Source organism: Anolis sagrei, chromosome 4, assembly GCF_037176765.1.
Source record: "Anolis sagrei isolate rAnoSag1 chromosome 4, rAnoSag1.mat, whole genome shotgun sequence".
NCBI classification, from domain to species: Eukaryota; Metazoa; Chordata; class Lepidosauria; order Squamata; family Dactyloidae; genus Anolis; species Anolis sagrei.
The window spans coordinates 167,541,869-167,785,661 of NC_090024.1; the positions used below are offsets into that span (position 1 = coordinate 167,541,869).

Sequence of the window (243,793 nt, forward strand, 5' to 3'; positions counted from 1 at the left end):
TCTATCTCTGCCAATCTCACTTGTTAGTGTACCTGGAAGCACCAGAGAGCCTTTCTCAAAAACAGACGAGATGGTTGGGAGACTGAAATGGAAGAGCTCTCCTCCAGAAAGCTGTCATGATATCAGCTCAAAGATATGCGAAGAATGCAAACGTCCAATCCTTGGCTTACTGTGCGGTCTCCCTGAGTCAAGGGAAAGGCAAGGATGGTGAGGCCTCTGGCTTAAAAATAAACAACAGGAATGAGTCCTACTCTTCACAGTATATTTTAAGGTATAAAACAACATTCTTTTCTCTCAGGAAAGGACAGCAAGTTGACAGGGGAAGAGAAACAGCTTTCTAACTGTGCATATGCAACAGCAAAGCTGTTCAGGCTGCAAGAACTCCTGCGTCTCATAGGAATTAATGTGGTAACATTCATAATTTATTTGATAGGATTGTGTTTTGTAAATGAGAGCACAGAGTTTGATGACAGAACGGTATCAGCAATAAGTTAATAAAATGATTAACTTATCTATCTGTCTATCTAGCACCTCAATGTTTGTTCAGATTTAGCAGGACAGACACTCCTTGAGAAATTCAATCTTCTCTGTCTAAGAAAGTTAGCCTTCTACAGGGCAGAGATAGCTAGATCTTGTGAAATTACTTTTTTCTTGCTTATGGCGTAGAAATTTTATTACCACCCTTTGTCCCCAGTCCTTATATGATCAAGAAGAGAAGTGTCCTTCAACTTCTTTGAGATCTCTCTAGACTGGTAATTTCCAAACTCTAGTTCAGCAGGTGTTTTGGACTTCAACTTCCAGGCACCTTAGCTGCCTTGGCCAATGATTAGGGATTTTGGAAGTTGAAATCCAAGACACCTGGAAGACCATATAAAATTCTACATTGCCATATAAAATCCAGATGATCTCCTTTGAACTGGATTATAAGGCAGTGTGGACTCATATAATCCTGTTCAAAGCAGATAATGTGGATTATCTGCTTTGATAATCTAGATTACATGACAGTATAGAAAGGGCCTTAGACTGCTTTAAGGAGTTTTGAAAGAGAAATTTAATATGCTGAGAGATTTTTTTATATTTGGTTTTTCTTAATTGGTTTTTATATGTTACCACCATGAGAAAGAAAGGGGAAGAAAGAATAGTCTTATATCATATTGAACCAGAGCAGTGCTCCTTCCAGCACAGAATAGCTTATATCTGTTTGCGGCAGTTCTCAATGGTCTGTAATATTTCTTATTCTTGCTACTTGACTTCTAATTTGATGCCAGGGAGTGAACCTGAGTGATATTTAGCATATATACTTTGCTCTGACCTGTGGCCTCAGTTACACACCAAATAAATTATGTGCATCAAATACATGTTCAAATCATCTCCACCCTTGAAAAAACAAGAAGAGTTTTAGAGGTTATCAGCATTTGAATGTATAACTTATATCACTTTGTCAGACCATCATTCATGGTAACTTTGTAAAACGGGCAGTGATGTTTTTCAGGCCCTTGAAGAGGTCAGCAAAAATGACATTCAGATATCTCGGCATGGTGAATACTGCCTGGCAACAGCACACAGCACTGCAGTCTTAAATAAGATAAAGGCACAGTGAGATGGAGAGGTAATTATTATAAATCTCTCCAGGGCCTATAGCAGAACCATGAACAAAATGTGATCAGTTAATTTCTCTTGGCTTCCCCCATCTGCAGAAATCAATGCTTATTGGCTTATAGGGCCAAAATACATTAAGTCAGCAGGATATTTTTTCAAAAAAGTCTCTCCCACTCTGTAGCTGACAACATCATCTAAATTGATAAAAGAAGGAATTAACGGTCTAGTGTGAAGGAGAAAATTGGAAGCCTGAAAAGTGGAGTCTGAGCTTGCACATTGATAGCTGCTCAGCTAAACCACATCCCAGAAGGTTGCCTGTTTGATTTGAAAATCTGATTCAGAGCATAAAAATAGCTATTAGAGAGGTTGCTGGATCATATAGTGGGGAGTTTTTTTATTGCCTGCCAGAAATACATATCCGCCTACATTTCACAGATAAAACCTGGCCAAGCAACATCAGAGTGTGGACAAAATAGCAAAAGTTATTAATAAAAACATACAAACTTGGAGAAACTTGGAACAGTTTGGCTTTGCCAGAACCTACAGGGAAAACATGAATACCTCCACCTTTGCTCTCTCCTACCCACTGAGTTAAATACAGTAGAGTCTCGCTTATCCAACTTTGCTCACCCAGTGTTCTGTATTATTCAACGTAGTCTGCCTCCCATCCAGTTTTACAGCTGTTTCAATACATTGCAAAGTTTTGCTGGACTCAGCTTTGCAACTAGATACTTGGGTGGGGAGTGCATTTAGTGTGTCTTTGTCCTGCTTCTGCCAGTGCACCAGCTAAGGGCATTCCTGGTAAACTTAGTCATGTCTTAGTCACATCTAGATTGAATTACAGTAGACTCTTGCTTATCCAACCTTAGCTCATCCAGTGTTCTGTATTATCCAATGCAGTTTGCCTCTTGCCCGGGTCCACAGCTGTTTCAATACATTGCGATGTTTTGATGTTAAATTTGTAAATACAGTAATTACTACATAACATTACTGTATATTGAACTGCTTTTTCTGTCAATTTGTTGTAAAACATCATGTTTTGGTGCTTAATTTGTAAAATCTTAGCGAAATTTGATGTCTAATAGACTTTTCCTAATCCCTCCTTATTATCCAGTATCTTCACTTATTCAACTTTCTGCTGACCCGTTTATGTTGGATAAGCGAGACTCTACTTTAAGTACAAACCGTTTTAGTATTTTGAACTCAGTTTGTAGAAACTGAAGTAAGGAGAGGGAGGAAAGTGAGAGGAGATGTTGAGAAACTGAAACCTTTTCAAAGTAGCTAAAAAAAACAAAAACAAAGGATGGCACAGAATTAATTGGCAAATTAATTTCCAAATCTAGACAGCTAAAGTATATTGGACCAAGTCTAGAGTAGACCTCCACTTTCACAGGGGTTAAGGGTACGGGATCCTTGTGAAACTGGAAAAAAGATCAATTTTTTTAAAAATGCATTATTTTAACCTGAGAACGTATATCAAGGAACATCTATGTCCTCTGAAGTGGCGCTATGACCACTAGCCAAGCGGGAGGACCCAGAGATGCCGAGAGAGGTCTTATTCATAAGGTCCTTGAATATCCACAGAAATTAAGCCTGCAAAAGTAAAATGCCAACTGTGTATACCAGGCATGGGCAAACTTGGGCTCTCCAGGTGTTTTGGACTTTAACTCCCAAAATTTCTAACAGTCTCAGGTCCTTTCCTTTCCCCCCTCAGATGCTTAAGCTTAAGTGGCTGAGGGGAAAAAGGAAGGGATGTGAGGCTGTTAGGAATTATGGAAGTCCAAAACACCTGGAGGGCCCAAGTTTGCCCATGCTTGGTATATATGGTATGTATCAGAGAATATATATCACCACATGTGCCTGGTGTGCTCTAAAGTACTGCTTCTGAAACTGTGGGTCCTGAACCCAGATGAAATCCTCTTAGCTCAATGATGCGATCCTGAAAAATTTGACAGGAACCATTAGCCCAGAGAAACATCTGTCTCCTCAGTTGTTCTAATTGTTCCAATGTTCTGAGCAGGCACTTTTAAAAATATAAAATGTATTGCCTCTTCTAAATCATGATTGCAGTTGTAAAATGTTGTCAACTGCTCCACCTACTGAAAAATTGTTAGAACTAATTCGAGGATGAAAAAAAATATTTAAAGAAAACATACACCATAAGTTATTGTTCTATTCAGTGCTTTACACAGAGGCAAAATTGTTTTTGATTTGATCACATATTTCCTATGTGGAAAATCCAATGAAGAAGTAAGAGAGCACAAAAGAGCAACCAACCTTTGACAAAAGAGTGTTCTGATGGATCATCTTTTTCTAATGGCTGCTTTCATATAAAAGGGCATTCACATTGAATTTTGTTAATTTCCACACATTTGAAAAAATGCTATTGAGGAACTTTTTTTTTTACTTTCCAAAGGCTGAGAAACCCACCTTCTTTTCCAGTTATTGTGAAGTTATACAGGAAATCTACATATCCTAAAACACATTTTCATTTTTCCCAGACATTAGCCATTTTAACTGAATTGCTTATAACTTCATCTGCAGGTCTCAACCCAGCTAGTTTAATCTTTTTTATTTCTCAGTTTTAAAACATTAATTAAAATGTAATTTTAAAAAGGGTTTTAAAAGTTTGAATAGTGTATTTGTATAGTACAAAGAAAACATCAAAAACTTCAACATAAATGATAAAAAAACACCTTTCCACTGAAATGAATTTAGATTCTACCAATCCATCTGATTCACAAGCAATCTATTCTAAAAATTGAGACTTGTTTTCTTAAATACAGAAAATAATTGTCAGGGAGATTTTTTGCTGATAAATTTCAGAAAATGTCCAACAAAGTCCTCACAACTTGAGACTTAATTTCTTTGCAGGGCATCCTTGGCAGCTTAGATGAAGTCCGGTTGCTGGCATATGTAGGTGTAATATAGCAGTATGTGAACTGTTTTTTTCAACTCAGCAGAAATAACTCTTGTGTACCTCCTCTTGTAAGGTCCCCACTTTGGTGTATTTGCTTGCTCACGAACATCCTGAGACAAAGAATGCATATAAATTGAGGAATATTAATGCTGCAACTGCTCAATGTTATGGAATTATGTAGTTTGATGAGGCACCAGCACTGTTTGGACAAGAAGGCTAAATGTCTCATAAAAGTAAAACTGGCATGATACCATAGTATTGATTAATGATATAAACTGTATAATTTCTATAGTGCAGACATCATGCCTATTGTCCCTAGCCATCACGTGGCCAGTATACAGAAGTGGTTGTTGCCTTCATCGGCATCCCTCTTAGACCAGGGATTTGAAAATGTTAGTCCTCCAAGTCTAAACCTGATTCCACAGCACAGAATCATGCCAGTCAATGTGGTGTCAAGTTATATTAATTCTATAGAACTGTGTGTGTGTTTGTATGTGGAATGGAGGCTCCCTTTTCTTCCCAGGGTGCTAAAGAGCTACTGGAATAGATTGGACACTTTCTTGCCCCAATGAACCATCAGAAAGAGAGAGCTGCTAGGATCCTCTTTTAACTGCCATGGACAGAGTTTGCAGGCAGTCTACAGACACTCGAGAAAAGTGCCCTGTTCACTTTTACACTCACCCTCTTCTCTCATATTTCATTATTTATTTATTCATTTATTTACATTATTTATATATTGCTTTCCTCACCCCTTTTCTCGATATTCTCAAAGCGGATTACAAAAAATAATGACAAAATTCAATGCCTAACATATGTCAAATCATAAATCAAACAGCATATGACTAAGCATAAAATACAATAGGACAAATTCACCATAAGATAATAGGACATTTAAACATGAAGTATATATAAAAAAACTAATAAAAACAAAGTCACAGATTTGCACCCAACTTTTTTTTTCCTGCATGGAGGTGAGTTCATCAAAACTGGTGAATTCATCAAAACTGCTCCCTTGCATCCTACATGGAGACAACCTACGAAAACTGGAGGCTCAGACTAAAGTTCTGAGATCTAATGAGCCTAGTTTTTCAATTGCGCTCCCAGAAAGTAGATGCCTCAAATTTGCCCATCAAAATGGAAAGCTTATTGAGGAGGTCAGAATCTTTGCTACGGAGGGAAGGTGCATTTCAGTTTAAGCTTTAGCAATTCTTTCCCCTTTATACATCCTTCTGCTACACTCTGCATTGGGACAGAGAGGAAATTCAGGTTGAGAGCGCTGCTTTGAAAAATGTGTGTGGGTGTGTATTTCTATATATTCCCCTTGTCCTAAGACAAGGGGAATATATAGACTTGTCTATCTGTTATGAAAATCACATTATGGAATTTTCTAGCTCAGAAAATTAGACTTGTCCTAAGAAATATTGTGTCAGGAGAAACTTGATAAACTGCAAGTTGCTTCTGGTGTGAAAGAAATTGGCCATCTGCAAGGATATTGTCCGGGGGACGCCCAGATGTTTTTTACCATCCTGTGGGAGGCTTCCCTCATGTCTCTACGCGAGAAGCTGGAGCTGACAGATGGGAGCTCAGCTCGCTCCCTGGATTTTAACCACTGACCTTTTGGTCAGCATTCCTGCTGGCACAAAGGTTTAATCCATTGCTCCACTGGGGGCTCCTGTTTCTAAATAATATGGACAGAATTCTCTGTGCAACTGTTGTTGATGCTGACTGTTATTGTGTTTAATTATATAACCTTATCCCCCAGCTATTTTGATAGTTCCTATTAATCTTCTATCACTTCACTTTTCCAGCTGCTTTTAAAATGTTTCAGCCTCTCCTCCCCCCAACACACATTTTCTCCCCTTGTCCTCAGTCTGGTTGCTGAAAACTGAGTTCAAAGCATAAAAAAGAGAAAGAGTTGGTATTCAATTAATGAGATGGCAAGAAACTAACTTGCCAACCATGTTATTATGTTAAAATGGAAAATGGCTCAGTCATCTTGCTTCTTATCTATTATTTGAAGATTAGCATGATAGAAATTTTCTTGTAACATTACAGAAAGTGAAAGTTCTGAGCTAGAAAATTCCATAATGTGATTTTCATAACAGATATCTGACACTAGAGGGCACTAAGCAAACAAGTCCCCTATTAATTCAATGAACATGGCTTGGAAAAAAAAAGTTCCACCTTCCTTTTCTTCTTCTACCTTGTGGGGCATTCTTTCAGTACAGAAAGGAAGCCCAAAGTCACTCCAGGCAAGGCATACTGCTCTTTTATGCGTAAGGTCACATTATCTAACAGCTTGTCTACTCATACAGAATCGGAAAACTTCGCAGAGTTTAATTGCAACATGGGGGGCATTACTGGCAGGATCCTGGCAGCAAGAGATTTTTTTTTCATTTTCCAATTAAGGAATTTAGCTTCTGGATTCTGTTTTGTACTGCAAAAATAATGTATTCAATTTTTACCAATTTCTCAAAAAAACCCAAAAAAACAAACAAAAAACAAAAACAAAAACAAAATAAAGATGACAGACCCTAGGGAACATTTATGCCTCATAGTAGGAGAGTTATGGATGGATTTTCCTGCTCCTCTGGCAGAAGTGCCAAAGCGCAGAACTGTAAAGACAATAAAATTGTCTCAGTTGAGGGTGATCGTGCAATTCGATTTCAGGGAATAAAATTGCTTTACAGTAGAAGGCTAGAGATAATAGAGAAGAAGCTCAACTGTGCAATTTCAGGGTGAGGGAGGTCAGTGTGGAAAATATCTTTAAGAGCATATTTTTAAAACATGAGCACAGTCTGGAGAGTTGAAATGCCCATCAAGGTGAAAGATGAGAGCCTATCTTTCCATGCGTCTGTGTCTGACACTACATGCTGGAAATTGCTTTCTAAAGCACTTGCCTTTCTTCTAATTTCTTCTTTAAATCTGGCAGTTCCTTTTCTGTATCAGATTGTCCACACACATTGGGTCAGTAAAGTCCATTCATTGGGAATAAAAAAACCCCTGCTATGATTGTTTTTAACAGAAGAGAACAACCCTATAGGAATGTCTAGATCTTCCAGCCTGACTCTATGATCAACTACTGTTGGAATCTAAACATACTCACTTTGGAGGATCTAAAGCTTCCTAGAGAGCTATTTTTTCTAGACATTTCTAAATTCCCCAGCATGACTGAGGGATGTTGACCATAGAGTCATAGAATCATAGAGCTGGAAGAGACCTCATGGGTCATCCATCCAAACCCCTGCCAAGAAGCAGGAAAAGTCACATTGAAGGACCTAAAGATTCCTAAAGATTCCTAAGCATAATATTTTTAGTCAAATCTTGCCAAGTCAATATCATAAATGTAGAGGAATGACTGTAGAACAGTGGTTCTCAATCTCTGGGTCCCCAGGTGTTTTGGCCTACAACTCCCAGAAATCCCAGTTTACTAGCTGTTAGGATTTCTGGGAGTTGAAGGCCAAAACATCTGGGGACCCACAGGTTGAGAACCACTGCTGTAGGAGTATGCTCTGAACACAACAGCCATCAGCAGTCCTGAAGGACCTTAGTTCTATCCAGCTCCCCCCCCCCCCCCCCGGCCTCCACTATTTAGAAAGGACACACCTGTAGCTGTAAATAAAAGTTACTGTTACACTGCAAAACAATGATGGTATTTCCTTCTGATGTTACAAGCATAGTCTGAGTTTATTTTCTTATAGACCAAGTAATGGCGCTTGATATAAAATGATCCATTGATATAAAATGATCCATCCAAACTGCTGTTGTGCTATGTGTCTTCAAGACATTTCAGACTTATGGCAACCCTAAGGCAACCCCCCATTGTGTTTTCTGGGGCTGAGAGTTCTAGGTTGTCCAAAGTCACCCAGTGGGTTTCCATCGATGAGTAGGAAATCGAACCCTGTAGTCCAATGCTAAACTACTAAATCACATAGCAGTATACAGTCAATGAGTTGAAAGAAATACAATGGGTCTGCAGGTAAGAATATCATGGAGTGGAAGAAATACCCAGTGGAAAGTGGAAGAGATTAGCAGTTAATTCTAAGTCAAGCAGGGGATCACTGGAGAAATGTCGAAGTTCCTTCAGAGACATACAGATGCCAATGATGTTCACAATACCAAGGACACACCACTTCCCTGCTTAAATAGCACAGCTTTAGCAAGGTTTACTGGCTGTTGTGGTTGTTTAACGTTAAAATGCCATGGACACTGATGAATACTGATAGTGTTAGACTTATATAGTGATGCTAGTGCTTCATTTTTTGTACCACCTCCAAACTATCATGACTGGTGATCATGTTGACTCAGAATGATAAGGGTTGAAGTACATATTTTATGGAGGGCACCACCACACTGAAAATCAATATACCCTACCATAATTCCTTCCTACTGAATCCTGATGTTCCCAATTTAGGAATACCAGATGCTGTAGGTTGTATGTCAAAGGAATGAACTGGCAAAACCACCTCTGTATTCCTTGCCTAAGAAAACCTTGTGGAATTAGGGGGTCATTCATAAGTGAAATTGTGATTTGAAGGCTCTCACACACACATTTAGAAGTCTCAGCAAAGGTGCCTCTCCAAACTAGAAAGCCCAGGAATTGATGGAAGGTAGCCATGACAATATAATCATAGTGGTACAACTGTATAGAATGGAAGTGGCCTTGGTCTTCATTAAGCTTCTACTACTTCATCCACTAGTTAAGATGGCTTTTAAAAAATACCTCAGCAGGGGCTTATCCAGAAAGGAATGTACTCTTGAAAGTACAATTGGTTCTCCATTTCCATGGATTCACCAACTATAACTTGAACATATCCCCCCCCCCCCAAAAAAATCCCTTGAGTTTGCTGTTTTATATATTTTACTACAGTACTGTATATCATGTGACCTACACATTCATGGGGTCCTGGAACCAAACCCCAGTGAATATCAAGGCCTCACTATATTAAAATCATGAAACATCAACACCATCATCACTTTGCAAAAACATGACTGAACTTGTAACCACTTCTTGAGGTTTTCTTGTTTGGCATTTTTGGCAATCCAGTTGGCCCCAGTGAATCTTGAAGTCCAAACTTGGTTCCTAGACTTGCCACAATTGCTCATTTCTGCTTGAGAGAGACAGGCTTCTTCATAATCAGATTCATGCTGCACATTTCTCAAATCCTTTGTCTCTCCCATGCTTCCTTCTGGTAGCAGACAGCTTTGAAGATTTATATGATAATTTCTCTTTATGGTGAAACTATATGTGAATCTTATGTGAATCTTGTGCATTACATAAGATTTAATGTTATTAGATGCATCAACTGCTATAAAGTATAACCAAGTAAGTATCTCTAACATCAGACCTTGAGCATTTCCTACTATCTTTATGTCTAATAATTTCATTGCTAAGCAAAGTATACTTGAATTTTCATTATAAAACTATTCAAATATCACAGAACTGGCCAGGGGTATGAGCAAATCACATATTCCCAATAAGTAAGAAGGGAAACCATGATTTTTTGAAGTGAATGCTGGCTAGAAAATGTAACAGCTGGAGAGGAATAAGTGTATTAGTTATGAATGAACAGTGCCACTGTTAAAAAAAGTATTTGCACATGTATAATGGAAGAAAAAACCTGATTCAGTTTTCCCTCAAGAAGATAAGAAAACTGCATGGTCATACTGCTTCTAGAAGATTGCATTGCAGTGATTATGTGAATATATTTTAAATAATGTGCATAGTAGGAAAAGTGCAATGTAAAAATACTGTATAACCCCTGTATCTGCAGGGAATGCATTTCAAGACATCTCCCTGCACTGGATATATGCAACTGTGAATAATAGCAAACCTTATATTTTTGCTTTGACTGGGCCAAAAGCGTACCATGGAATTACACTGGTGGAGCAACAAACCTTCACATTTGTTGTGTCCCCACACATTTCATTATTACAATTTAATTATGTGTCTATATCTCTTGTAAGGGGTTGGTTGAACTTCCAGTTTGTTAATAAGACTGCATTACTGTGTTGCAAAATGATGCATGTCAAAAAAGTGTGTCATTAACATAAAATGCCTGAAAAGCTCTGCTCTAATTCTAGTTTCATTGCTATTTTTTCCCATATAAAAAAGCACGTGTTTCATAGTAATTAGAACAATATCCAGTGTGTCCAGGTTCCCAAATGGTTCATTTGGGAACCTTTTTTAGTAGTGTATTATGGCCTTTAAGGGCAAATATACACACCTGTTGCCTTAGAGTGACTCCCATGAATTTTTCATACTGTTTTCTTAAGCAAGGAATACTCAGAGGTGCTTTTGCCCAAGATGTATATGACCCTTTATAAAATAAAAGCATTGTGTCAATACTGTTATATGAACTTCAGTCACTAGATAGTTCTGGGCTTGTGGAGTCAGGAGCTTCTTTTGCTTAAGAAAAGTAACACAGTTGTTGCCTAGTTTTGTGTCCTAAGACAAGAATAGGCAGCTTGTAGTCCTGAACTCATGCAATCTTCCACCTGATTTGAAGAGCTCTGTGCATATGATCAATTCAGGTCTATATAAGAGCAATGTGTCACTTACCCAGTGGCCTGGTAAGAGGTAAAAGAGGAGAGACTGAAACAGATAGAGAAATGCAACAGAATGAGTGATAAGGATGGCACAGACAGTAGCAAGGGGCATACACAGTGTCTGTGCTATCACCTTATCACCCTTTTTGTTGCCATCCCTGTTTGTTGGACAGAGTATTTTTGGCTGTGGCTTGCCCACCAAGGTTTCATCCTTACTTCCAGCTTCAAGCTTGCAACCAGATCACTCCATAATATTTTCAACAGAAAAAAGGTGTCCATTCACATTCTAAACTTTCTGTGACTGGTAGATTTCAATGCACAGTGTAATGTTACCTCTTTTGTAGTATGCCACCATACTTATGCAAGGAAATTTTATTTAGAATCTTCGGAAGTCATAAAACATTTTAATTTACCAATATACATGAACATACAGTTTACTGTGCTACTTCCCTCTCTCTTCACAAAGATCAGCAGCATTATTAAAACAAGCCAAAAGCTCATAACCCCCCCCCCCTCCCCCAAAAGCATAATGCAGACTTAAAGAACCAGGGCACAATCTACTGAGCTTTTTGTGGTGGATAGCCAGAAATACTTTTACACAGCTCTTATTTATTTCAGTGAGATTCCCCTTGGGATAACATCTCATCAGCTTGTGCCCATGGTCTGTTACATACAGCATTCATTCCCAACATGCCCATATAGTCACCAATCTATCTGAAGGTTGCAATGCAGTTTTTGGCAATACTACATGTGACACAAGAGTGCAAATTGCAAGCAGCAATCATGTGATCTCCCTGTTTGAGCTTCATGAAGTGTGAATTACCTCACCACTTAAGCTCTACATTCATTGTATCAGAAAAATGTGCGTAGAAAAACTGCTTGCATCCTATTTGGAAGCATGGTATACAGAAAATCAAATGGTGCATTTTTGGCCAAGACAATACAAAATACTTGTGATATTTTGGCCACAATCAAACTTAAAAATAAGCTGTTTCTTCAAGCATAATATGGAAGTAAATATGGAACGTCACCTTATTTTGGGAAACATTATCTTCATTCTTAAACAGGGAAGCGTAAAAAAGTTCTTCAGTTTTCTCAATCAGAAATTTTCTTAACTTCCTACATAGCTATCACTAATATTAATATGCACATTAAAATCTGGGGAGAATTCAATTTCAAAAATCTTCTAAATCTGCTTTCAGGCACTATTTATGGACTACCCACAAGGCATTCCGATAACTTAATGCACTTTGTGATTAGCTAGATCCAAACACAGCACATAAAACAAAAGACAATATTCTTAACAAGACAATTACCCTTTCTTTGACAGTTCATCCTTTCTTTGACTACTTTGTCAGCTTTGATCAATTTAGCACATATGCTTTATTCTACACAATCAAGACAAATGTTATTGCATTCTAATTGTATTGCAGTAAAAGTACATTATATAGAAGTTGCAGGGTTTTGGACAGAAAGATATCACTTTCTTTATGGATGAGACATTGTACCACAGAATTGACCAAGAGATATTCGAGCCACCAGGTTTCCTTTACTCTTCATCACAATATTATCATTATAAATAACAATAGCCCTATTACAAATTAAGGTGCTTTCTTCTGCTTCCACTGAGTTAAGCTTTACATTGTACAAACCATTCCTATAGCTTAGCCTTCAGACAGACCTTCGATAAGATTCTGGTCAGTCCAACAGAAGACAAGTTCAGGAACTAGACAAGTTCAAACAGTAGCAATGTACAAATTGAGGAGAGGAAGAAAATTGACTCATCATAATTACAACTAACTTACATATATCTACCCAGAGAGATTAGACAGAGATGCTGTCGTTTCATGATTAGAACTTCATATACGATTAATTTCCCATAGGAGGTTTTGCTATTTCATCATTTGGAACAGAGGTAATTGAATTAAGCTTTAATGTATTCTGGCACAGATAAAAAGAGAATTAACATAAGCAAACCATGAATGAGATGAAACGTAACCCAGCACTTTTTTTTTGTTCTTTAGATGGGATTCAGCAGCAAGCTACCTTTTTTCTGCATGAATGCTAATTTTAGTTTTAGTGATTATACTTCTACTAACAGACAATAATAACGATGGGTAAAAGCAGGAAAAAGGAAGCACAGGAAAGGAAAGATGGAGGAAAGGGTGGAGTTAATGGTTTCACAATGGATTTCAATTACAATAACTCAAACAAATCTTTTCGTTGGCTATGATTGCGCATAATTAATGTATGCTATTTTTAGCTGGAGTTGGGTTTTCATCTCACACAGAGTTGAATGCTCAACACTGATTTACAGCAGCTCTAGCAAGGCTTAGGAATAATTGCACCCAGCCCAGTTTACAGTTGCAAAAGCTCATGACAACACTGTTAGCGTTACAGTCCCTCTTTGGCGCTTCAGAATAGCCACAGCTTGTTCATGGGTTACGCCTTCCAGAGTCTCTCCATTAACAGCTAAGATCTGGTCACCACGCTTCAATCGCCCATCGTCTGCTGCTGCTCCCTGGTAAAGAAACAATGAAAATAAGAGTGCATTATAGATCCTCAGAAAGGATGAATAGGCAGTGGGATAGACACACACAAGGTAGTCTAGTCTTACTTCTTGGAGGAGTCGTAGCAGTTAAATTTTCAAAAGGTCTTCATTGAAGAAGAGGCTAAAAGTTTTACACTACTTACCTGCTGGAGGGCTGGCAAAATAAGCCTTTCCCTAGGAGTGCTTCTGGCATTTCAACCATTTCTTTAACATTTCAGTGCATTTAAAAATGGCTTGCATTCTATTTAGTCACTAACAATGAGTTGGTGTTATACAACATGATGTATTTGCACACATGGGTCTGATAATGATGCACAGTTACAGAAAACAGGGATATTATTCTTCACTAATTTTTTCTCCGAGGAAGCAACAAGTAATTTTAGCAATTTTCTCCCTGCTGTGAGAAATTGGAATTAATTCTGCACAAAATTTGCATATGCTTGTTACAAAATTCTCTGTGCTGAAAATAATAATATGGTTTTATGCAGAGAGGACTGTTTTCTGGAATGTGTATTGATACACAAAACTGTGGATAGCAAACTCTATTGAAATGAGTGGCTTCTGGCACACAGAGTTGCATTAGAGGACCTAGAGAGTACAGTGTTCTATCGCTACTTTGCGGTTCGCTTTTAGTGGACTTGCTGTTTCGCGGGTTTTTGAAAATATTAACTAAATATTAAATATTAAATATTTACATCCAGTGGAGGCCAGGGACCCCAGAAGTGCAGTGGCCTGGGGCACGGCGGGGAAGGCCTGCCTCCCTGGCCTGCTGCTGCCTGTGGGGAAGCTCTGTGGGGGCCAGGGAGGCAAGCAAGTGCCTTTGGGATGGGCTGGGAGGTGGGTAAGGAAGTGTGGGTAAGAAAATAATATATAAAATAATGTATGAATATTAAAATTAATATGACGTCCCGACTTCGTGGATTTTCACTTATCACGGGTGGCCCTGGAACAGAACCCCCACAATAAGTGAGGGAATACTATACATATTTTGTTGGTCCTGCAGGTATGGAGGGATCACACTGTATAATGTTTCCTAGCCTTCTTCCACTGAGCATTATTAAAGTCCCCAGTCAATGCACTACTCCCATTCCACTAAATATGTTGAACTAAACATGAGAAAAACTATTCAGAGCTCCATGTTCGGCAAAATGATGCTTGGATGGGTCAGCCAGATATGATGATCTTGGCATAACAGAGCTGTATTACACTCCTCAAGCGTTCTCCAGAGTGTGTGCATAAATCTTCAGGCACACATTCTTTCTCATTTTCACATTTAATTGAGTGGGCTTGATCAAATGCGGGTGAATTTGGTCACTGAAAATGTATTTTGGAGCAATTATACAATACATGCTTAAACTCTTTTAATTTGTCAATTACCTTTGCAAAAATGGTCTTGACATATATGGGGAGGTCTCCGTGAGGACTGCCATAGCCTCCTACAATACTAAATCCCAATCCATCTGAGCCTTTCTCCAGCACAATAACCTTTGGCAGAGGTGCCCTGAAAAACAGTGAATGTCACTTAGAACAGTGTTCATTTTATAACTGGGAAAGTAAACTGTCTTTCTCTCCCATTTCTGACTAACATGAATGGCAGCCTCTCTCTAGTGTCTAATTCCAATATCTAGTCCCTGCAAAAGTAAGTCCATTGAATAAATAAATACATGGTAAAACAACCTTGTATAAATCTCATTGACTTAACAGTCTGCTTTAGTTGGAGCTTGTGCACAGAATAAAAATACATTTTGTAATTTCCCAGTATGAACAAATGGCACCCTTTTAAATTGACCTACCAAGTTATGAAATGCAAAGCATATATTTTACCATTGAGCTGCTGGGCCTGTCTATGGAATAGCTCCATGAGTTTGCAACTCAGCTGCCATTTTTATTTTTCTAGTATGATTCCTGTGCTTTTGTGAGCTGAAGAAATCACCATGTGGAACTTTCCCCATCAATTTCTTTTTTGAAATTAGAAGTAAATACAAAGTACTGAAATTGTTGTTATTACAACTATTAATAGACTGATAAAAGCTCACAAAAAGCTTGGCAACACTATATAGCAGAAACACATCCATCCATTTATTTTGTTGGATCATTCATTTTTAGGAACAATCATTTCCAATCAGACCCTCAAGTATGATGTCTCTTCCTTACTTATGCTCAGCGTGGAACAGACAGGAACAAGTATATAGGTGGTTGAGTTGTGACAAGCTAAGCAATGATTTAAGACAGAGGAATATGATCCATGGCCCTACAGATATTGGTTGATTCCCAGTCTGTAGGCAATATGGCCAAAAGTGAGTGATTGTCAAAGTGGAGGATAAATTATATCTGCAGAACTGACTAGGTAAAAAAATAATCAGATTTTCATGGCTTTTGGACAAAGCAAATGTAAAATTCAGATAGATTATTGTTTAAAAAAACAACAACAATAATACTATGTTCAACAGACAGGACCGTATATTCATTGATAGGTTGTCTTCAGGTCAGATGTGGAGAAAACATCTCTGTGATCATTTCACCAGGATGACTGAGCCCAACAGAAGTCTAGATAGAAAGCTGCAGATTTCAAAGTTTTGATCACATTTAACCTCCAGGAAACCAATAGCTGCAGTGCTTTTTTCCTTGTGGAAATTTAACATATAAACACAATACTTCTGAACAAAAATTCTCAGTATAATAGGAGAGCATTAAGTAATAACTCAGCATCATAAAGAAAGGCAAGATGCAGGGAATAATCTAAATTTAATTTTAGGCAACCAGTTCTATTAACATCACGTGTTTGATTCATGAATTAAAAAAAATGCAAAGTTCAAATATATATATTTAAAAATGAAAACTAACTTCATTTTTTTTCATGTCAGGAGCAACTTGAGAAACTGCAAGTTGCTTCTGGTGTGAAAGAATTGGTTGTCTGCAAGGACGTTGCCCAGGGGATGCCCAGATGTTTTGATGTTTTAACATCCTTGTGGGAGGCTGGAACTGGTAGAGGGAGCTCATCCATGCTCCCCTCGGATTCGAATCTGCGACCTGTCGGTCTTCAGTCCTGCCGGTGCAAGAGTTCAGGACTGGTGCTTCCCGAAACCTCCTGCTAAAAGCCAGGGTCATCATAACTTGGGAATTTCTTGAGGGCACACACGAACTAAGTCTTAAAGTCCCGTTTCTTTTTATCTTTGACTTCCTTCTTCCTTTTCAACTCAAAAGCAGAAATGTTTATATAATCCCTTGGGGAAAGGGCACTAAAGCTTTTCAGAAGGTGTCATAAAACTAGGCAGGCGACAAAGAAATAGAAATGGGATTAACAAGAATATGTCTGACCTCTGTTACTGAAAACGGAGGGCTGATCATTCATGTGACAAAATAACACCAATGGTATTCCCCTTGTAGATCAAACTAGATCCAACTCATAATAGATAGGGAAGGGAGGGAGGGAGGAAGGGAGGAAGGAGGGGAAACTGCTCTGATACTGAATTAAAGAGCTAGTTTTGGGATAACAGTTTATGCTGAGCAGGTGGATCACACCAAGAAAGAAAATACAGGCTAGCCTGCTCATGATCAGCCTTGAACAGCAGGTTGCTTTGATTCCTGTTTGACTGACTGTGTCATTTCTAAGGGCTTGAGAAAATGCAAAGGTTGCTGGAAAGATGCCACCATGCAGCAGTATTACAGATCCCTGCCACTCTAACCAGGCTAGCTGTTAAGATGCAAATAGAAACCCCAGGTAAGTTTAGGTACCTGAAATTATCAATATGCATCTGGATTTCTATTTTTGGCATTTAGGCTTTAGACAGTGTACTAATGACTGGAATAAAGTTTAAGAACCAATTGAATTCTCAACTGCTTTTCAGCTCTTTTAAAATAAAGTAAAAAAAGAGAAAAGGCATACTTACTCAGGATCTTCAGAATGGTGCTCAGCTGGTGGGGTAAAATTAGTACCTGCAGTCATGCTCTCTAGCTGGCTGGCAATGGCACTGATATTGGTATCAGCTACAACCTAAAAGTCAGGCAACAAAGGTCAGGCAACATATTATCTAGATAATAGAAAAGAATACATAAATTTTTATTGGTAATACATTTGAGTCTTCAGTGTCAGTAACACTGATTCTGTTTTATTAGCAAAGCATTTTTTTCTAATTATAATGGGAACTTTAAGGGAGAAAAAGATAGATCAAATAATTTTAAGGTAGAGATGTGTACTCTCATTTACAGTAAGTAATTTTAAATTCCTGGTCAGAAAATTACCAGAAGTCCTATATATTAGCTCAGCTTTTCAAAGGAGGGTACTTATGAATGCTCAAGAGCCGCCATATATATGCAGAAGTAAATCTCCAGGTTTACTCCAAGAAGTAAATCTTAGGACTGAACCCTAAAAAAATGCATGCATGAACAATGGCCTAGACTCCTGTATTATTCACTTTACACATCTCTTGGGAAATTACTGCAAGAAAGTTTTGAGCTTTTGTGCATGCTATTGTTAGTCATAAAGATAAGCAAATCCAAAAAGTTTCCACTTGTAAATCTTACCATCAAGCAGAAAATGTGGTAACTTCTGATAATACATAAACTCCACTTTCTAAAAATGTGCAAATTTGTTTTTCATACTCTATATTTACATTAATTAGTTTAATATTACAGTGAAGCAATCCACCCTACTTCTTTTTAACCTTCATCAGTCAGTTCCTAAGCCAAATTTGGTTAGTGCTAGAAGACAGTAAGCTCAACAGTAGGGGCTGGAGTTGGTCATATGTAATTATTATATAGTATCTAATAATATAATTTAATTTTAAAACTATATTGGTGTACAGTTTTCTTTGGTCCAACACTTCCCAAAATTATGTCAGTAACTTCGTCTTTACACATAGCTTTCCGATGCTAAATCTTTCTTTTCTGACATGTCATCTCATCATTTTTGATGTGAAATGTAATGATCTTTGGTGCTACGTAGTTTTTCTCTGATGAAACTATTCACTAGAATTACAAACCATCCCATTAGAAGTCTACATTTTTGTTCTAAAATAATTTAGGACCTATACTCAGAAGTCTTTGTATTTCCCACCTGAAAATTTATAGAGAAAAGAACAAGGAGAAATCTTAACAAGTTATGAGACAGTTGGGAGAAAAAATAATATAGGAAATTTAGTCAATCAAAGCAAAAAAATATTTCTTTGAAAATGCATTTATTTTAGTTGGCTTTGGTTTTAGTATGGATTTTCCCAATCTTTTGACATCTATGTAAACTATTGCATCATTGGAATATAAAACAACAACAAAAAAAACCCCATAGCCATTAGGGTTGTGCATGGATAAATTTTTCAAAATGGGCTCTGGCTGTTTTGGCCAGCCATAACAGCACAGGCTCCACCACCATTTTTTTCCAGCCACAACAGACCACATGGCTGCCGAAAACTACTGCTTTTGGTTTCTTTTGGCTACCCATGAAGCGCAGAGGCAGTTACATGCACAATGGGTTCCCCTGTGAGCCCTGCCCATTGAGCCAATCAGGACAGAGGAAAGCCATGATGTGTCTTTTAGCCAAGCTGAGCTTCCATTTTTCTGTTGCAAGCAGGCTTCTCAGAGAGACAGATCAGAGATCTAAATTAATTCTCAGTGCCTCTCGCCGCTCTGCATGGCTTGGCTTGCTTTTTGACTCAAATAGCAATAAATAAGCACTTTACTTTCTACACACTTAAGAAACTGCCACTGATGGTGCCCTTCACACGAAGCAAGCTTCAAATGTGGGGTAGAAGATGTATCTTACCATTTCTAAAGTTGCCATAAGGAGGTAATTTATATCTTTTTAAAATAATGGCCAATGCTTCTTCATGTGGTGTGGCTCCCATTGAAATAAGTGTTTAAAAAAGGGTGCCTTAACTCAGCTTCATTGAAAGGGTGTTGAGGGCAAACACTTCCAGAAAGGGTGATTTCTTAAGCCTATTGCCTTTAACCCAGGTCTTATTGAAGGATATAAGGAGAACGGCACCACTGCCGCTGAGGGGCCAAGTGTGAGCAGCTCTTTCTGAGGTAAAAAGAGGAGCCTCAACCACTTGGAGCACAAGGGGAGCCAGAGGAGTCATGGGAAGGGATGCCACACCTACTTACAGAGCTACAGCTGACCGGCTGGCTGTGAGAAGGAGGTGCCAATGAGAAGCAGGGAGCTATGACTTAAGGAGTTAATACTTGGGTGATTGGTCTTTACAGTGATTGGTCTCAAGCTGTGTGATACTCTAGTCAAGAAACTTTACAGAAGCTCTCCTGAAAAATGGATCTATGGGTCCACTGAAATGCCGATACTGAAAATGGAATTGGGTTTAACTGAATTACACACCGCTAATAGCCATCTTTCAGGGGTGTTTTGATTATTCTTTTTTTGCATGGCAGAGGGTTGAACAAGATGACTCATGATTAATAGAGTTGCTAGCAAATTTCACTTCCAAAGCCTAGAAATAAACTAGAGATTCTATCCCTCTATGCAGAGAAGTTAGTGATTAGTCAGAGAAAAAAGGGAGGAGACTTTTATCTCTGAGTCTAAATTCTTCAAAGCAATGTATTAATTTCTCTTCTGGAAAACTGTTCTCAGAAAATGATTACAGATTTTTCAGTTATCTAGGTTACTAAGCTGCCTCATCTTTTAGCTTATCCGACATGAAGCTTCGCCCTTTTGAATGAAAGCAATAGGCCTTCATACTCAATGAACACATGTCATTTTTGTTATCTCATGAATCTCAATGTGACCATTAACAAAATCATAAGACATTGTGTGATCTAGATGGTAGTATCACCAAGCTTCCACTAAACACTATATATAATGTTCTATGCTTGCTCCAACACTAATTTTAGACATTATTATTCATAAAAAGAATGCAAAGAGTAATGTGATTGTCCAGTAGGATGGAAGCACTACAAATCTACTCATGAATTCTTCACCCCAACCTGAAAGTAACAAGCTATGCACACCTACATTTGGGAATCTGCAGTGGGCAGTAAGGGCACATCAAAGTTCAACAACTTGCAAAAGGCTTCTCCTTATCTCATTACTACACCTGCAGACAGCAGATTAAATTAAACAGCAACATCCAAACAGCCAGGAGGGATAAAATGTTCTCCTGGGATCCTAATCTCCCATTTGCAAGCAGCATTAACAAACTCCTTTGCCATCCTGCCCAGGACATATCGACAATAAGCGTTTCCACACCAGTAGATACAATTATCTGACCTTTCATAGCCAGTTACTATGAGGTGGTTTAACTGATAATAGGATTACTTAATGATGTGTCACTCATGATTATCAGATGGACAGAACAAGTTCACTTCTATTGTGTGAATTCATCACTGAGTTGATGAAAAGAACAGTGGTTTGAAATAAGTTATAATTATTTCCTTTCCATTGCTTCTACATTTCTACTGATATATTTGGATACTGATAAAAGGGTGAAAGTAGAACATGCTGTAAAAGAACCCTTACACTATATTTTTTAGGCAGCTGACTACATATAAAATACAATATTTAAATTTGGGTAAGGAACATTCTGATGAGAAATTAAAATGTATTGTCGAAGGCTTTCATGGCCAGAATCACTGGGTTGTTGTAGGTTTTTCGGGTTCTCCTCTCACCTCTGCAGGAACACCTAGTCACCTCTCAACAAGGACATTTCACCTAAAAACTGTTAGGCTATCAAATGCTAATCAAGGTGGCCAAATGAAACATTCACACCTGGCTCCAACAGACAAGAGTTCTTGCTCCCACCCTAGACCTTCCACAGATATATAAACCCAATTTTCCAGTTTCCAACACACCTCACAACCTCTGAGGATGCTTGCCACAGATGCAGGTGAAACGTTAGGAGAGAATGCTTCTAGAACATGACCATACAGCCCAAAAAAACCAACAACAACCCAGGAATTAAAATGTGTGAGCACATTTTATTCTTTGCTAGCCATTTGGGGGTGGAGGGAGATAATGTGGTATAGTGGTTTGAGAGGAAGGTGATGGCAAATTTTCTCTGAAGAAAACTCTATGATAGAGACTTCATAAGAAATCAATAGGGGATATATATATATCACACACTTTGTTAAATAAGAACCATATTATATGGGGACAGGCTTTTGAAATATGAAGGAATGAACCATTTTTATTGATCAGCTAATTGACCTTCTCAAAACAGACAATATAAACACAACATACAGTATACATTGAGTCTGAGTAAAAATATAAATATACAAGTACAGATATAAAAATTGGGGGTGACCAACCTGTAACCAAATTTAATTTAATCTTAGGTATATACATCAGATGTCCTCTTCCCCTTACACTTTCTAAAATATGAAAAATGAGCAATCTTCTTCTCTAGAAGTGTTTATGCAGCAAAGTATTTTATTTTGCTTATTTAGTTACTATATTTATGTCCCACCCTCCTCACCCTGAAGGGCAATAATTCAATGCCATATAAAAACATGTAAAAACAAAAATCATACATTAAATCATAAAAGTTTTTTTTAAATGCATTCAGAACCAATTATTTAAGCCACACAAATCCAAAGTCACAGTCCAGGAACCATCCCAACCATGATTGCACTTATTCCATATCTATTTATTGCACTGAATTACTCTGCAAAGGCCTGGTCCCACGGCCAAGCTTTTGATTTCTTTCTAAAGATCAGAAGGGAGGGAGCTGATCTGATTTCACGGGGAGGGAGTTCCACAGCCAAGGGGCCACCGAGAAGGCCCTGTCTCTCATCCCCACCAGCCATGCCTTCATGGTGGGACAGAGAGTAGGTCCTCCCCAGATCTTAACCTCTGAAGTGGTTCATAGAACCCCTTCATACATATTAAAGGCTTGCTTAAATAAAAATGTCTGTCTGCTGGTGAAATGAATGCAGGGAGAGGACAGTCTAGGTTTCCAAACTCTCTTTGATTATGAATCAACTAACTGGATCCTCATTTTAACATTAAATACAGAGGTGTATGTTAAGTACTTTTAAAGACCAATGAATCTGAATGGAGGAGAGTAAGCTTTTCATCTAAACCTCTTCTACTGAAATAGTAATGAAATTAATGGGACACAGAAAGGCTGCATTTTGTCTTATTCATTTTATTTTTGAACTGCCTTTTCTCCCAAAGGTATAGGGTAGTTTACAGAATCATTACAACTTTGTGATGAAAGATGCCCTGTGATGCAAATTATGTTTTTATGTTGATCATTCAAGCAGAAAAGTAGCCCATCTTACCCTGGAACATACCACTCTTTGCATCCTACAAAATTAAGGGGACAGATCAAGTGTGTAATCCAAGTCCTGCAACTTTGTTGATAAAACATCATCTATAACTCTAGAGGAATGCTATGATCTCTCTCTCTCTTTCTCTTTAAAGTATAAGAAGGTTAATATGACGGACAGCTAAATCAAAGCTATGTAGCAGAAGAAAGACAATAGTTTTTGTTTCCAGAGTGACAGAAATTAAAAGCATTGATGATATTTCATGTGTAAGAAGGTCATTTCTCCTTTTTGTTATGATTTTATACAATCAGGCTCATAGGCTGTATGAGCAAGAATAAAGCACCTTGAATGAAATAATTTCTTGCTTTCATCTTGCATAATTCACATCCAGAAGCACCCTGCTGCTCTGTGAAGTCTTGTGCCAGTGATGCTCAATCTTCTCTTTAAAAACACCATTTATCTATCCTTGTGCAGCCGCATGTTTGATTTATCATCCTACCTGCAGGATAATGCTCCCAAAAGCATTCTTCAGTAGATTAACTGCATCGGCGTGAGATAGCCCATCCAATGGATGTCCATTAATACTGACAATCCGATCACCGACCTAAGAGAGGGGGTGAGGGAAGCAGAATTGTAACAGAAAAATTACTAGCTTTAAGGAAAATAGGAAGAATGCTTAACATTTCTTGCAATTCTAGTGCTGCTAGACACTTTGCTCAGTGACAGAAAGACAATTTTTATCTTCACTGTTCACTGAGTGTTCTTCATACTCAGAACAAAACCCTTTCTCTAGAAGTAGCAGCCTACCTACCACAAAATTCTAAGAGTGTTTTTGTCTGGGTTCAGCTAGTGTGCCAACGGAGCCTTCATGATAAGGTAATATTGGGCCTTGAGTCCACATGCATTTGTTTCATAGTTCAGATATGTGATTTCTGTTGAAAGCTATTCAGAAACATCAATTGTTGGAAAATGCTTGGGGCAAAGTGATATATTTATCATATCACTTGCAATGGCTGCAACAGACACATAAAACGTTGGTTATAGCTAGCAGCAAGTTGTAAACCTTTAATGATCTAAAGACTTTGGAAGTAAGCAATCCAAAAATCTATCCCCATGTTCATGTCAATCTATCAACTATTTAATGCCAGATGGAATGATCTTCTACTCTACAGTTGGCTACAAGGGTGTAGCTGATATGGCTTTTCTCTGTAGCAATGACTCATATATGGAAATTCTTGATGTACTAATTACTTAGAGGAACATAGGAAACTGCCTTACAATGACTTGGACCATTGGTTTGGTTTTGTCGACACTGAGTAACAGTAACTCTCCTGGGTTTTAGGTAGGATACTGTTCTAGGCCTACTTGGCAATCCCGGGTATTCTCCCTCTCTACTTTGTAGAATTAATGCTGTTTGACATCACTTTAACTACCATGGCTCAATGCTGTGGTATTATGCCAGTTGTCCTTCTACAATACCTTGAGTTTTCTTTTCCAAAGATAGTGTTTCATCAAACTACAACTCCCAAGATTCCGTAGCATTGAGCCATGGTAGTTAAAGTGCATTAATTCTAAAAGATATATGTTCCTCGTGTCAAACTGCTTAGTTTTAATTACTGTTACTATTTTTTAACTATGAGTATTTTCTTGATGTTTTTGTTTTATGATGCCAATCAGATGGGTATCCTGAGCTCGTTTGGAGGAGGAAAACAGGAGGCATATTTCTGTGTATTTTTTAAAAACTGAAACAAACAGAAAAGGGGTCCTACATTCTTTAAAAATTTTGGAAACAAGGAATATTAGATTAGAGGGCATCTTAAGAGGAGAAGTCTACAAAATTCCAGTTTCATGCTAATGGATGATGAAAGGACATTCATTAATGTATGGCTTTGATTTCAGACATAATAGGACACAAATAAACACTTTCCCTTTACTGCCATTAAGACAATTAATCACAACATTAACTAATATATTTAATTATCTTTTATTATCTTTTATCATTATTTAATTATATTTTATTAGATATTATCTAAATATCTTTAATTAATTATAAATGGAAAAAATGGAAATGGATACAGGGGCATCTATCAAAACATCTAGAACACAATACAATTCTTCAAACAACAATAGTCTCTTGAGGTGAGAAGAAACACTAGGCGGAAAAAGAAACTTTCTATGAGGGCAAGCGTGCAGCATTTCTGCAAAAGTCGAAAAATGCAATAAATAAATAAATAAAAATTTCTGAAAGAAACTTCTCTAGCAATCTGTAGGTCTTCCAGAATCACACAAGAATTGTGCTGGAAGCTCTACAAATTCCTAGATAAGTGAACTCTCTACAAATCTCTAGGTTCTCTAGAAATACTCAGTAATAAAAACCAAAATCCACAAAAGTTAAACTTTTAATGTGGAGTGCTGACTGTATATATGAAGAAACCATTCCCTCTTTCCCCTTTCACTTACTTTGAGCTTGTGCGTACGTGCTGCTACTCCACTGGCTTGAATCATGGCAATGAAGATTGGAATGTCTCCCAAAGGGCTTCCCTTGCCACCAGCTATGCTGATACCAAGAGCATCATTTGGACCCTTAATAGAGAGATCATTGTTAAAACCACTTGTTTTGCCACTGTTCAAAACATATAGTATGAAAGGTAAACTTTATAATAAGTCAGGGTTGTGGTATATGTCGTCTACTGCAACTTCCATTGAAATGTGGCAACAGAGGTGGAGGGCCACATGTTTCCTATCCCTGAGTAAGTCATTTGTGAATGATTAAAAAGAAGTATTTTAGAGGTAAAGATTATGCCGCCTCTGAGACATTTTTGCAGTCTTTGGACCCAATAAAGAAAAGTTTGCAGGCATTCATTAAGTGTTCACATACTTTTACACCTTGAAATAAATGCAACACCTTTTCCTTGTAATAAGAGATCAATCGTTTGATAACATGAGAAGAAGTCACTGACCCTTGTTATCACCACCGTCCTTGGGTTCATGTCTACTCCAACTAAAAAACAAACAAACAATTAATTGATGTAATTAATCTATAACAACATGAAGAAACGATGGTTCCTACTAGCCCATAAAGTCATATGAAATCTTAGCAATCTATCCTATGAAATCGATATTCTTTTGTTGGCTTTTTTATTATCTTTTCTAGCAGGCATGGATAAAGTTGTTAGATTACATCTACCATCAGCCCCAGTCAGGATAGGCAGTCCCTTAACTATAAGGAATGCTGATAATTATAATCTGTCAAAATCTGCACTTTGCTGTTTTAGGCCTTGGGTCTCAATATAGCAATTGCTTTACTGAGACCATACTTTACTCCTTGAGCTATGAATTGTTGAAGTGGAAAGCAATACTCAGATTAGTTTGTTATTGTTGTGTGCCTTCAAATCATTTCTGAATTATGATGATCCTAAGGGATATTTATCATGAGCTTTTCTTGACAATACAGTATGTTTCAAACAGATGGACCCAATTTGAAATGGCTATATCTCTGCAACCATGAGCCTCCCATGAATGAGTCTTATCACTTGAAAGGGCAAGGCATAGAGTTTCTAATGATTGCTGCTAGATGCCTTTTTCAGAGCATAAATAGTGTCCAGCCTCAGTCATTTCTCAGATGGCAACATGGCCTAATGGGATATTCTCCATGTGTGAGGGGTTATTTTTTAGATTTGCTTCTAGCTCAAAAAATAAAACTTAATAACTTTATAATTCATTAAACTGTTTTATAACTTTTTATGGAATGATAATATGTTTCTATCTTGAAATATACTGCTTTAAAAACAGATTCATCATTTTGAAACACCCTATATTTTTTCAGGGGGGTGGGTTGATTTGCCTTTCTCCAAGAGAATGTGATTTGCCAAGTAGGTTTCCATGATTGAGCAAGGATTTGAATCCTGGTATTGAGAGTCCTAGTCCAGTGCTCAAATCCCTCCAACAGCCAGTTCTTTAAGTCTAATTTACTAAATTTATAAAACACACAGAATTATTATGGTACATCTTGGTCCAGGAGTGTGGATATAATTTCATTTGAAAAAGATTGTTTCATCAGATTAATCACAGCATAAATACCATGATACTTCACTACTTTCAACAGTGAAATAAATTATTTATTACAATCAACTGCTAATACATGGGGGAAAACTATATTAGTTGAACATTTAATGTTTTGTACTATTTTTTTAGTAGAAGAAAAGGAACAGACCAACACACTAATACATAATTTGCATCTTGAAGATTAGTAGGCTATAAGCAACTTTGGCAAGTGGATTTGAAATGGATATGAACCATTCCAAATAGAATACAACTATTACTTAGGCAATACTAATTGCAATACTATTAATACCATTACTACTACTATTACTACTACTGCTAATAATAATAATAATAATAATAATAATAATAATAATAATTTGCTTTGAAAGCTAATAGATTGAATATGAAAATTTGTTAATAACCCACTCTATATTTCATTACCAGCTAAGAAGCATCCTTAACTGAGGCTATAAATTACTGGTGCCATCAAAGCTCATAATCCCAAACTATAGAATCATAGAATCAAAGAGTTGGAAGAGACCTCGTGGGCCATCCAGTCCAACCCCCTGCCAAGAAGCAGGAATATTGCATTCAAATCACCCCTGACAGATGGCCATCCAGCCCCTGTTTAAAAGCTTCCAAAGAAGGAGCCTCCACCACACTCTGGGGCAGAGAGTTCCACTGCTGAACGGCTCTCACAGTCAGGAAGTTCTTCCTCATGTTCAGATGGAATCTCCTCTCTTGTAGTTTGAAGCCATTGTTCTGCGTCCTAGTCTCCAAGGAAGCAGAAAACAAGCTTGCTCCCTCCTCCCTGTGGCTTCCTCTCACATATTTATACATGGCTATCATATCTCCTCTCAGCCTTCTCTTCTTCAGGCTAAACATGCCCAGTTCCTTAAGCTGCTCCTCATAGGGCTTGTTCTCCAGACCCTTGATCATTTTAGTCGCCCTCCTCTGGACACATTCCAGCTTGTCAATATCTCTCTTGAATTGTGGTGCCCAGAATTGGACACAATATTCCAGGTGTGATCTAACCAGAGCAAAATAGAGGGGTAGCATTACTTCCCTGGACCTAGACACTATACTCCTATTGATGCAGGCCAAAATCCCATTGGCTTTTTTTGCCGCCACATCACATTGTTGGCACATGTTTAACTTGTTGTCCATGAGGACTCCAAGATCTTTTCACACGTACTAGTCAATATATGTTTTGGGATCATATGCTCTTTTGGGCCTCCAGACATTCCTTCCTTGCTACAGGTTGAACTTAAGAAAAACACACAGAAACAGATCTCAAATGTTAACCATGACAAGAACAGACCGATTAAATCAGTGGAAGTTATAGAAGTGTTGGCTTACCAAATTCCCACTGATTCTGCAGGTTTTCCCCACCCTTCCAACTACCAGGTATTATCACCTTTTGTCAATTGCGAGATCTAAGTGCCAATACATTTTGAAATTTATTTATTTTTTGTCGTGTCAGGAGCAACCGCTCCTGTTGTGAGAGAATTGGCCGTCTGCAAGGACGTTGCCCAGGGGACGCCTGGATGATTTTTGATGTTTTATCATCCTTGTGGGAGGCTTCTCTCATGTCCCCGCATGAGGAGCTGGAGCTAATAGAGGGAGCTCATCCACCTCTCCCTGGATTCGAACCTGCGTCCTGTTGATCTTCAGTCCTGCCGGCACAGTGCTTTAACCCACTGCGCCACCAGGGGCTCATTTCATTTTGAAATGAAACTTGTATGATAATTCTCAGTTACTGGCTGCACATTCTGCCCCACACCTGAACTTTTGTGAAAACCATCAGTGGATGATCTCTTAGTGCTGACAAAATTCTGTAGAGTGGAGATCACTGGAGCAAGTGTAGGGTGAAAGTGACTGTGAACATTGTGTTGGTTTATCTGAAAAACAAAAGTAGTTTCAGTAAGGGTCCAGGAAAAAAAAAGCAACAACCTGTGTTTTGTACCAAAGTTTTTGAAAGCAAGCACATATACAATACATTACAGTATCACAAAGCGAATGCTCTGGAAATTTCTTATACATCTATGGTATCTATTAATCAAAATCAAGACATGCAAGACTTCCTTGTTATATCACTGGATATACTTCTAGACTGTGTGGCAAAATTATACTATTACTCACTCTATAATATCTATAAACATTTAAACAGAAAAAAATAATTACATGGAACCATCTGTCTCTCTTTCTCAATATCTGCATTTAAAACAGCTTCAAAACAGGCATGGACACAAAGTACAATTCTGTTTTGTCTAAATAAGTGAGAATTAATTTAACCTAATTCCTCTTCCCTCTTCTAAACTTCAGTTAAATCTTTGACAGACTAGACATTTTGTGTATGACAGACAATGCCTGTATTCCCTTTAAAAATGTTCTAACATATCTTGATCCTAGCTATCACGCCTTGGTTGACAAAAGACCATGTCTAGCAATTTGCTAGTAGCAAATAAAACCTGCTTGAAGTAAAACTGATTTTTCAGACCACAGAGTGCCAATGAAATGCCTCTAGAATGTGGATTAGTGTGTCATAGGGTGTATGGAGAATTCATTAACAATAGCTCTGAACTTGCCGGAACTCAAGGGACCAGCGGAGGAAAGGCAAAGAAATAATATTACACATGTTCACCAAGCAACTGAGCAGTGCAATAGTTCAGGGAAATCAAGATATCGCACATACTTGGAAATTGGAGGCCTACAATAAAAGAGCATGAAGATGACAATGGCACAAGAAGGAAGCAAGAACAATCGAGAATTCAATTTCTGATTTTATCATTCTTTATTTTGTTCACCAACTTTTATGGAAACATCAAAGGACAACTTCCTATGTTTGGGAGCATAGCTTGGAAAAGTCCCCAGCCCACTACTATTACTACTACTGCTTCCATAATCTCCTAATCAGGTAGGGCAATTCTAGAGGAATAGTCCCCACAAAACAAAATTAGTAAAACTAACAAGAAATGCTTTTAACCTTTGATTGTTGTTTTACTGTTATTTTCATTTTTACAGTGGAAAATCCATTAAGGAGAGAAAGATAGAATAAATGTGCCTTCTGTTACCATGATAGACTGTTTTATATGTCAACATACTAAATCCCCTGTGAAATTCTAGCTCAGACTATATTAATCCTTTTCCTTATTGTTGCTGAATGTGAAACATAATATTGATACACAGTGACTTGTTTCAGTTATTTCTCCTGTACATTAGTAGCAATGCTTTCAAAGTTAAAAGGCAAAATAAACACATTATGGACCTTATCACAACACTTATACCCATTTCTTATGCTCTTTGCCTAATGGTTCCAATGGGTTTAATTACGTGATGAAAGGCTCATTTTGTTGGTAACTTGTAGGCACTCGTAAGCAAGGAGTCCGCTGCAAGCATTTTATGAAAAAAGGAAACAATTGACTTCAATTGTTTTGAATTTCATTGTGCAAGTCAGAAGCACAGACTTTTTGTCTGTGATAGGCAGACCTGTCTGCCAATCACTGTCTGTCCCAGTGACATATCTTCTGAAGTGTGTTTTGGAATTGTCTTTTTATCCCGCTTTTCCAAAACGACTAGCAGTATAATACCAGTGGCAGTCAGAAAAAGACCATGAGTAAAGCCATAAACGTTTTCCTCTTTGTCTTGTTTCCTTTTAAAATATATTTTTTAAAAATTGAAATTGCTCTGCTTCTTAAAAATAAAAAGTTTGTTGAGACAAAAGAACGGCACTATCATGAGGCCCCATAGTTGTGTGCTTTTGCAAGCTCCAGGGAGAAAACAAGGAAGACAGTGACATAGTGGAACATTCCTGGATTGGAAAGAGTCATTTTTCAACAGTATGAGATGGGGTGAACATATCCAGCACTTGTCCAGCATTCTTAATTGATGGGTTGCCTATCTTAAAATGTGTTTCATAGCCGTACATTATTAGGTCCTATTGTTTATTTTGTTCACCAACTTTTATGGAAACATCAAAGGACAACTTCCTATGTTTGGGAGCATAGCTTGGAAAAGTCCCCAGCCCACTACTATTACTACTACTGCTTCCATAATCTCCTAATCAGGTAGGGCAATTCTAGAGGAATAGTCCCCACAAAACAAAATTAGTAAAACTAACAAGAAATGCTTTTAACCTTTGATTGTTGTTTTACTGTTATTTTCATTTTTACAGTGGAAAATCCATTAAGGAGAGAAAGATAGAATAAATGTGCCTTCTGTTACCATGATAGACTGTTTTATATGTCAACATACTAAATCCCCTGTGAAATTCTAGCTCAGACTATATTAATCCTTTTCCTTATTGTTGCTGAATGTGAAACATAATATTGATACACAGTGACTTGTTTCAGTTATTTCTCCTGTACATTAGTAGCAATGCTTTCAAAGTTAAAAGGCAAAATAAACACATTATGGACCTTATCACAACACTTATACCCATTTCTTATGCTCTTTGCCTAATGGTTCCAATGGGTTTAATTACGTGATGAAAGGCTCATTTTGTTGGTAACTTGTAGGCACTCGTAAGCAAGGAGTCCGCTGCAAGCATTTTATGAAAAAAGGAAACAATTGACTTCAATTGTTTTGAATTTCATTGTGCAAGTCAGAAGCACAGACTTTTTGTCTGTGATAGGCAGACCTGTCTGCCAATCACTGTCTGTCCCAGTGACATATCTTCTGAAGTGTGTTTTGGAATTGTCTTTTTATCCCGCTTTTCCAAAACGACTAGCAGTATAATACCAGTGGCAGTCAGAAAAAGACCATGAGTAAAGCCATAAACGTTTTCCTCTTTGTCTTGTTTCCTTTTAAAATATATTTTTTAAAAATTGAAATTGCTCTGCTTCTTAAAAATAAAAAGTTTGTTGAGACAAAAGAACGGCACTATCATGAGGCCCCATAGTTGTGTGCTTTTGCAAGCTCCAGGGAGAAAACAAGGAAGACAGTGACATAGTGGAACATTCCTGGATTGGAAAGAGTCATTTTTCAACAGTATGAGATGGGGTGAACATATCCAGCACTTGTCCAGCATTCTTAATTGATGGGTTGCCTATCTTAAAATGTGTTTCATAGCCGTACATTATTAGGTCCTATTGTTTCATGCTGTGGATGGAAATAAGATACATTTTTGTTGATGTCTACTGCACAATTTAATTTATATGACACCACTCCTAGAGTAGCTCACACATATGACCAAAGGAGATCCATATTTGGGGATATTCCAGGGCCTCTGCCACATTAATCTGGATTTGTCAACAACAGCAACTGTCTGAATCATGGCTACAGAATCATAGAGTTGGAAGAGACCTCATGGGCCATCCAGTCCAACCCCCTGCCAAGACGCAGGGATATTGCATTCAAAGCACCCCTGACAGATGGTCATCCAGCCCCTGTTTAAAAGCTTCCAAAGAAGGAGCCTCCACCACACTCCAGGGCAGAGAATTCCACTGCTGAACTGCTCTCACAGTCAGGAAGTTCTTCCTCATGTTCAGATGAAATTTCCTTTCTTGTAGTTTGAAGCCATTGTTCCGCACCCTAGTCTCCAGGGAAGCAGAAAACAAACTTGCTCCCTCCTCCCTGTGACTTCTCTTCTTCAGGCCAAACGTGCCCCGCTCTTTAAGCCACTCCTCATAGGGCTTGTTCTCCAGACCCTTGATCATTTTAGTTGCCCTCCTCTGGACACTTTTCAGCTTGTCAATATTTCTCTTCAATTGGGTGTCCAGAATAGGACACAATATTCCAGGTATGGTTTAACCAAAGCGGAATAGAGGGGTAGTATTACTTCTCTAGATCTACATCTAGATCTGTTTATGCAGGCCAAAATCACATTGTTCTTTTTTGCCATCACATGACATTGTTGGCTCATGTTTAACTTGTTGTCCACGAGGACTCCAAGATCTTTTTAACATGTACTGCTCTCAAGCCAGGCGTCCCCCATTCTGTATCATTGCATTTCGTTTTTTCTGCCAAAGTGGAGTATCTTGCATTTGTCCCTGCTGAACTTCATTTTGTTAGTTTTGGCTCATCTCTCTAATCTGCTCCTGTCCTCTGGAGTATTGGCTATCCCTCCCAATTTGGTGTCATCTGCAAACTTGATGATCATGCCTTCTAACCCTTCTAAGTCATTAATAAAGATGTTGAACAGGACCGGGCCCAAGACGGAACCCTGCGGCACTCCGCTCGTCACTTCTTTCCAGGATGAAGAGGAAGCATTGGTGAGCACTCTCTGGGTTCGTTCATTTAACCAGTTACAGATCCACCTAACCGTAGTTTTGCCTTGCCCACATTGGACTACTTTGCTTGCCAGAAGGTCATGGGGGACCTTGTCGAAGGCCTTACTGAAATCCAGGTACGCCACATCCACGGCATTCCCTGCATCTACCCAGCTTGTAACTATCGAAAAAAGAGATCAGATTAGTCTGGCATGACTTGTTTTTGATAAATCCATGTTGACTATTAGTGATGACCGCATTTGTTTCTAGGTGTTTGCAGACCACCTCCTTAACAATCTTTTTCAGACTCTTGCCTGGTATCTATAACTGGATTCTAAACCCCAGTGCTCACAATCACACACCAAAGTCACCACAAATACTTTTTTACGATTCAAGTGCCACTGACCTGGCTGTTTTGAGATGTTTTTCGTGATGATGGCCAAGATCCCGCTCTCAGCCGTCCAATTTCCAGCTGCACAAGCCCTTGAGCACACTTCACATGTGAAAAAAACACACAGCATGTTGTATAGAAAAGCTTTCTTTTTCCCAGGCACACTTTGGATATTAAAACCCCTCAGTTACATCCCTGAATAGAGCACAACCATTTTATAGTGCATTCATTATTTAAAAATAGATCTATTGGGCAAGATTAAGTTAACACTTATTCCATGTTTTCTTCCCCAAGCAATCATTGGCAATGCTGCAATTAACCTGACACACAGAATTTAAAGCAGGAAAATTGAACTCTTTCGCAGAAGAACAACAGGGCACTTTCAGGAAAAGCAACTGGTAGAGTCATCAATGGATTGTACCATTCCAAAATTTGGTGGGAGAAGTGCATGATAGAATTTTCCTTTATGTCAAACAGTCCCTGCCTGTACAAGAACTAGACCACCATGCTGTTTTAGTGCTTCAGAAAGAATCCTAGGTTAGAGCACAATTTATATTATGCCACTAAAAAACATAAATGATACATGTACAATATAGCATTTAATACTATTGATTCATCAAATCTTTTTGCCTCCAACATTAATGAACATATTATAAATCAACCAGATTAAAAAAACCTGCACCATACATGGATGCTTAGACAGCTCTCAGGGCAGAAATCTGATTATGTCAGATGTATAAATAACCATACACTTGTGACTCTGCTACATCTTTTATGGTTTTATCAAATATTTCAAGATGGATATACATTGGCCCTCCATGTTTTCAGATTTAATTTTACATTTTTAGTCTGCGTATTTGATTAATATGATCTCTTCATGAATCTCTCGGTTCTCCAGTCACCTGGCAGAAGTTGATTGGAGTGCCTAGATATTCCTAGAGAAAACACCATAAAGTTGTCCCGTGTAAATTGATCATAGAATCTCACTGGAGGACTTAGCAATTCCTAGAAAGTGTTCTCTTGGGTAATATAAGGGAGTATTTTTATTCATGTTTTTCCACTTTTGTAGTGCTTCTGTGTCCTAACAACAGCAAACATATATCAAAAATAAATGCCTAAATTTTATGTTTCCTGATGCAATTATCTTGAAAATAGTCTACTTAATAATTCATACACATTTCTATCTTCTGTTTCTTTCAGAGTATACATCAATTCATTTTCAATACTGCAAAAAATCACTACCAGAAAGTATCTGTTTCTCATGTGCAGAAACCTTTTTGATCTTGTATGTGGACACCACAGTTAGACCTCTGAAAAAAATTCATGGAATTATAGACTTGGAAGTGAACCATCAAGCCCAACCCCCTTCTTAGTGCATGATCCTGGCATTCAGGAAATCCAAATGCGACAATGCTTTTTTAAAAAGAGTAGTACAGTATAATTAGACTTCATTATGCTTACAAGCATTTAGTATCCACAAATGTAAAATGCACTCACCTTAAGAATGGTGGCAACCATCTCTTGGGAAGCATGCCTTACATTCTCTCCATTAACAGATAAGATCTGGTCCCCCTGAATTAGTCTCCCATCTAGGTCAGCAGCTCCTCCTTTGACAATGTCAGAGATAAATACTCCATTTCCATTTCTAAAAAAGAAAAATGCACATGTATTATTGCACAAACATGGCTACACTCTGGTCTTAAAGTGACTGTGCTGATTTATTTCTATATGGCCATATTATTCACTATCACCACAACCACAATGTTGCCAACACTGCCATCTTTCCAGCACCAACCGGCTGTTCCCTTAAGTCTTTGGGTCTAACTGGTTTTTCACAAAACTTCACTGGTACATGGTTTTTTGTTTTTGTGCTTTTAGCTAGGCAATTTCTTAGACAGCTGGCCCCAGTTAGGACCCCCCCCCCCAACAAAAAATCTTGTCCTCAGGCACTTTATGATTGCTATATCCAAATCCTTAATGGTAAATCGTTTTATCTTCATCACTGCTATATGATATTTGCACTTTACACATTAGTTCTATCCTCTAATGTTGTGGCACCAGTCTGCCCACCCACAATGAGACACTGAACTTTGCTATTGGTTGTTGGTTTTGATGTATTTCTGTGTGTGTGTGTGTATGTGTATATATATATATATAATTTCTTTGTATTGTTTTTGTAGTTCACATGAATTTTAATGTGTTGTTTTAACTGCTCTGTTGGGCCTGGCCCCATGTAAGTTGCCCTGAGTCCCTTGGGGGAGATGGAGGTGGGGGTATAAAAATAAAGTTATTATCATTATGGTTTTAAGTAATATTCAACTATTTTACCAGTTTTAATTTTTTATTTCAATTTTAATAAGTTTTAAACTTTTGAAATTGTTTAATCAACTTTTAAATGTTTAGCATTCCTTTTAACCTGTTCAAATTAGTCAGGTTGCTATCATTATGTTCAACCCTGAAATTGTGAAAGGCAGGAAATAAATATTAGAATAAATAAATATCAGTACAGGGGATACATTCCTGGCTGGATTTACTTGAAAGAGCAAATATGATAGAACACCATTAAATTATCTGGTTAAATTAATTAAATTAAATTCATTAAATTGTCTGGTTCTAATATAGGATCATGCTGGAGGACCTAGAGAGAAATAACCTCTCTAGGAATATGCTAGGTCCTCCAGGGTGACTATGGTAACATCTGAGAAGAATCATATAGAATCATTTCAAGAACCAAATAGGCCATTTCCCCTGCCAGATAACTAGTAAGTGCAGACAAAGGATCTTACTGCACACAAAATATATTCAGAACACTGCACTACAGCACTTATTGACTGCTTGGTTTGTTCCTTTAAAAGTGAAATAGAAAATAAATTTGTGAGTATGGTATCTTCTACTCTTTCTATCTGGAAATAAGCATCTCCTTTATTGTCCTTTCTGCCTCTCTAAATTTTATTTCCATTACACTGAATATTTTCACTACACTGAATAGGTATGTGTTATGTGGTTTTATTAAAAACCAGAGGGAAGGGTAAGAAGATTTTAAGTAATCAAAAGAGCCTTCACTGTCAAGAGAGAGTCTTCTCTTCTGATTTATGCAAAGGCAATGAAATCGGTAATACAAGAGAGAGAGGCTAGCACGCTCCTTCTCTGTGCATTCCTTAAACAACTCAATAAAGCTAATAAAGGTTAAGTGTGCCTTATCCAAAATGCTTGTGATCAAACTGGGAAAATATTTTCCCCAAATTTTCCCCATTTGGTGAATATTTTGTCTTTAAACACTATGGCTCAATCTGTAGTGCTTTCTTTTTATTTTAAAAATGATCTCAGCAGAGCAATGGCTAGCTGCAATCCTTACCTTTTCCCAACAATGCTGAGTCCCAAGCCTCTGCCCATTTTCCTTTGCAGCTCGACAAAGAAAATCTCCAAATTTTCTTCATCTTTATAATGAGCTTCATCTCTATAGACAATCAGTTGAACTTTTTGAGGAGTCTGTCTCAAGGCTGTGATCGCTTCTTCATGACTAGCATTCCTCAAGTCTATACCATTAACCTAGAATAAAACAGCATAATATAACTGCAATTCTGCTTGCTTACTGATTGGTAGTACTAGTTAGGCCCATCAAATAACATCTCAAAATAAATCAACATGCTTATTCTTAAGAAATGAGAGAAATAAGAGAACTTTCAGCTAAATAAAATAATTACATAACATTTTCGTAGAGAGTCCGAGTGCAGAAGCTCAGAACTTTCAATGCATAAGCATTGAAATTAAAGATTAAAGCATTTTTAATGAGTGGGTATAACTATTCATAGTATCTATTGATAGTTTCTGATGATTATCATGAAATTGTACTGTAGGTTTCCCAGCATTAAGCGACGTATTAGTGTGAATTCACAATGTATTAACAGTTTGAATAAGACTGTAATCCTACTCAAACATAAGTATCACTTGACATCATAAAAGTTCACTGCACAGAAGATATATATAACAAAGATAGGAATCAAGCAGTCCTTCAGATGTAGTTGAACTGCTAGTCTCAGTTGCTATAGCAAAACAGCCAATGGCAAACAATGCTAGGAATTACAGTACAATAATATCTAACAAGCTGCATTATTCCCACATCTACTAAAACAAACCCATAAGATAGTAAACATTTCTGATTCCTTTCACCTTTCACCTTGCATTTATGCAATTCTGTACTTTGAATAGCAAAATAATATATTTCCAGATTCCAATAGATGGCACACAAGCTTTAATTTTTTGTCAAAACTCAGGTTATATTTAAAATAATTCAGAGTTTCAGAGGGAGAAACAAGGCATTCATTGTATAATGCCCATGGCCAAATGCAAAACCTGTTTGGTTGAAATGACAAAACTTGAAGCATATGGTTAACTTCAATTCCTGATAGACGCAGACCTGAAATTCATGGTAACCTCCCAATTCAAATGCAAGATAGCACATTTTAGTTAGAAGTGGGTGATATCCATCTAGATTTTTAAATTTTCAATTTTATAATCTAATTTAGCCATCTGGAGAACTTTGTCCCAGAGATAGATAATGTTAATACTTTGGTAAATAATTACAGAACCAGGTAAAAACAGCAGGCATAGTTCACTTGCTGTTCAGGTGGTGAACAGCAAGTGAACTATGATTGCATAGATCCAAAGATCTTATAAAATGTGAAACTGCCTGAATGTTTCTGTACTTGAGGGTAATTGCTATATGCCTACGGATTTTAAAATGATGGTTTTTTTTTTTTTTGCAGCTTTCTGGTCCTTCACTCTCACTCCAAGTCTTTTATAGCCTTAATTCCAGTACCTCCTTTTGGAAACAGTGAAGAACCTTTTGCTGTTTAATTTTGTACTGTGACTTTTGTTGTGTCTAGTAGTTTGTCAGCAGCAGCCATGGTTCTAATATGTTTCTTTTGATTACTGAGAGGAGGTAGAAGGTGCTATTTGTTGGTATGGTTGATCTCTGTGGGATATCCCTCCTTGTTGTTTGTTTTGAGGTTGTCATCAGTGCTGATTCCAGACTCTGAAATATACTATCTTAGTGGCTGTGGAAGCTTGGTTACTCTCATATCCATTGCCCTCACAAAATTCACTTAAAGAATTCACATAAAGGGCAATGAAGCCTAATTTGCTATGTCCATCATGTTTTTATTGCATTCTGGTAAGAAATACACTTGTTGTTTTAAGGCACAGTGAAAATAAAAAACATTATGTGAAAGAGCTGTTAAGAACAATTCCCAATCGGTCCTCTATGTTTTCTTAACTTCCTTTCATGGAAGTCATAATAGGTGTGCTGGGAATTTTTTGTTGACGTGATAGTGAGCTGGTTCCAGACGCTCAGCAACCACAGTGATTTCTACTCCTTTTTCTAAGTTTTAATCAAGCACAAACTTTTTTCTTACTTATTTCTTATCTAATATCCCAAAATACAGGATAATGAAAAATAGCAAGCTTCACTAAGTGGCTTATGCAAACATGGTACCAATTTATAGGTTAAGATAAAGAAGATAACAGACTCCATGTTTAGGTGAACATGCAATTAATTTAATCATGTGTGTATCTTAACTTCAAATACACCAGTTCTATATTGAAGATAGAAAAATTCCAAGTTTGAAAAACTTGCAATTTACCTCAAGAATTTGATCACCAGCCCAAAGTCGACCATCTCGAGCAGCTGCACCTTCCTCATAAACTTCATGAATTACAATAGCATCCTAATGGGAACATATCAGTAAGGAATTAATTAATTTTATAACTTAAAAACACTTCTAGTCCTGTAGTCCACTAAAACTTCTAAATTCTTTTATTGATATTAACAATATTTTAATCATTATCTGAAAAAAAAATGTAAGGAGATTTAAGGAGCACTAAGTCCAGTGTCACTACTTAGAACCAAACCTGATTTTAACCAGGGTAAGACCAGCATCAAACCAACATTAACTGTGATTAAATACAATTATTGTTACTATCAGCCTGGATATCATAGGGCTTGTCTACACTGGTCAAAAAAGTACATCCATTGCAAAACTTAGATGTTGGAAGCAAATATTTTGCCACCATATGAGAGTAGAAATTCCTGCAGCAGATGGGAAATGGATACACCTGAAGTTAACCTGCATCTTAATCCTGGTAACCTCAAGATTGGACTTCTGCAATATGCTTTACATTGGTCTACCTCTGTACCATGTTCGGAAACTCCAGTTGGTTCAAAAAACGACAAATCAAATTGGTTACAGGAACATCCAGGAATGAACATATCACACCTATCCTAAAGACACTCCACTGGCTGCCAATTACTTTCCTGGCAAAGTACAAAGTGTTGGTTTTGACCTTTAAAGCCTTATATGGTTTGGGTCCAGGTAACCTAAAGGATCACCTTCTTCCTTATAATCCGCCCCGGACACTGAGGTCCTCTGGGGGGCATCTGTTCCAGATTGCCACAACTAGACTGGCAACCATCACTTAGATAATCTTTTCATCAGCTGCCCTAAGGCTATGGAACAACTTGGCAGAAGAACCCCAACAGCGAAATGAGCTGTTGGAATTTAAAACACATTTGAAGACCTATCTCTTCTGGCAGGCCTACCCAGACAGTTTTAATGATGAATTTTAAACTTGCACCTCATGTTTAATCTCTGTTTTGTGTATTTTAATATGTATCTTGTGGAAATATGTTTAAATATGTTTATTTTAAAGAATAGTTTTAGGTGAATGTGTGATTTACACTATTGTAGCCCACCTCGAGCTATGAGGAGAGGCAGGTAAGAAATAATAATAATAATAATAATTATTATTATTAGAAAGAAATACATTCTTAAAACAATACATAAGTGGGAAAAGATACAATAAATTATTATTATTATTATTATTATTAGTAGTAGTAGTAGTATTATATAATGCAAATTTTAGCTGCATACAGCAATAATATTGGAACTTCTATTACCTTTTTCAAGCTACTAAACGTGATTAATATTTTTAACATATTGTCTATTGTTTAAGGGGCCCCACTTGCCATAGGGCAAGCTGAAACCCTGGTCAATCCACCACTATGTGTAACATTAATTAGAAAACCAGTGCTTTGTGTTGATTAGCCAAATTTTAATCCACCAGAAGAAATTACATCCAAAAGCTCATTTTATTATTTATTTATCTGATTTATATCTTGCTTTTCTGCCAAAAAATTCAACTTGGGGCTTATTGGCCTTATTATTCAGGTTTGAAAATAGAGGTTATTGCTCTAGGGAGAATTTCCTTACTTATTTTGAGGGTAGACATCCTTGCCAGCAACAATACATCAAGTGACATATCTTTTTGTTCTTTTTACAGAACAGCTACTGGTTTTGAAAGAAAACGACAAATGCCTTCCTGGAATGCTAACCTGGTAAAACTCTTGAGATTTTTAAAATTATGTTTTTAATGTTTGGAGCTGGTAAAATCTATTGTGTTTTTATCTTAGTGTTTTTATTCCCTTTTATTATGTGAACAGATGCAATAATGTTTTCTCATAAGGTGGCACATAAAAACCCTAAATTCCTTTATTAAACTTTTTTATTATTTTTTCATTTATTTTTCAGTTTGAGCACACAAAACCCTTAAATTGATTTATTAACCATTTAAATTATTTTTTCATTTATTTCTCAGTTACAGCTTTTCAAACTGTGTGTCATGTAGAGATGTGTCACTTCTGCCTCTTGTCTCCTTTATGCTGCCTTCATGCTGGATCCCTAGTAGAGGCAGCTTGTTTTCTTGCTCTTCTCTTATCCCCCTCAGTCAGGTTCTCAATCTTTTCTTTTATTAATATAGCTATTTTCTTATCTATATTTGTATAGATGCAGGCATTTTAAGGTCACCAAAGCAATTTACACTGCTCTTAAATTATAACCCTTCAAATAAACAGTTCCTCTCCTTCTCTTTTGCTTTTCTCATTCACTCCCTCCATGCATTTTTTAAAAGTGAGGAAAAATTGTTGTAACATGTACCTAAGTCCTCTCAATCTTCCAAAGCAAAATCCACAATTGCTGGCCTCAAACCTGCCCTTGAACTATCCAAAATATTGATTTATAGTTGTGTATATAAGGTACAGAGTTATAATCTGGAGAATTATTCAGGGACCAGAATGAATAAGTGATGAAAAATCAGTGGCATGCTGCTATGGGCACAGTCAGGTCAACAACATTTTAGTTTTCGTCAACAGCAGCACTTCTTCCAAGACTGAGCACTAATGGGACTCAAGTGAATTTAAGATCACAGTTGAGATATTATGTCTTGTCCCCAGCAGTGACAGTACTGAAGGGATCAGGAGGAAGAGAACCTTGACAGGTTGGAAGGCTTTGATGAAATCCAGGAAAAAGGAGTGAAATATAAAGATGCACAGCTGGATGTCAGAAATCCACACTGTAGGTATTTTTACACTTTTTGACTGTGACAGAAATTTCTCACCACAGAAAGGGGCTACTCTGGAAAACATGACACAGTATGATTGTGATCCATTGCTAGTAATACTATTTAGTATTTTATATTATTCTTTCATTCATTAATAAGCCCACAAAGTAGACTAATATTTTTACAGATGGAGGCTGAGAAACCATGGCAGGCTTAAGACCAAATAATGAGGTCAAGAAAGAGACAGGAGACTTAGCTGGATCTCAGCTCATGCTTTTAATTATCACCCCTTTCCCCAACATGTGGAAGATGAAAGAGGGAGATAAAGCAGAATACATTCCAAAGTTCATAAACTATGAACACTATGAAACAACCTGCACAGAGGAAAGCTGGAATCTCTTGCTATAGGTTACTGGTTGGCAAAACATGGCTTATTTGGTGTAGCTTATTTCATGTAACTTCCACTAGACCTAACCAGCATAGTTTCTAGTTATGTTGAGAACTGCAGTCCAATATTTAGAGGGCTGTGGGTTGTCTATTCCATACCCTCCAGCATTTTACAAATGAAAACTGGAACAAACATTAGAGTGTTGTCAATATGATAAAAGCTATTAATGAGGAAGGAAGCAAAAGCTAGGTTAAGGCTGCAGCATTGTGTTTTGGCTGTGCCTTCTCAAGAGTGCATTTCTAGTCTCTCCACTCCTCTCTCTACTGCTGACTCAATTGAGTGCAAGTGACGTTTGCAAACTCTCAACTCAGTTTGCAGCAATTAGTAATCTGAGAGCAAAGGACAAAAGTGGAGAAGACAGGGAGAAACTGTCACACTTTAAAAGCAGCCAAAAAGCAGGACAATAGAAGAACAATGGGGACTGTCCCAGCTAAACTGTGACATGTAGTAACTATGCTATCCCTGCTTTCAATGTCAACCAGGGGTGGTCCAGATGTCAGCTGAGAAGGATATTTTCTATATAAATGTACGTAATGGGTTTAATGACCAATTATTAGAATTTATTTATCACATCCCTACTCCAAGGAGAACATATTATTGCCACAAAGCACTTGCTTGCATCCAATAGATTTCCCAGTCCATCACCCCAAAAGTCTCTTATTTTGTCCAACAAAATATCTCTGCAAATGATGGGTTGCTTCAAAGCATAGGGTTTTTTAGATTGCCAAATTTGGGCTATAGTAATCTAGATGGTTAAATTTTGCTTTGAATAAACTATAACTGAGCAACTATGTTTTAGAACTTACCAACTTGAATGCAACAAGACATCACCGATTCTACTAAATAATGGAACCATACTATAAAAACCATTTCCTCACATGTGAATAAACATAGACATGCAAGAAATACTAGCATCATAGTTGGTTGTTAGGTCTGATCTTAATCCACAATTGTTCAGTGGACTGTCTGTATCTATTGAGGTTGACCTTCCAGGTCCCCCTTCCCCCAATACTAGAATCTATTGAAGATCAAGTCTCATTATTGTTGTAGTAAAATGATGTCCATTATATAAAATGAGAAAATCAATATTTGCTTTTCAGAATATTCTGAATTGCTATATATTTTCCATATCACTGTCAAGCTACGAATGGTGAAATCTGTGGATGCAGTCAATAGATACGGAGGTCTGACTCTATACCATGGAGAGAGAGAAACACATACATCTTGTTGCACTGCCAAATTTAATATATATTCTCTCTGAAACAGGGAATGCATTAAAATTAAACACTAATTTTTTAGCACAGATAGAAAACTTTGCACAGATTTGACTAACAGCCAATGCATTATGTGGTCAAATCTAATGTAAATAAATAAGTTTTGGTTATTCAGTCTTAGTAGTAACATTTCAAACACTGAATAAAATAATTCATAATAAAAAAGAGTGGTAAGTGGGAAGCTACAGAACTTCATTCAGGTTTTAAAAAAATATTTTAATGAAGCAGCATTGCATCACCCAGAGCAAGGTGACATGTGATAAGAAAGCTATGAAGAAGAGGCAAATTAAAAATACCTTTTTTTCCTAAAGCAAGTTGAGTGATTAAAAGATCAAGTTAAAAACCAGCTTTTGTTCTGAGGGTTTGAACATTTAGAAAAAGTCAGGCTTCCATGCTACATCTCTAATTTATCTATGTGTGGAGGGTATGTATGAGTATCTGGTGTTGGTAATAGAAACCTATTAATTTACAGAAAGCTGGAGTGGTTAATATCACTAAATGCTATAGATTTAAATTAAAGATGCATTTTATTCTGTTTTAGGCATCTGTGTTGCCAACTTTTTGACACAATTAGTGGAACAGAAAGACAGATTAAATAATGTTCCTGCAATGATTGATTGCTTCCAGTCAGTTTATTGAGCAAAAGATCTTACAAGAATAGCCAATTTTCTTGAATACTATCAAAATATGTCAGGGTCAAAAGATCAAGTCCCATAGCCTAATGGTAGATATGTAGGCTTTCTGCTGTAGTAATCATACCATTATAACATAGCAATGAGCAGGCACTGGTACCTGAGGGAATGTGCAGATGACCTAAGATTTCCAGCCTTCTGAGTTTATGCCAGTTGATAATGCCTTTTAAAAAACCCTGATAACCAATCGTCCTGAGATTTCATTACAAAGTCTCTCCTCCAAATGACTATGCCAAAGTAAATTTAATTTCTCTATTTTTTGTAATGGTTTCTCACTTGTAATTCAGAGTACTGTGCGCTCAAAGGAGCATTCTGCTGCTTGAGTACTGAGACTTCAGACAAGGCAAAGTGTTACTTTTGTATTTATGGGTTTGCAATCTGCCCAAACATAATAACCAAGCATAGAGCTTTGGGGTATTCACAATTTTCCACATGTGCTGTCCCATTCACTTCAGTTTTAGATGGGTAAATATACACACATTCATGCATACACATACACTCACAGGTTTATGTGTACAGATCAGTCCCTTGCTTGAGAAAATTCCCTGACAGAGCTGGAAGACTCAATTTCTGCACTTGAAAGCATTCATGGGTCTAATTCAGATGCTAAGGACATAATATTCTGGATGGGCCAAGTGCCTTGTGGTTATTAACATGGAACCAGTTTCATCAACTACCTCAAAAAGTAGCCAAGTGCTGATACAATAAACAGGCAATGTAATATTAAAACCACAAAGAGAGGAAACCACGAGTGTTGCCTCAGGAGGCAGTCGCCCTTGACCACCATCACCAGTTTTCCACCCAGGGACTCAGAAAGGCCAATGCAGCCACAACAGGGAGAGCAGAGAGGGTTAGTGGTTCCTTTAGGTCAGAAATCCACAAAGCATTTAAGCTGAGGGCTAGTTCACAGTCCCCCAGACTCTTGGGAGGTTGGACTATAGTTTGGAAAATAAAAACATGAACCAATTCCTATGCAGTATGTACATATCTTATTTGTTGTGCAAAAAACATGAAAGAAAAACACAACATTTAAAATGAAAAACAATTTTAACCAACATAACCTTACTAATATTTCAGCGGGAAGTGTGGGCCTGTTTTTGGCTGATGTCAAGGTAATTAGGATTGTTCTTGTTGTGTGTCTTCAAGTAGTGGTGGCCCCCCCGGCTGTGGAACACCCTCCCTGTAGACATCAGACAGGCGCCCTCCCTTATAACATTCCGCAAGAGACTAAAGACGTGGTTGTTTGAGAAGGCGTTTGACTAAGTGCTACAACAATTGGCAATGATGACTGGAACGGAATATGGATAACGAGATTGGATTGTGATTCTATGATGAGACGTCGTGAATGATTTAGTGTAATTGTATTATTAATAGGGATGTTGTTATTGTTGTTTGTGATATTGCCTTTATTGTAAATTGTTTTTATATGTTGTACACCGCCGTGAGTCGCCCTAGGGCTGAGAATGGCGGTCTACAAGTGCAGTAATAAATAAATAAATAAATAGTTTCAGACTTAGGGTGACCCTAAGTCTAAAGTTTAGGTTGGGGGCTGGGCAAATGACCTCGAAGGACCACATCTGGCCTGTGGGTCTTAGTTTGGGGACCCCTGTTTTAGGTTCTCCTGAGACAGACTAAGCTTTTGCCTTTCACTACTCTACTCAGAGAAGGAGATGGCCCCTTTCCTAAGTGTTAAGGTACAGTTACTTACATTGACCTGTGAATAACTCAACCCAGGTTTGCTGGGTTGATTTTTTGACTAATTTTTCTCAACTTATACATGAGTATCTTGAGTAGCTAATAAGAACTATGGGATTGCATGTCTTCTATAAGCCTGTGACTGCCCCAGTTTTTTTTTCAAATATCAACTCCTTTGTGATCACGAACAATACAAAATACGGAACTGAAAACTAGAGTTCAAAAACACCTGGAGCCTAAAGCTCAGACACCTCTATTCTCAGATGACTGGATTAAGGAACCAAGTCCCTAAATTCCTCTTTTGGAGAACAGTGATAGAATATTGTGTTTAGGTGATAAATGCACTTCTCAAAGAATGGCTTCGATGAACAAAAATATTTGATGATGTGAGCTTAAAAACCCAGAAGGATAGAGGAAAGAAAGTTAATGGAAATTCAAAGAGACAAAGAAAATTATTTTTTTATATAAAGACAGTAACAGTGAATAAGATAGAAAAAAGGATCTGCTGACTTAAAGATCAAACAATTGCAATATGCTGCTGTAGCTGTAGTAAACAAAGAAATTGAGGGAAAGGGCAGGAGCTCTCCATGATACACGTTGGGCAGGGTGGAAGCAGCGCCCATTAAAAATGTGGAGTTCAGACTTTATCCTTTATTATTTATCCTGCCAGAACACCAGAAGAAGTATAAGATCTTCTGAATGCCACAGAACTCTTCCAGTGTATTATTTACAAATCATGGGGAAAGATCATGCAGGATCCACAGCTGAGCATTGCAGATGAAATTCATTACTGGAATTTGACAGCAAAAAAGGTGTTACAGATAGACGAGTCAGAGTTGGAACACTTGCTATGCAGGTTAGGAATTAACAGTACTGCAGTAAGAACTGCCTCTACAGAAGTAGATTTTGACAGATGCTCTTTGTTTTCATTAGCACTGGTTATCTGTCCAATTACTAACTTCACAAAGTAGGCTACACCTCTTTGCAGCCCTGTATGCAGTGAAAATACTAGGTCTGCTTCTTTTTGGAGACATTTCTGTATTGTTCTTCTGGAATAATAAGCATTCCCAAGTGGTTTTTCCAGAAAACCAAAAATACTGGAATTTCAGTCCAGGGGAAAGACGCTGAATAAATATAATCAACAAATGAATAATAAATAAGAAAATAACTACATAATAAATAAGAGCATTAAATTTAACACTGAAACCTACATTCTCAGATTAAAAACCATTAACAAATAACTGGAATGAAAGTAGAGTTGTCATATTGCATGGATAACCTGGTTTTAGGATTCATGAGAGTTTCCACAGTATCAGAAATAACAACAGAATAACTTACAAGTGGGGTATCTTTCCCTCCTACAATACTGAGACCAAGCCCTGATCGCTCTTTGGATATTTCTATAACCATTTCTTGCCCAGGAATAATTGAGCATGTTGCAGGATCTGCCAAGGGAGGCGGAAGGCTACCTGTAAACCAAGATTCAAAGTGATTAGGCAATGAAGTCCCAAATCCTGTAGAGAGAAGCAACACAGAAATAAACTTTCTGAACAGATTCTTAACAAGTAAAACTAACATGAGCAATAAGACAACAGAAAGGGCATATTCCATGGTTTATCCACTGTTATTAACAGATTAACTGACTCTAATGCCATTTGTGACATCACATGTTTCTTCATTTGATTGAGTCCACACTATTTAAATACAATGATGGAGTCTGGCAATGCAGCAGAGAAAAAAGTGCTGGTTTTTGAGGCTTCAAGAACTCAACAAACTTTCCCCAAATCTCCACAAATTTCTCCCCACTTTGCCTCCAATCTTTTCCAGGGCCCTTTCACACAACAAAGTTAAAGGAATATGATTTCAATTTCATGGATATGGTTAAATCCTATGCAATCTTGAATTTTCTGTTTTGTCTTGTCTTTAGCTTGGGGAAATACTAGAATTCTCTGGCCAGGAATTCGAAAGGCTCTTTCTCAAAACTGCAGATCCCAAGATGCCACATGATGGAACCATGACATTTCAAATGAAACCATGGTGTTATAATCATGGAGCGTGAATAAACTCCAGGTCTCTTCCTGTTTCAAAAAGGTATTTTCTTGCTCTAAAAGAAACCTCACAAACAATATTTTGGTCTTCATTTCTTATATTGCAACGTAATTAATGAACTTTATGAACATTTGATGCTGTTAACTCTACTGAGGCATATTATTCCAACAGTACTTTTTATACCAATAATATCCTTGGATTCAAATCAAGAAACAAATTAATCAAAGAAGATTAATAGAAGTAACATCCTGTTCCTCTGTAAGCAGCTCTAACTCATGAAATGAAAGTATCTTCTTGAACAATGATGGAAGACAGTATTGCAGAAACCTTCCCTCCATGAATAATGCAAAATATAATATGGATATATATTCTAAGGTAAAGGCAAAGGTTGCCCCTGATATTATGTCTAGTCGTGTCCAACTCTGGGGAGTGGTGCTCATCTCCATTTCTAAGCCAAAGAGCCGGTGTTGTCCATAGATGCTTCCAAGGTCATGTGGCCAGCATGACCTTGACTGCATGGAGCACTGTTACCTTTCCACCAGAATGGTACTTATTGATCAACTCACATTTGCATGTTTTCAAACTAGGATGGCAGAAGCTGGGCCTAACAGCAGGAGCTCACCCCGCTCCCAGTATTTGAACCACCAACCTTTCGGTCAGCAAGTTCAGCAACTCAGTGGTTTAATGCTGCGCCACCAGGGGGGCTGCATATATATTATAGATTATGATAATTTATGTTATATATTTTATGTGTTTACATGTGTATCATATACATAGATTTTAAACACACATATAAACCTTTTCCCTGTCATTCTAACCATTTTTGTAACAAATACAAGATATTGTGGGATGAAAATAGTAAGTTCATACTTCTGTTGATGAATTCTGTCTCTGGAGACAATGATGCAGGTGCCAAAGATATATCGTGTAAACTGATGGGGATTACTGTTGAAGGCTTTGATTGCTTTAATTGGTTACAAAACTGGAAGGGAAGAAAAAAAGGAGAAATGAAAGCAGATCAACTGTTAAAGCTTCCTTCAAAAACCAAAAAGAAGCAGATTAAGCCAAAGCAGAGAAATTTTCACATGGATCAGAAGAGGGGTGTATATTAAAACATTTAACAGTTTCAAAAGTACTGATTTTCCCACTTTTTGGTGCTGAGGTTTTAGAAATTTTGTTCAGAACAACATATCATAATTGGAAAGAATAAGACCGCTACCTGAGACAGAGCAACCAACTGAGCACATAAACAGACATGTCCCATTGGACACCCTCAAGTTAGGACACTTGATTATTTTAGCACCTGAGGCAAAAAATAGCACAAGTGCCTATTCTGCTTCCTAGCAGGAAACAAAATACAACATTGATATACTAAATAAATGTCAGTTTGACACTTTTTCCAGATGCCTGAGGCAGCTGCCTCACTCTGTTGGTCTAGATCTAGACCTGAGCATAAAATGCAAGACCCATAGAAAAATCCTTATAAAGTTATTACTTAAAAATTCCACATTCAATTGTTTGACTACTATTATTTATGCTTGTTTTTATAGTATTATAATATGTTGCAATTCAAATTAAATGAAACATTGTAATGGTTTAAAATAGGGTCATTCATCTCCTTTTGTTTGTTTGAGACTGAATAATCAATACATACATTTTCTGATGGCTTCTCTGTCAAAATTTGCTGGTTCTCAGTCACTGGTTTTTCAACCTTGTTACTGACATCCTAAAAAAAGAAATAGAAAATATTATGGTAGAAATATTTAAGAAACAATATTTTCAACTTATTTTATTGGACCCTTCTCTATTAAAAACTTGCCCAAAATCAAATACATAACTTAGCCTACACAATTCCTATGCATTTCACTACTGTATTTTGCTAAAGCTGTTTAACTACTTCTTTACACTAGAGCAGTCATCCTCAGACTGCAGCCCTCCAGCTGTTTTGGCCTCCAACTCCTATAAGCCCTTGCCAGCTTGTTCACTGGCCAGGAATTCTGTGAGTTGGAGGCCCAAACAGCTGGAAGGCCGCAGTTTGAGGATGACTGCACTAGAGAATGAATCCATTTTAAATCCGGTTCCTCCCTCCTGCAGAATTCTGGGGTCTGTAGTTTAGTGAGGTTGTTAAGGGCTCCTCCCTAAACTACAAACCCCAGAATTCTGCAGGAGGCAGCAACTGGATTTAAAGTGGATTCATTCTTTAGTGCAGTGGTTCTCAACAGGTGGGTCCCCAGATGTTTTGGCCTTCAACTCCCAGAAATTCTAACAGCTGGTAAACTGGTTGGGATTTCTGGGAATTGTAGGCTAAAACACCTGGGGACCCACAGGTTGAGAACAACCGATCTAGTGTGATGAGGTATATAAAGTATCAAGCAGAGTTTGAAAATGTAAAGCTTAGGGTTGAAACCAGGTTGTACGCCTTAATGTTATTGAAATCAATGAGGCAAATTAGTCATAGTCTGCTTAAATTCTGTTGCTGTCACAGGGATCAAAGCATGAGTAAAGCATAGCAGAAGGCATTAGGTCTTTTATTTAACTTAGTGGCTCTTAGTGGCTCTTAGAACCAAAAAATCTAACAAAGAGCAAAGTAGAGAGTAATTTCTTAGCTCTGGACTGCGGCATGGAGGGGGGGAGGTGTTCCACTAGCCGAGGGGCCCCCATAGAGGTCGTGGTGGGAAGGAGGAGATGCGGCAAAAGGAGACCCCGAATTCGGCCTAATTCGGACCACCTATCCATATTAATAACCCCCAACCGGTCTCCAAAGGTAAATTGGTGTAACCAGGTGAGCGGACCCTCCGGTTTGAAGGTGGTGTTGTTGAACGCCAGATCTGTCAACGGAAAAACATCCTGGATCCAGGATTTAATTCTGGAGGAGCGGGCAGATCTGGCGTGCATCACGGAGACCTGGTTGGACGAAGCTGGGGGCGTAAACCTCTCCCAGCTTTGCCCTCCAGGTTTCTCCGTGCAACACCAACCAAGAGCCGGAGGACGGGGAGGCGGGGTCGCAGTGGTCTATAGAGATTCCATCCATCTGACCAGGAGCCCCATCCCGCAGACCACAAATTTTGAATGCGTCCACCTGAGGATGGGTGACCGGGACAGAATAGGGATTCTGTTAGTGTACCGTCCACCTCGCTGCACTACAGTCTCCCTACCTGAGCTAGCGGGGGTGGTCTCGAGCCTGGCGGTGGAGTCCCAACGGCTTCTTGTGCTGGGGGACTTCAACATCCATGCCGAGGCAACCCTCACAGGAGCGGCTCAGGACTTCATGTCCGCCATGGCAACCATGGGGCTGTCCCAACGAATAACTGGCCCCACCCACTGTGCTGGACACACATTGGACTTGGTCTTCTGTCAGGGATGGGAGCAGGGTGGCGGTGTGGAGGAGCTATCTACCGCTCCGTTGCCATGGACCGACCACTTCCTGATCAGGTTTAGGCTCACTGCGCCCCCTAACCTCCGCAAGGGTGGCCTCACAACTCCAGGTATTCTTGAGAGACACGGATTATCTGGATCCGGCACAGTCTGGTTTCAGACCGGGACATGGTACCGAGACGGTCTTGGTCGCCTTAGTGGATGATCTGCGCCGGGAGCTAGACAGGGGGAGTGTGTCCCTGTTGGTGCTCCTGGACCTCTCAGCGGCCTTCGATACCGTCGACCACGGTATTCTTCTGGGGCGCCTTGCAGAGATGGGTCTTGGGGGCACTGCTTTGCAGTGGCTCCGGTCATTTCTGGAGGGTCGTACCCAGAAGGTGTTATTGGGGGACTCCTGTTCAACACCACAGCCGTTGACCTGTGGGGTTCCTCAGGGCTCCATCCTGTCCCCCATGCTGTTTAACATCTACATGAAGCCGCTGGGTGAGATCATCCGGAGTTTCGGGGTGCGGTGTCACCTGTACGCAGATGACGTCCAACTCTGTCACTCCTTCCCACCTGCTACTAAGGAGGCCGTCGAAGTCCTGAACCGGTGCCTGGCCGCTGTAATGGTCTGGATGAGGGCGAACAAACTGAAACTAAATCCAGACAAGACAGAGGTACTCCTGATCAGTCGCAAGGCCGAACAGGGTATAGGGTTACAGCCTGTGCTGGACGGGGTCGCACTCCCCTTGAAGGCGCAGGTTCGCAGCTTGGGTGTGACCCTGGATTCGTCGCTGAGCCTGGACCCCCAGGTTTCAGCGGTGACCAGGGGAGCATTTGCACAGCTTAGGCTCGTGCGCCAGCTGCGCCCGTATCTTGGGAAGTCTGACTTGGCCACGGTGGTACACGCTTTGGTCACATCCCGCCTCGACTACTGCAACGCTCTCTACGTGGGGCTGCCCCTGAAGACGGCCCGGAAGCTCCAGCTAGTCCAGCGCGCGGCAGCCATGTTGTTAACAGGAGCAGGGCGCAGGGAGCATACAACGCCCCTGCTGTCCCAGCTCCACTGGCTGCCGATTTGCTACCGGGCCCAATTCAAGGTGCTGGTGTTATCCTACAAAGCCCTAAACGGTTCCGGCCCAAAATACCTTGCAAACCGCATCTCGGCCTACGAGCCCACGAGGACCTTGAGATCATCCGGGGAGGCCCTTCTCTCAGTCCCGCCCGCCTCACAGGCACGCCTGGCGGGGACGAGAGAGCGGGCCTTCTCGGTGGTGGCCCCCCGGCTGTGGAACACCCTCCCTGCTGAAATTAGGCAGGCGCCCTCCCTTATGGCCTTTCGTAGGAGCCTGAAAACATGGCTCTTCGAGATGGCCTTCAATTGAGTGCTATATCATTGGAATGACTATGAATGGATTATGACCCAGGATTTGAGGAAGCGGATTTTTAGCATAAGTAAGTGTTATGTAGTAGTAGATTGTCATGTATTGTCTTGACTCACTGTAAGCTGTCTTTTCTGTGTTGTTGTTCACCGCCACGAGTCGCCCTAGGGCTGAGAGTGGCGGTCAATAAGTGCAAGAAATAAATAAATAAATAAATAAATAATAATATCTTAATTTATAATTCTATAAATGTCAAGTTTTTTGAAGCAAACTAAGAAATTTCATAATTAGGTCATTTGGACTTTTTGTTATTTAAATATATAGCTGCAGATACTTCAAAAATGTATTTATAATGATAAGCATTTACAAAGGTGGGACAGAATTTAAAAGCTTTGTGGTTTTTATGAGGAGTTGTTGAATTAAATTTTTATGTGGATTTTTCATTTTCAAAATATTTTATTATTATTATTACTTTTTTTTCTCTTCTCTCTTTTTTTCTCCTTCTCTCTTCTCTATGTCTTTTCAACTCTTTTTTAATCAACATGTAAAACTTTGCTATATGGCATTCATAAAAATTATTTTTTAATTTTTTTTGCAGAAATTCAATGAGAAAAATACCCTTCAAACATTAGTTCCTCATATGAGGCTGACAATGTCCTCCGATACTATGCTGCATGTTTTTATATTAAGAGACAGATTGCGTTGATTAAAATTTAAAAACCCCTGGACATTGTATCCTCAGTAGTATTCTATTTGTCCCAGAAATATTGAGAGGTATGACTTTGAATTCCTGCTTTGAAGTTAGGAAACCAACAAATTCAACTGAGGCTTGAAGGTAAAACTGAATCAAGGACATATGCCTTACAGCTATAATAATGTTCAGGCTGAAGAAGCCTCCTGCTGAACACAAAATTTGATTATCCTTTATGTATGATGAAGCAAAGCATACACTCACATCTAAAAAGTACACTGAACCGCCACTTAAGTCATTTCGCCACTAAGTCATTTCGCCACTAAGTCAACAGGCAAAGATTTTAAAATAGTTGCTTTTTGAGAAAGCAGGAAATGTCTACCTGCATTTAGTTGAGTGCATCAAAAGCCTTATCCTTCAAAAAACAATAACACACTTTAAAGGTCACCATTAATACACAGGCGGCATATTTCTGAATACCACATTCACTGTGAAGAAAAGCAAGTTCACTCATACAAAAGGTACAAAACCTTTTGAAGGGGATTGGATGAAGTGCAAAACATTCAAAAAGAAATAGAGGACAGAAATTACAGATCTATCACAAAGATAGCCACATGACTAGTCATCAACTCCTGATAGAGAAAGGGAGAACAAAGCACAGGAAAGAAGATGGAAGGTGCGCAAGTATATGGGATGCCTGGTCATCCTTGAAAAATGGGAAAAGACAGGAGGGAATGGTTTAAGACAGTTCCCTGTGCTTTCCTTCCACTCCCCCGCCTCACCCCACCCCACCCATCTGATGAGGTCCTAGGCCAGTAACTGGGGACGGCGAAAGGGGTGGGGATCCAACTTTGCATATATCTTTGTTGTCTAAAGCTGTGGTCATTGCCCACCCATGCACCCCTATTTTGTTACAATTCTTTGCGTTTATAACGTCTTAAATTTTTACAGCCATGTCCTTATAGTGACATCTACACAATTTACTCCAATTAAATGTTCATCTCCCCCCCTTTCTTTTTTTGCTAAATTACCTCTCCAAAAGTAAGGTGCACGTTAGATTTGTGTAGTACGTGCTGAGTCAAAGCAAAGGGAGCTGTACCTTGAGCTTCTATTTGAGGGGCATTGTTTCTAATTTAGTGGCCAGGGCTTACTACTATGGAATCCTGGGATTTGTAGTTTGGTGAGGCATCGGCATTCTTTGGCAGAGAAGGCTCAAGGCCTTGTAAAACTACAGCCCCCAGGATTCCACAGCGTTGAACCAAGGCAATTAAAGTGCATTCATTCTACAGCATAGATGCATCCCAAGGTTTTTATTTTCAATTGCAGGAAGCTTTGGTGTCCTAACACTTTTGTTTTTAAAGAAGGAACTCTAAGCAGGCAGCAACTATAATGGTCAGCTTACAAAGAATGTACTTTACATTTGGTAACAAATTTGGTAACATTTGGTAACGCTGCACATTACATTTGGTAACAAATACTTTTTGGAGTTTCCAGGTTGTGAAATTTGAGGTGCACACTAGATTTGATGGCATATTAGACTCAAGTAAATATGGGGTACTTTATGTGAGATAGCTTTGGAATCTTTATGGATGCTGGCAGTGTTTCTATTGTAGCAACCAACCCACATTCAACCTTCATTGGAATTCAGATAGGTATCAAGCGACAGTGGAAGGTTTGGATCTCCAGATCTCTTACTCTGACTCTCATCCACCTCTGTACAGGAATTAGAATTGGACTATAGTGCAAAACATCGGGATTACAAAGGCTCTATGTTCTGGCCTTACCCAGAAAACCCAATGTACTGGCCTATAAGAAGTTTCTGGTGCAGTCAAGGCCTTTGCGCCACATCATCCAATCAGTTTGAATACAGACATTTATAGTTCATGTGATACATTAAAATGAGGAACATGAATTAAGGCTTGATAATGAAAAAGCTTAGGAAAACAAATAAATTCACTACCATATTAAGACACCAATACTTTTAAACAATATAAACTCATTAAATAGTACAACAATAAAAGTGAGGCACACACTGAACCCTTTGAAGATTCAATTTCATTATATTTGCCAGCACATGCTCTTTAAAAACACAAACTAGAAAAACACCACAGCTGCCCCTGTAATAAGCAGAGTGCTACCCTCCTGTTTTTGGGAAGGAAACAGATCTCCAGAAGCCAGAGGGTTCTTTTCTCATATGTTTTAACAGTTCTAATGTATATTGTGGAGATGTTTGTTAAATAGCTGTATCGTTGAGGATGACCTATTTAGAAATAATCTCTCCTGGAGCAGAGTGGAATGCAAACTTGAACCATGCCAGCTATTTTGTGATCAGAGAAAATTTAAATGCAGCTGATTTTCTTATTTGTGTTTTAGGATTCAGGCTTTAATCAGATGAATGCTTGGATTGATATTAATTTGCTAATTATGATTAATTGCTTTCATTTAAGGAACACTGAAAAGCATCTTACCTCAATGGAAGACTGGGAGCTGGAGGGTAATGGGAAAGGAGCCACAGCCATCTGGTTAAATGCATCATCATTGCTGGAAACAACAGGGAGGGGTGAGAGAAAAAACTGGTATGTTAAACAAGCTGCAAATATCTCCTGAATTTCTAAATTGGAATCTAATCACTTTTGTTATTCATTACTCCAGACTGAGTCTCTCTTATCTGAAATTATTGGAACCAGATTTTCTTTTTGATTTTGGATTGTTTTGGATTTTATATACATAGTGAATAAGGGATTGGGGAAAAGGAGGCTAGTCATAGGTCCAGCACCCGCTGAGTTTTCCTCAGAGGAGGGAAACAAAATGGAGGAGGAAGTAGGACTCCACTTGCACGAGGCTCTTGTAAAAAGTAGATATTTCAGACACTTCCCTAGGCTGTCAGCATATTTTCTATTTTTTTAGCACAGTAGCTGGGAAATAGGAGAAAGCCTCCTTTGCATCCATTCCCATGAGCCTTTTTCATTCTTTCTGGGCCAGATAAAGATGGTAGCCAATAAGGCTCATCCTCAGGGCTGTTTGGAGGGTATCTGCCCCATTGTGTGCTGCCACTAGCCAGGCTGAAGATGAGAGCAGAAGCACCTGCATGTCTGTTTTTTTTTACAGAAACTTGTGTAAGTGGTGTCTTCCCACCTGTTGGATGTGCGACTAGCCCACTTTCCCCAAAAAGTGGATTTGCAAAAAAGAGAGAAGTTTTTGAAGTATTTTGAATTTCTGGATTAGGATGACTCAACCTGTACAACACCCATTCCTCAAACTCTGCTCCTCCAGATGTTTTGGACTTTAACTCCCACAAATACCAAAGGCTGGTAAACTGGCTGGGATTTCTGTGAGCTGAAGTCCAAAATACCTGGAGGAGCAGAGTTTGAGAAACACTGCTATATAGAATGTTTGATTGCACACAAGATTCCAAGAAGCTTACACATCCACTGTAATAACCACATACAGATCTGCTTCATTTCAGCAAAGCTGCAGCAGCATGTGTTTCAGTACAATGAAAGACATTGTTGAAATGCTGCTAATACAGTTCATAGCAGTAGTGTCTGGTTATAACCTTCATTATAAAGGAGGGTTTTCAAATGCTGCTATTGCTGCTGCTGTGGCATTTGAAGATCTGTAGAAATCTGATTAGAATGTTCACATTATGCTTTCAGCCACTTCTTTTCAAAGCTTTATGGACCAGCATAGAGAAATTGCAGTTTTTGAACTGCAGTGACCACAATTATCAAGCCAAATAGACAGAAGTGTACAACAAATACCTCAAAGGGTGTGCAGTACTCATTTGTGCTTGATTTTCTAAGCATCTTCCTCTCAAACACTACAGCATGTTAAACAGTAATTTTCTAGCTTCTTTTGTTTTCCTAAGCATACAAACCAATTAGGAGATAGCTCTTGCTGATGAGAATTACTCAGCATATCTAAGCTCCATAACTGCTAGTAATTTTTTTGTCTGGTGCCAATTTAGGTTCTGCCGGCTGTTGGTTGCTGCTTTAAAAAAATTAATAAAACATCTAATCAGCACAAGCACTAAGGAAATCAACATAAAATATTCCCAGCTCTTGATGCAGCCTCTAATGAGAAGATCTGATAGCAATAGAATACCTTCAGACAGCCTACAATTTAAACAAGTAATTATCTGACTATTTGGGCAATGAAGGGCCTTTGTAGTGAAAACTATGGCTATATGCCAGATATTCTCCTTGAAATACAATTACTTCCTCTCCGAATCATCAGATGTCATTCAGCAGGAGTCTTCTCTCGACACAATATGGGAAGCTATAGAGGGCCGTGAGGAAGGAATGTGCAGACAATTCTACATGTGTCTGAGGGAGGAGGAAAACAGAAAGAAGGGCAACACTTTCTCAAGAAGGCATAGGAATGTGCAGAGTACTGTTTTTGGCTCCTCCTGACAAATGTTGTTACAAACATTTTTGAAGCCATAACCTCCAGAGATTTTTTTTTGGAGGATTTCCTGTTGTTTTGGATAGAACCTCCCAAGCAGTGCTAGAATGAAACATGCGCCCTCAATGTTTTTTTTCCAGTTGGACTTCTAAACTAATTTAAATTTGGACATTTGGGTTCAGAGAAACCGGAGGGCCACACAGGAAAGCTCCCATGGTTTGCATGCAAACCACGAACAAAACAATTCTGATCCTTGTCTAGAAGGCAGCAGCCAACCCCCTGAAGTCAATGATATGAAGGAAGATTGGTCAATGATTTAGTGCAAGAGGAGAAAATTGCAATATGAAGTTATAGCATGAACAACTTGATACTGTGGTGCCATTTTTAACAGCTGTCCTGTGCCAAGTATGATGACTAATTCTGCCCTAAAGTGTTGTTTTGATGCCTGTCATTATTTTGAGCAATGTTAAGTGCACTAGTGCCATCTGCCTTTTCCCATACCTTTTAAATTTGCACTGTGCATCATTTGAGAGATGGTGATTTTTAAAGACATACAGATAACAACAAGAAAGGAAGTCTAGGTAGGAAGAGCTTGACGCACATGGCCCCCTCCTGCTGTGACTGTATATATTCAAATGACTTCTGCTTTGCTTCAAAAGAAGTTGTTTCAAAGAGAAAACACGACCAACAAGAAATGTCTTTTTGCATTACCCACTTGGCAACTATAACACAGTCTATTTTTAACCAGAGTAATGACAACCATCCTTTGATGATAACACAAGCAAATGAGGGCATCTTAGCAGAAAAGTTGCCATTTTAATGGGTTACATGGAAAACATAACACCCATGTAACCAGTTGCCATTATATTTTCATTCTCAGAGTACTAGTGTGTTTTTTTTTGTCGTGTCAGGAGCGACCTGAGAAACTGCAAGTTGCTCCTGTTGTGAGAGAATTGGCTGTCTGCAAGGACGTTGCCCAGGGGACGCCCGGATGATTTGATGTTTTTATCATCCTTGTGGGAGGCTTCTCTCATGTCCCCGCATGAGGAGCTGGAGAAGATAGAGGGAGCTCATCCGCCTCTCCCCGGATTCGAACCTATGACCTGTCGGTCTTCAGTCCTGCTGGCACAGAGCTTTAACCCACTGCGCCACCGGGGGCTCCTCAGAGTACTGTATCAAAAAAAAATGGATCCACACATACAAGATCTCCCAAACTGTACCATATTTGTGTCTACTGGCTTCAAGTTTTCTTCCTTTCATGGAAACTCACCAGAGACTGGATGCCATAGCTTAGGAATTGGTACAATCCACGAATTGCCTTTTTTTTTTTAGTATCATTGCTTTAGGAGATTCTTAAATATACCTTCAGTCTCTCCCTCTGAATGCTGCTTAAATTTAGCAGAAGCCAAGGAATTTCCCACTGGCTGCAGTCTGATAGCTTTCTATTGTTTAGAAAAGTGACAGACAGTCTTCCTAGGGTACACAGAGAGTATCTTTGATTGCTTCTATCACTAAAATAAGAGAAAAACCATCTCTTTTCATCCTTGGCAGACCGTGCAAAAAGAATCTGCGAACCCCACCTCCTCCAAGATGAACTGAACCACCTCAACTGGGCTCTACAGGCCAATGGATACTCCACCTCAGACATCAGAAGAACTGCAAGACCAAGAACAAGCCACGAGAGTAAAGATGATGATCCACCCAGAGGAAAAGTGTTCTTGCCATACATCAAGGGAACCAGTGACTTGCCATACATCAAGGGAACCACCTACAGACCCACCAAGAAAATCCAACAAATGCTATATCCAGCAAAGGACAAGAGGGATCCTCTCACCTCTGCAGGAGTCTACCGTATTCCATGCAGCTGTGGACAAGTCTACATAGGGACCACCAAACGCAGTGCCCAAACACGGATCAAGGAACATGAAAGGCACTGCAGACTACTTCAACCAGAGAAGTCAGCCATAGCAGAGCACCTGATGAACCAACCTGGACACAGCATATTATTTGAGAACACAGAAATGCTGGACCACTCTCACAACCACCATGTCAGACTACACAGAGAAGCCACTGAAATCCACAAGCATGTGGACAATTTCAACAGAAAGGAAGAAACCATGAAAATGAACAAAATCTGGCAACCAGTTTTAAAAAACTCAAAAATTACAACAGCAAAATAACAGAGAGTAAACAATCAGGCACATCAAATCACCTCTCAAAGAAGGATTCCCCCAGGCACTTCCAAGCCATTAAATGCTAATCAAGGTGGTCAGTTGAAATATTCACACCTAGCTCCAGCAGACAAAAGTCCTTTGTCCCACCCTGGTCTTTCCACAGATATATAAACCCATTTTCCTACTTCCAACAGACCTCACTACCTCTGAGGACGCTTGCCATAGATGCAGGCGAAACGTCAGGAGAAAATGCCTCTAGAACATGGCCATATAGCCCGGAAAACTACAACAACCCAGTGATTCCGGCCGTGAAAGCCTTCGACAATACAAAAGCCATCTCTATTTTGGTGATACTGATGATATGAAGAGGTCAATTGTATGGCATGTTGGGGGACTTCAAAAAGAGGTGCAAGGGCAGCTATATATCTCTACTGGGTGTTGTTAATTTCCATATCCACAGCATACTGTCCTGTCTGGGACAAATATCAGATTGCTTCCATCGTCAGTCCCAAAATTACCTTTAGACATGGTGCAAGAGTTCTATAATCTCCATGGTAAAAGTCCTAACTTTAACCCTATGATCAAGGGACAAACTGCTTGAAATAAGAGATAGAGCTCAGTATACTTCGTGAATTGATTATACCTCAGATCAAATCTCCAGGTGATGGCCCCTAGTGATTGTATATTGAAATTCAAAAAGCACACAGGACAGCACAGAACCTTGTCGTATTTATTTATTTATTTGTCGTGTCAGGGCAACCAGTCAATTATATTACATTTCTAACAGAACAAAGCAAACAAGCAGACAACATACAAAATTTGTGAGTTTGGTAGTTGATTAAATGTCCTTTGACTAGTATCTGGCCACTTGGAGTGCTTCTGGTGTTGCTGCAAGAAGGTCTTCCATTGTGCATGTGGCAGGGCTCAGGTTGCATTGCAGCAGGTAGTCAGTGGTTTGCTCTTCTCCACACTTGCATGTCGAGGATTCCACTTTGTAGCCCATTTCTGAAGGTTGGCTCTGCATCTTGTGGTGCCAGAGAGCAGTCTGTTCAGCGCCTTCCAAGTCGCCCAGTCCTCTGTGTGCCCAGGGGGGAGCCTCTCATTTGGTATCAGCCATTGGTTGAGGTTCTGGGTTTGAGCCTGCCACTTTTGGACTCTCGCTTGCTGAGGTGTTCCAGCGAGTGTCTCTATAGATCTTAGAAAACTTTTTCTAGATTTAAGTCATTGATGTGCTGGCTGATACCTAAACAGGCGATGAGCTGGAGATGGCTCTGCCTTGGTCCTTTCACTATTGGCGGCTACTTCCCAGCAGATGTCAGGTGGTGCAATACCGGCTAAGCAGTGTAATTTCTCCAGTGGTGTAGGGTGCAGATACCCCGTGATAATGCGGCATGTCTCATTAAGAGCCACATCCACTGTTTTAGTGTGGTGAGATGTGTTCCACACTGGGCATGCATACTCAGCAGCAGAGTAGCACAGCGCAAGGGCAGATGTCTTCACTGTATCTGGTTGTGATCCCCAGGTTGTGCCAGTCAGCTTTCGTATGATATTGTTTCTAGCACCAACTTTTTGCTTGATGTTCAGGCAGTGCTTCTTGTAAGAGCATGGTCCAGAGTGACTCCCAGGTATTTGGGTGCGCTGCAATGCTCCAGTGGGATTCCTTCCCAGGTGATCTTCAGAACTCGGGATGCTTCTCTGTTCTTGAGATGAAAGGCACATGTCTGTGTTTTAGATGGCTTGGGGATCAGCTGGTTTTCCCTGTAATAGGCAATAAGAGCACCTAGAGCTTCGGAAAGCTTCTGTTCTACCATCTCACAGCTCCCTGCTTGAGCAGTAATGGCATGATCATCAGCATAGATGAAACTCTCTGTCCCTTCTGGCAGTGGCTGGTCATTTGTGTAGATGTTGAACATGGATGGAGCAAGCACGCTCCCCTGAGGCAGGCTGTTCTTCTGTTTCCACCATCTGCTTCTCTTTGTTGTATACCTTGTCGTATACTGTTAGGCAAATGACTACACAGTGCAAAAGAAATCTCCAAATACCATTCTCCTCCATGCCAAGGATTCACTGCCCAATGGCACTGAAAGCTATAGAGAGCCCTGGGAGAAACAAAAGATCGTTACGTGTCCACATTTATTCCTTGGTGTAAGTCATCCACCAGGACAACTCAAGCTGTTTGCCATCCTATAATCAAGAACCCAAGTCAGAGTAATTAACACCATCCAACTGTGGTAGAGATTCCTTCTTTGGAGGCTTTTAAACAGAGGTTGGATGGCCATCTGTCATGGGTGCTTTGAGTACAATTTTCCTGCTTCTTGGCAGGGGGCTAGACTGGTTGGCCCATGGGGTCTCTTCCAACTCAATGAATCAGTGATTCTATGAGAAGAAAAAATGAGAACCACTGAGAGACCCACAGACTAACAGCAATGGGATCCCACAGCAACACTTTCTGAGTTCACTGCCCCGGGAAGGACTAGTTGTAAAATAATACTTCCAAGTCTTCCCCTTGCCATATGTCTCAGAAGGATGTAATGTTTGATTTCATAAAATACTTCTGAGGAGGTACAACTAGGACACAGCCTTCTGTCTAGTGCCTGCTGCTAATGGGCAAGATGTCTAAAGCCATCTCCATGCCACAATCAGACCTGAAGATAGACTGAAATGTTTCTTAATTATTCATATCATAGCCTTGCAGAAAAATAATTTCTTTTGAACTTGTTGGGAGAGGGATAACTATTATTTACCTAAACAAGTTTCATGGATACAATCTGATATAGCCCATGAGGAGTGCAACTTTGTGCAGCACACTATCACAACAAATCCCTCTTGCATCCAGTTTCATATATTTCTTGCTTTCCACAAACATATTTTCCAATGCAATTAAGTAATGGAGAATGAGTTGTTGTACATGACATTTAATTTTCAGTGGATAGGAAAAATAAGGGGAGACTGGAATCAAGATCATTAATCTCTTCTAGATGCATTGCATTGCCAACGTTAACAACTAATTCTTCATTTTACTAGCTCTGCTCCCCTTAGACATATGGGATTTAGTCAGATGAAATTCAGCATTCTTTTTCTTGTTGTTGTTAATTGGTTTCAAGTAGATTTCAACTTATGGCAACCTCATGAATAAAAGACTCCAGGTCATCCTATCCTCAAAAGCCCTGCTCAGATCTTGCAGACTCAGATCTGTTTCTTCCTTGATTGAGTCTATGTATGTGGAATGCAGTCCTCCTTTTTTTCCTACTGCCCTCCAGCTTACCAAATATTATTGTCCTTTCTAGTGAGTCCATCTAATTATATGACCAAAATACAATAGCCTCGGTTTAGTTATCTTGGATTCTAGGCAAAGTTTGGGCTGGACTTATTCCAGGATGCATTTTTTGTCTATTATCATTCCATGATATCTGCAGATTTCTTCTCCAGGACCACATCTCAAATTTAGTTGATTTTCAGGCTTACACTCTGAGAATATTTTCACTTACAAATATAAGTATTTTTGTCATTTGACTTGCTGCCTGTTTTCTTTGGAAGCCAAATCACAAGTACCAAAATGAAGTTTTTGTTGTTTTCCTCCTGAAATACTCCAGAAAAAAACCTCAAAATTAAAGTTTCAGAATATTTACAGATACAACTCAATTTATGAAGTGTCTATCAGAGAAGCATTAAACTACTACTTGACAGATACAGAGAAGGTTTCTTAGAGTATAGTTTTTTGAAGCTTAACACCCATCCATACGAGCTAGCATGGCCTGTTTTGAGCCTTCTACAACACACAGCAGAATCCCGTAAGAGAGTTACAGTTTTACAAGGTCCTTAGCCTTTTCTGTCAAAAAGTACTAAACTGGGATTCCATAGCATTTATGCATGACAGTTAAAGCCATGTCAAATTGCATTACTTCTCCAGTATAGATGCACCCCGTATTGCTTCACCATCCTCCTAATAATAATGTTAGACAGAAGACAAAGGAAAAAAAGGGGGATGGGTACAGGTAAAAGCAGATTCTTTCCTTTCCTGCCTTCCTCTAGTGGCAGTTAGCCTATTGGTATTCCACAGATATGATACTCCATCTGTGATGTGAGCTATTTTGCTACCAGCAAAATAAGGCTTTAAAGCAGATAAATTCCCTCTTGTCATTGACACAAGTTACAGATCAACTAATAATACTTTATTAACCTCTTGGCAAGGTCTTAGTAGCAATGACTCAGATACTGAGAACCTCAGGTGGAGTTCTGATCATGCAGCAGAACTTTCCTGTCTATTTCTCCTGTTTCACTACTTTGTTTTCATGAAAAGATTATTTTGAGCTTCAGGGGTCACTCCAAAATACAATATGATATATCACTGAGGGTTGAAGTTATGGCAGAAGAACACAAGAAACAGCAAAACCCATGTTCATATCTAGGCAAGTTCATAAGGCAGAGACTCCTCTTGCTCAAGCTAGGGTACTACTAAATCTGAGCCAATAAATAGAGTAATATTTATTTAACAGAAAAAAAGCTGATAAGCAATGTAGACTCTAAAAAACACCAGTAAAATAGAAGGCACTTCTTAAGGAATTAAGTTGCCAAAGATTAATGTAGGTCAGCAACGATGAAACCTGACTTTCTCCTCCTATAATGGTGGTGGGGGAAAATCATAATATTACTATGGCGTTATGTCCCATAGTGTTATAAAGGACATCTTTCTGCTTCTCAATCCTCTTTACATGTTGTCTTTTCTTGGCAGTTTTACCCAAAATTATCAGTTTTCAGAATTATTCCATGAGCTAGTGTAGTCTCTACTCACTCAATTTTTAAAAAAGGAAAATCCTTGGGGGAAAAGCTTATTGGATACTTGACTTTCTCCTCTGATCCTGCTATGCTAGATTAGACCCAAGCAGTTGATCTTACATCAGATCCCACTTGAGGGGAAACATGACTTTCCTCTTCATCCTGCTGCTCTACATAGACCTAAGCAGCTGATCTTCCACCAGACCCCACTTGGAGGGAAACCTGACTTTCTCCTCCTACCCGTAAGTTCTACATGAGACCCGAGCAGCTGATCTTACACCAGAACCTTACTTGGAGGAAAACCTGACTTTCCCCTCTGATCCTACTACTCTAGAGTAGTCCCAAGTAGCTGATCTTATACCAGACACCACTTGAGGAGAAACCTGACTTTAAAAATTATCATGCCAGGTTCATTAAGCACGATTTTGAGAGAGAAATGTCAATGCTTGGTAGCAGACTGTCCATAGAAATGCTCCCTACTTAACATCACAGAAGCCATTCAACCCGGGCAAATTTGATAGCTCCTATCCCACAAGATTTTGGGTGTTTTTTTCCAGTTATACCCCAGTTCTGGAGTCCAGCAAATGATCTCTGACCATCTTCTCTCCCCTCCCTTTACTGGGGACTGTTTGAGATGTTTCCCTGATGAAGCAGGATGGAAGCTGACATAAATCGTAACCTCAATGGATTTTATGTGTTTAGAAATATGGGGGAGTGGTGGCAGTGTGAGATAAAGGCTATAGGTTAGGAAAATGATTGTGGCCCTACAAACAAAATCCTATCTATTATGTGCTGGTAACTGATCCAAATTCAGTCCCCAAAGAAAAACTGCCAGAATTATTTATTGCTAGTTCAAGTTGCTTTCCCTCCTTTTACAAAGATAAAGTACAAAAACAAAACAAAACAACCCGAAGAGCTGAAAACCACACATACTTTAGACCAGCAAGGAGAACAAGAGAAGAGATCCTGCCCTCCCCCCTTCCTCTGGTCTTCTTGCTTTCTGTTTGCAATGCTATCTTTCCTACCTCCCATGGCCTATAATAAATATAATGGAGCCCCGGGTGGCACAGTCGATTAAACCCTTGTGCCAGTAGGACTGCTGACTGACATGTCAGTGGTTTGAATCTGGGGAGAGCAGGTTGAACTTCCTTTGTCAGCTTCAGCCCCCCATATGGGAACATGAGAGAAGCCTTGCCCAAGGATGGTAAAACATCAAACATCCAGGCATCCCCTGGGCAACGTCCTTGCAAATGGCAAATTCTCTCACACCAGAAGCAACTTGCGGTTTCTCAAGTCACTCCTGACATGAAAATAAATAAATAAATAAATAAATAATATGTAGAAACTACACTTATGCTACCTCTTTTTGGTAAGACCTTCAATGTGCTCTTTTACAACTTGAATGCTATTGTATCCTATCCTATCTGATTTGTCATCAATCCACTCCTTTTGGCTTCACACAAATCTACCATTTTCCAAAATATACGATCCTGTGCTTTTCTTTTCCATTACTGGTCAAACAGCTTAACAATTGGTTCATCTCATCAAATACGAGGTCTGCCCAAGGGCCGTTTGTGGTCTCTTGGTATCCAGCTGCAAATATTACTGGATACTGGATTTATTAGTGTTAGCATCAGCTATGTTAAATGTACTTACTAACTACCAATCTGCATATTTTCAGAAATCATGTTTCTTTGCTTTTTAATATACATTCTCTCCCTGCATTGGTCTAACCTGAGGCCATTTTTTCTTCTCCTTCTGTCTCTTCCATTGGACTACGACTCTGACAAATATTTAAAGCTCACTTAATATATTTTTTTTTACAAAAAAAGAGACTAAACTAGCTTGTTTTTGTTACACTCAGTGAGTCGATGAGCAGGTATGGATCTGGTTGCTGTTCAGCTTCTGCCTCGCCAAGCTGATTACTTTGCTTGAGATACCCAGCACTATCAGATTTTCCCAAAAGGTAGTAGATGAGGATAGTAGAGAAACACTAGGTAAGAGTTGTTCCTCTTCCAAAACAGTTGATTTGTGACACACCTTTAGCTATTCAAATGTGAAAGGGCAAACACAAGCAGATGGCTTATCTGTAAAGATATAGATATTTTCTACCTGAGAATCTGAGAGTGAAAGGAAGCCTTTCTCTCCATAAGTAACATATCTGGCTGGAACAAGATGAACCCTTTATTGGTTAACAAATTATGTATAAGCCAACAGATACTATAAATATAAAATATCTCAACTCTATCCAAATATATTTTAAGGATAACCCAATGTAGATGCATTGTAGGTTTAGATTACAATATTCCATTTCTCACTGGAGTTAGAATATTCATATATATTTTTCAAGAGTTCTCATCCTTAACATATTAAAACAGACTTATACTGGAGTTTTGGATTTACTAGTGACCATTATGAAAAACAAGACCATTTTAAAATAAGGAATATGTATTGCTGTTACAGTCATTAAGAACATTAAAAGGAAATTAGGTTTATTTATATTGCTGTCCCATTCCACCCAAAGAACTCAAGAAATGTTATAATTAATCCAATTTGTCTAATACAATTCCATTTTGTCTTAGGATAAAGTGGAGTGTCCTTCTCATATTTAGTTTGGTTTAAGATCCTAAATCAGGTTATGCTCTAAATGGTCTGCTAAAACTTCAAAGTGAGCTATAACTCCAAAGCAGTTTACAAGGACATACTAGTTGTTGGTTGAATCAAATGGCCACAGTATCAGAAAGAGAGACTATATCATAGAAAGAATTTGAACTGTGAAATTTAAATAGTTTGCTCTCAGATTTTACTATGAAACCAGATTTCCCTTATTTTTGCACTTTCCATTTTAGGCCAGTAATAGAGGGACCAGCGCTAATGATGATGCCATGCTTACCGTATAAATACCAGTTTGACCTTTGATGGTGCAGTCTTAATTATTGCAGAAGCATTCTGATGACTTCTTCCATATAAAATCTGGTTATTTATCTGTTTTAACAAAGAACATTTAACACAATTACAAAGAGTTAAGCATTGCTTTGTATTTTCATTATGTCACTACTAACCATAGAATTCCTCCCCAACATAACACACACTTGTTACTTTAATCTTACCTTCAGTCATAAGCAAGAATAAAATAAAATAAATGAGGATTGCTATTTATTCCTTGAATGGCAAGACTTTAGTATTGGAACAACTATGGCATGATGATAACCTTGGGACTAAGATAAATGGCACAAACATAGTTCTACTACTTCAAATCAAACTACAAAATGAATGAGAAATATAGAAGCTGCAAACACTGTAGCATGGAATAGATATAAATCTCATTTCCTGTGAACCTATTACACTGTCATATCATATCAGCTTTCCTCCCATTACTCTTTTTCTTTCAGAAGAAGAGATCAGTATTCTGCAGGGCTCTTTTTTCAAGGCATAACTACAATTTTTTAGTATGACAGTGTGCAGAAATGCATGAAGAGCACATATACTCAATCTTAACATTTTTGAGTGCATGTTCCTAGTAATCTACCAATCTAGCAGTGCTCCATGTGAAGCCAAGTTGAACACTGATGTTAACAAAACTTGTGCTGGCATGCAAATCAAACCCTAATTTTCTATAATTATTTTAAGAAAGTCTAGAAAAGGAGCTCTACAATACAGCTCTATACATATTGTCTTTGAGGTAAGTCACCTTTTGTTCAGCAAAAGGTGACTTAGGTTTATGGAAGAGGAATCAGATTATAGCCTTAGTTGTTATGATGTCACAAAATGTATTGCATTTGCTGCAACAGACTTGAATATTCATTGTAACATGAACTTACATGGGACACTTTATCAAACGCATAGGAAATGATAAATCTAAAAAAAATTAATGCTATTTCCCAGTGGTAACAGAGACATGAAATTACAGTAAGGGCTTGAATTTTGGTAGTTCTAATGAGAATAGACCCACTGAATAAATGTGTTTTATGTTGACCAAACATTTGAGATCTGATTCAGTGAGTGTACTTTAGTTAGGACACATTATAAGTAATGCAGAGACAAATGAGAGGGATGAACAGCAAAGCTCAAGGGAGAAGGTAAATAAAAGGAACTACCAGCTAGGGGACATAACAGGTGAATTATGAACAAAGATTAAAACAAGATTTAACACAAGGGCAGCCTTAGGAAGCAAACTCTCAAAATGGGAAGGCAGACATGGTATATAAGGTAATGAACGCTGAATTGTAGCTACATATCATGATGTGGAGGATCATTATCCCAGGGAATTATCTCAAGAGGAACATGATTTTCACTTCCTTTTGTGAAAACATTTCATTTAGGTCAGGCACTCTGGTTTAACTACTGTCTGTATTATTCAAGAATAAACATTACAACTATGTTTTAAGTTGTTTACATTGCATTAATGCTACCATTTCCCTATAACTATCTCTTATCCAAAATGCTTGAGACCAGAAGTCTTTAAGATTTTAGATTTTTTTTTAAATCTGTAATGTCTGAGTTTACATGTAAGTACATAGTGAGATAGCTTGGAGATGGGGCACAAGTCAAAACATGAAATTAATTTTATTTTCATATATGCATATACACACAGTCTGAAGGTAATTTTAAATAATGTATGAAATACTTTTGTGCACGAAATTTATTTGTGGATACTGAGCCATCAATAGACAAAGGTGTCACTATCCAAGCCACTCATATAAACAATTTTGGAGTATTTCAAATTTCACAACTCCAAAGAAGAACGCCCAACCTGCAACAGAGATAGTATTTCCAGCAGTTAAAATGAAGCCTATACAAACTTGACAAATAAGTTTGTATCTGTTTAAAGCAGTGCAAAGTGGCCAAGACAATTTACTTCTAGTTTTTGACCATCTGTTGTAGACCACCTTCTATAAAAAATATAGTTCTTCTAGTCTCAAAATCTAAGCAGCCATGTCCCAAATGGTTTAGGTTAAGTCAGTGTTTTCAGATAATACTGTGAGTGCAACAGCACAGATACTAAAATCTGATTAACATAAGTTTCAGTGACAACATCTGGAAAGTTCTGTGCCGAGACTAGATTATACATGTTGGAGTTCCCTCCATGTAGTTCCAGTTTTCCAAGTTTCAAGTATCAATGTGAGTGAAATGTTTTACCAATAAGCTGTTTTTACAGCACAGGCATGGCAGATTTAAAAGCTATTCTTGAGTTTTAAATAAAATGCTCAAAATGGAGCAAAATGAAAATGTCAGGAGGCAACATACAGGGGACTTTTTGGGGTCTGAAAAACAACCTTGTGAAATGCAGATGACTCATGTGCCATAGTTTGTTAACTGATAAGTTATAGATTTGATCCCTTGCAGAGTATCCTGGCCAACAGTTGACATGGCTAGATCAATCAAAATTCTTATTCTCATTCATATAAAACAAACTAAAGCATTGTGAAAATGGGCTCACTAGGAAAGCATTAACAAGAAAAGTGGTCGATTCATCCTGACACCCAAGTAAGTTCCTAGTCTTCCCTGGTAGCTATCATTAAATGCTGCCATCATCACCTATACCAGAAGCATTGATTCTCACAAGAAATGTGCTTCTTCTTTTCAGAAGATCCAGATTTTTCATGCCATGAGTTTTATGAGTGCAAAATGCTTTTAGTATAATTTTGTCACTCAAGCAGTGGGGGAAATGGCAGTTTTACAGAAAAATAAATCTATATTGTATATCAGAAACTTGTAATTAGACGATCCCAGGGCACTGACAAATGTTTATAGCTAGTTGAGCATTTCCTCAGGCATGCTTTTTTCCTTTTCTTTTTTGGGGGGGGGGGGGGGGGCAGAGATATGTAGCTACTAGGTAGAAAATACTGCATTAATGAAGTGATACTCTGAAATACCCTCCTGTGGGGAATATGTGTAGAATAAAAAGGTGTATCTTTTCCCAACTATGACAACTATTACTTGCTGTTTATGTATTTTATTTAATACTTTAAAACATTAGTAATGTCTTAGGCAGATCTTTCAGGAAGGGCAGTAATATGATTTTTTATGTGGCAGGAAAGAAGATGAGAGAATCATGGCTTGCCTAAGAAACCTATAGATCTGTCAACTGAGATGGAAGAATCATACCTCAGAGGAGGGATGTAGAAGATCTCAGGTTCAAACTCTGCCACTTACAGTTAAAAGAATCGCACAGCAGGGTCGCAAAGGGACCACTTACCTTGGCCCTTTTTGCCTGAGATGCAGGAGAGTCACTGCAAGTCACACTAATAAATACAAGGCTAGATGGATAAGCCTGGCTGGTATGAAACAGCATCCCAGCTATGAACTGCCCACTTACAAACTTTCATCTCATACTATTTTCCACCTGTATACCACTATCACTCAGAATAGCATCTATCTGAATAGCATACAGTATTCAGAGAGTAGTCTTTCTGAACACTAGCTGCAGATTTTTTTAAAGTGCTGGGATTATTCCAGAGTTTGGGAACATTACTTTTTCGGATTATGATGGTCAGGGCAATCTTGCAGGTGAAAGAGTATTTTTTCAAACTCTGAACAATCCCTTGCATGTGATCCTATAGTATCTTCCTTCTAAGCTATTTATATTTTCATCAACATCCTTCAAACTTCAAAACACTGGACTAGATCCCAATTAAAGATTCACACTATCTCTAGGTAGGAAAATTATCCTATTTTCTCTTATCTATCCTGATCTATTCCTTTGTGTGAGGAATATTGTTGTGTGACATCAAGTTAATTTTGATCTATGATGATTCTGTGAATGACAGATCTCCACAAACCTCTGTCATCTGCTCTGCTCTGATCTTACAAACAGACCATATTTGTGTTCTTGGAAATTCACCAGGACCAGCGGCCAGCAGACATTCACTTTGGATAGCATTTGTCTAATCATACTTTGTAAAAAAAAAAAAATCTGAAATGCCTGTATTCTCTAATAGTATCTCTTAACAACTGATAATGGCCTAGAACACATGTGTCAAATGCATGGCCCATGGGCAGAATCTGGTTCACCATATAGTTTTATGTGGCCCTCCAGTTGCTGAACTACACTTCCTATTTCATGAGAGCTGATGGGATACAGTAACATCTGGAAAGCTGTGGTTTTCTCTGTTTAGTCAGGACAGTAGGGTTTGAATTCAGATAAAATACTTGTGCATACGATGTCTGACTTTAAAATGTCAGTTAACCTTTCCCCAACCTCAGAGCCACAGGTGCTGCTTAGTTGCAATTCTCAATATCTGCAGTCCACAAGGCAGATTATCAAAAATGATGGGAGTTGTCATTCATTAACATTTGGGGTTCCAGTCCGGGTAAAACTAAAGAGCACTGACCAATATGTAAAAAATTATAGTTGGCCCTCTGTATTCACAGGTTCTTTCACCATGGATTGAGTCAAAGGCCCTTTGAAGTCAACCAGGGCTGATGTAGCCCTCGTTAAAAATATGTCATGGAATCTAATCTCCTTTGGTGGAAGAGAGAGAAAAGTTACCTGTTAGATAAGATGCCTTAGCTATACCTGCCAATTGGTCTCCAATCAGTCTTCTCAAAATTACAGAATTATACAGTTAGAAGAGACCACAAGGACCATCCAATCTCCTGGCATGCATGAATATAAAATCAAAGTACTCGTGACAGATGGCTTATTTTTTTTCAGTTCTTTTTTAAAAAATTCTTCAAAAAGAAAACTTACCTCTAAAAGTTCATCTCCTATACGCATTCTTCCATCTTTCCCTGCAGGGCCATCTGGACTGATACCCACAACAAAGATGCTCATGCGAGACCGATCCTTGTTGCCAGCAAGGCTGAGTCCCAGTCCATTCTTATCCTTATCCAATTCAAGAATGTGCAACTCTCCCGGTAGATCTGCATATCTTTGCCGGATTTTCTCTAAGAATAATAACAACAAAATGAAATATAAGGATTTGAAATGCATCATCAAGGTTTGTCACATTTTGTTTCCTGGATTAGACATTTATTTGGCACAGCCCACCCCCCCCACCCCCAATAGCTTGCGCTCCTTTTTTTCCTTATAATTATCCTGTAATCATAGAACTATTGTGACCATGATCCAATGCTATACAACATTATCTTCTATCACCTTCCTTGGTATCCTACACCTTCATTCACAAATGCAGTAAAGCCTACAATTAACAGCCCACTTGCACTTGAAGATATAGGGCTAGACAAACAAAAGATGGAAGGGGATAGGGAAAGTGACACCAACATAACCAGTCTCTTAATGCCCAAATGATTCTTGAATGGCCCTAGAATGACTAAATCTATGAGATCTTCCGTCCAGTATATTGTAGGCAGCTCAGTGAGATAAAAATGTTTGGCTACTAAGGTGACTTGTAAAATTGATATTTTGCTTTGACTTTCAGTACATCATTCTAATGACTAATATCCCAGCAGCAAATTGCATGTAGAGGAGTTCAATGCTGTCTTGAATACAAATCTGCTGAGTTCCAGCTAAGAGGTGGCAATGACTGGACGAGATACAGCATATTCAGGACATCTCATGCTTTTTGCTGTGCTTCAGGATATTCAATCATTAGAATCTCTCTGGCAGCCAGTCTTCATTAAAAAGGATGCTATGTCGATGCAGTAATACATCCAAAGAGGAGATCTTGATTTTTCTAAGAATATAAAGTGGTCCATGGAACCTCTCTAGGGACCTTATCAGATGGCAGTATTGAGTGGCATCATTAAGTAAAGAGAGGAATTTGGAGCTGATTGTAACTTCCAGTCCTCCCTCACTCATTTTCATTCGTTCTCATCAGATTTACTGCTTCCCCATAGGCACCCACTATCTTCCTCATTACACACAGGCAATAAGGCTCCACCCCCAGCTTTTTTTTTCCAAGCAACTCAGCCAGGATCCCTTTCCATGAGATGCAATACTTCTGAGTCTAAACCCATTGGACTCTTGAGATAGGGATGTTGTTTAAAATAACATCAAAATTGTTCTGCGTGCATCTAAACCCATTGGACCCTTGAGATAGGAGTGCTGTTCTAAACCATTGCTTTCCATGGAATCCAATTGTTCTTCATCTAAACCCATTAGATGCTTGAGACAAGGATGTTATTTTAAACCATTGCTTTCCATGGGATCCAATAGTTCTTCATCAAAACCCATTGGACTCTGGAGATAGGGATGCTGTTTTAAACCATTGCTTTCAATAGAATCCAATTGTTCTGCATCAAAATCCATTGAGTTCTTGAAATGGGGATGCTGTTTTAAACCACTTCTTTCCTTAGAAAGGAGTAATCATGCATTTCTGTAAACAGGGATGAGAGCTCTCTGCTAAGTACAATATTGTAACTGGAACAAACCAGCAAAGGGAAATTGTCTGTTCTCTGTTCTACAATGCCTCTATTGCACTATATCTGTCATTAATATTTTTTTAAAAAGAAATTTGTGAAGGGAAGGCGTTATTATGCACTTCTGTAAAGAGGGATGACAGCCTGCTACTAAGGACTGCCCACTGGAATGCACCTTTTCACCATGTCAAGCTCTGAAACAGAATGGAGTCTGTCACAGACCCCATCACATGTTGTTTTGAGCCAAAATAATACGTAGTGCTATTTTGGCTAAATTCGCATTTCTTCCAGTGATTACAAAACTGCCCAATTTCATGGTTGCTCTGTAATTCTGTGACGGGAATGGGGGTGGGCATACTGGAGCAACAACTGGAAGTCATCAGATGGCAGCTGTAATTCCCAGTAAATTTACACTGGCTGCCTGCAAAATTGAGGGGGGGGGGTGTGTGCTGTAAGTGTGATGTGGTGGTAGATCAGTAATCTATTAGATCTGCAACCCACCTAATACAAGATGCACTTCAGCAAGCATAGCAATATGTAAATTTGTGCATCTTGAAAATACTCCACCTTAATATCTAGGAGTCTCTGATACCACCAGGACATCCAGGCCAAGGAATGCCTTTGGGAAGTATTTAGATTGCAGGTACAGTCAGAAGGTATATTTGATTTTTTTTAATTATGACATTAAAAAGTACTTTGGAGCAACTTGAATTGTAATGTAAAAGAAAGTTCTTATCTACAAGCCATTCTGTGGTCTGAATTCCCATATTTACATGTGTTAAACAGAAGCCTAAGGAGTGCATTTGAAACATCTTAGTGACCTTAAGAAAAGCCCCAAAACATCTCAGAGAAAAGTATTTTATAGTGTTAAATATATATTTTATCTCTGATGTTGATGCAACATGCTTTCAAGTCAACTCCAACTTATGGTGTCCCTGTCATAAAGATTTCTTGGCAAGATTTATTTTTAAAATAGCATTACGATCTTCTAAGACTGAGAGTGTGTGACTTGCCTAAGGTCACTCACTGGATTTCCTTAACTGAGTGGGGTCTTCAGTCTTGCTCTCCTGCAGTTTCCTGCAGAATAATATTCCTACAGTCAACCATTATACTGTGGTGGTTCTCTTTGCAAATTTAACTCATCTTGTTAAAGGCATGTAACTGTCTAATATGCACCATCTAGGTCAGTGGTTCTCAACCTGTGGGTCCCCAGATGTTTGGACCTTCAACTCCCAGAAATCCTAACCGCTGAGTTGATCTAGGTCAAAACCAAGAAGATATAAGCAGCTTTAGGAGAACTCTACCATTTGCTGAAGTACAAAAAATGTCTTAGAAAAGTATACTTCGAGAAGGGATCGAAAAACAGGGCGAGGACAACTGTGCATGGTCAGTGATAACAGAAGTCAAGGATATCAGGGTAGACAGGAAAACAAGCAGAAGGGGAATGACCGAAAAGTGAACAACCTAAAATACTGGCTTTTACAGACTCTACTTTTACCAGGCAATCCAAAGAGGTTTCATACCATTGCGAAGTAGCAGCATCCATGAATAGCACATGTTAAAAGCAATTAACACAATCAAAGGAACGAAAGAAGACTATATATAAAGAAATGTGCAGCATCCCTGTTAGAACTACCATTCCATTGAGAAACTGTGTTGCCTGTACAATGTTATCAATGATTAGTGAATGTTTCTATAGCAACACTAGACTGAAGAGCAGCTTTACGGATGAGAGCCTATCAAATTAAAGAAAAGATGAAAAAATAACACCGTCACACTGTAGGAGGCTGGAAATCCAAAACTCAAGTCTACTTTTACAACCTGAAATTAACGCAGGTTGCTAGACTGCATCTAATTAATACCTAGAGAAAGCAAAAATATGATTTCAAAAACAAGAACTTGCCATTACTGAATGCATGCAATTGAAAGCTCAGCATTTCTATTTCTAAACCAATACAATTTCTATTTTACATAAAGTCAAGTTCTAATGTTTTGTATCAAACCCACTGCTTGTTGTATGCATATTTGTTATTCTCCTATTGCAAATAAACAATGCCATGCAAGCAGGACAGCAATTACTTAGTAGATTTACAGAAAGAAGTGAGATTCTAAAAGATAATTTTAGGCTTACAGTTTGTTATGTAGCTCTGATGTTGGTAACAATTCAGGAGAGCTGCAAATCATAGTGTTTGTTTTAACACTATATTTTTCTAACATTTCAGTTAGATAACATAGTGTTATGGCTTTGATATTCCTATAAATAAGCTTTTAAAAAGCCCCTTCTAGCCCAATGCCTCCATTTACAAGTTCTATAAACCCTGACACTAAGATTTCTTTAAGCAGAATATCAGTGCAACAATACAAATAGAGCCATCAGCTGTTACCCCAAGCAGTACCCCTTAAAACATGTCATACAAATGGGTGATAGTTGATAAGATTTTAGTGATGCATATCAATGGGAAGCTAGGGTGGTCCAAGAGGGTAAGAGTAAGGAGTGAAGAGAATTCATATTCTTTTCCACATTAGAAAAATTTTGCTGTTCTTATTTGTTGTGAACCGCTGTGAGTCGCCTTCGAGCTGAGAACAGCGGTATATAAGTAAGGTAAATAAATAAATAATAAATAAGAAAAGAAAATGCAAAATAGGGTACTTGTTTGTGTAACAAGAAGCCAGTATGTACAAGAGCTGAGTCCAAACAGAAAGTGGGTTGGACTATGTTTATAGCTATTGTATTTTGATACTACTTAAGCTGTAATAGATTCCATCCTTCAAAATCCTAGAGCTTGTTGTTGTAGTTCAGCGTGCTGACAGAGTTGCTACTCCTAGTAGCAGAGGGGAAAGGTCTCCTTGGGAGTCGGAGGGAGAACAGCAGCGTCAGCGCATTAGAGAAATCATCATGGCTCCAAGTGATACCGATACGTTTCCAGGCTTCTCAGATTACGACATGGGGAATGGGGAAGTGAGCAGAGGTGTAAAAAGGGCTGCTCGTGAGCTAGAGTCTGAGGGGGAATTGCAAAGGAAGCGTATTCGGGAAATACTTAGTGCACCAACCGATGAGGATGACTTCCTGGGTTTTGAAGGGAGCTCTGGGTCTGGAAGTGACATGGAGGGGGAGGAATTGGATTGGATCCGTGTTCAAAACATAAGGGACATCTGTAATCAGCCCACCTCTAGCGAGGAGTTTGAGGGGTTCACTGGGGACTGGCAGCCAGGTGATTCCTGGCAGAATCTGAACCCTGATAGTAATTGGCAGAGGTGGACTCAGCACTCAGCTGCAGACTTGGGAGCAGGTGATAGCGATGACGAGAGGGTGGGGAGCTCATCAAGCTCTGACAATGAGCTTTGAGATATAAGGAGGTTCTGTTGGCACATCTAGTTGCAGGAAGTAAAGTGTTTTTATTGGACTTAATTCTTTGTGCTGCCAACTCTCACCCTTGGGTCCTGGGCTTCAGCCTCGTGTGTTCCTGAATATCTGTTTCTCCAGCGTTCCAGCTTTGTTCTACTGCGGATTGACCACGGACCGGTTTGACTACGCTCTGGCTTTTCTGGACTTTGTTTACTAATATCCTTGTGACTGAAACATTTCTTAGTTTTGAAACTGTGTTTTTCATGCTCTGTTGACTGTATTTTTGCTATATCTTGATTTTTAAGCAGTTTGCTTCACTTTTTGTTTAAAGTGGATTATAAAACAGCATTATAATCCGGATTATATTTTTGTTTATTGAAACTACTTCTTTTTGGTGCCAAATCACTCTTAGGACCTTCTGCACTGATGTTAAGTGCGTTTTTGGTCCTTTTGTTTTCAATAAAGCTGTGTTTGATCCTTTATTTTGTGTCTGGCATTGTTTACAAGCATCTGGGTCTTGACACTTGTAGTTATTTTAATTGGGTTTTATTTTCTCATCACCTCAGGAGCCCATGTGGGCAGGGAGACTATACAGAAATACATTAAAAAAATTTTTAAAAACCTCTCTTCTACAGTACCTTACCTTAGGAAAGTATAACACTAGATTATAAATCCCAGGATGCTCTGATGATGGTAGTATGACAGGGTAATGTGGCCCTCTACCTTTTTATATATATTATCCACCTCTGGTCTAGATAAAGAAGCATCATTTGAAAAAAAAAGACACCTAATGTGAAATCTAGCAGTGCCATTAAGAGGCAGGGGGGATATTAGATGCTTGGCACAGAGAAGAAAATGTTTACTGCAGATAATTTGTCCAGCATTAGAAGACAGACAGATGGCCCAGATTTTCATACACTGGAAAATAACTGATGGCAAAGCTAGTCCCATCCTATCCCTGGTTTTCTTTCAGGCATCTTGCTTTTACAGTCTGAGAGGATCTCAGTATAAAAGTCTCTGTTTACAAAATGGTACAGAGGAATGTAGTGCTGAGGAATGCAGGAATTGGCATTGTAATTTGCAGTAACAAAGGTGAGCATATAGACAGCATGAGCAAGTAGAAACCCAAGACTTTACAGTGAGACTCTGGCCCCTTCTACACTGCCATATAATCCAAATTATCAAAGCAGATAATCCACATTATCTGCTTTGAAGTGGATTATATAAGTTTTCATTGCTAGTTCAAAGCAGATAATCTGGATTTTATATGGCAGTGTAGAAGGGGGCTCTGTTTTACTGGGATAGGACCCAAGCAAATTCCATACCCTCCAACATTTTACAGATGAAAATCAGGACATATGCGGCCTCATAATATAACGGCACTCCATGCAGTCATGTTGACCACATGACCTAGAAGATGCCTATGGACAAAGCCAGCTTAGAAATGGAGATGGGCACCAACCTCCAGAGTCGGACCTGACTAGACGTAATGTCAAGGGGAAACCTTTGCCTTTATCTTAACATAAGAGTATGGTCAATATGGAAAAACTTATTAATGAGGAAGAACACACACACCAAAGCAGTTTGCATTTGTCTGAGCCTACAGGACAGGCAACACTACCTCCTGCTCTGCTCTCCCCCGGATGAGTTAAGTGCAGACTATTTTTCACTTCTATTTGGAGTAAGCTGAGGATGAATGGACAAAGAGGGAGGGAGGAAAGAAGAAGTGGGATGCTGGAAGATTAATCAGGACTGCTCCTTCCAAATCAAGACAGTTGGAGGGTATGAAATTCACGCTGGCACTTGTTTTCATTGGGACAGGATCCAATCATATACATAAGCTGGCCAAAAACTAAAATTAGATTTGCTCATTCAGTTAACCGTTATTATGTATCTTGTACTGTTGAGAATATAGTGTTGAAGTGTGGGATGTATGTAATAATAACTTGATACCCGCTTGTCTCAATTAACATCATGCAGGATGCTAATTGTGTACAAGGTGCAGATGAGAAGCAAATAAGTGCGTTTGGAACCTGAGTGAAGGGAAGATAAATACCTAAAAGGACTGGATTCAGGCTTGACAGTTCCTAAAACATACTGGCTGAAATAAATAGGGCAAATTAATTTAATTTAATTTAAGAGATGCATTGGTCTGTATTGGTGGCCCAATACTGTGTATTGTACATGTATGTGTTTTATATTTTTAATTGGAATATTGTTGTTTTTAAATGTTGTAAACCGCAATGAGTCGCCGTTTTAGGCTGAGATATTAGCGGTATACAAGTGTACTAAATAAATAAATAAAATAAATAAATTAGTCTTGATCAGTGTAAGTGGAATTCATTTTCAAAGTTCCATCTAAACATCAATACATTAAGTTGTATAGCCTTTCTTAAAAGTATGTATGTTTTAATCCAAATCTGTATAACTCAGCAGAATAATATCTGTACTGGTTGAGGGTTTTACAACTGTGCTACTCAGCATCAATGCAGAGGAAGAGCAGTACATACCTTCTCTTTTAGGTCCCATCCACACTGACCATACTGCAGATTATTTGCTTTAAACTGGATTATATGAGTCTACACTGCCATATAATTCAGTTTAAAGCAGATCACCTGCATTCAGAAACTGGATTATATGCTCAGTATAGATAGGCCTTTAGTGTCCTATTTCCAGTTTCTATTTGCAAAATGTTTCCATATCAGACATTCCTCAATTTTCTATGGGCAAAAATCTCATTTTTCCTCATCCACCATTATAGCTTCTTTTTGTAATTATTCCCTCTCTGCTTCATCCCACACACTACACCTTCATGTACCTCTCAAATATTCATATCTGGGAAACAACTGCTTTCATCAGAAGTTTAATTTCATAGAGTCCAAATTACTCCAGAGAAGAAACTATCAGGAACAGCTAATCACCTCTCAACAAAGGATTTCCCCAGGCAGGAACAAGTCACACCTAAAAACTGTCAGGCCATCAATCAAGGTGGCCAGTTGAAACATTCACACCTAGCTCCAACAGACAAGACTTCTTTCTCGCACCCTGGATTTTCCACAGATATATAAACCCAATTTTCCTAGTTTACAGCAGACCTCACAACCTCTGAGGACAGCTTTCATAGATGCAGGCGAAACATCAGGAGAGAATGCTTCTAGAACATGGCCATACAGCCCAAAAAACCTACAACAACCCAGTCCCAATTATTGTTGTTGTTTGCAGTCTAGTCAGGGTCTTGCAGACTCAGGTTTGTGGCTTTCTCAACGGAATCACTCTGCCTGTATTACAGTCTCCCTCTTTTCCTGCTGCCTGCTGTTCTTCCCAGCATGATCGTCTTTTGTCTCTGGATATGTCCAAAGTATATAAACCTCATTTTTGTAATCTTCACTTCTAGTGTGAATTAAGACCCATTCATTTGTCCTTTTGGCAGTCTATGGCTTCTGCAGAACTCTTCTCCAGAATCCATAGTCTTCTCCCTTAATAGTCTCCCTTTATTTTAGGAAGAGATTTTTTTTCTCATCTGCTTTAAGGTTGTACCTGACAAAATCAGCACAAAGTTAGTCATTTAAATAAATTTCAGAAGACTCTGGTATTTGCTGATAGTAGTCTAAAACATGAAATCTAGTACTAACATTAACATTTATTGCAACATCAGAGAGGTTCAGAAAGAGTGCATGGCATGCACACAAAAATTCATGTAGCATTTCCCTTTTCCCTTTAGAGCATTTCCTTTATATGTTGAATTTAGAAGGTAAGGAAGTGGATGCCAATGGATTGGTTTTTTATAACTTATCAAGACAATATCTCTGTTAATATTTGTGTGTAATCACAGGCAGTGAAGTTGTGACAGTAATGCACTAGATTTCATTTCCATGGCGTTTCCATTATAAATAACCTGTGTTCAAGTTATTTTTAACTTATATCAACCTTAAGGAAAACTTATCATTGATTTTTGAGGCAATCGATTTCCTCTGAGGCTGAGAGTATATCCAGTGGTATTCCTGCCTGATTCGAACTTCAGTCCAGAGTTCTGGGCTAATGCTCAAACCAATGCATCATACCGACTCTTAAATGCTTTATGAGACCTTGTATTTCTGAGATACAGCTGTATCTTAAGAAGCACAGAATGTTTTGAACAAACAATATATAGCATGACTCCACATCCATGTGAATTATCTGCAATTACATTTAATCACTTTTTTAAAAAAAAGTCATTTCTAGGCATGTTGTAGGTCCTCCAGAATGATTCTGTGGTAATCTTGGACCAGAAGGTCTAGTTTCAGTATGGTTTGCACTTATAAGCAGTTTCACATATCCATGCAAAGTCAAGGAACATGGATATGGAAGCCATGAACAATTTATAAATAAATGTTTTCTTCTAGAATTGTGGTCTGCATATTGAGACATTTCATTTGAACTTATCCTGATTCTGATGGCTATATTTCAAATTGCTTGATAGATTTCCTGTGCCTGGATCCTCTTTGTTGCTGTTAAACCAGATGATGCAGCAGAACCAGCCTCCAGAATTGCATCTCCTGAGGAGGATATTCAATGCAGAGATTAAGCAAAAATATCAGCAAAGCGAGGGAGGCACCCCCGCCCTACTATATTTCTGTATGTCCTTGTAAACCTGCATTCAGGTTCCAGTAGCTGCCTGAAAGCTGCACAAATTGATACAGCACTGAGAGAAAATGCCAGATGACTGGAAAATCACAGAAGGAGCAATGAAGACTGGCTCAGAATTGCACTCCACTATTACCTGCTGCCAAGAGGCATGTTCATTACATACCGCTGAATTAAATGGCATTCACGTGTGCACACGCTGAGCTGCTCCCTCCCATTCCCCCTCTTTTCAATTAATGTTCATTTTAGCTGGAGCCAAATGCCACTAATTTAGAATAATGGGGAGGGCTTGACTTCACCAGGGCTCACCTCTCGCCAGTGCTTAGATGAGATTTTTTTTGCAAAGCAGTCTTTTCTCTAAATTAAAGCATCAGAGTGTAAACAAATCCCAGTGCTGTCATGATGTTAGCTGTGCAATCAACATACAAATATCCTTTGAGTTTTCACACTGATTTTGCCTGACAGTTGGGTAATTTGGCGATTTCGCATCTTCATATGAATCTCCGATGATCATTTTGTAGAAGTATTTACTGCTTAAACAAACAAATTTCAGAGAGATTTTCAATCCCACCCTTATTTTTACTACTTTCTCCCTCCTCTCACCATATTGTATATTTTTTCTGTGTTCTACTTAAAGCAATGGGAAATCAGTTAGCATCTGTTTTTGCAAAGAATTCTATTATCTCCTTTCATTATGTGAAACGTGAAGCATTCTATTGTTATTGCATTACAAAAAGGATATTGAATATTTTGTTTCACTTTCAGCTAATAGAGCCATTTAAGACTTAGTCACTAATATAGTTTAGAGAAAACATTGATTCACAGGTATTCCAAAATAAAAATCTTCTCGGATACTAAAGCATCACATTTTGGTATGTTTTCTGTTTTTTTGTTTGGAATATATTCATTTCTCTTACTGGCAAAAAGACTTCTCCTCTGAAACTGCCAAGAGCTTGAAAAATCTGTTCCATACCCTCCAAATGACCTGATTTGGCAAGTAAAATCCCAAATAATCCTCTGTCATTCCACTTTCTCAGATGCTTTGGAAATGTCTCCGTTTCTTTTTGTTCTTCCCACTTTCTCCTTTTGACCTCAGTTGCTACAAATTGAGTTAAATGTGGGGAAAGGAAGAGTCTTGCCTTTCCGTGTAGGCACAGAAAAAGGAAACTGCTTCAACATCTCCTAGCTTGTCTCTCCATCTTCATTAATGCCTTTCACCATTGTGACCACACTCTGAAATTGCTTGGCCACATGTGCCTTGGTTTTCATTCGTGAAATGTTGGAGGTTATGTAAAGGTCAAGCTGCTCAAAAGTATTACTGCTGCTTTAACCTTCCAAAGTGCTCAAAAGGTTACCAACTATCAAGAATATTTCTGCCCTTACAGATGGTCACGACTGCATTCCATACTGTCATTAAGCACCAAGGAAACATGCTTTGTCTCTAATGTACAAGGGTTAGAGCCAGAGGTGGCCCTAGGTAATTTTCAATGGTAAGCAAACAGTATTTTGGCGCCCCCCTCCAACCAATCATTGACATATATTTTCTGTTCATCATGGGAGTTCTGTGTGCCATATTTGGCTCAGTTCCATCATTGGTGTTCAGAATGCTTTTTGATTTTAGGTGAACTATACATCCCAGTAACTACAACTTGCATATGTCAAGGTCTATTTTCCCCCAAGAGCGCCCCTGGGCAAAATCAACTATACTGCAAATGCTTACTTTGCATAATGTGTTGAGCCGCCCCTGGCTAGAGCTCTATCGAAAGAATCACTCCACTATGTTGTTTTGTTATCTCACTTAGGTCTCAGTAATTTTGTATTTCAGGAAAATTCATAGGTTCTCTAAAAAAAGGGGGGGGGGAGGGGAGACTGAACAAAATCTATGCACCCAGAGGAAAGCCCAAAACTGCAAGGAATACATTCTAGCAGCACCAATCTAGCCTTATTTTGTGCTCATCATTCCATATTTATCCACTTCAAAGTATGGTTTGCATACACAATTACAGCACCAATCATGCCTAACAAACCATTCATATCTTTCTTAGTTTCATTTCTTCAAAAAGTGTGTGGTCCCTTGAAAGCTAATCACAGGAATGTGAAGTCAGTGCATCTCATTTACTGATTATAGCTTACAAGACCCTAAATGGAGCAGAGTAAAAAGCTGCAATTTAACAAATTGGGGTTTAGTCATTTCTTGCCATTGAAACAATGAGCAATGATACTATTACTCTTTTCCAATAGCTCCAATGATATTTATTGGAATAATACAGAATACAGAATTCAATCATCTTTTTTTGCATCTAGGGATCCATTTTTGTTGGATGGTTTTGGTTCTTTTAAAAAAAGGTTAATTTAAGGTTTTTTCCCCCCTTCCTGCAAAAGAGTTTATCTGTCATGAGTGTGTATGTGTATACACACACTTATATATAGAGAGAGAGGGGGGGATATATAGTGTAGCCATTTAACATCTGTAGAATACGCTCACTTGTTCCCAATTGTACCTAATTGCGGATAAGTTTCCAGTCCCAATTCAAGGTGCAGGTTATCCCCTATAGAGCTCTAAATAGTCTGGGACTTGCCTATTTTCGTGATTGCATCTTCCCTTATGAACCCACATGATCTCTAAGATCTCCTGGGGAAGCTCTTTCTTGCTTCCACCTTTGTTTTAGGCACAGTTGATGGGGATGAGAGAAAGGGCCTTCTCGGTTGTAGCTCCCCGGCTCTGGAACTACCTACCCAGGGAGATTAGGCTAGCACCCTCCCTGCCCACTTTCCATAAGGGTCCCTAGATAACTGGCCCCAGCTACAACCCAAGATTCTTGTCCTCGCATTTTACTATTGTCCAATATCTAAAGCTATGATGACGTATTTTATGCTGCTTTTATCCTTCCTGCTGCTATATGACCTATGCACTTTACTCACTAGCCTTATCCTCTGAAATGTTGTTGCACCAGTCCACCTACCCATTACGAGACCTTATTATTATTATTATTATTATTATTATTAAACTTTATTTGTACCCCGCTAGCATCTCCCGAAGGACTCGATGCGGCTTACAAAGGCCAAGGCCTCAACACACAATATAACAATACAAAACCTAAGGCAAATTAAAAACAATTAAAACAATATAAACAACAAGCAATAAACAATACACTAAGACACAATAGAACTGGGCCGGGCCAGAGTAATGGGTACAGGATTAAAAGTGCTGATGTGACAGGAGGTATATAAGGCTTATAGGGCAAGTGCAGTGTGCAGTGTGCGGCAATCTTAGTTCTAATAAAGTGCTTATGGGACTTGGTATTGGAGATTTCCTATTCTGGGAAAGCACATCGGAACAGCCAGGTCTTCAAGTTCTTTCTAAAGACTGCCAATGTAGGGGCCTGTCTAAGATCTTTGGGGAGGGTGTTCCAGAGTCAGGGGGCCACCACAGAAAAGGCCCTGTCTCATGTCCCCACCAAACGCACTTGCGATGCAGGCGGGATCATGAGCAGGGCCTCTCCAGATGACCGAAGTGACATATGCATTGAATGTTGTTATTGGTTGTTGGTTGATCACTGTTTTATATTTTGTTATAATGTTGTTGTTCTTATTTTGTTTTATTTTATATTGTTGTTATACATTTTAATGTGTTATGTTTTTAACTGTATTGTTGGGCCTGGCCCCATGTAAGTCGCCCCATGTCCCTTCGGGGAGATGGAGGCGAGGTATAAAAATAAAGTTATTGTTATTATTATTATTATTATTATTATTACCATATTCACCTTTCCTACTCTAAAACACCCAGGATAGTTCTGACTAGCCTATCAATGCTGTTTAGTCTTATGAGATTTTCTGTTAGATGGAAAAGAAGTCAAGACATTGGCTTCCACTTTCATCCTCTTTGTAAAATACTATCATGATTAACATGGGGGCATATTTACATCATACACTATGATCTCCATATCCTTGGGGGATATGTTCCTAAACAAACTGTAGAAACAGGAAATAATTAAAATGGATGACTTTTGCTGCAAGTTACCATAGAGCCATGCTGAAGGATCCAGAAAATTGCTAGGGAGGATTTCCTAGCTGCTCCTGCATGGCACTATGGTAACTTTCGGTGGAAGCATACTATAGAATTGCCCGGAGGACCTAGAAAATTCCTCCTATTTTGTCAAATATAGGTAGGTGAAATCAAGGATAGCAATCCTTTAGTTCAGGGTTCCTCAAACTAAGGCCCGAGGGCCAGATGTAACCCTCCAAGGTCATTTACTCGGCCCTCGCTCAGGGTCAACCTAAGTCTGAAATGACTTGAAAGCACACAACAACAACAACAACAACAACAACAATCCTATCTCATCAGCCAAAAGCAGACTCACACTTCCCATTGAAATACTAATAAGTTTATATTTGTTAAAATTGTTCTTAATGTTAATTATTGTATTGTTTTTAAGTGTTTTTGCACTACAAATAAAATATGTGCAGTGTGCATAGGAATTCATTTATGCTTTTTTCAAATTATAATCCAACAGTTTGAGGGACTGTGATCTGGCCCTCTGTTTAAAAAGTTTGAGGACCCCTGCTTTAGTTATTCCCAAATCTATGCACCAGAAGAAGCTGGATTGTCTCATAATTTCTATCACGTATTCAGCCCAGAGAGTGTTAGATAAGATTTCATTACACCAAGGAATGCATTCAGTTAACTGGCCCTCAGGTTGAGCCAGTTTTTGCAGCCCCCAAATTTCCAATGGTGTATCAATGGCAGCAAGCAATTTCATCCAGTGGTATAAAATGAATATCAAGTGGTAAAGCCCTTTAAAATCATCACCTCCTTTTAAGTAGAGTTTATCAGCTTACCACCACCATTCACCAACCTGATTCGCCACTGATTTTATGTGGCAGAGTGTTGATCCCAGGGAAGAGATGACTGGACCCCACATCTGGTGTTGTTATAAAAAGCCACCCTGTACAATAAGGTTTCATTTCCTTCTAAGCAGTCCTTGTCTTCATGCCAATGAAGGGTGTCAAATTCATTTTCATTGAGGGTCACATCAGCCTTATGGTGGCCATCAAATGACTCTTGAATCTATTGATGGAGATTCCGTGGATACAGAAGGCCAACTAAGGATAGATGAAAATGCCATCTGTGCCACTCTCCCATGTATTAAAATGTATTATTTTTGTATTAAAACATGTTCTACCATCATTCACCCAAACAGTAGAAAAATATTAAATAGTGTTTCAACATGTATTTTTCTGAGGCAGGGGGCAAACTTAAAAAACCTGAAGATTAAATTATTATTAACAAACACCTAGAAGGGAAGTTGCTGTCCAAATCTGGGCTCCAGCAGAGCTTAGGGTAAGAAATGAAAAATACTAAGAGATATAAACAAAGAGCATTATTCCCCACTAAAGGATTAACTACTTGTATTTTGTTTTAATTTGTTACCGTAACATTCAACTCTTATTCTTACATGTTCATTCACAGCTAATTTGTAATGTTATTAACAAGTGGCTATGGTTGCCATTGAATGCACAGCGTTATTATGAAAAAAGCTTCTATATACCAAGGTGAGTCACTGTTTCTTTTAGTTCCTTCTTATAAGAGCTCTGCAGAGTCATCTCCACCAGAAGCTGATCACAGAATTGTGCTGGAGGCTTAGAGAAAATACCTCTCTAAGCATTTTCTAGGTCCTCCAGAGTGATTATATGGTATACATTCGCCCGAAGCTTATGATATTGTTTACTTCAGGTAAGAAGTATAGTGTTTCAGATTATGCAAACATTGTATTACATGTTGGGTCCTGGAATGGATCCATTACAAAATACATGGCACTAGTATATTGCTGGCTGAAGGATTGTGGGAAATGGTCCAAACAGTGACTAATCCATTCTTTGACAACACATTGTCCAATTTGATCATATTGGCTAGGTTGATATTAATACCTTATTTATTTTTCCCTTCTCTACAAACCTGAAGACCTTTTCTGAACAACTTTAAATAAATATTGGAGGGTTTTAAATCTTGGACTAAAACTTGGTAGCAACCAAATATATTTAAAGGGCACAAAGAAAAGTATAAAAACCAGCACCCCATACAGTAGTGTTACAAAATACAAATTATCACCTGGGCACACAGTATGCTGAGTCTTAACAGTCTCCTTAAATTCCCCACAATAATGGAAATACCTTCAAACATATGCAACAAAACAGGAGAATATAACTGCATATTAATTTTGCAGTCCTCTTCACCTTCAAACCCTTATTAGAGTTCCATATTTAAGCTTCCTAGATTCTGCTAAATTAGAAATTTGCTAATCCTCTCTTCTTCTTGAAGATTCAGTTACTTGCTAGGTACATAAAGGGGGTTCTTGAATTTCAGTCTCTTCTGAATCAGCTCCAGTGAAAATGCCTTAAATAACCCCAAACTGCTTATATTAACTTCAAAAAGATTCTGGAAACAGTCCTTGACCTATGTGGGACTGTGGCATTTCTGTACTTCAAAGGGATTGTTTTTCCCCACAAGGGAAAATGTTATGCTCAGAGGTTGGCATGGATGGATCAGTGCTGTGCATAGCCCTTGCTCACCTGCCACACAGACAGAACTTTGCATTTTAAATAATCATAGACACACATTTTTGGTAAAATTCTAGTTCTCATTAGATGATAAAGCATCTTAGCTGTGCTGTATAATGGGTAAATGGGGCAAAAAGTCAGATTCAATAACTTCATGTAGTACCATACCTTTCGAGTTCAACTGCTCCAATTTGGCAGAAACTGACCCAATAAACCCTCTGTCATTCCATATTTTCAGCTATTTTTCAGTTCCTTTTTCTACTTTCCATTTTCTCCTTTTGTCCTCAGTTTCCTTCAAATGTGCAAAAACTGTTGTCACTCAACTATTTGAACTGGGGAAAGGGCAGTTGGCAGCAGAATCTTGACCTTCCCAATAAATTGGAGCAAAGGTTCTCTCTATGAAGAGTGTCTTTAATTCATCCAAAAACTCTAGATGATTGCTACTCAATCAACCTTTAGAAGGGAATTATAAGTTATTGTCTGATAAACAGATATTCCTAAAACATATAGGAAACCATATACTAATGAAGACCCTGTATCATTTGATGTTATTTTGTTTTTAAAGCATTCGAATTTCATCTTGTTATAGTTGGCTCCGATAATACCGACATGAAGGTAGGCAATCTGTTCATGTGAAGGTTTTAACAGAGAGGTTGTAGTCATGCACATAAATCCAGCTCAAATGCCCACATTCATAATCTCAATTATGTCTTAACCAGTGTCATTTACTATCCATTGAAAATGACATGTTTCCACAAAAAATGTTATAATTTACCATTGCTTTGTAAGACTGGATGGTGCACCAAATCAGGTTTGATGTAAAAGCTTCCAATCTTCTGGCCATGCTGGAGATGGAAGTGAGCTTGAATCTGAGATTTGCTACAACTAATTTTCTAAACTGTCTCTCTTTTACTGAAGTGTGTATTGCCTAACCTACACGCCTCCAGCAATTTATGATACCTTTTAAAATTGCAGCATCCCACACCCCATATTCCTCCAGTGACCAATTTAACATCAAACAATGTTTTTCAAAACTGTGCTTCTAGCCACCTTTGGTACTTATACATAATTTTCATTTATTTTGGCAGTTCATGTGGCCCAGTAGCAGAAAATCAGCTCCTAGGATCATTGCAGTTGCCTATCCTTCTACAAAGTAAGATTTATTGCATTGAAGGAGATTCCGCAATGCCCAGCAGCTCTGCCACGCTACGCAGGCTGTTTCTCAGAGACTGGAGGAAGGGAGGGAACATGGAAAAATGTTTCTTGCCTGCCTCTCTTGAACTTCCCTACATAGCTGATAAAGCACAAATGTTTTAGGTAGATTAGAAAGGAAAGAGTAGACTGTTTGTTGATCACCATTCTGACAGAGCTGATTAAACACAAGCAAAGAATGAAGTCATTTCTCTCATTGATAAAATCATACATTAATATTAAAAGCACTTCCAAGGACACAAGTGGGCTAGGAGCAACAGCCAGAGTTATCAGGGGAAAGACTGAAATGATTAAAACATATTCTCATCACTACAAAAGCAAAACAAACAAGCAAAGTCTCCACAGAAGGAAACCATGTATAGGATTGCTTCAGTAATCATAACTTTGTAGTTTTAATGTTAATGAAATATTTTATTGACCTAGCGAGTATTTCCATGGTAAGTTAACAGCCTCTAAAGAAAACCATCACATAAGATTATGTATGGAGGGAATAAAGACCATAGTATTTTCTTTTCATTGAAGTTTTAGGCAATCCTGAAGACCCAGTGAGAACCCATGAAGTGAGATTTAAAGGTTTTAATATATAAAAGAAAGGGTTTATTTAACTCAAAAGCTTGCATTATCTTTAATTGTTACAGCTAAATGGTACATCTGATTGTTTTGGTGAAAGATAAATTCCAGATTATGCTGAGCTGCATGATAAATTGCTCATCTTCTAAGTGCAAAAGAGCTGCAGAACCTATTTAAATGGTAGGCCATGTCTTGTGCTTAATACCGTTTTGGATTTCATTCTGATGACTGATTGCTCAGGGCAGTGTTCAAACACCTGCCAAAGTTTGGAACACCAGAGGAGAAATAAATCCCTCAACAATGCTAAAGGGATAGCTGATAAAAGCTATACAGTACATTTTAATACTTGTCTTCAAAATATTAAACTAAAAACATGTTTTTTTTCATATTGCCACTATTTAAGCTATTTCTATTGTAATAGTCATATTCAAGATGGATTTTTCTTAGACTGTGTCTTCCCACTGCATATTAGATAAGACTTTCAAGCTCAGAATGTATTGTGAGTTGGCATTCTTCTATGTAATGTGATTTATCTTTTTGATTGCAAGTGTGGCTGATGTTATGGACATTGTTCCCTCTTGTTGTAAGCCACCTCGTGTCCCCTTGGGGAGAGGGGCAGGATATAAATAGAGCATCATTATCGTTGTTGTTGTTGTTGTTGTTGTTGTTGTTATTAGAGGTAAAGGTTTTCCCCTGACATTAAGTCCAGTTGTGTCTGACTTTGGGGTGTGGTGCTGATCTTGATTTCTAAGCCGAAGATCCGGCATTGTTTGTAGACACCTCCAAGGTCATGTGGCTGGCATGACTGCATGGAGCGCCGTTACCTTCCCACCGGAGCGGTACCTATTAATCTACTCACATCTGCATGTTTTCGAACTGCTAGGTTGGCAGAAGCTGGGGTTGACAGTGGAAGCTCATGCCGCCGCCCCCCCCCCCCAGATTTGAACCTGTGACCTTGTTCTGGAACAGCTGTTCCAGGAGCTCCAGATTTATTTGCTGTGTTTAAATGTTTGTGTGCAATCCCATGCTTGGGATTTTGCAGCAGGGGGTTTCCTGTTATAATTTGCATTTATAGGGTAAGCCACCTGCCAGTTATAGTTAGGTTCCCTGATCCCGCCCCTTTTTGAGTTTTAGAGGGAACAAAGCCATTTTGAGTTAGTTCTCACAGAGAAGCCTTTCACACAGGACATAGAATGAAGTGGCTCCTGTAGAAAAGCTTCGTCTTTTACAGCTTGGCCGGGGTTATACAGCTCTACGACTTGGCCAGGAGACAAACAGCCACAGCTTGGCTGAGGGACTCCAGCCGGCCATCACAGCAACCTGAACTCCTTCTTTTTCCCTGGAGGTCTACAAAGCTCTGTTGAGGCAAGGGTCACTCGCGGAAGCCAGACGCAGTTGGTACCGGGTGCAGGGGCTCCACGTCAACAGAGGCAAGTACAGACTGCCCAGATTAGAAGCTAGGATTTCCCCATCAGTTAGCTACAGTTAAGAAGACAGTGCCTGTTCCTAGTGGACAAGATTGAAAGAGCCTATAGACTGTAAAGAAAACCGTTAAAGTACCTGTTTGTTCCTGTTTGTTCCTTAATAAAAGAACTTTGTTGGACTTACTTTAAGCATTCTAAAGACTCTGTTTGGGGGAATCTAAGGGCCTTTATTCTGAGGCAGCCCCGGCGTCCCGTTGGGCACAGAGAATTTATGTCCTGTGTACGGTCTAATGTACAGGCCTAGCGTGGGACAGCACAGACCTTTTGGACAACAAGTTTAGCAGCTCAGTGGTTTAACCCACTGCACCACTGGGGGGCTATTATTATTATTATTATTATTATTGTTATTATTATTATTATTATTATTATTATTATTGAAGAAACTGCGAAATCTAATTTACTAAGTACTGGTTGATGTCCTAGTTTTTGATACCTAATTTCTCTTACATTTTAAATCTGCCTTTAATAGCAAAGTTTCTTTCATGACAAATTAATTTGAATGGACTGTCTCATCGTTTTTGCATAATTTCCTAGTGGAACACATACTCTTCCTTCTAGGTGCAAACAAGCCTTGTTTACCTTTTTCATGCTTTACCATTAATCATGGCTTCTCTCAAAACAAATATCATACTCCTGACCATGACCAAACAGATAACATATCAATGACGTATCATAGAAGGCATGCTGGGCACAAGTTCTTTTGGATAAGAAAAGAAAGAAGGCAAAGGGAGAACTAAGCAGAAAGAATTTTCCTAAGAAAACAAAGTGCAGCACAACACTAAAAAAGAACAACAATAATATAGTCTAAAAGAGAATATGTACATTAAATTAGTAGAATTGTAATTCATCAAGTTTCATTTAATTCAATAAATCTTCACTAGTTGGGACTAATAATTCAGCTAGAAATCTAAGTCTAATGGAAGCCATTGACTTCACAAGTTTTGCTTATAAGTAACAATAATCACCCCAATGACAAGCCAATTCCACATGTCCTCCATGAGAAAGGTGAAAAGATTCTAAATTTCTGTCATACCAACATAAAAATTGATCCTTAGTTACTATTAAAGACAGATGAGCACACTCCCCAACAAAAAAACAAAGGATAAGAGACATGTCTTGTACTATGTACTCAACTTCCCCTTTCCAAGACAGAAACCAATCTTATATATGCCATATAACTTTCACCCAGCATCTTGTAGGATCTTAAGAAAAAATCTTGTTCTCATGCAATGAGAGAAATGAAATACTATATAGACCATTAGATTTCAGAACTTCCTACCCTTCCTTTGTGCTGCTAAAACATATTCTTTCCTTCAGGGAGCACAAGCTTTGATCTAAAGTGATTAAAGCTCACAGGGAAGTTTCTTTATCCATTTGCTCTTTTGGCAATTCTTTTCCTTAGGCTTCAGATATAACTTTCAATCTGATAAAATTTGGTGATCTACAGTTAAAATAGAGAGAGAAAGAAATCTGGTAACTATAAGTCAGAGTGAGCCACCAAAGTTGTATTGTGTGAGATCTCATACAGATACAAGGAACTACTTCTTCACTAAATCTGCAATTAAATTATACAGTTCTCTCAAAATATGGTAAAAGCCTCCAACTTAGCCTATTTTAAATGAAGATTAGATAAATTGCTGGAAGATAAGGCTGTCAATGACCATTGGTCATATGGCTTCGCTCTATAACCAAATTTTGAAAAAACTGTTATTTTGTATTACAGCTGAGAAGTCTCCACTATCATTTTAGAGACTTTCAGTCCAATGAAATAACTTTTCAAAGATATGGTCTGATCCAGCACAGCTGTTCTTGTATGAATAGTGAAAAACTGATACAAAAATGTATTTGTCATACATACTTAAAAGATGTTTTATATTATGATTGATCTAATTTCCCTGACCATTTTCACTCCAGAATTAGAAAGAACTAGTTGTTGGATACATTAATACAATGTGCTCTAAACCACCGCTTCCTAAATTGTGAGTTCCAGCCCCAAATGGGGTTCCCTTAGCTCAGTGGTTCTTAACCTGTGGGCCCTAGCCCACCAGTGGGCTGCAAAGATGAAAATCTGGTCCACAAGCCTCCTTCCTCTTTATTTATTTTATTTTATTTCCACTCCTTTCGTGCCACCTGCTACTCCTTCCCTGTTGCTGACCAGCCCCACTGCCATGGATAGACCACATCAGCTTTAGATTAAATATGGTTTTCTGTGGGCGAGCAGATGGTGACTACTGGATGGTATATGTTCTGTATCAGAAACCAGAGCTGATGTGGTTTATCTAATGCAACTTCCTGAATTGGCACCTCAGGATAACTAAACCGAATTTAAAGTTGACAAAAACTGATTTGTAACCCCTTTGGTACTAAGGTTGGAGAGTGGTGCCTGGTCAGAATGGTCTCTGGTCAGAGTGGTCAAAGTGGTTCCTGGTCAAAGTGGTCAAAAAAAGCTTGGGAACCACTGCCTTAGCTCGATGCTGGGGGTCATGAAAAATTTGGCAACACAAAAAGGTTTCTGAACACCACACATTTATACAAATCTATTAACAACCACATGTAGTGTTTACAGTGGACACTGCAGAAAATGCTTCATCTGTACTCGTGCTATTTAACAAGCATTGCAAATGCTGATTTATTATCAGTAAATGTTTGATTTAAGTAAAAAGGGATTACGAGTGGAAAAAGTTTAAGCCCTGTTTCAAACCAACTTTCTATAGTAGTTTTCGAGAATAGTGAAAAACTAGATCTTAAAAGCAATCAGAGATTTTTTTAAAAAACCCAGACTCAGCTGCCCATTCTTATTCTTCATATCAGTTCTGTAAATGTAACTAAATGTTGGCATAGTTGCAATAGAATCTGACTTGAAAGATACTAAGCCCCAAAGCTCTGTAAACAACCCAGAACGAAAATGCTATAGGTCAGATGGGCTCACTTACAAAGCTTTCCTCTTTAGGGTAAATGTGAAATAGAAAATTCTTGTTCTGAAAAAGGTTGCATGTTTCTGAATACACAGGGCATGTCTTAACAAGCTTGGGTCCCACTATAATTGTACTTAACTTCAGCTTAAATTGGGCAAGTGGTATATACATCAAATCCTCTTTGGAAAAATCTGCTTCTCTGGGTTGGTAAAGCATAGCATCAAGGGATACATGAAAGAAATCAAGGTTAAAAGAACAGCTACAAATCCAAAATAAAATAGACCCATTAGCTAGCTTTGAATGCAGAATGGGAAATAACCTCTTAGAGTGAAAATTGCTTCAAACTGTTCTAGGAAATTCAAGAACATTATTCCGGTATAATTCTAATACGTATTATTGGACTCTCATGTCTTGCTACTTGCCATTTTCTGAGAGTGAAAAAAAAAGGGGGGGGGGGGAAGCATTGTATGGGAATGTAGCCCTAAAAATGAAGCTTCTGGTTCAGATGAACTGCAGATGAGAATCTGAATGTCCCACATAGCCTTTATTGGCTTGTTTAATACAGAATCATAAATACCCAAGAATAAAACTGGGAAGACTAAGACTGATACCCAAGAGAGAAAATAAAAAGGTTCAAACATGTTCATAGGCTAAAAGGAATACTCCCCTCCCTTCATTTTTATCAATTTGTGATTGGCATTCAAAAGGAAATGTGAAAATTCATGTGAAGCTGAGAGCGAGTGCATCCTTACCACCTTCTCAAGCACTGAGGTAATTCAGTCACAGCTACAATTCAGGCATTAGGTGAATGCACACTGGACTATAAGGCCTTGAATCCTTATTAGTGTGACTATGGCTAGCTCAAATTATCTAGTATGGCAATATACCTTCAATAACATCATAGCGAGCAGATGTCATATTGTTTACTAAGTTACATCTTATTGACTGGGATAGAGTAATACAGCTCATTAGGCTTGTGCAATTCGACATGCCATTTTGGGGTCAATTTTCAGCTAACCCTCATTCTGTTCACTGGGAAGTTACTCGAATTTGGAGGAGTGTTGCTGTTTTCTTTCAGCAAATATTCGGCCCATTTGGGATCCTTTACTGTGCTGCAGCAGGAACAAGTGTCTACACTGCACTCTCCATTTTGTGGGGCTGATTTCACCTTGGATCTTGGATATACCGGCATCTGCTGTAGGACATTTTTTTGGCTGAATATGGACTTTCCTGAGACCTTTTTAATGCATCGTATACCCTTAGATGCACACTGCAATATGTTTTTGTGGCTACTGCAACCTCGAGTTGACTTCAAACTGCATTATCTGGTCAGGGCCCAAAGTAGTTCAAAACTAATGCGGCAATCAGTTCTGGTGGTAGTAATTTCAGAAAAGCATTTGTCTCTCTCCTCTATTCATCCTTTGTCAGCAGCAACAAATGAATGCCTGCTGAAGGTAGTTGATGGATGGCATACATGTCCAACTAAATTACATAGAATTAAGAGAGAGATTTCAAATTGTACTAGAAATGTTGGTAAAGTATAGGCTCAATGGATCATAGGTACTTATGTCCCAAGGAGAAAGCTTTTGGGAAAGAAATAATAGAATGGTAGAATGCTGTGTCCAATCAAACCATTCACTCAAGAGATACATTAGCACTCTTTCTCCATCTCCGACAATGAGAAGGATTTACATAAAGGTTTTAGCTCTGTATTAATGGGAACTACCTGGATAGAAACTATCAATTTTTGAAAAATTCTTCAAGATCTTTCATTAGAGATTTGTCTTGTTAAAATGTAAACCATTGGTTTATCAAATAAATAAATAAATAACTGTTTATGAATGACCAGAAAAGAGATAGAAGAAAATGTTTAGAAGAAATCTGGTTAAAAAAAGGATCTGATTTCAATGTATAGACTTACACATCAATTAGAGCAGTGGTTCTCAACCTGTGGGTCTCCAGGTGTTTTGGCCTACAACTACCAGAAATCCCAGCTGTTTAGGATTTCTGGAAGTTGAAGGCCAAAACATCTGGGGACTCACAGGTTGAGAACCACTGAACTAGAGTTTTAGAACCATAGTTTTCAATATCCAAGATCACAACTGAAACGAGACCTCTAAGGACTGTTTCTATCTGATGTAAACATGTTTAGATTAATTTATTTGATATTTAAAGTTATGGTGGTTGGTTGTATTTATTTGATGAACTGTAAGATTGGAAGCTGTATTATCCAAAATCTGAAATTAAGAATTAAACAATAAGCAACAGGAAATTCAAGGTGCAGACATGAGAATATGCAAAACATTAGCGGTTTTGAAGTGCAGAGACAGAACAACCCATTTGACATGTATGTCACATCTTTAAAATGTTTGGGAACAATCCAAATACAGTTGTAAAGTTTAGCTATTCCTTAACACTTCTCAATAGTTACATTTTCTAGTGAATTCAAAAAACTATTTACCATGTAGTAACCTTCTATGAAGGATACACAGCCGTGTAACTTTCCCCAAAGAACACACACAGTATTTCATCAGTAATACCTGCTAGACAGTGGGTTTCTTTTAAACATTTTTACTTGCTATCAAATAAAATATTTTAAAGTGACTTCTGCAATTATTGGTGCCATCATAGAAATGAGAAACCACTCTGTACACACTTTAGTCTGCAGTTCTTAAAATCATAGTATTTTCATGATCAGACATCCAAGGACACGAAATAACAAAATATATATTGATTAAAATGGATGGCTGTGGCAGTACTAGGTTATATCACTTGGCAATGGCAAGTCTACATTTTTGTTTTACATCTATCTTAACTGAGTTATTGAGTCTCCAGCAAACTTGTCCTATCAAGATCATTGCATGTTTGTTCAATTACAATATATGATATCTGCATGAATCTGAGGAAATAGATTAAGTATACAAAAGATTATGCTGCAACTTCTCTCATTTTGATTCAAAAGAGATATAAGATCTCTTTGCATCTGATATTTCAGACTAAAATGGCTATGTCAATGAACTTTTGCAGAGATTTCTTTAGTAAGACATCATTAAACACCTACCTTCTCAAATGCCTTCCCAGATATGAGGTTGACCTATACGGATTATCTACAGAAGTAGTTTAAATGTAGATAGCCAATATGAAATACCTATTAAAAGGGAAACTGCTTTGTGATGGCAACAATTTCTTTATGCATATATACAGAGCAACCCCTTCAATGGTGCAATCTGAAACTACCACATTATTCTTAAGTGTCCCTGAAGTTTTGAATTGCTCCTATGTTCTTTACAAATGCAGCAATTTGTGCCATTATGGTATCTTTTACAAATGCAGCAATTTGTGCCATTATGGTATCTTCCAAACTCAACAGATTTTTTTCAAGCTATCCTATCCCTCTTAAGGAATGCACAAGAATTGGTAGCATACCTCAAGAAAAAAACTATCTATATTCTATAAAATTCCATATAAAATTTGCCCTAACTAACATCATTACATTTAAAATATATATTATCTTTATTCCTCTAAAAAATAACACTAAAATGTACAGCCTCGTTTCCTTGTATCCTTTTTAAATACTTCAGTTGCATCAATTCCCTTTCCTGAAATTCAATATCCTGAAAGCAATAAAAATCATACTTCGTAGCATCTCTATTTCTCATGTGCCATGGGTGTTTTGTGACATTCATGTAACAATTTTTGGAATATAATTATCGACATCTGACTTTCAGGAAAATGTAACACTTCTGATCCTCACAGTCCCCATACAGATCCAGTTTTGATTATTATAGGAGACACACTGGTTGGTTACATAATTTAGAGGTGATGCCTGCAGGGCCTACTGTGTGGATTCAGAAGACCAAAAACGATCTCATTTTGCTGTGGATACACCGACTGAACCCAGTTAGAAAAATATATCTCTGTCAGATAAATTTGGTGTTGTCCCACTGCAAGAGTGTGAAAATAAGCACTGCTTAGAGACCTAAACATATGTTGTGAACAGCAACCAGATGCAATGAAGATGCCATGGTTTGTTATTACATGAAAAGTGCCACATATACATGCATTTGCATACATGATATTCTCACCTTCTTTTCTTTTATTCAGAAAGAGGAGGAACTGGAAACATTTACAGTATTTATCTCCATATTTCTGTCTTTCAGAGCTTGGAAATGGATAATCTTTGCGATGAGTTAACATTTTTCAGAGGGAGAGGTGCTATGAGGACACGGCAAAGTTATTCAGAACAAAGGAAACAAGTTGAGAGATGTTTTATTTCTTTCCCATTGACCTTAAGAATGTCTGCCATGTAATAAAAAGTAACAATAATGTAATCTATTGACAAAAGCATGTTTTTCTTAGTATTGTATCTCCAATCCTATATGATCTTGAAGTTGCTGCTGCTATGTACCTTCAAGTTGACTGCACCTATGGTCATCCTATTGTAGGGTTTCTTGACAAGACTTGTTATTGCTTTCTTCTTAGGCTAAGAGCATGTAACTTGTCCAAAGTAATCCAGTGGGTTCCCACAACTGAGCAGGGATCCTAATGTCCTAACTCAACACTTGAGCCACCACACTATGTTGGTTCTCATAGAACCCTTTACTCAGGCCCGTAGCCAGGATTTTGTTTTGGGGGGGGGCTGAATTTTTTTCAGGGGGGGCTGAGTTTCGGGGGGGGGGGGCTGAGTCTGAGTGAAAGAGTGTCTAGCCTAGCAAACCTTTTGTATCATTACCCCAATACCCCCATGCATATGGGATATATTGAGTATGGTGATCAGATCATGATATGAATAAACATAACAGTTTAAATAATGCACCAGTAAGGCCTTTTCACGAACCACCATGAGAATTGGGGGGGGGGGGGGCTGAAGCCCCTCAAGCCCCCCCCCCCCCCGGCTACATGCCTGCCTTTACTTGTACCCAAAGACACATATCCTCTGGAATGGTGAAAAATGAGACATGGGATGGGTAGGACTGTAAGGGATCTGCTTCTATAAACAAAAGTGCTTTTCTGCCTGGAGAAGATATCTTTGAATTTACGCCAGTATGTTCTATGCATAGTGATACCTGCCCAAAGTATAGAGAAAATGGTTCCAGTGTGCAGAAGATGACTGCCTCAATCATTACAATGTATTAAAAACAAAACCCACAATTATTTCTAATATGTGAACAGAAAGATATTGCTCTATGCACCACTTGGGTGCAGTTTACAAATGTATCCTGTTTTCTTCAAAATACATTAAGAGAAATTTCCATTATGCCTCTAATGTTTGGGGAATCATAGCATTAAAATTATACAGTTTTTTTTTAAAGTTATTGATATAATAGCACTACTAGCGGGAAAAGGGATATGAAGTTCTGTGGGTTGGCTAGCTCTGGTATTCTTTATTCCCTTTGCAGTAGCATAGCATTATATTTAACAAACACAGCTGAAATGTGTAGTTTTGAGCCACATATCGAGCTTATGCATAAAAGCACCCCTTGGCAGGCATTACTGGGACATTATAATATGTCCTTGCTCTGGCAAATGCCCACACACCCCCTCTCATAACCTGTTATGTCATATCTCTAATTGCAAGTCACTGCAGCAATGCTAAGTGATCCTCAGTGCTAAAGTGCCTCCTTCAGTAACACAATCCCCCTTTTGCAGATCTCCAAAGCCACTTGTGTGGAGAGACTCATGAAGTTCTACATTTGCAAAATTTGACAAGATGCTGAAATAAGAAAGATAGATAGATAGATAGATAGAGAGAGAGAGAGAGAGAGAGATGCTGAATATACCAAACTATTATTGACATGACCAAAGACTTTTGGTGTTGGTTCGACATGTGAAAGATGTTACTCACATATTTACAAGCATATGCACAGGTCTGTTATACACATACACAATTGGATTCTACCCACACATACATAAACGGGCAGCCTATCACACCTTCAGCAACTGAATAATAACGTATTATTACTGTCATGCTTTCTGGAAAAATGTTTGTTGTTTACTCACATTCTATTGCCCATACACAATGAAAATGCTGAGTGTTAGGATTTTAACATAATCTTTTTGCCCTAAGCTTTTACCAAGAATGTTTCAAGGCATAGCATTAAATAACCATCCCACCATCCCATGCCATATGTTAAAGAACAGACAAGTTTGATCATTTAAAGCAATCAGAACCATTATCATCAGATGATGTCTATTTCACAGTCTGTCAGTTTCACAACCAGTGGTCTCAAACTTCAAGTCAGCCAATACATTTTTCAAAGCAACACAATGAATCCAACCATCAACCCTTCCTACATATAAATCATGCCAAAAGGTAGAAAAATAGTAATGATGCTGTTCTCATTTAGCTCTTCATATGCAGTCATTTTAAACACTGTGAAAATGAGTACAATACACGTTGGTACTTCAGTACATACCTGGGAAACCCCCTTGTACCATTGCTGTATCAGTATGCACTTGAAGGTATCTGCATTCCTGACAAACATTCAAATGCTGTGAGCCGCTCCGGTCCTCATCACACCATGTACACGCACACACACCGAAGGAGACTCAGAGCTTGCCTTTCTTCTGACGACCTTGGGCCTGACGGAGAGATTTCCCTTGCTTTTAAGGGCAAGCTGTCAGCTCTCTTTCTATGATGAGATGTGATCAATTACACTTAATTTCAAGCTTTGCTCGCAAGCAAACAGTTACAGCTGTCGGCAAAACTGCCAGCGCAACTATGCAGGGGAAAAGCAATTCCTCGTTTCCAACATCTGACCCACTGCTGCTGCTGTTGCTGCTGCTATGTTATTGCATTGCCTGAGATCTCTAATATTCCACTGGCATCCCCTGTCCCAAAACACAACTCAGTTTAACACAATGCTGTCCCCTTTCCCCCTCTGCTAGCTACAGCTAATAGGATTCTTAATGGCCCACTCTTAATTGTACAGAAATGGTTCATAGTCGCATTGATTTATAGATACATGTTTCTGGTTCCAGTCATCACAGAATGCCTGTCAGCTTTGCAGAGTTGGTTATTATCTTCCACATTGCACATTATCAGAAATGAGGCAGAGGATTGTGTATTCCAAAAACAAATCTGTGCTCAGAGTCAGCCTAAAGCCTTATCTTTGCCATGCAGATTTTTAAGTACTTGATGCCTTTTTAGTAAATGCAATCATATCAAAATATTCAAGGAATGTGGTATCACTTCATGTTTATAGCAACTAAATACTGTCATGAGCCTACACATACTGTATGTAGCAAGAAAATCATATTTTTGTTCCCAAAATGTTGATTTACCCTCACATCTAAACAACATAATGTCTTTTCTTTCAGATATAGATGGACATGTGTATATCTGTACACCTACCATCTGCTCAGTCTGTTAACTGAGAAACAGCTGCAGTGTAGTTATCAGATGCAACTCCCCAAATAGTTCATAGGAAAAGTTAGTTTGAAGAAGAACAATGAATGTAGTGATATGCTAAAACCATTTATGATCATACTGTGGTACTATGATGCTCTGGGTTTAAGTTATCAATGGCATTAGAGCAGGAGTCCTCAAACTAAGGCCCAGGGGCCGGATGCGGCCCTCCAAGGTCATTTACCTGGCCCTCGCTCAGGGTCAACCTAAGTCTGAAATGACTTGAAATCACACAACAACAACAACAACAACAACAACAACAACAATCCTATCTCATCAGGCAAAAGCAGGCCCACACTTCCCATTGAAATACTAATAAGTTTATATTTGTTAAAATTGTTCTTTATTTTTATTATTGTATTGCTTTTAAGTGTTTGCTTTTTTTTTTTTTGCACTACAAATAAGATATGTGCAGTGTGCATAGGAATTCATTCATGTTTTTTTTCAAATTATAATCCGGCTCTCCAACAGTTTGAGGGACTGTGTCTTGGCCCTCTTTTTAAAAAGTTTGAGGACCCCTGCTTTAGAGTATCATTATATCCATTCTAATGAAATGCAACTGTCTATGCTTTGTAAGCTGTGACCAGCAGTGCTGCAGAATTTGAAGAGGCATGAATGGAGGACGAAAGGGAGAAATGTGCCAAGAGGAAGGGATGTCAAGCCAACCCTGACCAGGACTGCCTTCATCCTGGAAACCGAAGTCCTCACTGTGGAAGAATATGCATATCAAGAATAAGTCTCCATAGCCACATACGTATCCACCGCCAAGACACTAAACTTGGAGGACCATCATCCTCAGGCTACAAGGGATCGCGTAAGAGAAGATGCTTTGTTAACTATTTTCAGTGTTCCAATTCTTTTGTAGCAGTGATAGATATAAAAGAATTGTGCACAGATACTTTAGGAAGCCCAAGTCACTTAAAGCTACTATATCCCATCTAATCTTATGTGCTAAGCAGCCCTGGTTAGTACTTGGATGGGCCATTAACACTGAATGCTAGGTGCTGTAGACTATATTGAAGAGGAAGGGACTGGAAAAACTACATCTGAGTATTCCTTGACAATCCTAAGGCACATAGACATATGAATACACTGCATATACATTAACCAGAATCAGAAACAGAACACATACCTGGGAGACTACATGACATGCAAAGTACAAAAATGCAAAGCTGGACAGGGTTACAGTATATTCCACTGTCTTTTGAGAAAAATACAATGAGAAAATAGACCAAAAGGAAAGTAGTTATAGGAAATAAAGATTAGTGACAGCATCAAAATTGAAAGCCAAGTTCTTTGATTTGATTAAAATGCTACTTTTCACTTGACATCTGGTAGGGACTGAAACAATATCTAGTGTATGAAGAAAACCCAATATTTTGTTGAAATCTGCAGCTTCCAGAAAGATTTCTAAAGTTATTTGCCTTGTCCATTTCAGATTCAAGAATACTTGCTGCTGGTTGCAGTGACATCTATTGGCGAGGCAGTGTTCTGACTCCACTTCAAGGCAACAAACCGTAAACAAAACAATCTTGGTTTTATTTTTTGATTTGTATTCATCAAACTATTCTTGCCTTCCCTTCAGAGTCCTACATGCAAAAGACCCTGAAGATCTTTATTCCCAATAGCTTCACAGAGTCGTCAGTTCAAGTCAACTGTGCATTAATGCATGTGGCCATTTATCAAATTTGTACAAATATTTAGAAGAAAATTATAATATTTTTCCATCATATTTTATGGTGCTATTCTAGTTTTTTCAACAATGCATGGAAATATTGAAGACAGCCTTTCAATCACACAGCCTTAAATGGTTTCAAAAACATCCAGAACTGACCTTCCTTCCTTCATCACTAAGGCAGGCTTTGACTCCATAGGGGGTTCAGAACATAGGCAGCAATTTAATCAGGGCATCACTGAAGAGAAATTAGCTTGATCAATAGAAAATGCCACACTTTGCCTCAGTTCCCACATTTCTAGCATTACAGTGACTCAAATATGTATAGCATTTCCCAAAAAGCATCCAGGATAGGTTTGCTTGCTGATTTGAACAACAACAACAATTTGATGCTACATTTCACATGACAGAAGGCCTTCTTGATAGCTGCTTCCAAGGCATGGCACTTTCTGCCAAGAGAGACAAGGCTGATTCCATCCACTATTGTCATTTCACTGGCAGGAAGATAACATTTTTATTCAGGTGAGGATTTTTCTTTTTCTTTGTTTTTGTTTTGCAAATGACTGCCTTTTTATAGACGTATGCCACACGGTCTTATAAATATGCTTTTAAATTTCTTTTCACTTAAGAATATTTTAAGACTACAATTTGATTATATCTTTAAGGTTCTAAGATATGAGATGCTTTTACTTGTGTCAGCCTTTTAAAAACCTGTAAGCTGCCTCAGGAGAAAGGCCTAATAAAAATCAATTTGAATAAACAAACAGCCCTCCCCCCCCCCCACTAGTTATGTGGTATCCCTTCTGATTTTATTTTTGGTGACTTTTTGGCTTGTTTGGTGAGGTTGCGAGAGCAAAACCATTGTGTTTTCCAGTAGTTTTAAGCATCCCTAGTAAGACAGTAGATTTACCATTTTGGACAGAGGTCTTGGGAAATTTTTGAAGTTGCAAAAAAATGGGTCTGGGCCCCTAGAATGGAGCTGGGAGATAATGAAACCATGTCTGCCCTTGCAAATGAAATTTTCCTTCAATACTCGGTTTTCTAATTGTTGCAGCGACTTAAAACCTCATTTGAACATTCAAAGTGCAAACAAAGTTTCCAAAGGAATGCAAATATAGGAGGGATTTTCAAGTGATTGTGTTCTGTAGTACTAGAGATCTGGGGACTGAAAAGTTTTATTTGGAGGGCAGAATTCCCATTGAGGGGTAATAACTTCATAGGAACCTCTTGGACGTAAAGTCTGCACTTTCCCCAGCTCTGCATTACAGGAAGAACAGCAACAAAAACAGCCACAAGTACAAAAAAGTAATCAAGAATGTGAATGACAGTCAATAAAGAAGCTGTAGCAATTTTTCCTTTTCCTGTGGTATAGAACTTGCTGTTTTCATGTCAAATTTATTTTCTTCACTCATCTGCCCTCTCATTCTTTCTCTCTCCATCATCCCTGTTAGTTTCTTTACACATCTTATTTGGTTTTGAACTAGTGTAAATTTTCCTCTATAACAACTCTCTGAGATACATTTTCTTCTCTTTGAGGCTTTCCTGTTGTTCCTCATAGATGCAATAACTCACCTTCTGTATAAATGTCCTCTTCTTCCTCTTCAGTTTCCCCAGAACTTGATTTTTGGGGTTCTTTGTAAGGTGGTGGCAACTTCATGGGAGGTGGGGCACCACTTTTCTTCGAAAAAGAAACAAAAGAAACATCCAAAAGTTTTTTTTTAACATATAAACACACAGTACATCTTTGAGCCTATTCGGAACAGCACAATATATAATATATTGATTTCATATCAGTTTAGTGGAGAAAAATATTGATAGTTGCTTTGAACTTGCATGATAGCATATATTGAAAGAATCTTTTTTGAAGAGATTTGAATTACTTCAAAAATAAAGACATATTTTAGTGAGCTTTTACTTGCTTTATACAAACTTAACAGCCACTGTAGACTAGACTATTTTATACAGATGTTCGTGCTGGTTAACACAGAATATATATCACAAACCGTTCAATTAATTTTCCTTACCTCGCAGAAGTAAAGACACTTTCGATAATGATGCATAAAGGGGTTCATCTTGGGCCAAAAGGAAAAAAAATCAGGGTTTTTTGCAGAGACACCTTTACTCATCTGTTTCTCTGGCTCCAAGCAACTTACTGATTCTTGAGCTACAGCTTTCATTATGTGCAACTGCACTGCATACAATCACAGTGCTAATAGCAAGAAGCACTTTAGCAAACAAATGCTAATTGTATTGAATACAGTCGCAATACTAATAGCAAGATGCACTTTAGCAAACCAATTGTGTGGACTCATGAGGGAGCAGATATGGCCGGAAACTCATTTTTATATAGTAGAGAATAATTATCTGGGGGTCACATGAAATTTTCAGAAAGATAGCTCTTCATTGCCCAAACAGTAAAAGCAGCTACTTGATATATACTTTGGAACTTGTTATGTACTTTTCTAATCTTATTTGAACTTTCTACTTTCGTTTTAAATATAAATTATTCTAATGAGTGAAATGGAATGGGAGCTAAATGCAAAAATTGAAGAAGGCTAGAAAAACGTAACAGTATCTTATCTGAAAGTAACTCTTGGAATTAAGATGTACTCATGTGTGCACAAAACAAATCTGATACAGTTGATAGAAAGTGTATTTTTTTTAAAAAATCCAGACAAGGTAGATATCTATTTCATAAAAAAGCTTCCTCACAACAAAATTGTGCCACAGTGGTATTCTATCCAAATGAAACCTTTTTAGTCACAACAGTAATGAAGAGCTGAAAAAGACAAGATGCTGATGTACTATATACTTCTAGCATGACATAAGTATGTGTCAAGTATATTGTTATGAATGTGGTACTCCATTTATTCAACTCTTGAGAAGATTCACCTGCTTGTGCAACATTTTTAGGCTAGGGTAGGATCCCAACAGAAATCAAGCCTGAGTACTTTGGCAAATTGCCCAAATCCAGTTTTGAACGAATATAGGTGACAAAGTTGTTCTCCTCTACCCAACTCTTTCCAAACAGCTTTAGAAGGCTTTCTGCCCTTCTGAATCAAATTTTGAAGGCAGCAAGAAAGAGGAATCACCTGATTTTAATTCACCAACAAAGGTCTTCTGCTGATGGAAAACAGTCCCACACTCACTTCTCCTGCTATGATCTTTAAGGAAGAAGTGATACATTTATTGCTTCTTCTTTGGAGATTAAGGAAGAAGTGACTGCAGATTAAAGAAGAAGCAATAAATTTATATAATAAAACTATAGTTGGTTTATGTTGAAATGAGTTGTTCGCCTATTCTTGGGACTTCATTACACAAAGCCACTATTCCACAGTGACAGTGGTCACATATATTGCATGAGCACCCTCTCTCCATTTGGGGAATAGTGCCAATTCACTGATCCGTGGTCCTGTGGTCATACTTCTGCATACCCTCGGAACCCTGCCTTCCTGCATTTCCATGGCTCCGTAATTTAAAACATACTTTCAAAAGCAAATTTACAGTTCTAGCAACTGTTAATTATTTTTAAAAACCAAATATTACTGTACAGTATCAAAATTAACAGTGCAGGAATAGCTTTGCAGAACAACAGTCAACCGTCAACAGAATATTTCCAAACTAAAAAAAATCAATTACAAAGATCTACAAATTACTACTAGAATGGAGCACTGAAAAAAAGAACAAATTAAAGATTGTATGACAAAATGGGCAAAGAACATAAGTAGGATGATTATGATGAATGAATGGGAGAAAATTTGGAATAAAAAATTAGACTATACTTACTCTTACGATTTGAAAGACAACTGGTTAAAAATTATGCATCAATAGTATCTGACACCTGAGAAATTGACCAAATTCTGCAAAGAAGTAAACTATAACTGCTGGAAGTGCAGGAACTGTGTATGCTCATTCCACCAGATGTGGTGGTCATGCAAGAAAGCTAAATCATTTTGGGGGGGGGGGGGGGAAATGAAACAAAAAAATACCATTGCAACCAGAATATTTTATTAGGGATGACCAATATAGATTGGAGCTTGAACAAGGATAAAATATTTACTATCTAATGGTAGCTGCAAGAATAGTGCATGCCAAGGTATGGAGACAAGAGACAATTCCATTCAAGGAAGAATGGATAGAGAAAATGTTAGATATAATGAACATGGACAAATTAACTTTCTTGGTATCAAAAACACAGGGCATACCCTGCAAAACAACTGACTAGAGCCCACTAAAGGAGTGGTTAAAAGAAAACAATATTAAGATACTAATTTAACAAGATAAAATGATATGGAATAAAGCACCATCGCGAGAAGATAGGAAAGACGAGGTGGCTTAAATTCAAGAAAAGACTCAACTTTGAGATTAACCACAATGTACCACTATAAAGAAGAATGGAAGTATAACCCTCCTTGTTCCCCTGTCTTCCCATCCCCTTCACTCCTCCTCTTCTCCCCTTATATCCTTACCGACCCCACTCTCCCCGATTTTATTTTATATTATAAAACCTTAATAAAATTACTTAAAGGAGAAAAAATGGCAGACTGGCAGCAAGACAAACATTGCATTGTGCAATAGGGTCTAATACTAAATGTGACGGTCCTGCTTCAATGCCACTTTGTCTCCCAAAAGCTATAAAGTCCCTCGAGTCTAGGCACTGTTATTTTTCAAACCCCCCCCCCCCAAAATACAGTTTTTATAAGCTTATGTTTTGAACTGCCAAACTGTTTCTAATTGAATTCTTATAATTATTTTAATTGTGTTAATTATAACTGTATGTTTTAATGTATTGTTTTTGGCATCTAATGACTACCTGCTGTAAGTCATCATGAGTCCCTCTTCAGAGGTGAGAAGGATGGGATAGAAATGCCCAATCTTTTCTTGAAATAGAGGAGAAATACGGTTTGGTTTTGTTTTAACCCCTTTCATGAATTATTTTCTTCTCCAGCTGGAGAGATTGTTTTAGCTCAATGGGGACAAACCCAAATCTGTGCTAATACATAGGAAGAATAAACATTAATTTATTAAACTCAGAAGTAACTGGATTATGAGTTTTCTCTTCTAATATATTCAATGCTTCTTGACAGGCCCGTAGCCAGGATTTTGTTTCGGGGGGAGCTGAGTTTGTTTCGGGGGGACGGGGACGGGGGGCTGAGTCTGAGTGAAAGAGGGTCTACCCTAGCAAACCTTTTGTATTGTTACCCCAATACCCCCATGCATATGGGATATATTGAGCATGGTGATCAGATCATGATATGAATAAACATAACAGTTTAAATAATGTACAAGTAAGGCCTTTTCGCGGACCACCATGAGAATTTCGGGGGGGGGGTGAAGCCCCTCAAGCCCCCCCCCCCCCCCCCCCGGCTACATGCCTGCTTCTGGATATTCCTTTCAAAGAGAATTTAGGGTAGAACATTTGTCCAGAGACATCGTTCTTCTACGTCAGGTTTTGTGATTCCTATGCACAGTTGTTCACAAAATGTAGATCAATTTGAAACCCTCGCCTAAAGAGCTGGAAGAACTGTGGGATATTTTTCTTGACCCTCAAGCTGTATTGAGGAGGCTCAGGCAATTTTCTGTCTATGGTTCTACATGACATAAACCAATAACATGCTTGCACAGCTAATTTTGAAATGACTTAGCTTCTAGTAATTTAAAGACAGTAAGATTTGAGATGTAGTTCTACATGTTAAGCATCTGATTATTTCCATGTATTCAATTACATTTTAACAATGTGTTTACTACTTTCATTCAGCTGCATGGAGCCTCCGGTGGCGCAGTGGGTTAAACCCTTGTGTCAGCAGGACTGAAGACTGACAGGTTGGAGGTTCGAATCTGGGGAGAGCATTTATAGCCCCCTCTTTCAGCTCCAGCTCACCATGTGGGGACATGAAAGGAGCCTCCCACAAGGATGGTAAAACATCAAAAACATTGGGTGTCCCCTGGGCAACATTCTTGCAGATGACCAATTCTCTCACACCAGAAGCAACTTGCAGTTTCTCAAGTCCCTCCTGACACCAAAAAAAAATAAATAAATAGCTGCATGTTTCTTCACTGGATCAGTACATACTCCAATAAATAAGAAATAAAGGCTACCCCTCTTCCGGCAAGATCTCTACAGATTCCAATGAGCATCTCCACACTACTTTCTAGCTATATTTTTTATTCATGAACACAACAAGGCAATATCTTTTGTTTCTACTGCTCTGTTGCTGGTATCTTTTTGAAGTTTTTCTTCCTTCAGAAGAAATTCCACACAGGACTCACATGACGACAACCATTTTAAAAGTGTGCAAATCAAAAGAAGAAAACAAAAGCTTCCTATTCAATGCTGAAATAAGCTTCTCTTCGAACATGCCACTGTGCAATGACAATTTATGAGTTGCCTTGAGCATACCAATGGAATGCCAGAATTAAAAATAAATGGGATCTGCTGCATTTGCAAAACCTAAATATATCTCAGCACTGCATGTAAAACTATTGGAAAATTTATTATACGTTCTTGATTTTTGTTTTATAGTGTAGTATTTGGAATACTGAGATTTTGTAAGGGAGATCTCTAATTGTATACCAGCTTCTGAACTCATGTATTCCATTAGCCTTTGATCACATTCTTGCGTACACATCTACATTAATAGTCCTCTGCATGATGAATAGAAATGCTTATTGCTAATAAAAAAGAAACCATTAGCAGAACAATCACATTTTGCTCATGTTATGAACAGCAAGGAATACTGCATAATTCAACAGTACAACATCTACCCGGAGGCTTGTGTAGTGTAACTTTAAATTTTATTTCTAGAAAAGGAAACCTGTTTCAGTGGTATCTTTACAATAAAACTGCCTTTTAAATGGGAAGTTGGGGAATACCTCAGTGCTGCAAGGAACTTACTTTTCAGATATGGAGTTGATGCTTCTATAATATTGACAGGAACTGATCAATGATAAATAGAATTTCTTTAGTGGTCAGGAAAGAAAAGAATCTTTACATTTGGTCTCTGAGACAGGAGGAGAGAGAGCAACTAGGACACTTTAAAAGGAGTTCAAAAAGGAAAATGATAGTGGATTGATTGGGATGTCCCTGCTAAATTGGGAGTGGGGGAGTATGGCCTATTAGCCCTCAAACAGGTTCAATCTCTGGACTTTGCAGACAAGGCTAAGAAAATCTCCTATAGAGTAGAAAATCCTGAACTGCTTAGAACAATGGTCTGGCTGCACTATTAAAACCAAGCAGAATGTGTTCCTCTTCCAGTAGAAGAACATGCATCATGAAACGGTGCTGGTCTTTGTTAATAGCCTGCAATAACATGCCTAGCATCACCCACTCTGTTCACAATGATCCAGAAGCCGGAGGCAAAGGGAGAAATCATTAACATTCATGGTTGAGTTCACTGAAACTTAGGCTGGAAGAAATACTGCAGCTTGTGCCAGCGAATGTGAAATAGTTTCCCACTCTGTTGAAGATCTGCTCCCTTGAAAGGGATGTCAACTTCTAGTGATTTTAAATGTTTTATTTATCCTCACCCATTTAGGCACACTGATTTAAAATCAGGTCCATCCACTGCATAAGACAGCAATCTCAGATTTAAGCTTTGCTCTTGTTTCATGCTTGTCCAACCATTATGAGCATAAGAATTACTTATCTACCTACTTTAGGCCAGTTTTCAACTTGATAAACTAGAAGTGAATGAACAAACCAAATATGTTTAAGCCATTAATATAAGGATTTTGATTGAAACCCTAAGAAGCATGCTCATCGCCACTGTTAGAATTCCTATCACATATACCTCACAACCTCTGAGGATGCTTGCCATAGATGCAGGTGAAATGTCAGGAGAGAATGCTTCTAGAGCATGGCCATACAACCCGAAAAACCTACAACAACCCAGTGATTCCGGCCATGAAAGCCTTTGACAATACAATTCCTATCACAACTGTTAATATCAGATACTATACAGCCACTATAGTAGGTGCATTGGACTGCTTGTGTGCTCCCTTCCCCATAGAAATGAAAGGAAGAAGAGATGGATACAGAGTCAGAAATTATGACAAGGAAGTTTTAGCCTAAATCTAATGAACCGTATTTATTCAAGTCTGATGCGTCATTGAATCTAATGTGCACCTCAATTTTCAAAACCCTGAAACAAAAAAAGAAAAAAAAGAAAAAAAAAGGATTTGCTGCCAAATGTAATGTCAGCATTTCTACTGGGTGGAGATCAATCTGTTTTGCTTCTCTCTTGAGCAGGACTTGCAGGTGCCTTCTGGAAAAATGGGTGGTATTCCAGGGTGGGAGTATTCCTCTGTAGTAGCAAACTGACAAGCAAACTTTCTTTGAGGAAACCACCAGGTTTGAGGACTTTGCAATCTTGTGCAGTAGCAGAGTAGAATCCTTGCAATTGATTTTACCCAAGGCTAGTTCACTGGTGGTTCTCTTCAATTGCCTGACTTCCTCCTGTGCTGTGATGATAGAGTCCACTTTATGATCGAGATCCCTAAGTTATTTGTAGAAATGTTCAACTGTGGCAACAATAAGTTGAAGTGTGTGGGAGTAGCTCAGTACATCCGCCAGCTCGGTAGCTTGCACACCAGTTTCTCTGTTGCTGCTAAAGTTGTTCAGAAGGTCAAAGTTATTCACAACAATCCCCAGTGGTGTAGTTAATTTGTCTAACTCACCTTCCACAATATCACTTTTGGCAAGAGCTGAGAAGCAGTTTGCATATAAGTCAGCAATTTTCTTTTGTTTTTGTATTGGAGTTATTGGGGGAGTGCTACCCACTACTTCTTTTTGGCGCATCTTTTGCCCCATGATCAACTACCAAAAGGGATTCTTATCAGTGATTCTGAAGCCTCCTGCACTCTAAAATCAATGGCAGAGAATACTTTGAACAAGAGAGGGAAGACATTCATGTCTATTAAAGAGTCTTATCTTATCTGTCTATGGATGGGAGGATGCCTCCCATCCAGTGTGGTTACCTCTTCCAGCACACCAGAAGTCATCGCCAAACTTAATGTGCAGCGGCAAAAAGTGCACTCTTTGTAATTTGGCCTCAAAAGGTGTATATTACAGTTGCTGCCTGCTTAGAATTCCTTCTTTAAAAACAAAAGTATTAGAATACCAAAGCTTCCACCAATGGAAAAGAAAACCTTGGGGTGCATCCATGCTGTTCAATGAATACACTTCAACTGCCCTGGCTCAATGTTATGAAATCATGTGGTTTGAGAAGGTCTTAAACTTTTTCTGCCAAAGAATTCTGGTGGCTCCCAAACTACAAATCCTATGATTGTATAGCATTGAGCCATGGCAATTAAATTTGAGGTGACGTCCCCCAAATAAGAGCTCCAGGCACTCCTGTAGAAACTTTCCCTTTTGCTTTGGCTCAGCACTTATTTTTTATTTTGTATAATTGCAGAAATTAGTATAAAACTGATAAAAATAGAAGGAGCGCAGGCGGCTAAATATCTTTTGACCAAAAATGGGCAATAGCAATGGCATTGTCTGTAGCCTTCAATAATTCTTCCTCTGTACATGAGGGCATAGTGGACAAGCATACAGATGCAGAGTTGTCTGTTCTGCTCCAGTGTCACATAATGTGTGGGATTCTTTTAGGTAGTGCCATTTTGCCAGGTTGTCTTTTGATCTGCCCATTTCACTTCTGAGTCTGTTCAGGGACTTCCAAGTTGCCCATTCTTGGTTTGCCCCTGGAGGAAAACCCTCATGGGGGGCCATCCAGTTGGGATTTCCTGATTTCCTGCCCAGAGTGATACCCTTGCTGTTGCTGGGGCGGGAGCACCAAGAGGAGTGATAGTTCTCATGAAGCTTTTCCTTGATTTGAGTCTTCTGGGAGGAGGCTAGTAGTCATGTAGTGGATGGCTTTCGCAGTGTTCAACCTTATTTCTCTCACATTTAGCAGCACATTGGGGGGGGGGGGGCAATGCCAGCTAGCTTGTAGAGTTTATCAACAGGTGTCAGTTTAAGGCATCCTGTGATTATTCTGCATTTTCATTCAATGCTATGTTCACCTGCTTTGCATGGGCAGACTTATGTCAAACAGGGCAGGCATACTCGACAGTAGAGTAAGACAAGGCTAGGGCTGATGTTCTTATTAATTTTGGGTCTGCAGCCCATGTGCTGCCAGTAAGTTTCTGCAGGATGTTATAGCGTGCAGATACTCTGTGCTTGGTGTTCAAGAAGTGTTTTCTATATGCTAGTGTTCAATCTAAGGTGACACCGAGATATTTAGGATGGAAACAATGTTCAAGCTCTTGACCTTCCCAGGTGACTCAATTTCCTGTTGGCTTCATGGTTGCATAGGTAGAAAGTACACACTTGTGTCTTGGCAGGGTTAGGAATCAGGTGGTTATCTTTGTAATAGCTGGAGAGATCTTTCAAGGCATTAGTAAGTTGGATTTTAACTGTTTCAAAGTCTTTTGCTTGTGTTGTTAGGCCAAGGTCATCAGCATATATAAAGCTCTTTGTGAGTGGTGATTGTGGCTGATCGTTAGTAAAGATATTAAACAAGGTCGGTGCAAGAACGCTGCCTTGGGATAAAACATTCTTTTGCCTCCTCCATCTACTTTTCCTGCCTTGAAACTCCACATAGAAGCTACGGTTTTCTAAGAGAGTCTGGATAGTTTTTGTAAAATCATAGTCTCAGGTAATATGGTAGACTTTCTGTAGTATTTTCCTATGTTGCACCGTGTCATAGGCTGCTGTAAGGTTGACCAAAACTGTTCCAGTAATGCACCCTTTCTCATATCCTTCCTTGATGTACTCAGCACTAAGATTACTGCATTACATGAATCTAATGCACACCCTAATTTTGGTGAGGTAGTTTACCCAAAAAAGCTGAGCATTAGATTTGAGTAAATATTGTATTAGTCCCAATGAAAGTAGACACATAAATTAAAATTGGGCAAGCTAACATATATGTAAATTCCATTTATTCAATGGATTACATTAAGGCTAACAAATAAATCAGTCTCTGATTCAGTAAATATTTAATTACAATATGCCCTATTTATTTCCTTATTTATTTCTGCCATAGTGGGATCTCAAGACAACATGCTAGTTTACAAGTGCACAACATACCAAGATAAGTTGCAATATTTTTAAAACATTCTAGCATTAAAACATAACTGAAATGGAAGCCATTTCAAAAATATATGAATTAAAATGCATAAAAGTCCTTTCCTTAGCATTTAGTGAGGTGGTTGCTCATAGACTGGCTGAATAAAACATCTGCCCTAAGCAACCTTGGAAAGGAACTCCACAGCCTGGGAGCAACCATCCTAACCTTTATGATTCAAGTACATCACACAGAAAATAGAAAGAGAGAGATATTTTTTATCATGTCAGAACAATTTGAGAAACTGCAAGTCGCTTCTGGTGTGAGAGAATTGGCTATCTGTTGCCCAGGGGACGCCCGGATGTGTTAGCCCCCTCTCATGTCCCCACAAGGGAAGCTGGAGCTGACAGACAGGAGCTCACCCCATCTCATGGATTCAAACTGCTGAACTTCAGGTCACCAGTTCAGCTCGCAAAAGAGTTTAACCCCCCCGAAAGAGAGATGAATATAGGGATAGAGAAAAAGAGAGAGAAGTGGAGAGGAGAGGAAAGGAGAAAGGAAGAAATCGCTAGTGACTGAGTAATTAGCAATGGTAATCACCCAGATTGAAATGCACCCTCTAGGCACTGAGTTCTTCTGGCTCTTTAATACACCTCTGACTCTCAGGTGAAAAGTCCATCGCTGGTGTATATGCATGGTTTGTCTTAAAATGTTATGTTTTCTTTTATACTTTGACATGAAAAGACGCACAAGCTGAGCCGAGCCAGCTATTTTTGGTGTTATAGCAGCATGAAAGAGATATCTTTCCTATCTGACATATGGATTAGGTGCTAAGTTCTTGAACTAAAAAAATCTAAAGGCCTAGAATCTATGTGAGTGCATTAAAAAAAACAAATTATGAAATACAGAGACCGAAAATAAGATTACCACCTTATTACTGGAGTTATTATATTCACAGTATAAATCTGAGGCATAATCCTTATATTATGTAAATTAGGTAAGCTAATTAATCAACTGAGACTGGCTCCTTCAGCATATCTAATTTACCAATTTCCAGGAGCCATCTCTGTTCCTGCAAAATTCTAGAACAAGAGGTAAGGGGAAATATAATTAAAAGTATTTACCTGGTTATTATTTCCAACAGAAACATTATTTCTCTAAAGCACTAGACTTAAAATTCAGGTTGTGAGAAGGCAACTTCTACCCACTATCTTACTTTACCGTAGATATTAAATCTTTTTATTTAATAAAAAAATTCAAGTGGTAGGATTATTTATTTATTTATTTACGACATTTCTAGTCCGTCTTTCTCCAACCCGGAGGCGGCTCAAGGTGGTTTTATAGCCAGACAGTCATTCAATGGCTCCACAATATGCAACTAAAAATAACATTTAAAATAGAATTATAAAATGAATACATTAGACCTTTAAAAAAACATATAAGCGACTGAGGGGGAAAGGGGGCCTGAGGCTGTTAGGAATGGTGGGAGTTGGAGTCCAAAACCCATGGAGGGAGGGCCCAAGTTTGCCCATGCCTGGTGTATATGGAAGCCAGGGTTTTCTGTGGCGAAAGGAGTGTTTCTTTTTAATGTTATACACATGGTAAGATAAAGGTAAAGGTTTTCCACTGACATTAAATCCAGTCATGTCCAACTCTGGGGGTTGGTGCTCATCTCAATTTCTAAGCCGAAGAGCCGGCGTTGTCTGTAGACACCTTCAAGGTCATATGTGTTATATATAATACATGGTATGGGTATGTAAATTCCTAGTATATTAGTTTGTATATGTATTATACACACTAATAATAAATATTATTAGTGCATTATAATATGTGGCGCAGTGGATTAACTGCTGAGCTGCTAATCTCATTAACCGAAAGGTAACAAGTTCGAATCCAGGGAGAGGCATGAGCTCCCGCTGTTGGTCCCAGCTTCTGTCAACCTAGCAGTTCGAAAACATGCAAATGTGAGTAGATCAATAGGTACCGCTCTGGCAGGAAGGTAATGGCGCTCCATGCAGCTACATGAACATGGAGGTGTCTACGGACAACCCCGGCTCTTGAGCTTAGAAATGGAGATGAGCACCACCCCCCAGAATCAGAGACGACTAGACTTAATGTCAAGGGGAAACCTATACCTTTATGCATTATATTGTGTCTGTGTCTACACAGTAGACTCTCAGTCCACCAAACTCAGGCAACTAGAGCTCTCAAAGCAACTGACAAAAATACCCCCCAACAAAAATACAACTTTAATGAAAAATTAAAATTAAATCAATTTTTAGAATGCAGTAAAATCAGTTTTTATAAAAAACTAAAACATTCCATTAAAAGTTACATTACATAATGTGTTGCATTAAGTTAAATTTGTCTTTATTTGCTTTTAATTACTGTATTTCAATATTAATATCAAGTCAATACAGAGTTTATGGTATGATATAGAATAAGGTCTATTTTTAATTGTTGCTCTCAAGCCCTTAGAAAGCACAGTCATCCAGCATTTAACCGTTTCCATGGATGCCAGTTAACTGAGAGTCTACTGTAGTACACATATTACGTATGTAGATATGTGTGTGTGTATACACACACATACAAAAGGGCATATATATTAATATAAGGAAGCTCCTTCCTTGGAAGCTTATAAACAGAAGCTGGATGGCCATCTGTCAAGGCTGCTGGAGGTCTTAAGTTGGCCCAGACCTGCTCTAGAGGCGCCCTTCCAAGGCAGCAGCATATTCCTTAGGTGGAATCTCTACCTTTTATTTTTCAGTGATTGGTTTGGAGGGGGGGGGGGATGCCAAAATACTGTGTGCTTACACTTGAAAATTACCTAGGGCCAGCCCTGATTCTATGATATAGTTTTTATTTGACTTATAAAATGCTAGAAAACCTACAAAAAAAACCCAGCAGATATTATTTTTGTTCTTTCTTTTAAAGGGATTTCTTGTATTTTGAAATGACAAATGTTATAAATAGATAATTAAATGTGATTTTGGAAGTCAGGTGATTACATTTATACCTGTGTAGCTTCTCCTGCTGGGTCTTGTTCCTTGTCATCCTTACTTTTCTTAGGATTTCCTATACAAACCATCTGTGGAATACAAAGAAATGTATTTTTATGCTATACCTAACAAAAAAAAAAACCCTTTATGTACAAGTAAGATCTCAAACAGAACAATAAAAATCTCTGTTCCATTACTGAATTTCTCTATAAATCAACATTCCATTGTTATTGAATGAACATAGAAATATCTGGGGTTCCTCTCTCTTAATGTTCAAACATTTTGATACTTCTGAGAATTGTGGTGCTCCTTTCAGTCTGTTGACACCCCAAACACAGCCTAATATTATATTGAATGGGATGGTTACATGGCAATCTGACAAATCTCTATATCAAGAACATAGACAGATACTTCTATTGACTGCCCTAAAGCTCTGCAACATTTAGACCTCTATGTTTGCTGGGGATAGGGGCACAGGGCCTCTGTGAAAGTAAAAAAATCAAGATTTAAAATAATGCTATTTTTTTTAACCCAAATTTTAAAAGTCATGCTGGAAAGCCTAGTAATTTCTAAGTCTTCAGGCATGACTATCTGGTCAACTTCCACTATAAACTTATAGAATTCCACTGGATCACCTTGAGATTCCTATAGTGGTGTTATCTCTAGAAATCTCTAGGTCCTCCAGCATGAATGGAGGAAATTGACCACAGAGTCACATTGGAGACTTAGATTCCCAGAGTGAACCTTTTTAATCAAACCTGTGAATAATCAAATCTGAAAAAATCAAAATGCAAACATGGAACTAGGCTTGTACATTTTGGCTGAACCCTGATCAGTTTCTGCTGGCCGTTTTTGCATGCTTCCCAAGAACAGGTGGGTAACCAGATAGCCCTTTTTTGTACCACAGCCAGAAAATACAGCTAGATCTGCCCATTTATGGCAATGGGTGGGCTCCCCAGGCTCCCCTTCCTGTCATTTTAGGCAATTGCATTGTTTGTTCTTATATCCTCTATTAAGACCTGGATTTAAAAGCATCAGTGTTAAGATACCACTCTTTCTGTGATCCTTTCCCTTTGGTCTACAGAGGAGAGCTGGGTTTAATGCTTCGTTAAAGCTATTTCTGCTCTACAGGAGACAGGCACTGCTGTTGTGGTTCAACCAGATGAAGATGCGGGGTTTGGGGGTTCAGGACCTTTAGAGCAAGATGGTTCTCCAGCTGAGGGAACGGAGGGGGTTTTGGAGCAAGATACTGCTGTTGAGACAGAGTGTGAGGGTGAAACTCTTTTGGAAGAATGGGAGGATATCATTAGCTTATCCGAAGAAGAAGCTGGCTTAGACAGAGATACCAGGCTGCTTCTGCGGGGGCAGAGATTCAAGTGTAGTAAAGCTGGTGAGTCAAAGGAATGTGTTCATGTTTTACAGTCCTTAAATTATGGAGTGAGCTGTGAGGACTTTAGATCAAGCAATGTCACTATTGGAGTAAGGAACTCCTGTCTCATCCCTGGTTCATGCCTTCGATCAAGACCCAAGATTCCTGGTCAAGTTTTGCTCCTTGTTTTATAGATTTACCTTTGGATTCATGGTCATGTCCGTTGTTTCCTGGATTAATGTTCATGTTTTAACCATTGTTTTCTGGATTTATTTATTGCCTTCGGGGCTTGCTTCTTATTCACTCTTGGATTTCACCCTTCTATTTGTTTAAGGTGCCTTTGACCCTTTTTATGTGTGTTTTATCAATAAACTGTTTATTACCACATTTGGTTTCTTGGTAAGTCCTGTGAGCAAGGTGAACTCCTGCTGAAGTGCAACAGCTGCAGGCACGTGCAATCACTTCCATCATGCAGCTTTCCAAGGCATTTTAAAGAGGTTTCCCATTTCCCATGGAAGAAAGAGCGATGACCTGGAGCTATCCTACCCTGGGCTTCCTTTTAAAAGCCCTCTATTTCCTCTTGATTTGCATTGCAGGCCCTGCCTGGAGTGGTGCCTCCCCCCCCCCCCCCATGCCTTTCTACTTCAGGTTTAATGCTGTTAAAGCTGTTTTACTTTCTACTCTAGAGGAGAGATAACTAGGTGGTAGTAGTTTTCAGAGAATGAGGCTTTTCTTTTTGTTTGCTGGGATTACTATTATTAATAATAATTATTATTATAATTTAGAAGTATTTTCTGAAGGAGGGGAGGAGAAAAAGAAGTTAAAGGGGTGACTCTCTAAGTCCCCAAACATGTGCACACCCCACCCACCCGTCCCGCACGTTCCCAACTCTCAATCAGTGCCACTAAATAAAAAGAATCAATAAAATAAAGGAAAATCAAAAAGAGAGACGACAAGCCAAAAATTACACTGAAGCCTGAATGCAACAGCGATGCCGAATAGGGGAGGAGGATCCGAGATTGGCTGCCAAGTGGTCCCCTTATGGATGGGAAAAATGTGATGGCTGGGCCCTTGCCATTACTGCCATTTGGTCAAGCCAAACAAGCCAGAATGGATGTAGGGAACTGACCACTCTGAATTCATGCACAAGTCTAAGGATGACTGTATTTCTTTAGTCCCTGCTCACCAGTCATAATGGCTAAATCTGATGGGAAATGAAGTCCACAAGACCATGCCCTCAAGACCTTCCCAAATTTAGGCCTATTGTTCTTAGCTGTCAGAAGGTAACAGGCCTGAATTAATTTTAATTCTGATGTTGTCGTTCTTGAACTTGTCTTGAATGTCATTTGCTGTCTTGAACCCTATGGTTCTAAGTCAAGATGAGATGTGAACCAATTAAGTGAAATACATCATGTAGCTTTCTTTTTCATTAGCAAGCAATACCTTCAGGAGACAAATTGCTTTTCTTTTAAATCCCTTTAAATTCTCAAAGAAACAGCATGCTATATTAGTAGCTGGATTAGGGAATTAAAAATAAAAGGTGACTCACCCTTGGAAAAGTAGACAGACTCTGAACAACAAAAACAATGGGATTGTCTGCATTTTTGATAGCTTCTACAGCTTCTTCATGAGTAGCATTTTGTAGGTCTACACCAGACACCTGCAAAGCAATGAACCCATTTAGATTTTCTATTCTTCTCACAGTATGAGATTTTTGCAGAAGCTCTCAACCTGTAGAATTCAGCACTTGAAAAAAACCTACCTTAAAAAAACTCTGAGAGTTTTATCTATGAAATATATACACCATGTGTCTTTAAAACATGGGTCTTTACCAGCATGAGCATAACATGATCTGTGAAACCAAATTTGTTTGTCTCTCAAAAATAATATTAAATATATCGTAGCTGTTGCATTGGGTTTGATAACAATTTGTTCATTTGCTTAACTCACTCGAAGCATTCAGTACTACATGTCACTCCATCTTCCATGCCGAGGAGCTTTCTTCTGACCAATGTCCTTAAGGGTGCCTTTATTACCTACTTGCTAAAAGCGGAACCTATTTTATCTACTCGCTTTTCTGCTAGGTGGGCAGGTGAGCTGGGACTAATGGTGGGTGCTCACAAAGACTCGGGTTCAAACTGCTGACCTGCTGGCAAGATTTTTCTGCAGCATAGCGGTTTAGCCTGCTGTGCTAAGTACAGCCAATAGGTTGGTTGGGACAATTTTGTACAGTTTGTGTGTGTGTGTATGTGGGGAGGCAATCATTATGTGGCCAACAGCTATAATTTGGGACACAGGTTTGCAAAACCACAGCCTACCTTGTACTTTAATTTTATGCAGTTTTTGCAATTGAAATCTGACACTTGAGGACTAAAGTCATCTGAATGTGAGTTAAAGTCAACTGGTTCCATTTCAAAATACGATGCTACATTCATTTAGTTTAAGAAAGATATATTCTATTTAAAATTACAGGTACTTACCTCAAGTATTTTATCTCCAGTTTTCAATGCTTTTGTTCTTCCTGCTGGGCTGTCTTCCAAGACTTGTTTGATAAAGATGCCCTTAAGCTCTTCACCATTCTTTAAGCGCTTTATAACTGTGTGGCCACCTACAATACTGATACCAAGAGACTCATGGGGGTCTCGGAAAATTTCAACACTGCAGAGAGAATCACAATATTTCAAAAATGGCAAGTGTGCCTTTAATTCTGTGGTCCTGATAATATTCAAAATGTAACACTCTTTTTCTGATATAGCATAAACCTTTTTAAAACGAGAAGCAATTTATATGTTGCAGTCTAGTCAAGATGACACAAAGAAAATCTATACTTCTTATGGAAAACAAAACAGTCACATATCTAATGTTTCCATTAGAATCCATTAAAGGTCTACAAATACCATCAATTCTATGTATGCAAACAGCCTAGATGAAAATGACAAATGAATTTACCTAGAGGCAATGGTTAGATATTGACACATTTTACCATAAGAAATATATAAGATGGATCAGACCAAGAGGTCAATCTCTTTCCTCTTAGATTTTAAAACATACAGCATACACATACATATACAAACATATATATAAGGTTAGCATCCTACTTCACATATAGAGCACCACAGTGCCAACTATGATTTTCCTATTCCTCTTCACTGAGTTAGTATCTATTCATAACCATGTACCAATTATTACCTCCATCTCAGCAGGTTTCTAATATGTTTAATCCATCTAAATTTCTAATATGGGCTAAAAAAATGAGTCCTAGGTAGAGGTACATATGTGTAGGAACCTCAAGTCTACAGTATTGCACTTTTCCTGCACATTTCTTTTTCAGCAAGTTTCCCAGATAGGTAATCACCTCAAATCTGAAAATTTAGGACATGACCTTCTAGGTTGGATATGGCACCTTATTAATCCCCTCCTATGACCGAAAGGCATTTGGGTGTTCAAATGCATGTATGGGGAAATGGTGAACTATAGATACAGAATTTACTTTGTGTAGTAATTTTTAAAAAAGCATGTACAGACAGTATCTAACTCCTAATCAGATGTCAGAAATGTCTACGAATCCTTCTATCAATATTTGGGATTGTCTGGAAATTGAAAGATCTTTTTTCATATGTGATGGACGTGAAAGAAGGCAGAATCTATTGAGCTAAGATTGAAATGTTTACAAGATTTAAAAAATTAAAGGTAGATTTTTCAATGTCACCACAAATGTTTTTGACAGGTATTATACATAAATGATTAAATTACAAATGTGGATTCCTTTTTCCATATGTGATAACAAGTTAAGAGAATATTGTTTACTCAAATTTAGAAACAGACTAAAACACTTGCAGCAGAAGAATTATTCAGCTTGATGCATTTGTCCAGATTACAAAACTAATTTGGATCTTAAAGGATAAAGTAGTTTATTTTTTAAATAAAAAAGCTGCTTATGGACTTTTTGAGAAATAAGAAATTTACCATTATACAAATCTGTGATTATGGACACTAGTAATTCTAGTAAATTTAATTTAGCTGGATCTTAATGATAGAATAATGTATTGACATTTGTATTTTTCATTTCAGTTTAGATTGTGGGTCAGAGTTATTTTGATTTTTTGATCATAGTGTAGTGTTATAGTTTAAATTTAATTTAGTTTTAATCATATACAGGCACTCCCCAAATGACAAACTTACAAACAACTCACAGTTAAGAATGGGGAAGAGAAATTTGCCCTTCTGGAGAAAAATTCACTTCTGAAAAAGTTATCTTGGGAAAAAGGTGTCTCCACAGAAGCTTCATCACTAATCTTTTTTGTAAATAAAAACCATTTTTTTAAAAAGCTAATTATCACAGGGACAGAAAGTGGGGTGAAATCTTCTGAACAGGGAGACAGGCAAAAAACCAAACACCACAGGCGTGTTAACCCTTCCCTATGCTTTCAAAATATAAAGAATATATATTTTGACTGGAGTTACACTTAAGAAATCTACCTGTTCCAACGTACAAACAAATGCAACTTAAGAACAAATCTACAGAACCTATCTTGTTCATAACTTGGGGACTGCCTGTATGCATGTGTGTGTATACGTGTGTGTGCGACTGTGCATGTGCATGTGTGTGTGTGATATATGCATATATATATTCTTGTTTTGTTATTTTCTTTTTTTCTTTCCAAATGTTTATTACTTTGGTTATGAATTAGTATCTGTATTAAAATTAATAGAGCAATAATTATTAAATTGTGCATATTTAGTGTACAGAATAAAAAAATTACATATCACTACATGAATAATTATGTGTCTCTTCTTTCTTCCAGTTAGTAAATGAACATATTTAATTTGATTTAAATATTTCTGGACCTAGATTTCTTTTAGAAAACGATTGCTACCAGCCATTGATATTAGGCCTTTGCACTCATTACACAGAAAGAAACTCAGATTTGCCATGGAATATTTGCTTTGGGGGTATCTACAATAAGTTGTGTCCCTGCTCACTACATTTCTACCATATATACGTTTTAAAGATCTACCTACCTAGCGACTTACATATCTATACACAAATACACTCTGAAATAAAGTTTAAGACATTGTCCTACTTGTGAGAGATGCTAGTAACATACTATACAAGCTGAGGAATGTGTAGGTGAATCAAGATCATTTAATTGAATAGCTTCAATGCAGTGAATAACTGGCACATACAAAAGAGCAACAGAACTGATATAGGCTTTTTCAGCAGGACATCTGCTAAGCATTAATTGTATTGGCAGTATATAGCAAAATCTATTCTAGAATGGTATAAAATAAATGGCAGAGCAAACAGCCTTCAGCAAAAGATGAAAAGCAAGACAGGCATGTACCATAAATATTTCTTGCTCAAGGGCCTCAAATCATTTGAAAGCAGGAGAATATTGAAAGATTTATCAACTTACGTTTGAGGAGTTCCCCAGTGGCTGAAAACTGGTGTTTCTTCTCCTTCTCCTTCTTCTCTCTCAGGCAATTCACTAAACAAAATAGAAATACATTTCAGCTGCCAATACAAGCTATAAAATGTCTAGCTGTCTAATGCAATGTAGACTATAGACATCAAATTTGTGTATTTTTCAAGACTTATCTACACTTATCTACACTGATCCAAAACCCTGCATTGAACGCGGATGTCGGATGTCCAGTTTGGCCTTACATTATATAAAGTTGGGGAATGCTCCAGAGTAGCCTCAAACTTTGGGGTGAGTGTGGACAGCAGATCAGCTCCAAAAAGAACCAGTCTGTTGTCCACATGAACTCAGGGGCAAAGGCAAAAGGGGATGGATAGAAGCTATGTTACTTTTGTTGCTGTGGCAGCTGGCAGAGCCAGGGACAAAAGAAGTGAAGGTTTCAGCCCAATGGGAGTATCTGGACTCCACCTGCACCACTGCCACAGGTCATGCTGGAGTGGCTGAATAGTTCTGGGGCATCCAGGAACAGCCCAGAGCATTCATCTACATGTACACCAAAATGTGGGGCTCATTGAGAGCATTTCCGCTTTGGATGAGTCCCAGATTTTGGTGTACATGTAGATGAACCCTCTTTAGTAAACATATATTGAAGTTGAAACACCAGTTTAAAAGAAATGTTCTGTAAATATTGTGCTTCTGTTAATTAAGATGACCCATCTCTACAAGTATAGAAAGTTGCTGGTTTTGTAAAGTCGAAATGGTGTTTTTTAGATATCAATTTAATAAAATATTAGGTTCCTTCTTCATTTTTCTATAACCACAACAGTAACATAATTCAGAGCTATGCAAATAACCATGCCATTCCCAAGGAAATATCCAAATAGCTATTTCCACTACTACTTACTACTTGTGTTTATCTGCAATAGATATTAGCAAAATGGATTATCTTTATCAAGAAGTATGAAAATTGTGCAGTTGATAGTAAGAGGACTCAACAAATGAGTATGATTAATATTTATATGTATCTTACTTTATCTTTGTGATTGAGATGCAAAAGAAAGGGAACAGATCATGTTTTCCACCCTTAATGATTGGGGAAAAGAATGTAACTTGACAACTCAGTTCAGATGAAGAAAATGAACAAAGCCTTTTCTTAAAAAACAAAAACAAAACCTGAACACTCTTTTACCTTGATGGCTCCGCGCTGAGGAAGGCAGAATCCTTAGTGAGGGAGATTTCAAACTCTTCAGTCCACAGTTTATTTCTTTCAGTATCATCATCAATGCATAAAAGATCTTCATGGTCATTTTGTATCTTGGCACCTTATAATAAAACATGAGTTACTGTTCCATCATGCTGAGACTTTGATGTAAATAACTGTCTAGGAAGGGGAAATGCTAGTCAAGCAAAGAATGCAGATAGCTTTATGAGTGTAAGTTCAAGGGGAAAGCAGCAATAACACATATTTTAGACATTGTTGGGAGAAAAGGACTCATGTTAAATAACAGTCTCATAAAGCATAACCGTTATACCTCTGTGACATATTTTAAAATGTCAATTATAGCTTGGGAAGTTACTTTTAAGACTGGGTCCCAGAACACCACCTTATCCATTGCCCAGTTATGGGTGGTTTCTCTATTCCAGAAACATCATTTTTAAGAAGAAATTTCTCTTGTTCTTAGGCTTTCTTATAATATTTTGAGGGATTTCTATTATTCATAGCTATTCATATCAATTAATCTTTCTGAACGGTTCAACTAGCCAGCAAGCTGCTGTAAAACATAGAATTCCCTAAAACACGGTTTAATGTCTATATTTACACTGGGACACATAAAAACTCTCTCTGTTTGTTGAAGTGTTATTTTCTGATTTGTTATTCCTACAGCTAAATCCAATACAACATCACGCTATTGAAAAGCTATTGGAGAGAAAGTATCTGGCAATTTTGGTTATGCTTATTGCCAAGTTCGAATGCACCTGTGTAAAACACAAGTACACCCTCTCTCAAACTGTCCTTTTAATATAATGCTTTACCAAAGTTTGGAAATGAGTACTCAATGCACAAGAAGCAAAATAGTGTATGCCAGTTCAATGTTAAGAAGTTGGTGAAGCTATTTGGCTGTGATTTATAGCTTGTGTTTCCCCGGCCTGTCCCCACTATTCCCATATATCCAGACTCCACTTCTTTGTTTATTACACCAATATCTCCAACAAATTCCCTCCCCTTTTTTTTTTTCAAATTCTTTAAACAATTCCAATTGAAACATGACAGAGTCACCTACTGATTGGAGCCCCAGTGGTGCAATGGGTTAAACCCTTGTGCCAGCAGGACTGCTGACTGAAAGGTCGGCTTTTTGAATCTGGGAAGTGGGGGGAGCTCCCATCTGTCAGCTCCAGCTTCTCGTGTTGGGACATTAGAGAAGCCTCCCACAGGATGGTAAAACATCCGGGCGTCCCCTGGGCAATGTCCTTGCAGATAGCCAATTCTCTCACACCAGAAGTAATTTGCAGTTTTTCAAGTCGCTCCTGACACACAAAAAACCCCTACTAATTGTCCACCATGTTATTTTCTATCATGAACTGAAGACATATTTTTGAATAATTTTATTTAATTTCCTCCCAAAGTTGTTAAATGTTTACTACTTAAACTGGTGGAAATAACAACAAAATATATAAATTTTTTTAAGGTAAGAAAGGTGTAAAAACAAAGAAGAAGAAAGCGTGAGAGAAAGAATGAAAAGAAGATAAAATTAAGCGTGCAGAAACACAAGAAGAGTGTGACAGTTACTTCAGGGCAGCTGACAAAAATCTTCAACTATCCATGGTTAATTGATTCATCCTATTTAACAAACAAAATATAAAAACTAAATAGAGTTGATTTGAGAGTGGACTTCTTTTGCTGACAACTCACTCACTTACCTTCCAGTGTGGCATTTGGCTGGCTGTACTCTACTGAATCTCCAGGGATTGTTGAACTGGTACAAGTTCTTTCTTCAGTCTTAAGGAAAAACAAAAACAAAAAACATCAGCATTTAAAAACTGATCAGCACTAACATGCCATGTACTGTTGGAAAAAGGCTGAAACAAGACTTTAAACCTAATTCAATAACTCTGGGTTATGAAAATATCCACTTAGGGGACTCTTCTTTCTAAAGTCAGTTATTACTTTAATTATGCTTTGAACACTATGCTAGTTTTTCCCCATTTGAATGTTCTCATATTATTTCAGTATTGGTGTTCACCCTAGAATTAACAAAATTACATATATAATGGGATGCCCCATCTGCAGTAAAATTAAGTTGACCATTTGGTTTTATTCAATATAAAGTTATGTACCTTTTCAGCACTAAAGCTCACTAGAGAACTTGATTTTGCTGGTTCCATTTCCTCTGCCCGTTGCCTTGCAGTTCCAAAGTCTGTTTCAGCAGTTGGTGCAATTCCATTCGTATCCAATAGCATATATCCATAGTAATCCTCGTCCACCTCGTACTCTTCATCCACTAGCATCTCCCGCTCTGCACTCACATGCTCCACTGCAGGTTTCAAAATTTCATGCATTTCCCATGACTCCTTAGTGGTATCAATTTCATTCTGAGCAAGTTGAAACTGCCTTCCCAAATTCAGGATTGGTTCATCAACAAGTTCTTCTTTAGAGAAAGATGCATCTCTGAAGTCCTGTTTAAAATGTCGAAGAGCTTTTTAATTCTTCTTCTTAAAAAATATGAAAATCTCCTGCTTTCTCCACTTTGTGTCCTTAATACCTTGTGGGCCATTCAAATGATAGTCTCCTCTCTCTTTCATGCAGACAACACAAATGCATGCTAAAGAATTGATTTAATTAAGCAATTCTCACAAAATGAGAAAAATGAAACAGCCTCATAAGACCTTACTTTGTATGGAAGACCAACACTTGTGACAATGTAAAAAAGTAAACTCAGGTTAACATCCAGAAGATGGACTTTGTAGAAAGCTGCAAAACAAAACCATGGATGTTTACTTGGGAGGAAGTGTCATTGGCTCCTTACTTTGGAAATCAGATTTTAGTGAACTGTGCATCACTTGGCTATTGCAGGATGTATCCCAAGGCCTTTTTAGTGGTGTTTCTTGATGGACAAAGGGAATACAACAACACATTCTTGATGCTATATTAATGAAAAATGAGGTGCAGCTGTTAGCCCTACAAATGAACTCTATGTATGACCCAAAAAGGAGCATGAGGAAATCATACAAAACTTGCATTTGCATGTTTCCAAGGAACTTGAAACATTATACCTTCTCATCAGAAACATGTATCCTATATATACGGCACAACTAACACCAACAAGGGAAAATTTTAGTTTGAACTGACTGAAGCGGTATTTTCACTGTTCTCATCCCAACACCCTCAAAAATCTCTCTGCAAGACCGTTTTAAATGTAATGCCCCCAAAATCAATACAAACCTTAGGAGCTTCAAGGAGTATTGATGACTCAAAATCATTGATTGGTTCTTGAGATAAAGAATTTCTGGTAATACTACTGGTATCCACAGTAGATGCATTTTCAGGTTGTTTATTTTCTCCCTTAAAAGCAATAAACAACAATAAATCAGGAAAATACTCAAGCACAACTTTATGAAGAAAACAAGAAGCTAACTTGTGGAAGGCAGAGCTAGAAACAAACAGAAGAGAAACGTAGAAGTATACGAGTCACGTTATAACAACAACAACAAAAACAGATTCCAGAACACAGAAAATATGGTATAATGTAAAGGAATTGCAAGAAACAATAACCCAAACATATGGGCAAGATAAAAAATATACTTAAATCCCTATGTTACATTAACTTTATATCTTCAGCTTTAGCTTATTTGTTTTGGTAAGTTTCTATACAAATGAAACTAGTGTAAAGAACAGGGAAGTTTGAAAGCTAATCACCATTTGTGTTTTTGACTGGCCTAAGCAGAATATTTCAATATAGCTGTAACTGTGCCAACTAAGTGTTTAAAAAGTTTTGGGGAAGGACATGGAAAACATAAGACTAGAGTATTGCTAAAACTGATGAAACTACTTTAATCTGGTCCTGGTTCCTGCAGAAGCAGAGGAAGGGGAATGTCCCTCCTCATTGGGCAGAAATTGCTTTTCATCTCTACATAACCAAAAATGGGATCCACAGCAAACTTGCAACGAATCAAGTGCTAGCATTGCTGAGCTGAAAAAAAGACAAATAGGCCTTACCACCAAAGGTTTGCAGATTCCAAGGTTAACAATCCCTGGTGGCACAGATTTCAACACTTCTACAGCTTCCCCTAGAGTCATATTGTGTAAACATATGTCATTTACAAAGACCAGACGGTCACCAGGGAATAGTTCACCACCACGTTCAGCTACACCATTTGGCACCAGTGAGCTGACCACAAATGCTGTCTTTGTTGGCTCTAAAGGATCCTGGAAAATAAATAAAAAGACAATGTGATCTTATAAATATTACTAAGAAAATTGTTTACTCAAAGATCAATGACATAATAGAGAGAAAAGGGATAGAAAAAGTGTGAATGCTAAGGTCATAGCAAATGTGTTGAAAAAAAAGAAACACAGATCTAATAAAAACAGGAAGTGGTCACCATGTGCTCTGCTTAATCAATCCAAAGCTTTTCAGTACATGGCACTGTGCTTTGTACATATATTGATTTGATCTATAAGAGAAATGCTGCAACAGCTCATATTTTTAGGATATCAAACAAAGTCCAGGAGTTGAGCAGTCCAAAAAGCTGCAGTCAGCTAGTCTTCTGTACATTTTCAGGTTTAACAGGGAGAAACAGGGCCCGAGAGATGTTCACAATTGCCTAGCTGTAAAGATAGTTTGCAAATATGTCCCAGTTTGTATTTAGAACTTCTTATATTCTACACAGCTTCCCTAGTTACCATTTTACAGAGCTGTTAGAAAATGAAAAGCTTGATTCTCCAACATAAATGTTAGAGTAGTTGGGCTGAAGTATACTGACATTATTCCTCTTTTCACTTTTAAAAATTGGGCAAAATCCATAGAGGTTCCACCATCACTGGCATGTGGCTTAAATGTTTAACGTGCACCTCATTGCACACAAAGTAGAAGCTGAATGGTGTGGCAGATTATCCCCACCACCACCACCTTTCTTCCACACATAACATCCAGGTTATTTCCTGACACTCATGAGATGGGCTCATGGGGTAGATGGCCCTTCCCCTTTGTTGAGTATCAAGGGAAGGAAGGAATTTCATTGACTCCCCCTCCCCCAATAACCCATCTCTATTTTCTTTCTGAAGTCGTTTAGGTTGCAAGACTTTGTGTTATCATCCCGTATCTCAAATGCTACACATTCTTCCCAAGCTGTGGATTTATTTGTGTAATTTACCTCACATATTCAACACTATACATATTGACTATAACGTGTTTCAACAGATGTTCTTCAATTGGGTGTATTTATCTATTCATAAAAGAAGGGCTGTTCTTTTGTATGCTTTTTAATCCAAAAGCTCCAAGGAAGTGCAAAGATACTTTAGTTTCAAATGAAATTTCTATCATTTTCTAGATTAGAAGGTGTAACAAGACTTCTTCCTCTCCATATATTTATTCCCGTGCAACATTCAGAGTCTGGTTGGCTTGTAGCGTTCCAAAGAGACAATGATAACCACCCAAATTTATTGTCTTCTTATTTTCACAGATTTAAATGCAATTATCTGTCATGATCCCAACTAGATCATGTTCATATCACATTTCCCCCAGTCACAAAGAATTCTGTTGGTTCCTAGAAATAAGTATTTTTAGAATTTACATGTCATTTTTAAAACAATTAATTATATATTTCTTTACCCTCCAACATAATACATGACAGCAAACCATGGCATTATTCACTGATTTTGTAGCCTTCAGAATCACACACTAAATCACACTAATCCTGAAAAATCCCTCTCAAATTCCAGTAAAATGTCTCCAAATACTCTTTTCAAGTAACATCAAAGTAACTGCTTTTAAATACTACTCTTTTTGCTACTCTTAAAGTATAACATCAAAATACTGAGTCGTCTTCAGGAGAGATAAATATAAATAAACATAAACAACAACAATAATCTATTTACAAAAAATAATGATGATGTAAAGATAACATCATTTTTGATTTGTGAGGATTGAGCTGGATGCAGGCATGTAGCCGGGGGGGGGGGGGGGGGTGTTGAGGGGCTTCACCCCCCCCCCCCCAAATTCTCATGGTGGTTCGCAAAAAGGCCTTACTGGTGCATTATTTAAACTGCTATGTTTATTCATATCATGATCTGATCACTATACTCAATATATCCCATATGCATGGGGGTATTGGGGTAACGATACAAAAGGTTTGCTAGGGTAGACCCTCAGACTCACCCCCCTGAAACAAACTCAGCCCCTCCCCCCCCCGAATCGAAAACCTGGCTACGGGCCTGGCTGGATGTGACCTCTTTCCATCACCTCCAATAGCAGGATGCCCTTAAGTTTGTGATGGGCAATAAATTACAGAAATATGACAGAAGGAAAAAATAGAGGTGGACTAGCAACACCAGATATCAAAATATACCTCGACTCATGTGCACTCATCTGGATAAGGGACTAGGCAAAACTGGAAAAAGAAAAAATACTAAATGTCTTGGTATCAATATTGGCAGATTAAAGAACACTTCAAAAAGAAAAAGAAAAGAGATTCAAAGATAAGGAAAATTTCTGGGACAAAATAATGCAAACTGAAAGTAAATTGACTTCTAAATTATACGAAAAACTCCTAGAAGAGACAGGAGGCAAAGAAGAAGAGAAAGCCTACATGAAGAGATGGAGAAAAATATAGGAAAAACAATAAAAAAGAGGAATGGGAAGAGATATGGAACAAGAAATTAAAATACACAAGCACAATGGAACTAAAAGAAAACTGGATCAAAATGGCCCATAGATGGTATATAACTCAACATAAATTAGGAAAATACTATAAAAACGCCAATTCAAAGTGTTGGAAATGTGGAGAAATTGAAGGAACATATTACCATCTATGGTGGACATGTAATAAAGAAACAAACTATTGGAAGAAGATCCAAAAAGCACTACAAGAAATATTTGAAATAGACATTCCTAGGACACCAGAAACTCTCCTACTTGGAATACATAATTTAAAAATTGACAAAAATAAAGATAAAATGCTATTCTTATTAACAACGACAGCCAGAATAGTATACGCAAAACACTGGAAAAAAGAAGACCCCCCCCCCCCCAGAAGAAGAGGAATGGCTGACAAAATTTTAGACATAAGAAATATGGACAAATTGACACATCTATTATCTAAAAAGAAGGGCACGCCAAGGCAGATACAGATTGGAAACAAGAAACAAAATATTTAATAAAAGAAAAAAAAAATGAAAATGATTACGTAAAAGGAGAAAGGTGGATAATATGAAAAGAGGGAGAATAAGATAAGAAAGAATAAATAAGAAAGAAAGGAAAAGGAAAGAACCTCACAGAAGAAGATACTGGGAGGTCAAAAAGTCTACATTATTACCTGTTTTAAATCCCTCACTGTCTCTTCTCTATTCCACATCCCCCCCCCCACACTCTGTAACTTTACTCTCAATTATTCTATCTGTATTCCTATACTATCCATCCAAAGCTATTGACTTTCCTGTACCCCTTCTTTTCTTTTCTTATTTATTATTACAAAAATGTATCATGATTTTAAGTCAAATAAAGATTATTTAATAAAAAAAGTTTGTGATGGGCATATAATGCCTACTTCTTCCATTTCATTCCAGATACCGGGGGGGGGGGGGGGGAATGAACAAAGTTTGAGAAAATACAAATAATATGAAGTCTAAAGCCACCACAATAGAGGGAGGGCAGGGTTCCAGTTCCAGTTTCAAAGGAAGCTGGGTTGGTTCAAATAGTCCACCCCTGAGCAAAGGGAAGCCTGCTGTCAGATTTCTGTAGTCTCATCCCTTAGCTCAGTAGTTCCCAACCTTTGGTCCTCCAGGTCTTTTGAACTTCAGCTCCCACAATTCCTAACAGCTGGTAAACTGGCTGGGATTTCTGGGAGTTGAAGTCCAAAACATCTGGATGACCAAAGATTGGGAACCACTGCATTAGCCAGATATTTCATTTCTAGCTATCTGGTATTCCTGCTTTTCCCCAAAGTCCATGCAAACTGCACAGACCCCTGGTGAGAGAAAGCTTGGCAACTATTGTCAGTACTGTGGTTTAAATGTGATGAAATATTGTTTGTAATTTAAACTCTGTGTGCGGTGTAGAAATGCAATGCAGTGCAAGGGTTAAATGCACAGAGCTATGATTAATGCCTAGAGTGTAACTTTGGAGACTTCCTATTGTGTCATGCATGCCAGTGACGAAGCACATGTGCCACGTTCTCTTCCAATGATGTACGGCTAAGAGGAAAGATGTGTCTTTGGTTGCTCCTGTATAGAGTTTTGTAGTTTTAGAAATAGCAATTAATCTGGGCTTTGGAGCTGACTGAAGGTAGCACGCTTCATTGATTTACTTTTGTATCTCTTAGGAGACCCTCTGAGGTCAATAAACTGATAACTATGCAATCCAAAATGGCATTCACCATGATGCTTTGCCACGATCTGCAATCTCATTCCACAGTACATCGTGGAGTGATATTTTCTAAAGTTGTCTTACTTTTATTTCACCAAAAGTCTTTATAGAGTTTCCCATAACGGAGTTGTTTGGGTAGTCACAACAAGAAACAAATTTATGTTTAAAGTGGAAAAAGTAAAATATAAAGGCAACACAAAACAATTCACAGGGAGTAAAGAAAAACCCCTTAAAGCTAAGAGCAGAGTGGTGACAATATTTGCTTAGCATTAAAATGACACCAAGTCAGTATTATACAAGCCTTTCTGGGCCCTTGTATAAACTAATTGGTCCAACATAGCTTATTTGATCTCGGCTGGATTCAATCTGGGAAAGAAACATGCGCCTGTCACTAAAGAATTAGGCACTATCACCAAAAATTCAGGCCTAGTTTCCAGACAAATGAGTGACAAGTGTGGGATTTTATTGTCCCTGCTCATTACATGATTTGCACGTTTGCCAATAAAAATATTGACCTTGTTCTCTTAGAGCGAGAAAGAGTAAGGAATAATAGTCAATGACACATGCTATTTAATGTGGTTTTCCAAGGGTTCTATCTGAACAGAAGTTGCCTTTTTTTAAAAAGTTATTATTTTGGGTTGAAGAAGGAGTCAAGTGATTTAGTATCCAGATTCTGAGGTCAGTCTGCTATTACAAAACAAACAAGTCTGATAAAATCTAATTAAGACATAGAAAAAGGAGTATAAAATCATATAGTGAAGCAAAATAATAATTTTATTAAAAGTCATAACTAAACTAAAACTACAATTTTCAAGCAGAGGGAGCTCTTGCACAGGAAGAAAAAGAGAAGAAATGCTACAATATGGGAAAGATCAAACAGCAATACATACATTTCTGCTGCACAGAGGAGCAGATTTACTCCCAAAAGATCTGAATGACACTATATGAGAGAAGCCAGGAAGAAATGTTCGAAAAGTTGATCTATTTTATCAATTTAGCAATATTTATTTATTTATCGTGTCAGGAGCAACCAGACATTTGTATTACATTTTTAACAATGTAAGATTTGGACTTTCCGCTGCAAGTTTGTTTTTATTGTTTTTAAAAGCATCAAGTCTTTTCAAAAGTGTCTAAGGCAAATAGACATTTACACATGTATCAAACATGTGAAAATTGTTTGACTCTTTAAAAACCCACATATCTGCTAAATAATATTAATGTTAGCAATATTATCATGTTAAGACATGATATCAGTATCCCTTTGACAACTTTTCCCCCTCTTCATTGTGACCAATAATGGAAAAGATTAGATTCTGGAAACTAATTTATAGGAATTGTCCCATTACAGTAGTCCTATTAACCAGAATGCCACTATATTTTAAAGTTGATTGCAATTGATGTGATCCAAAGAAACAATTTCTACACACATAAAAGAGATATAGCATGTAGATTTATGCACTCTACATGGGGTTGCCTTTGAAGACTGTTTGGAAGCTTCAACTGGTCCTATGGGCTACAGCCAGGTTGCTTACCAGAGTGATGTACAGAGAGAGGACATCCCTTCTATTTCGTCAGCTCCACTGGTTGCCAGTCTGCTACTCAGCACAATTCAAAGTGCTGGCTTAAGCCTATGAAACCCTAAATCAGTGGTTCTCAACCTGGGGTCCCCAGATGTTTTTGGCCTACAACTCCAAGAAATCCCAGCCAGTTTACCAGCTGTTGGGATTTCTGGGAGTTGAAGGCCAAAAACATCTGGGGACCCAAGGTTGAGAACCACTGCCCTAAATGGTTCTGGCCCAGCCTACCTGTCTGAACATATCTCCCCCTATGAACCATCTCTGAGATTAAGATTGTCTGGGGAGGCTCTTCTATTGGTCCCACCTTCTTCACGGGCGTGACTGGTGGGTACGAGAGACAGCAACATTAGATCTTAGTCTTCAGAAGGAAAGTGAAAATGTGGCTTTGGGATCAAGCCTTCGGATAATAATTGTAGTACAATAATAGATATGGAATACGTGCAATGACTACTGGAATGGCCCTGGATTATGATTGTGGATGGTGTGGTTTTTAATAGTCAATGCAATGTTTTTAAATGTTTTAATGTGCATTAATTTTAATTTTTTTGTTTAAATGTTCATTTTAATTGTATGTTGTTTAAAGGCATTTAATAGTTGCCTATTTGTAAAACTGGCTTGAGTCCCCTTCAGGATTGAGAAAGGAGGGGCATAAGTAGGGTAAATAAACAAATAAATACATTTACATAGAACCACAAATTATTTTAAAGTTTTCACTCTAGTAGCTTCTACTTTGCAAAACAACAACAAAAAGGATAAAAAAGGAAAATATAAACTTTTTTAAAAAGAATTTAATAACAAGGCTTTTTGCCAATAAGTTAAACCATTCAGAGATATTACTCCAGACCTTAGAAGTAGGACATTTTCTCTTCATTTCCTTGTGTTGGCATTTCATTTACTTGATTCTCAAGTAGTTTCCAATAAGAAAGAAAAAAGGAGTAAAGGGTGAAGAGTGCAAGTAAAAAGGGTGGAAGTGTAGTGTTGCTAAGTGTGCTTTATTTAATGGATTCCATTTTCTCTTTGAACTTTCTCAGGTACTAGAGAGGCACACACCATCCACACTAAACTGATGCTCCAATGTTGGTATTCCAGTATTAGCCATGAGAGGGCTCCAACAGACCAGCAGCAAAATTGGTTCCAAAAAGTTTAGCTATAGCTACATAAAATATTTTGTTCAATCATCAGATTGAGAACATTGGATTTTCAAACGAACTCTGTACCACAAAGGTGGTGGAATTCAAAGGCACAGCTGTGTTTATCTGAATCAGTAGGCAAAGGGATATTGTAGCACTTTGGAGACTAACTGGGAGAAAGAATGTTGTAGCTCAAGCTTTTGTAGATTAAGTCTACTTTATCAGATGCATGGAGTGAAATGCCTATGGACAGGATATGCAGACCTATGAGTGAGCAGGTGTGTATGTGCCTGAATAATAATTGAAATGTAAAACTTGTGGTTCTACTGATGAAGTGATATGTTCAGTTTTAATGATGGTCATTGTGGGACAAGACTTGGAGGAAAGACATTGCCTACAGCTAAGATTAGTAGATAACCATATGAATAATAGAAGTTCTTTGAATGTAGTATGATGCTGGATGGGAACCAAAAAGGAGTTGTGCCACAGTGGACGATTTTGGGATCATGTGATTTTAATCTTTATATTTGGATGTTTTTAATGCTTTGTCTTAGTTTTAACATGTTGCATATGCCTACGCTTAATGGTTTTAATTATTTTAATTTATACTTATATGTCAGTGTTTAGTTATTGTGATTTTATTTTATTATATGTATGTTGGCATTGAATTCTTGCCAATAGTATGTTGTAAACTGCCTTGAGTCCCTCAAAGGGTGAGAAAGGTGATACATAAAGATAATAAATAAATAAATAATTGCTTTGTCCTGCAGCACAATTCAAAAGTATAATTCAAGGAGGATGAGTCTGTATTCAGCATTTATAGACTTGTCTTCAGCGTTTGACACAATCTGCTGTAACACACTATGGGAAAAGTTGGCTGCCACAAACATTGACAGAAGATTACTTACTTTAATCATTACGTTGTATTCTGATACTATACTGAAAGTCAGACTTGGACCCAGTGGAGCCCTGAGCAATGGAATCAAAACTTCAACTGGGGTGAGACAAGGGTGCATTTTAGCCCCCTTTCTTTTTAACTTTTATATAAATGACATCATGAATACATTATCCTCTGACAGTCTACATGGCCCTAAAGTTTTGTCCAGAACTATTAACATCTTGCTTTACGCTGATGATATAGTGATTATGGCAACGTCTCCAGTGGGACTGAGAAGATCCCTGGAAAAATTCAATTTGTACTGTGAGCTAAATTCACTTACTATGAACAAGGATAAATCCAAAATTATGGTCTTTGGAAAGAAAGAAACCTGTACACATGGTCCCTGAATTGCATACATTTGGAGCAAATGAATTGCTACAAATATCTAGGCATTATGTTCTCTTCATCTGGTGCGTGGGCTAACCACATTACCCATAGTATACAAAGAGCAACGAAAGCAGCAGGTTCCATTTATAAGCTGTACCATCATAGATATCCAGGCACAATCAGACCTGCTCTGGAAGTCTTTAGGACAAAAATAATGCTAACGCTTATATTTGGGGCTGAAGTTTGGGGACACATCAATTTGGCTAAGATTGAAGCCTTCCAAGTTAAGCAGTTTCGCACTCTCTTGGGCCTTTAGAGAACAACGCTGACAGTGGCAGTAAGGGCGGAGCTAAGAATGCCCCCAGTAAAAGCTCAAATCTTAATGAGACAATTCAATTACTGGTCAAAAATAAACCAGGTGAATCCCAGCAGACTTCCTCATCTATGTCAGGAGGATCAAGTCCAGTGTGACCAAAAGACATCATGGATAGTGGCTCCAAATAACAAGTTGGCTAAAATTGGCCTGCCTTTAAAATTTCTGAACGATCTAGGCCCTAAGGCAAAACAAGTGCTCATGCAACGCACTCGAGGTATCTATGCTCAATTGGACCTAGCAAGCATAGGTAGGTCTTCTGCCACAAGGTTTTTAGCTTCCCACAAAAAGAGTATTCATTTAGAACACTATCTGACTATTCCACTCCTGCTATCCTTAAAAAGAATATATGCTAGGGTTAGGTTTGAACAGCTCGGTATTATGATGCAAACCAGGCGTTACTGTAGCATTCCAAGAAGTGAGAGATTCTGCGTTTCGGGAAACCAAACTGTAGAAGGCATTGAACATTTCTTAATTGACTGTCTAGCATATACTGAACTGCAAGACATATATTTACATCCCATATTATCCAACTGCAGGTCCCGCAACAGAAATGATCTTCTGACATTCCTCTTGCAAGGACAGGAAAGATCCACCATAATCAGAGTAAGCCTTTTTATTCTGAAAGCCCTCAAGAAAACAGAACATTTCCTGAAAGAAGAACCAGGAAAATAAGACTCTGACTGTAAATAGAAGGCCAGCTGCTATCCTCATCTTTTCGCCTTGTCTTTTACTTGTGTTGTATTTTGAAACAGTCATATGACTGGTCAAATAAATAAATATTATTATTTAATAATAATAATAATAATAATAGAAACAACGAGAAAGCCTTATTTGGAGGCTTTTAAACAGATGCTGGATGGCCATTTGTTGGAGGTACTTTGTGCTTTTCCTATATGGCAGGGGGTTGGACTAGATAGCCCAAGCAGTCTATTCCAACTCTGTGATTCTAATAGTAGAAAAGAAAGAGTGTGGAAGGATAGCAGAGAGCAGGGCCAAGGAGAAGGGGGTGCTTAGGACCATGCATTGGACAGCAGCACAACGGGTAATGCACTGTTGAAGTACCTATCAACTGAGTCCAAAGAGAACACATTTCCAAAGTATCCTTGCATTAAAAACCAACTGAAACAAAACTGGGAAGAGTAACAAATACAGCTTCAAACAGCTAATAATCTTCAGGGAATGGAGCACTGCAGAACAAAGGAGTACAGGAGGTTAATGTTGGCCTTCACTGCATTTTACTCCCCTGTGCTAGCAATAAAATCAGCAGCTTTCCCCTATGCTGTTACTGAGACAAAGCTGGATTGTCAGTAAGGACTCTGATGATATGATTTGCCCCAAGCAAGTCTTCAACAAGATGACAGAGACACAAAACAGTCATCTGCATCCAATTATTCTGCAACTGTAGATCTTACTCAGAAAAGGTACTGCATTACATTTTAAGAAACACATGTATGGAAATTACTGTAGATGAATCAGTTGTGGCCATTTGCTTTCCGAGAATATTAGCTTTGGCACTACTTATGCTTTTATTTCAGACAAATAAATTTCCTGAAGAAAGTTGGCACAGTCAAGACACCAAATACCCAATGACACAAAAATACCCAAATGTAAATACAACAGAAGTAACACTGAACAGAACAGTTAACTGACCCCCAAAACAAATACATTTCACTCATTTGTCTGCACATTTTACGTTACCATCAGAACACTTTTGGAAATGTCAATTTGTATATGCCACATTTCATACTGCAGAGCCAAGAGAAACATATGTAAAAGTCAGGAGATTGAAGTAAATGTATTACATTTTGCAGGGGATCGCTCAGAGTGCTAATATATGAAATAATTTCTTAAAACTCAATTCTTTATTTGCTTTCCAAAGCACTATACATTATTACAGTAAACTTTTAAAAGTTTAATGAAGTCAAATACAGTGTCAACACCAACCTTTATTGTTTCTCTTCACACTGTACACACATAAAATAATTCTTGTAAAAAGCACAAATGTATTATAAGATGTGCCCAAGGGATCATAGCATGAAAGGGCATGAAAGGTCCAGAGTTTGCATCAAAACTGTTTTGCAAATCCAAGAGAGGCCTAAGTACCTTTGCTACCTGAAGCAAAGCACCAAATGGAAGGCACTGAAAGGAAATCGAGTCCCTTGCCATGGAGAAATACATAAAGAGAGAACTCCTGATAAATTACACTCCCAGCTCCCATTTAAAGATTTCCAGTGAAGGAGACCTCTAAGCAGCTCTTTCACTGTCAAACAGCTCTTACTGTCAGAAAATTATGTATAATTTCTTTTCTTGCCATTTGAATCCACTGGTTTCATGTCCTAGTCTCCAAAGCAGTAGAAATGTTCTACATGACACTTCTTCAAATATTTAAAGATAGCTATCATGTCAGCTCTCAATCTTCCTTCCAAGCTCAACATATCCAGCTGCCTAAGCCATTTTTCACATATTCTGTTTTCTCCTTGGTCAGCTTCCTTAGTATATATTCCAGGTTGTCAACATCCTTCTTTAAGCATGTTGCTCAACACTGAATACATTAATATCTGTGGGGTTTCTCATCTTTAGGAGAGGAATTTACAATCCTCAGCCAGAATGCTTCACAGACTAAGCTAACTACAAACCCCAGAATTTCAGAGTGGAACCATGGCATTTAAAGTAGAACAATAGTGCCATAACAGTGTAGTGTGAATGGGCTCCAAAGAAGAATAGAGAACTGCCATTACCCTTCTGGATCTGAATTAAAGACAAATCTTCACACAAGTTCAGTTCCATTCATGTGTTTGGTACATGTGGATACTGAATGCAAGGAGCCAAACTGGAAAAAAAAACACAACCAAAATATATGCCAAAGATATTTGTCCTCTCTATGTTGGGTCCAACCTATCATCTCCAGAATTCTCTTCTCATAGTAGCCAACCAGATGCCTATGGGAACCTTTCAAGTACAAAATATAAGCACAATGTCACATTTTCATCCTCCTTTCAATGGTTGGTATAGAGAGACGTGTTATTTCTAATATACAAACACATACAGATCATCTATATGGTCACTTAAATTCAGAGCCAGTCTCAAACATTGCTGCCTTGGACTGCCCTTGGATTAAACAGACCTGTTGAATACCAAATTACAGCAATGGCAAGAGCAGGGTCCATATTTCAAAGGGCTGGTTGAAGCCCTAGATGGTTCAGATCCAGGCTATTTGGCTGACCACATCCCCTTGTATGAACATCCCCAGGCCATGAGATCTTCAGGAGAGGCCTTTCTCTCGGTCCCACCTCTATCTCAAGCTTGGTTGGTGGGAATGAGAGAGTGTGCCTTCCTTCTCAGTGGCTCTCAACTCTGGAACTTCCTTTTCCCCAGGGAAGCCAGAATGGTCTCCTCTATGCTGTCCTCCAGGTGGCAGGTTAAAACCTATTTATTCAGACAGGCTTTAAAAGAAGAAGGCTTTCAAGATCAATTCTTGGGTGGGTCCTTCCACACAGCCCTATATCCCCAAATATCTGCCTTGATATTCGGGGATATAGGGCTGTGTGGAAGGGCCCTGGGTGGTGTGGTTTTTAACCCTGAATATGTTTTAATGGTTTTTTTAAATGGGAGTGTTTTAATACTGTTTTTATTTGATCCCGTTTTAATGTTTGCATATTGGTATATTTTAAATTGTATGCTTTTATGTTAAGCCAGTTTGAGTCTCCTTCCAGAAAAATAAAGTGGAGTATAAATAAATATAACATCACGTGGACATCCAGAAATGATTTCTGGCCTGATTTGAGGCTTCTGGCCAATATGTCCATGCAGACAGAGAGACAGAGACAGATAGACAGACATATGAAGGTAATATATAACTATTGTCACTAGTAGCAACTGTCCCTTGTCTGATGTTCTTGCATTCTGTTCCTCCTCAGATGGAAGGAGCCAGATCAGGTTCCCTGAAGTAGTAAACCTCATGATAATATCTACCAACAGATAATTTTATGAAATCAACTTTCTCACTTTGTAAGGAAAGTTTAAGCTTCACACAGATCAACCTTGCTTTCCATTAGTGTATTTGGGTATAAAGCATGTACAAAATAAAATAGAAATAAAATATTAACTATTTCCAACTAAACCTCAATTCAGAGTAACAGTATCTGTGTGCTCCACCCGATGAAGAGTAATCTAGCCCCTGTAGGTATGAAGATAAAATTGTTATTTACCCCTGGGACTTCAATATGCTCATTAACTGTGTAAATGTTGCTAAACTGATGGATGTTTTGAAGAAGTGGAAGGTAGACTTTCGAAAATAAAACATGGGTATTTTATTGAGCTGCAGTGAGGAATACAGTAGTGGATTTCATAAGCTCTACTATACATCTGGCATTAATAAGATTTCTGTTGTAGAAAATGTCCATAAAGATCTAAGGAAAGAAGATATGCAAAGAAGAAAAACAACTGAAAGGAAAATGTCAACACTGATGTCCATGCCTAATCCTATCCCTTTCCTCCCCTTTTCTTGAACATGTGGCTGTTCAGAGAATCAAGGGTCACTCATGAAAGGGAAGTAAAAATTCCCATTTTTCTTCATTCATCCATTTTCATTTAATTCATCCCAGTGGGCTTCCTCAGAAAAACTAACTGATTTCAAGATATTTTTCTAACAAAATTCCTACTGCCACATGAGAAAGCTAGAAATGTGTGGTCGAAGGCTTTGTATGTATGGTTTAAATTGCTGCCCACGTCAGTGTTTACAGCCGAATAAAGCTGAAATATAAAGCAGGTAATAATGAGCAAGGAGGTATCAACCGGTTGCCACAGTTTATTCTTGTCTGTGTAAAAGCATATTTGCATGGGGAATCACCAAACAAAAGGAATGCCGGACAGCCCTTCTACATAGGGAATGTGAGGCAGCCCTCTAGTACTTAGGAGAGCTAATTCATACTATTTCTGAAAGGGCAGAGAAAAATACTTGCATCTCAATAATTTGATGGAATATCAACAAAATAAGTGAGGGCTAGTTTAATATACCTCAGGAATAAAATAGCTTTCTAGGTGATTCGTCTCCTGTTTGGAACCTATTGCTGATTTTTCCTCAACCAATCTTTCAAATAGGTTTTCCTAACCAGCTGCTTCTTTACTCCATCAAAGTTGTGTGCTCCCCTCAATCTACGTTTTCCTTTAGCGATATTCCATGTCCTTTACTAGGCTTCTTTTCAGCTCAGACCAGATGTCTTCATAGAATTTTATAAAATCAAGACCATGGTCCAAAGCTAAAGCCAGTTGGAAGCTAGTTATTGTTTCTGACTTTGGCCTGTATGAAAGGGTAGGAGGAAGAAACTTGATACCACCACAGGGGGAAAGTAGTCCGATATAACAACTGCCACATCATTGGTAGATTTCTTCTGGGCTTTTGGTATTTTTAAGATATTTTTTTACTAAATTACAGGTGGGGGAGATTCTAAAGAAAGAAATACCCTGGGATCTCAAGAATACAAATATTGTTGATACTCATTTAGTTGCCTTGGTATAACAAGCATAGCTCAGATAGATTCTTCAAACATGCTTGCCTAAAATGCAAAGGACAACCAGGTAAATGTTTTTTAAGAATGCAAAATTGGAAGTAACAAAGGAAAACACTAAAATGGCATATTATGGTCACATTTTCATCATGCCTCTGTTGTTCACTACTGTCAAGTCAATTTCAACTTATGGTGACCTCATGAATGAGAAATCTCCAAGTCATCCTGCTCCAGTTTTACACACTCAGGGTTGTGGCTTTCTTGAATGAGTCTGGATTATGGATTTGAACTTTTCCTGCTGCTTTATACCTGACGATTATTGCCTTTTCTAATGAGTCATATCTTCTGATACATCCAAGCATGACAGTGAGGAATTGTTTAAAAGCAAACATGTGGATATGAACAGACACCAATCTCAAAAGAGCCAAGTCAAGTAGAGCTCCAAAATAAAGACAACAAATGGAATACAATGAAAATAGAGAGATTTTGAGATTCAAATATCACCTGCATTGCAAAGGAAGTCCATAGTTAAACAGGCACTAGAAGCTGAAAATGCATGGTTCTAATCTGTTGACTCATTTATTTATTTATTTATTTCCTATATTTATACCCCACCCTTCTCACCTGGGGGGGGGGGGGACTCAGGGCAACCCCACAACAAGCACCATACGATGCGATCACCATCATAAAACATTCAACAAAAACATTAAAACAGTTAATTAAAAACAATTGATTAAACACACCCATTAAAAACCAAATCCAAATCTGGGTCAATTCATTGTCACGAGTTGCCTAAGTCTTCTTTCCACTTGCTGCTATTCAATGATTGAACGCCTGGTCCCACAGCCAAGTCTTAAGTTTCCTTCTACAGGACAGGAGGGAGGTGGCCAGTCTGATGTTCCTGGGGAGAGAGTTCCACAGACGGGGGGCCACTGCTGAGAAGGCTGTCCCTCATCCCCACCAATTGCATTTGTGATGGTGGTGGGATCAAGAGCAGGGCCTCTCCAGATTATCTTAAACTTCGTGATGGTTCGTAATAGCAGATACGTTCGGACAGGTAATCTGGGCCAGAACCGTTTAGGGCTTTAAAGGTTAAAAACCCTAAATGGTTCTGGCTCAATGATGTTTTGATTACAGCTGAGCAACTAATGACCTTGCCTATATTATGACCTACCATCTTGAATGATAGGGAAGCCATTCAACAGCCAAATAATTACAAACAAACTCAAATCAATCAACTAGTTTATACCCAGCTACAAAGCAGACAGCAAAAAAGAAGCCAAACAATGCCAAAACACCATTTATGTCTAGGGAAAGTTGATAGCCTCAATCTCACAACATGACTATAACTTCCAAACCAGCAACAGGAGTATTTGGTTATTCAATCATTCACTATTCAATCAAAGATTACAAATCAACTGCACCACATTTAATGATGATTAATGCAAGACAGGTTCCTACTTAACCAAGGCATGCAAACAAGCTTCAATATTAAAAAACAACAGACTCCAAAATTGTCATTACCAGGATTAAAACCGATCTTAACCACTGCAAGTGACAAATGTGAACAAGAAATTGTATGGCTTGCACCCAGGTTCTTAACTGCAATACGTCCCTGAAATACCTGTGAATTCAGATGCAAAACATAATTAAGAAATTAACACTGGAGTTTTTAACATCAACCTGCACTAGAATCAATATCATGATACAAGAAATGTCTTAGTGAGATATTCAGTAACGTGGATCCAGCTTGAGAAGATCTGATATCAGACCTAGCTTTGTTAAACACATTTTCCACAGGGCTGGCTTTTCCCTTTTGTAAGGACAGTGAATACAAATTGAACAAAGACAATGAAAATGCTAGAAATGGTGTAGGACTAAGAAAAACATTTCCAATTTTCAGGAAGAAACTGAAAACTTTGAACTGCCTAAAGACCAAAGATGCGTCAATTTATACTATTATTTACTACATTCATGCAGACATATTTTCATTATATAAAAGCACCTTAAACTCATTCAGTTTTTTCTTCTTTACCTTTCTTCTTGACAGGAATTTGAAATAACAGTCAGGATCATTTAGTGTTTCCTAAGACCTCCCTTTTAAAAGTTTTTGATGTTTAGCCTGTGAAACACACTTTCTTTCCTATGCTCTCGCTTTGGGAAATATACACAAGCATGCTAGATAATTGATTATTTTTACAAAAATTACTAGAAAGCAAAATATTTGCATATTATTGGCAAAGAGTATAGGTTTCTACAGCGCTTTCAGTCCAAAGCTTTTTTAGGGGATGGAGATATATGTATGCGAAAGAGACAACTTAAAGACTACAGATCAAGTAAAATGATGTCATCTCTGAATACGCCAGCAACACTACATAAAAGTTAGTTAAGAGGTGAGCAACTCATCCAAACAGAGAATTCGAGTTTATTACTCAACCTGGAATTTGGCGCGCATATTAGATCTAACACCATCCCATGTTTAATTACTAGACATGGAGGAAGTAGCAGACATAGGTTTGAGTTGTGTCATATGGCACCACAAGAGTTACAGTCATCAACTGGCATGTTGATTCAACTACTGGTTTAGAAAAAAGAGAAATTCTGAGAAGTGGTCTAATAAAAAGGAAAGCAAACACATTTATCCATGTGCTCCCACCTTCCTTATTTATTTATTAGGAAGAGCTTGAATTTTCTACTTTCTACCTTCATAAATCACTCTCCTATATGAAATCTTACTTCCCTCTGTAAAGAGTCTAAAAGTTGAACATATAGCTCAGAATGTAGAGAACAAAATGAAAGTGAGGGCTGAGAGATTTACCCCTGAACTACAACTAAACATTTAGATTTTTAGAAACAATTGCTCCCTTGTCATCAACAAAGGAGAAATTAAGCCCAAATTAAGGCGCATGGCACTCAGCCTGCCATTTCATACACTGCAATTGCTGAGAGAGAGATATTTAAGTGTTGATAATATATTCTAGCTTGATTCCGGTTTTGTAGTTATTTGTCTTGCCAAAAGAACCACAATCATCATCTTGGCTGTTAAAATCAATAGCTTTGCAGATAAATGAATACAAGTTGGCAAGTGAAGAACCTTCACTATGGAAAGTGGAGGGTGTAGAGCTTGCAAAATAATGTGAGAACAGATATGTTTACAACCACGTCATTGCCTCTATATGTGTAATGTTGCTGCCTTATATGGAAGATAAGAAGATAGCTTATATTTAGATTCAGAGAGTCATAGAGTTGGAAGGGACCACAAGGGGTATTCGGTCCAACCCCATGACACACAAAAAGACACTCAGAAAACAAAGTTCATGTAGGATGTCCACATGTGTAGATGTGGGTGTGTGCACACCCAACACATCGCTATAAAACTACAGTCCTCAAGTTATGAACAAGATAGATTCTGTAGGTTTGTTCTTAATCTGAATTTGTTTGTAAATCAGAACAGGTATTTTTAAGTGTAACTCCAGCCACACACACACTGAATAGCATAGGGAAGGTTTAACAGTATACCCTGTGGTGTTTGTTTTTCTGTCTGTGCTTGTTCAGAAGATTTCACCTTTCTTTCTTATGATAACTGGATTTTGGAAAAAATGCTTATTCTGGCAACAAGGATCGGTGAAAAAGCTTAAGTGGAAACATCTTTTTCTCCATGATAACTCTTCCAGGAGTGAATTTCCCATCCTAGGGGTAGATTTCTCTCACTTCCTGATGTCTTATCTCCGTTCTTAACAATGAGTAGCTTGTAAGTTGGATGTTTGTAACTTGGGGACGGTTTCCATAGTTTTCCAGACAAATGAATCCCAAACCGCCCATTTTGGGATTCTCTTCACCTTCCAAAAACATCTGGCAAGTCTCATTATTATGAACAGAATACTGGAAGAGACAGACAAGTGAGAAACGGCTAAGAATTCCAGAAATACAGAAAGCCTCAGATATGGCCTTTGTTCTCCCAGCAATAAACCTCTGTCCAGCTTTCCAAAAGTGAGTTTTACTGTGTGTGATTTATTACGTAATTACAGCAAAGAGATATTAGAGCTCATTAATTATCTCACACAGTATAAAACTTTTAAATTAAGTTATTGGCCATACAAATGTCACAATGGATGCCATTTACTCACTTTAATATATTATGATATATTGCAAATGCTGCTGGAAAAGAGAGGATATTTTTTTTCCAGTAAGCTTAAGAAGCAAAACATGCAGGCTGCCCTTTGCATTTGGGTAGTTTCTCTGTATTCATTCTCCATCCATTTAAATTTGCCTGATACAATGGGATGGTATGCGCTACCATTCTCCTCCCTCCCTTTCTTTCCTTTCCTTTCTTTCTTCACCGTCTCCCCTTATCTTCTTCCAAAAAATCAGCAACTTCCCTCACAATAAGTCTCCTGACCCTATGAAGGATTTTCACTACTACTCCGTTCATGAGTCTCCTTTACAAATATATAGGTTTTTATTTTTATCTCATCCTGAGTTTTTATCATTGTATCTTGCACATGTAGCCCGCTCACTGTGATTGTGTTTGATTTTCTATTGTATTACTTTGCATTGTTTGTTATATTTTATGCTTGTTTTATTTTATTTTATTTTATTATGATGTTGCCTTATGCTTTTTATGTTACTGTATTGTAATGCATTTCTGGGCTTGGCCTCATGTAAGCCACCCCGAGTCCCCTTCGGGGAGATGGTGGCAGGGTATAAAAAAAGATTATTATTATTATTATTATTATTATTATTATTATTATTTAAGAGCATATACACATCACTTGGCTAGTTTCCAACAGACCTCATAACATCTGAGGATGCCTGCCACAGATGTGGTTGAAATGTCAGGAGAGAATGCTTCTGGAACATGGCCATCCACACAGCAATCCAGTCAGATAGTTATTCATACTTGCAGAGGTACAAAGTAGCCTTAGGGTTTCCCTTTTCTCGAAAGGGTATGTACATTGGCTATGTGTTGAAATGCTGTCTGGGAATTATCTGAATCCAACACAACATGAATATATCAAGTTGGAATACACTATTCTACACTGTTTTCATTCAAATCCACAAAAATGTACCTTGTGAAAGTTTTCTATCACTGAGGATATGCTGGCATGTATGCTACTAGCACACAGCCAGAAGGATACAGCCAGGGATACACTCACATGCAGTATAACCTCCAACTTTCCCATGAAGCAGGAACAGACATACTTTCACCCTCATGTAATCCTTGTTTTCAATTAAAAAAACTTACGTGCTGTATTGAGCCAGTGTGGTATTGTGATTTGAGTGCTGGTCTAGGACTTGGGACCAAGATTCAAGTCCCTGTTCAACCATTGGATGACTTTAAGCACTCGCTCAGCCTCAGAGGAAGACAAATGCAAGACTCTTTTGAACAAATCTTGCAAAGGAAACTCCATAGGTTCAATGTAAGTTGAAAAATGACTTGAAGGCACATAATAACAACCAACAGGATATGTCAAGAGTGAGAAATTCTGGAAGATCCAAAGGTCAATTTTTAGCCTCCATAATCACATTTCTGAATAAGATCCATTAAAAATAAATTCCATTTAAATTCATTTCTAAGTGATACAACTGTTAAGTTTCTTCATATAAAATTAGGGGTTTTCCCAACTGTTGGTGGTAACCCCCACTTCAAATGATACAAACTTACTTCTTCATGTATGGGGCATGGTTATTTTTATTTTGGGGATGGAGAATTGGGGTCTGCAAGCTGCATAAACTTACATGGGTCACATGGATTCTCCAGGATTCACCTTGCTGCTGCTGAAGCTGTTGTTGTGTGCTTTCAAGACATTTCCATTTTACTGAGAGCCAAAGATGAGTGTCACAGGATTTCGTCACCAAGATTTGATTTTTGGGGGGGGGGGGGGGGGTTTGACTTTGCCTTCTCCTAAGGCAATGTTTCTCAACTTGAGGGTCAGGACCCCGGGGGGGGGGGGTTTGTAAGGAGATGTCAGAGGGGTTACCAAAGACCATCAGAAAACTCAATATTTTCTGTTGCTCATGGGGGTTCTGTGTGGGAGGTTTGGCCCAATTCTATCATTTGTGGGGTTCAGAATGTTCTTTTAATGTAGGTGAACTATAAATAACAGCAACTACAACTCCCAAATGTCAAGGTCTATTTTCCCCAAACTCCACCAATGTTTACATTTGGACATATTGAGTATCCGTGCCAAGTTTGGTTCAGATCCATCATTGTTTGAGTCCACAATGTTCTCTGGATGTAGGTGAACTACAACTCCAAAACTCAAGGTCAATGCCCATCAAACCCTTCCAGTATTTTCCGTTGGTAATGGGAGTTCTGTGTGCCAAGTTTGGTTCAATTCCATCATTGGTGAAGTTCAGAATGTTCTTTGATTGTAGGTTAACTAGAAATCCCAGCAACTACAACTCCCAAGTGACAAAATCAATCCCTTCCAAACCCCACAAGTATTTAAATTTGGTCCAGTGAATGAAAATACATCCTGCATATCAGATATTTACATTACGATTCATAACAGTAGCAAAATTACAGTTATGAAGTAGCAACAAAAATAATGTTATGGTTGGGGGTCACCACAGCATGAGGAACTGTATTAAGGGGTTGCGGCATGAGGAAGGTTGAGAAACACTGCCCTAAGGTGAGAGTGTGTGACTTCCCAATGTCACCCAATGCATTTCAAACCCTAGTTTTGAGCAGTCCAATGCTCAAACCACTGCACCATGCTGACTCCTTTGCTTTGCTCACTTCTGGACAAAATACAAAGTTAGTCCCACTTAGTATGCAGCAGTCATGGGCAAACTGCAACCCTCCAGATTTTTTGGACTTCAACTTCCACCGTTCCTAACAGCCGGTAAGCTGGTTGGGATGTTTGGGCGTTGGAGTTCAAAACAGCTGGAGGGCCAAAGTTTGCCCATTCCTGGTAGACAGCATTAATATCAATAGAAATTGTAGTGAGACTAAATCATCCTTATTCATTTTAAGTCGGAGATAAACAGCATTTAGCCCTTTGCTCTACACACACACAACATATTCTTCCATGTGCTCCAGATGTTTTATACTACAATGCCTATCCACCACAACTAACATGATCAATGAAGATTACACTTTGAGTTCAAAATGTTTGGAGGGTGTAGAATTCCTACTCTGCTAATATGCTAAAGCAGTGCTATTCAAAGTGGTGGTCTGTGAGTTATTGGGTGCCAGTGAGAGTAATGTTTAAATAAGATAAAGCTATATTAGAAAGAGCAACAGAGAGAGTTTATAAAAAACAGAGTGACTTTTGTAAGAGCAGCTACTGGGTATATTACCTAAAACATGTGTTCCAAAGTCTCTTGAGCATATAAGACAGGCAAGTGCTTAGACTGATGGAGTGGAGAAGCAAGTTCAAAATGCTCCAGAGGCCAGTTAGCAATGGCAATGCCCATGACTTTGGGGCTAAGGTGACCATTCAGCTTTCTACTGGTCAGTTCAGACTGGAATAGAAAGCCCTATTTTTAGTGACATACTGTAATTTCTTTTTGTTTCAAATGGCCTGTCAAAACAATTGCTGTGACTGAGTATACCTCATTAATATCTATGTACTGTACCATAAAAAGCTTTGTATCTCAGCAAGGGCACAGAGCATTTTGTAAAATTTGTAATATAAACCAATATTTTAAAATGATGGAAGATCTAAAACTAAACGGCTTACAGCCCATTTCAACTAATTTAAATTTAGCTGCATCCCAACCCAGTCAGTGCATTTGCATCTCTAAGTAAATAAAGCTGTTATTAAAATCTCAATTAATTCTGATCATACGAGAAAATAAAAGCAAATGTACACATTACTGCTCTCTGTGAAGGATCGTAAGGACTGTAGTGTAAAATGTATAACCACCAAATCAAAACATATAGAGAACACATGATTATTTGAGTCTTCTCAGTGAAACAAGCATACTCTTAAGTATTTATTTTTCAGCAGTTCCCAAATCAGCTCTTAGTTTATAGAAGCACAACTCATTTTGTACCCTTCAGCACAAAATCACTTGTTTATTTTGTTATACTACAGCACCGTGAATGTTCATAGATGCACATACCTGATAACAAAGAGCTACAGTAGCTAAAATATTTCTCAGGCCCTTAAAAGTATCACATTAACGAGCAACGTTAAAGCCATATCATACCATTTTCAATTCCCAATGTCTAAAATATGAGTATTATTGCACTTCAAAAAAAAATCTTATAATTTATGATAACTTTAAGTGCCTAATTCTTTGTTAGAAGCTTCTGAAAGTTTTGTCACTGAGAACCACATACATGATTGGCTTATATTTTAAGTGTGGAGAAATGTTGTTCTATCTAGTCTGATGTTGGACTACAGGAGTTATACCGGAGACAATACACTGAGTCCACTATTTTTCCCACAGGCTAGAAGAAGTTTTTGCCAGCCTTACCTCAAAATGCCAAGAATCAAGCATGCAAAGAGTATCTGATTTGGTGCTGTTTTCTATTCCAGCTATAATACTTGTAGCAGTATACTCTTATACCAGTAATAAGAAGCTCTCATTTTAATGTGAAAGCTGAAGGCTACTTTTTGTTCAGTAGTCCCAAAAATTATACTCATTCAGCCCTTTGTAAGACTTCACTGAAGATGACTTATGATACAAAATCAATTTGGGGAAGGGGGACAACAATCCGTGACTCCACACCCAGGATGTCATAGAAAGGGTTTGAACCAGAATTTAGCAAGTGTGCTATTGGTTTATAAGGAAAAATCATGGCAACAGAAAAAAGAGCAAGTATCAAAGTATTATTTTAATTGATTTATTTTATGTTAAATTTTGAGATGGTATTTTTAATCTGCATTTTGTTGTTTAGAGCTGTCTCATGTGTCACTTTTGGCAAAAAGGCAGGATACAGATTTAATAAATACATGAAGCAAATGTAATTACAAGGCATCAGATTATCACTGGATGTTCAGCATACCTGGTAATCTAAAATACTGAATCCTAAGCCTGTTTTCAAGTCTTTTTCAAGCGCCACCACTTTGAGTTCAGAAGACCACAGTGCTAGATCCACATCTTCTTCTTCTTCTTCTGGACATCTAGGTTTCACCTGAGAGATAAGGGACAATACAGTTTAGAAATCTAATTTGAAATGACAGGAAGGCTAATTTTCAGTGAGTTGTGTGAAGTGTTATTTTAATTGAGTCCCCGCAATAAAAGTAATTGTTAAACGATTTTATTTATGTCATTCTTATAGATGGTTTTATTGCTATATGTGTTTGTTGTTTGTATTGTTTTTAAAATGTTGTGAGCTGCTTTGGGTCCCATTCAGGGAGAAAAGCGGGATATAAATAAAGATTTATTGTTATTTAAATTATTTATATTATTTTAACTGACAACCTAATAGACATAAATAAGATATCTAGTTTGGATTTTGATAGTAGCATAAATTTAAATATGTCTTTTGAAAATTTAAACTGAAAATTAGAGCGCTAAGGCCCCTTCCACACAGGTATGTAAAATCCACATTGAACTGGATTATATGGCAGTGTGGACTCAGAAAATCCAGTTCAAAGAAGATATTGTGGAGTATCTGCCTTTTTACTCTGGGTAATATGGCTGTGTAGAAGGGCACTAAATTGCTCCCAGTAGATTGACTTGCAAAAGCAAAATTGGATAGCTAGCATAAGGCAGAAGGAAAGAATAAGACATGGGACACCTGAAATACCTGATCCAGGAATTATTTTACCAGGAAGGCAGTAAGTGACCACTGTTTCTTTGCAAGTCATTTTTGACCTAAGCATAAACTATATCATAAGCTTGTTGGAAGGATTACTGCCTTGGGTAATTTCTGCAAAGTGCTTTGAACATCCTTAGATGCAATATAAATTCATAAATAAACACAAGGACATAAAGGATTCAGCCATATGATTCATACTGATTTAAAGCCAGGTGCGAGATCATAAATATTGGAGTACTCCAAGCTTAAGACTTGAATCGCAAGAGATATAACTGTTTACAGTAGAAAGAAATTCCATTACAAAGGATGTCTACATTTAAATGGGTTCATGTGCACAGGGTTTAAATAAGTTTAGGAGATTCATGGAAATTCTTTTTAAAAAAGACCTCTGAGTCATCTGCAACTAATTTGAAGATGAAGAAACTCTTCCTCTACAATGGTCAAAAGAATCTAAAAACACAAAAGTATGTAAAAGTATTCCTAACACTGTGGTGTAATTCTCCACAAGTGTTTGCTTTCAAGAAAGAGAATGAACATTTTATTTGTTGACTTTTGTAATGGAAGAAACAAAAAAACAATGTTTTGGTCTGGTTTCAACAGTTTTAAAATCAGGAGAACATGCTCACGAGAGTTCCCTATTTCAGAAATCTCTACTTCACTAAACCCAGTTTCTCCACTACACCTACTTTCTTTACCATCAATAATATCTGACAGATCTTTCCAACTTGTTTTCAATTGATTTCCTCTTAGGATGAATCTGTGTGTGACTTCACAAAGTCACTCACATTGATTTCTGTACCTCAGTGTGGATTCAAACTCTGGCCTTCCAAAAATGAAACCATACAATGTCACAATGTTTATCTTGTGAGGTTCTATCTATCTCTCTGCAGCCAAAATTATGTGGATGTTCAGTTATCCCAACCATTGTCACCAAACGTAAAGGTTTTTTCCCTACCTCTGCCACTAATGTGAGGAGCCACTTCTGTCCCACTGCTGTCGCCACTAAACTTCGGAGATTGCCTAGATGCCGTTGCAATCACTGTGTAAGATTTTATCTTAAATGTCTGAACTCTACTTTCCAATAACAATATAATAATAACTTTTTTTTGTATCCTGCCACCAATTCCCCAAAGGGACTCTGGATGGCTTACATGGGGACAAGCCTGGTCAAATATAGATTAAAATAAACACAGTAAAATTGATAAAAGCAATATCATAAACAACATAAAAACAACCTCAACATAGAAGTCATATTACTAAACTTGGGTGGGCAGGGGCTTGTACAATACAATTACAAGGACAAGGATGATGGAAAAAGTGCATGAGCCAGATGATAAGTTAGGGCTAGAAGGGAAATGCCAATTAGAACAATACATCTATAGGGCAGGAAACAGTGGTAAAATGCAAAAGCTAGATATTAAGTTATGGCTGGGGGGAGGGGCAAAATTATCTAGTGAGCTGTTTAATCAAAGGCACAGTGAAACATCCACATTTTTAGGTTTTTATGAAAAGTGGACAGGGTAAGCACCTGTCTAATCTTCCTTGGGAGAGAGTTCTATAGCCGAGGGGCCACTACTGAGAAGGCCCTCTCCCTTGTCCCACTAGCTGTACTTGTGATAGAGGTGGGAGCTAGAGAAGGGCCACCCCAGAAGATCTTGGAGCTCGCACAGGTTCATAAGAGAAGATGTGATCGCAAAGATAGGCAGGTCCCGAACTATTTAGGGCTTGTAGATGATAACCTGCACCTTGAATCGAGACCGGAAACTTATCGGCAGCCAGTTGAGCTGTTTAAACAAGGGGGTTGACCGTTTCCTGTAATTCGCTCCAGTTAACAACCTGACCAACATACAGTGTTCATGAAGACAAAAGTGTAAACACAGAATATGGATAAAACATCACAGATGAATACATTTCATCACATCTCTCACTCTCATACACATATTCTATGTAATGTTCACCCTGACTCATACTCTCCTATATCTCTGATCCTGACTAGGGGTGCATCTACACTGCAGAATGAATGCAGTTTGACACCACTTTAACTTCCATGTTTTGGAATCATGGGAGTTCTAGTTTGGTAAATTCTGACAGAACAGGTACAGTGGTTAGCGATACTATCATAATGCATGCTAATTGTAAGATTGTAGTTATTGAGCCTGCAAATCCTGACTAGACTATGTCACTGCTTAGCAATAATTCTAATTAAAATGTTGCATCTCAGTTAAATGAGATATTTGGAATGTTTAAACTAAATTATCCAAAGCAGAAAGAATATCCATCATCATGAAGAAGGGAACTCCAAAAGCAAATGTTTTCTTTATTATGGGAACACAGAAAGCAAAAATCCAGGACCTTAGAAAGGTTAATAGTGAAAACTGCAGTCTTTCAGTCTGCATCCAGTCTTTGTTCACAAGATGGAAGCAATCAGCTAATGGGAGAACAGAGACTGGGTATAATTCAAAGCTTTCGCTCCGTTATTAAACTGAAGAATGATGAATGGGATGTACACCATCAGCATGTCGACTCCTTGATTTACATACCTTGTATCATTAATACAATGATGTTTCTAGCTACCTGCCTAAATAAGCCACTAAGAGTTTCCAATTAAAGTAAAAGTAGTAAAGTCACTAACATGAAATATCTCTGAAGATACATTTGCTAAAAGAACATCATAGCTTTGCTGCAAAAGTTCACCTCTACAGAGTGCATGGAAGTTAAGCGTGACTTTCAAAAGCTAGCCAGTGTTTAGTGATGGTTTAAAAGAAAAAGGAAGGAAACATAGGTTCATAAACAAGACAACATAATTATCATTTTTTTCTGATGGAATTATAGTTTGCAGCTGAACGGCCCTATCTTCACATACAAAGTGCTTCAGTGTTTGAATGGGGGATCTGGAAAAGCCTTGTGAGCAGTCCCTGAATTTTCAGCCAGGGCAGCTACTAAGAACAAATAAGTCATCATTCACATTTACCTTTGATGCTAGCATAAGTGCTCAGACTTCTCTACATTATATGCAAAGCCTACAATGACAGGTCTCTAGGAGGCATAGGAGAGCTTAAGCCAGCCTAAGTAAAGGTAAAGGTTTCCCCTTGAAATTAAGTCTAGTCCTGTCGCACTCTCGGAGGTGATGCTCATCTCCATTTCTAAGCCAAAGAGCCGGTGTTGTCCATAGATGCCTCCAAGGTCATGTGGCCGGCATGACTGCATGGAGCCACCCTACCATGTATCAAAAGAGGACATATAGCAGAAGGCCAACATTTTCAAACTCTATTTTCTCAAATATGATTCAGTAGAATTACTCTGAAACAAATAAACCCATGAGATTCTCACTCAAATTGTTTTCTGTTTTCAACTCTTTCAATAATAAACTATGAGACCAATTTGCCTTAATTTCCTTTCTTCACCTGCCCCATTTCTCAAGATATATTGGTCTTGAGGTATTTTCAGCATTCTGAGAACCTAGTTCATATCTTGCTCCAAAAACAATAGTGAACAGCTGTAACTATTATTGTTTGATGTTTTGATGTGCCTTTAAGTAATTTCTGATGTAAGGTGATGGCTTAATTTCTGACTTAAGGTGACTTAAGGTGATGAGACAAACCTTTCAATTGAGACAGCGTGATTTGTGCCAAACATCCAGGGAGTTTCATGGCCGAAGAGAGAAGCCTGATTTCCAGAGCCCTATCTTAGTCCAACACTTAGATCCCTACTACACTGACGACATTGTAGTTGAAACAATCACAATTAATCTAGCTTTTCTTTTTGGGCAAGGAGAGTTCCTCTTCCATTCCAGTAGAGCACCTTACTTTCATTTCAGTAGATCATATGAAAATGAATATTTAGTTATTTCTACGAATTAGATTAATATAGCATCTGACTTCAAATCATGAACCCTAGCAATCTCCTGTACATATACATATGGAAAATGTATTGAAATGCCAGGTCCACTGCAAGTGACATTGCTCAATATTTTCACTGTTTCATTGGAACCTTCATAGTATGATATAAAATGGCTAAAAATAAAGTTCTGTTAGCAAAAGAGATACTCCTTCTCACCTAGCTAACTTTTATATGAAAAGGCAGTTATATGTTACTGAATATATGGGGATAAATACAGATATGAATAGTCAGGAAAAAAAACACTATAAAGCACAATACATAATGAAAAATTGAAAATCAACTGCAATACAACAGATATTCAATGCAAGAGCAAAAACAAATATCTTTGGAAAGTTCAGCATCTTCCTATTGGGGCTAAATAACACCATTTTTACCTTTGGTTCTGGAGAAGAGGCAATAACAGAGGTGGGCTCATCAACAAAGGATTCTGTGCCATCATCAAACAAGCGCCGACAACAAACCAAGGTAAATGGTGGTGGAACTTCCTTAAGAAAAGACACAGCTTCACGCCGGGTTTTTCCATAGAGCTGGACACCATTTACCTGTGCGGAGAAATGAGATTATACATTGTAAGTTTGAAAGGTTGGCCTGAGTCCAACCCAGAAAACCTAAGATGAAGAAGACAGCCCTTGAAGTTGCCCATTAATAATCACCTGGATAACAATTTGAAAAGGAGCATAGATCACCTGGTGGCAGTTTGAATTTGAAACCTGACACACTCACATAGCTATATATCTCAGCATAAGAAAATATGTAACATCTTCTTTTCTGGTGACATGTTAAGTGGATAAAAGAGTTTAGCCTTCTGTTTTGTATAATAAACACACTTTTCTTGTGTTCATTTCTTTGCCAGCACTTTGCATACATTGCATTAGTCTTCCCTGAAAGCTTGGACTGCAGCTTACAATATATGGTCACATGGCATGAGTGATCACATATAGTACAACCCTAGTATAGGCAAGAAATAAGTTCAGGATAACTCGCATATACCTGAAACCATGGATAATAGTGAAACCTATATTTTGACTATATTTGGGACAGATGCAAGACATCGCCTAAAGAAGTCCACAAACTTTTCTGGGAGAAAGGGGGTGTTTTTTGGAGCATGTGTAACTGAAACTATAGATATCAAATCTGTGGTTAAGGGAGGACATACTGTATTAGTGTCACATTCCTAATAGAGACTTTGTTGTAACTGCTGCTGTCATGCACGCTGCTAGCAAAAAAAGAGTAAATACCGCTCTTACTTCTTAGGACACCAGATTTTGTGGACCATCAAAGCTATAGTGGCAGATGTAAACATTCATGCTGTTCGCAAGCAACAGTAAAGAAAGGATTTCTTAGCAAATGTAATGATATCGGCTGAGAAAAGATTGGCATTCAGATACAATTCTTCTGCAAATCACTACTTTCGATGCTGCACCACCAGGAAATCCACCAACCTGGGGAGCATGCTAATCTGTGAATGAATCCCACTGCATTTTAGTAGAGGCTGCTATTCAATTGTATGTTTACAGAATATTAAAATTAAAGTATTTTCTTGGCACATAGAGCATGCAATGGTTTACCACACCACGAGCACCCAATAATAATAATAATAATAATCATCATCATCATCATCATCTTTATTTATATCCTGCCCCTCTCCAAACAGGACTTGGGGCAGCTTACAAAAAATAAAACACAGTACAAAAACCAAAGCAAAAATAAAACATAATATATAAACAGCAACCTCAAAAACAGAAAATAAACACAACACAAAAACCAAGGCAGAAATAAAAACATGGTAGAAGGTACAATTTTATAAATAATATATTTAAGTATTAATTATTTTATACCAAATTTGAAAAATAGTTGTGCTGTATGCATCTTTGTTTAAACATTTCCAAGCTCAATGAATTTCTAGAGTATTTGCTGTGCATATTCTGCCATATCTAGGTATTACACACATCTCTCCTTAAATAATAGAAATGCATTCAGACAACATTGTCTTTGACATTGCAGCTTTTCTTGTATGAGTATTCATATACACAAACAAGCTCCACTTACCCTGAAAAAACCTATTTCTTCATTAGAATATAGCAGAAGTGTAGGAGGATCATGTTTCATTTCGAAATTAGAATTTTTGGACGCCTCCCAAAAGTAGTAAACAATCTGCAAACATGATGTATGCTATGCTCTCTTTTGCTATACTCCCTTGTTTAGATGCAGAAATAACTTTTTCAAAGATAAAATGTGTTGGTTTTTTTTCTGACTGGGTATCAGATTGGCATTGCATCCTCATTATTTTCACCAAGAGGTCCATTATAATTCCCAAATACAAAAATGTGAGTGGCTACAGATGAAAGCAATAGGCTAGAAATGGAAAAACTGAATGCAATTGTTGGCTTGTAAATCCAGGATTCTGTAATCATAACTGCTGAACATTAGACCATAGCATGGCCTTTTAATTTTCTTGTAACATTTTGGGTTAACTGCTAAAAGAAATCTATTTATTTTGTTTTAACCCTTCATAGGAAACATTCCTACAGATTTGGCCAGCGTGATTTCACAACTGCCCCCTTTCCTAGAAAGTGCAGCTCTGGCCACCGTGTTTCATGTCATAACAACCTCCCAGTTATGACTATTATAATGTGCTCCACATGAGGTTGCCATTGAGAAGTGTTCAGAAGCTACAGCTAGTGCCAAGAATGGTGTTAGTTGTGGAATTTCAAAACCATACAAAGACCTAATGAGAACTGTGAAGGCTTTGAATGTGCTACCACGCTCAATAAAAGGTTCTGATATTGCCCTATAAGGCCCCAAATGGCTTGGATATCTAAAAGACAACCTTCTCCTATATGAGATTTAACAGTAGAAACAGTAGAACAGTAGAAATTCCTGTTGTATGTACCAGTGCTCTTCAGGAGTAAGTTGGTGAATATATATGCCATGGCCTTTCTCCCTAGCGGCATCCATAGTAGAACTTTCTCCCAAAAGAAGTCAAGCTGCTTTCATTCCTTCTGAGGTTCTTAAAACAAGAGGTTGGCTGGTCTGGTTATTATAACTATTTGTCATTTTAAAGAGTTGCTATAGTCTAGTTTTAACTGTTTTTTTGTCTGTGCAAGTAGAGTATTAAATGCTTTTATCCACTCTGCATTACCATGGGGGCCCTAGTGGTAAGTGAAATGCTTTAAACTAACTTACTAAATTATTATAATGAACTTGCAATATCTGTGAAGAGTGCAATTGTATAAGATTGTCAACCTGTGGGTCCCTAGGTGGGTCCCTAGCCAGTTTACCAGCTGTTAGGATTTCTGGGAATTGAAGGCCAAAACATCTGGGGACCCACAGATTGAGATCCACTGGTATAAGACATTCAGGGCCAAGATTGTATTATTAGTTGCTTTGCATTCTTGTAGCTTTAATTTTTGCTTCCCCTTCTTTAGCCACACAATAAAAGGTACATGAATGTACCTCAAAAACAGACCCCTGAACAAAACATTGGGATATTGTTATTTTTAGTAGTTATTTTTTCATGCAACATCTACCTCTAAAAGTTCGTCTTCTAATTGCAGTATGCCAAGTTGAGCAATTGGTCCATCCGCGGCAATTGAAGAAATGTAATGATGTCCTTCAAATGTATCCAGTTCAACCCCTAATCTTAATGTGTGAATAGGTAGCAACTGTTGAAAACAAATAACATAAATTAAGAATTCAAATGTGGATGTTCTTCTGACTGTACAACTTTGTTCAAATTCATTCAGTTGAATATGACTACATTTAATAAAAACGTAAATTTGATAAGGAAGCAATTGGAGGAGCACAGTAGTTGTTCAGAGAAAATCCAAGTATTTTTTATTGTCTTTTGGCTGTTTTTACCTACAGTGCACTCGGTACTATGGCAAATATGTATCAGAAAATTAATTTTTTTAAGTTTATGAGACAAGTTGATATATTACTATCCTTCAAACATAACCAAAAAGGAGACAACAGTCTCCTCTCTGCAAAGCAATAATTGGGATGTTTCTTTACCATGTGATAGTGCAGCTATTTCCAGGTCATAGCATAAATGATTATACTAACTTTTCCAGTATCAGAATCTAATGCATATAGGGATCGGTCTGCAATAGCTACAAGAACAGCAAATCTAGTAGAGCTGGAGAATGCTTACATCTCAGAATGTAGGCTGTGTATAAAAAAGGAATAGCAATGTTGTTTAAGCTTTGCCATATACAAATGGGTAACAGAATGATATACACATGTCAATTACTCATCATCTCGAAAACTCAAGGGTCTGTTTGTGCTGCACTGATATATTTAGCCAATTAATCCTTGCAAAAAACCAAGTTTTAGAGCACTATTTCTCAACCTGGATGTTGGGACCCCTTGGGGGAGTCACGAGGGGGGTGTCAGAGGGGTCAACAAAGACCATCAGAAAACACAGTATTTTCTGCGGGGTTCATAATGACCTTTGATTGTAGTTGAACTATAAATCTCAACAACTACAACTCCTAAATGTCAAAGTCATTTTTCCCCAAACTTCACCAGTGTTCACATTTGGGCATATTGAGGATTTCTGCCAAGTTTGGTCCAGATCCATCATTGCTTGAGTCCACAGTGCTCTCTGAATGTAGCTGAACTGCAACTTCAAAACCCAAGGTCAGTATTTTTTGTTGGTCAGGGGAGTTCTGTGTGCCAAGTTTGGTTCAGTTCCATCATTGGTGGAGTTCAGAATGCTCTTTGATTGTAGGTTAACTACAAATCCCAGCAACTACAACTCCCAGAAGAAAAAATCAATCCCCCCCAACCCCACCAGTATTCAAATTTGGGCCTATCAAGTATTTGTGCCAAATTTGGTTCAGTGAATGAAAATACATCATGCATATCAGGTATTTGCATTACAATTCATAACAATAGCAAAATTATGGTAATGAAGTAGCAATGAAAATAATATTATGGTTGGGGGTCACCACAACATGAGGAACTGTATTAAGGGATTGTAGCATTAGGACAGTTGAGAAACACATAAACCTATTTGCTAGAATTTGGCTCCTTCTCCTAGCTGAATGGGCTAAATTGACAATAAAGGGAAAGTTAGGTGTGCCATCCAATATAATTTCTCTTATATAAGACAGGAAGAATGAATCAACAAATGAACATGGCCAGTCAGTTGTTCTATCTGGATTTTAGCATGAAGCTTTTTAAGAAGCAAGTCTTTAAATTATTAAAAAACACATTTGTGGAAAATTAATTTGCAGTAAGAACAGCAATAAAGCAGAACTTGCCAAAAATGTCAAATACATATATATTCCACCTATTTATATTGCAAACATATTAAAGAAAAAAAATAAGGAAATTAAGATCCAGTACCTTTGAATATTTCTGCAGCTCAGCATCATCTGCTATTGGCATGTCCATGCTGACAACCTTTACATTGAAGAAAAGGAAAGAAACCATAGCCTCTGTTTAAATCAAAATCATTTAGCAGTTCCAATTAGAAGAACCCATTCAACTGCTTACTCAACAGTTCCTATTCATTCAATAGAACTACTCTGTGTAGAATTCACAACTGGATTTAGCCCACTGAATACTCTAAAGTAGGCCTGCACAACATATGGCACATGGGCCACATGTGGCCCCTCAGCCATGTTGTTGTGCCACCCCCCATCCACATCACTGTTGCCTGCCACCATTGCGTGCTCCCCCTTGCTGCCACCACCTGCTGTTTGGGGGGGGGGCTTTCCGTTCCCTTCATATCCATTTTGGGGATCTGGAGGGGTTGTCCTATCATTCTTGGGGGTCTGAAGAGGCTGTCTTTATAATCCATTTTGGAGTTCTGGAGGGGTTGTCCTTTCCTATTCATTTTGGCGGTTTAGCGGGCTTATACGAGAAAGGGAGAAGGAAGGGAGAAAAAAGAGGGAAAGAGGAAGAGAGGAGGGGAGAAAGAAAAAGAAAGAAAAAAGAAAGAAGGAAGGAAAGAAAGGAAGGATAAAGAGAGGGAAGGAACGAAGGAAGAAGAGAGAAAAGGAAGAAAGAAAGGGAGGTAGGAAACAGAGAAGGAAGGAATTCAGAAAGTGTGGTGTAGTGGTCTGAACTTCAGAATATGGCCCTGAACCCACTGGATGGCTTTAAGCAAATCACACACTCTCAGCCTAAGTGGAAGACAAAGACAAATCCCCTTTGAATAAATTTTGACAAGAAAACTGTGTGATAGGGTTGCTTTGGGGTCATCCTATGTCTGAAACAACTTGAAGGCACACAACAACAATTCTAATAAATAATTAATTATGCCTTACTTGGAAAGTGAGATGCTAAAAACCTATTAGCAGCCCCCAGAGGCTTAGCCTATCTATTTTGGCCCCTTTCTAATGGCAAGTTGTGCATGCCTGCTCTAAAGTGAGTATACAGTAAATGTAAAACAGAATAAAATGTAACAGTGTGCCTTTGGAGTTAGGGGCAATAGCACCAAAATCCCCAAAAGTAATTTATGTTTCCCCATCCATATCCAAAATATTACTGACCTTTCAATCATAAACAGTATGTAATGTAAAGCACACAGTAATGTAAGTAAAAAAGACACATATACGGATATCATACCATAACTTCAAAATCTGGTCCCAGCAGCTTTTCCCACTTGGATTTCAATTTATTTTCTGATGGCTCGAGGGTTTCTCCTAAATAAAACAATTAACATTTAAAATTGATTCCTGTGAAAATGCATGTATTTCAGTAGAGTGTGATAAAGCACAATCATTCTAAAAATATTAAAAGGGAACTTGGGTGTTTTGCATAGCACAAAGCAATATAAAATTTTGTATGAGTATAACTCAAGCAACAGCTGGCGCTAAAGCACTATTTAATAAATTCCAGAAAGTGTGAAAGGTGGTAGTTGCAAGGATGAGACACGATTGCTGTGTTGAATGATCAATCATTCCTGGCTATCAAGTTAATTTCAACTGATTTTATTACTGGGTTATGAAAGCTCACTCCCCAGGAACGGTGCCATTTCCCAATTACACCAATAGCTGTTCAAGGACTCTATCATCAAAATGTAGCCGCAGACTTTATTTATACATTTGGCAGATATCAACTCTTATTTGGTTTAATTAGGTCAGCGAGTAACATGAACTTCTGCATGAACTTTAGTTTTAAACTAGTCTTCTGTGGGATCTTGGCTATCTTGATATTTATATCTTTTCAGCTTTCTTACTTATGCAAGGAAAGTGGTATTATTGCCATGTAAGACAATTTGACATGGCTAGACAGCACAAAATGACTGGCTGTCCTGCATTTGACCCCCTGCCAGAAACTCAATGTGATTATAAAGAGGTCTTCCTCTAATTACTATTAAACTTGCAGAAATCAAAAGCTTTCACATAAAGACAAACACGTGTTGACATTTTTTTTATTTACTATACAGGGTTAGTCAAAATGCATAGGCCAATAAGCCATTCAATTGAATGGCTTATTGGCCTATGCATTTTGACTAACCCTGTATTTATATCCCACTCGCTTTCACCCCAAGGGCAATATGGCAATATTCAATGCCGCATATACAATAAAAGAAAATGCATATACATAAATACAGATGAAAACATATAATACCATAAAACTGTTAGAACCATGATATCTATTCCAGAAGTCATCATTTGTGTTGCTACAGTTATGCCTGATGCCATAGCCAGGTCTACACTCTTTTATTGAAAATAAATGGATGGAGAAGGCTGTTCTGATTTCATTGGGGAGGGAGTTCCAGAGCCAAAGGCTCACCATTGAGAAGGCTCTGCCTCTCATCCCCACCAGTCGTGCTAGCGGTGGGGGTGGGACCGAGAACAGGGCCTCCCCTGCAGATTTTAACCAGTTCATAGGGAGAGATATGTTCGGACAGGTAAGTTGCTTTCAAATAACTGACAGCTACTGTAGGATATGTTTTCCACAAGCTTTTTTGTATTATAATTTTTTGTTACAACTTTGGACAAGTCATGGGGCATATAATTTGAACAGTACGATTTTTTTTTCTCCTTTGCCTGTATTCAAATGCATAATTTTGTTATATATCCATCTTAAAAACACACACAATGTAAGATTAATGATAACTATTAATTATATGAGTATGAGAGTACAACTAGCTTTGTATCTTAGTTAAAACTTTGGTTGAGTTTTTAAATGAAGTTTTTTTGCAATGTTTCAAAGTTTCTGTTTTTCTAATTTTGTCTGAAAAAGAAAGTTATTAAACCTGCTCAATAATAACAAAACCTCAAAATATGTCAAAGCTGCAGCTGTGCTATACAAGATAACTAGGGAGCAAGTCTCCATGAACTCAGCAATAATTCTTTCCAAGCAAAGATGCGTAGATAGGATTACTTTGCATGCCTTTCATGTGCATTGATTTTCCTCCAAAATGTAAGCCTACTGTCATTTTGGCCTGCTCAGAATCAATATCTGACATACTAAGTAGCTGGACTTCAGCTACATGGACAAAAATTTCTTTTTGAGACTGTATTGTGCCTTTTGAATGAACTTGATTATCCAAAGTAAATATACAAAAAGAATCCATGGGATCACAGTGAAACCAAGAAGATTGTTTCTTTTCCTATTATCAAGAATCTTGCACTGGATTTTGATTAAGGAGAATTCCTTTGAAGGCAGATTTATCTTCCCAGCACAGTCCTGTGTAAACATGTGAAACAACGTAGATAAATTTATTATTAAACTATTGGCCTTAAAGCTTTCTGTACACTGTACAGCAGGCCAAATGGCAAATGCCAGGAGCACCAGTTAGCAGTAAAAGATGCACATAATAATCTGTTGGAATATAGAAGGCTAATTCTAGGAGAAAGGTGGGATATAAATACAACCAATAATTCCATCTATACATTATTAATTGCATATGTAGGATCTTGATGTAATATGAGTCCAGAACCATGCATTAGACAGCCCACCTTTCAACTCATGAAATTGATTGTACTCCAATTAAAATTATAGAGTTGGAAGAGACCTCATGGGCCATCCAGTCCAACCCCTTGCAAAGGAGCAGGAAAATCGCATTCAAAGCTCCCCTGACAGATGACCATCCAGCCTCTGTTTAAAACCCTCCAAAGAAGGAGCCTCCGCCACACTACGGGGTAGAGAGTTCCACTGCTGAACAGCTCTCACAGTTAGGAAGTTCTTCCTAATGTTCAAGTAGAATCTCATTTCCTGTAGTTTGAAGCCATTGTTCTGTGTCCTAGTCTCCAGGGCAGCAGAAAACAAGCTTGCTCCCTCCTCCCTATTTGCCCTCACGTATTTATACATGGCCATCATGTATCCTCTCAGTCTTCTCTTCTTCAGGCTAAACATGCCCAGCTCTTCAAGCCGTTCCTCATTGGGCTTGTTCTCCAGACCTTTGATCATTTTAATCACCCTCCTCTGGACACATTCCAACTTGTCAACATCTCCTTTTAAGTGTGGTGCCCAGAATTGGACACAGTATTCACTTGCTGGGTGAACATGGAATGACAAATATAGAAGCACATAGGTGAACACCATCATGTAGTGTCCCTGTCACCCAGGCGTGTAGCGAGGGGGGGGGGGGGTGTTTAGGGGTTCAACCCCCCCTGAAATGTTTCAGATTTTTTTTTAAAAAAAACTGGTTTACTCATGAATTTTAACTGGTTAACCAAATCCCCGTGCTAAGTCTATGAACTGCAAGCACTATTTCAAGCAAATATTGACAATTTATTCACACTGTTATTTCTTGCAGCAATAGCCGATGTAGTGAAGCAACCAAGTTGGGTGTGTGTGTGTTTAATGCTCTCATTAAGGAGGCCAGACAGGGGCGGAGCTGCAGGCTATTGAAGGCTGGTCCACCCCCTGCTGTGCTCTTTGCTTCAGCGTGAGCTAGGAGGCAGGTTTCACCCCCCCCCCCCAATTTCAACCCCTCCCAAAAGATTTTTCTGGCTACGGCCCTGCTGTCACCTGAGAATTTCTGAATTGGTAGATCATCTGAAATTCCATCGAACCCTAAGTTCTGCATGGGTATATTTTATTGGATTATTATTACTACTATTACTGTGATACTGGGAAGATTTTATATATTTCCTTTTCCAAACTCAAACCTGCCTGTATTTTAAAAAGCAATGCTGTATTTAAATGACAACTATATAACATATTCTCCCCACAGCTTTAAAAAGCATAAGAATTCAAGGCAGCAATCATTTTGAGATGTCTGTTACAAGATATACAAGTTTTGGGTGTGATACGGGAGTCCTTTTGGAATGCTGGTTTGCAGTAGTGTCTTAATGCTAGCTGTTAATATTTTACTTCACACAAAAAATGAAGAAAGACTGATCAGAAGATCTTAGCTGCCATGAAAATGGCAGCGTAAAGATATATTATCCAGAAATGGTTGAAAACAGGCTCCTACCATCACTCCGTAAAAGGGTGAAGTTAGATATTAGACATATCCAGTACAAAAACATTGGGGACCCTAGGATAGTGGGTTTATATAAGAATCCTATTTTGGAATCGTGACATGACAGCTAGGTTTAAATATTTGAAAAGATGTCATATTGACGTTGAAGCAAGCTTGTTTTCTGCTGCTCCAGAAACTAGGACATGGAGGAATGGATTCAAACTACAGGAAAGGGGATTCTACTTAAACATCAAAAAGAATTTCCTTGTGGTATTCAATAGTGGAATTCACTTCCTTGTAGTGTGGTAGTCTCTCTTTCTTTGGAGATTTTTAAACAGAGGCTAGATGGCCATCTGTCGGGGGTGTTTTGATTGTGTATTCTTGCATGACAGGACTGGGTGGTCCTTGTGGTCTCTTTCCACACTATCATTGTATGAAATGTTAAGACAAAAGGCACCATTAATGTGCTGTATTCAGATATTTGAAGACCTATTCCTCATGTTTTTTCCCTACAAAGGACAGGGACAAAAACCCTTAAAAAATACTCCTGCGGAAATACAGCAAGATATGAGTTGATCTTAAATTAGTAGTTAAACCTAGGGCTTTCCCTCTTACAGCTATATCTCATAAATCCCCTATCGATCTAAAGTTATGTTTTTCTCCATGTATGGGATCCAAGGCAGCCCTCAGCAAAGAACGAAATACAGTATGGCTAAAATTAACCATAATACTAATAAAGCATTTAAAACAATCCAACAAACCCTTATAGAAATGGGCCTGAATTTGTAACAATTTATTAGCAGTCAAAATATAACTACTAAAGAAAAGATTAAAGGTACAATATAGGAAAATCCCTGACAAAGGAATCCTCCATAGAGGTGTTGTACAATACTCCTTGGGTTTTATTTTTAATCTCCTAGAGCAGGGCCTCTTAACTTTTTTCTACTTGCAATGCTTTTCCCTGAGAAATTTTCACATGACCCCCAAGTATGTAGGTACACAAAATACATATAAAAATCAAACATTTACTAATAATAAATCCACATTTGCAACGGCTGCTAAATAAGCTGAGTTGCTTTCGGGCTGAAATGGGCGGGATAAAAATGTCGTAAAATAAATAAATAAATAAGCTGAATTCCCTTTTTCTGGAGTACAGCTGAAGCATTTTCTGCAGAGTCCACTATAAACCTTGAATATTCTTGCTAACAAATTTGTATAAATGGGGTAGAGGGTGGGGGCAGAAACCTTTTACAGCAAAGATGGGGACAATATTCTTTTATTGGATTTCTGATACAGAAGATTGGTATTGAAATTAGAATGGTAAAAACAACATGATATTTAAAGGAACTAACAAATAAGAAGTTAAAATCATTAGGCAATAAGTAGGCTTGTAGATTAATTAGGAGGTGTTTGTTTATAATGTGTATAGGTTGTATGTGGCAGACAAAGGTGTTTTATTGGGTTGTTGTAGATTTTTTCGGGCTATATGGCAATGTTCTAAAGGCATTTTCTCCTGACATTCCACCTGCATCTATGACAAGCATTCTCAAAGGTAGTGAGGTCTGTTGGAACTAGGAAAAAGGGTTTATATATCTGTGGAATGACTAAGGTGGGACAAAGGACTCTTGTCTTCTGGAGCTAGGTGTGAATGTTTCAACTGATCACCTTGATTAGCATTTGATTGCCTGGCAGTGCCTGGAGCAATTTTTTGTTGAGAGGTAATTAGATGTTCTTGTTTGTTTCCTCTCTGTTGTTGTGCTGTTCTAATTTTTGAGTTTTTTTAATACTGGTAGCCAGATTTTGTTCATTTTCATGGTTTCCCCCTTTCTGTTGAAATTGTCCACATGCTTGTGGATTTCAATGGCTTCTCTGTGTAGTCTGACATGGTGGTTGTTGGAGTGGTCCAGCATTTCTGTGTTCTCAAATAATATGCTGTGTCCAGGTTGGTTCATCAGGTGCTCTGCTATGGCTGACTTCTCTGGTTGAAGTAGTCTGCAGTGCCTTTCATGTTCCTTGATTCGTGTTTGGGCGCTGCATTCGGTGGTCCCTACGTAGACGTGTCCACAGCTGCATGGTATACGGTAGACTCCTGCAGAAGCGAGAGGATCCCTCTTGTCCTTTGCTGAACCTAGTATTTGTTGGATTTTCTTTGTGGGTCTGTAGATAGTTTGTATGTTGTGTTTCCTTATCAGCTCCCCAATGCGGTCAGTAGTTCCCTTGATGTATGGCAAGAACACTTTTCCTCTGGATGGATCTTCGTCTTGACTCTCATGGCTTGTCCTCGGTCTTGCAGCTCTTCTGATGTCTGAGGTGGAGTATCCATTGGCCTGTAGAGCCCAGTTGAGGTGGTTCAGTTCATCTTGAAGGTGGTGGGGTTCGCAGATTCTTTTTGCACGGTCTGCCAAGGCTTTAATGGTGCTTCTTTTTTTACTTGGGTGGTGGTTGGAGTTTTTATGTAGATATCTATCTGTGTGTGTGGGTTTTCTGTAAACAGTGTGACCCAATTGTTGATCTGGTTTACGGATGACTAGGACATCTAGAAAAGGCAGTCTTCCTTCATTTTCTTTTTCCATGGTAAATTGGATGTTTGGATGGATGCTGTTAAGATGGTCCAGGAACCTGTTTAGTTCTTCTTCTCCATGGCTCCAAATGGTGAAGGTGTCATCCACATATCTGAACCATATAGTGGGCTTTTTTGTTGCTGTTTCCAGGGCTTGTCTTTCAAAGTGTTCCATGTAGAAATTAGCTATGACCGGGGTGAGGGGCTCACCATAGCTACTCCATCTTTCTGTTCGTAGAATTCATTGTCCCACTGAAAATAACTGGTGATGAGGCAATGGTGAAATAGAGCTGTGATGTCTTCTGGGAACCTCTGGTTGATCAGTGCGATGGTGTCTGCTACTGGGACCATGGTAAATAGAGACACCACATCGAAGCTGATCGGTTTGTCATTGGTATTTAGCTTGAGATTGCTGATTTTTTCTATGAAGTGGGCTGAATCCTTGATGTAGTGTGTAGTGAGCCCAATATGGCTTTGTAACTGTGCAGCAAGAAATTTTGCTAAGTCGTCCGTTGGGGATCCAACGCCACTCACAATGGGTCTGAGTGGGGTGGAGTCCTTATGGATTTTTGGGAGTCCATAAAACCTAGGTGGAAGGGCTTCTGATTTACATAGCTGTTGTCGTATGTCGAAGTTGATTGAGGAGTTCTTAATCAGAGTTTGGTTTTCCTGGTTATTTTGGAAGTTGGGTCTTGTTTAAGCTTTCTGTATATAGTAGGATCCAGGAGTTTTCTGATCTTCTCCTTGTATTGTTCTGTACCCATGATTACTGTGGCATTCCCCTTGTCTGCTGGGAGAATGATGATGTCAGGATCTGAGTTGAGGTCTCTGATGTCTTTCCTTCCTTGTAATGTTACTGGGGGGAAGTTTTGGCTTTTTCAGGATCCTTGCTGTTTCTGCTCTTACTTCTTCTGCTTCTTCCTCGGGGAGGTGATAAATTGCTGATTTGACATTGGCAATGATGTTTTCTACTGGAATCCTGGTAGCGGTTACAGCAAAATTTCCTCCTTTCACTAGTATGGATACTTGGTCTTCAGAGAGTTGTCTATCAGGTTAATGATGGTCTGTGATGTATCCAGTTCTGATTTCGGCTGTTGCTTTTGGCGTTTGTGGAATTTTCCTTGGACAATACAAAGGTGTTTTAGTTGGTTTTGGAATTAAGTTGGTTTTGAATACAATGAAAACTTGTTTTTGTCTTCTCTGGTAGTGGTTTTGCTTCATTTTTCCATTTTATTCTTCATTTTGTTTTGTTGTATTTTATAAGCATGTTTTTCCTTTGTCTGTATATTTGAATTAAAAACACTTTTAAAAACTTAAAAACTCACCATTTCTTATTGTCAAGTTTTTGTGTCCCCAACATTGAACTAAAGGGACCCTATTTTTGAACATTAATATTAAAATCTGAAATATACACAGAGTTTTTACCCATATTTACCCATATTTTAAGAATCAGAGTCCTAGAACAGAGTTTTCCAAACTGTGTGTTGTGATATGTTAGTTTATTAGCTGCAGTATGTAGATGTGTCATGGATATGTAATGGGAAATGACAAAAATATTGGCAGTTTACAGAGGCGGCCCTAGGTAATTTTCAACGGTAAGCAAACAGTATTTGCCCCCTCCCCAACCAATCACTGATATATATTTTCCGTTCGTCGTGGGAGTTCTGTGTGCCATATTTGGTTCAGTTCCATCATTGGTGGAGTTCAGGATGCTCTTTGATTGTAGGTGAACTAACCCGTAATTGTAGGTGAACTAACCTGTAATTACAACTTGCATATGTCAAGGTCTATTTTCCCCCAAGAGCACCCCAAGAGCGCCCCTGGGCAAAATCAACTATACTGCAAATGCTTACTTTGCGTAATGGGTTGAGCCGCCCCTGGCAGTTTATGTTATTGTCTCATATTGTCTCATTTTTTTAAAAAAATGAAAGGTTTTCATGAGATATGTTGCATTCCCATACATTTCGTTATTACAATTTATGTATGTGTCTGTATCTCAAGGGGTTAGTTTAATCTCCGTTTTGCTAGGAAAAATTGCATTACTGTGTTGTGAAATGATCAATATCTAAAAAGTGTGGCACCAACATGAAAGGTGTGCAAAGCTCTGTCCTGAAGCAACAAACAATGATCAAATATTTTTCCACTGCCACCTTTGCTTGCCAACAAAAGGATAGCACGAATGTGTTAAATCTAGCCTCCCATAGGAAAAATTTCCACAGCATAAAAGCACTCACCAAGAAGACCCTCCCATGTGTCCTCAATATAAACTTGTAAGGGCAAAGAAACCGAGAGAAAGCCTTCCCCAAGAATCTTAAAACTCGGTTGGACTCATATTGACACCTCAAAACCCAGGTTTATATAGAGAAATATAGTGTTCCAGTTAATCTAAGACTCAAAGACAAAATCCATGCATATGGGTGCTCAGGCCTTACTAATCTGCTAGGTGTCTATTTCAATGAGTGCAGTACATCTAGAGAAAGATGTAGCTGCTAGTACACAACATGGTTTCAAATCTTTTCAAGAAACAAGAATTTGAATGAAAAATTTTAACACCCTTACACCTACAGAAATAATAGATTTTATAAAACATGCTTTTTGCATTAACTTTGAAAGGCATTTCCAGAGTTTAGACAAGGCATTAAATTAGTGGTGTTTTACTTTAGCGCTATTATAATTAAGTGCCTGTCAGCATTTCCAATATAAGTACCTATTTTTGGAATTTAATTTGGCCATTAAATTCTCCTCCAGGGTGAACATTTATAGACAGTGCTTTAGCATCAACGATGTTTGAAATGAAATGACTGCTTTTAGCTCTCCGCAAAAGAGGTAGATCAATTTATTTACCAGTATGAAAACACTCTTTTAGAGTCTTGTATCTTAAATGGGTTTTTTTATCTTTCTACAATAAGATAGGATTTTAGAAAACACCAAGAATATGGATGTTGAATTGCTTGCCACACACCACTTACTTGGTTTAAAATCCTTTCCATTACTCTGTGAATGCACAGATATGGCAAAGAGTAACATTACTCAGTGTCATTATAATTTGTCAACTGCAGCACAGGAAAGAAGGCTGTTAGCACTTTAAAAGCTGCAGCATAGTGCATCTTGTGAAATAAAAAGGCAACAGATGCAACTTGGCAGTGAAGCAGCTTATCAAACAAAAGATGCATCCGGCCCTGCCTCCTTACAAAAGCATTTCTCTAATGCCTACATGTACAAGTTGCTATATATTTATTTTAATGCAGTTTACACCCCACTTGTTGCTCAAAAAGTTTTCAAGGAGATACATGGGTTTCAACCTAAAAAGGAGGAGGAGCGGGAAGGAATATGCCAGCATTTTAATTTTCCTTGGTTTATCATAACAAGGGGCTTTTACAGATTTCAATCCATTTCTTCATATACAATGATGGAGCACAAAATTAATGCCGCTGGGCTTTCAAGCAGTTACACTGGTATGGGTGTAGGGTTAATGAGCAGTCTTGGTTCTGCCTTTTCCTCTCCTCTGCTTTAGTTCCCCCTGTTTAGGCTTTCCCAATAGTGTAGATGCCTTCCTTTGTATTAGTTTTGGATGGAGCATTAAAAAACCCTAGAGACCAGCATTAGTTGGTCTATTCCATTTGCCTGTATAGAGCTCTTTTGCTGGACTCCAGCAGAGTTACAGAGAGGCTTGGGCGTTGTCTGGTAATCCTAGGCCCAAACAATCCAAAACAGACATCCTTAGCACCTGCATTCAGCAGTGTTCTTATACCAGTAGTCTCAGTGACAACAGAAGCTTTTGACCAGCTTAAGCTTCACAAGAAAGAAGATTGAGAGAGCTTATAAGCAACAATTTGTAAACCATCGCTTTACACCAAAGGCAGAAGACTCCAGAGAGATGACTGCAGACAGCAAAATCTCCTTTTGTAATGTATTATTTTAAGTTCCCTTAAAATAGTCCCAGGTGGACTCATTTGGTTATCTTTTCATCTTGCCTAAAGTGCCTCTGTGTTAAAGGGTCTTAATCTTAACAGAACGTATACACACAGCCCCCGGGTAAAGCAAAACACTGTAGTTTTCCCAAAGGCTCGCAGTTATCTGCCAGTGCAGTTAGTGTAAGATGGGACACAGGATGGTGCAAATTATGATGCTGGCTCAAAATCTTCATAATGTTATTCAGTCATCACTTGACATTTGTGATTTTGACTTTTGCAGATTTGATTATTCGTGGATTTGATTAAATATGTTCTCTGTAATGATCTTCAGATCCTCCAGTGAGACTCTATGATCAATGTCCTGGAGTCATGCTAAAGAACCTATAGATTTGTAGAGAGAACACCTTTTTAGGAACTTTTAGGTCCTCCAAAGCAATACTATGTTCAGCTTCCATCTGGAAGACCTAAATGTTTTAGAAAGATATCACACACATTCATTTATTTATTCTTGGTGTTTCATTTTCACAGGGGCCTTGTGTTCCCAACTCCAGGGAAAGTGGAGAACTGACTGTATCAGATGACAGAGATCTCAGTCTTGAGATGTAAAAGCAAGACATTTTGCTTACTTGAAAGTCGGCTCCATTGAATTAGGAAAACTTTTGGAGGTAATATCATTAATAACTGTAATGAAACCTGTGTATTTCTATATGTAGTGTGCAAGAAACCATTGTCTCTATTCATATCTTTGTAAATGGTTTCAAATTTATAAATATTTCATTTTAACAGTTCCTCATCCTAAACTTATTTAGGATTTTATTTTGTTGCAAAGCACATTTTTGTGGGTCCAGCAAGGCTGAAATTATCTACAACTGGTGTTTGAGGATTTGACATTTGTAATATTAGATTTGTGTCCATTTCTCCCCTTACATGCAAACTGATCTGTTTATCCAATGTAGAGTGCAGGTGGCATTTCTGAGGGAGGATGACATGTATTCTACTGGAGGATGTACAACTTATATTGTGAATGATATTGTTATAGTGTGTCTACTCTTGCTGCCAGAGTACATGTGGGTCTTAATTGGCATTTGGGTTTCATGGGCATCAAAGTTATAGGACTCTCATAAAAGTGGAAAAATATGAATTTAAAAAATTAAGCTAAAAAAACACCTCTGGGAATTTCTAGGTCTCTGGTAGATAGTATTTCTATTTTCCGTTCTAAGATCCCTTGCCAGCATGGTGACCACACATGACAATCATATCTCATCATGCTCATCAACACTATTCTCTAAGATTGTTCCCATACCAATTTCTTCCTATAGCAGAAATGTTGAGAGACAGAAGGTTGACATGGATCTAGTTAGTGTCCATGCCCTTCTTTGTAAGCACATTTTGACTATTCAACCACAGTCTAGAAATACATCTACATATGTAAATTCCCACACACATTGTGGTCTTGGCAAGGGATAATCATAGACAGACAGAAGGGAATAAACCAGTTAGGTGACAGTGTTCTGGATTGGGTAATTTCTTTCCCCCCAACAATTTGAAAAGTGAGGAGTTTCCAAAAAATGCATGATAACTGAATCATGACAAAACCTGACAAAATGAGGCTACAACCCAAAGCACATTTATGCAAACATTCACTCTATCAAAATAAATAAAACCGACTTCAAAGAAAGCATGTTTCGTACAAAAGCATTAATGTGAAATAAACAGTAATCTTTCATTCAGACATTCTTGTGCTGCCTTTGAAAGAGGTACAAGGACATGTTCTTTGTGGGAAATGTATCCAATTGCTTTGGGTTTTTTTAAAACCACAAACATAACCCTTAGCATCTGCTCAAAACAAGCAATTGCTCCATGGTAAACCAGCTTGTTTGCTTTTTTATGTAAACTCTTTCTTTTCAATCGAAAATATCTGAAATGGTGGAGATGATGGTTTCTCTCCAAGGTTTTAGAAAACTGCAATCAAATTACTGGTCCTCTTGCCAGAGCTTGGAACTTAACTTCTTAAATGTAATCCATTCTTTTTATTCATTACAATTAGAAGAAGTGCTATCTCATGTTACATGCTGCTTGAAAACAACTTGTTATAATACATAAAGGAAAATCTATTAAAATGGCAAATATCCCTCTAATTGACTACCCATAACTAACTTTTACAAGAAACCAGTAATCAGTGTCTGATGTATTCAAAATATAACATTGTTACCTGTCATTATATTGCTTCTGTGTTAAGCCTGGATAACATGGGAAAACATGCTGGGTCATACCTGCCTGTGCAAGGTAACCCTATTTCTTTAGAGCCAAATGGGAATAGTTAATATGTGTCATTCAATATAATTATTTTGTGTGCTCCTTGCTATATCTGTTAAAATTATTTGCTTTTGACAATTCTACTCCGGTCACAACTTGTATGGTGCAGGCAGTTTCATGGTATGCTGGTCTGGTAAACTTCAAGAGGCACTAGCTGGTGAAGGAATGAAACTCACATACTTCCAATTGCCAGCCATCTTGAAAAAAATATTACACGGGGGGAATCCTTGCCTTAAGCAGCTGTAGCCTCTAAGAGAGGTAACCAATGCCAAGAGTTTCAAGACATTTGTGTCCTTCATTCCCCTACTTGGATGACAAACTGGCTGCTTCAGCAGTCTTAGTTCCAAGCCAGAAACGTTTTGCCCCAGGAGAGGTTTGGGTAACATGAGAATTTCTCTGTTGGATGAGCTCCAAGCAAGCCACAAAAAAAGTAAATTGTTCAATATTTCATTTCACAACATTAACATTTAAGTTTGATGCTACTAAAACTTCACTGAAATGTTAATATTATCCAGTAATGATAATGTCTGACTTACCAACTATCTGTAGTTTTTGTTTGCGTTCGTTTTCAGAGTTGTCTTTTTGCTCTTGAGGCTCCTCATTGTCCAATTTTTTTTTAGTTTTCACATCTGGCAGTGCCAGTGAATCTGTCTGAACTGTGATCAAGACAGCATTCTATCAGTGATGCAGTTATGAAATATTTACTGTGACTCTACTGCAACTATGTTAGCTTTTCAATATGGATAACTCCTCTCCAAATGTATTATTGTAAAGCCTTAGTCCTCAATCAGATAACTAAGCAGGTGGGCTTTTCCTTTGCATTCCATTAAAAGGACAGAATGACAATACAAAATCATATGAGAAAGCATAAAAATGTAAGAATATAGAATTCAGATGGGAAATCAATATACATTACATAACTGAATATTGCAAAATTGCAGAACTGTAAAAGAAAATCTGTGAATGCGTCCTACAAAATCTACCTAATGTCCAAAAATAAAAAAGAGAGAAATATTACCCTCTCTAATATATATTTCATCATTTTCTACATTTCCCAAGAGGGTTTGGCAAAAGGTGCGACTACATAGTGATAATACTCTATTTTTCTGTCATCTGGATTAGATGCAGTTGCTAATGGGAGTTAAGATGATGCACCTTGCATTTAGCACTTGGAAAATATAATACCATTATGAGAGTTCTTTCCTTTATAACAGTTTTGAGTCACAGAAATTAACCATGTTGAACTGGTGTACTATAGGCTAAGTTACTACAATTTTATTTAGCATGATAGGCAATATCTGTAAATTCTCCATGGTAAGCCCCACACACTTCTACTATCAGTTAGTGTATTAATCTACAAAATTTTAGTAAACAAGAGGAAGAGAACCTACGTTTGTCAAAGCAGAAATTTACCTGTATCTAGTTCTCTTTGTGAAGTGAAAGCAGCGTACAATGGTTTCTTCCGAAGCAATGTCAGATGTACAACTGACCCCGTCTTACGCAATGCTTCTACGACTTCTTGATTTGTATAATTCTGAATGTTAATACCATCCACCTAATGTACATAACACCATGCATTTTATTTAAAAAAATGTAATCTGTGACACAAATTGGATTTCTTAAGAATATCTGCCTATAATGCTTATTTTGGTGCCATTCTTTATGTCTAATGATACTTAAAACAATATATTTGAATACAGAGATTAAATTGGGACTGAACTTACACCGATATCATTATCAAGACTACACCAATATTGCTTAAATTCCTTGCCATGAAAAAGCAATCAGACTAAAGTAAATATTTAAAAGCTGAGACCCATCTGAGGATGGCAAGCTTTAAAACTGAGGAAAGAAATGTGTAGATAGAAAAATCCCTGCAACAAAGAGTTCAAGAATTCAAAATAAAAAAAGCAGAGAAAGAGACACAGAGCTGAATCCTAAATTACTCCTCTGTTCTTCTGGGATCTGTCAACATTGCCTTCCAGCTGCAGCAAAGCACATCACATCACACACCATTCCCAAGGGTCCCCCAACCCCCCGGGGTCAGACCTCTGCGGCACGCAGGGAACTGCCGAGAGAAGTGGGAAGCAAGAAAGGCATTTGAATATGAATTCTTTTCTGTTCACAGTAGAGAAATTAATATCCAAGCCAATACAATTTAATATCACACGATATGAAAGGGGGTTAACTTAGGGTCAATGGTCATGCCCTTTATATGCAGCTGCAACCACCTGGGAGCCTTTTTCTGTGATGCAACTTTGTGTGAGTGAGAGCTGCATGTGATTGATACAAACATATGGAAAGTCTTGATTTCATGAGTCCTTTAAATGAAGCACACTATTAGGAATAGGATTTAGATTATAAAAGCCTATTCCCATATGGCTACATCTGAATGACACATCAAACAGATACCCTAGAAGAGATTATTTCAATCCTAAAACATTCCACTCTTCACCAAACATTTTTGTTTGCAATGTAAAAAAAATTCAGACCTACAAAACAAAAAACAACAACAAAAAATAACTTACAGCAATAATTTTGTCATTGACTCTTATTTGGCCATTATGTTCCGCAGCGCTGCCAGGTATTATGTTTTTGACAAAAATCCCTGAAGATTCCACTTTAAAGAGGAACAAAGAGCACTATTAATGTATTTGAAAAATATTGCAGAGTCCCAGAAACTAGTCAATCTGCAGCTTTGACAGATAAGAATGAAAATAAGGGGGCTTGGGTGACAGAGAATATTGGGGAGTGAGAGCCAACATAGTGTAGTGATTACATTCAGACTCTGGGCTCCGGGATGGGGGGGGGGGATCAAATTCCTGCTCAGTAATGGAGATCCACTGGGTGATCTTGGCCAAGTCACAGTCACCCTAAGAAGATAGTCATGACAAATCCCTCCGAACAAATCCTCCCAAGAAACGCTTATGACAATGTAGCTATAAGTTAGAAGCAACTTGAAGGTGCATAATAAACAACAAAACTGCAAAGATCTGGCAGGGATCATGTTGGTCCTTTTTGAGACTTAAAAGGTCACATAGCTCTACTGTGGCCACACCTCTGTTTTATTTTTTAATTAGCTACTGGTGCTTTTTATTTGCCTTCAAGACTGTAATTTATGGTGAACCTACCTTAGTGTTTTGGGGTTCTATGGAACAACATTTCTTAGTACTATTTTGTTGCTATATACCCTCAACTCATGTCCACTTATGATAACCCCAACATAAACCTATTGCAGGGCTTTCTTGACAAAGTTATTCAAAGGGGGTTGCCATTACCTTCCTCTGATGTTCAGAGAGGTGACTAGCCCAAAGTCCCTGTGGGTTTCTATGGCTGAGCAAGAATTGAACTCTTGTCTCTAAGAGCCTCAATCCCATGGAGGTCCTTGATGCAGGAGACAGTGAGGGGATCCATGGGGCAGTAGGGCAAATCTGTCACCCAGTGACCTTCATTGACCACTTGCATTTCTGTACCTTTCCAGCGTGCTCCTGTGCTGTCCCCATGATTTCCAATCTGAACACAGATAGTCTTATGTTCATAATTCCCATCGTAGAACACTTCACCAATGCAGCTATCACAGAGCCGCACCGGAAATAGCTATGTGTCATGTGATGAGATCGGGCGGACTCTGTGCTGGCTGTGTCAGCGAAGTGTTCCAGGATGGGGAAATTTGCCAAATGTGATGAGGTCCCAAGATCCTAAACTACTAAACCATACCATCTCTCCTGACAGCTAGTGCAGCACCCATATTAATACATCACTTTAGTTTTTTATTTTTACTTTTAAAATTTTTCTAAAATCTGAAATGTATCCCTCACACTACCAAAAAGTGTAATAAAAGTCTGATCAATAACTATGGAATTCATTGGAATGGAAAGTTTTTGTTTTGACTCCTACTTCCAAAAAATGTTGAAGTAAATAATACATAATGTATCAAGAGTATGATTGCCTACTGACTACATTTATTATGCCATATAATTGTTAAACTGCATTTCAAAGGTTTAACTGGGATGAGAGGGTATTATTTATTTATTTATTTATTTACTTTACTTGTATACTGCAGTTTCTCAGCCCAACAGGCGACTCAACGCGGTTTACAACAAGGATAAGAATCAATCAACGATATACAATTTAAAACCATAAAAGCATAATATACAATATTGACACAACAATAGACAACACAATGCATCTCATAACTAGAGTCGTGATCCAATCCGTCGTCCAAATTTCCATTCCTATAATCATCACATTCATTGCACTGTTTAACCGAATGCCCGTGTGCTAAACTAGAGCCACTGAATCAATGGGAATTTGATAAATCAACATTAAATAAGCTCCATTGATTCAACAGGTCTACTCTACTTGAAATGAAAATTGGATTTAAGGTCTAATCTTTAAGGTGCTACAGGACTCCATTGATTTTGTACACATTTTAATCGCGTAAGCCATTAAACTATTAACAGAGTAATTTAAACTGATCACCATGGTTAAGGAATATTCCCCCCATCCTGTAACAGCTGAATTTTCTACATTAAATAAGATGTATTCAAAAAACTCTCCCTCATGCTTTCTTCCTAAATAGACCAAGTATATATAGCTCACCTGTATCAGAAACTCCTGAATAGCCAACAATTGTTATACCAAGGCTCTGCCCATCCTTTTTAGTCAGTTGAACTTCATGAATTTCATTTTCCTGGGAAAGAAAAGCATAGTGTACATTCGACTTATGTTAGAATTTAAAGTTAAATCATTTTACAAGTTCCTATTTGAGCAAGGCCATTGAAATCGCTGAGGTTTGTATAAATTCATAACGACTCCCACATCTGCAGAACTGATGTACATGGTTTCATTTAACCATGGTTTCACTTATTCATTCAGGTCTTCCTGTACAAGCTAAACCTCATTCTTTGTACATCCATTGTTCATCCCACTGAAACTAATAAAGTTTGCTATTATCTCCAGTTTCACATATCCACACAAAATCTAGTAACTTATTCCCCACAGATAGGGAGATCATACAATGTTGACAAACTATTCAGTATAATGCTTCTGGAATATGGCCATACAGCCTCACAGCAACCCAGTGATTCCGGCCGTGAAAGCCTTTGACAACATATTCAGTAGTAGTTTGGTTGAATGAATCTACTATAGTGGGACAACAAATAGCATTGAAGCCTTAAAAGATGTGTACATTAGCCTTCAACACTTGCATAGCTTCTGCTGCGAGCTTACATAATTAATCACCTGACTGGCCACTCCTTCAGTTCAAAAGACCCAAGGTTTTGTAAAGTGGTATATCAACACCGGGCCACAAAGCACTATTTTCAGAGTTTCAGTGTCTGCAACACTGAAATAGTTTATTCTAAAGGCTTACTGTTGGCACTATAGCAGATTGCCAAAGATGGGAAATTATCAGAATTGATTTCAAACATATAGTTTCCCTAGATAAAACTAGAGTGGCAGATATAAAAAATTATTTAACATCTCAAAAAGGCACATACAGATTGATTCATCTGAAACAGAAAAAGAGAATTCCATATCAAGTTCTCATCTCTATTGATGGATGAATTTCTAAATAAAGAGTTTAACACTGTAAGGAATTATTATTTGAACTGCATTTGGAAGTTTGGACTGAGAAATTAGGTATAAAGAGTTTTCATAATACTTATATGGGTTTGGTTTCAATTCACTGATTTGATGTTAAAGTTTGAGGAAAATCTCCAAGCCTTAATAACCATAAATCCTAAGTATATGAAAAAATTACTTTAAGATCGTCTTAAAATATAGAGGTTCCAAGTATATTGGGCTAAAAAACAACTATTTAACCCACTCATGTCAAGCACAATGATTTATCTGTGTGTGTTTATACCAAATTTGATTTTAAAATTCAGCATGGTTTACAAAATTAACAAAATCCAATCAATTATGGGAACTATAAGATAAAAAACACAGTCAATAAATAACATATAAATATATAATGGTTGACATGACTGACATTATGGCTGACATCTAAAACACATAAGAAGAGCTTCACAGCCAAAGAGACGGTCATGGAACAGATATAGAAAATGAAGCGGGATAGCATTCAATCATATTTTTTAAATAATGAGCTCAATCATGCTAGAACATGAATGTAACCAGTTATTAGTAACTAATCCCTTCCCAGCAAGTAAAGAATAACTTCATGTGGAACAACAGCACGATTGTTTTGATCCAATTCCCACTTTTTAATCACTTTTATCATAATATGGATGAAAGGCTCTCTAATGCCTATCACATGGTTTAAGCCAGGGGTCCCCAAACTTTTTGAACAGAGGGCCGGGTCACAGTCCCGCAAACTGTTGGAGGGCCGGATTATAATTTGAAAAAAAAAAAAGAATGAATTCCTATGCACTCTGCACATATATTATTTGCAGTGCAACCCCCCCCATCAAAAAACAAAAACCCACACTTCTATATAAATAAAAACGTAATGTTCGTTTGTGGGATTAACAGAACTCAAAAACCACTGGACGAATTGACACCAATTTTGGACACAAGACACCTAACAACCCAATGTATGTCCTTCACACAAAAAATTGATTTTGTCATTTGTGAGTTGTAGTTGCTGTGATTTATAGTTCAACTATAATCACAGAGCATTTTGAACCCCACCAATGATGGAATTGAACCAAACTTGGCACACATTTCTCCCATGACCAACTGAAAATACTGGAAGGGTTTGGTGGGCAGTGTCCTTTCGTTTTGGAGTTGTACTTCACCTACATTCAGAGATCATTGTGGACTCAAACAATGATGGGTCGGGATCAAACTTGGCACAAATACTCAATATGCCCAAATGTGAACACTGGTGGGGTTTGGGGAAAATAGAATCTTGACATTTGGGAGTTTTAGTTGCTGGGATTTATAGTTCACCTACAATCAAAGAGCATTCTGAACCCCATCAACGATGGAATTGAACCAAACTTGGCACACAGTTCTCCCATGACCAACAGAAAATACTGGAAGGGTTTGGTGGGCAGTGTCCTTTGGTTTTGGAGTTGTAGTTCACCTGCCTCCATAAATCACTGTGGACTCAATGATAGATCTGGACCAAACTTGGCACTGATACTCAATATCCAAATGTGAACATTGGTGGCGTTCGGGGGTTGTATTTGCTGAGATTTATAGTTCAATCAAAGAGCATTCTGAATTCCACCAATGATGGAATTGAACCAGTCTTGGTACACAGAACTCCCATGAACAACAGAAAATACTAAGTTTAGTGGGCATTGACCTTAAGTTTTGGAGTTGTAGTTCACCTGCCTTCACCACGCCAGCATTCCCTGGCCATGCCCACCCAGTGCCGCTCCGTCGATTGCGGACACCCTCTGCTCCAGCCGCTCTGCTCTGCAGAGGACCCAGCTGGGAGGCTTCTCCTTCCCACACAGGCAGAGCGGCCGGAGCAGAGGGTGTCCACAATTGGTGGAGCGGCGCTGGGTGGGCGTGGCCAGGCCAGGCCAGGCCGCGCGGGCTGGAGAAATGCCCTCGGCGGGCCGCATATGGCCCGCGGGCCGTAGTTTGGGGACCCCTGGTTAAAGCGTTTGCTCAGTTGTGGGTGGTGAGGCAACAACAATTTTGGGTTTCAATATTTTTTATTGAGTTTCTTAGATTTGTGACATCGAAAGAGGGGGAACAATACAAAAATAGGAAAGCTTGGAAACTTAGGGCGAAAGAGTTCCTGGGTCCTATAGAGGGGTAGAACAAGATGAGGGTAAAGGGGTGGGGGAGAGAGCGGGAAGAGAGGTGTCAGGCAAAGGTGTAGGGTAGGGGAAGTAGGGGGGAGAAAAAATACTGGACACTTCCGTTTGGTCCACAGATTGATTACATATTGTTAATATTTGAATGGTCGTTCATTCGTTCATTTATTATTATTGTTGTTATTATTTTAATTCTGATCTATATTTTCTATTATTTAGTTAGCTTGTTTGTTATTGGTCAGTTATTTCTGGATATTCTTTAGGTATTCTTTACAGTGGCCCCAATTGATCTGTCTCTCCTTATTCTGGTTTTCCATTAAGCTCGATAATCTTTCCAGATCCATGAATTCAATAACTTTAGCATCCTTTTGGGTTCAAGGTTGGCCCACGCCACGGTCCAGGATAGCGCGCATGCCTCGAAATAGAGTTGTAGGTCCGGCATTGCCAGGCCTCCTCTGACCTTCGCATCCGTTAGGGCTTTGAATTTAACCCTGGGTTTCTTCCCATCCCAAACAAACCTCAGGATGTCCTTATTCCATTTTCTAAAACATGTATTGTTTTTAATGATTGGTATTGTTTGGAATAAAAAGATCATCTTGGGTAATATGCTCATTTTTATAGCAGAGATTCTTCCTAGCCAAGATAGGTTGAGATGTTTCCAGTTTTTGAGTTTCTTCTGGATTGATTTCCATGTCCGTTCATAGTTATCTTTAAACAAATTTGCATTTGATCCCGAAATGGTAATACCCAGATATTTTACCTTTTTGACTATTTCCAGTCCTGTTTCCTTGGTGATCTTAATTTTCTTCTCTGCGTTAATGTTTTTGGTGAGTATTTTAGATTTATTTCTATTTATCTTTAGGCCAGCTAATCTCCCAAATTTTTCAATCTTTGACAGCCATTTTGTAGTCAGCTCCGCTGGGTTTTCTACAGTGCATACAACATCGTCTGCGAAGGCCTGAACTTTGTATTCTTCCGAGGCGATCTTTGTTCCTTTTAATGTATCATCCATCCTCAGATCTTCTAGGAGAATCTCCAACATCATTATAAACAGTAAAGGAGACAGAGGACATCCCTGCCTGACTCCCTTCTGTATATTAATCTCCTCGGTGAATTGATCGTTTACAATTATTTTCGCGGATTGTTTGGAATAGATGGATTGTATTATGTTTATGATCTGGTATCCTGCGTCTATTTCTTTTAACGTAGATATTAAGAAGTCCCAGCTTGCGTTTTCGAAAGCCTTCTCAGCGTCCACAAAGAGAAGGCCGACTTCTTTTTGTCTATTTTGTTCGTAGTATTCGATTACATTTAGAATACATCTTATATTGTCCTTCATTTGTCTTTTCGGTAAAAACCCTCTTTGGTCTTCCTTAATCCTTGTTTTTAACACTTCTTTAAGTCTGGTAGCGATGACCGCTGCGAAGATCTTATAATCGCAGTTCAATAATGAAATTGGGCGGTAATTTTGGACATTCGCAGGATCGGTATTTCCTTTGTGTAGCAGCGTTACGTATGCTTCTTTCCATGATTCCGGCATATCTTTCCCTTCTCTTATGTTGTTCATGATTTCATTTAGGTAGGTTACCAATTCTTCTTTGTGAAGTTTGTAATATTGCGCCGGAAAACCATCAGGCCCTGGTGCTTTATTGCCTGGTGTTTCGTTTATAGCTTTGTTTATTTCCTCCTCTCTAATCGGGGCATTTAGAAGTTCTCTCTCGTTGTCCTTAACCCGTGGAATTTTTTGATCTGCTATGTATGCAATTATGTCTTCTTTCTTGGTCGGATCTTTCTTGTAGAGTTTTTTGTAGAATTCACTAAATTGCCCGGCGATATCTTTTTCAGTGGTATAGTTTTTTCCTTCTTGTGTTATCTGTGTTATTATTCTTCTTTGTTTCTTCTTGGCCAGTTTTCTTGCGAGGAATTTCCCTGGTTTGTTTGCTTCTGCGAAGTAATGTGCTTTTAAGTATTTCAGATTGCGTGCCATTGACTCTAGCTGTGTTGCGTTCACTTCTCTTCTTAGTATGTCTATTTCCAGGAGGATTTTTTTGTTTTTTGGCTGCTTCTTTAGTTGACTTTCTTTTTCTTGGAGTTTGGCTTCCAGTTTTGTCCTTTCCTCTCTTCTTTTCTTATTTTTGATGACTCCTTGTTGGATGTAGTGGCCGCGCATGACTGCCTTGCAGGCGTCCCATACTATCTCCAACTTGGTACCTTTATCCTTATTGTCCTCAAAGAAAGTTTTTATTGTTTTTTTGCTAAGCTCTATATCTTCTTTTTGCCTAATCAGAGCTTCATTCAACTTCCACCTCCTATTTCGTGGGCCAATTATTATTTCTATTTTTAACGGACAGTGGTCAGTAAGAATTCTTGCGAGTATTTTAACATTTTTAACTTTGGTTGATAGCAGGTTGGTTGCCCAACACATGTCAATGCGTGTCCATGTGTGGTGTCTTGCTGAGTAGTAAGTAAAGTCTTTGGACTCTGGGTTTTTAAGACGCCAGATGTCATGCAGTCCTAAATCTTTTTTCAATTGTAGGAAATTTTGTGGGAGTGTCCCGCACTTTGCTTTTTTTCCAGATTTATCTATCCTGCCATCCATCACCCCATTGAAATCACCTAGTATCATCAAGTTATCGCACATGTGTTCAGCTATTTTTCCCCTCAATTGTTTGACGAAGGCGCTTTTTGCTCCGTTGGGGGCGTAGATGTTACATAAGAGTATGCTCAAATTGTTAACTTTAATTTTAACTCCTATCATCCGCCCCTCACTGTCTTTAAATGCTATTTCTGGATTCAAGTTCTCCTTTATATATAATGCTACTCCTCTCTTTTTTTCAATAGAAGAGGAGTAGTATAACTTCCCCAAGTGTTTATTTTCTAAGTAGGGGCTGTGTTTTTGCACTATGTGCGTCTCTTGGATCGCGATAATATCACACTTGAGACTTTTGAGGTGGTTGAAAATGGATTTTCGTTTATTGGGTGTATTCAGACCGTTTACATTATTGGACACAATCTTCAGCTCCATCTTTGCGATTTAAATCTATCAAGTCCTTCGAGGTTTGATTTCTATGGTGTTTGTCTGGCTCTTTTCTCTCCCTTTTTCATGCCAAACTCCTCTGAGGGCAGTGGGATTTCCATATCTTTCTCTTCTGTCTCAGCATCATCTCTCAAAGTTGAGTCTCCTCTTTGTGTTTTGGCCTGGTGTTTTTTTTCTTTCGAGATTCTCTGGTAGAGGTCTTTTGCTTTATCCACAGATGTTATCCATACTTTTTCTCCTTTCACAGTTGCCATTATCCCCTCCTTCCTTTCCCACCGAAATTTAATTTGTTGTTTCTTAAGCTCGTCGGTCAGAAAGTAGTATGGTTTTCTTTTGTTCATGATGATGGCTGGTACTTCTCTTATGATGGCAATTTTTCTGTCTTTATGTTATGTCGGCTGCTTGGCGTTGATTTTCAGAATTTGGTCTCTAAGATATTTTCTTGTTAAGTGTACTACTATGTCTTGCGGCGTTCCATTTTTCTTTGCGTAGTTGGTTTGTACACGATATACTCTATCTATATTTGAGTCCATCTCCTCTACTGGTATATCCAGGATTTTGGAGGTTATTTCCGATATTATGGTTCTTAGATTTTCCTGTTTGTCTTCTACGATGTTCCTAATTCTTAATTGATATTCAGTCTCTTTTAATTCTATCGTCTCTTGTTGTCTAGTAAGTCTTGTTGATATTTCTTCCAGGGTGTCCAGCCTCTTCTTAGTTTTCTCCTGTGTCTTTTTCTGTACTTGACTCTCTTTTTTCATTACACTGATTTCGGTTTGTATTCCGTCTATTTCTTTTTTAAGGGTGGACAACTCTTCCTTAATCTCCTCTTTCACTTTCCCCATTTCTTCTTGAATCATTTTTTCCAACTTGGCCTGTTGTTTTTCTTGTGAGGATCTCATTTTCTCTTGGGATTCTTGTAGTTTAGTTTGTGTCTCCTGCATCTTCACTTGGGTCTCATGTATTTTAGTTAGTTCCGCCATTAAGTCTTTTAAAGTTGGTTCATTTTCTTTTGGGGGTGGGGGTGGGTCTCCTTGTATCGAGTGTCGTCTTGCAGTCAAAATTTTACTTTGTTTTAATATGTTGGGTTTTTCCATGTTTGGGTCTCTTCCTTCACTCGTTGGCTGCGATTGATATGCTTCTAAAGTATTTAAGTTAGCTCAGTTTGCTTTCTTGTGGCCTCAAGTTATTTCTTCTAATGGAAGTTTTTTCTTGCTTCTGCTCTTCCTGTGCCTTCTAAATTCTTAAAATTTTCTCACTTCGCTTATATTGATTAAATCACAATTACTTTCCTAGTAAATTGATACAGCTTGTATATAGCAAATTTATGTGATTACTCAGTTGTGAACTTGTATTACATATTGTATTTCATTTTATGTACATTACCATATAAAGCTTCATTTACAGTTACAACCAAAATTCATTGCCTGTTATATTCCTATTTTAATACAATAAAAATGTTCTACAGTTGTTTCTAGTTTGTTACAATCAATTCCAACAACTTTTAATTATTATTCTCACACAGTATATTCTACAATAGTTGAGTTAAAGTTGCTATCTAGTAATTAAGTTCAAGTTATAGTCCATAATTAAAGTTTGATTTACTCACGATGCCTACATATGGTGTGGGATGGCTGGGTCTTTGATTCCTCTCCTTCCCGAATTTCCTTCTTCTTAGGTCGAAGTTTGAAATTACTTTTTTTAATTCTTGCACATCCCTTTATTTAAATAGTCACCTTTTAGTTAAATTAGATAGTCCTGTTTGGTATAGTTTATTTTGAGGTCCTGGCCTTATCTTGGTATCCTGGTGAGAACGTGAGAAAGGGGAGAAGAGTGCAGGAAAGAGAGAAGGAGAAGGGAGGGGAAAGAAGGAGAGAAAGAAAGGAAGAAAAAAAAGAGGGGGGAGAGGGAGGAGGAGGGAAGGGGAGAGGGAAAGGAGAGGGTAGAAGAAGAAAAGAAGGAGAGAGAAGAAGAAGAAAAGGAAGAAGAAGAAAGAGAAAAAAAATAAAAAAAATGAATGCTTCTTTAAAGCAATCTTCTTCTCGTGCCTCGCGTTCTACTGTAGACCGGGGCCTCGGGTTTCTAAGCTGTTCTTTCGTTTCCTCTGCAAGCTTTATTCTAGTTTGTTTCTCTGGCTCTGAGGTAGATCGTGGAAGGTGTAAACCTCTTCGTAAGATAGCAACGAGTAACAAGATTCCAGGGGGAGGGGGTTAGGAGGGCTTGAAAATCCTGCCCTCCTCCCGTTTCTTGCCTTGGTCCTTGGTCCTCGATCCTTGGTCCCTTCCTCTCTTTGTCCTCTTCCCCTTCTCTTCCTCTCCTCCGTGTTCTGGCGCTTCTGCTTTACTACCTTATTTTACTACATTATTTTACTACATTTTTCTTCATTTCTCTTGCCTTTTCGGCTTCTGTTTGCTTTTCGGCGGCGCTTGGCATCCCGGCCAGCGTCCTCGCCAATGCCGGCGAGGCCCGCTGCTCCTTCCGCGTTCCGCGTTCCAATAAGTAAGTCTCTTTGGGCTCTGTAAAGTAGGATTCTGTTATGTTTGAGCCGTTGTTTCTTGTCCTTTTGTCCTCTGTGGCCTTTATCTTTTTGGTATATTGTTCGTTATTATTTTATCTTGTTGTCTCGATGACTGAATGAGGCGGAAGGCTGCTTGCCGTCCTTGCCGTCCGGCGTCTTCGCCCGGGGTCGTCCCTAGGGGCTTTCAGGAGTGTTTTTAGGGGTTTCTTTGTCCCCTCTCGCACCCTGAATCGGCCCCATGGGTAGGTTTCCAACTTGACTTCTCCAGTCACTGTTGTGGAGATTTTTACTGCTCTCCCGACCCTTATTCAGGTGAAGATTCAGCCCTGAGCTCTAGGAGCTCAGAAAAGCTGCTGCTGCCTCCATCTTGCCTCATCGGAAGGCAACAACAATTTTGTACGGTGGTCATTGACTCGCAGAACTCAGATTTTTAAAACTATTATAAAGGAAACATTTTTAAGTACTTTGAAAAATTAGGGAACAAAAAAGGGTTGCATTTTAAAATGAGAATATAACTGGCTACTATGGCATCACTAGAGGGAGGGAGCTCTAACTAATGACTAATTAAGAATAACTGCTCAAATTCAGGTTGGTGTGAAGTGCATCTGGGTGAAATTGTTATATATCCAGAAAGTTCATTCTCTTTATCATGCTGTATTCCTTGTGGCATTTTCAATTATGCTACTTGCCATGGGAAGTGGTTTCATAGCAAATATATAAAGTACTAAGATACTCACAGTGTCAAATTGCCCATCTCGGAAAAACACTGGTGCGGCAACAGGTTGGGCAGCAGGAGTTGGTGGCGTTACAGTTATGTCACTAGAGGGATCCCTGGCAACCACCATCTTAACACAGTTTCCGCAGTTTCTCAAGACTTGAGCAACCTGTTCACTAGTCATTCCTTGGACATTAGTCCCACCAATTTCCAAGATGTGATCACCGGTTCTGAGTCTGCCATCCTTTATGAATGCAATATAGTTTTACAATTATAAATTAACAATTGCAATACATTTAATATTTTTACCAAATTACAATGAGATAACATGTCATCAAATCAAAAACAATGCAGTAGTAAAAGTTATTCAGAGGCAGGAATCAAACATATATTTCCTTTTAAAATATATTAGAAAATTAACCTAAAACTGGTTTGGAATATTAGATCCCCATTAAGTCACAATGGAAAATACCAAATTTTGATGGCTTTCATTTTCTAGAAAATTACATGGGTTTTGATACAGTGCTTTAACATAAGACAGTTTTATAACCAAAACAGATTCACTTCAATGGTAAAACCCATAGCACACTCACAGCAGAGCCAATTAAGCCATTAAAGTCATATCATGTCAACAGATTTACTCCTATAATGGCTACTTTGCATGTGCTCCTATAGAAGTCTAGAAAGTTTAATTAAAAAAATCAATCCCAAAATTCAACTATCCATAGGTCAATGTAAGTACTGTGCCTTAACTCATATTTAAAAAGGAACCATCCTCTTCTTTGAGTAGAGAGTAGTGAAAGGCAAGAGCTTAGTCTGCCTGGGAGAACCTAAAAGAAGCATCAAGTGTTTTATGTTTTTGTTTTCCCCCCTCTCGGCTGTGGTGCCACTTCTGGCTTTTTAAAAATGCCTGGGTGGGAAAATTACAGAGGATCTTTGGTGCTTCCCCCTTAAAGAAGTGCTGAGAAGGTAGAGTAAGCTGGGGCTTCTTTTAGGTTATCGTTAGATGGACTAAGCTATCTCCTTTTGCAATTCAACTCACAGAACTGGATGGATTCCTTTTTGATAAGAGTTAATGCTGTACCTTCACATATATTTTAAAAAGGACTATCCCCATATTCAATTAGAGCAGCAAAAGATCTTTGGTGGGAAATTGGCAGTGGATACAACCAGGGGCAGCTGGGCTTCTAAGTACAACATTACTGTAGTTCTCTCTCTCTGCAGAATAACCCTTGAATTATCCATGAGTCATGTCAGAATCCATAATCTGGACCTCAAAACCTGTCCTTGACTTATACATGAGATTGATTTATACACAAATACACAGTATCTCAGAGAACTCAGAAGTTCTTGTACTACAAAGCAGATTATCTCTTGGGAGAAACACTAACGGAAATAAGTCTTCAGACACGTGTGTGTGTGTGTGTGTGTGTGTGTGATATCTCAGCCATGCATGACAAGTCAACCTTGAATCCACAAATGGATAACAAAATGATTGACATGCATTTAGAATCTCTCAAGTTAACTTTCTGGTTTCTCCCAGGATTGTATTTCTGAAGTGGGACAGATGTTACATTTCAGAATCCACCTGTGAAATGTGTTCACATAAGTCCACTCATGCATGGGATCGTTACTGAAGTAGGCACTGATTTGAGAACAGCACTTTTGACATTCAACTGCAAGTATAAAGGAACTGCCCATATAAGTGTTTACTTGTATAAGTAAACCCTGCAGAAAGTAATATCTGCACTGGCTCTTGAGTAATTGATTCTTAACATTTTGGCTTGACATTTCCCAACAGTACATCTATTTTATACTGTACCCCTATTCTTGGTCACTCTAGACTGTTATACATTAAGAACGTTTGACATATGATTTTGGATGCCAAAAATTTTGTTCCCTATAGCAAAACAGGTGTTCCAAAGACACGAGTAAAAAAACCATTCATTATACCAGACAATTTTGCAACAATGGAAGAAGAGCCAATATCAGAATTTCAGATCTCTCTAATACTCCAACTTCCATTTATATTATGAATTGGAACATTTCCTATTCTGGACATTAACATTATTATTAATAAAATAAAACAGGAATTACTTTGTATCTACAAGGTTAAAGACAACAATTTAATTTAACTTTTCTTTTCTTTACAAATGTGCACATTTTAAAAGTGCCAGATGAGATGTGATATATAAAAGCAAAGAGACTCAGAATTTTTATGAAAATACATCCCTAAAGAGACTTGCATGCCTGAAAAGACACAATTCAAAATGTAGTTCATCTGGAACTTGGGATCAAATTCTGGTATGAAAAAACTATATACCATGGAAAGTGTGAAGAGGAAAAAAAAAAGAAGGGGGAAGTATGCATATAAACTTATGAAGTGAACACAAATGACAATCCATGGCTGGGCATTACATATAAATGCAGCCTTTGTGTTGCAACCTTCTTGTACTTGTGTATAATGATTAAAATATTGCTTAACCATTAGCCAAAAAATACACACATTTTAGTATGGCCAACCAAGACATATTTGAGACTTATGATGCAGCATGACATTTAATTACCCTGCTTTTTTACACTGTATTAGATCATATCAGTCATTTTCACCGTTATATGTAGATTCATTGTTCAGCTGTTAACTATTTGGTCACTGTAAATATCCTGTGCAAAACTGCCTTCTGAGAGTGGATGCAGGATAGGTGATCAGAAAAAGAAGAACTGGAGTGCATAGTAGGTAGAATTTTAGCAGATACTCTTTTACTTGATTCTCAGTTCATTTTATTTGTTGTGGACATCTCTGGCCTTGTGAATGTGACAAGTATGCTATGTACATTGCACATATTGGGGTGGGTAATACATTTGCTAATTGCAGCAGGAAAGAAGAGTGGGAAAATGTAGCTATAGGAAACATTCCATCTCCTTCCCATGCTGTTCCTTCCGCAGTTTAGTGAGGCTGGGCTGAGCTAGACCCAGTAAACTAGGTGAAGTTCCAGTGTACTACATTAAATATCATAATTGTACAGTACAATAACAACCCCATGTCTTTGAAATCCATATTAGTGGTTTCACTCATCTACAACTAGGGGAAAATATCTCTGGGAATTTTTAGGTCCTCTAAGAGATACTATAGTATAATTCCCCTGGAAATTACCAAACGGTTGCATTGAAGGACCTAGAAAATTCTTAAAGTGGATACCTCTTTAGGGGTCTCTAGATTATGCAAGGGTACTCTATGGAAACAGGAACTGGAAGTCAGGTAATGTAATGGCATTCAGTCGTATCTCTGATATTAGTTAAGCCGGGAACATATCCCATGAAGATATGGGGGTCTTATTGTACTTTAAGTTTGTCTTAGAATTGCCAGCAAATCAATTTTATATATATATATAAAAACAAATTAACATAGTGTAATCACATTACCTTATCTGCTAGTCCTCCAGGAACAATAGTTCTTACCACTACGCCAATCGATTTTCCTCCTACAATTCCAAAACCTAATCCTGATCCATCATTAATGAGCTCGACATCCTCAATGTGGCCCCAACTGATCTGAAAAAGGGGAAACAAGCATATGTTTATTATGACACATTTGCCAGTAGTCAATTTACACACAACACGTAGAGTTTATGGTCCACATACACAAAAAGCAGGCATTTTATCACAATGAATCCATTCTAAAACTCCTTCTTGGTGGCAAGATCATCTGGAATAAGTAGGTCTGCAAAAAAGTGCATGACTTATGGCAGAAATTGTAATGTAATACAGAATACAACAACTAGAAAGCATAGAGTAGTGGGCCATATTTAGTGTGCACACCATATTTGCACGCTGTTGAACTAGGACAGGTATTACTATGTCAGGAACATAGAAAGGTGCCATATATGGTTTACATTGGGAGTTTTATTTGGAGCTCAATGGAAAGACTTGGTGATTTCAAATGTAAAAGGACCAATATAAATTTGAGCTTCATCAGACTTTAACAAACATATTTATTTAAATAAATAAAACAGCAATCAATGACACAAATTCCAACAATGTGATTTAGCAGAGTGTTCTCCGGGCCGTGAGAACTACTTAAACATGAAGAAAGCTTTAGAAACCCTACTGAGCACCTGTGTTTGCATGAGATCAATCTTTCTAGTGCAAATTCTTTAGTGGGAAAAAGCAATTACCATTTTAATCTTTAAAATCCTCACAGTAATAGAAATTAATTGTGCACTAAAAAGTATTAGCAGTTTTTAAAATGTATTTCATGATATATTTAGATATTTATTTCATCAAAACAAAATGCACAATACTAGACCACTATAAAGCTTTATTTCAAAACTATCAATAATTAGGAGTTTTATTTAAAAAATAACAAACCAGTACCAATAGAGATAGATGACTCTATATTATGTGGAACTCTTGCAATGCAAAGAAAATGAGATGACGGATACAAATCCCCATCAATCATATGAAACAGAGCTACAGTTGCCACCTGAGGTGGTGTGTTGGCTTGTTCTCCAGACTGTATGTAGTTTCCATAGGGTCCTGCATATAATTCAGCCATCTGGTCCATCAGCATATCCAAATGCCAGATAAAAGGCAGGTTCGTCTGAATGAGAGATGGATATCCTCTCTGGTCTGTTAGGGAATGGGTGCACTTACCGCCTTCACTTCCTCCACTCATGTAGCTGCAAAAGGACCTTTTTGTAACAGATTCCATCTGTTTCTGTTGATATAATATTACTTATGTTGTATCACAACTTTGGGTAGTTTTGGAAAGGCAGTAGATCTAGCCTAGATAGGAAGATGTGATGTGGCTAGTATGCCTGTGATCACCAGTCCAAGGAGAAGCAATTTGTTCAATCTGAGATGATTCCTATACAATACACAGGTCATTGGAGAAACCACATGTACTTTACACCCATGTGGACTCCACTTCCTGTTAACCCAATGTTCTCCAAATAGAACAGCTGGACTGTGCTGGATTGTCAGATGCCTGAATCTGACATCTCATTCTATGCCAAACCTCTATACCTATAACCATAAAAGTTGGGATCTTTTGCACTCCAACAAGGTGCTGATGTACTTTCTTTCCCTGCACTTGGTTCACTATTTATCACTGCAAGGAGTATCATCAACTTAAAATAGGGAAGCACTTTAATATATGATAGTGTTGGAAAAGGTACTTAATAGGCAATATAGGTAAAATGTATTTCATGATATTTAGATATTTATTTCATCAAAACAAAATGCACAATACTAGACCACTATAAAGCTTTATTTCAAAACTATCAATAATTAGGGGTTTTATTTAAAAAATAACAAACCAGTACCAATAGAGATACATGACTCTATATTTATCTAGCTTTATTTATTTATTTTTAATAATGAGGAGTTAAGGTTTAATTATGGAACAAAGCAGTAAGATAGGTGTAAAATAAAGCCAAAGTGTCCATGTACCCTCTGCCAGTTATTTGGTTTATTTTACCATGCCAGATCACCAAGGAACATGGAAAAACATGTGATATGTTCATGGTTCATAAGGCTATTCATCAAGTAGGAAACTTACAGGGGGAAAACCCAATTTGAAATGATTCCAGAAAGCTCATTAATAAATAACCAAGCATTAGAACAGTATAAAAGAACTCAGGTTTGTAACTGTGAGATACACAAGTCACTCATTCCCATGTACAAATTTGGAAAGTTTTCTGTAACGAGATTTGGTTTCAAGGAGGAATGGTAACCAAGAAAATAGTTGAACTAATTGGACGATACTAGTCATGAAGTGAAATCAAATCATGAAACAACAATCTTCCAAGAGTCTTTCACAGAAGGGCTTACAAAAAGGTCCATATTTTCTATTCTGGAACATAAATCTTTCCCAGCATTTGTCTTGACTGGGCCATGATACTTAACATCAAGCTTCTAACCTTTATTTCATTTTAAGGGGAGCTGGCTAAAGGGTCTTAAAGTATATTTTCATTTAAACAAATGCAATATTCATGTGAATTTGTGTGACGATTAAGAATATTCTCAAGCAATGATTGAGAGTTTATATTTATTATCATGTTTATTGTGATTATCAATCGATTTATGAATAAAAGATGGACATAGCACAAAATGATTATAGTTTAGTACTGGCAATTAGCATCTCATTAGCGCATACTTGCATATTTACAAGTAGATTATATAATGCTACAGATGGTTTAAGAGCGTGAAAATATTCCACGCTGCTGTTTAATGCTACAGAATTAAATACGGTCAATTGATTTATTGTGTCTATTTCAGGCACTTCACATGATCACCACACATGATGCTGTTCCTGACACGCAAACAAAATATTGTGATTCATGTTTATATCTGGAAATGTCTTTCTACCGCATATTCAGTATGATTTACTTAGCTATGTATGTGGTATGGAGTTAAATTATTCAGTAAAAGTTTTAAAACATGTAAAACCTTTGTAACCATTAATAAAATTGTAATCCAACTTACCATCGGAGGTAAATTAGCACTGCTTAAGGTGCTTAAGGCTGAGGTCTCACCGCTTCTCTGGGCTGGCTCTCTGGCCACAACCAAATGTAAGGAACCCATGGCTTGTTGGAGCAATGTAATTGCTTGCTGATGAGAAATATTCTGATCCAATGGGGTATGATTAATGGCCAATATTTGGTCTTTTTCCTTTAGCCTTTGATCCCTTCCATAAAACACAGAAGAAAATTTAAAAGTGCTGTAGCTATAACATAATATTTTTCCAAAACAAAGTGGGTGGGTGGGAGGCAGTAGGAGTTGGCTACTACAACAGTGGGTTTGAGTGTCAAGCAGTATCCTTCGCTTACATTTCAACTTCACTATTTGCTCCCTATACGGGCCATATGAAACAAACTAAAAACAGATATACCAGGAGCCTATGTGGTTGATAACAGAGTAACAGATCTTCATGTGGGACACTGTTACAACCCACTTACTAGATGTGCTGTTGTGCTGCAACACACATGCATGTGGCATTCCATTGTTGGAGAAAGTGCACAGAATAGAGAAGTGTTTAGCTATGTTTACACAGCCAGACACAGATGAAGGACATCCTCCACCAAGATCCACTGGCGTATTCTGGAGGTCTCACCCAGTTATGTCATCAGTCTGCATCTGGCTACAGCCAGATACTTCTCAGATCCCTCCTGGTCAACTCTTTACTAGCTAGAATGGCCATTGAAGGGCAGGAGAATTATAGCAAAATTGAGCAAAGACTTGGATGGTTCCTGATGGTAGAAGAGGATATAAACTTTTGTGATGATAAAGGGACATATACAGCATGTCTTTCACAGGATGGAAGCCACTGTTTGATTTCAAAAGTTAAGACAGATGAAGCCTGGTTAGTACTTGAGTAGGGGAAACAGCCACGTAACACTAGAGGCCTTCAGACAGAGTTAAAGAGAGCTGCTGCCCATCAGAGTGGACAATACTAAGTTGGATGGATCTATGAATTAACTCATAAGGGTCATTTCCAATGTACTTAACAGAGTACTTCTCCGCTTATGTATTATTAAAAATAACATCTTACAGTGCTGTTGGATTAGTCAGTTTGTGGGGTTATTTGCATGTTCAGATCCAATAAAAATGTTAAGGTAGGCAATGATATAGAGCTGAACCTCTGAAGGTTGCCTTCCATTAGGAACCTGCTCTCTTCTTGTATCATACTGCTGTGTTGGGGAAGGTTACATAATGTGTGGAAGGTTGGAGTAAATGACACTGACATAAACTAAAGGAGACTCAGCAAAATGATTTCTGCTTTGATTTATCTCTGTGGTTCAAAGATTCGGTGTCTGGAAATTCTGAAAATATCCATGAACAATAAGAAAGGAATCTCATGCTTCACTTGACTGGTGATATTATTATGAAACTTGATCAAACAAGACAAAAATCTCACCTGGCTGCTATACTTCCTGGTTGAACTTCCTTGACAAAGACACCAGATTCTCCAACACTTTGATTTTTAAGAGCAATCACACTAAATCCAAGGCCTCCACTGAATGGTTTCTCGATATCTATATATTCTATTTGCCTGCCCTAATAAGTAGGAAAAATAATATTAAACCCATGTTAAAATCTGTTTTTATGATAAAATCAAAAAGTACAATCAATCTTGATAAAAGTAAATAATTTATATTTCAAAATAACGAAATAAAGATCTTCAAATGCCACAGATTTTTAGAGCTACTTTCACTCTTTGCTCATGTCATGACTATGTGCAGTGTATTGATTTCACTTCATTCAGAAAGGAATCTGAAGACAACAAAAGTCAGACATGCAGCACAAGGTGCTGTTTTTTCTCAAGGTAAAAACAACACAGAGGTGTTACAACCTATCAACTGTCCAGAGCAGAAAGATAAATTCAGAGGAATGACATTCAAACTGATTCACTGGTCTTTAAGGAATCCCGCCATCCTGCCCCTTCACCTACCATATTCTGACCGTAATAGAAGCTTTACATGACAAGGTTCCTCCTCAAAGAGAGTGGACTACGGATGCCTTTGTTCCTTAAGCAATTGGAACATCCCATGCTATCAGACACCCCAGTAAATCTATGCCAAAATCATTATAACCAGAAGTTCAATGTAATACAAGTCCTGTTCAGGTTTTTCTAAATTGCATCCTTGAAGGAACTGCACATTCTTCTACTTTTCCATGTTAGATAGGAAGAGCTAAAGACAGATTACAACTGCACTGAGTTGAATCTCTTATCTGAAGAGAGGTTATAGTTACAGGATACTGTTGCTCCACTCTTTCTGACATGTCACACAGTGAGAACAAAATTATATGTTTAACACGCTGATCGTGTTGAGTCTTTACCTTTGCCATTCCTTGAATTATCAAATGAAAATCATCCATTCCAAGTTTTGGAATCCCAGGAGCCAACAGATTATTATTGTTGGAAGTCACATAGCGGTTCCCATTAGCAAGAGACTGGCGGTCTGCGTCAAACACCAGCAAACCTCTTCTGGTGAAATCAAAATCCACTGAATGATTGGGAGGCAAATAAGTCAACTGCGGATAGCAAGGGGAGACAATCACACAAAGCTGTGTAACTGTGCAAGAAATGGCAGTAGCAAAAACAACTCTTCAATGTAGATAGATGTTTTAGCAAAAATAAATGACAGCAGCTTGTGCTACATGGTTGAACATTGGCATTACTTATCTAACATACAACATAAATCAATTGGCAATGGAACAAGTAACAACACTGATGGTTTATTATTTATCACAGGGACAGGCAAATGTAAGAACTCTGTAAACAAATACTTATTCTTTACAAGATATTGAAATTAACAAGTTACTGCAACATGTTTCTTTTGGAAAAACAGCAATATCACAAAATTATATCTGCAATGTATCAAATTTGGGTTATTTTGTTTACTGAGTATAAATACAACAGTTTGTGGTTATATTCAGACTCACTTTGCAGGGTATTCTATGACAAGTAATAGAAACAGCTTACCTTTAAAACACTGTAATGAGTTTTGGAACTTTTCAATTTTAGTTCTTGACATAGAATATGCTTTACCTTCTTTTATATGTTTCTTTTGCAGCCCTTTATTCACACACATTTCATTTTGTCCTCTTTGTTTTCCTACGGCAGGGGTCCCCAAACTAAGGCAGGGGCCAAATATGGACCTCGAAGGTCATTTACCCGGCCCTCACAAAGAGTCGACCTAAGTCTAAAATGACTTGAAAGCACACAACAACAACAAACCAATCTCATCAGCCAAAAGCAGGTCCACACTTCCCATTGAAATACTAATATGTTTATATTTGTTAAAATTGTTCTTTGTTTTAATTATTGTATTGTTTTTAAGCATTTTTTTGCACTAAAATAAGATATGTGCAGTATGCATAGGAATCCATTCATTTTATTTTTCAAATTATAATCCAACTCTCCAACAGTTTGAGGGACGGTGACCTGGCCCTCTGTTTAATAAGTTTGTGGACCCCTATCCTATGGCATGTCAGCTTTACACTTACAAAAGAGTATTTTACCCATTTCTCTAACCTATGGCATGCAATTCAACAAAATCAGGTATTATATGGATTAGACTGCATCAGGAAGAGATACACATTTTAATAATTGTGCGATGAGAAACTGCAAGGTACACATTGCAAATCAAAATACTTGGAGTTAAAAAAAAAATGTTCGTTTTTTCACCATATTTCTTTCAGGCCATATTAAGTATGGCAAATGATCTTTTTTTTAAAAAAGGAAGAAAATCGTAAGTGATACGCAGTGAGCTCCATAGGTCATTTGAGACTTCAACCTAATCTCCAAAGCATTGTTTATTTATTTATTCATTAATTTATTTAGACTGCACATTTTCCCCCAAAATAGACTATTTCCAGTGTTCTAACCTGTACACTGGACTGGAGATGATACCATAAGGTTGCTTTCTTACAGAAAGCGGAGCTGTCATTTTGTCTTAATGGGCCATATCAAAAGTAGTCATTTACTTGTGGATCACAGCTGTCATTAACATAACCTAATGTGTTAAATCAATGTCACTAACACGGCCTAAAGTATACAGATGATCTTGGTCTAGAGCAGGGGTCCTCAAACTAAGGCCCGGGGGCCGGATGCGGCCCTCCAAGGTCATTTACCCGGCCCTCGTTCAGGATCAACCTAAGTCTGAAATGACTTGCAAGCACACAATAACAACAATCATATCTCATCAGCCAAACGTAGGCCCACGCTTCCCATTGAAATACTAATAATTTTATTTTTGTTGAAATTGTTCTTCATTTTAATTATTGTATTGTTTTAAAGTGTTTTTGCACTACAAATAAGATATGTGCAGTGTGCATAGGAATTCATTCATGTTTTTTTCAATTATAATCAGGCCCTCCAACAGTTTGAAGGATGTGACCTGTCCCTCTGTTTAAAAAGTTTGAGGACCCCTGGTCTAGAGAATCCAAAAACAGCAATTAATTTGAAAATGTTCACCTTTGCCTTTTATGGTTGGTATTATATAACCTCAATTGCAACAAATATAATAGTAATGCAGGAAGTAATATGATCAATAATTGCTATTGTTATCATGAGAATGACAGAAGATGGAAACTCACACAAGGCCAAAATGTCTTAAGGTGCAATAGTGCCAGCAATTTGTACTTCAACAGTTTGCCCCTCAAACAAACACTTAATACTTCTCATTTTGCAACTTACCTGTTCCTTCAGCTGCTTGATTGATTGCTGAAGAGTCAGCATGTGATTGAATAAGGGATTCTTGAGTGTATTATACAGAAAAGCCAGATTTTCACTGTGTGAAGTGTCTCCTCTCTCATGAAGTTTCATTAGCAGACGCTCCAGGATCTGCAGCACCTGCTGCTTATCTGTTGGATCCCCAAAACATCACAGATGAAAAAGCTGCTTAATACTACTTGATTTAGATAATGTGATTGTTTTTAAGGGCACCTACCTGCAACGGGATTTTCTGGCATAATGGCTTATTGTGCTGCTGATGTCAAAAGAATCTGGGTTTTAAAGGAAAAGTATGAATTAGGTCTGTTTCAACATTCTCCTTTGTAGAACAGAATTGGGAAACATGAATACATATGCACTCTTTCTAGATCTACAGATGCTACATAAAACCCCATATTTCACAGGCAAACACAATGTGATTGTGAAAGATAGGATATAGAACTATCGTATTTCACTGAGTAATTGTTGCCAAGTTTAATAGTCACAACCCACTTTCTGGCTTTCCAAATAGGTATTTTTTGCTTTCTTTGAGTAATAGTCACACCCTTGATTCCTCACTCCTAAGTATCCACTTCATTTGCTCCCTGCCTTCCACTTGCCCACTTTTGGACTCAGTCAAGTGAAGCACTGTTGCTGGAAAAGGGTGCATTTTTTTTCATCGCACAATAGTTACACTCCCCTTTTCCAGCCCCCCAAAAGGGATTAAAAGAGTGAAGACATGACTATTCAATGATAAAATATGGTACTGTGGTCTACAGAGTTTTCCCCATACTTACCAGGAGTGTGATTATTTTAAATGGCCAAGAATGATTTCAGCTCAATTAATAACACTGCATGAAAGAAACACCTCTCTGGGAATTTCAAGGTCCTTCATGGTCAGATGAAAGCTTACCACAGAATCGTACTGGAGTAGAGATTCCTAGAGATATTCTCCTTAGAAATCTCTAGATCCTTCCTCCAGAACTTAACCACAGAGTCACACTGAAGGATTTAGAACAGTGGTTCCATTCTTCTTCTTCTTTTTTTGCCTACCGCCACCTTTTCAAAACAAAAAAATTACCCAGCACCCCACTGGAACCGTCATTAAGTGAACCAACAGAAAGATGCAGAGACAAATGTGCATTGTTTTATGTATCTATATTTCTAGCTATGTCCTACAATATAGTAAAGAAATTTGTTGTATTTTTTTGTTATTCTAATAGCATCCACTACATTTATTTATTTATTTATTTATTTGCCTTATTTATATCCTTCCTTTCTCTACCCTGGGGAGGGACTCAAGGCAGCTTACAAATGGCACCTACACAGTGCCTCAAAACATACAAAATTCACCTAAAAATGTTTTGTGCAAATGACGGCAAAAGGCAAACAAACCAAAATACTAATGGAACTAATAAACAGGGTTTTGTTCTTTGTTCTGCATTAGATATTTGATATTAAACTGCCAAAAATCAAATTAATTTATCAAGTAGCAGCATTACATGCACATATTCCTGCTGACGCATGCTGGACTTCCTGATAATGCTGTTCATTCTCACCTTTCAACACTTACATGTTAAAATCTATCAGTGGACTTGACCTTTGATAGGTGATAACTGGCACTATTTTGGAAAATAATCACTTTATTGTGTAACATGAGCTATATTGCACAATGTAGGGAACATGAGAGAAGCTTCCCCCAAGGATGGTAAAACAGCAAACATCCAGGCGTTTCCTGGGCAACGTCCTTGCAGATGGCCAATTCTCTCACACCAGAAGTGACTTGCAGTTTCTCAAGTCGCTCCTGACATACACACACAAAAGGAAACATTTACAAATGGGTTTTCGAAATTCTCTTATCTCCATTCTTTGTGCTTCCATTGCCCCCTTATTTTTATTCAATGCCACCAATTATGCCCTGGGCTACTACTGCCCCCTTGGAGGCTTCCAGTGACCCCAGGGGGAAATATCACCCACTTTGGAAAACACTGATCTAGAGATCCCTAGTGGGATCGTTTTAATCAAATCAGTCCATAATCAAATCTGCAAAAGTCAAACCCGCAAATGTAAAAGGTTGACTGTACTATGCCCCACAGTAACAACAATCACTTTATGAGAACAACATGTACATTAAGAGGTTGTACTTTGTCCTTCCAGCCAACCTTGGAAAAAAAGTCTTCTTCATCCTCTAAATAAATGTGTTAGGATTGCACTATGGGAGTTTAGGTCCCACCAAGTTCAGTGGGATTTACTCAAGTAAGTCTGTTTAGAATTGCAGCCCTAATTATTATTAAGTTGTGGAGATCAAACTTTAGCAAGCTCCACTAATTAGTAGAATGGTCCTTTGCGCTCAAAATCACTCCAATCCAACATACACTTAATTGGAAGCAAACGCTACAGAATGAGAGTCTACTTTCTTTAGATCCTTGCAGAATCTTTTAGTTACAGAAGTAGGCCACGGCACCATTCATAACTAACGTACGTTCAATTTATTTTAATGGTATTCACAGAATGTCCCTGAACATATTTGTTCAGAAGTTTCATCAGAGCTAGTCTATGAGGTCATACATTTTTTCACTAGAAGAGAACCACTTGAGACATCACCCAACCCTTCTAAATCCAAGTATGATGATATGTTTCATCGGATTGTAATGTATTACTGAAGCATACCCACAAAATGTATTACTGGAGCATACCACTCACTCAATTGCATTTGGTGGGAATACGAGAGTGGGCTGCTCTGGAATTTTATTTTCACTGTTTTTAACCTAAATCCACACAATACTATTTAATTGGATTTCTTTTTTAATTTTTTATATTCACTGTTTTAAACTGTGACCAAACTGTGTGGTTGTTAGCTACCTTGAGTCCTCACAGAGGCGGGATGTAAATAAATAAAATAGGTGAGCATCTAAGCACAAACACACACTCACACACACCAGCCTCCAGTAAGCTACAGAGGGGGAAAAAGATAAGGAAGTAGCAGTTGTGATAAGTCAGGGGTAAGGGCTGGGAAATACTACCAAAGTGCTGGCCGACTGAGAATAACAACAATGATGTTGGTTGGCTGAGAATAACAACAATGATGCCAATTGTGATGCTAAATGTTATGTTGCTGAGTGCCTTCAAGTGGTTTCTCACTTATAGGTAAAGGTAAAGGTAGTCCCCTGACATTAAGTCCAGTCATGTCTGACTCTGGGGTACTGGTGCTCATCTCCATTTCTAAGCCGAAGAGCCAGCATTGTCCATAGACACCTCCAAGGTCATGTGGCCGGCATGACTGCATGGAGCACCGTTACCTTCCCGCCGGAGCGGTACCTATTGATCTACTCACATTTGCATGTTTTCGAACTGCTAGGTTGGCAGAAGCTAGGGCTACAGCGGAAGCTCACGCCGCTCCCCGGAATTGAACCTGCGACCTTTCGATCAACAAGCTCAGCAGCTCAGTGCTTTAACCCACTGCGCCACCGGGGGCTCCTTCCTTCTCACTTATGGTAACCCTAAAACAAGTCTATCACAGGGGGGTCTTCTACACAGCCCTATATCTCAGAATATCAAGGCAGAAAATCCCACATTATCTGAGTGTGGACTCAGATAACCCAGTTCAATGCAAATATCGCCGGATTTTCTGCCTTGATATTCTGAGATATAGGGCTATGTGGAAGGGACCAGGATTTCTTGCCAAAATTAGTTCAAAAAAAAGGCTGAGGCAAAGAGAGCACGACTTTCTGAAGGGCAGGCAGGGGGCTTCTATGGTTGAGCAGAGACTCAGACCCTGGTCTGTTATATCATGCTGGCCCTCAACAAAGTGGGGGCTTGGGGGGGGGGCTTGAGGGGCTTCAGCACCCCCCCCCCGAAATTCTCATGGTAGCCCGCGAGAAGGCCTTACTGGTACATTATTTAAATTGTTATGTTTATTCATACCATGATCTGATCACCATGCTCAATATATCCCATATGCATGGGGCTATTGGGGTAACGATACAAAAAGTTTGCTAGAGTAGACCCTCTTTCACTCAGACTCACCCCTCCCCCCCCCCCCCGTCCGAATCAAACTCAGCCCCCACCGAATCAAAATCTTGGCTACGGGCCTGACATGAACAATATAGAATGTCTCATTCACAGATCTATATTGCAGAGTCCTCTCTTAAATGCATGTTTGTGGCTGATTCTACCAATATTGAAGAACCTGAAATGCTAATCATGTAGCAGTAGAGTTTGATAGGTATTGCATGTTATCTGAAATCCCTGAAAACACCCGGCACTTCCTCTGCCTCCCTCTACCTAGGGTCCTTCTGCACAGCCATATAACCCAAGGCCCTTCAACACAGCCCTATATCCCAGAATATCAAGGCAGGAAATCCCACATTATCTGAGTGTGGACTCAGATAACCCAGTTCAACACAGATATTGTGGGATTTTCTGCCTTGATATTCTGGGATATAGGGCTATGAGGAAGGACCTCCAGACTATCAAGGCAGAAAATCCCACAATATCTGCTTTGAACTGGGTTATCTGAGTCCACACTGCTATATATTCCAATTCAATGCAGAAAATTTGGGATTTTATTCAGCTGTGGGGAAGGGGCCCAGAGCACTGTGGGTCTTGACCCAAGTAGGGTCCCCTTAGATCAATGCTGGGGTCACAAAACATTTGGCTACAGTGAAAGGTTTCTGAAGGCTACCCATTAACCCAAATCTGTCAACAACAAAGGCGCAATGTTACAGTGGAGTCTTCAGCTGTATTCCACAAAAAGAAACTCTGCCTGGCAAATGTTGGTTTAATATATTGTCAAAGGCTTCCATGGCTGGAATCACTGGGTTGTTGTAGGTTTTTCAGGCTGTATGGCCATGTTCTACTTTATTTATTTATTTATTTATTTATTTACAACATTTATATGCCGCCCTTCTCACCCCAAAGGGGACTCAGAGCAGCTTACAATATATTATATTTTTAGCATCAGTATTATATATTACTATATTGTACTATACCATGATATTGTAATATTACATGCAATATAAAATATATAATTATAATGTATTATTAGTAGTAGAATTCATAGTATTATATTGTATTACATTATATACGGCTCTCCATACAGTCATGTCGGCCACATGACCTTGCAGGTGTCTACGGATAACGCCGGCTCTTCGGCTTAGAAATGGAGATGAGCACCACACCCGAGTCAGAATCAACTGGACTTAATGTCAGGGGAAAACCTTTACCTTTACTACAATATATTATATTATTGGAAGCATTCTCTCCTGACGTTTCGCCTGCATCTTTGGCAATGGTTCTCACCCTTCCTAATGCCGCGACCCCTTAAAACAGTTCTTCATGTTGTGGTGACCCCCAATCATAACATTATTTTAGTTGCTACTTCATAATTGTAATTCAGCTACTGTTATGAATTGTAAAGTAAATATCTGATATGTAGGATGTACTGTATTGTCATTCATGGACCAAATTTACCACAAAACTCGATATGCCCAAATTTGAATACTGGTGGGGTTGGACAGGGGCTTATTTTGTCATTTGGGAGTTGTAGTTGCTGGGATTTATAGTTCATGTACAATCAAAGAATATTCTGAACTCCACCAATGATGGAATTGAACCAAACCAGGGACACAGAACTCCCATGACCAACAGAAAATACTGGAAGGGTTTGGTGGACTCTGACCTTGAGTTTGGGAGTTGTAGTTCACTTACATCCACAGAGCACTAGTGGATTCCAACAATGATGGATCTGGACCAAACTTGGCATGAATCCTCAATATGCCCCAATGTAAACACTGGTGGAGTCTGGGGGAAATAGATCTTGACATTTGTGAGTTGTAGTTGCTGGGATTTATAGCTCACCTACCATCAAATCGCATTCTAAACCCCACCAATGATAGAATTGGGCCAAACTTCCCACAAAGAATCCCCATGACCAAGAGAAAAAATACTGTGTTTTCTGACTGTCTTCGGTGACCCCTCTGATATCCCCTCGCGACCCCTCCCCCAGGGGTCCCAACCCCAAGTTTGAGAAACACTGATTTACTGACAATAAATGCTGGTTTATTGTCAGTAAATCATGTTTTTATTATGTGTTTTTAATGTTTTATGCTTCATGTTTAAATGCCCTGCTATCTTATGGTAAATTTGTCCTATTTTATGAATAGTCATATGCTTTTTGGTTTATGTATGCAAGGCATTGAGTGTTGCTATTGTTTTTTGTAAACCCCCCCCCCCCCCAGGGGTGAGAAAAGAGGTAAATAAATACTGTAGATAAATAAATGTTTGATTTTTATACCTATAGACCAGGGGAATACATCCAAATGTATCAGGCAGCAAAGGGTCAGGAGTGGGCCAAGTTCTAAGCAGCAGCTCTGGTCTAAAGTTCCCAGGCGGCGGCTTCACAAACAAGCTGCTCCCTTTGGCCAGATTTGCAAAACCAGCCCTGGCTGAAGCCGTCCAGTTGGTGGCTGGAAAGTTGCAGTCCAAACGAGGATTGCGGTCTGGGTAGTTTTGCTACGCGTGGGAGGATCTCGGGGCTAAAAAAAGCAAAGCCGCAAACTCCGAAGGCCAGCGAGCTTGGACGCCCCTGCCAAGAGTTTGGCAAAGCAAAAGTGGGGCGGCATTCCACGCAACGTAAACGCGCCAGGAAGCAGAGGGAGGGCGTCGTGTCAGTGCCCAAGATCAGCTGGAGAAGGCTGCCTGCCCAGGGTGCCCCTTTTGCCCCCTCCATGGCCCCACTCGAGGGCTCAAGACCCCTTTTTCCTTACCTGATCCCCGGGAAGGGGAGGGAGAGAGCAAGCGAGGGTCTCTTCCTCGTTTGCCTTTGCCTCCTCCCAGGTCTTGGCTGGCTCTCACCTGGGCGGAAGCCGGAGTCTGGAGTTGAGCCGCACCTCACCTGCCACACAGGAAGCCGACGCAAAGGGGAGTCGCTCCGGAGCGAAAGGAAGCCGAGCCCAGGACTCGGGGAAGGGAGCTTTGGGAGGAGAGGCGCTCCCGTGGAAGCCAAGGACTCCTGCGAGGAAAACACTTCCTTGTCGAACAAGGAGAAGCTTAGAAAGACTTGCCAGGCAGCAGCAGGCAGAGGCAGGCAGGACTCTGATTTGTGTGTGTGTGCCTTCAAGTCGGGTGCCCACTTAGAGCCACTCCATTTCTCAGGCTGGGTCTACACGCCCTATGTCCCAGGATCTGATCTCAGAGTATCTGCTTAGAACTGGATTATATAATAATCTGGGATCAGATCTTGGGATATAAGCAGTGTAGATCCAGCCTCAGAGGTGACTTGACCAGTTCTTTCCTCTGAAATACAAGCTACAATGTTCGTTGGTCTCCCATCCAAGGGCTAACCAGGGCTTACCTTCCAAGAGAAGAGGAGATCCAGTGCCCTTGTGGGGGCAAATGGCAACCAGACCAAAATTGAAAGAGAAAATAGAGTGAAAAGGAAGGAAGGGTGAATCCAAAGAGAGAAACCAGAGTCTACATGTGGACAAGTCTACAGGGATCACCAAATGCATTCAGGAATCAAGGAACATGAAAAGCTCTGCGGTCTGGAGAACAAGCCCTATGAGGAGCGGCTTAAGGAGCTGGGCATGATTAGCCTGAAGAAGAGAAGGCTGAGAGGAGATATGATAGCCATCCATGTATAAATATGTGAGAGGAAGCCACAGGGAGGAGGGAGCAAGCTCGTTTTCTTCTGCCATGGAGACTAGGACGCAGAACAATGGCTTCAAACTACAAGAAAGAAGATTCCATCTGAACATGAGGAAGAACTTCCTGACTGTGAGAGCTGTTCAGCAGTGGAACTCTCTGCCCCGGAGTGTGGTGGAGGCTCCTTCTTTGGAAGCTTTTAAACAGAGGCTGGATGGCCATCTGTCAGGGGTGATTTGAATGAAATATTCCTGTTTCTTGGTAGGGGGTTGGACTGGATGGCCCATGAGGTCTCTTCCAACTCTTTGATTCTATTATTCTATTACTACTTCAACCAGAGAAGTCAGCCATAGTAGAGCACCTGATGAACCAACCTGGACACAGCATATTATTTGAGAACATAGAAATGCTGGACCACTCTAACAACCACCATGTCAGGCTACACAGAGAAGCCACTGAAATCCATAAGCATGTGGATAATTTCAACAGAAAGAAGAAACCATGAAAATGAACAAAATCTGCCTGCCAGTATTTAAAAACTCTAAAATTACAACAGCAAAACAACAGAGAGGAAACAATCAGGGACAGCTAATCACCGCTCAACAAAAGATTCCCTCAGGCACTAACAAGCCACACCAAAAAACTGCCAGGCCATCAAATGCTAATCAGGGTGGTCAGTTGAACATTCACACCTAGCTCCAACAGACAAGAGTCCTTTGTCCCACCCTGGTTATTCCACAGATATATAAACCCAATTTTCCTAGTTCCAACAGACCTCACTACCTCTAAGGATGCTTGCCATATATGCAGGCGAAACGTCAGGAGAGAATGCCTCTAGAGCATGGCCATATAACCCGAAAAAACCTACAACAACACAGAGTCGCCTTTTTCCCCAAGAACTGGTCAAGTCACCTCTGAGGCTGGATCTACACTTCTTATATCCCAGGATCTGATCCCAGATTATCATATAATCTAATCCAAAGGAGATACTCTGGAATCAAAACCTGGGCTATAGGGCAGTGTAGATCCAGCCTGAGAAATGAAGTCACTCTAAATGGGCAGCCGACTTGAAGGCACAGTCACAAATCAGAGTCCTCAGGAAGAGAAGCTGGTTGGTTTAGTCGCTTTGTTTGTGAAATCAGCAATGGGCTAAACGAAACTTGAAGATGTTCACAAATTATGAGTCAGTGTGAAATCGTTGGGCATCTATTTTTAAAATTATTTATTATCTATTTGTTTTATTTCAGCCCTGCCTTTCTCCCAACCTAGCATGCAAAGCAGTTATAGCACTATTCCTATGAAGAAGGAAAGGGAAGGGGGGGGGGGGATAAAAGGAATGTGGCAGCATTCCACACAGCTATATAAAATCCACATTGAACTGGATTATATGGCAGTGTAGACTCAGATAATAAAGTTCAAAGCAGATATTGTGGATTAACTGCCTTGAATTCTGGGTTATATGGCTGTATGGAAGGGCCCCGGGGCCCCATCTATACAGCTGTATAAAATCCACACTATCTGCTTTGAACTGAACTATATGGCAGTGTAGACTAAGGGCCCTTCCACACAGCCATATAACCCAGAATATCAAGGCAGAAAATCTCACAATATCTGCTTTGAACTGAGGGCCCTTCCACACAGCCCTATATTCCAGAATATCAAGGCAGGAAACCCCACACTATCTGAGTGTGGACTCAGATAAGCCAGTTCAAAGCAGTAATTGTGAATTTTTTGCCTGGATATTCTGGGATATCTGAGTCCACACTGTGGGATTTTATTCAACTGTGTGGAAGGGGCCTAAAATAATCCAGTTAAAATCAGATAATGTAGATTTTCTGCTTTGATAACTTTGATTATCTGGCACTGTAGAAGGGGCCTGAGGCTGGATCTACACTGCCCTATATCCCAGGATCTGGTCCCAGATTATCTGCTTTGAACTGGATTATATGAGTCTACACTTACAGATAGTCTGGGATAAGAAGATAATCTGGAATCAGATCCTGGAATATAGGGCAGTGTAGATCCAGCCTCCGTCCCCTTGTACACTGCCATGTGATCCAAATTATCAAAGTAGATAATCCACATCATCTGCTTTAAACTGGACTAAATGAGTCTACACTGCCATATAATGAAGTTCAAAGCAAATAATCTGTATTTTATATGGCAGTGTAGAAGAGACCTGGCTGGGTTTTTAATTTTAGGATGAGCTTATGTAAATGTGGCATGGAGGGGGGAGGGTGTGAAGAAACCATCACTAGATCCCACTAAATGTGACAACTTTCGGCCGGTTTCCCATCTCCCCTTTTTGGGCAAAGTCCTGGAAAGCGTGGTGGCCTCACAACTCCAGGTATTCTTGAGAGACACGGATTATCTGGACTCGGCACAGTCTGGTTTCAGACCGGGACATGGAACTGAGACAGTCTTGGTCGCCTTAGTGGATGATCTGCGCCAGGAGCTCGACAGGGGGAGTGTGTCCCTGTTGGTGCTTCTGGACCTCTCAGCGGCCTTCGATACCGTCGACCACGGTATCCTTCTGGGGCGCCTTGCGGAAATGGGTCTCGGAGGCACTGTTCTGCAGTGGCTCCGGTCATTTCTGGAGGGTCGTTCCCAGAAGGTGTTATTGGGGGACACCTGTTCATCCCCACAACCATTGTCTTGTGGGGTTCCTCAGGGTTCTATTTTGTCTCCCATGCTGTTTAACATCTACATGAAGCCGCTGGGTGAGATCATCCGGAGTTTCGGGGTACGGTGTCACCTGTACGCAGATGATGTCTAACTCTGTCACTCCTTTCCACCTGCTACTAAGGAGGCTGTCGAGGTCCTGAACCGGTGCCTGGCTGCTGTGACGGTCTGGATGAGGGCGAACAAATTGAAGTTGAATCCAGACAAGACAGAGGTACTCCTGGTCAGTCGCAAGGCCGAACAGGGTATAGGGTTACAGCCTGTGTTGGATGGGGTCGCACTCCCTCTGAAGACACAGGTTCGCAGCTTGGGTGTGACCCTGGATTCGTCGCTGAGCCTGGAGCCCCAGGTCTCAGCGGTGACCAGGGGAGCATTTGCACAGCTCAGGCTCGTGCGCCAGCTGCGCCCGTACCTTGGGAAGTCTGACTTGGCCACGGTAGTCCACGCTCTTGTCACATCCCGCCTAGACTACTGCAATGCTCTCTACGTGGGGCTGCCCCTGAAGATGGCCTGGAAGCTGCAATTAGTCCAACGCGCGGCAGCCATAATTCTAACAGGAGTGGAGCGCAGGGAGCACACAACCACCCTGTTGCACCAGCTCCACTGGCTGCCGATTTGCTACCGGACCCAATTCAAGGTGTTGGTACTGGCCTATAAAGCCCTAAACAGTTCCGGCCCAAGATACCTATCTGACCGCATCTCGGCCTATGAACCCACCCGGACTTTGAGATCTTGTGGGGAGGCCCTGCTCTCGATCCCGCCAGCCTCTCAAGCACGGTTGGCGGGGACGAGAGATAGGGCCTTCTTGGTGGTGGCTCCTCGGCTGTGGAACGCCCCTCCTGTAGACGTTAGGCTGGCACCATCTCTCATGACATTCCGTAGAAAGTTGAAGACCTGGATGTTTGTGCAGGCGTTTGAGTAATTCAGTGCAATTTGGTAATTTGAACATAGGAACGGAACAATGGACGACGAATTTGGATCACGCTTGGATGATGAGGCGATCGGGGATGGGATTTGGGATAACTATGTATTGATGATTGCTTATTAGTTATTAATGGAAATGTGTAATTTAACTGTCATTGTATATTAATTATTGCTGTTTTATTGTCTTTGCTGTTTGGAAACCGCTGTGAGTCGCCCTCGGGCTTGAGATACAGCGGTATACAAGAATAGTAAATAAATAAATAAATAAATAAATAAACCAATTTCTTCAGATGTAGAATTGTTTTTGCTTTGTTTTTTTTTTTTTGTTTTATGGGGGGGGGTTGTTTTTTTTTTTTAATAAACAGCAGTGTTGCAAAAGAGATTTTCAACTCCAGGAATCCTTCACTCATTATGAAACATTGCAGAATTTGGAAGGGTTTGGGGAAGGGGCTCTGTTTATTATAGTCTCAGAGGAATTTTGCCACTCTCTGGCCACTTCTACACAGCAATGTAAAATCCAGATTATCTGCTTTGAATTTGATTATATGACAATGTAGACTCATATAATTCAGTTCAAAGCAGATAATGTGTATTATTTGCTTTGATAATCTGGATTCTATGGCAGTGTAGAAGAGACCTTAGTCATATTATTATACAAATCTTCTTGTTTGTCTATCTTTAAGTTGCCTGTTGATGGATTCTATGGGTTTTCATAGGCAATGAATACCTGGAGGTAGTTTTGCCAGTTATTGTTAGGGAAAACTACCCTAAAATGTAGCAGAGCATCCAAAAACCAAACAGGATACTTAAAGCTGAGCATCAGCTCACAGATAGCAAAGTATGAAGTGCCGTGTGATGTGACTGTAAAAAATTTAGAGCCTAGGCAGGCAAAGATGCAGAGTCCAATCTTAAAAATCACAAAAAGTTCATTTCCAATATTAGATATAACTGCATTTCTCAATAGTTAAGAGCTGGGTCTGAGCTACTCTAACACCCATCTCTTCTAAGGTTTCAAGAGAGGGAAAAAACACCAATCACTGCATCTCTCTTGACACACAAGCAGAAAGAGAGCTCAAAGCACACAACACATAGTCAGATGTAAGATAAAGAAGTCAGATTGTAAAAAGTTTGCAGTACAAAAGTATCAGTTTTAAACCACCAATTGGAATGAGAACAGAAACAGAGAAGAGAAAAGAAATAGTCCCAACTGTCATATAGGATGCATGGGGGAAGGGAAACCCTTAGACTATTCTAAACTAACTAAATACTCCTCATTGAGGACTCGAGACTTGGGCAGTGTGGGGTTGAATTCCAACAGTTATTTCCTCTGAAATCGAGCCTGCGGCATGTAGTTTTCCATCCAAGTACTTGCCAGGCCTGACTTGCATAGTTTCTGGTGCCTTTGTGATACTTAGGCCCTTTTAAGAACCTTTCCAAGCCTTGTTTTACTATATCATAAATCACAATAGCAAAAAAAAAAAAAAAATCCCATAAGCAATATTTCCTCTTAGAATGGTACAATGAAAGTAGAATCGTCTGGCAATTTATATGAGTATCTCGTTCTCTCTGTAATTTGCTGTGTGTGTAAAACTGCAGGATTTTGTTCCTTTCTATTTGGTGTACTTATTTCATCACATATGCAAATATGTCATTGAGAGGCCTTGAGAAGCATGTGGAATGTTATTACAAAGTGGAATTAGTTGGCTCTAGCAATGCAAAAGAGCATGGCATTACATAGGGTACAGATAAAAACAGAATCCATAAAGTTTAAAGAACAAATACTTATCAGAATGGGTGAAAACCAGTTCCATCCAATAATGGATGACAGCACAAAATGAATAATTTATGTAAAATACCTAAAGGGTAGCCTTTTCCCCCATAGCACATAAATAACTCCCAATATTTTCAGAACACAGTCTGACCATATACAATAGTACAGATGTCAACTCATATTGAGTTCAATGAAATTTATCTTCGGGATAAGTGTACAGCATCCAGCAACCAAAAATCCACAATGGAAGCTTTATCTGACTTCTTCCTTTGGGGTACATTTTTCTAAACTGTGGAAACTTTTTAATCTGGTATGGCATGTTAGGAGATTTCAGTGCAATTCGCTGGTTTCAGATTGTTACCATTTTAAGACTGCAATTCATTTTACACTTACCTGGGAGTGAGACCCCTTCTACAGGTGGCACTCCCAGATAGGACTAAAATCTGTGGCAAAGCAGGTTTAAAAAACCCACTTTGGTATGGTTTTCAATCCCCACTCTGCCCAAAAAACCCAGGCTTTATGGAAGGTGGGGGTAGGGGGAGATGGTGACTACATGCCATCCCGAAGCCCACCAATTTACCCCTAAAAACTACCTGGCCGCCATAACTCCATGAAAACCTTGGTTCCGAATGAATTCATTTTCACTGGAAGTGTCATTTGGATGTCACCAGTAAAAACTGAGACAGATCCTGGGATATGGAGCTGTCTGAATGGGCCCAGGATCTGATCCCAGATTATCTGCTTTAAACTGGATTATATGAGCTTGCACTGTCAGATAAACTGGAAAAAGAAGATAATCTGGGATCAGATCTTAAGATAGCAGGGAATGTGGAAGCGGCCAGAGACAGTTTCATAAAAATATATTGTTCTTCTAATAATACACAAGACAAACTTTTCCTTGTTCACGTTAGCTGTACACTGATTGTCCCTATGATGTAATATATGTCATCTTCAATATGCCTTTTCCTGAGACCTAATTAATTAATGTTTTGCCTTTTCTTGTATACTTGGGTATAGCATCCTGGTTGTGGAATACAGCGGTCCCTTGCTAACTTCACGGTTCGCTTATCACGGACTCGCTGTTTCGCGGTTTTTAAAATTTTAAGTAGCTAGGGAACACTGAGTGAAAGGGGGGGGGCACCTCATCGCCACCTGGGCGTCTTGCCAAAGTTTCTTCTTCCCTCCAGGGGCAAGGAGGGAAGAAGAGCTGCCCCCTCGGCCTCTTTATCTTCCTCCTCCTCGTCACCACCTGGGCCTCTAGCTGCTGCTTAGGCCCCATGATTGAGGAGGCAGCGGAGGCGTTTTGGGGCCCAAGTGGAGGCAAGAGGCCCAGGTGGCAACGAGGAGGAGGAAGAGGAAGATAAAGAGGGTGAGGAGGGAAGAAGAGCCGCCCCCTCGCCCTGTTTACCTTCCTCTTAGTAGGGAGGCTCTCTTAGGACCTAAACTATACTGTTTTCAGTACTAGATTCGCTGTTTTCCTAAAAGCTTTTCATGTTTTTGGATTTTTAAATTAATATTCTTGCTACTACATTTATCTCCATTTGTAAAATTGCCCTTTTTATTGTGTTAGATGGTGAGATTTTACTACTTTTTAAAGTTTTTGTGGAGAATTCCAGAGATGGGGGATGGGTGGGTTTCTCTCTGAAGAATGGGAAAGGTTGAAATTCCCTGCCCTTGCAAGCCAGAAATTGCTATAAATACAAAAAGAAGTCAGATTTTGACAGATTGTAGCCATTCCACATATAATAGTAAACATATTTTATTGGTAGTACCCAGACTCAATAAACAAGAATGCTGATGGTTGTGATGTTGCAACCAATCACAAAGAGAGACTGATTAAAAATGAAAGGGTCAGAGAATGATGTGGGGCATGTGGTTTATATTTAGCAAGTACTAGTGTTTTTGGATTTTGACTAAAAGGCATAATTTCTAAGTTGTTGTCAGTAGATGGAAGTATTCACTCAGCTGTTTTTCAAATTGGGGCTTTTCAAGATGAGAGGTTTGGGCACAAGGAACATTTTCAAATGCTGGCATTTCACAATAAGGAATCTTATGAGACTCAGTAGAGTGGACAGGACTCCCCCAAGGAGTTTTGCAGCCTGGAACAGAGCAGCAAATGCTGCTTAAATCTCCACCAAATCAAAGTGCATCATACCTAAGGCCAGGCTAGTTATTTTTGTGAGCACAGCAGAAAATCCTACCAGCACATTGTTCTCCCCAGCAGTAAAACAATAACTATTTATTGTCTTTTTTATGTCACTCAAAATTGTTATCCTGAGTGAGTGGCTTAAATATATCTATTGATACAATCGCTTATGCTGAGAGCAGAGATATTATCAGCTGTTGAGTAAATTCTGTGTTCAAAGAGAGCTTTCCAAACTGTGTGTCATGACCCCTTAGTGCCGTGTTTCTCAGCCTGGGGATCGGGACCCCTGGGGTGGGGGTCACCAGGGGGTTTCAAAGGGGTCACCAAGGACCATCAGAAAACATATATTTCTGATGGTCTTAGGAACCCCTGTGGCAGAGAAGGCTGAAGATCTCTCTGCCTGTTCTGATGAATTGCCTTCCTTTTAGGCCAGGGAAAAGCTCAGGAAGTAGGCCCGTGTTTTGGCAGTGATTCTGTGAGATGGTGCAGGGAGGCAGCCATCTTAGAGTAGTCATTTCCTAGAGGAGGCAGAGCTTGGGAGCAGCCTAGAGAGAAATGTGGAGAGCCTTGGTGATTGGTTGGGAGAAAGTGGGCGGAGCTTAGTTAGAGTGCAGAAAAAAAATTCCCTGAAAGCGTGCGTTTTAAAATCTGACAGTTTAGTTAGGTTCTGGTGTTTGAAGAAGTCAGTCAGGTTTTGGGTTTGGAAGAAGACAATTAGGAGAAAGTGAGTTAGGAGAAGACAAGTTAGAGAAGCCAAAGTGGTTAGTTAGAGAAGACAGATTACTATTAGGAAGAATAGCTGGTAGAGAATAGACAGATCCAAGGGAAAGGACTGTCTGGAGCAGGGGTCCACAAACTTTTTAAACAGAGGGCCAGGTCATAGTCCCTCAAACTGTTGGAGGGCCGGATTATAATTTGAAAAAAAAAAACCAAGAAAATATGAATGAATTCCTATGCACACTGCACATATCTTATACACAATACAATAATTAAAATGAAAAACACTGTTAACAAATATAAACTTAATTAGTTTTTCAATGGGAAGTGTGGGCCTGCTTTTGGCTGATGAGATATGATTGTTGTTGTTGTTGTGTGCTTTCAAGTCATTTCAGACTTAGGTTGACTCTGAGCGAGGGCCAGGTAAATGACCTTGGAGGGCCGTATCCGGCCCCTGGGCCTTAGTTTGAGGACCCCTGGTCTGGAGCATTAGGAATTCTAGTCAGAGGGAAGTCTGCTAGTTTCCTAAGGGAGTGAAGAGTTGTTTTTGGAACGAAGCATTGAACTGTTTTTTTTAAGTAACCATAAGCTTCATCTCATTATTGCAACCATTACGCTAAAGTGCCTGTATTTTTGAAATCCACACAAATAAACAACTTTGTTCTTTGTTAATCAACAACTGTCTCAAGAGTGCCTCTGTGTGAAGAAGTTCCATAGCAGTTAGGGAAACAGAGTTTCCAGATTGGTGGCATTTTTAGAAGAATCTCATTGTTATTTATCTCAGAGTTCAGAGCCCTGAGTGCGAATTCAGCACATTCCAGCCTAATTAAACCTCTGGTCAAACAAGAACTGAACATTCCTTTTAAGTGTGGTGGTAGCCAGTTTCCTCAGTAAAATTTCCTCAGAATACAGTGTATTTGGTGGCAAAGTCTCTGCAGCCTCCAAACACTTACGTCGGTTTTAAATAATAATCTAATACATTTGGTGACCAGCATTGGGATTGTTAGAATAAACAATTTTGTACATTTGTTTGGCAAGCGGGAGGATTGAATAAAGGCCCCCTGCCAGAAGATCATTTTGACTTTGACGAATCCTCTCTGAATTAATCTATCTTTAATTTAATTAAACGACTAATCCTTTACACCTCTCCTCTTCCTTTTTGGAAACAGATGGTGAATCCTCCCATCAAAAGCCCTCCTCCACTCCTCCCCTCAGCCAAGGGGAGGGCTGTTTCTGAGACTCCAAGGTGGGAGGGAAGAGCAGTTGTGCTCGGCTCATGGCAGCGTGGTACGTATGTGTGGGCAAGGGAGAGCATGCGAGGCTGGAGGGAGGCTCATGCCAGCTAGTCCCTTCAAGGCCTAGGGCTCCTGTGTGGAAAGTTTGGCCCAATTCTATGATTGGTGAGGTTCAGAATGCTCTTTGTTTATAGGCAAACTATAAATCCAACTAACTTCAACTCCCAAATGTCAAGATCTATTTCTCTCAAACTCCACCAGTATTCACATTTGGGCATATTGAATATCCATGCTAAGTTTGGTCCAGATCCATCATTGTTTGAGTCCACAGCGCACTCTGGATGTAGGTGAACTATAACTCCAAAACTCAAGGTCAATGCCCACCAAACCCTTCCAGTATTTTCTGCTGGTCATGGGAATTCTGTGAGCCAAATTTGGTTTAATTCCATCATTGGTGGAGCTCAGAATGCTCTTTGATTGTAGATGAACTGCAAATCCCAGCAACTACAACTCCCAAATGACAAAATTAACCTCCCCAACCTAACCAGTATACAAATTTGTGCATATCAGGTATTTTTTGCCAAATTTGGTCCAGTGAATGAAAATTCATCCTGCATGTGATCGCATTTCTGTATACGAACCCACACGGTCTCTTTGATCTTCCAGAGAGGCCCTGCTCGCGATCGCACCTGCATCGCAAGCACGATTGGGTGGGACAAGGCACAGGGCCCTCTCTGTGGTGGCCCCTTGACTCTGGAATTCACTCCCCAAGGATATCAGGCATGCCCCGATGCTGGCAGTCTTTAGGAGGAGTTTGAAAATGTGGCTGTTCCAGTGTGCATTCCCAGAATAGAAAACCCCAAAAGCACTTTGTCCCAAATGTACTTTACTAGAAATTAATGGCTTGGAATTCCCCCCAGGCACTTCCATGCCATTGAATGCTAATCAAGGTGATCAGAGGAAACATTCACATCTAGCCCCAGCAGACAAAAGTCCTTTGTCTCACCCTGGTCATTCCACAGATATATAAACCCATTTTTCCTATATCCAACAGACCTCACTACCTCTGAGGATGCTTGCCATAGATGCAGGCGAAACGTCAGGAGAAAAATTGCCTCCAAAACATGGCCATATAGCCCGGAAACACCTACAACAACCCAGTGACTAGTATGCTCCTCCCACTATACCATTGTTGACGTCCCCTTTCTCTTTTGATACCCCAAAAAAGCATGCAGATATTCTCTTTAAGGTGCTATTTTTCAGGTGTGATTTTACCTCAATATTTTGGGGCTAACATATAATCAAAGCTGTGATTAGAGATGTTGTTACGCAATTCAGTTTAGCATGCCAATCATGACCTCTCCTGAGTCAAGACCTCTTCTGAAATAAGGGCGGCCCTTTCGTTGCCTGGCAACAGGCCTGCTATTTCTACAAGAACCATTGGCGGAGGGAAAGAAAAGTGGGCGGAGCCTGCCTTGCGTTCTGTGTAAAGACTAAGACGGGGACGCCATCTTTGTTGTGGGCAAAGGCGCGCTTCCCTGAGAGAACGGCGCTGCGTCCGGGTTTGTGTGTCAGCTGACAGGGAAGCTCGCGTTCCAACATGGCTGCCTGGCTGGGGGTGGCGTTGCTTGGGCGCAAGAGGAAGAGAAGCGAGGCGGGCACGCTGTGGCCCTTGGGGGCCCTGTGGCTGGCCTGCCTGGCGGCGCGGAGTGCGGCGAATGGCGAGCCGCCCTTGAAGTGCGAAGACCTGCGGCCGGGACAATATCCTGCCACCGAAAGGGGGCCGGGCAGCCCCTGGTTGCCATGGAGACGGGTGAGGAGGGGCCCCAGGGCCTCGAGGTGGGCGCGCGGCGGGGCGGAAAGGCAGGCCTGCGGAGCCCTTGTGCCTTGGAGGCCGAAGAGATGAATAGGATACGAGTAGGGATAGCGCATGAGCCCTGCCACAGGCCCCAAACAAAGCGACAAAGGAGCATGGCATGGGGAATAACAACAACAACAACACCACTATGTAACAGCCCTTTCGTTCCTGGGTTGTAAATGTCATTCCCTACATCCCGCAGCATATTTTGCTCTAGTTTTTCAATAGATATCTTCATCCCTTTCAACATAATTTGTGGAAGCCACAAAAACGGAAGTTTCTGTGTTGGAAACTACAACATTCTTCAAGCTTCCACTATAATTATAACAAATATATATAACTATTTTCAACAAAAATTTAAGCAAATCGTGATCTGTTTAAAATTACAACATTTTATACAGCCGACCAAGTTGGAATAAGGCGCCATTTCTTGCTCAAGATTATTATACATGGTCTGATCTTAACCGCCTCCTCTCTATATGCCGAAGAGCATAAATGTGGGGTTTTTAAAAAAGAGAGTAAGGAGTGAGCCATTTTTAGACCTTTGGGGAGAGAGTTCTAGATAGTACTGCACAATTAAACAGGAAATCACACCTTCAAACCAGGAACAGATTTCCCCCCTCAATTTTTGTTACCTAGTGTAATAGCTATGTGACTAGTGATGCACAGACTATTCTTCCAGGTATTCTGGACTTCAACTCCCAGAAGCCCCAGCTGTCTTGGCCAGTGATCCTGTTTGAACTAGTGCAACGTGCTCTACATGAAACTGCCCTTAAAAAGTGTCCGGAAACTGCAATTGGTCCAACGTACAGCAGCTAGACTGCTCCTTGGAGCAGACTCCTTGGGGATGACTCCAGGAAGCAGCCCTCCAACCCAGTTCCACTGACTCCTGCCTTCTAGACCCAATTTAAGGTGCTAAAATACAGCAGAGCATCCAAAAATCAAACAGGATCCTTCAGGTTGAGCAGCCTCTCACAGCTAGCAAAGTTTGAAGTGCTGTTGGTTGTGGCTTCAAGAATTAAGAGTTTAGGCAGGCAAAGATGCAGAGCCCAATCTTAAAAAATCACAAAAGGTTTATTTACAATAATAAACAATAACTACATTGCTTAATAGTTAAGATGTGGGTCTGAGCTACTCTAATGCCCAGCTCTTCTAAGGTTTCAAAAGAGAGGGGAGGGGGGAAACACCAGTCACTACATCTCTCTGACACACATGCAGAAAGTCATCACTGAGCCATAGGGCAAAGCTACCCAGGGCCTTTCCAGACAGGCCCTATATCCCATGATCTGATCCCAGGTTTTCTGTTTCTCTCAGAACCCAGACTATCTGGCAGTGCAGACTCATATAATCCAGTTTAAAGCAGAAAACCTGGGATCAGATCGTAGAGTATAGGGCCAGAAAAGGAGTCATGATTATTCCCCCCCCCCCCACGCCTCTTCCTATTGTGCTGATAGGATTTATCAGAGTGGTCCAAACTTTTCCTCCTTCTGATGTGGGAGATAAGAGCTCCTCACTTGCAGGAAGCTTTGGAGGGAAAGGGAGGGAAGGTCTGTGGTAAGCATTGTGGGGCATTACAGGATAGTAGTAATCTTGAAAGAGAGGCAGCTCTTTTCCTCTCATCTGATAGGAGAGTTCAGGCCTCTGTGCTGTGTATTGCCATCTCACATTTTTAAAATTACAACCAGTCTTCTTTATAGACACAACATCTATGGATTCAACCATTCATGACTTGAAATAAAATAGAATAAAGAATCCAAAGGGCAAATATTGATTTACCCTTTTTTTTTTACAGACACCATTGTACTACACCATTGTATATAATAGGACTTCACCATCCATGATTTTGATCCTGGAACCAAACCCCAGCAGATACCAAGCAGCCACCGTATTTATTATTTATTTAATTGAATAAAATCATATAATAATAATAATAATAATAATAACAATAACTGAATAATATATATAACAAAACCAACCTAGATACACATCTCACATTCTTGAACACATATCTAAATTAACTACTATAAGACAGAGCCCCCGGTGGTGCAGTAGGTTTAACCACTGAGCTGCTGAACTTGTTGACCGAAAGGTCACAGGTTCGAATCCAGAGAGCTCCTGCTCTTAGCCTCAGCTTCTGCCAACCTAGCAGTTCGAAAACATGAAAATGTGAGTAGATCAATAGGTACTGCTCTGGCGGGAAGGTAACAGCACTCCATGCAGTCATGCTGGCCACATGACCTTGGAGGTGTCTGTGGACAACGCTGGCTCTTTGGCTTAGAAATGGAGATGAGCACCAACTCCCAGAGACAGAGTGGACAGAGCTTCTGAGAAGTTTTCAAAGGCAGCTCCACGTAGACAGTGATGCAGTAGTCTGTTCTGAATGTAACCAGAGCATGGACCACCATGGCCAAGTCAGACTTCCCAAGGAATGGGCGCAGCTGGTGCACAAGTTTTAATTGTGCAAAAGTTCTCGGGCCACTGCCAAGACCTGAGGTTCCAGGCTCAGCGGTGAATCCAGGATCACTCCCAGACTGCGAACCTGTGTCTTCAGGAGGAGTGTAACCCCATCTAATACAGGCTGTAACCCTATCCCCTTTCGACTGACCAGGAGTACCTCTGTCTTGTCTGGATTAAATTTCAATCTGTTCACCCTCATCCAGACCAACACAGCAGCCAGACACTGGTTCAGGACCAGCACAGCCTCCTTAGTAGCAGGTGGAAAGGAGTGATAGAGCTGAACATGGACCAAAGCATGATAGCATTGAATTTTTGCTGTTCTTGTTGTTAACCACTGTGAGTCCTCTAAGGGCTGAGAACAGCAGTATACAAATAAAGTAAATAAGTAAATAATAAATAACATCATCCGCGTACAGATGACATCTGACCCCAAAGCTCCAGATGATCTCTTCCAGCGGCTTCATGCAAATGTTAAACAACATGAGGGACAGAATAGAGCCCTCGGGACCCCACAAGTCAGTGGTTGTGAGGATGAGCAGGTGTCCCCCAGCAACACCTTCTGAGGACGACCCTCAAGAAAGGACTGGAGCCACTGCAAAGCAGTACCCCCAAGTCCCATATCCCTGAGGCGTCCCAGAAAGATACCGTGGTCGACGGTATCGAAGGCCGATGAGAGGTCTAGCAGAACCAACAGGGACACACTCCCCTTGTCTAGTTCCCCGCGAAGATCATCTACCAAGGCAACCAAGGCTGTTTCGGTACCATGTCCCGGTCTAAAGCCAAACTGCCGGATCTAGATAATCAGTGTCTACCAAGAATCCCCGGAGTTGCAAGGCCACCACATATTCCAGGACTTTGCCCAAAAAGGGGAAGATTGGAAACTGGCTGAAAGTTGTCTAATTGGGTGGGGTCAAGTGATGGTTTCTTCAACAGCAGCTTTATAACAGCCTCTTTTAGGCTCACTGGAAACTTGCCCTCCTTTAAGGAGGCATTAACCACCACCTTCACCCACCCTACCAAACCCCCTCCAGCTTCCTTTATCAGTCAAGGATGGGCAGGGGTCTAGGATGCATGTGGTCGGCCTCGCTTCTCCAAGAATCTTGTCTACATCCTCGAGCTGCACAGATTGAAACAAATCCATCAAAATCGGACAAGCAGATGCTCATGTTACATTCTCAGAGACTTCCGCCTGTGAAGAACCGAGCAAATGCTTCACAGCGGGCTGCCGAGTTGTCAGGGATCCTATCTTGGCAGACGGGATTTAACAGCCCTCTGACCACTCGGAACAGCTCCGCCGGACGGTTCTTCACAGACGCAATATTGGCTGCAAAGAAAGATTTCCTTGCAGCTTCTATTGCCGCAGCATATGCCATTAAATAGGCATCCAGCTGTGCTTGATTTGGCTCGCTAGACTTTCTGCCACACGCTCTAGTCTCCTCTTCATTCGCTTCATCGCTGCCAGCTCCTCAGTAAACCAAGGAGATGGTTTAGCACGGCTACTCGAGAGCGGACATTCTGGAGCAATCATGTCTATTGCCCTAGTCATTTCATTATTCCAGTGGGTGACAAGCATTGACAGGTTCACCAACTGAGGAGGCAGGAATATCCCCAAGAGCTGTCAGGAATCCATCCGGATCCATAAGTCTCCTGGGGCGGACCATCTTAATGGGTTCTCCACCCCTGCAGAGTGTAAAGGGTCTAAACTTGATCAGGAAGTGGTCGGTCCATGGCAATGGAGAGATGGTTAACTCCTCTACACCGCCACCTTCTTCCCATCCCTGACAGAAAACCAGATCTCTAATGTGTGTCCAGCACAATGAGTGGGGTCTGATATTAGTTGGGACAGCATGATCGCCATGGAAGACATAAAGTCCTGAGCCGCTCCTGATAGGGAGTGATAAAATTGTGAACTATAGCAGTGGTTCGCAACCTGTGGGTCCCCAGGTGTTTTGACCTCCAACTCCCAGAAATCTGTATTGTTTCTTTTAGATAGCAGATTCATTATACATACTTCTGTACTTTTAGTTTTCATGATTAGAATGAAAAGAAAGATTAAATACTGCTGTTGTAAACTAATCAGTAAATGAATTCCCTGTGTGAAATACTTCTGTGGGACTTCAGCTCACATTTATTTTCCTTAATTCTTCAAACATATATCTGTGAAGATCCTAAAATAGACAATGAGACTCAAGAACCCTTGAAGTGTACAAACCATACTGCATATGGTAAGGACTAGAGTATTCTAATGCTTTTTATTTTCTTCATATTGTGCATTATTGTGTGTTTGTGTCTTCAAGTTACCTGAGAAATTATGGTGACCATGAATTTTATAGAAGTTTCTTCAGGAAGGAATACTCAGAGGTGGTTTTGCCCATTCCTTCCTCTGAAATATAGCCAAAATATTTACAAAATGTTATTAATGGTCAGGGAGCATAACTAGATCTACATTTAACTGATCCATATATCTTTTTAGTGATGATCAGAATCACTGAATATGTGGCTTTTCCTTGCAGGAGTTACTATTAGAGTGGCTTGCACTATTCATGACTGTTTGCATGAGTGGTGTGTTTATTTAGCCGTAATAGCATTTGAAGCTCTTTGGTTATGAACAATTTCCCATGTGCCTTGATACTCATTTCTAGTAAGTATGATAATTTGAGCCATAAACACACATATGTTACTATGTCGCAAGTGGAAAATAATTCCAGATTTTCTGAGGGAGAAGCATTTCACAATACCAGTTATGTTAATATGTAAAACCTATTGAAATATACCTCCTTTTTTGTAGAAGATGTTTTTAATTTAAAGTATATGCAATCATTTCTCTTTGTTTTGTGTGAGCTGTTTTGAGCATAGAATGTGTAAATATTTATGTATTTTGTACTAAAGTGTTTCAGTGCTCAACACAAAATAGACTTGTTTTTCTCCCTCAGTTCCTTGCCTTCCAGCACCAAATATTACATGTAAGGATTATAGTGGAAATGAAACCAAGTTTACTGGAATGGAAACTGGATTTTTCAAGCCTGTGGAGTGTCGAAATGTGTAAGTAAATATATGGTCTCAAGTATATAATGATGCAATTTCTTCTAAACACTAAATATGATTATTATACAATTATTAAATATGAAAAACTTATATTCTCATATATCTTATGTTAAAATGTGCTTTCCTCCTACTATTATAGATGAGAGCCTACATGTAATAATACATCTTTTATAAATAAGCATGGTAAAACTGCTTCACATTGACAGAAGAGTTGTTTCGATTTTGGTCTGAGGAAAGTTAAACAGACAGTCCCCGAGTTACAAACATTCAACTTACAAATTCTAATAAATCCCTGATTTGCTTAACCAAAATATACATTCTGGATCATTTTACACTCATTAAAATATGTTTCCCAAATTTCTGTATAATATCGTGTTTTGTAGTAAAGATTACTTAAGAACAGGGATGAAACAACAAGGAGCGAGAGAAATCTACCCCTAGGAAGGGAAATTCACCCCTGAAAGAGTTATCATGACAAAAGGGATATCTACTGAAGCTTTCTCACCAACCCTTGTTTCCATAACAAGCCAATTTTTTTTCAACATCCAGTGGGCCGGCCAAATGTACTAGGAATAAATTTGATAAAACCCTGGATGATAGATGTAGAATGTGTTTCTGAGGGAGAATGGGTTTCTGAGGGAGGGAGGAACACAAAAGGGCTGAAACAGTAGAGTTAGGCCTTCATTAAGGGCGAGGGGAAAGTGCTTCATGAGGGCGGAGTAGTCGTTTATTTATTACAGTATTTATATACCGCCTTTCTCACCCCTAGGGGAACTAAAAGTGGTTGGAACAGACTGCAACAATGTGACCCTGGGAAGATAAAATGTTGTTAATATGTTCTGTCTTTTTGCATGGTATTGTTATGATGTGACTATTTAAATCTTAAATACAAAGTAGCTGCTTAGACAGCCTCATTTATGGGCCTATACAATTCTGTTTTTTGGTACATACACCATATCTATCCAGGACCACTGTTCAAACTTGGGAGAAGCCTATATAATATATTTAAAACAATGCAAAAGATTATTTGTGGTATCTGAGTTCCTAAAAAGACCATTTTTACTCTTTAGCTTGAACCTGTGTGGTTTAGCGTAATATAGTAGTTCTGCACAGAGAAATATGTTACTCTGAACTATTTACCACAGGCATACCACAAAATTGGTGAGCCTCATTTAGTGTCTGGAGAAGGAGAGGGTGGAATCACAGAAGCACCTGCTTTTTAGCTCAGTGGACATTGATTACATCGTCTGCTGAGATCTGGAGCAGTCAAAACTTTTTTGATCACGGTACCTTTCAGAAGATACTTATTTTCTGTGGAACTCTAATTCTAACAAATCCCTGATTTGCTTAACTAAAATATACATTCTGGATCATTTTACACTCATTAAAATATGTTTCCCAAATTTCTGTATAATATCGTGTTTTGTAGTAAAGATTACTCTTGATATTTTATGAATAATATCCTACTATCTCATATGTCTTTCACCTCAAAAACTGTACAAGAAAGAAAAAATAAAACAGAAATGTGGAATCCATTTGAAAAATCGACTACATGTGAATCACTCTTATTCAGATGGCAAATAAAATGGTGAAATGTGAAGCCAGTAACTACATGCCTGATAGTGCCTGATAGTGCCTGATAGTAATAGTTGTAGCACAAAATAGATATTTCAGAATCTGTACATCAAAAAGTTGGCTTTGTGTGTTTTATTTAAAATCCATTTTTAATTTTGATTTTTAATATTTTTTGCAGAACCCATATTATACTTTTGCAGAACTCCTAGGGTTCTGCAGAACACAGTTTCGAAACTGCTGCTCTAGACAACTGCTTCTTAAACTGTGGGTCCCAATCCCAAATGGTGTCTCCTTAGCTCAGTTATGGGGTCCTGAAAAAATTAACAACAGTAAAAGTTTACTGAATGTCATCTCGTGTCTGTTTTAGAATTTATATGAATCCCGTTGTTCAGTTTTTACAATGGACAGAAAATGCTTCATAAAAAAGACAATCAGCCTATTTAGCTAGTCTTGCAAATGCTGATTTGTTATTGGTAAATGTTTGATTTTCATACCTGTTTTTTATACCTATATACCCTGGATCATGCAAAACTTTATCAGGCCAAAAGGGGTCACAAATGGAAAAACTTACAAAGCCCTGCTCTAGGGGACTAATGTAATTATTTCATACCTCACAATAATAGCCATTTCATTTTCCTAATAAAACGAACAAACACAATATGAGCATACTACCCAACAAAAAAATAAAAAATAGCCTCCTGGGCTAAAAAGGGATCAAGGATATAATCAAAAGTCCCCATAAAAAGCATGGGCTAGATTTTAAAAAAACTGACATGAGGGGAGACCTGAAGGTTAAAAAATGGCTCTGTGAGCTGAATAGGACATGCAACTCACACTTTGTACTATTGCTAGTTCAGAATGTCAGCTTGTATTGACTTCCCTCTGTTTACACCAAAGGTAACATTGAACAGGTAGCCAAGTCTGAAATTTTGTTCAATCTATGACATATCCTTCCATCCATGTTACATTTCATTATTATAAATGTGGCAGCAGTGCAAACCTTAATACTCAAAATATTTGTTATTTTATGTATTTCTAGCCATATGTTGTTGATGTACAAACATAACTAGATTTTCATTTAATCAAGCTATGAAGCTGTTAGGTTCTGATGCTAAATTCCTTATTAAACAAGCATATGTACTGTGTTTGTAATGATAAACATGATTTTACAAATAGATCAGCGTATTTTACTCCTTATTTCTGTTTTTAGAAATGGTTACTCTTACAAAGTAGCAGTAGCTCTGTCTTTATTTCTTGGATGGTTGGGAGCAGATAGATTTTATCTGGGATATCCTGCACTGGGTGAGTATATTTTAAATATTGGTCTGCAGACTACCTTAATGACTTAATTCAACAGCTGGCATCTCTTGTGTGTCTTATGCATGCATACCCTATGTACTCAAGTATACATCTTGAAAAGTTAGTCAAAATAGCAACCCCAAAAAACCTGAGCTGACTTACCAATGGGACAGTGAGAACACTGCACCTTAAGTCTTATTAAAAAGAAAGGCTATCCCCTTCTCTGAATAGTCTAATAAAAAGTAAAATAAATGTCCTGGAGAACATAAAAGAAGCACCAACCCCCTGCTCTCTTCACCTTTGTGCCACTTTGGGTCTTTTTGAATGCCTAAGCAGGGAAATGGTGGCCAAGAACAATTGAGCTTTCCCTTTTCTGTGGTAAGACCCTCAATTTAACCACAGGTCATATCAAAATACATAATTCCCCCCCCCCCCCAAGCTTCCCTCAACATACATGATGCCAACTGATACATTATATACAGTACTTCCAAGATTATGATATATCTTTATGTTTGATTTAATAGTTAAATGGGATGGAGGCAATCAGGAGAGGCAAGATATTGAAAAATAATACTCATTTGATCAGATCACTACTTGATGTCATCTAGATTTGCCGGTAATCTTTGCCCCTGCATAGGGGAGGATTAAAAAATGCCCCACACCCAGGGACTAATGAATGTGAAACGATTCCCTAATGTCTTGAAAAATATCCCAGCTGCTAGACAAATAGTCCCACTGAAGCTCTTAATATCCTCAGCCTGGTGCAGGATGTGATTTTCTGGGATGCTCAGCACAATGAAGTTCCTAAATTTATTCCTAGAGAAGTTGTGGAGAAACAGAAGGGTTGTACTCTGATTTGCCCATTTTAGGGTCTGCTCCATGTAAGTGTGGGCAGCAAAGGCTGTTTTTGCTACCACTATTGTATCAGCACATTTCATTCAGTGGATGTACTTTGAGTGGCTGTAGGGTTAGCTCTGAGCTACTCTTGTAGCCCAGAGAAATGAAGAGAGCTTGTTAGAAATCCATTGAAAAGACTTTGCATGGTATTTTGCTGCAACAATTGTTCGTTTTTCCTTGGGAGTATGTATCAAAAGATGATTGTGGAAGGGCAGTTACACAAATATTAATTAAACAGGAAATTTAAAGTATAGATAACTCTAATTAAGTCTTTCCTTCCATGTTGAGAAGTCACACTCCCTATTTTGCCTAATTTCTTCATAGTAATTTTCCAGTCATAGCACTGTTCCATTATGCATTTACGGTCTCAGAACTAAATACAGTTACTGAAGATTGCATAAGAACTAGCACTAGTTGATTAATATTTAATTTGGAAGGGACATAGATGGATTGATGCTGTAATTAATTGCATAATTACAGATTATTGAATTATAAGGTGGCAGAGACTCAAGGTGCCCAAGTCAAACCTTCTGCATTAAAACAGAAGCATAGCAGCCTGTATCACGAAAGCTCCTGTTAATCACTTTGGAATGTGGCACTAAATTAGCATTTTAGGTTTGCCCTTAAGGTGTGCAAAATTTTTCAATTTGTATTGGAATCTGTCCTTCATAGGTTGATATCTGGTTTCTGCATATATTCAACCACACGGATTTGTCAGTAACTCAGCAAAAAATGGTTACACACTCACGCATTAAATTTTCTCTTAGTTTGAAGAGAAGATATTTTACACGTGCCTACATTTGTGATTTTTGCAACAGTTTTTTTTTAATTTAGAAAAGTTCCAAAGTTCTGTAGTGGATTCTAAGTATGTATCTACTGATAACAGGAAGGTACTTATTGGGAAGAGCTAAAAAAACAATTGCATTGATACACAAACCAGTGGCCCTTCAGGGTACATCTTGAAAGGCTTTTAGGGAATTGAAAAATGTTTGAATAAATTATTATTTAAAAACTACTTTCCTGGCAATTCTGATATCCTAAAGCAAAGCTGCTCATTGGTATAACTGTTGCTTTATTTACAGGCTTGTTAAAGTTCTGCACAGTAGGATTTTGTGGGATTGGAAGTTTGATTGATTTCATTCTAATTTCAATGCAGGTAAGTTCACGGTGTTAGAATAAAAGCTATTGGCCAAGTTACAAAAAACTACTTAGGTTTCCACAAGGGACTTAATGCTAGTCCATCAGAATTGTTGGCTGCTTTCATGTGAACAGCTAACTCTCATCTGATATCACAAACAGCTTTTAAAAATTTCCTCAGATTTAAAAACAGTTTGTGTAATGCGGATGTGATTGTTGCTGTTTTTTTTAAAAAAAAATCAAGCATTTTTGCATTTACATTTGAATTCTAGCCACTGTTGTTGTCATCAACATTATTGGTTTCTGGTTTGTAACAGAACAATATTTAGCTGCTTCTATTTCCATGACATATAGAGTGTGATGCAAAAATATATATCTGTAAATCTATACAATTTCTCTTTCCTTAGGGAAATGCAAGTTTGCTTCCTTAGTTGTAGTAATTGCAAATATTTGTATATATTTGTATACTTTTCATTAACAAACAGTACTGAAAATACTCTTGTGGTAATCTGGTGGGATTATCAAATGAGTCCAAGTACAATCTAAGTATAACATATTTATCTATCTGTGACTCACTCCAAAAATGCTTAGTTTTAAAATACTGTTTTGTCATTTTAATAACTGGTATTTTGTTCAGGAATTCTTGGAGCATTGCATGATTAAAACATATACATGTCCATGCTTTCTCTTCTAGATTGTAGGACCTTCAGATGGCTCTAGTTACATCATAGATTATTATGGAGCAAGGCTTACCAGGCTGGTTATTACAAATGAGACATTCAGAAAACCCCAGCTATACCCCTGAACTTGTCTGTAACTGCCTTGAACAAGGTATGTGCAGTTGACTATTCACAATAATTTATGAAATGTTACATATTATGCAAATGAGTGAAATTCACTAAGATTTTGTCCTTTCGTCATTTAATTGTAGGTTTACTAAAACGTTCATAATGTTAAACATTTATTATAAACCAGCAAATTCTTATTGCATGCCTTCAGTGGGGCTATTGCTGCTTGCAAACTTAGATGAATTGGTATTGTTGAAGGCTTTCATGGCCAGAATCACTTCAGAGCATTCTCTGAAGATGTCAGCCACAGATGCAGGTGAAACATCAGGACAAAATGCTGCAAGAATAGGGCCATACAGCCTGGAAATCACACACACCTCTTGGATGAATTTATTAGGCACCTTGTGATAATGCAAAAAAATAAAATAAATGAATACATTTATTTACTACATGTGGATGTGCACTTCTCTTACATCAAAGTCTGTGTAGTCATCTTTCTACATTCACTGGGGTTAGGGCCACAAAATGCCATTAAGTTGAAAAAATGTGAATTTTAAAAATCATAATTTTTAACCTTTACATCTTTAGGAATTTCTGGGCCCTCCAGCAAGATTATATGGTCACATTTGACTGAAATCTGATTGTGGAATTGCACTGGATGACCTAGAGATCTTTCTAGGAATCCCTAGGTCCTCCAGCTTAACTTTGTGATCAATTTCAGGGAAAAGTTGGTCATAACACCTAGAAATGTAAATCAAATCTACAAATAATGAAAACTACAGAAGTCGAACTCACAAATCTAAAGGGGTGTACTTTAAAATTGTGCTAGTTTGCTTCTTTTTCAGAAATGAAATGCAAAATTTCTCTATAAGTAAAGTTGACTTGCCTAAACCATATTTCTCAAGAAAGATTCTAGAAAACAAAATTTTGTCATTTACAGCCTAATTATACAACAGAGGCATCTCTCAGTATTATGTGCATTCTCCCACACCTAATTTTGTATTCATGATCTTTTGCATTTGATTCTTGAAATTTTTCTTTTGGTTCCCTCATATATTATTGAAAGCTAATACATTTTTTTGTAGTGTGATCTTTCCCTTTCAAACCACCATAGCTCTTCAGCAAAAGCTGTTATCTGCCATTTAAGTATGTTCTTTGTTCTCTGAACTGTTTGTGTCTGACATCTAAACAAATCTTTGGCTGTGACCCAGAGGACAGCTTGCTTGGCCTTTGTCAGTTTTATGAAGCAAATAATCACATGCTTAAGATTTTTTTCCCAATTTGACATTCGTGGTATTGTAATACGTAGTTATACTGCAGGTCCTTGCTATCTTCTGGGTTTTGGTTCCAGTAACTCCTGTGGATACCAACACTTGTGGATGCTCAAGTCCCATTATACAGAATCTCTCAATAAAATCATGACCCTTATGTAAAATGCTAAAATCAAGATTGCTTTTTGGATTAAAAATTAAAAATGTGGATAGTTGAATATATGGATACAGAAACCATGAACACAATGGGATAAATGCAGCTCTTCTTAATTTTGCATATTCTATTCTAAATATCCAGTTTCTTGATTTGAAGTGTACTACAGTCTGAAAATGTGTTTGAAGTATTTTCATCCAGAAACAGAAGTTGAATGTAAGTTACACTTATGAAACAAGCAAAAATATTTTAAATAAGTTGAGAAAATATTTTAGTACATTAAGGGCATGCATTAGCTCTTTGTTAAACCAGATTATAGTATATGGTTTCTTGATTCCTAAAGTCCAATTTGGATGGAGTTTCTGCCCTTTCCAAGCTAAAGTCAGTTACTCTTTGACACTACTAATTCAACATGTTTAACACTTTTATTCTAGTTCACTGTAGTTTATAGTCGTGTTTCAGAATTATTATTCAAATATGATAATTTGTAACCTTTTTTGGGCTTTTGTAATACCTGATGTAAAAAAAGCAATGTTGGATGGGTTGAGATCATAAATAGCTTGAGGGACTACCTCTGTGGGGAAGAGTGATATACAAACCATGTAAATAAATAAACAGTATCAATAGTAATACATAGCTAATGCATATTTTGGATAATTAACCCTGTACAGATCAAACAAATTATGTGAATAAGTTGAAATTTTCACTGGAATATTGTAAAATCCCTCTAGAAGTTTATTCACTATATCTCATAGCCTATAATGAATAAAATTCACAGATAGTACACAGATTCTTTATTTGTGCTGTGCTTTAGAAATACGTAGTAGAAAAAATAATGCTTGCAAGAAATAATTTTCTCTGTAGTGAATGAAACCCACAGCTTGGTTGGGGAGGGGGGGGCAGTATGCATCCTTTGGTGATGGCAGTGTTTGGTGCCCCCCCCACACCTTTTTGCTTCCTGCTTCCTGCAGGTGGCACCATACACCTTAACTGAATTCAAATCTTATAACAGTTGAAGGTATTTATGAATGCCGATTGATGTGTACCGTCTTATTTTGCACCAATTAATAAGACTAAACTCCTGTTTAAACTGGATTAGTTTTCTACCTCAGGCAAATATAAGGCCTTCCATTCTGTGTGCTAACATAGCAAAATGTTAAATCTGTGCAGAATTTATTATTTTGCCTTTATAATCTCTCCAGGTACATCTGGATTTTATCCTTATTACTCCTTACGCATGACGAGATCTTGTGCATGTTGCAGCAGTATTTTAACTGTTCCTTGTGGATATTGGAAAAGTGTGTGAGAGAGCTTTCAAAAGCTTTTAGAGCAAAAGGAAATTATATAGTGGCTTTCCTGCTCCATCCATGGAGATATATCAAGTTTCTAGACAGTGTCTGACAAATAAGATATTCTGGTTGTGTGATACCTCTATAGCTTCCTAACTGGAGAATTTCCATGAAAAATAACACACATTAATGTACAAAACTTTGAAATCCTGCTTCACATTGAATGTCAACATAGTTCAGTTTGGAATTGTATTAATTTCTCCACTGCTTATTTTTAAAGAAAAAAAACTAGCACATTAAAAACTGTGCTCTGAATTTGGTTTTTGAAAATTCAGTACCTCAGTTTTACTTCAAAAGTTGGGTATTTATGGGAACTTGAAAGGCCTCATTTTCCCTTTTTTGTTTTTTTGTTTTGTTTTTTGTTTATTTTCCACAATATTTTCTGTGGGGAAAAGTCAAAATGAAGGTAAGTATGAAAGGGTGTACATAGCCTGAAGAGCATTGGTCTGTCATATCAAATATGGCTGCTCTGACAATAATCAAGCAAGTTTCCATCATTTGTTTAGCAATCTTGATGTTAATGTGGAATAGTTGCTGTTCACATACTGCAGGAGCTGTATATTTTACACTAAAAGCTTGACTTTTCTGAGAAGAATCATTAAAAAGTTACAGTCCACTTGCCAAAGGAACAGGAGAATTCTCTGTAAACTATTCTTTAATTCTCTGTCATGGAGATTATGATTATGCTTTCCTGATGATTCTAAGATAGGTCCTAACCATTATTTGTTTTCTTTCAGAATTTAGCTCCATTTCCTCCATTTTAATGGGAGGAAGATGAATAATAGATGGTGGAAGTGGACTTTGTTCAAAGAATGTGATTTGAAGAAGTCCTGGGCACCATCAACTCTCTGCACAAGCTCTACCTGGCAAACCATTTCATCATACATGTGACTGGTTGCATCAAACAAGTTAGGGCTTTCGTGGCATGATTTAAAACAGCCCAATTAAGAAGAGGACAGTGACATGGCTTTTAAATGATTTTACTCATCGTTATTTATTTATGTACAGTGGACTTGTACAAGTTGGACAAAACTGTGAAAAGCGGACATGTAAATATCAAAGACAGCAAGAAAGGACCTCACATCCAGCATCCCTATCCCTTCTGCTCTTTCAAACCAAAAAGAGAGCTCAAACAAGCAAAACATTACGTTGTTTTACAGATGTACAAAGTTCTAGCTCATTCGCTCTTTCCCTCCCTTGCACCAAGTACATCTTGTACTTTTGGCAACAAGTTGACTGGATATTTAAAAGCTGCAAACTGCTCTGAAAGTTTCACATTGTGGGTTATGGGCCATGTGTGTTTGATCAAAATTCAATTACTGCACCGTGCCAGGCTTGGAAACCTATCATTGCAAGTTATGAAGTATGACGAAATAAGCTACTCTAATTGGTTCAGTATGGGGAGCAGTCTCAACCAAGCTTGTTATGATAAATAGCTTCCTGTGCTAAAGGTTCTCTGGAGCTTAAGTGTCTTGGCTCACCTCCTTCCACAGAATAAGGATGTTGTTCCCCAGGAACACTTACATCACTGTCCTTCTCCCAATTCAGAATTAAATGTTTGTAGCATTTTCATCTTGCTCTTATTGAGAAATATAAACACTGCTGTCATTTCCCTTGTCTTCCATGCTCTCACTTCTCCTTCCAGTCATAAAGTGTCTGACATCGCATTTTAATACTTCCAACTACTGTTATTGGCCATTTTACTTTTGTCAGCTATGCTATGTTGCCACTTGGAAAATCGTAAGTGGTGCTTGAAGCTTAACCTACTTATTCATAGCTAAAAAAAAGACAAGGAATGAACTGTGGCGCTAAACATACAGTGGCACTTGTTGAATATGTGGCTTCAACTACTACTGGTAGTTTTAACGGTATCTGCTTCTAGAAGAAACATTAGGCCTATAGCTAATAAAGGTAATGCACAGAACTGTCTCTGACATGCCTATATACTTGTGTGTAGCAACACCAAAGGGAGGCAGAATGCAGATCGGGATGTATTGATGGGTTTCCTAGCAATTTCTAGTCGAGGAACAAAGGGTTCCAGATCTCTATAATTTTATAAAATGAAATACTTCCTCCTTCCTAAAGTAGACATACAACTTTGTGGTCAAAAGTTCCACAGAAAACAATGTGCCATATTGGTAGAAATGCTATAAATTAAATAATAAATACATTAAATCAATCAATCAAAAGTCCTTTATAGCAGACTCTCAGTAAACTGGATCTCTAGCAGCTGGAACTCTCAAGTGACCAGTAAAGAAATGACAAAATAATTATGTGAATTTTAAAAAAAACATGTTTATAACATGCTAAAATAGTGTTACGTTATGTTTGTCTTTATCTTAATTTGATTTTAATTACTGTATTTCAATATTAATATCAAGTCAATACAGAATTTTTGGTATGGTGTATAGTATTAGTGAGGCCTATGTTTAATAGTAACTCTCAAGCAACCAGAAACTACATTTATCCAACATCTACCAACCTCTATGGGTGCTGTTTGACAGAGAGTCTACTATATTTCTCAAATCTGAGCCACTTTGTACTTGTTTCCACTTGGTGAGCCAATGACAAACCATGAAGAATCTCATGTTATATGTTTTTGTAGAAAACTGTAAAGTATTTAATATGGCTGCTGCTCTTGCCGGAGTAATACAAACTTATTCTTGTTGATTTCTTTAGCATTTTGGCTTACTAAATACAAACTGGTTATGTCAGTAGGTCCTAGTCTTTTACATACCTTGATATAGAATACCACTGTTGCTAACCAGTTATCCCCCCCCCCCCAAGCTTTGATCTCATCTCAGCCTGCGTTTATATATATTAATGTTCTGTTTCACCTTCTGCTACAAGATGTATGTAATGCTGAAGTTGGCATTTCCAGCCTGTAGTAGATCTGCAAAAAAGTCTCAGTTTTTAAAAAGCAAGCCTTAGTCATCACTTAAGCAATGACTAAGTGTGGCAATACAGAAATTAAAGGGAAGAAAACTTGATGTAATAAATCTAAGTAAACATGTTTCAGTAAGATGAGAAATAGACACTGCCGTTATTTCTGTAAGAAGGATGTGATCAAATACTTTAGGATAGTGTGGAGTTCACCTGTAATGCAAAATGTCCTTAGACTGAATACTGCCCTGCAGGGTTTTTTTTTTTCAGTCACAGGTAGATGATAGTAATCATGTTACAGCTTTTAATAAAGTTCTCACAAGAAGGAACTTCACCTTTAAAAATAGAATTTGACTGCAGGCACTTATGCTAATCTTCCTTTTGGCAAATCAGCTTTTTTTTGTATTGGATCTCGCTTGATTGAATAGCACTGGAGCTGCCAGAGTAAATGCTATTATCAGTGTACAGTAATTAAGGAAATAGTCCTTGTCACTCGGAACAGCATCCAGGCTGTGCCTGCTGTAATAAAGTTAAATGATAAAGAAATCTCTTTAAATAAAGTGCAGCTACTGGAGTGTGGTTACTTCTAAAATGCAGTGGAACAATGCAGTGGAGAATTACCAGTGATAGGAAAGTATGCCCATTGAACACAGTGCAAATGTTGACTTCTAAAACAATTAAATTACGCAAAATTATTAATCTTCTGATTTAAAGATAGAAAATCCCCTATCCCTAAAATTTTGCAAGTTTGGGACGATTTTACCTTTTTTTACATGTCTTCAAAGAACACTATATTTTGAAGTCTATTTAAAAGGTGTTCGACTTGGGCTTGGTCAAATTGGCTTACAGAGTGATAATTGAATTCAATATATCCTAGACTATTAGATATCTTGTATCTGAATCTTACAAATGTTGACATAGATATTGAAAGTTGATACTCATTTTGATTAAAATCATTATTCCTGTAGGCAGGTTTATTTCCATCAGTGCACCTCAATTGCATGCAAACTGCAGAACTCTACCCAGGAAATCTGAACCTGTGATCCATGTGATGGAGATACCTTTCACAGATAAAATCTTTAGAATTGCAGTCTCAGCAAAAGGAAATTAAAATCAGTAGCGCATACTCTTTAGAAATTAAGAGACCTGTGGGTGAGTAGCTAGGCTTCATTTTAGCTGGCTAAATGTAATGTTTGCTAGTTCCTGTAAAAACACATCCAATCTGGTTCTTTTTGAGGTGACAACAGCAGAAAGACTTTCCTGAAAGTTGCATTTAGAGATGGTTGCCAATCTGCATAATGAAAGTGATATTTCAGCAATTCAGGAATGATAGTGGGGCCGCGCAATCACTGATTAATAATATTCTAAGTATAATGGCAAATAATCAAATGAGTTTACATATAATCAAGTCTTCTCAATGGTGTCTCAAACCGGAAAAAAATTAAGGAATGGTATTATATATACAGCAGTATTGGCTAATATTCCCCCTTTTATTTGTCCAACCAGTAAACGTTTGAATATCTACTCTGGCCAGCAGGTGAGTAACGTTTAATTTCCTGTTATCTCTAAAATGCATTAGCGTGGGTATACTGTACATACAAGTAGACCTGTTAATTAAAAATTGTGATAGGGATAGTTGGGAGAGATGACAGTAGAAAATTTAAATATCCTTGTTCTCCACAGATTAGGATTAAAAGAGCGGGAAATATGACTTAAACAAGGAGAAAAGAAGATTGAATGAGCCTACACAGAGCTAGGCAAGACAGCCAAAGTGTGATAAGAATTGAGGAAAACTAGTTTCTGAAAAACATGCCCACTTAACAAAGTGCAAATGCAGACTCCTAAAACTGACCCAGGCTCAAGACCAAGAACATATATGCGTAGCTGTTTGGAATGCTGTTCTTTCATTTGTTGTAACCTCCCCCTTTTCTAGAAAGAAATAATTTGGTGAATGACATAACTACAGTGCCAAGGGTGTGCAGTCCCAGCCACAAGTTCTGCAGGGCCTTATCATGCTTGACCTCAGTAATAGGAAGGCTGCTGGTACGAGACAATCTCTGCCATGAAAAGATTTGCACATGCTTCACCTCAGTTTCCAAGACTTAAGAAGCATCAATATTTACTTTCTGTATTCATCGTGTTTCCCCTTAATAATTATGAGGGGTTTTTTTTTGTTTTTTTAAATGACATAATGGATATTTTCTAAACCTAAACATTTCTAAGGACAGATTGACATTAGGCAAATGTCTTATGTGAGTATAGTGGACATTTGTTATATGCTGGAATTTGGTTCCCGGACCCCTCTCAGACACCAAAATCCGTAGGTGCTCGGGTTCCATTATATACGGTTGCATAGAAAAATTATATAATATGGCAAATCTAAGGTTTTCATCTTGACATTTCATAATTTCAAACTCTGGTTGAATCTGTGGATACAGAATCCATGGATACAAAAGGCCACCTGTACTATGCCATCAGAAATGTTCTGTAATGAGGATAAACTTCAAAAGCAGATTCTAGCACCTTATTTAATACTGTTTAGGGAGTATTCTAGGATATGATTGCATTTAGTGCATCTTCCCTACATCTACTGTATATAGTCCCCATGTTCACTAAGGATTTTCTTTGTGCCTGCCATCCTCTGCTAGCCTTTGCTATTGCTTTTCCACTTCCAAGGCCTTTTCATATTGGATTGTTGTGATATATGACATCTTTCTTCCAATACTTAATGTTGGCTGTATGTATGAGTGCAATGGCAAGTATGATGGGGCATCAAGTCAGTAATTTAGTTAATTATTGGTTGATTACATTTTCCAAATGCCAACACAATTGCAGTGCACGATTGTGTCTTTAAGTCATTTCTAACCTATAGTAACCCTAAGACAAACTTAGCGAAGGCTTTTCTTGGCAAGATTTGTTCAGAAGAGGTTTGCCATTGCTGCCTTCTACATATTGGAACAATTTTCATTACACAAAGTGGAAACTACTCATGACAACAAAACTAGTTCTCAAAGAAGGTTCAAACTGTTTTTGTGTCAGTAAAGTTTTGAGTGTTGGGCTGTGACTCTGAAGACTATGGTTCAGATCCCTGCTCAGCCATGGAAACCCACTGGGTGACCTTGGGCAAGTTACACTTTCTCAATCTCAGAGCCAAAGACAAACTGCCGCTGAACAAATCTTGCCAAGAAACCTCCAGGATAGGTTCTTCTTAGGGTCACCATAAGTCAGAAATGACAAAAAGGCACACAACAGCAAAAACAGTTATCCAGTTGAAGTCCTTTGATGGCTTTAATGTTTGCAGTCTAAATAAAAAATTAAAACAAATTGATAGCAGAGCTAAAGAAAAGCTTGAGGAGCCTAGCCTTCCAAATGTCTTAATAGCTGAAAAAGAGGAGACATTATGTAGGTATTTGTGCTGTGGCTGTTGCCAATTCTTTGTTCTACAAAGTCTTCATAATGACCTTCAACAGTGTACATTGCAATTGAAGCAGGAATGCGCTGATCCATTTTTTAAAACATTATAGCACAAGCATTGGGTTTTCAAGTTGAGACATGCCAAATCTGAAAGCAGATGCTTTCCATTTTACAGATGCTAGATGTACACGTTGCTTCAAGGACAAAGGAAACACTCATCCAATTAGAAGAAGCATGAGGTTGTAGCATGAGGCCTCATTGCTTCAATAAAGAAAATTCTGGAAGAACAATGCTGACCTTAAGTTACAATAAGTGCTATTAAAATAATGACTGTACTGTGTGTCTTAACATTACTTACACACACACACACACACACAATTGCACTGCTTTTAGATGTGCAGAAATTTAATTCCTTATATGGCTTCACTGCCCAAAGCAAATCCCATTGGCCATATGTAAGACTCAAGAAGTAAACTGGACTCATCATTGTTTATTTTGAGTGCTATCAAACGCAAATGACTTACTCATTGCTGCCCTGTCTACAGACGAACGGCAGTAACCAAAATCTCCACGAGCCACATTTGAGTTGGGCCTTTTTGGACCAGAATTCATCCCTGAATAATAGTAATGAAAGACAACCCAGCCTTTCCTTGGTCACCACAGTAACCCCTTGTCATTATTAAAGATGAAAGAATGATCTCTATGGTAAAGGCATAGAGTAGTAGATTTTAGAAAGCAAGAAAGTGCCCCTCTGCTGAAATCTGTAGTTTACAACTGCTCTTTCATATCATTTCATTTCACAACCCAGTTTGACACAAGTACTCTCAAGTTCACAAGAGGTTCCTTGAGTATGGTTTTCATAAATTGTAGTCGGATTTTTAGTAGTTCCCACTTCCACCTTTTATAATTCAATGGTAAGTCTCTTCCATCTTTTCTCACACACCCCTTTTCATGAAAGCAGCATAGTCCAATAAAAGAGATCTACACTGCCATATAATGCAGTGTAGCATCGACTCACATAATGCAGTTCAATGCAGTTAAACTGCATTATATGGATCGACAGTGGTCATATAATGCAGTTTCGAGTGCAGTTTCAAATAAAGCTTCAAAATATATGGCAGTGTAGATGGAGGGCACACATCTGTGGCATGTCTCATTCAATAATTAATTATACAATTCTAGAACGATTAAGATTAATGATGAAATTACAATTTAACTCAATTTAGTTTTGAAAATTAAATTGCCCCCTTTCATTAGAATATTTCCATCTTAATTTATACCTTAGCTGATTTTAACTAGTTTGTGTCTCATTATAGCATTTTGTGGGCATATTCTATGTATAAAGAAAAGTCTAATGTTCCTTTCAAATTGTTATAATTTCCAGCATTAAATGAGGCTTTTCCACTACTGCACCTGCATGGAGCTTATGAGCTGTCTACTATGACTACAAGAATGCTTTCCTAGAGAAAAGTTTCAAAAGTATTTCCATTCAGTGTATAATGCTAAATGAGAGATTTTGTGTCTAAAAGTGTATTGCTGTGTTGTGGCCAGCCAATGCTGGCTGTGCTATTCAAATTGACTATAATCCTCTCTCCACTCAAGAGGTGCTCTCCCCTCCCTCAAATTCCAACTGCAAGCCCTCAGTATCCACTGGGGTTTGGTTCCAGGACTCCCTATGACTACCAACATCTATGGATGCTCAAGTTGCATTATGCAGTAGTAACATGGCATCCCTTACATAAAATGGCAAACAACTGAAATGACAAAAAAAATCCCAAGAAACTGTGAAATGGTCGCTTCCACAGAGTACCATATTTCATTGCATAGTAGTAAAACTTTCTATCCCCTTTTTAGTGAAAAAGTGGGGTGCAACTATTATGCTGTGAAAAGAATTCCAGATATGGGGCTTCATTTGGCTGCCAGCTGAATGAAAGGGGGAATGCGTGAAGCATTTGGCTGGCAGCAGAGTTATGCCCCATAGCTAGATTTTTTTCACTGCATAATAGTTGCACCCCCTTTTTTAACTAAAAAGGGATAAAAAGTAAAAGATAAAATGTCCAGCTATGGGGCTTCACTTGGCTCCCAGCCGTATGAAGCCCTGTAGCTCCAAAGTGGCAGGCATGCAGTGGTGCAACTATTATGCAAGAAATACTAAAATACCAGTTTCGGCACCCAAAAGATGGGGGTGCGACTATCGCGTGATGGCAACTACGTTGTGATAAAATATGTAGTATAGTACTTGCTGTATATAGTGTAGAGCTTGCTGTGTGGCAAAATCAAAAGGTTTTGTTTTGGGGATTTTCCTTGCT

The 243,793-nt window shown here is 38.6% G+C and overlaps 2 protein-coding genes across 2 annotated transcripts; one reads left to right on the plus strand and one right to left on the minus strand.

Annotated features, from left to right (window-relative positions):
- Positions 1-12,597: 12,597 nt before the first annotated feature.
- PATJ (PATJ crumbs cell polarity complex component) lies at positions 12,598-209,324 on the minus strand. The gene is made up of 44 exons (XM_060773627.2): positions 209,006-209,324; positions 202,477-202,531; positions 202,224-202,390; positions 199,862-200,056; positions 198,939-199,078; positions 197,507-197,708; positions 194,444-194,572; positions 191,043-191,264; positions 181,614-181,704; positions 179,540-179,631; positions 178,425-178,566; positions 177,548-177,667; positions 164,426-164,502; positions 163,199-163,255; positions 161,377-161,511; positions 158,221-158,388; positions 153,188-153,316; positions 130,003-130,212; positions 129,229-129,348; positions 128,124-128,462; positions 127,707-127,785; positions 125,977-126,109; positions 124,782-124,853; positions 121,845-122,022; positions 120,914-121,024; positions 118,013-118,084; positions 105,500-105,605; positions 72,506-72,702; positions 67,706-67,797; positions 55,927-55,999; positions 49,683-49,754; positions 48,899-49,010; positions 47,318-47,448; positions 39,119-39,202; positions 36,832-37,025; positions 34,974-35,121; positions 33,492-33,578; positions 28,660-28,777; positions 25,793-25,833; positions 25,293-25,415; positions 23,332-23,436; positions 17,510-17,613; positions 14,997-15,120; positions 12,598-13,589 (listed from the first exon to the last, which is right to left on the minus strand). The coding sequence occupies exons 2-44, from the start codon at positions 202,496-202,498 to the stop codon at positions 13,443-13,445; spliced, it is 5,460 nt and encodes a 1,819-aa protein (XP_060629610.2). The 5' UTR covers positions 202,499-202,531; positions 209,006-209,324; the 3' UTR covers positions 12,598-13,442.
- An 11,565-nt stretch (positions 209,325-220,889) lies between these two features.
- On the plus strand, positions 220,890-238,630 carry TM2D1 (TM2 domain containing 1). Its single transcript, XM_067467857.1, has 7 exons — positions 220,890-221,118; positions 225,824-225,897; positions 226,606-226,714; positions 229,503-229,594; positions 231,571-231,644; positions 232,320-232,456; positions 235,925-238,630. Exons 1-6 carry the CDS (start codon positions 220,958-220,960, stop codon positions 232,428-232,430), a joined length of 621 nt encoding a protein of 206 aa, XP_067323958.1. The 5' UTR covers positions 220,890-220,957; the 3' UTR covers positions 232,431-232,456; positions 235,925-238,630.
- Positions 238,631-243,793: the final 5,163 nt, after the last annotated feature.

Excerpts from the sequence above, each read along its gene's own strand:
- PATJ (XM_060773627.2), bottom strand. The coding sequence starts at position 202,498 with ATGCCAGAAAATCCCGTTGCAG. Across the intron at positions 202,391-202,476 it reads GCCAGAAAATCCCGTTGCAG|ATAAGCAGCAGGTGCTGCAG; the intron begins GTAGGTGCCCTT and ends GGGATCCAACAG. Across the intron at positions 72,703-105,499 it reads AGAGGACATTTATACAGAAG|AGAAAATCCGGCAAAGATAT; the intron begins GTGAGTTATTGC and ends TATTATTCTTAG.
- TM2D1 (XM_067467857.1), top strand. The coding sequence starts at position 220,958 with ATGGCTGCCTGGCTGGGGGTGGCGTTGCTTGGGCGCAAGAGGAAGAGA. Across the intron at positions 225,898-226,605 it reads TACAAACCATACTGCATATG|TTCCTTGCCTTCCAGCACCA; the intron begins GTAAGGACTAGA and ends TTTCTCCCTCAG. Across the intron at positions 229,595-231,570 it reads TCTGGGATATCCTGCACTGG|GCTTGTTAAAGTTCTGCACA; the intron begins GTGAGTATATTT and ends CTTTATTTACAG.